Raw genomic sequence first — 227,619 nt, forward strand, 5'->3', positions numbered from 1 at the left:
TGTTGGGGGCGTGGCTAGTAAGCACCCGGGGCGGGGGCTGGGTCCGTGTGGCTCGCAGGTGGCGCTGGCCCCTGGCCTTGGCCCCTGAGCACCTAACCTTCTACCGCGCTAGTCCTTGTCTTTCAGGTACAAATGCAAAAGTGACTCCTGCCTTGGAGCCGTAGCAATGTTTATTTATATATGTGTGTGTGTGTATATATATATATATATATATATATATGTATTTTTTTTCAATCTTTAGAAAGAGAATTGTTGGCATAGGGCATGAGGTTTAGATGAAGATATTTTTCTTTCTTTTTCGTCTGCTGGTATCAAATTGTTCCAGCACTGTTTATTGAAAAGTCTATTCTTCCTCCATTAACTTGCTTTTGTACATTTGTCAAATCAGTTGGCTGCTTGTTGGCTGTTTCTGGGATCTCTGCACCGTTCCGTTGATCACCATGCCTATCCCTCTGCCAACAGCACAGTCTTCACCGCGGTAGCTTCACAGCAAGCCATAATACCAGGTTAGATGATTCCTCCCACTTTACTCTTTTTCATGACTGTTCTAACTATTCTGGGGTCCATGTCCTTCCAGATAAATTTTAGAATAAACTTGTCTGTGTCCAGAAATATCCTTTGTTGGATTTTGATAGGAATTGCATTAAAACTATAAATCAATTTGGGGAAAATTGGCATCTTTACTATGTTGAGTCTTTCAATCCGTGAACATGGTATGTCTCTCCATTTATTAAGATCTTTGATTTCTTTCTCAGCATTTTGTAATTTTCAGCATACAGATCCTGTACATGTTCTGTTAAAGTTTATACCTAAGTATTTCATTTTCTTTGGAGTGACTGTAAATGATATTGTGTTTTAAATTTTGGTTTCCACATGTTCACTGTCAGTATATGGAAATGTGATGGACTTCTGTGTGTTGATCTTGTATCCTGAGACCTTGCTGAACTCATTTATTAGTTCTAGGAGATTTTTGGTTGTAAATTCCTTGGAATTTTCTACATAGCTTATCATGTCATCTGCAAATGCAAATTTTAACTCAAAATGATCATGGACTTAAGTGTAAAAATGTGTGAAACTATAAAACTTTTACAGAAAAAAAATAGAAAATTTTCAGGACTGAGGGCTTGGTGAAGAGTTCTTAGACATGACACCAAAAGCACAATCCACAAAAGAAAGAAATCAATAAATTGGCCTTAATCAAAGTTAAACATTTTCGTTTTGAGAAAGACTCTATTAAGAGGATGAAAAGACAAGCCACAGACTGCAAGAAGATATTTACAAACTACATGAAGGACTGGTACCTAAAATATTTTAAGAACTCTCAAAACATAAAATTAAAAAAAATGATTAGAATATAAGCAAATACATGAAGACATGTTTCACCAAAAAGGATATATGGATGGCAAATAAGCTTGCTTGTGAAAGATGTTCAACATCACTAGCCATTACAGAAATGCAAATTAAGATCACCTTGATATATTACTTCACACCTATCAGAGCAGCCAAAATAAAATAGCGGCAATACCAAATGCTGGCAATGATGTGGAGAAACTAGATCTCTTATCTATGTTGCTGATGGGAATGTACAGTGGTACAGCCACTCTGGAATAGAGCTTGGCAATTTCTCTAAAAATGAAACATATACTTAATTATATGACCCAGCAACTGCACTCTTGGGTATTTATCTCAGAGAAATGAAACTTATGTCCACACAAAAGCCTGTGTGGACATAAGTTTCCACTCATGAAGGAAGTAAGAAAAGGCGTCATGCAGGTAATTGTGGGACAGCAAGGAGAGCCACGGGTTTGGGTTTTTTTTTTTTTTTTTTTTTTTTGCGGTACGCGGGCCTCTCACTGTTGTGGCCTCTCCCGTTGCGGAGCACAGGCTCCGGACACGCAGGCTCAGCCGCCATGGGTCACGGGCCCAGCTGCTCCGCGGCATGTGGGAAGAGCATGTGGGATCTTCCCAGACCGGGGCACGAACCAGTGTCCCCTGCATCGGCAGGCGGACTCTCAACCACTGTGCCACCAGGGAAGCCCTGTTTTTTAACTTTATTTTTTAAAAAAGTGAAGTGTAGTTAATTTGCAATGTTGTGTTAGTTTCTGGTGTACTGCAAAGTGATTCAGTTATATATATATATATATATATATATATATATATATATATATATATACTCTTTTTCAGATTCTTTTCCCTTATAGGTTATTACAAGATATTGAGTACAGTTCCCTGTGCTGTACAGTAGGTCCTTGTTGTTTACCTATTTTGTATATACTGGTGTGTATATGTTAATCCCAAACTTCAGTGTTTTCTTTGAGGAAGTCGTATTTGAGCTGACTTTGCGTGACGAGGAAGCCGGCGCGTGCCGGAGTTTTACAAGGGAAGGAATCGCACGTCCAGAGCAGGAGGGGTCCGAGATGAGGCGGGGTGGCAGCAAGCCACACAGGGTCCATCAGAGTGGGGAAGCCACTGGCACCTTTCAAGCAGGGGTGACATCTGCCTGGTGTTTGAAGAGGTGGCTCAGGCAGTGTGGACGTGGGTTGCGGGCACCTTGAGACTGTGGCCCTGCTGGCCGGGGCAGAGGCTCAGCCCCGTCCTGCAACGGATCAACTAGCTGAGGTGTCGCTGGGGGCTCAGGTGAGAGAGAATTCTCCAGCCCCTCCTGCAAAGCCTCGGCAAACACTGGACCCTTCCTAAAGACTGAAAACCAAAGGAGAAGACGGTGAGGGTGTGTCTTAGCTTCCTGTGGCCGCTATAACAAGCCACACCAAACAACACGGACTCACCCTCTCGCACTTCTGGAGGTCAGACGTCCAGAATCGTGGGGTTGCTCCTTCCCCACACTCTGGGAGGAGCTGTTTCCTTTGCCTCTTTCAGCTCCCACAGCCTATCTTGGCTTGCGGCTCTCCCTCTGCCTTCAAACCGTCACTCCAGCCTCTGGTTCTGTCACATCTCTTTTTGCCTGCCCTTCTTGCCTCCCTTGCAATTGCACTGAGGACCCACAGAACAATCCAGAGGTGTCTCACCTTAAGGTCCTTAACTTGCAAAGTCCCTTCTGCTAGATAAGGTAACACTCACAGGGGCCAGGGGTCAGGACACGGATGTCTTTGGAGACAGGGGCAGAGGGCATTATTCAGCCTGCCACGGGGTGTTAATAGTATATAGGGTGTGGGGTTTGCCTAAAGGAAACCCACCTGACTTTATAAAACCCTGTGGTGTTTGATGTCTGATGACAAAGTGTTATGGGCTGAACTGTGTCTGCCTCTGCCACCCTAAATTCACATGTTGAAGCCCTAACCCTGAGGACCTCAGAATGTGACTGTGTGCGGAAATAGGGACTCTAAGTGGGTGACTGAGGTAAAATGAGGCCATATGCGTGGGCCCCAACCCAATGTGACTGGTGTCCTTATAAGAGGAGGAGATCAGGGCACACACACACAGGGACTACCACATGGGGACACGGGGAGAAGACAGCCGTCTACACGCCCAGGAGAGAGGCCTCAGGGGGAACCAGCCCTGCAACACCTATCTCCAGAACTGTGAGACTGGAAATGTCTGTTGTTTAGGCCTCCCCATCTGTGTTGCATGTTATGCAGGCCCCAGGGACCAGCACACAGAGCTGCTACTGAGAGCAGCGCCGCCCACAGCAGCACGTACGGTTGGGTCAGCACTCAACATGGCTTCCCACACTCGTCCTGCCAGGCTGCTCCGTGTGGGTGGGGTAGAACCAGAGATGAGGATACAGGTCAGGATCACCATCTCCAGAAGGAAACACACAGAAAACAAAATGAGAGAACACACTAGGCTCAACAGAGAGGAGAAGAGCCTCAGGAGAGGGGTGCAAAGCAAGGTCTTTGTGAGCACCCGACTGCCAGCGGTCAGCAGACGCTTCAGCCAAGTTTACACCAGCGGAGCAGCCAGGAGCGTCCTGCTCTGAATTGTGAAGGGGAGATAAATAGTAAGGAAAAGTTTCCTTTCCAATGGTCGGCACCAGGAAGAAAGCCAGACAGGCTGATGCTAGAATGGCTGGTTGGGAGGCCCCTCCAGGGAGCGGGTCTGGGCCAAGCCCTGAGTGGGGAGGAGACATCGCCAGGCAGCCCGGGCGAGGGCCCAGGTTTGGGTCTAGCTACGGAAGACCCTGGGGAGGTTTGCTGAGGGAGGGGAGGGGGCCACCCAGTGCTGGGCCTTTGTGGGCCGTGGTAGCACCATTCATTCCTATGTAACAAGCCAACCCAAACCGCAGTGGCTTCAAACAACTATTATTTCTCACGATTATACTGGTTGGGGGCAGTGGCATGCTGGTGTTTAACAACTTTCTCTCCAGAAAACAACAAAATGACCCTGATTTGCAGCAATTACCCATTTCCATGGTGTAAATACTCCTAGTGGGGCCAGTTTCAAGCTACCAACAGTGAGGTCCACAGACCGGATCAAAGGCAGCACCGCAGAGAACCTACAGGTACAGTTGTAGACGCCCTCGGGAGCAGAGGGAACAGCCAGATGCGCACGTTTATCAAGAAGGGCTGAGTCCTGAGTGCTTATTACCTTTGTTTAATCATAACTTGAGAATTCCAAGTTTATACAATTTTCTGAAGGGCTGTGTTTCAGTTACCAGTGGGAGTCATTCCTGAGATGGTGACAGTTGTCCCCTGGGAGCTGGCCACGAGGTCCTTCTGCAGGTCAGGACTTTCAGCTGGCAGATCCGCGGGGCTGGGCCTCCCTCCAGCTTCCCAGCTCCACTGGGACCCAGGGCAGAGGCTAAGAGTGGGAAGGAACGCGCACAGCTCATCTCTGCTGCATTTGCTTTGCCAGCGTCCCGAGGAACAGGATGGAAAGGACGTCCATTTGCAACAGAGAAATGAACCAGCACGTGGCACGCCCAAGGGAGCGCTGGACGGCTCGACTAGGGGGTCCTCAACACCCCTCACGGTGTGTACTTCATGGCTTCCATCTCAGAGGGGCCGGGAAGGGGTGGGAATGAGGAGACAGAGCCACAGAGGCCGAATTGGGTGGCAGCCCTGTGTGCTGAGGGCCTCGGACTTAATTCTGCAGGGAGCTACGAATGCCACTGCAGGCCGGCACTTCCGGGGGAGTAACCGAGACCCAGCAGCACAGTTCCCGTCACCGTCAGGCCTGGGACGGGCTGAGCTCTAGCGGGCTGCCTGGCCCAGCAGTCAGTCTGCTTTTTCGCTGGTGACACTGGAGCATGCCTTCCCCCAGCCCCACCTGCTTACGGGGTGCTGGCGGCTAGAAGGCGGTGAGAGGCTTGGGTCCCGCTGCTCATCAGCTTGGGGGTCAGGGACAGGCTTCTGTTCGAACTGGTGGGGAGGCCACCAGTTCACCTGTGTCAGCTTGGAGGAAGGCTGAGGTCTGGGAAGCGGCCACCACACACAGGAAGAGAAGGGTCTCGCATCCAGCCGCGCTGGAAGTCAGGCTCACTCTGGACTTTCAAACCCAATCCATCCCCCATTTTCTCTTCCTTCCTCCAGAGCACAGGTCAGCTGCTTGGTGCTGGGCTGCTGGTGCCCTCTGCAGCAGCAATCCTGATTCAGAACCTGAGCTTTCCTGGGCGTCTTCTCTGCTGGCTGCATGAAGACTGGTCTGGCTGCAGTGCCCCCACTGATAGAGGCCTGGCTCAGAATCCACTCTCTCTGTTTGGGCACTTCCCTGGGGCAAGATCCACCGATGTCATGCTGGGGCTCTCAGATCTGGGCCTGTGATTCCAATCCTGTTAGCTATGAGGTATTTAAGATGACCTGCTGGGTCCTTGGTCACACCAGGAGCGCTGACAGAGGCTGGCCCGAAGAGGACTCCAGGTGGTTGCCTGGGAGCTTGAACCCACAGGCCAGGAAGGGCAAGTGTGCAGCCCCTGGAGGATGCCCAGCAGATGGGAAGTGCAGGCAGGGCCAGCCCGTCTGACGGGGGCACCAGGAGCCCAAGAGGGACACGGGTCTGGGGATGGGCTGAGCAAGGCTGTACGGGGACGCGGGCTGGGCCCAAGGAGCCGGCCACAAGCACACGGGAGTCATCGGGCACGAGCTGAGCCACCAGGACACGAGCACACAGCAGGCTCCAACCCACTGTGGGCTGGATGCGGCAGGGGGCGGGGGTGTGTGTGTCACGGAACAGGAAGTAGAGAAAAGTCGCAGAAACACCGCACGGTGCGCCCTGTAAAACAGCTTGTCAGCAAGCCTGGAGAACCCCCACCCCGGCCCGGGCTCCTGCCTCAGGTCAGAGCTGACAAGCTCCGTTCTGACCCCGGTGTGCTTGTCAGAAGTGGGGAATCCAAGTTCCACTGCAGTCGGGCCGGCACCGGGGACCAGCAGTCTGACGTGGTGCATGCCCTGCCCTTCGCTGACGGATCCAGCGTAGCCCACGGAAGGCTGCGTGTTTAAGCCTTGGCCAAGAGCGCTGCTACATCTGCTACGGGGCCTGCGTCTCTGTTCTTAGTCTGAGGGAGGGGTCAGGGTCAGAAGTGAAGGGGGTGATGAGTCAAGGTCCTAAGCATGGAGGGCAGCTTCGTGCCCGCACGAGCCAGGCCGGGGCTTAGACACAAAGCCGTGCCTTCAACCTGGGACCAAGTCGGGGTTGGCGGATCCAAGGGAACCCGTGCCTTTTCCCAAATGCTCAGACCTGGGCCCTGACCCCAGGCCACACGCGCCTGCAGGGCCTGCGAGGCTAATCCAAGTAGAGCCCCCCGGGTGGACTCTCTGTTAGTCAGCAGGTAACCAGTGACGCCTGCAGCCGGTCCCACCGTGACAGAAGGGAGCACATCACAACCAGCACACGAACGAACGTGCCGGGGAGAGAAACAGACACGGCTTGTTTATTAGAACGCAGGAAGGAGGCCTTCTTCCACGGAGCGCTGCTTCTCAGAGTCTGTATCAAGAGCAACACAAAGTTGAAAATCGTATTCCTGAGAAGAAGCAAAAAAGGTACAATTTTGCAAACAAACGTTAACGGGTGATTTCAACAACTGATAAAAAAACTTTTTTTTTTTAAACAACAAAATTTCAAGTATTATTCCAGATGACACGGCAAACCCATAGCAGGCGGAAAGGGCAAGGACTTGTGGAAGCTCTCAGTGGGAAGAAGCTGCTACTGGCAGGCCGGGGCACCACCAGGGACGACCTGCACCCCAGGTCCCTGGGCCACCCCGGCCCCAGCCGCAGGGGAGGAGTGAAGAAGGCGGGACAGGTTGGCAGGGCTGCAGTTGTGCTGAGGAGCCCGGCGTGGCAGTGACCCAATCATGCCCTTGGAGCTGGGGTCCCTGGACGTCTGATGATTTTTCTTTTATAAACAGAAACATATGCTTATTCTTTCAAATATCATACTATCTCCCATTTTAGTCAACTTGTAAATTATAAGTTATATCATTTGTGCTACAGTTTGCGATATTTAAGTCGTCTTAGGAGATGAGCACCAAACCTATGAAAGTGCACAGGTCAGCCGCTGTGTGCGCCCCAGCTGGAAACTTTGTTCCCTTCCCTCAAACAGCACAGCATTTCTGACAAATTCCCCTTCTTCTCCCAGGGCACTTTTCTTGAAGAGAGACGTCTGCTTTGACCGTGGCTGTGCGAAAGGTACAGAGAGCAAACCTTGTGGTCGTCTTCAACAGGAGGGGACGGCTGACAGCTCCTGCTCTGGCCCAGGGCTCTGGGCGCCACTGGTAGGGGTTCTCGCCGAGAGGGTCTCACTCCACAAGAGAAAGGTCGCACCAGAGTGCCCGAAGCAGAGACCCCCGGCGTCCCCTGAGGGGCACTGTGAAATGCTCTTAAAGCGTCTGTATTCAGTATTTTCTGAGACACTGTCATTGACCGGCAATACTCCCAAGCCATTGTGCTGCCTCCCTGGATGTTTAGTTCTTGAACCTCGTCTGTTCACAGATGTGATTGAATTTCCTGCAGGGAGACAACGGTGAAATACACAAGAGGGCATCAGAGACACCTTCAACAAAGGAATTCTGAATTGTGCCTGGGGGAGCTACGGGAGAAGCAACCCTGTGCTTGGGGGTTTGCAAGGGCTTGTCTCTCATACCATCAAAGAAACTAGCCCCAAACGCAGCCTCTTTTCTCCTTTTTTAAATTTTAAAATGTAAGTGGAACATTTAGGTAATTCCCAGAGACTCAAAGCATCCCCAAGGCACTGCGGGTGACCTGGCGGGGCTGACGCCACCTCCTCTCCAAGAAGACGACTGTATCTTTGCTGCCCTGACCCAAGTGTTTACTGAGAAAGGTTAGCCTGTTACTGCTGAAATCTCTTTTCTTAGAATAAAATGGTCTCTTCCACACAGTTAATGCTCGCATACAAAGCAAGCCTTTTATTCCACCAAATCGCTCCCTCAGAGGCAGCCGCCTTTCCGGAGCCCTCATGATGACTCCTAAGCCAGGGGCGCTCTCTCAAGTACTTCCACTTGAGCCTCAAGTGGCTGTCTGGGGTTACAGTTGCCCCACACAGCATCCATCCTCAGGACTCATTTATGTGATTGCTTCCCTTACGGTTTGAAAGCGTAGGCGAGCCTGCTCCCATGGGCCACCGCGCGTGGCAGCGTGCACGTCAACGTGAACAGCCTCTAAAGACCCCATGGGACACTCCCAGCGAGAGCCTGCGAGCCATCACGGCACCAAAGGTAGACCCAGGTGCACGGCGGCGTGGCTCGGGATGGGAGTTCTCAGTGACCTCAGCCATGGATTCGGAAAGTGCTAAACCTTGAACGTGTGGGCTGGGGATGGCCGCCTGTGCGCTGGGCACATAGAGGTGGAGCGGGAGGTGAACGTTTGTATGCCAACGTTTCATGAAACGAGATAACAGAAAAGCAGAGTGTCTAAGTGATGCAGAGTGTCTAAGTGATGATTTTTTATTGATATATACTATGTCACTTTATAAAAGCATGACAACTAAATTAGTTTATAAGTAGAGAGCTGACTAGTTCACGCACATCCCTAAAAGCTGCGATATCAACTTGGCCAAAACGCTTAAAGAAGAGCACCTTCCTGTAGGGAAAGCGTGGGTTTGCCTCTCTGCAGGGGACTCCTTCAGCCCCGGCCCGGCCCCCGCCCCCGTGCCGCACTCACATTGCGTGGTGGGCCTTCACCTGAGTGCGGCAGTTGCGGCCCCAGTAGCAATCAGGACGGGACGTTACGGCCACTAGGGAGAGAAAAAAGTGAACACGTGTGACACACATACCACACTCACAGACTCAGCCTAGTGAATTTAAGCCAAGGCCAAAGAGACACTGCAGCTCAAACGCACAGCGCTTCGTCACACTTCACAGCTCGTTTCCTTGCACTGTTCTCCAGGAATGGAAAAAAACGTTCAACTGAAAACCCAGGTTAGAAATGAGATGACTCCGGTTGCCCATAGGACGTTTTTTGGGCATCTTGTTTTAGCAACCTGCTTCAGAGACCCAGAGCCTGAGCAGGCACCAGGCAGGGACGGCCCTGAGACCCGCCCGTGTCCCTGGCCGACGCAGACGTCCGCTAAGAACACAGAGCAAAGGCCCACACAGGCTATCTAGCTATTGCAAAGGAGAGTAGGAGCCAATGCCAAGAGAACTGAGCTGTGGGCCAGGTGGGGGTAGGGGCGGGGGTCTCCTTACCCGGCAGCTCAGAAGCAGGGATGTTCTGCCGATACTGGTAGGTCAGCTCGCGGAAGCTCCGCAGGCCACAGCAGTAGCACAGCACGGTGTTCCCGGTGATTCTGTAATCTAGAAGGAACACAGCCTCTTACAAGCACGGCGGCAAAATAGACGCGGCCTTGCAAACTGCTGGGGGACCAGTGCATGATCCGCAGACTGGCCGGAGACAAAGGGCTGGACGTTTGGAACACGAGAACAAAACCAACCTAGATACCAACTTACTTCCTTATGGCAAAATAATTCCACCTGGATTAAAAATTCAAATATTCAAAAAAATCTAGAAAAGTACTAAGAGAAATGAATGTTCTTCTCTTGAGCTATTTCCAACTACAACATGAAAACCGAACGGCACAGAGGAAAGGATTTGTAAATGTGACTGCCTACAGTTTAAACATCACAATGGAAACACGTACAACAAAAACGAAATACTAATGAAATAGCAGAGAACGTATTTTCAGCACAAATGACAATGTGTTGTACCCTTAATTAACAAAGATATCACACAAATCCATACCTCCCAAGTTCAAATAGCCTAACATAAATATGGACCAAGGACACAGACAAGCAAATGGCCCGTAAAACAAGAAGATCTTCCATTTCATTAATAATCAAATATGGCAGATAAAACAATGATACCTCACCGTTTGCCTCTTTCATATTTACAAGGCCTCGAAGGCAAACACGCAGCTGACGGGCTCAGGGGTGCTGGCCCTCAGGCCGCAGGCACACCTCAACCGCGCCTCCAGCAGCCCTGTTTATTATCCTAAGGGCACAGCCGTTAAACCTACAGGACTGCATGCTTGGCAGCTTCAGTGTTGTTTCACGCAGTGAAAAGCTGCAAACAACTGAAATATCCTTTGCTAACGAACTGGCTACATGAACGACGGTATCAGGATGCTAACTAACAATCACGGTATAGATCTTTAGTGACATAGGAAGGATCCAAGATATATTGGTGAGTGAATAGCTTATTAAAAGCATATCCGATAGGATTTCATTCATACAAATTATACACACACATGGGTACATGTACTTAGAAGGGTGATCGTGAAAGTATTATCACTGGGTATATTTTTAGGCGATGGGATTTCTAATGATTTTCACTTTATCCTTCAGACTTCCTTGTACCACTTACATTTTCTTTGTGAACCACGTCATTCTTATAAAAATAGCCATTAAAAAGCACAAGGACTTAAGACCCAACCACACAGAGCCGTCGCAGCAGAGAAAACCCAAGACATTCACTAGAATGTGTCCAAAAACAGCTTAGAAGGGTTCCCAGCAAACCTCTCAAGTCTTTCATAATAATTCATGTCTTAGGAAAAAAAAAAATCACTTGCTGATTTTTCTGCACCCTCCCTTAGTGACAAAAATTCACATTTCACAATGCACTGGGTGTCCCTGGGAGAGGGGGCAAGCCTTCACTGAGTCACCCACGCACTGAGGGACAGGCACCAAGGACCGCGAGGGTTTGGGAACAACAAGCCCCAGGATGTCAACGCTGACAAGCGGTAGGGCCAACACCTCTCCAGCTGTGCCTCTTCCCTCCCCTGTGCGAGAAAAGATTCCAGAATATGTCATGTTGACTCAAACCCAACATAAAGAAAGAAACCCAAGAGTAGCAGGACCTTTGTGTGTGTCTGCCAGGGTGGGCGGAGGTCTCAGGTGTGAGCGTGGGAAGCCGACAAGCAGTACTGCCAGCATGCGGCCTGGCGGGTGTGGCTGGTTCACCAGAGGCAGAGCTGCCCTGGGAAGCACCACTGTCGGTGCGGGAGAGCAGGCACAACGAGGCTTACCAGACAGCAGGAACGCTCCCCTCTGCAGAGCCCCGAGGCTCTCGGTCAACATGTTTTTCCACGTCAAACCCCTGGTGGCCAGATAATTCTGTAACAGGGAAACGGGCAAGAGAAGAAACACAAGCTTGGAGAAAGAAACACTAAAATGGCAAAAAGGATTGACATTTCATAAAAGGCCCTGGAAGGTGGGTAAAGCCAAGCACCTAAATGTGGTGGGCACTTGCAGAGGGCGAGCACTGCGTGCAGTTAGGGGGCCTGCTTCCAGGACCACAGCCTGGACGGCCCAGGTAGCCTCGCGGACCAGGAGGCCTGGGACAGACGTGGTATCACATCCACACACTACTGCACAAGATTTTTGTCCAAGGTGCTTCTTCTGAGTCTCAAAAGGCAGGCTAGCTTTACAACCTCGAGCGTAAGAGGTAACACACTCTCTCTGAAATTCTGCAAAGACATTCCTAGCACAGGAGCAGCGAGACACCTAACCTTGGCCGGAGTGGCCACAGTGCAGGACAGGCCCATGACCACATGACAAGGAAGCCAGGGTCTGGATCTGTGCTCTGCCCTCAAGACACGTGGAGCTGCTTGGCTCCTTCTGTGCAAACCTACAAGAAAGGCCCTGTGGACATCTAGCCTGAGTACCGCCGTGCTGAGGTGCCTGCCATTCACCCTGCGGCCGATGCCGCACATGATCCAGGTGAAGGCAAGGCTCCTGGCAAGGGACTGATGTGCACGTTAAGCACTGAAGTTCTAAAAGCCGGCTGCCCCCTGCAACGCGGGAAGAGAGCGAGGGGCAGTCCTGGTTCCACCCGAGGGCCAGCCGCGCCCTGCCCCACTCCGCGCAGGCCGAGCAGGAGCTGGAACTGTGGGACACAATTCCTGTGGCTTCCTGTGTGGCGGGTGTGAAGGAATACCTATTTGGGGGGAATATAGGGATAAGCAGATACAGTGGCAGCACTAGTCAGAAGTGCAGGGTCATGAGGTCACTGGCGGGTCCTGTAAGGCCTCCCGCTGGCCTCGCCGCGCCTGTACCTTCAGGACATCCGACTCGTAGTTGTTGTTGCTCAGCACCCCGTCCAGACACCGGTCGCCCAGGTTGAGTTCTGTCAGGACGGAGGGAAGCAGTGTTATCCGTTTCATACACACTTTACGAAAGCACCGTTCACCCAACAGTTAAGATAACCAAATTTCCTTCATTATGGAGTCTACAAAGAATAAAAAGTTCCATGACAAAATACAACTTCAAACAGAGAAAAAGTAAAAGGACTTCCATTCCACTCCCCCCAGAAACAGCCAGTCTGTGCAGCCCCTGGTCTGGGGTCGTGAAGTCCGGACACGATTTTTTAGTGGGGGTGGTCCTCGTGCATGACTCAGCGTCCCCCTCACTGACGCTCGCAAACCTACGCAGACCACCAGGGAAAGGGGCCAACTCATGGTGACCAACGTGGCCTCTCCCTCCTCGGGCACACGGCCAGCCCAGCACTGGCCTCAAGTGCACGAGAGAACAGGGGAAGGTGGCGGCGATCGACGGCAGGGCCAGCATTACCGCAGAACGGGGCCAGGCAGCCGAGGCAGCCGGTCCGGGCGCAGCCCCAGTACAGGTGGCAGAAGGGCTGCAGGCAGATGGCACCTGCGGACACAGAGCACAAGCACCGGTCACGCCATCCAGCGAGGAGAAGGTTCAAGGGACTGGTAAATAAATGACAAGCCCGATTTTCATAGTGATCCAAAGACTGTAAATTAAAGCACCATGTAGTTAATCCGTTAGACTTTAAAGTGACACCTTGGACCCGGGTTCAATCCCTAGTCAGGGATCTGCGGTCCAGAAAGCCACACAGTGAACAGAATAGAATGGAATAGAATAGAATAAAATGACACATTGGAGAACTACTGTGGGGACACACGTCAGATACAAGATCCAGAAAGAGAGCCCCCCGTGTGTGTAAACTTAGTGTATGACGGGGGCGGGGTTATCAACCGGTGGGAAAAGATAGATTATTCAACGTGGTCCCGCAGAGACACCTGACGACGCAGGTGGAAACAGAGCTGCGCCCTTACTTCACACCACACAGAGAAGTCCACGACACTCTTGAAACCTGAGCTGGAAGGACACACAGGAGCGGCTCCGAGGTGGGGAGGGGCGCCAGGGAGACGGCGCACACCCACACCCTCACTCACACTGCTGGGGGGCGATGCGGGGGTCCCGCTCGCGCTCCGCCCTCCGGTCGGGCATGGGCTGGAAGCAGCAGGTGCATATGGCGTGGCTTCCTTGCAGGGCACACACGTAGTCCTGGGCTGTGGAACAGATAGGACGCTCAGGCTGGTGCCGCCAGCACACGGGCAGCAAGAGCGGCTCAGACCACACCTAGAGGGGCAGCTGTAAGGTATGCACGAGGACACAGACCTACAAGAAAACTCGGACAGAACTCAGGCCTATCTTCCTACAGCCAAGTGACGGTCTACCACTCAAACTAAGAAGTTTAAATAGATTGAAAAATGACCGAAGTTATCTCCTGGTTCAGTAGTTGTAGCAAGATTTCAAAGATCACATGAAGGTTTTTTACCATTTCCCATAAAGGAAGGACAGCCCAGAGAACAATAAAGCGATTTCTCTAGTCCCTGCTGGCTGACCCTGGACCAGGAGCTGTGTCCACGTGGCCCGGCCCCCCGTCACTCACGCACCGCACGAGGCTCTGCCTGTGCACACTGCATTACGGTCCCAGTGGGGCCTTCCACACGCTGCCCCAGCCATCCCTACCTGAGGGGCCTACAAGGAAGCCCCCAAGAGCCATGGCACAGCATCGTGGAAGATGGTTAAGAACGCGGCTCTGGGTCGCAATCCTTAGGTCAGTGGCCTCTTGACAGGCTCAGGCTGATGGTGGCAGAGAGGCCAGGCCCTACAACGCAGGACCACAAACCACAGTCCACGTGTCCACCTTCCCTTTCTCGAGGGCACCTGGGGACCTGCCCACTGAAACGGGCATCGAACAGATAGCTCAGGGCGGCTCTGGTAACATCATGTCCTGTTGCTGGAAAGAGGCCAGTCCCTCACTGGAAGGGCCTGTGTGTGATGGTCCTTTTGGCTTTGGCGTGAGCACCACGGGGGATGCCGACTGCCCTGAGGTAGTGGGCTGGGTGGGGTGGGGAGTAAGTGTTAGAATCAGGACTGAATCCTTGGGTGTGTCCAGGAGCCGAGGCCCACAAATGAAGTTAATTATTTGGTTTCTTAGCTCCAAACAGGTTATGAGAAGCAACGAGCCATTCGAGCAGAGAGGAGCCTGCAGAAGTGCCACCCGCTTCCCGAATGGTCGGGACAGCATGGAAGGTGTGGCTGTCTCACCTGTCGTGATGCTGGCGGACGTCGATGGTGCATCCCCAGGGGCCTGCGGTGCCCCTGGCTCACTGCCGGGCCCTGGGCAGGGAAGGGGCCGCCCCGCCTGCCTGCGGTACTCGGGGCACTGTCTGCACACGATGTACGGCTGACTGCAAGGGAAGAAAACCCGGAGCTTGGAGGAAAGAGGAGACACCTGCTCTGGCCGTGTGTAAGGGTGGTGGCAACGACGGCCCAGCCCTGGTGACGGGACAAGACCCAGATCCCCGCTCACCGGCCTTGTCCTGCCTGCATGCCTCAGCTCTGCACCAGGTGCTGCACCCAGTGTGTGCAGAAGGGAAGGATGGCTCGGCGCACATCCTGCACAGCAGCAGTCGGCAGGCTCTCCTCCCCGCCACCTCCCAGCCCCCCTTTCCCGCATGTTCCCAGAGCCCTCGGCCACTCCTGGGGTACTGAGATGTCTTCTCCCTCCCCCTCGCCCCACTGAGCCATCCCTGGGGGCAAAGCCACCCTGTCTCCACACTGGGCAGGACGCACTCTCACAGGTTTGATGCCCGCCCAGTGCACACCCTTCCTTTTGTTAAAATCTGAGCAGAACACGCCAGGGCTGGATGCCGCTGTCAGCAGGGGCTTTCACCCAGCTGTATGCACTTCAGCTGAGCTTTCAAATCTGCAGATGGTAAAACAGAATCCGCAGGAAAGGCACGCACGGACTCTCCCCTCATCTCAGAGGACGCCTGCCCAAGCCTGCCACCAATGGGAAGGACAGGCGAGACCTGACTAGAAAATGCAGAAACACTGAAGACATTCAGCCTCATATGTAAGAAAAACATATAAATGGGAATAAGATACCTGTTTGTCCCATTACTCTGAGTGTCGCAGGCATCACTGCTGTCCCTCTGCATACCCTGTGGGGCACCAACACCAGGACTCTCTGACAGGCATTTCATGACAGATGCCAGAAGTCCAGCAAGGCGTCCCCTCAGTGAGACTACTGACCTGAGCATCCTACTTCCATGTACTTATCTCCAAGAAATGACTGGACATGTGCACTGAACTGTAAATGCACGCCATGCACTGCAGCTTTGTTCGGAATTCAAAATATTACAAAGAGATGTTTTAAACGGTAAAAATATAAGTATGTATGACTACACGTATGTATGGCCAGATAAATACGTAATAAAATGTTCACACAAACCAAAAGTGATTTTTGGTTTTCTTTTCTTTTTTTTTTTTTTTTTAATTTTTTACGGTACACGGGCCTCTCACTGTTGTGGTCTCTCCCGTTGCGGAGCACAGGCTCCGGACGCGCAGGCTCAGCGGCCACAGCTCGCGGGCCCAGCCGCTCCGCGGCATGTGGGATCTTCCCGGACCAGGGCACGAACCCACGTCCCCTGCATCGGCAGGCGGACTCTCAACAACTGCGCCACCAGGGAAGCCCCTGGTTTTCTTTTTGCTTGACCATTATGTGCTAAATTTGGGGAAAAGAAACAAAGATAATAAACTGAGGAGCGGGGTAGCTGTTTTGTCTTTTTAAATTTTATGGCCTCAACACAAAAATTCATACCCTGCACTTCCAAGTCTGGAAACATCAACATTCTACAGCAGAGGGCTTCCCTGGTGGTGCAGTGGTTAAGAATCCGCCTGCCAATGCAGGGGACATGGGTTCGAGCCCTGGTCCGGGAAGATCCCACGTGCCGTGAAGCAACTAAGCCCGTGCGCCACAACTACTGAGTGTGCGCTCTAGAGCCCGCAAGCCACAAATACTGAGACTGTGTGCCACAACTACTGAAGCCTGCGCTCTAGAGCCCGCGAGCCACAACTACTGAGGCCATGCGCCACAACTACTGAGCCTGCACTCTACAGCCCTCAAGCCACAACTACTGAGCCGGTGCGCCACAACTACTGAGCCTGTGCTCTAGAGCCTGTGAGCCACAACTACTGAACCCGTGGGCCTAGAGCCTGTGCTCCGCAACAAGAGAAGCCACCTCAATGAGATGCCCGCACGCTGCAATGAAGAGTAGCCCCAGCTCGCCACAACTAGAGAATGCCTGTGTGCAGCAACGAAGACCCAACGCAGCCAAAAAATAAATAAAATAAATAAATTTATGAAAAAAAACCCAACATTCTACAGCAGATAAAATAAGGTCTCCTAGGGCTTCCCTGGTGGTGCAGTGGTTGAGAGTCCGCCTGCCGATGCAGGGGACACGGGTTCGTGCCCCGGTCCGGGAAGATCCCACATGCCGCGGGGCGGCTGGACCCGTGAGCCATGGCCGCTGAGCCTGTGCGTCCGGAGCCTGTGCTCCGCAACGGGAGAGGCCACAACAGTGAGAGGCCTGCGTACCGGAAAAAAAAAAAAAAAAATGTCTCCTAGAGGATTGCACCCTCTGCCAGGTGACTGTGGCTTTTCTACAATAACATCCTAACAGGTGATAAATACTGCAACTTACGGTGCAGGACATATGATCACTAGACAAGCTACAGAGAGTGAGTGTGCTTCTGCAGAGTCTGTCTCAGCCTGTGAATCAAGGCACTTGATGATGACTCAGCAAACAAAAGGGTGTCACTTACTGTGGTGATCCTCTCACAGTAATTAAGCCAAAGCACTATGCTGTCCACCCTGAACTTACATAGTGCGGTATGTTAGTTATATCGTAATAAACTAGAAAAAATATACAGATAAGCAACAAGATAAGCAACAAAATAATAGAATAAATATTCCACATATACCCAAAAAAAGGGGCTGTCGCAGGAGGCAGGGCCGTGAGCAAGCCTCACCACAGTCACCTGGGCCACAGCGTCACACCTCAGCAGCGGCCCAGACCAGCAGGTCCTGGGGAGCGGTCAGACCCGCCCTGCCCGCCCCGCCCCCACGAGGCTCACCTGACATCCGAGGACTCGCTGTCCACGTCCGACAGCTCCAGCAGGTCCTCGGAGCTCCCCTCCTCGTCGGAGAAGGCCCTCCTGACCTTGGGCTGCAGCATGTCCTGCGTGATCCTGTTCCTGGCGGCCATGCTGCGCACATCCTCCTCGCTGCGCCTCTTGTCCGGGTGCTGCAGCAGATATGCCTCCACCAGGTTGTTGAGGATGTGGTTTTTACAGATCCGCTCCACTGGACAGCGGCAGGTGGGGCACAGGGCAGAGCGCTCCATCCAGCCCGAGTAGCAGGCAGCGCAGAAGGTGTGCATACAGGGCTGCAGGCTGAGGGCACAGGACGGGCACTGGGTGTGAGAAGCAGGGACCCAGAGTCATGCTGCCTCTTTCCCTGAAGGAGGACGTGGCCCTGCTCAGACTGAGGTTCGGGTAAAAACAGAAGAATGGGCCAACTGCCCCCCGCCTCCCGCCCCCCGATCTTCCGACTCCGCAGGGCCTCAGGCCTGTGCTCTGGGGCGCCCCACCCACGCCGTGGTGGGGCCTGTGGCTGGCGGGGCTGCACCTCGGCTCACGCAGGGGCACGCCGCCTGCCTTCCACGACCCTCCTGAGAAGCAGTCCCTGCGCAAAAACACGGCGTTCGGCTACAACTGCTTCATCTGTGCGCTTGCCAGCTACGAGAGACCGGGGCCACGCGGCGATCTGTGCTCCAGGAGGGCCAGGGACCACTGGGGGCCAGGGCCACCAGGAACGGGACGAGCGGAGACACTGGGTGTGGGTGGCAAAGACCCGCGTTTATGCCGAACTGCGGACAAATTCTTAAGTTCCCACAGAGAAGCAAAGAGAGCTCTTTGTTCTGGCGCCTTCGCTCCACCCTAACTACCACGTTTCCTTAACCACGAGATGCTGGCCACTCGGTACAGCTCCCCTGCTCTAGCTGAGGTGGACCTGGCGTCACTGACGTCAGAGCCACTGCACGCGTCTCGCGGGCTCCTGTGCAGCGTCGGTCACCGGGCCCGGCTTTCAGCTCGTCAGCCGCACAAGGAGAACGGCTACGGTAACCTCGGCGGGCCTGACGCAGAGGCCAGCCCCGTCTGCGGCCCTGCGGGCCCTGCGCACGCACCTCACACAGTCGTGCAGCAGGTCCTGGGCCTGACGCAGAGGCCAGCCCCGTCTGCGGCCCCGCGGGCCCTGTGGGCACACCTCACACAGTCGTGCAGCAGGTCCTGGGCCTGACGCAGAGGCCAGCCCCGTCTGCGGCCCCGCGGGCCCTGCGCACGCACCTCACACAGTCGTGCAGCAGGTCCTGGCAGATGATGCACGTGAGAGTCTCCTCCATCTTGTCTGGCTTCACGGTCGCAGCTCTGACGTCGAGGGTACTGTGGGGGTCTCCGCCCGGGTCCGTGACCAGGGGCAGGTTCAGGGCGGGCTCCCCGTCTGCAAGGGAAAGGGACACGTTCTCAACATCATGACCATGGAGGAAGTGCACTCCATCTCTTGGTTTTACAGATGTCTTAACCTGTGGACAGGAGACCCAGTCCTCCCTGTATTTTTTTTTAATCTTTAAATTTTACTTATTTATTTACTAGCCATGCTGCGGGGCATGTGAGATCTTAGTTCCCCGACCAGGGATCGAACCCACGCCCCCTGCAATGGAAGCTCGGAGTTGTAACCACTGGATCACCAGGGAAGTCCCCTCACTGTATTTGTTTTTTTAACATCTTTATTGGAGTATAATTGCTTTACAATGGTGTGTTAGTTTCTGCTTTATAACAAAGTGAATCAGCTACATGTATACATATAACCCCGTATCTCCTCCCTCCTGCTTCTCCCTCCAACCCTCCCTATTCCATCCCTCTAGGTGGTCACAAAGCACTGAGCTGATCTCCCTGTGCTATGCGGCTGCTTCCCACTAGCTATTTTACATTTGGTAGTGTATATACGTCCATGCCACTCTCTCACTTCGTTCCAGCTTACCCTTCCCCCTCCCCGTGTCCTCAAGTCCATTCTCTAAGTCTGCATCTTTATTCCTGTCCTGCCCCTAGGTTCTTCAGAACTTTTTTTTTTTTTAAGATTCCATATATATGTGTTAGCATATGGTATTCATTTTTCCCTTTCTGACTTACTTCACTCTGTATGACACTCTAGGTCCATCCACCTCACTACAAATAACTCAATTTCGTTTCTTTTTATGGCTGAGAAATATTCCATTGTATATATGTGCCACATCTTCTTTATTCATCTGTCGATGGACACTTAGGATGCTCCCATGTCCTGGCTATTGTAAACAGAGCTGCAATGAACATTTTGGTACATGACTCTTTTTGAATTACGGTTTTCTCAGGGTATATGCCCAGTAGAGGGATTGCTAGGTCGTATGGTAGTTCTATTTGTAGTTTTTTAAGGAACCTCCATACTGTTCTCCATAGTGTCTGTATCAATTCACATTCCCACCAGCAGTGTAGGAGGGCTCCTTTTCTCCACACCCTCTCCAGCATTTATTGTTTGTACATTTTTTGATGATGGCCATTCCCTCACTGTATTTTAAAGGGCATTTTTACAAAGGTTCAAAGTAAGTCTCATAATACAGTATGTTTAAGTTTTGCTTTATAATAGTTAACAGCATAAGAAAGACACTCAGGATACACGGGTGAGAGATAAAGGCCAGGTGTCAAATAGCATTTGTGTGTAAAGTCATTTTTGTTTAAACAAACAAAAAATGTGACCCATATGCACACAGGAAAGTGCTGGAAAATACAGACCCTCAAATGTTACCAGGAGCTTAAATTTTTTTTTTTCTGCCAGTGTGTTTTATTTTTTTTATAATCAGAGATTAAATTTATTTTTAATTAAAAAAATACTTACAATTTGAAAAGTCAAATATTTAAAAGAAAACCAAAGCAGCAGCCCTCTGCTCCAGCCTGTCCTCAGCTTCACCCTCCCTCCTTTGGGGAAACAACTTTCATGTCTTCTGTTTCTTCTGGTCCGGACCAGAAGAATCCTGGTTTTCTGAATTGTCATGCTACGTTTAGGCTGATGGATTTTAGACATCATCTCCTGACATCCATTAAAGCAGAGAAGGACTCTGCCCCTCTGGGTCTCCTTCCCAATATTATTCTAACACAATTATTTGTTCAGTATATTGTATTTATATTATTATGCTTAAATATTCACTGCTCACACAGTATAATTTTCTTCCTTATACAATTTTTCATTTCTCATAGAGTTAAAAGTGGCTCCATTTTCATACTTATTTTTTTGTACCTGTTGCTGACTCATCCCACACCTCCCCAGGCCAATCAACTCAATTTTCCACTCAATACATCAGATAATGCAGTTTCTTTCCGAGGCCCTCCCTCCTGTCACACTGCCCCAATCCAGGGGAGGCTCTCAGGCCTGCCTCACAGCTACTGTCCTCCCAACAACATTCCCAAAAGTTTTTACAATCTTTTTAACTTTGACTTTTAAAGTATAGATTTTTCTCAAAATCACCTTTAACGTGAAGGTTGAAACTATCACTTAAAGATTATATACTCTTAAAAACTGGCTGCTGTATCAGAACAGAGCTGCAACCCCAGACTGGGGTCTCCAGACCAAGAGCATATCCTGACAGTAAACACAGTTCAATCCCGACGGTGCAGACAGGAAAGAAAAGGCCCAGATTGCCATCTGGAAGATGCTGAGGTACCACAGGTGTCAGCTGAAGACAGGGTCCTCCGACTTCTGCAGATGGTGGGGCCCCAACAGGCTCAGATGGGACGGTGCTGCCGGGGCGCCAAGGCTACACGCAACCACTGGACTCTGACCTGCTTTTACTCTCTTCTTAACGGGCTCCAAGTCCTCCTGGTCCTTGGGTTCCGACAGAGAAAAGGACGCCCCCTCTCTTGCTGGGAGAGCCAAAGGGAAGATGACGACTTCATCACTTGCCACAGATGGACCACACCCTTTTGGGGAGACGTCTGCACCTCTCGAGCCTGTGAGAGGGACAAACAAGAGACATCCTGATTCACCTGCCTCAGAAGAAGAGACAGCAGTTCAAAGCGTCACTGATTCAAACCAGGTGCAGGTAATCCAAGATGTCGTTAAAAAACAAACAAACGGAAGGGTTCACTTTGTGTGATTTTTACAGTATATGAATTATAACCTGTGAAGAATACCACAGTATTGTAGTCCCTGGCCTTCAGTCTGTCTCTTGGGGATGGAACAAGACATTTACTCCTACAGAAATCTTACTACTGACAGCCTGATGCCTGACACCACCTCTGAATTCCTCCGTGGCTTGTCTGTCTCCGTAACAATGCAAGGCAGGATTAGCGAACAAAGGGCAACGCAGCTACGACCCTGAGATCCCCATCTCACCGGAGCTGGAGGGAGGCCCTCGCCCTGCAGAGGTGGGCTCCATGGAAGAGGTAGAGGCCGTGGGGAAGAGGTCCGATGTGGACGTTGATGGCTGTGGTTCCTCAAAGCACACCTGAGTGGCGGGTGGCGATGGCAGGACCTGGGGATCCTGGGGGTCGTCGCCTCGCCCTGCACCTGAGGTATCTTTGGTCACGTGGAACACGTTTTCTTTATTAGCTTCTGTAAGCACAAAGAAGCAGGAGCATAACACAGTCGGGGCGCAGGGGGAGCCGCTGCGTCAGGAATACATTCCAGCGGATGAAGAGTCAACGCATGCACCCACTCCTTTGCGAAAATCTCACTTACCGAAGGAGTCTTGCGTTACGCCTTGCTTTTCATGGAAGGATTCGTAGAGGTATGCCACATCTGAAGGAAATTAACCGAACCGGAGTGGCGTTTGCCACACGTCAAGAGAGCCCATCTTTCTCTTCTGCTCCCTCCCATCACCTCATGGTCACTTTGCCCTTGTTGACTAGTTCGACTTATCAGCTAGTAACCACATCCCCCGGTTTAAGGGATTTTTAAAGCAAGTGATCCAAAACATCTGAACCAAACTTAAAAGAAATAAGTCTCAGAAAACCATCCGGCGTCAGGAGGCAGACTAAGGCAAGCAAAGCGATGAGGAGGAGTGAGCCTGTGTCTTGTCATTTCAAACCACCAGGACCGGACACAAGATCCTTCCCTGTGGCCGGGGGCTGGCTTTGACTGCTGAGGACAGTCTAGGGGATACCCGCCCTCTTCTTCCTATTTCCGGGGTAACCTTCGAAGGACTCCCCTAACTCTCCCTGTCCTGCATCATTCTTCTCCCGCCAACACAGGCGCAGATGCTCAGAGCTGGAAAAGCCCTCACGGAATATCCCATCTAACCTTTGCTGTTTCCCGTAAAGCCTCCCAAAGCAGAGCTGTCCGTGGCCTCCAGCCCCCATTCTAGGCCTTATTCTCCTCACTCAGGTGCCCTCCTCACCGCCCCCCCACACCCCGTCTCCCTGGCTACCATATCGAGACCGTGGCTCATGGCCACAGTGGCATTTCTTAATGGCTGGGGCTCAGTCCACGAGGTCAACACTCCCATTCTTCAACAGACGCTACCCACACCAAGAATGTACATGAACGAAAAAGGGGACGCAGCTAGCACTAACATTCCTTCAGGAAATGCCTGCTTCAACAGCCTCTTCCCACAATGCTTCCCCGCTGTGGCAGGTCCCTGCTGCACCACCCGTGAGTCCAGCCCAGGAACCGCCCCTCCCTTACTGTGTTCCGGCTCATTCTTCCTGTACACCAAGTAGATGACGTCCCCAGTCTGTAAAGGGCAGGTCTGCTTCTTAACAACCTTCAGCTTGTTAATTACTGTTCCGTTGGTGCTGTAGGGACAACAAAAATCCAATTTATCCTACTTAAAACAACTCGGAGTTAAAATTTTCCTTTTCTACAGCCAGTAGGAAAGCAGTTCAATACTACCACTTTGCAAATGACAGAACACTCATAGGAATGATGTAAGTACTCGTGCCACCTTCCAATTCTCTTGAGAAGAACCTTGCCTGTTGCCCCCTCACTCACAGCCCAATGGTGTGTCGAGTGTTTTAATGCCTCCGCTGTGCCAGCCCCACGTTCTGCTCCTGGTGGAGCCCTGGACGCCCACCAGCAGCACGTGCTCTGATTCCCAGCTTCTCTCTTGCTTCCGCACCACGCTCTGTCGACAGGCCTAACCCTGCTCCGGCAGCCGCGGCCCAGCTCAGTTCACTCCTCACATGAGCACTGACCCTCCTACGACATGGGCTCTGGGCAAAAGCAAATCGACGCAGGGCTACCGAGCAGAAGATAGCGCGGTCCCTGCTGCTGGGAAGTCACTCCAGTTAATCAGGGACCACAGTGCCTGATGGGAAGGCACGGCCAAGAGACACCGGGACCTCGGTCAGGCGGGACAGGAGGCACCTCCCTGAGGAGCGGCTCCCGCAGGCAAGGGGAAGAGCGCACCGGACAAAAGCCAAACTCGGCAACTGAGCAAGCCCTCCCCGCCCCTTTTCAATTTCAGGCACTCAGTCCACATGGGCCCCAACTCCACGGCCCCACTCCTAAGGCCCCCAGTGCTGAAGAGGCGTCGTCACCTTTCCCTCTGAGCAGACTGCCACTACTTTAGACTTCTGTAAAAGGCCAGGCAGGAAATAGCTCAGGCTGCGTGGTCAGGCTGTCTCCGTCCCAACTCCTGCAACCAACAGGTGGCAGGTCCCTGGAGGGCTGGGCTGCCTTCCCAGTAAAGCCCCACTTACAGAGACCAGCAGAGCTGCTGCAGCACTGCCGCGGCCTCTGCTGCCAGGCTCTCCCCACGACCTATCCTCAAGCTCTTTCTAACCCAGAAGTCTGATTTCACTTTTCCGTTTAAACCCCTCGGTGTCTCTTCACTGCTCTCAGGCTAACGTCCAGTCTCTCCAGCGTGGACGTCGGGGTCTTCCTGATTGCACCTCGGGGCCTCTGCACCTGCGGCTCCTCCCACCTGGAACACCCCTGCCCCTCCAGCCACCTCGGCCAAGGAAGGCAGCAGCCTCTAGAAGCTGGAAAGGACAGAGGATGGCTTCTCCCCTAGAGCCCCCATAAGGAGCTGACGCCAATGAGACCTGAGATGGACTTTGACCACCCAGGCCTATAAGATCACAGATTTGTGCTGTTTTAGCCACTGAGCCTGTGGTAATCGTTACAGCAGCCTTGGGAAGCACATACTATCCTGTGGCCAGGGTGGGAGAGCCAGGGCCTGAGGCAGAAAGAAGACTCTGGAACCAGCACTGTTACTGTACATTGTGCTGAGAAATACAGGACTTGACCTGCTACCTATCAGAGGAGGAAAAGCAGCATCCGTTCTTCCTAATAAAACCAAATTCCTGGTCTTCTATCCCTCAAACTGCTACTTACCAAAGAATCTCATAGCACTTGACCTTCACAACAATAAAAAAAATCACCTTGTGGGAAAGGCGTGTTCTCAACACACTGCTGGATGGCCGTCCGCCACTCACACCTTCCACCCAGCATTCCTTCCCATAAACTTACCCCAGGAAAATCATCAGACATGAATGGAAAGAGTTTTGGAGGAGAGTCACTGCAGGGTCATTTATAATAAGAAAAACTCAAAATAATAACTTTCCATCAGTAAGGGAGCTGACAAGTTATTATATAATAATGAAAAAGACGAGATGGACTTAGACATACGGACGTGATGAGCACTCTGCAACCATTCCAAGTAAAATAGATACACAGTATAACACTATAATCTCATTAATACAAAATAAATATGTATGTATTGTGTGGGTGAGTGGAATTTTGGAAAGCTTTTCACTTTCATGTACTACTTATGTAGTATAATAATAATAAAAAAAAAGAAAGACTTCTTGATTTGGGGAAGTCTAACTTGAATAGGTTTGCAAGAACCCAAAATGTATCACTGCCTTTTAAGTCTTATTTCTGAGCTATTTTTGCTTTAACCTGAATACATTTAAGAACGGTCACAGACACCAAAGTGTCACTAAGTAGCCCATCCTGGAAACCAGAAAATACATCTTCCAATACCCGGAGACCCTATCGGACTACTGAGCTATAGAAAGCAGGCCCTTGTCTCTTCTCTGCACTCACTGGCTTCAAGTCGGCTTCCTGAAGCTACAAGAGGAAAGAAGTTCAGAAAGAGCTTACCTGGTATCTTCCAGCGACACCTGACCAGATTTTTCATCCACTATAATTTTACAGTGATCTCCAGAGACCAGTTTATTGCCGGGGAATGAAAGGTCACAACCTAAAACAGTGAGGGGGGCGTGCTGGATACGACCGTGGGTACCGGGCATAATACCGCCCTTTGCTTAAACAAAGCATGCGGCTGGAAGTCAAGACCCATGTTGTACCCACTTACGGAGACAGCACTTAATCAAGTACAAAGAAACTTTTAAAAAAGCATTTAAGTGTTAATCCAAAGTAAGGGACAGGGACTATGTCTTGAACCTTTCTGACTCCTCCTTACCTAGAGGATATGCGCCATCAACACCTCCAGCTACACATCAGCTGCTTCTTGGTGACATTTTTACAATATGCACGCATATGCAGATAGCCTGATAAGTATTACAGAACTTTAAAAAAACTATGGGGCTTATTAAATATCTTCAGTATCTTAGTCCTTAATTTCTTCTGTGTAACCTAAGGTTTCATAAATCATCACAAAATTAAAGCAATGACAGAGTCACAGAAAATATGAATGAGTAAATTATCATAGGCACATGTAAGCGTTTAAGAAAATTTAAAACAGAAGGGGGATGCATCTATAGCTCAATACAATTGTTATACCCTCATCAAATCCAAGAGGAAAACCCTCAAATGCTTTGTTCTCTCCTTAAATCAAAAGAATAAAAGCGGGCTTCCCTGGTGGCGCAGTGGTTGAGAGTCCGCCTGCCGTTGCAGGAGACACGGGTTCATGCCCTGGTCCGGGAAGGTCCCACATGCCGCGGAGCGGCGGGGCCTGTGAGCCATGGCCGCTGAGCCTGCGCATCCGGAGCCTGTGCTCCGCAACGGGAGAGGCCACAACAGTGAGAGGCCCGCGTACGGCAAAAAAAAAAAAAAAGAATAAAAGCTTTCAGGAGTGTTTTAATACTGAGTCACTAATCTCCTTATAACAGGTTTGCACCATTGCTACTAAGGTTTATAGTACCTTTATTTTATTTTGGGCCGCACCCCGCAGCTTGCAGGATCTTAGTTACCCGACCAGGGATTGAACCCACGCCCTCGGCAGTGAAAGTGCAAAGTCCTAACCACTGGACCGCCAGGTAATTCCCTACAGTATCTTTATTTTTTAATAACCAAACGTGGGAAGCAGTACTGGTACCCGTCAACTGGTGGTGAATTAATAAACACACTGCAGAACATCACCCAGCAACAAAAAGGAACAAACTACTGATATATGTAACTGCCAAGGATGAACCTCAAAAGCACCAACCAAGGGAAGGCAGCCAGACCCAAAGACTGTGCTGCAATACAGTGTGATTCCCCTTAGACGGCATTCTTAGATGGTCTCCTTGCAGCCCCAGACCCAGGCTGGTCACCAGGCTTTGTCACCGGAGTGGGGTTTTACTAGGCTTCTCCACACCTGAACATCTGCATTCCAACTGAGAACTGAAATACCTTTGCTAAAGTTCTACTGTTGGTATTTGCCCTGCTTGTCGTTCAGTTGGTTACTCTCTCCATGGTTGGTACACATCTCTGCCACTCCCCGAGAATGGGAAGCTCTTTGGGAAGGCGAGAACCCCTGCATCCTTCCACACACGTCAACTCAGCTCTCCCTTTTCCTCAAAATAAGGCCTTGTATATAGCAGGCGTGCAATAGTTTTAAAATAAATCTAGTTCTACAACCTGAGACCCTATCCCCCAAAGTGACTGTATTTAGAAAGAAGGCCTGTAAATGATAAAAGTTAAATGACATCATTAGGGTGGGGCCTTAATCTGATAGGGCTGAGGCATTTATAAGAGGGAGACGCCAAAGATCTCTTGGTCAGCAGGCCAGGACACAGCGAGAAGGCAGCTGCCTGCAATCCAGGAAGAGGGTTCTCACCAGGAAACAAACTGACTGTCACCGTGATCTTGGACTTCCTAGACTCCAGAACTGTGAGAAATATACTTCTGCTGTTTAAGCTTCGTGATCTGTGGTATTTTGTTATGGCAGCCCAGGCAAACTACGTTTTGCTGGAAAGGTTAATATATTCAAGGAAAGGACTTCCATTAAGAATCAACTCAACAACACATTTTTGCTCCTTGTATTAGCATGTAAAATGATACTGCAGTGTTGTGTTATAACAACAATGGCTAACATTAAGTGCTAACTCTTAGGCAGGCTCCTTCTAAGCACTTCACTCACGATCTCCTTTAATCTTCACAGTGACCCCATGAGGTAGCTACAAAGGCACCAGAAGGTAAATTGGCCCAAAGCAGGTTATGCGGTGGTGGTGATGCTGGTGGCCTAGGGGGCATGAGGGTGGTGGTCTCCAGGCTTCTGCTCTTCACCAAACTTCCATTCACACCAAGTAAAGACAATACATCTTGAAAAGTTTCTAACGATATGTAAATATTTTTAAAGTTGTAAAAACAACAACAAAAAATTAACTTGATATTGGGATTTAAGACGGCCTCCCCAAAAAACCCCAACCAAAAACAGGTACAGGTGCATGATGATGGGTAAAATGAAACCAAAGAACATTTGCTTTTAAACACTAATCTTTCTCATTATCTCTTGCTTAAAGTATAAAGTCAGTGTGACAACTTATTAATTTGCAGAAAAACGAAATATTTTTGTTGGCCTGATCAGTGCACTTCACTCCCAGTAGGAAAGCTACAAGGGAGGTTAAATCACCAGATGGCCGCTAGGAGTTTAGAGGCAGCAAGCGTGGGGTGGGGGGGCTCTTCCTCTCACTAGTTACAGGACTTTCTTCAAGGCCGTAGCTTCCCACGTTCATTACATCAACAAATATTTGAGCAGCTCTATTCTAGGAGCTGGGACTTGAGATCTTTTTTTTAAAATGTAGCTGCCTACGGCTATAAATTTCCCTCTGAGCACTGCTTACCTGCATCCTCTAAGTTTTGGTACATTAAATTTTTATTTATCTCAAAGTATTTTCTAATTTCCCCTTTGATTTCTTCTTAGACCCACTGGTGGGTTAAGAGTGTTATTTAATTTCCACATATCTGTGGATTTTCCGGTGTTCCTTCTGCTAACTTATTTCTAATTTCACTCCATTAAGGTCAGAGAAGATGCTTTGGATAGTAATACCCTTGAGAAAACCGCATTCCAGGAGATAAATTATTGCACCTACTTCATAACGTTGCAGTGAAAATTAAATAACCTGCATGAAACACGCAGAAGTAACTGGGCCGACCAATACGTGAATAAACGGCAGCTGTTACACGACGGCCCATTCCACCGGAAAAACCGGGCAGCAGAACGCGCCGCGCCCAGGAGCCTCCCACAGCCCAGTGGGCCCGGTCTCGCCCAGCCCCCGCCCTCAGGTCCCGGCTCCAGTCCCCCAGCACTCGGACCCCGTCGCCCGCCCCCATCCCGGGTCCCCGGTCCCCACCCCCGTGCCCGGACCCGTCCCCGGCTCGCCCCCAGTCCGTCCCACGTCCCCCATGCCCGCTCCCCGCCCCGCACCTCTTCTCCGCCCGATGGTCCACTCCCGTTTCCTCAGGAGGACGTGCGGCTCGCCCTCCTCGGCGCCCAGGCGGAGAAGTCTCCCCCACGGCTGCTGCTGCGGCGGCTGCTCGCCTTCCCCCGGCCGCTCCATCGGCTTCACATCTGACGAGACCCGGAAACGTCGGGTGAGACCCGGCCCGCGAAGGCAGAGGCTGCGGCCCGCCGCTCCTCCTCGGCGCCCGCGCCACGCCGCCGCGGCCCGCGCCGCCAGCCCCCCACCCGGGTCCCGACGGCCGCCCGCGCCCGCCGCCCTCTTACCCCCCGCCCCGCGCCGAACCCGGAACCGGCCGCGCGGCCGCCGCCGCCGCTGTCAACGGACATCTCGGATCCCTCAGCTGATCCGTGAGGCGGGGCCAGCGGCGTCCGGGCCCTGCGATTGGCTGGTGGTGGCAACCACCGAGCGCGGCGGCTAGAGCGGAACCTGGCGGACTGCCTTCGAGAGTGGACGCGTGGAGGCGAGCAGAGCGTGCGCAGACTGGAGGCTGCGGGCCTGGACGCCCTCTTTGATGCTGGCCGGGACGATTTGGTGTTCCAGGATCTCGGAAGTAGCTGCGGTCAGCGCCATGTTAAGTCGGGGCAAAAGGGACGGAGTGATTTGGGCGTTGGGCCCCGAAGCAAATTCCCAAAGCGGTGTTGGAAGTGCAGAGGGCGTTTAGATATGCAAAGGGACGACCCGCCTTACAGATGACGAGGTAAACGCAAGTCGAAACTTTCGGGTGCCAGTTTCCCCGCGATCGGAAAGTTGGTAGTGCCCTGGGAGAGCTCTGGAGAGCGCGAGCATCTCGGTTGCGGGTCTGCACCTCTTGGAGGGGGTGGTGCTGTCTTTCGGTTTTAAACGCGCGTTTCGGTGGCTCAGCGATTCCGCTTCCTGGGGTCTAGCGGCGTTGCGGTGTGTGTGCCCGGGGAGGATGCCCTGGGGTCGTCAGTGCCGGGCGCGTGGGAGTGGAGGTGCGGGTCGGCCAGATGCCGAGTCGCGGGGGGGCGCCGTGCGGCCCCGGGCTGCGCGGTTCAGAGCAACAAGGCCATGCCTGACCGACGGGGACCTCGAGATGGAAGTAGAAAGGACAGATGTGTTCGTGCGCTCATAAAAATAATGTGAAAGGACAGAAAATAGCAGTGGCTGCCTCGTGAGAGAGCAGAAGTCAAGGGAGTGAGGGAGACATCTTTCGCTCTGTACTCCTTTGTGTAACTTAAACATCATTTGTAATTTTTACCTTTTTTTCTTCAGATAAAAAAATGTAACCATTCTTTCTCTGAGGCTGTTTTTCAGTATTGTTTCGTGGGGGACTGAGGTTATTGCACTTGCTGTCTGAACCAGGGCCTAGCCTGGCATCAGGAGTGTTTGGAGGGCCTGTGTTAGTCTACACAAGGCCGACCTGCTGCGGAACCAGGATGACATTGAGCCGAAGGAACAGCCCAGGCTTCTTGGGTGACAGGCTTCCAGACCTCGGGGACAGTGAGCTAACTCAGGCCAGAGGCCCATGTCAACTTAGTCTTAAAAAAGCGCATCTCTCCTGTCCGTCTCAGATTCAGGACACAGGAAAGGCCAGAATTTAAAATTCCTCTGAAGAAATTTGGTTTAGGGGGAAAAGAAGCGAATCACAGCACCCTAGCAGACTCTTTGGGTGTTGGGGGCAGTAGGTGCCTGGCTAATCAGGCCTTTCTGTTCAAATGGAAGCCCTGTTCTTGGGATCACAGCTGGTGTAGCCCCAGCAGCAGCTCAGCTTTACAAGAACTGGCAGCTACTCTCTGGTTGAAACCTTATCCTCTCTGCCCCTCTCCGTCACCTCAGGCACATTCACTGGGTCAGTAGGGTCCTTGCTTCACAGATGTTCCCTTAAAGGCTGGGCTTAACTCACTAATGGTTTGGCTTTGGTGTCCAGCAGGCCACAGTGGCTCTCCAGGTATGTAGATACGAGAGCAGACGTAGTCTCCTCAGTGGACAGAACTGAGGCCGTTCTCATAGCTCTGGCCAACACTCACTTTGATCTTTTGGCCCTTGAATTGCCGCCAGTGGTCTAGCTGTCTGGTCTGTCACTTTGAAGAGTGCTGACTGACAGATTAAAGACGTTATTCTTTGGGGCTGCAGACTGTAAAAACAAATTGTGGCTGCCTATCAGACTGTCTAGGTCAGTTGCATAGACGCCCATCTTTGATGGAAACAAACAGAATTAAGCTATGAAGCCTGCCTCTCCCTGATCACTGACTACCACCTGCAGTAGTCATCACAATGGAAATTCCAATGTATCCCCCATCATGGACTGGCAGAAGTGGAGGATTTTACGCTCCTGATGTAGAAGCCAGCAGGTAACTTGGAGGTGGCAAACCTTATGCCTAGTCCACTGAGGGAGCCTTGTACCTCCTGCCAAAAGTTGGCCCCTTGGTTTTGTGTCAAAAGAGGACACATTATTTGGGGCATTGATCTCCTTACTCCTGGAAAACTATATCTGTCCTTTGACCCCTTCTCAGGGCTACCAGTGATGTCTCACCACTGCTGACACGTTTTCAGAACGTGTTACCAGCTAATTCTGGACACATTGACTTGGCCCTTGAAATGAAACGAAACTAAGCTCTCATCATGTTTTTGATTGTCTGGCCCATTTGCCACCTAACAGTGGTCCATCTTTTGTAACAAAGTCTATACAACAATGACTTACAGTCAAGGTAATCAAGGGACCTGCCAAACTCCATCATTTCCTGTTCTACTCACCTGAGTTGGGTTGTTTGGTTACTGTATTAATTTCCCATTACTGCTGTAACTAATTACTGCAAATTAGTGGCTTAAAACAACACAAATTTAACAGTTCTGGAGGCTAGAAGTCCAAAATGGGTCTCATTGGGCTAAAATCAAGGTATTGGCAGAATGGATTCCTTCTGAAGGCTCTCGGGGAGAATCCGTTTCCTAGTCTTTTCCAGCATTCCTTGGCTTATGGCCTCTTCGTCCATCTTCAAAGCCAGCAGTGCCCCGCTGAGTCTTTCTTACCAGGCTGTATCTCTGTTACTGTCTAGTACCTCCATCTTTCGCTTATAAGGATCCTTGTGATTAAATTGTACCCACCTGGATAATCCAGAGTAATCTCCCTATTTAAAGGTTCATAATTTAGTCACGTATGAAGAGTCACTTTTGCCATGTACGTTCCAGAGAATAGGAAGTGGACATAGTTGGAGGCCACTATTCTGTCTACCCCAGTTACCGAACTCTGCTGTTTCTGAATAGGGATCATCTCCATTTGCCTGATTCCTGGATAATGTTCAAGAAAAAGTCGTAGGGAGATATGTGAGGTTATACAGACTATTTTAAAAATTTAGGTATCCACCTTGACCATTCCTGGGCATGGTGCTTCTTTGTTTCACCCTCGAGCAACAACGGGCAAGCCTGAGTGTTATCCCTTGCAGGTGGCTATCCAGAAGGAATCATAAGGGATGAAAATAAAATTTAATTCTGGTTCGTTCAGCTGAATTTTCTTGTTGCAGTGACACAGTCTTGAATCATGAGAATAATAATCACTTGGCTGGGTACACTGCTTTCTGATTTCCCTTTCACTGGCCCACATAGGGCAAATTGGGAGATACAGTGAGTCTCTGAAATTTTTGGAAAAATGCCTTTGTCCCAATCCACACCTTCATGTGAAAAGTCTGGGCATGAATTTGGGTTAATTGTTGAAAAGATAAAGTTGTAACTTCTGAATACACTGATTGTGTAGCAGTGAGAGAGAGCAACAACATTGGTGATTTGGAGCAGGGTGACCCTTAGACCCTGGGAGGTACAGGGAGTTCATGGGGCAGCCAGTGCTCTTTTTGCCCCCTCATCCAGCACTGATTCAACAGCTGTGGCTGGCAATCTAACCTGCAGGCAAACTTGTCATGCCCACCCATATCCTATCAAAACAAAAAACTGACTCCCAGATTCCAGTCCAAGGTGTAAGGAGCTTCAAGTTATCTCTCCCAGCCTCACAACAAGAAAAAAGCTGAAGAAGCTGGAAATCAACAGCTCTTCTCAGATCTAACAGATAATTGACCCCAAAATTGTAGAGACAGAAAAATACAGGGAATCAAAACTTACCGGAGCAGAAGCCACTACTGGAGCCAGTACCAGGATATTAAAACTTACACGTTAACTGGAAAATGGCCAGAGGCTCAGTGTGGACAAGCTTGAAAGTTAAAAACTCCAGGGGTGCCAGTCTTAGAGGGGTCCTCACACTTTTGTTAATTTTACTCCCAGCAACCAAACACCCCCTTGTGCTCCTGGTAGGGGCAGGAGAAAAGTAAAAATTTTGAATATACCCAGAGTATTCTGTTCTCCTTCACAAAAGTCTGCCCTCAAGGGAAACTATTCCACCAGAACCTAACCTACTGGGGTTTTATTGGAGCCTACTTGACAGAGGGGAAGGAGAGAACCCAACTCAGCCTCCTCCAGCCTGCCTGCCACACATGGGAAGGGCAATACCCAACTCCAGTCTTCTCTAGCCTTCCTGTCTCACCTGAGGTGGGGGAGCTTGGAATAGAACAATCTGAGAAGCACTGTAAAGGTCACAGCCCAGGAGTACAGATTAAATAAATACTGAGACCTAATCATAAGCGGATAGACTGCTTCCCCGGCCCCACACATTAACAATACACCAATAGGGACGTTGTATAATAAGAGGGGGTATAGCTGCAAGAACTGCAGAGCTCAGACCTTACTTAAGAAGTAGTCTCTTGGGCTTCCCTGGTGGTGTAGTGGTTGAGAGTCCACCTGCCAATGCAGGGGATGCAGGTTTGTGCCCCGGTCTGGGAAGATCCCACATGCCATGGAGCAGCTGGGCCCGTGAGCCATGGCCGCTGGGCCTGCACGTCTGGAGCCTGTGCTCCGCAACGGGAGAGGCCACAACAGTGAGAGGCCCGCGTACTGCAAAAAAAAAAAGAAAAAAAGAAAAAAAAGAAGTAGTCTCTAGGGAAACCCAAGGACAACAGGGGAGACAAAAACAAATACACCAAAGAGGAAATTTTAGCCTCTATCATCACCTACACCTATAGGAAACAATAAGCAACCTGCCTTCTAGCCAGATAAACATGAAACCTCACACTAAAAGCCTATTTACCTCAATTCCTTTTACCCAATGCATCATGTTCCACTTTCAACCAGAAGTCTACAAGGAAGACTAAAAGACAAAAACACAGTTTGAAGAGAGTAAGTGTCAGAATCGGACTCAGACACGGCAGAGATTTTGGAATTATAAGGGCCCTCATGGAAAAAGTGGACAACATGCAATAACAAATGGGTAATATAAACAGAGAAATGGAAATTCTAAGGAAGAATCAAAATGAAGTGCTGGAGATAAACATTAACAGAAATCAAGAATGCCTTTGATGGGCTCATCAACAGACTGTACACATCCAAGGAGAGAATCAGTGAGCCTGAAAAAATATGCCAACAGAAACTTCCAATGCAGAAATGCAAAGAGAAAAAAAGTTTTAAATGAAAGAGAATATCAAAGAACTTTGATGGACTAACATGTAAAGGGAATATCAACAGGAGGAAAAAGAGGAAAAAACAGAAAAAAATATTTGAAATAATAATGGCCGAGAATTTTCCAAAATAATGACACCAAACCACAGGAATCTCAAAGAACACCAAGCAGGATAAGTACCAAAAAAATTACAACTAGACGTGTCATATATGCAGAAAACAGAACAATAAAGGAAAATCCTGAGGTGAGTAAGAGGAAAAGAAACAAAAGCCAAAAACACCTCACCTATTGAGAATCAGCATAAGAATTACATCAGGTTTCTCTTCAAAAACCACACAAGGAAGAAGAGAGTGGAGTGAAATATTGAAAGTATTGAAAGGAAAAAAAAAAACCAAACACTGAACTAGAATTCCATACCCTGCAAGGTTATTCTTCAAAAGTGAAGGAGAAATAAAGACTTTTTCAGACAAACAAAAATTGAGAGAATTTGTTGCCAGTCATCCTGCCTTGCAAGAAATGTTAAAACAAGTTCTTTAGAGAGAAAGAAAAGGATAAAGGTTAGAAACTCTGATCTACATGAAGAGTTAGAGAAGGAATAAGTGAAGGTAAAACAAAAACCTTTATTTTTCTATTCTTCAAAGAGGTAACAGTTCAAAGTAAGAGCAACAATGTAGTCAGTAATTATAGCTGTAATAAGAGCTAGGAAGAAGGAATTGGGAATATTCTGTTATAAGATTCTTGTGTTACCATGAAGCAGTACAGTGTTATTTGAAAATGAACTTGGATTAGTTGTAAATGTTTGTTGCAAACTCTAGGGCAACCATTACAAAAAAATTTTTTTTAAGTATAATTGATATGCTAAGAGAGGAGAAAAATGGAATCTTATAAAATGCTCTATTAAAATAAAAAAGGCAGAAAAGAATATGATAAGTAAGGAAAAAATAAGGGCGATGCATAGAAAACAGTAACAAATATGTAACAGTAACAGTAACAAACATTCTACAAATATGGTAGATATTTACCTAACTATATCAATAATCACTTTGTTAATGGTCTAACTACACCAATTAAAAGACAGAGACTGTCCTTGTGAATTAAAAACAAAACAAAACAAACAAAAAACCATGAAGCAGTACAGAAAACCAGAAAAACCCAAGACCTAACTCTGTGTCAACTACAAGAAACCTTTCAATATAAAGACACAGATATATTAATGGTAAATGAATGGAGAAAGTTATACTATGCTAACACTAATCAAAAGGAAGTGAGAGTAGTTACATAAATTTCAGACAAAGCAGACTTCAGAGCAAGGCAAATTATCAGAGATAACGAGAGGCATTACATGGTGCTAAAGGATTCAAACCTCCAAGAAGATATAGCAATCCTTAACGTATATACACTAACAACACAGCATCAACATCTGTGAGGGAAAAACTGATAGAACTGCAAGGACAAATAGATTAATCCAGTATTATATTTGGAGATTTCAACACTGCATATCAGTAATGGGCAGATCCAGGAAGGGCATAGTTGAACTGAACAGCACCATCAATCAACTGGACTTAATAGACATTTACAGACTACATCATCCAATCAGGGCAGAAATCACATTCTTCTCAAGTTTATCTGGAACATTCACCAAGATATGCCACATTCTGGGCAATAAAACAGTCGAAGACATTTAAAAGAAAGTAAATCATACAAAATATGTTCTCAGACCACAATGGAATTAAACTAGAAATTTTCCAACAGATAGTTGGAAAATCTCCAAGCACTTGGAGATTAAACAACACAATTCTAAATAACAAGCAAAACAATTTCTAAATAACAAATGGGTCAAAGAAGAACTCTCTCAAGAGAAATTTTTAAATATTTCAAACTAAATGAAAGTGAAAGTACAACTTAAAAGAGGAGATATATATATATATATATAGCTGATTCACTTTGCTGTACAGCAGAAACTAACACAACATTGTAAAGCAACTATACCCCAATTAAATATATATATTATATATATATATAAAAGTATGCTATTTCTCAGCTGCTGAACCTGATATAAAAATTAACAACAACAACAAATTTATGAGATGCAGTGAAAGCAGTGCTTAGAAGGAAATTTATAGTATTGAATGAATATATTAGAAAAGAAAAAAGATCCAAAATCATTAAGATACCACCTTAGGCGACTAGAAAATGAAGAGCAAACAATAAATGCTGGAGACGGTGTGGAGAAAAGGGAACCCTCTTGCACTGTTGGTGGGAATGTAAATTGATACAGCCACTATGGAGAACAGTATGGAGGTTCCTTAAAAAACTAAAAATAGAATTACCATATGACCCAGCAATCCCACTACTGGGCATATACCCAGAGAAAACCATAATTCAAAAAGGGTCATGTACCACAATGTTCACTGCAGCTCTATTTACAATAGCCAGGACATGGAAGCAACCTAAGTGTCCATCGACAGATGAATGGATAAAGAAGATGTGGTACATATATACAATGGAGTATTACTCAGCCATGAAAAGGAACAAAATTGGGTCATTTGTAGAGACCCAATGGTGGATGGACCTAGAGTCTGTCATACAGAGTGAAGTAAGTCAGAAAGAGAAAAACAAATATCGTATATTAACACATATATGTAGAATCTAGAAAAATGATACAGATTAATTTATTTCCAGGGAAGAAATAGGGACGTAGACATAGACAATGGACGTGTGGACACGGGGGAAGGGGAGGGTTGGACAAATTGGGAGATGAGGAATGACATATATACACTACCATGTGTAAATAGATAGCTAGTGGGAACCTGCTGTATAGCACAGGGAGCTCAGTTGGTGACCTAGCTGGGTGGCATGGGGGGTGGGAGGCAGGCCCAAGAGGGAGGGGATATATGTGTAAATATAGTTGATTCACTTCGTTGTACAGCAGAAGCTAACACAACATTGTAAAGCAACTATACCCCAATAAAATTTTTTTTTTAATATTTTCATGGGTATATACATATGTAAAATTCAACAAATTGTAGGTTTAACCTAAGTTCAGTATCTGTGTATCACTTAAAGTTCAACACAGCAGTAGAAAAAAAACCTGACTCAAACTGTAAGAGCTTTTAACTTTCTTGACAAAAAAAAAATAGCTTTCTAAAACAGAATTAAGCTTATGAATTTATAAGCCAACTTACAATTGGGCGTAAAAATGAACCCATAATTTACATACTAATGAATCTGGTGTTTCATTAGTAAATTCGCAGACTGCTTGGCTTAAGGCCATTGGAAAATATCTAAATGCATTCAGCATGGATGGGAAACGCACACTGTCTGAAAGGAAGCAGTGGCTCTTGCAGATGTGGGCCAAACACACACAAAGGCAGAGCCATCCTGTCACTAACTGGTCATTTCTACATCGGGCAACTGGATGCCGATACCTAGATTAGATTAGACTGGGCCGAGGAAACCATGCCTCAGGTGATTAATATCTGACAGTCTAAGAAATTAAAAAAAAAACTGAAGAATGAAAACTAAGAGTTATTTTGAAGGCTATACAGGGTGAAATTAAAATTCACTCATGTATAAGACTTACAAAGTGAGAGGCTTGACTGAGAAAAAATACTTTTCCTTCTGAGGAAAAGTTTAATGAGAGAGAATCTGGAAGATGGAAAGAAATCAGAGACACCTCGAGGAAGGAGACATTTATCTTTGTCTACTCTTTGTCACTGAGACCAGGGTTCATAGCCAACTCCATGTTTACCCATAGGGTGGTTTCAGCGTGGCTATAATCTCACAAAGAATCATAGGCCATCAACACCAGATGTTGTATGTAGGTCCCACCACCTGGTAAAATCAATGGTCGAGTTTACCTCTATGCATCATCCCCACCAAGGAATTATTCATTTGAGAAAACAAGCCAAATACTCTGCTTTTACAGAAGACACTCTGCATGAGTGGTCGTCAGGAAGCTGTGCTACCAGGAAGGCAGGACAGTGGACAAGATGCTGTTGTTCCCCACAGAGCCTGTGACTTTACGGGAGAGGCCAAGCCATGTGCACACAGCAACCGCAACTCAGGCAGTGGGAACAGAGGCCTCGGGGGCACCCAAGACAGCAGAGACTCCTGGATGGTCCTGAGGCTGTGTGACCCCAGAGTGGAGAGGGTAAGAGTTGGCCTCAAGAATGGTCAACTGCACTTGAGGTCAGACATGGCCGTAAGCAAGGTAGGAAATGCCTACTCTAGTGCTCAGAGCTGAGGCAGGAGAGCTCCCACTCTATGAGTAATGCACCCTCGCTCCAAGGAAGAGTTCCAGTTTTAAAGATTATCTAAAAATCGCCTCCTTATTCTGCAGAGATGCTTATTGTATTAGTGCAGTCGTCTGCTCTAGAAGGCCACTCCCATCATAACTAGTGAACACAATATGTTATCTCTGATCAGTTCAATGAAAACACATTTTTCAGAAGCCAATTTCCCAAATACACCAAGCTTTAACATTCACCAACACCACTGACTTACCAAAATCTTACTATTAATAATACATACAGGGCGTCCCTGGTGGCCCAGTGGCTGAGAGTCCGCCTGCCGATGCAGGGGACACGGGTTCATGCCCCAGTCTGGGAAGATCCCACATGCTGCGGAGCGGCTGGGCCCGTGAGCCATGGCCGCTGAGCCTGCGCGTCCAGAGCCTGTGCTCCGCGATGGGAGAGGCCCACATACCGCCAAAAAAAAAAAAAAATACATACAGGGCTTCCCTGGTGGTGCAGTGGTTGAGAGTCCACCTGCCGATGCAGGGGACACGGGTTCGTGCCCCGGTCTGGGAAGATCCCACATGCCGTGGAGCGGCTGGGCCCGTGAGCCATGGCCGCTGAGCCTGCGCATCCGGAGCCTGTGATCCACAACGGGAGAGGCCACAACAGTGAGAGGCCCGTGTACCGCAAATAAAATAAAATAAAATAATAATACATACATACATTTTGGGACTTCCCTGGTGGTCCAGTGGTTAAGATTACACGCTTCCCAATGCAGGGGGCCTGGGTTGGATCCCTGGTCAGGGAACTAGATCCTGCATGCCGCAACTAAAGATCCCACATGCCGCAACGAAGATCTCACATGCCACAACGAAGACTCAGTGCAGCCAAGTAAATAAATATTTTTTTAAAAAAAGCATACATTTTAAGGCAATTCATATTTGGATGGGATGGTTTTTAACATTATTTGAGGATAGCTAGGAAGTTTTAGTTGAAGAGATTCTGTTTAATTTTAATGGAACCATTAAAAAGATTGTTACCTGTTTACTGTCAGGGTGGTTTAGTATTCTAATGAATATAATATTTACTTACAAGTGTATACTTTGTCATTTGTATCCCAAATCTAATTATAAATTCAGGTGGAAAATGAGATAAAATCACAAAAGTAACCCAAATCAGGAAAACATTGACCTACCTGTGAAAATAGAATCAGGAAACTCCTGGGAAAATACTGCTGTAACAGAGAGGAAAGTGTCCCCATTCCAGAGAAATTCCTGTGAATGTCCAAGAGTTAAGGAAAACAAGAAACTCTGAGTGACCAGAGACATTGAGGGAGAATCCAGAGACTACAAAATCAGGCAAACAGGATTCAGATAAATTCCAGATACCATGGCAACACAGACTCCTTAATCTTAAAGGGAAGCCACAGGTAAATGGTATTTCACTGAGTTCAATAATTACTGATGTATATTCCACTTCTACTAGTGATTCTTAACTATTCTTTTTATAAAAGCCGTTTTGGGAATGTACACATGCCACTTCCCACCTCGAACCTCCTCTACCCCAGCCCTACCCAGTCTCTGAGGAAAGCCCAGCCATCCTACAAGAAGCACAAAAGCTTTTCTTTAAGTGACAATAGGTGATGAAATATAGGTGAGAAAAATTTAGAAGTAAGTAAATCAATTCCTGTAAGAAAAAATGTACAAATTATGTCAAATGCCCTCTAGAAATGAAAATCTGCCAATTTGCTATACCATGAATTGACAGACAATATATTAAAAAAATTTGTAGGTGAGAATAATAATAAATAAAATTTCAATATACATCAGTGAAAATTTTTAATTTGGTGGCATATGTTCCTACATGTCAATTGCAAGCTGAGGAAGAAAATGGGGCAAAAATCACAAAATAACAGGGAAAACAAAGCCAAGAAGACAAATGACCCATCTGTTAGATCAGGCAGAGGAAGGAAGCTACCCAGGAACGGACTTGGCCTGACACAGGAATTTCCATCATAGGTGGCTAGAAGTACAAAAGACCCTGGAAACTCCAAGGGGCCAGGGAAGTGGCGGAAGGATTCCTATCTTTAAGGAAGTGGGCAACAGACCCTGCTGGGGCCGGGGGGAGGGGCCATGCAGGCCGACACCCGCCCCAGCCCGAGCCCTGCTGCACAGACCCTCGCGGTGCGGCGTCAGCGCTGGGAAGGGCTGCCGCCCCGAGCCCGGGACAACGGCGGACCCCCGCTGCGGGGCCCAGGTGCCAGCCCGAAGCCGCCCCCGGGGCGCCCACACGGCGGACGCTGCAGATCCTCCGCCCTCCGCGCCGCCAGCTCTCCACCCCTTGGGACCCGGGACGGGGACTGAGGCAAAGCGCGGCAGGGGAGCCGCCTCCGCAGCGGGAACCGCCCCAGCCAACCTCAGCACCTAGGCCAACGGCAATTGTCCGCCTCCCGTTGCTGGGCAGGATGCTGTCTCCCGGCAACACAGAGGCGCGGAATTGGCCAACAGACGGACAAGGATTTTAGCCAATGGTGTCTTGCGCCAGTGGGCCGTGGGCGCCCTGGCCAATGGAAAACGTGAGCGGTCAGTTACTAAGCTGAAACCGGTCTCTACGTAGCGCGCCTGCGGAGGATGGAACCCAGAAGGCACTAGCTGAGCGTTGATAAAGGGAAAGAAAATATTCTCTGTGAGCCAGATTTAAAAGTTTTGCTTACCTTCCTAAACCCACTAGGCTTTCAGTGTTGTTCAGCCTCGCTCATGTACTGCTGTCGATCTGGCAGCCGCTCTGCCCCAGGCCACCCCCATCCAGACCCGGGTTTATCCCCGAAGAGCCCCGAGGACCGGGATGCCAAGGGATCACTGCACAGAGAAGGCAGGAGCAGCGACCTCCCAGGAACACTGAAATCAGTGCTTTTATTTATTTCTGCTTTAATTTTACTTTTAATTATGTTCTTGGGAAAGAAGTGCTGCATTCCCACGGGCTGGAATTTAAGTGGGTGGTCGGTAAGCTCAGTGACAGAAACCTGGCTGGCTGTGATGAGATTCCTTGGGCTCACAAGATGGGGACAGGGGTGTCAGAGAGGTGAGCTCTATCAGCCAGTGATGGGTCTGGTTTGAAATAGTGGAAAGATAAAAGGAAGAGTAACTCATCTGAGTATACATTTTGGACAGCTGTGATTTGGGAACTTTTTATATATTCAATAATAAAACAAAATAAACAAGGTTGGGCTTAAAACATTTAAAATTGAATACAAAGATAAGGGCATGGACTTCACTGTGTTTCAAATGAACACTACAGTCACACAGGAGAAATAAAAAGAACCAGGCCAAGTAGATTGAAATATCAATACGATACTTTTGTTATATGTGCTTAGGCCAAAGACAGAAATAACTGCAAAGAATTCTGAAAGCTACTAGTAGGTTGTTTTTTGCAGTAGTATGGTGTAGAATTCTAGAATTATTTTTGTATTATGTAACTGAATACATGATTAAATAACTGAGCAGTGATTAGTATTATTGGGACCCACAGTTTTCCCCACTGGAGAAAGGAGATACAGACACTGAGGAGGGAAGGGGAGAGCAGTTGCAAGAGGTTAGATTAGAATTAGTTATAGCAGGGATTTATAATGGTCACATATACGAGGTTATGTGTGTCTGTTTCCTAGCTCTGTCCATTAAAACAGCCTAGCTCTAATGATACCTCAGTAGCAACGAGCACACCAGCCTCCATATTGAGATTGATGAATCCCATTCGCCCCTGATAGGAACCAGCCTCCCTTGGAGAGGGGTTGGCTGAAGCAGGGAACACACAGGACTGACGTGAGGGCAGGGTCAGCGCGGCACAGCTGCCCGACACGGTGGCCACACCCCTCAGAGATGTTTTTCTGTGGTCTTTGCTCTGCGGTCCTCAACCAGTCACTCCCTCTCTGGGCCCTACTTCCTCCCTAAGAGAACAAAGGATTGTATCCTGGCAGCCTGGGGTCTCTTTTGCCCCCTTTGCTCCCATACCTACCTGTGACCCTGTGGTCTTTCTCCAGCACCAGTTTGAACAGTGGAAGTGGGGTGTAAACAAGCTGTGAAGCCACAAAGCTGAGTCCCCACCCTCGCTCTGAGACGTCTAAATGGCCTTTCTGCTCTCGTTTCACGGGAGCTGCAGCCTGAGGGTCTCAGGACTGCGCTGGGGCTGGGCAAGAAGGGGAAGCTTCTCCAGACTCGGCGCACGGCTCGCAGACCGGCCGGGTGGGAGAGACGGCACGGGGTGGGGTCCGCAGCCTCGCACTGCTCCAGTGGGGCCCGCAAGACGTTGCACGCGGGCCCCCGGCGTGTGTGCTAGAGGGACTGGCGGTGGCAGCTTCGTGGGCTAGTGCTGGCCTCCAGTTCTTCACGTGTGGCGACCACAGCCTGCAGGTCTCACTGTGAGGGCTCGTCTTCCGACTTCTAACCCACTGCAGGTTGGGGGCCACGCCCACCCTGAGCCCGAGCTGAGTCGCTGTGAACGCCCAGACTACGCACTGGAGGCCCTGCTCCGCGACAGCAGAGGCAAGGGGACCGGAGACCCCTGCCTCCCAGCCCCCCAAGCCTGTGCGCGCAGACTGCAGGGACTCCACTCCCTTCCTCATTCCCCGGAGTGCAGCTGGGGCTGGTGGCAGGCGCCAGCAGGGGCAGCCATCTCGTGACCCCTGTGCTGAGCTGCTTCCCGGAGGGAGAAGCAGGGCGGGCAGTGCCACAGTCACTTGCCCGTGGCCTTCAGCCTCTGCCTCAGCACAGCTGGAGGCTGAGTGGCAAGCCCGAGAGCATCCCTGGCAGGAGGACACTTGCCCCGAGGGGCCAAGGAGGCCTCAGCAGCAGGGCCCCCTGCCCAGCCAGAGGTCCCCTGACAGCCCACCGCAGTCCCGTGGATGAGGAGGCGGTTCTGACCCTCTCAAGGGACCAGCAGCCACCCCGACCCCCGCCCTGGTGCTGGCTGTCGTGTAGCCCTACAGCCTCGGGCTTGGGTAGCTGTCGGCCCTGCAGCCAGGGTTCCTCCTGCCCGTTCAGTGTCAGCCCTCACTGGGGCTTCAACACAGACTTTTAAGAACGTTCTTAAGAACGTTTAAAACGTGAGCACACAGAGCAAGGTTTGGACGGTAAACTGTTGTGGATATGATTAGATGCATATAGACGTACTGTTTTACGTAGACATGCTAGGGGCCCCCAGGAAAGTCAGGCTCAGGGTACCAGCTCCTGCATTTCAATGGCAGCTTTTCTCCTTCTCCCACGCTTCAATGAAAAGTAGGGGCAGGAAAGTGAGGTGGGGACCTGCAGCCCATCCGCTGCCATTGTCGTGCTGTCCGCTCTTAAATCTGGTACTGGGGAGAAGCAGGAGGGGAGGAAACACCTGTCAGAAAATCCTGGAGGGACTTCCCTGGTGGCGCAGTGGTTAAGAATCCGCCTGCCAATGTGGGGGACACGGGTTCAAGCCCTGGTCCAGGAGGATCCCACATGCCGCGGAGCAACTAAGCCCGTGAGCCACAACTACTGAGCCTGCAAGCCACAACTGCTGAGCCCGTGTGCCACAACTACTGAAGCCTGCGCACCCTAGAACCCGTGCTCCACAAGAGAAGCCACCACAATGAGAAGCCCGTGCACCACAACGAAGAGTAGCCCCCGCTCCCCGCAACTAGAGAAAGTCCGCGTGCAGCAACAAAGACCCAATGCAGCCAAAAATAAATAAATTTTTTAAAAAAAAGGAAGAAAGAAAATCCTGGAGCCACAGGGAGCTCGACTGGGGGATGAGACCCTGGGTTGGTGGTATGTGGGATCTTCAGCTGAGGTAGGGTCAGTGTCCAGGCAGCCAGGGAGCCCTGGCTTCAGGCCCCTCCCCGTTGTCTCCTGCTTTCTGACCCTGACCCTCCCCTCCATAGGAACAGATGTCACTGCTTAAATGTCAGTCCCACGGGGCTCGGGGCTGGGAAGTGCCGAGCCTCCCTCAAGGCCAGATGCCAACTTGGAGAGGCCAAGGGCAGGAAAGACTGGCGTCGGCGCCCGAGAGCTTGCTCACGTCACATTGGAGAACATCCAGGAGGATGGGAGACGGATACAAAATGGAAATTTCAAACATGAAAAGCATTTTATACGAAATGTTCACAGCACGGAAAAAGCAGTTTAACTCAGAACAAAGTGACTTTGGCTCTGACTCTGACAATGAGTGAGCAAAGCACGTGTGACACCTCGCCCACCTGTGCCCACCTGCGCCCCAGGCTGTTCTCACCTGAGCGCCCTGGGCTTGCGGTCTGGGGAAAAAATTCCCTCTGGGTTTACACTTCGTCTTCAGAAAGCCACCTCTCATCTTCCGGAACTTTTTTGGAACTGAGGGTTTTTCTCACCCTCCGGAGGTCCCACATTCTTTGTTTCCCAGAATTTCTTCTCTATCTCTTTGATGTTACTTAACAAGAAGGATAACATGAAAGAGGGATTAGTGATCACTAAACCCTGGGGATGATCCCTCTAGCAGTAAACTGGTACATGGTTCTAACCGGTTCTATTATTAGTGCTGTTAAATATGAATTACTAAAATTTAAAACAATATTATATCAAAAGCTGATTTTAGAATAATTCTATTACAGCTCAAACTGTAGAGAACCAGGCAAATGGAACAAAAGTATAAATGTATTTCTTGCTTTCTGTTGACTTACATTGCCGTTTCAAGGGAAAATGGGTGTATTCACATGCCTTGCCATATAGAGGAAGAAAACATATTTTAAATTCTAATTCAGAGGCTGTTGTCCTGCAGCTCTTCACATACTATAGAACAATATCTCCTCTTTGGCAAGTAAGGTAAAGAGGCTAATTTGTGACTGGATATTTGTGGCCAACAAAGTCAGGTGATACATCACTGCACAGGGGTGGAAGATGGGGGTGGGAGGTGGGCATCTGCTGTTGCCCCGAAGAGACCGAACCCAACCAAGAGCGAGGTCAAATCAATGACCTTGACACACCTGCACAGTCGTACTGCTCCTGACCAATTCATCATCCAACTTTATAAAACTGTTATACGATCACCAGCTTATCAACTGCATAGCAGAATTTCTTTGTCCAATTTTTGTGATAAGAATTAAGTGAACGGTCATAAAGGGTCTAACTGGATAAGCACATGTGTAGAGACATTTTTCCAAAATAATTAACACTGCACAGTTCTGTGAAAGGAAAAGTGTACACTGAAATGTAACACACCATTTAAAACTTGAAAATCAATAGTATTAACACGTGTCAACATTTTCTAAGATGCAAGCCACGTTTTAGATTTAAAACGTTTGGTAGATACTAACCAAACTTTAGTATTTAGTAGCTAAAATAATCAAGTATTTTTTAACCAGGGACAAATATATTTTTGGTATGCAATTAATTATGTGAATTACTTGAAATTTGAAAATGAGGACTTAAATATTGAAAAATTCTTCATAAATATAGGGTACATAAAATGTATTTTTATTTTGTGGAAATGAAAGGATATTAAAACATACCTTGAACGCATCCATCCTTTTTCAAATGTTCACTCATTTACTTCATCAGAAAAAATTGAATATTGTAGACTAATATGGCCTAACATAGCATAAAATTGTCTGTGATTTCTAGATATGCCCACTGTGTCCAGCAGAGCAAACCCAGCCAGAACGGCTGATTTCAGAAGGCTGTGAATGTCTTGATGCCCCATTTTTGTTCTAAATTCTCTATACTTACATGCAATTTGAGTGTGTCATTTTTTATATATAAATTTTTACTTTAGCTGCTAATATCAACTATTCACATGCAGTCTAGTGCATATAAAATATAATGACCAAGGGACTTCCCTGGTGGTGCAGTGGTTAAGAATCTGCCCGCCAATGCAGGGGACATGGGTTCGAGCCCTGGGCCGGGAAGGTCCCATATGCCGTGGAGCAACTAAGCCCAGGTGCCACAACTACTGAGCCTGCGCTCTAGAGCCCGTGAGCCACAACTACTGAGCCCACGTGCCACAACTACTGAAGCCTGTGCTCCTAGAGCCTGTGCTCCGCAACAAGAGAAGCCACTGCAATGAGAAGCCCACGCACTGCAACAAACAGCAGCCCTTGCTCACCACAACTAGAGAAAGCCCATGCGCAGCAATGAAGACCCAACGCAGCCAAAAATAAAATAAATATATAAATTTAAAAATATATATAATGACCAAACAAAATGTTGTGAAATTCAGTGAATAGCTCTGAAATATTTTCATGCACTTAATTATAAACATGATAATTACCTGTGGGTTATTAAAAGATGCCTTCCTAGTCTCTCTTCCCAAAGGACACAGATTAAAACAATTACCAAAAACTGGTGAATGATTTTACTCTCTAGAAATCTGTAAATGTGAGACTCTTTCCATTCTTATTGTGAGGACTGATTTTTAAAGCTATCTTACTGATGGCTTTCAGGAGTCTAGTGCTACATTATGATTTCTAACAAATGCAGAAGTATCATATGCCAAACAACTTTGAATGTTCCTACTGTATACATGAAAATACTAATGTGGCTGTGAATTACAATGTAACAACCTATGAATCATTTTTTTAAAATTTGGGCATCCAACAGAATGTAAAAAATTTATTATTCCCATATAATTTTAATTATTAGTAATATTCATGATGAAATATTTTAATTCTTTAAGTGTAATAGTACACTATTGATCTTTATTTTACTTATGTATAACATATATAATTTATTTATTTATATATGTGTACGTATATATCTTAAAGAACATAACGTATATGTATATATATCAGACACAAACACGCTGAGTGAAATATTTAGGTGAATTATGTTTTTTTGTTTGTTTTTTTGGCCACACCACATGGCTTGTGGGATCCTAGTTCCCTGACCAGGGGTCAAACCTGGGCCCTGGCAGTGAAAGTGTGGAGTCCTAACCACTGGACCACCAGGGAATTCCCTAGATGAATTAAAACAAGGAAAACTGTGAAACAAAAAATAGCTCTCAAAATAGAATCAAATCTTTAGCCATCACCCACATTTTATACTAACATTTTAACTGAAGAATTTCTCATGTGTTTTTACAATATTTAATTAAGCTTATTTCTATCCAGGCAACGTAATTGTAAACCTTCTTCAGAAGAGCAATCTCTCAAATTAACATCGTACATTGCACTGACACTAGAATACAACTTGTAGGTCATGGCATGACAGGAAAGGTTTTTTTGGAAAACAAAGATTAAAGCTAGTGTATTTTCCAAGTAGTCATAAAGCTATAAACCATATTTATCAGTTCATTTTGTCCCATGTATTAATTTCTGTTGATCTGGATGAAGTCATCAGGTTTTCCACTAGAGTTTTGTCATCAGGTTTTCCATTAGAGTTTTGTCATTAAAGCAGTTTATTTGAACTGCTACCCAGTTCAGTGGTATTATCTAGAGGCTATCAGAAACTTATATTTGTTTAAAAAAAATCTGTTTTATGAGTCTTCTTGAAGATCTTCATTTTGTAAAAGCATCAGTGTAAAATAATGATTGTCTTTAAAGGACAAAACTTAAAATAGCATGGTTAAAGATTTGAGTACAATGCAATTGGCAAGAAACTTGGATATTTCTGTGACATATAACATTGTAGGATAATAACTAGACTTATGACTGATAACATTATATCAGGGCATATCAGATGTTAGGAATTCCATATAAAATTTGGGATATCTATATTAATGGCATTTATCCATATACTGTAACCTAAGGTTCATCTCCAGTCTCTTGACAATGCTTCTCAAGTATTTTAACGTAACAAATAAATTTAATGAGTTTAGCATTTCTCTCTGAGATGTTTCAGGGTTCCTTCAAAGCATCCCAGAGTCAGTTGGAGGCTAAAAGTTAGATTTTGATATTTGGGAAATTTGTTAAAAATATCAAAAAGGTTTTAAAACACAACAGGATCATAGGTCTCTATGAAGCAATACTTATTCATTTAACCAAAATCACAAAAAGATTTAAAAAACAAATACAGGTCACTTAAGGGGACAGAAACTCACACAATCTGTTATCAAAAAGGAGCACTCTAAGAAACTTCGTTCAAATTCCAGTCTTGTACTAGCTTACTTAACAACAAAATCCATTTACTTAACTTCATTCTAAATTTAATTAATCCTGATCATGCATAAAACCTTTTTTTTCCCCCTTCAGGGTTCCTTTCCACAATCTTTCATCACTTTCTGTTTCCATATTAGTTCATCCCTTATTTTCCCATCCAAAACCAACCAGCTCTAAGACATACTTTCTTTTTTTCCCCCAATAAAGTGTAATTCCATTCCTCATACCTTCTTTACTGAAAACATGCATTCTACTTTCCTACTGTATACTAAAATGCTTCCTACTGAAGAGGGATGTAGAGGGGTTTAGGGTCCCTCCTCTTGCTGGCTGTCATGTCAGGTCTCTGTCCACTTGTCCTGGGGGGTTGATCCAAAGGTCCCATGTAGAATGAAGTCATTCTTGAGTGTTGGTGAGCTGATGTCCTTGGCTGAGGACCATCTGAAATGTCATTGCCTGAAGGCAAGAGGAGGGAAATTTAGTTAGGAAGTTTAGTAGGCAAGGCCAGAACAGGAGCAAAAGGAAGATGGAAGCATGGGGCCCCAGAAAAGGAAGGAGCCAGGACAGCCAAGACCATGTTTTTTTCGTTTGTTTGTTTTGTTTTTTTTTTAGTGAAACTCTTGGGAGGCTCTATCCTTGAGGCTGGTTTTGTGATTGGAACAAGTATTGGTAAACAGCCTCGGGGATCTGGACAGAAGGGCACTTGTGTACAACATAGTCTAAGTTGGCTGAGGTTAAAGCCTATCCCCAAGGTGTTGTCAGATAGGCGGATCCACTTCCCCCAACAGATTTGTCAAGGCATAGCCAACAGTAACTGGAATATGTAGAACTGGTTGCCACAAGGAAGTGCTGTGCCTGCTTGAGAACCCCCTGGTAGGGGTTTGTATCAGTGAACTCGGGACTGGCAGGAACTGAGAAGCAAGGCAAAAGTTAAAAATGACAATTTGGGGTCTATTCTTGAGGAAGACAGAGAAGTCAAATTACAAATATGAGAAGTCCTATTGTCAGGCAGCAGCCCAGTACTGGAGCCCAGCTATGTTGTGTTAAGAGGGTTTTAAGAGGAGCTACTTACCTGTTTGTTTTTTAAAGAGGAGCCTCACGTTCTCTAGGGGCTTACAAGTGTAGTTGTCTGAAGGATCCTTGGAGGGCTTCTCCTCAGCAGTTGCAACCCGTGGCTTGACCCTGTGTGATGGATCCAGCTAGCAATGCCAGGTACCTTGATAGGGGGTTTTTTGTCTCCGGGCAGTTTGTCTTCCAGTGTCCTGGTTTCCCGCAGCGATGCCAGTTGCCGGGGGAGTTGGGGTGGTGGTGAGGGGGAAGCCTCCTGGGGGCAACCAGGAGTTGGCTGCTGGACCTGTAATGCTGCCACTAGTTGGGCCTGCCTCTCAGCCTTGCGTTTTTCTTTCTCTTTTCCCTCTCCTCCTCTCTCTCCTGGTTGTAGAAGACAGAGGAGGCAGCCCTAAGGAGTTCTGAGACAGGAGTGCTAGGTCCTAGGGCCACCGTTTGTATTTTCCTCCTTATGTCTGGGGCAGCTTGAGTGTTGCAACGGTCATTTAAAACCAGTTTCCCTGCCTCTGAGTCTGGGTCTAAGTGTTTTATAAAGACTTCCCTCAGCCACTCACAGAAGGCAGTGGGATTTTCCTGTCATCCTTGCCCATAATGAACAGGTTTTAGTTTACATTGTTTCTTTCCCTCAACCAGGCAGAAGAGGGAGTTGTCCCTGGCTGCCAGCCCTACTGAAGTATTATAGTCCCAATTGGGTTCCGTCTGGGGAACGGCCAGCCACAGTTCCCCTGGGAAATTGTTGGGGGTTTGTCACGTGGTAGCCGTCTCCCAGCTGAGCGGTGGCTTCGTATATGGTTGTTCTTTCTGGCTGAGAGAGTGTCCGGGCAAGGATGATATAAACATCCCTCCAAGTTAACTCAAAGGTCATAGTTAGATGCCTAAACTTATCTAGATTTTTTTCAGGGTCATCTGAAAACTTTCCTAGATCTTGTTTTATCTGACTGAGACCCTGCATAGAAACAGGAACTTTGATCCTTATGGGAAGTTCGGAGGGCCCTATTACCTCCTGAAGCGGGCAAAGTTTTGAGTTATGGGGCCCCGGGTAAGGGGCCAAAGCTTCGGCGCGGGGTCGGGGCGGGGGGGGGGGGGCGTCCAGCGTTGGGTACAGTGGGGAAGAGGCCGTTTGTGTAAGAGGCTCCTTCTTTTCCCCAGAAGAGGGCGCCAATGGACAAGGCTTATTGTCGGCTAAGGCTTCGTATCACCAGGAGAGGGGGAGGAGGTTTGGTAAGCAAATTAAGCATTGCCAAGTCAGCAGAGTCTACCCAGCAAGTCCTGTAAAGTTCGGGGTTTTCCCTCAAGGCAAAGACGACTTGGACATAAGGGACCTCGCTCCACTTTCGACAAAAAAGGTCACGCTGCAGAATGGTATTGGAGTTTAAACTCCCATATTCAGGCCAAATTTCTCCCCCTCCTAGCTTGTACTGTGGACATGCCATGTTGCAAAAGAAAATTAATTGCTTCTTCCCCAAGGTTTGGGGATCAAACTTAGCCCAATTCTTTAGGATACATCCTAAGGGTGAATCTTGAGGATGGATGGTCAGTTGCCCATCTGATGAGGCTGTTCAGAACTCAAGGGTCTCCAGTTTCTGGAGGGACCAGGCAGAGAGAAAAGAAAGTGTTTTAATTTTACCCACAGGTGTAAATTACCATACTGTAAACCATAAGTAGCTTGAGCAGAAGGGCTTCTCTATATCTTGGCAGCAAGCTGAGTCACGGCACCAAGGCACCAAAACGTTATAGGCAGAACAGCAATTCCTCAGGGCTTGTCCTCCCAAAGGAAAGCATCAATCAAGAGACATATAGAAGTTTTAAGCTGCAAGTGTTTTATTAAGCAAAGTGAAAGTACACTCCGGAGAGAGAGAAGGGGAGCAGACTGTCTGGAAACCAGAAGCAGCCTCTATTAGTTTTAATTACATATTTAAATTAGAATCCTCAGCTCTTAAAGACCTGAAATTCTAGTGAAAACTAAGAAATAAGCAATTATGAACTTTTACATTAGGATTCTGTAGATTGGTGAACATATATGTCAGTGATAATTTCGAAAAACATTTGTTTTCTTATAGACAACATCTCAGTGTGGCACCAAACATATTCATTAATAGTCCTAAATACCTTTAGTTTCTCTGTTTAGTAACTGATGTCTTAGTATCTTATTTTTTGTGTGAATAACCTAGCTATTCAATAAACTTCCATCACTTAACTTTTTTTTTTTTTTTTAATTTATTTTTGGCTGTGTTAGGTCTTTGTCGCTGCACGCGGGCTTTCTCTAATTGCGGCGAGCGGGGGCTTCTCTTCGTTGCAGTGAGTGGGCTTCTCATTGTGGTGGCCTCTCTTTGTTGCAGAGCATGGGCTCTAGGAGCACGGGCTCAGTGTAAATGTTTTTTTCTTCAGCCCTTTAAATATATATATTTTTATATATATATATATATATATATATATATTTTTTTTTTTTTTTTTTTTTTTTTTTTCCGGTACGAGGGCCTCTCACTGTTGTGGCCTCTCCCGTTGCGGAGCACAGGCTCCGGACGCGCAGGCTCAGCGGCCATGGCTCACGGGCCCAGCCGCTCCGCGGCACGTGGGATCTTCCCGGACCGGGGCACGATCCCGCGTCCCCTGCATCGGCAGGCGGACTCCCAACCACTGCGCCACCAGGGAAGCCCCTATATATATATTTAAACTGGGGTAAATAGAGTGGACTTGTTTGGCTTTTAATGTTGAGGACCAGTAGGGATGCCTTTTGGCCCATTTAACCTTAGGTAGTGTAATATCAAAACATTGTTTTTTAATCACATAAATGTCTGTTTTATTTATCCCATTTTAAATAACCATCTAAAGATTTCTTTATTCATTTGAGAGAAGTCCTTTTTAAAATTTCTATCTTGCTGGAAAAAGTATCTAGACTTTTCTTACAGGGTTTTTTTCCTGGTAACATTAATTATTCTAATGTTTTTATTAGCATTTGTAAGACCCACTGAGGGGAAGCAAAGACCACAAATAAGGCTTCCCAAACCGGTTTTTCTTGGTTTTAAACTAAAGATGTTCTTTTTAAAAAAATTTAAAAAGTATATTTATTTATTATTTGTTTTCTTTATTTTGGCATGTGGGCTCACCGTGGGCAGTGGCTGTAGAGTCTGATGCTGCTAGATGGCAGGTGTTCTTCGCTTCCTTCCTGAGTGCCCTCAGGGCTCACTGCTCACCTTTGGAGGGCTGCAATTGCTATAGACTATGACATCATTTATTTACTGATATGGCAGGCAATATTTTATTTCTCAAGTAAAAATAATGTTAATGAAGTGGCTCATAGGAAAGGGAGTCTTGTAAGTTTGGTGGAGTGCTCTTCTCAGATCTTGGAGTCGGGTAAACTTTAAGCAATTGGAAAAAGCATTTTCCCTCAATATAAATGATGATATCAGTTTTAAAACCAGAACACTGGGCCTTGAGCCAGTACTAAAATTGCTGAACCTTAGATTCACACAATAAACCAGGATTCCAAAAGGGGGTAGGAAGGGTCCCAGGTAGTAGGTAGCTCCCCCTGGACTTTAGCAGAATCAAATACAAGTTGTCTCTGGAAGAAAATGTTCCCCAATTCATTCAGTCAGGAGTCCTCCAGCTTAAAATTAAACACATGTTATTGACAGTTCACAAACAAAGATCACCAAACCCACATGAAAACGAAGCCATTATGAGGGAAAAGATCACCCAAATGATAAGCAACAGATTTAGGCCCAAAATACATCAGATATTACGATGATCAGATACAGACTATAAAAGGATTAGATGAAATGTTTAAATAAATAAATTAGGGAATCACAAAAGTAAATAAGCAAAAAGAGACTATAAAAATGACCAGGCAGGGCTTCCCTGGTGGCGCAGTGGTTGAGAGTCTGCCTGCCGATGCAGGGGACACGGGTTCGTGCCCCAGTCTGGGAAGATCCCACATGCCGCGGAGCGGCTGGGCCCGTGAGCCATGGCCGCTGAGCCTGCACGTCCAGAGCCTGTGCTCCATAACATGAGAGGCCACAGCAGTGAGAGGCCTGCGTACCGCAAAAAACAAACAAACAAACAAAAAAAAACAGACCCAAAGAATGTACAAAGAATGCAGCATAGAGGTTGGGAATATGAACTAGCAGATATTGGGCACAGAGACAAAATGAGACAGTGCAATAGTCACCTCAAAAGGAATTGCCAAAGAAAAAACAGAAACTGGGAAAGAGGAAATATTCCAAGGTAAAACAACTGAGAAGTGATGAAAGACGTGAGTTTCAGGAATCATAACATTTCAACAAAAGGATAAAGGCATGATATCCCACAGGAAGTTAAAGAGAAAGATATATTACCCATAAAGTAATGACAATTAAACCGACAGATTTCTTAACAGCAATATTAGAAGCCGTAAGACGGTAAAACAGTTTCTTTAAAGCACTGAGAGAAAATGACTGTCAACCAAGAATTTTATACCTATCCAAAGAGTCATCTAAGACTGGAGACAGAATTAACACGTAGAAAGATACAAAAGGCCCTTGCTCCCATGAACCTGGACACTAATTATCCTTTTCTGTAGGGCCAGCGGAGACATATGGATACAAGGAAGTTTTGAGGAATTCAGTTTCAGAGAGTAGCAAGCTCTCTATAGGTTATCAGAGAACTGTGGCAGATTCTATACTTGGGGACAGGTGTCTGTTCTGGATATGGTCAGTCAGAGGAGAAGGTGCCATAAGCCAGAGGGACTTAACAAGAATGAGGAGAAATTAACCAAGTTTAGACATGGGTGAGGACTGATGGGAAAAGCTGGAATCTAGAAGAGTCCCTAACAGGAATAAATGGTTTACCCAACAGGTTTTCATGGCATTCTTCTGGAATTTTGCCAAGAAAGTGCAGCGGTAAAAGAGTGGTGTTTCAGGGGTCCCCAAGGCCACACGCACACTCGGTAATTCAGTAGGGGGACTCGCAAGACTTGGCACAGTTGTACTCATGGCTAAGATGGATTATAGCAACACAGCAGGGACACACAGCAGATCAGTGAGGAAAGAGAAAGAGGCAGGTGCTGGAGGAGCCTGTGTGCACGGTACCTGTGCTCTCTCCCTCCTATGAGGGGCCACACAGAGTACACTCCACCCCAGCAAAGAGAATGCAGCAACTTCTGTTTGATGTTTCTGCCCAGGAAAGACCAGTAGAGACTCAGCATGCAAGATGTGTCATGGAGGCTGGTCACACAGCAGCTTCCAAAAGGAAAGCAGGTGTCCACCATACACCATGCTGTTTATACAGTACAGGCAGACCTCGTTTTATTGTGCTTTGCTTTACAGCCCCTCACAGATACTGTGTTTTTCACAAATTGAAGCTTTGTGGCAACGCTGTATCGTGCAAGTCTACTGGTGCCATTTCTCTAACAGCATTTGCTCACATTGGGTCTGTGTCACATTTTGGTAATTCTTGCAATGTTTCAAACTTTTTCATTATTATTATATTTGTTATGGTGATCTTTGATCAGTGATCTTTGATGTGATTATTGCAAAAAATTACGATTTGCTGAAGGCTCAGATGATGGCTGGCATTTTTTGGCAATAAAGGATTTTTAAATTAAAGTATGTACATTGTTTTTTGAGACATAATGCCACTGCACACTTAATAGACTACAGTAGAGAGTAAACATAACTTTCATACGCACTGAAAACCAAAAAATTCGTGTTTTGGTCTCGCTTCACTGCAATGCTTGCCTTAGTGAGGTGGTCTGGCCCCTCGGAGAAGGCCTCTTCTTCTCCCTGACTGATAAAGGCCCCTCGAGAAGGCCTCTGTGGGCCCACTGGCACCCCTTTATCCGTCAGGGAGCCTGTCACGGCAGTGCAGCGAACTCTCCACAAGCTGACTTGCCAGAGGCCTGCCTTGCAAACACCCTTTCAAAGACAGCAGTCTCAGGCCTACTATGTTAACCTTTTTGTTTTTTTCAACAGGTGGAAAGAGAAAATTTGCACAGTCCTACATATTTTTGCAATGTTTGGATTCCAAGAGTCTTCCAGAGTTGAATACACAGGTGAACCAAAATTAACTGAAACTGCAGTCCAACTCCCTCTCAGTTCAAATACTGAAAAGATCAAAGGGCAGTGTAAGTGGAAGCAGCTACGGGTGGGCTAATCATAGGTGAACCTAAGCTAATTTAAATTGTGAACTCACTGTAATTCAGCTCAACTCTAGAAAAAACCTGAATGATAAACCTCCACTCTAATTTCTAAAGGAAAAAGTTTGTATGCTCTGGAAAATGAACAAAGCAAAAAATGGCACATTAGGGGCTTCCCTGGTGGCACGGTGGTTAAGAATCCACCTGCCAATGCAGGGGACACGGGCTTGAGCCCTGGCCAGGGAAGATCCCACAAGCTGCGGAGCAACTAAGCCCCTGTGCCATAACCACTGAGCCCGTGCTCTAGAGCCCACGAGCCACAACTCCTGAAGCCCGCGCGCCTAGAGCCCGTGCTCCGCAACAAGAGAAGCCACCGCAATCAGAAACCCGCACACTGCAAAGAAGAGGAGCCCCTGCTTGCCGCAACTAGAGAAAGTCCGCACACAGCAACGAAGACCCAAGGCAGCCAAAGTTAGTTAATTAATTAATTAATTTAAAATGGCACCTTAGTTTCCACTGCGCCATCTCAAACGAAATTAGGCTGTGGCTGCACAGGCAGGTGATTGCAGAACCCTCGAAACTTACTGAAAAGTATTAAATCGTTCACTTCAAATGGGTGAATGGTAGGAAACCACAACTGAGGGATAAATAAATAAGTTACTCACCTGGGCCTTGGTCATTTTTTGCTACTCTTGGGAAACGGCCAGCAAATCTAGGCTCTGCCCTATCATGTGAATCTTCTGGACTCTGTCATAATGCTCAAGTTAGAGGGCTCTGGCCAGGACTCTTCACCAAGGATGAATCCCTGGTCCTGGGCGTCCTCCATCTCACATAAGCCGATTAGTTCATGGAAACTGGAATCTGTTGAATCAGTAGCAAATTAAATTCTCTTTAGTTGAGGCATACTCTCTGGCATCTAAATCTCCCTATCTTGCTGGAAACTGACTTTCATTTAAAGCCCAGACTGGGTTTTCTATAGACTCTAAACAGAGCTAACAAGGACTGGAGTATGCAGAGGGTACCCCACAGCATTAATAGCAGTGCCTTTTTTTTTTTAATTTTTGGCTGTGTTGGGTCTTCGTTGCTGAGAGCAGGCTTTCTCTAGTTGCGTCGAGCGGGGGCTACTCTTCGTTGTGGTGCGCGGGCTTCTCATTGCGGTGGCTTATCTTGTTGCAGAGCATGGGCTCTAGGCGCATCGGCTTCAGTAGTTGTGGCATGTGGGCTCAGTAGTTGTGGCGCACGGGCTTAGTTGCTCCACGGCCTGTGGGATCTTTCTGGACCAGGGCTCGAACCCGTGTCCCCTGCACTGGCAGGCGGATTCTTAACCACTGCACCACCAGGGAAGTCCCAGTAGCAGTGTTTAACCCAAAAGCTCTGCAAAAACTCCAAAAAGCCCTGTGAATTCCATGATCATCTGTGAGACTTAACAGGTCCTCTACAAATATCTCAAGACCCCTTGGTACAAAACATTTAATTAGGTGCTTGGGAGTGAATGTGTTTCAGGCAAAGAACATGAGATATGGAATAAAACAAATAAGGTTCCGTCTGAGCTTTGTCTCTTGCTGGCCATGTGACTTTAAGCAAGGCACTTCACTTCACTAAGCCTGGTGTGTTTTGTTTTGTTTTAAATGGTGATGGAAACACAGACCACGTGGGATGCTTATAAGAATTAAAGGTGATATGGACCCGAAAGTGCCCACTAAGGACCCTTAAGATAAGAAGTGGAAAACAGAATGATTATGAGAAGGGTTTCTGGAGCTTGAATGTGTCCATCAGAATCTTGTCTTTGCCTTGGAGTCCCCATCAACTCTTCAGCTCGAAGGGGCCCACATTCCCTTCTTTCTGTGCTGGAGAGGATTCGGGCCCTCTGGCCTGGCCTGTCCTTACGTGGGAGCAAGAGAAGAAGCACGGTCCAAACACAGGACTGCACGTGGGTGGAGGGAGGGGTGAGCGCAAGTGTGCATGGTCTCTGAAAGGCTGCCTCTGAATTCCAGAACCCTTGTCTCACACAAGCTTCCACAGCACAGCACTCTGGAAGGTTGGAAGAATGTGATTTTCTTCACAAGGGTGGGTGGCCTGGAAAATTGGGCATTTTCCATCATTCTCTCTGAAAGTAAGTAAGTGAGGAAGAGAGACAAAGAATGTGTGTGTGTGTGTAACATATAGCAAATGGGAAAGGAGAACATCAATTTCACTTTTAAAGGCATGAATAAAAGAGGAAATTGAATCCAACAATTCATTAAGTGAACAATTTGCATCAGTTTCTCCTCAAAATACAACAGAGTTCATTTTAACCTCGTAATGTTCTTGGATGTTCTAAATTAGTTAATACGTGTAAAAAGCTTAGAACTGAGACTTGCACACAAACATTTTATAAATGCTAGTTAGTGCTCTTATTATTGCATAATACGATTATAGAGAAATCAGAAAATACATGTAAGCTAAATAAAGAAACAATTACCCATAATCCCGCTACTTCAAGGTAAGTAGTTTCTCAAACGGTGGTAGAAACAAAAACGTGATCTTATAGTCTTTCTAACTTTGTGAACTGGCTTTAATGCTATATAGTGAAAACATATTTTTATATACATATTTTTTTTCAGTCCAATAAATATACTCAGAGACCTGTTGTTTTGGCCTATCAGAGGCCACCCAATCCGTCTCAGTCACTAACCCCCAAATGATACCTAACCCCTCACCCTGAGCCCCTGCCATGCATTACCTCCCCAGGTCCCCCGGCCATCAGCTCCCAGAAGGTCTCCCTAAACATGAGCTGCCGAGGCCCTTCAATGATTCACGCCCACAGGCTCCCCCCACCCCTTTCTCTCCATAGTCCATTCACTAGCCCCCAGACCAACCAACATGCGATATCCAGGTGTCCCATGTCTCCAATCACTGATTCGAGGCCACCCAATCATTACCCTCAAAGACCCCTCGCTCAATCCCACACCCTGGGCAAACACTCGTAAGGCCCTCATCACTTACTCCACCAAGGCCGCCCCCAACCAGCCCTGCGACTCCCACTCAGACCCACGTGGCCCATCCCGGCCCTCCCACAGCCCTACCTCGTACACCAACAGCTCCCATCACCGACTCTCAAAATCATCCACCCCCCCCAGGCTTCTTCATGTTTTTGTAAAAATTATTTATTTGTTTGTTATTAGTATTTTTTTTAATTTTATGTATTTATTTATTTTTGGCTGTGTTGGGTCTTCTTTTCTGTGCGAGGGCTTTCTCGAGTTGCGGCAAGCGGGGGCCACTCTTAATCGCAGTGCGCAGGCCTCTCATTATTGCGGCCTCTCTTGTTGCGGAGCACAGGCTCCAGACGCGCAGGCTCAGTAGTTGTGGCTCACGGGCCCTGTTGCTCCACGGAATGTGGGATCCTCCCAGACCAGGGCTCGAACCCGTGTCCCCTGCACTAGCAGGCAGACCCTCAACCACTGCGCCACCTGGGAAGTCCTATTATTATTATTATTATTATTATTATTATTATTATTATTATTATTACTTGGCTGCTTCAGGTCTTAGTTGCAGCACGCGGGATCTTCTTTGAGGCACGCAGGATCTTTCACTGTGGCGCTCGGGCTTCTCTCCAGGTGTGGCGCATGCCAGTTCTCTCTCTCTAGTTGTGGCGTGTGGGCTTAGTTGCCCCGCGGCATGTGGGATCTTAGTTCCTCGACCAGGGATAAGATAAGCTTCCTCCACGAGCCTATAATTTACACACACCGCACTCCCCCCCCAGCACTGACCCCCATAGGGCCCCCAACCCACTCGTCCCTACGGCACAGTAATAAGCTACTGAGAAAAATTCTCCCCCCAACAATGAGATCCGGTCTCCCCATTCACAGAGCTCTCACAAACCCCAGCCATCCCCAAACCATACAGAACCCCAATCATTCACCCCACAAACATTAAAGGTCATGGTTCCTCCAAACGGCAAGTTCGTCGCCCTCTGCCGACCCCAGCAGGCACCCAGTTTCTGCTCTCCACACAGGCCGCCGTCACCGACCTCCAGAAGGCACCCCAGGTCCAGGTGCCGCATCACTGACGCCTTCGGACCGACTCAGGTAACCTTCAAGCACCAGTACTGCGCACCCCACATCATTTATCACTACAGCCGTCCAGTCACTGTCTGCGGACCCACGGATCCCCACACACCGGCCCTCGCACGTCCGCAATCACTTAAAACCCCTTCCCCACGCCAGCTCGTCCCAACCACCCACCCCCGCAGCCCCGGTACTCGCCTCCCCAAGCCCGCACGGCGCCCGACGCAGCTGTCACGCTCCAGGCCCGCGACCTGCGGGCCCGAATCACCCAGTCTCCGCAGTCCTCAGCCACTCACCCCAAGAACCCCCGGGTCCGACCCTCACTGGCCGCCTCACTCGGCCGCACGGCTATGCTGCGGGCCCGCAGCGGGACCCCCGCAAACGCGGACGCCGCCCCCCCCACCTGACCTCTCCCCCGGGGCGCGACGCTGACGCCGCAGGGCCGCGCAAGTGTCCGCTCAGAACTACATTTCCCATCGCGCTGCTCGCTCTAGAACTACATTTCCCAGAGGGCTCCGCGGCGCATCTGGCCGGGAGCTCCCACCGCCTCCTCTGCGCGGGTGGGCGGGCTGCGATGATGGATGTCTGGACCTGGCGTCAGCCCGTCTGACCCCCCTGGCGTCAGACGCCGGGGGTCTTGAGATGGAGTTGACCTGAAGCACAGAGAGTGACGGTGGTGGGGGGAAACTAAGGAAACACCCTCCTAAGTGTATTGTTGCAAGAATTTTAGATCACATAGTGCAAAGTGGAGTATCCCACTACTTTAACAGGAAAACGTGGAAATAAATGAATTAGGCAGTAAAGACATTGGGAAGAAACAAAATAGACGTCTGGGAAGCAGAAGAAATAAATGTGTGAAAGAAAGATATTGCCTGCCATAACAGTAAACAAAGGATGTTGCTGCCATCAAGCCATCACATTGCAGCTGCCCCCATGGTGAGCCCTGAGGGAACTCAGGCTAGAAACAGGATGCCCCCCATCTAGCAGTCGCCTGCTGCAGCCACCCCCCACCCCTGACAGTGCACCCTGAGGGGACTCAGGATGGGAAAACACAGGACGCTGGCCCCAGAGAGCTGAGGTGCCCATTAAAGGAATGACTTCAGTGACCTCAGACTCTTGCATCTTCCCATACATAGAAAAGCACTAAATCCCTTAACTTGAAGTATCTGGTTTTCTTTAATCAACAGTAATCTTTTGATGTTCCATCTACCTGGTCTCTGTTGCAAAAACTCCTATGTATCCTGGCGCCCCCCACCTCGCCTCTTCAGAGCAGTCTCTTACAGTTATCTGACATGCTGTGTCTTGGGCTTGAAGTCCTCAGAATGTCCACCAAATAAAACATAACTCTCAACTTTTAGGTTGTGCATTTTTTTCAGTCGACGATGCAGCACATAAATCAGTCCTTATGTATCACATAAATCTAGTTCTTTGAAAATTTAGCAGCAACATGGATGGACCTAGAGATTATCATTCTAAGTGAAGTAGTCAGACAGAGAAAGACAAACATCATATATCACTCATATGTGGAATCTAAAAAATGATACAAATAAACTTATTTACAAAACAGAAACAGACTCACAGACATAGAAAACAAACTTATGGTTACCAAAGAGGAAAGATGGGGGGGGGATAAATTAGGAGTTGAAGGGCTTGTTAAAATTCCCCTGAGCCCACCCCCTGGAGAGTCTGAAATAGTGGGAAGCCTGAAATCTGCATTGTCAAAAGCACCCCACGGGCTTCCCTGGTGGCGCAGTGGTTGAGAGTCCGCCTGCCGATGCAGGGGACACGGGTTCGTGCCCCGGTCCGGGAAGATCCCACATGCCGCGGAGTGGCTGGGCCCGTGAGCCATGGCCGCTGAGCCTGTGCATCCGGAGCCTGTACTCCGCGACGGGAGAGGCCACAACAGTGAGAGGCCCGCGTACCGCAAAAAAAAAAAAAAAAAAAAAAAAAAAAAAAGAAAGAAAACATTGTTATCAGCTATTCATTAGCCCCAGTACATCAGTCCCACTCCCTTTAGCCATCCCTCCCAGCGCAAGGAGAGACGGCCCTAATTCATCCTGCGTCTTTCTACTCAGAGCATCTATAGCTTTACTACACAGACTACATGTAGTGATGTTGTCTTAATCCATTTGGGCTGCTAGAACAAAATGCCGTGGGCTGGGTGGCTTGTAAACAACAGAAGTATATTCCTCACAGTTCTGGAGGTTGGGAAGTCCAAGATCAAGGCACCAGCAGATTCAGTGTCTCCTTGGGGCCCCAGTGCTGGCTCACAGACGGCCATCTTTTCTCTGTGCCCTCACATGGCAGAAAGGGCAAGGGAGATCCCTGGGGCCTCTTTGTAAGGGCACCAATCGCATTCACAAGGGCTCCCCCTCATGACCTGATGGCCTTCCAAAGGCCCCCACCTCCAAACACCATCACACTGAGGAGTAGGTTTCAACTTATGAATTTCAAGGGGACACATCAGTCAGTCTACAGCAGATATTTTGTTTTATTTATTTTTTGTTTTATTTTTAATTCATATGAATGATAGGTAAGATGTAACACTGTTTTAATTCATTTTTTTTTAAACTCAACGTTAGGTTTTGCCTATATGGATGAACATAGAATCGGCTCATTCATTTAAACTATGGTATACTGTTCAGTTTATGAATACACCATAATTTATGCTGATCGTTAGATATTTGGTGCTTTTTTTTTGTTTTGAGTTTTGTTTGGTTTTACTATTCCTAGCCTACTCAGCCTAGAGACTTTATCCCTCACCAGGTGCACATCTGTAGTTCAATAACGTTCAATTTATTGACTCATTGCAATGAGGGAAGGTAAACGCCTGAGAAAGCGTATGGATCATCAGTCCAAAGGAAGAGATCAATAATGAAAGTATTTAGGTGAAAGGTAAATTTGGGTGAACTTTACATGAAGCAGTGTTTTGATAGCACAACAAGGCTGTGTGTAAAGGGAACAATATCAGGTCCAGAATGCCAAGTGGGTCCAGGGTCTGGTTTCCTAAGAAACTACAAAGATAAGATGACTGTGGAAGGCTGTGTCCAGACACCCCTTACCTGAAGCTCTGCCCCTGGGTTGGAAAAGAGTTTGCTTCTCTGAGTCAAAGTCATTTAGATCCCCCAGGCAAGAGTGAGATATTTCATTTTTACTGATATATTTTCAAAGGGCACAGTTTACGATGATTTATGATTTTAGAGATAAAGTTTTCTCGGTGAGGAAGAAAGCAGCAATCACTGTAAGAGGGCTTCTTGATGAAAATTTACAGCTTGTCCTAGGGAGAAACATTGTTTCCTGTTAACTTTGCAGGTGCCTTAATTTATGTCTGTCCTTCCAGCCTAATGAGGGGCAGTGTTTACTTCTTTTTTTTTTTTTTTTTGGCGGTACGCGAGCCTCTCACTGCTGTGGCCTCTCCCGTTGCGGAGCACAGGCTCCGGACGCGCAGGCTCAACGGCCATGGCTCACGGGCCCAGCCGCTCCGTGGCATGTGGGATCTTCCCGGACCGGGGCACGAACCCGCGTCCCCTGCATCGGCAGGCGGACTCTCAACCACTGCGCCACCAGGGAAACCCAGTGTTTACTTTCTTGATCCAAAGTAATTTTTACTTTTGCAACTGATTCAGCATTACTTCAAGGAACAATCCTACACATATTTCCTTGTCCTCCTGTGGACGCGTATCTACCAGTAATGGATGAGGGCTCCCATTACTCCCCTGTTCACATGTTCTGTGAAAAGCTTTTGCCTATTTAGTTTTCTGACTTTTGCTTATAGATTTACAGGAGGTCTTTATTTAATGTATTCTGGATACTAATTCCCTGTAATTATTGTTAAGCTCCTTCTGACGTGATGCTAGTCTTTCTATTTTGCTTATGGTGATTTTTTTGTTGTACAGCAAATTTGAATTTTAATATATTTACATTTGTTAATCACTTTTTATTGTGAACAATACTTTTTCTGACTTGCACGGGAAATTCTTCTCAAGAGTGTTGAATAGAAGCAGTGCTACCAGGCAGATTTGATTTTTTCCTGACTGGAAAGGCTGTATCTTAGAATGGTATGTATTGCAAGCTTTTAGTACAAATACCTTTTCAGGTTAAGGAAGTTCCTTTCTACTCCTACTTTGAAAAACAATTTTCTTTCCTTTTCATTTTTTAACATTGAATATCAAAAGTTTTAGGATGTTATTTTCTGCATCTATTAAGAGGGTCATACAGTTCTTGTCTATTTTATAATTTGTTGATTTGGTGAATTATGTTAAAAGATTTCCTAATGTCCAGTTGCCTATGTAGTACTGGGATAAACCCAAATGATCAAATGTAAGTCCATAAAAATATGTCTATTGTGTACATATAAAAACACATATTTATAGATACATGTATATTGCCTGATTCACTTTTGTTCTTTTTTTTTTTTTTTTTTTTTTTTTTTTTTTTTTGCGGTACGCGGGCCTCTCACTGTTGTGGCCTCTCCCGTTGTGGAGAGTACAGGCTCCGGATGCACAGGCTCAGCGGCCATGGCTCACCGGCCCAGCCGCTCCACCGCATGTGGGATCTTCCCGGACCGGGGCATGAACCCGTGTCCCCTGCATCAACCACTGCGCCACCAGGGAAGCCCCACTTTTGTTCACATTTAATTGAGGGTTTAAAAATCTATATCCATGAGTAAGACCAACTTGTAAAATTTTTTTTTTATGGCCCATGTTCAGTTTTGGTTTTTTTAAAATTAATAGACCATTTTTTTTAGAGCAGTGTCAGTTTTACATAAAAATGGATTGTAAAGTACAGAGAGTTCTCTTATACTCCATTCCCCCATCTGCAGACAGTTTTCCCTATATTTACATCTTATATTACTGGGGTATATTCGTTACAATTGATGCACTAATATTGATACATTATGATTATTATTAAAGTCCATAGTTTACCCCAGGATTCACTTTTTGTGTTCTACATTCCCCGAGTTTTGACAAAGTTGTATCCACCATTACAGTCTCATGATTAGTTTTACTGCCCTAAAAATCTCCCATGCTCTACCTATTTGCACCTCTCTCCATAACTAGAACCGCCCCCCCAAATCTCAGCAACCACTGATCTTTTTACTGTCTCCACAGTTTCACCTTTTCTAGAGTGTCATATAGTTGAAATCATATAGTTGAAATCATATGGTAGCCTTTTCACATTGGCTCCGTTCACTTAGCAGTGTGCTTTCAAGATTCCTCCATGTCGTTTTACAGCTCATTTTAAAATTTCTGAATAATATTCCATTATATAGATGCACACAGTTTGTTTATATATTTACCAGTTGAAGGACATCTCGATTGCTTCCAAGTTTCAGTACTCATGAAAAAAGCTGCTATAAATATTCATGTGTAGGTTTTCATGTGGATATGAAATATTCATGAAATTTCATTTGGACATATTTATTTGGATAAATACCAAAGAAGGGGCACGACTTCTAGATTACATGGTAAGAGCATGTTTAATTTTGTTAAAACACATGCCAAACTGTCTTCCAAAGTGGCTGCACCATTTTGCATCCCCACCAGCACTGATGAGAGTTCCTGTTGCTCCTCATCCTCGCCAGCATTTAGTGTTCTCAGTGTTTTGGATTTTAGCCATTCTATATGTACCTGGTGGTATCTCATTGTTGTTTTCATTTGCACTTCCTTAGTGACGTATGATACTGAGCAGCTTTTCATATGCTTATTTGCCATCTCTATATCATCTTTGGTGATGTGTCTGTTCAGGTCTCTTGCCCATTTTTAAACTGGGTTGAGTATTAGAGAAACAGAGAAACAGAACCAATAAGATATATCTAGATTTATCTCTGTGTACATATTTTTGTTTGTTATTGGGTCATTTGACGAAATTTGAACATGGACAATAGATTAACAGAATTGTATCACTATTAAAAGTTGATAACTGTAAGGGGGTTATGTAAGAAAATATCCTTTTCTTAGGAAATACACATTGAAGTATTTAAGGGTAAAGGTACATTTATGCAATTCTCAAAAAACATCACACACACATACACATATGGGAGAAAGAAAGAGAATACATAACACAATAATGCAAAAGTGGGGGTGAATTGTTTACAATAGGTGAATCTGGGTAAAGGATATTCAGATGTTCTATGTACTGTTCTCACTCCTACAACTTTTCTGTAAGTTTGAAATTATTTCCAAACAAAACGGGTTTTTTTCCCCAAAAAAGAAAAAAGTTGGTCAAAACAAATGCATATCATTGAGAAAACCCAGAACACTGGGCACAAAATCAAAATCTAATGGGCTTGCAGGAAGAAAAAGGTCACATACAAACGATTAGGAATCAGAAAAGCTTCCTGCTGGAAGCAAGATCATGGAGCAATGCATTCAAACTCATAAGAAAATGTGCTTACAGAATCACAGTGTATCAATGCTGAATATTGCCCTGACCACAGTGACAAGGTACTACTTTGGAAGCACGAGGACGTGGGAAGAGTGTGCACTTGTGGAAGCCAACCCCTCACCCTGATAACAAACCTATGGCTGGTGCCTCATCACAGAAGCAGGATGGACAGCAGAGGTAAAGCACGTTGTCCCATAACTGACATGGTGATCTCCTCCATAAACCAAGTGCATGATGTGTCTTTGTCAGCTTGGGCTGCTGTAACAAAATGCCATAGAATGAGTGGCTTAGACAAGAAAACTGATCTTCTCACTGTTCTGGAGGCTCGGAGTCTCAGATCAGGGTTCCAGCCAGGGTGGTTGGGTCCTGGTCGGCAGATGGCTGCCTTCTCACTGTGTCCTCACGGGGAAGAGAGAGAGCTCAAGCCCTCCAGTGCCTCTTCTTTGAAGGGCACAAATCCCATCATGAGGGCCCCGCCTTCTTGATTTCATACCACCTTACCTCCAAAGGCCCTGCCTCAAATACCATCGCTTTGGGGCTTAGGGCTTCAACACATGAATTTGGGTGGTGGGGGGCATAGACATTCAGTGCATAACAGCATGCGTATGTTTGATGAACATAAAAACTTAAAGCCACGGTGATAGTTCTTGTCTTGTTTAAATTTTTTAACTAAAGGGATTTTAAATAGGTTAGGTTTCTTCACTGAGTTTGACATCTGATGAGCACCAAACGCCAGATTGGGAGCAGATTTAGGGAGCTCCTTTCTATCCCAAGCATTTTTTTTTCCTAAAGAAAGAATTGGAATTGAATTTTATCACATATTTCTTCTATTTCTTATCTTTAAATCTATTCATCTGAATGTGTTAATTAGTAGTAATAGATTTTTCCAAAGTTAACTGTTTCAATCCTAGTGTGAACTTACTTGTCACTGTTGTTTTTAATATATTGCTAGACTCAGTTTGCTAAAGTTATTTTGGATTTCTTTATTGATGTTCAAAGTGAGTTTGATCTCTTCTCTATATTTTCTGAAAAAAGTGTTTGATCTAAATTTTCATATTTTGTAGTTTCCTCTAATAATTTTTCAAAACTCTTTTTTCATTAGATGCTGTTTACTTTTTATTTTTCTCAACCTTTTTGAGAGATTCATCATTTAATTGGCATTTTCAAAGAATGTTAATAATTTTGTTGATAATCTCTATTACATGTTTATTTTTCTATATCAGTGATTTTTCTCTCTGTTCTTCTCATTTAGCTAATTTAATTAATGTGCTGTTTAAAAATATTTCAAAGCCTGTGGGCAAAATCTTCAACACCCACTACTAGTAGCTTCAGCCTTCCCTTCCACCACTAGTTCCTGTCTCTCCGTTTCTTCCAGAGCCTGAATCAGCACCTTACTGTCCCCGTGTGGCCTCACCTACTAGCCCCAGGACTCCAGCTTCTGTTCAACCCTCTCCTTGGCCCTGGCTGCTCCTTTTAGGGTAAGTGTGAATGAATTCAGTTGTTCTAATTGCACTTTTTCATTGAGCACTTTTGTTTTCCAGTGATTAAGAACAAGGAGAATTATTTAATTGTTAACAAAATGATTGTTTTTCAAATTATAACAAGATGTGATCATGGTTCATCATGTAGAAAATAGACACATACAAAAAAGAAAGTAATTGCCTTTAATCACACTCCTCTAGGACAAGCAGTTGAAATCATATTACATCCACTGCACTGGTACAGTTGGCTAACCACACTCCAAATGATAGGAATACCACTAGGTATTTTCTAAGTAAAGATTTATTGAGATATAATTTATATAAACTAAAAGTCACTCTTTTTATATCAACGTGTGTACGTTTTGACAAATGCGTAATTACATACCTACCACCATAATAAAACTCACTAGCTTTTAATATTATTTGAAACTTCTAATTACATTTACCAAAGCTTTGAAAAATGCACCCACATAACGGCCTATGGGGATGAACCAAATGACTGCTGTTTATTGTCCTAAAGCAGGAGGGTTAAAAAGGAGGAAACAAGTTAACAGGCGTGGAGGACCCCAAAGGAAAGGCTGTGGCCGGGACCAGGCTTACATCCCCACTGCAGGTAAACACACCAGGTGGGAAACTAGGAGAGAAAAAAGCTGCCCCAGATGTGAGAGTCTGATGTGGAGCCTCAGTCAGAGATCACTAAGGGCTGAGAAGGGAGGGAGAGATTCCCAGGGAATGGCCCTAAGGTGGGACTTGAAAGCTGGGAAAGGTTTAAATTAGAAGAGAGTAGATTTGCAAGTAGGGGCGCTGGGGACTGACTGAGCAGGAGATTAATACCAACAGTAACCTGGCTGGGAAAAGTCTATGCCAGCTGTGGCTGAGTAGACAGCAGAGCGGCAGTCTGGATGGTCTTACTCCATTCAGGCTGCTGTAACACCAAGACTGCGTGGCTTATAAACAGCAGGAGTTATTGCTGACAGTTCTGGAGGCTGGAAGTCGAAGACCAGACTGCCAGCGTGGTCGGGTTCTGCTGAGAGCCCCCCACCCACCCCGCCCCGCAGGTCGCTGACTTCTCGTGTACCCTCACCTGGGGGAAGAGATGAGCTAGCTTTCTCGGGTCTTTTATGAGGGCACTGATTCCAATCAGGAGGGCTCCGCCCTCATGACCTAAACACCTCCAAAGCCCCAGCTCCTAATGCCTTCACTTTGGGGTTTAGGATTTCAACATATGAATTTGGGGGAAACACAAATATTCAGATCATAGCAGAAAGCAAGTTACAATAAGGTATTAAAAGTTGGGAATGAAGACCAGGTATGATTCTAGAGGCGCAACTGAAAGGTCCATGTGGGGGACACGGCAGAGCACAGGTGGGCACTGGGATGCAAGGTTCACGTCCTGGCTCCCCAGTGACATGTTACCACCTCTGTTTCCTACCTACATAATAGCAAGATTAAACTGGATGGCCCTAAGAGGCCCTTCTGACTCACATTCAGGACTAGGGGAAACAGGCAGTAGCAATAAGGCTCATTAATAACGGTATTTATTGGGCCCTCACTATATACAAGGCTTTCCACTTCCTATTGCATTCAGCCCTCCTAACAATCATACGTAGCATGTACTATTATGATCATCCTCATGTGTTAGGAAACCGAGGAGCTGAGAAGGCATGTCTGAGGTTATATGTTGAGTGACGTGGCCAGGACCTGAGCCCAGGCAGACCAGCCATCTGAACCACCACCCTCTGTTAGCCCTGCTCCTTAGGTGACAGCAACTGTACACGAGTGAATTATTAGAGGGAGTGGGAGAGGGAATGCACATGAAATTAAACACGATGTACTGAAACAAGAACAGGACTTGGTTCCAGACTATACATCAGGGAACAAGAATAAGGAAAAGGCTGAGATTTCTAGAATGGGAGACTGGAGGAATGTTGTTACCAGTGACAGAAGGATTTGCAGCTTGGGAAAGGCAGAGAACGTGTATTTCAGAATGATGAGAGGCCTATGTATTCAAAAAATTTAAAACAGAATTACCACATGATCCCGTAATTCCACTTCTGGGAATAACTAAATAATTAAAAGCAGGGTCTCAAAGAGACGTTTGTACACCCATGTTCACAGTGACATCATTCACAACAGCTAAAATGTGGAAAACAGCCCAAGTGTCCATCAATGGATGAAAGGATAAGCAAAATGTGATGTATATATACAATGGAATGTTATTCAGCCTTAAAAGGAAGGAAATTCTGACACCTGCTACAACATGGATAAACCTTGAGGACATTATGCTCAGTGAAATAAGCCAGTCACATAAGGACAGATACTGTAGGATCCCACTTGTATGAGGTACAGACAGAAAGTAGAAAGCTGGTAACCAGAGGCTGGTGGACGGGCTTCAGGGAGTTTAATGGGTACAGAATTTTAGTGCTGCAAGATGAAAAGAGCTATTGAGATGGATGATGGTAATATATTCACAATATTATGAATATATTTAACACACTGGAGTGCACACTTAAGATAGTTAGGGTGGTATATTTTATGTTATATGCATGTTAGCACAGTGTTTAAAAATGAATAAAAAGAGGCCTATGCATTATTTATTTCTTACTTTGATCTTATGAAGAATCTTGCAAATAGCTAAGGCAGGTGTAATACCTACTTTAGTCAAAACTCTTTTGATTGCAAGAGACAGAATGCAACTAAAGCAGAAGACTAGGAGACAGAGAATTTGAGAGTGTAGCTACCTCAGGGACGAGTGGGTCCAGACCTCAGATGACATTACTGGGACCTTCCTAGTCATGTCTCTGCTTCATTTTAAGTCTAGAACCCTCCACCCCGGCTGAAGATCAGGTTCTCCAGGTAGGGAGGATGCACAGAGCAGCTCCACCCTCCAAGGGAGGCCACCACTTGGCACCCGTTTATAGGGTCTTGGTAAATACAACTTCTTTACTCACATGCCCAAAACCTGGGCCGTCACTGGCCGACAGGACAGAATATGGCCGCGGTCAGGCAGGCCAGAGCAGTGCATTTGCAGTGAGGAGGGGGGGGCCAGGATTCCAGCCCCCCAGCACAGGATGAATGGACTGGCCAGACACCGCAAGACCACATAACCCCATTTTAGTTGTACAGATTGGAAACTGGAGCTCAAAAAAGTTTAATTTGTCAAAACCTATGCAATAGTAAAATGGCTAATAATGCAAATGAGGTATGCCTTTTGTGATCCTAATTCTTTCAGACCCCCAGTCTTTCCAGCTTTAGTTTGTGACAAATGCCGGTAAGGATTTTGAGATAGCTAAAGAAATTAGCTGATTTATACAGTGACGAAAACAGCATAATTAACAGCAGTGTAACAAAGAGCACTTCATTTCTAGGGAGATAGAGGGGTTCAAACCCAGCCCTGCCACCTGGTGGGACCCTGGTACCAAAGTAGCTTAGAGTGAGCGTGGAGCTAAACACTAAGCAAGCAAACAGTAAGAGAAACACGGGAAGCGCCAGGCACAGAGCTCACCTGCCACCAGCACTGCACTGACCACGCCCGGGGACTTCTCATTCCTTCCATCGGGAAGCCTCTCAACAAGGCGAACTCGTGAGACTTAACATCCACACTCAGGCATGAGTCAAAGACGGGACCTGATTGACGCTAGTGGGCCATCGAGGCAGGACAGGAGCCGAGGACTGTTGTCTCTCACAGTGACAGCCCGGACGTGGGGTGTGGGATCGAGGCCTGGCTGTGTCTGCTCTGGCAGCACTGCCCCTGTGTTTCGTGGGGACGTGGATTTGGTGTCTGATGGAGTTTCCAACATGAACTGTCTACGGCCCTGCCCAGACCCTCCTCTTCAGAAGGCGCAGGGCAGGTGTGGGTAAACCGTCTTAGACTCTGTGTCTCATCTCTATTTTTCTTGAAAGTTATGCTCTTGGTACAGCTATGAGTATCCTACTCTTTTAAACCTCAGAGGATTAGGGGTTAATCCCCTTCCCCCAGCTTTTTGTGAGTATGAGCTTGATGTGTTTTTTAATGAATGATTTTAACGACTCTAGTGCTTTGAGAACTTCAAATTACAAATGTCACCTGTGTTTCTCTCATTTCACCAGTGACTGCTTCATAGCTACATTCTCTTTGCTGGGCACCTTTAACGATTTAGGTATTGTTAAATACCTAAATAAAATGATTTAGGCATTTAGGTATTAAATAAATTTGGTGTTCCTGGTTTATTTCATCTTAGCATTCTGAAAATAAGAGTCTCAATGACAAGGTGTCAAGACTACCCAGATGAATTGTGTAACAACTGTGAAACAAGCTGTAAAGAGCCCGCAAAGAAAATACAGAATACATGGTATCACTAAATCTGCAGAGTTGGCCCCAGAACAAATCCACTACTAAGGTGAGTTGATGTGGCGATGGGGTGTGTGGTGTTGGGAAGGATCTGTGCTGTGTGGAAGAAAAGCTTACTTTAACTTAGTTAAATTTCATTCTTTTGAGCTGATCATGACATGTTACATTGCCTGCTTCTAAGTTGCAGACAGACATCAGGAGACAAATGAAATTTTCTAAGATTATCAGAGTGAGGATGGCTTTTCCCTTCACCATGTGGCAAATAAGGGCCCAGGGGAGAATTCCGATGGTGGAAGCCACTTTACATCATAAACAGAACACAGAGAAACTATTACAGGTAACTCACAATGCTCTTTTCCAATTATGCCCAAACCTCAAAAGATTTATTTCATTCACTAGCTATTTCCATAAAGACAGGACCAGAGTGATATACAAGTTTATTAACACAATCTGCATTGTGAACAGTACCTCCTGGAGTTATATGAAATGGAAAACCTGCAGGAAGAGCTTCTTCAAAGTGCAGATTGACACGCAAATCCAACCGTTAGAGAAAATGCCGCTGTGTAGCCTGACGGCAATTATTTCCCTTCAAGTGAGGTTTGCATGTCAGCAGGAGAGAAAGACGGGGGGGGGTGGTGGTGGTGGTGGTGGTGGTGGTGGTGGTGGGTCTGATAAATGACAGGGGAGTGTGGTCCACACCGGGCCTCTCTAACAGTCTACTTCCACCTAATTTATTAGGCTTCATGAGGTTATACCTGAAGCACCTCTGTTTTAATCTTAGAAAAGCTGATATTCAATTTGGCATGGTGTTTGTGATGGGAACTGGTGTGGAGACTTTGAAGAGCTTCTCCGGGGTGATTCTGACTCCTGAGATGGGAAATCTTGTCTACGGGTGACAGATTACGTGAATTATAATAAAAACAGCAGAATATTGAATGAGAGTATTTTAATTGTGCAGCACAAGTTTTTAAACTGAGAGTACACGGAAGTACAGTACATCATTCCTTTCTTTCTTCACTCAGTAATGGGATACCTTTTTCTTGTCTGTACACATTTAACATAAATAACAACGCTTTCTTGTAAGGCGTTCAGCTAACCCAGAGGCAGCATAAAGACCTCATAAACATTTCGGTTTCTATCCGTGAAGAAAGTCTAGTAATAACCGCAAGACCACTGGCATATGGAGCAGATGGTAATGATCTCCAGAGCCATTTACGTTTGCAGCAAAACAAAACAAAAACCACAAAGAACTCTGTTATAATTTCTACTGAATTATTAAAACACAAAGAGAAAACACTGATGTTGAGTGTGAAAAATCTTTTTTTTTTTTTTTTTTGCGGTACGCGGGCCTCTCACTGTTGTGGCCTCTCCATTGTGGAGCAATGGCTCCGGACGCGCAGGCTCAGCGGCCATGGCTCACGGGCGCAGCCGCTCCGCGGCATGTGGGATCTTCCCGGACCGGGGCACGAACCCGTGTCCCCTGCATCGGCAGGTGGACTCTAAACCACTGTGCCACCAGGGAAGCCCAGAGTGTGAGAAATCTTGACAGATGTCAGTCTATGCCCCGTGGACCAGTAACTGATGCTCAAAATTTAGTCAAACGTTCATCATTTAACACATCACAGAAAACAAATGTTACACTCAAATTATTAACTCAGGAACATTTAATAAAGGGACTATTTACAGATTTGTGTTCACAATTAAGAAAACCAACCAGGAGGGATGGTGAAGCCCCCAGAAGCAGTTAACACCCTTACATCTGACGAGCAGGGAGCTGCAGCCATCTGGGTGTCTGTAGACCAGCAGGAGGGAGGGAGGGTTGACACATACCTCCCTGTGTGAACCTGAGCAGAAACCCTAGGAAGAAGTTGTGCACTTCCTCTGGGCATGCAGAGCAGAAAAAGGAGAATGGGTGTGGCGACGTGCACAGATCCGTAACACAGACAGCTTCCATCGTGCAGTTGCTACAAACACAAGTCATCCCGAGCCCGTCTCAGACGACACAGTCTGTTCAACTATTTTTACAGATTCACACTTAAGTGCTATCGTAGTCATACACTTTACTTCTAAATAGATCATAACCCCAAGTATGTTGTCATTACTTTGGTTTTAAGCAGTCCATTAACTTTTTGAAAGATTTTTAAATGAGAAAAAAAATCTTTCATATTCATCCACACATTCACCATTTCCAGAGTGTTCTTTTCTTGCTGACCCCAAACTTTCTTCAGTGTTTCCTTATGGCAGGAACTCTCTCTGATTTTGTTTCTTTGAAGTCTTTTTTGCTTTCACTTTTGGAAGATGTTTTCGACAGGCAACCGAACTCCAGGTTGCAGGGGTTTCTTTTATATCTTTCATAATTTAATGATGTCACTCTGCTGTCTTTTAGTTTGCATAGTTTCTGACCCGAAGTATGTTGTTATTCTTTGTTCTGTAAACGTGTTGTGTCTTTTTCTCCAGACATTTTACAACCGTTCTCTTTAACACCAGTTTTCATCAATTTGACGATGATGTCCATTGGCATCTTTATGTTTCTTAGGTGTTGGGTCCTTTGAGCTTATTGAATATGTCGAGTTATACTTTTCATCATATGTGGATATTTTTCAGCCATCATTTATCCAAATCCTTTTTCTCCCTCCTCTCTTTCTGGACCTCCCATTCCATGTGTGTTACGTCACAGTAACTAATTCCCTGTTCTCCTTTCCCCCCAGTCTTTTTCTCTCTGTGTGTATCATTCACCTGGATAATTTTTATACTTACTGTTCAAATTCATTGTTTTCCTTCTTCTATGTCTAATATGTTCTTAATTCCATCCAGTTTTTTTTAAATTTACAGATGTTGTTTTCATCCTGAGAAGTTCCATTTGAGCTTTTAAAAATATATCTTCCACTCATGTGTCGTCAAATTCATGTTTTCCTCTACTTTATACTTACAATAGCTATTTGAACATCCTTGTCTACTAATTCCAATCACTTCAGTCTTTTCTCTTTCTACTGCCTGATTTTCCTCCTGGTTACAAGTCATATGTTCCTGCCCCTTGGCATGCCAGGTAAGTGTTTGGACGTCAGTCACTGTGGGTAGAGTAGCTTTTAATCTAGGGTTAGTTACCCTCCCCACCAAGACAATATTGTTCTGGGAACTCTCTTGATGCCCACGTGCTTTTGTATGGCTGGTGGGAACGTGAACTGTCCCCGCCTGAGCTGAGCTCCAGGGCTCGCCCAGGTCACTGCTCCCCAGTGCCACTCTCATGGTCTCAGCTTCCTTCCACACATGTGTGAATCAGCACTAAAGCCCACAGACTCAAGGGGGGACTCATTGAGGATTTCTGCAGGCCCTCTCTGGGAAGCTCCTTCCTATCCAGCACTTTTCCCTGCAAATTCTAGCCACCAGGGCTCCCCAGACGCCAACTCGGCAACTCTCTTCAGTCCAGCAGGACCACGTTCATTCCCCTCCCTGACCTGCAGCCTGGATGCTGCCCCCAGGGTCTAGGCTGGGCAGTCGTGGGGCTCTCCTCACCTTGTCCACCTCCTGCCAGGGATCACAAACCTGTGTTTGACATATGTCTAAAAAAACACTATTTCATAAATGGTACGGTTTCTAGCTGCTTAAGGCAGTAGAGTTTATCTGGTTCTTCCTATAGCACCATAGCAGAAAGCAGAAGTTTTCACACGCAAAACACAGCTACCACTTTAAAATGCCTATTTTCTTATAATAATTTATATACAATGCACACATCTTCCTTTTAGAATTATTTTAATAGGATCATGCTTATCAAATTCTTCAAATTATTAGAACTACTCCTCTGCATGAGATCTCTAATATATAATACTCAGTATTTCCTTTGTGTATGTATTCTCTAGTGTACTCTGAGTTACCCTTTCCCGGTGAAATCTTTCACTTACTTGTTATAACAATTGAGTTTTTCTCCTGTTTAGGTCTTCTAAGTATTTAACAGGCTGTCACTTTTGACTGAAAGGTTTGTACTTATCACAATACTGATAAGATTTCCACACTGAGGAGCCATCAATATGTAATAAGTTTTGTTTTCTGGGAGAAGGCTTTCCTATATTGCCTACTTAAAAAAAGTTCTCTTTCTGGGCTTCCCTGGTGGCGCAGTGGTTGAGAGTCCACCTGCCGATGCAGGGGACACGGGTTCGTGCCCCAGTCCAGGAAGATCCCACGTGCCGCGGAGCGGCTGGGCCCGTGAGCCATGGCCGCTGAGCCTGCGCGTCTGGAGCCTGTGCTCCGCAACGGAAGAGGCCACAACAGTGAGAGGCCCGCGTATTGAAAAAAAAAAAAAAAAGTTCTCTTTCTGAATTCTGTATGGTGAGACAGTCACTGCAGTGACAGGGTTTCTCTCCTGTACGTGTCCTTGGAGTGTGAGGGGCCTGACACCTGATGGCAGACTCCCCATACTCACCGCACCCGCCCCGTGTCTACAGCATATGACTTCTCTGATGTATCAGGAGCTGTGCCTTCCTGTGGAAGGCTGTCCCACATTCACTGCATCTATAGCATTTATCTCCTGTATGGATCCTCTGATGCCTCATAAGGTGCGACTTTCTAGTGAAAGATTTCCCACATTCCCCACATTTATAGGGTCTCTCTCCTGTATGAATCCTCTGATGTATAATGAGCTGCGCCTTCTCAAAGAAAGCTTTTGTACAATCACTGCATCCATAGGTCTTCTCTCCTGTATGATTTCTCTGATGCTTAATGAGCTGTACTTTCTGAACAAATGCCTTCCCACACTCACTGCATTCATAGGGTTTCTCCCCTGTATGAATTCTCTGATGCCTAAGAAGCTGTGGCTTCCAGGCAAAAGCTTTCCTACACTCACTGCATTCGAAGGGTTTCTCTCCAGTGTGGGTTCTCTGATGGTGAATGAGGCTTGACTTCTCACTGAAGGCTTTCCCACACTCGCTGCACTCATAGGGTTTCTCCCCTGTGTGTGTCCTCTGATGAGATACCAGGCTGGACTTTTGGGTGAAGGCTTTCCCACAGGCACCGCATTCATAAGGTTTCTCTCCGGTGTGAGTTCTCTGATGTGTCAGGAGCTGTGACTTCCCAAAGAAGGTTTTTCCACATTCAACACATCCATAGGGTTTTTCTCCTAAATGAGCTTTCTGATGTCTAATTAGTTCTGACTTCTTAAAGAAGGCTTCTTCACAGTTCCTGCACTGATAGTTCTTCTCTCCTGTGTGAGTCATTTGATGTTTGACAAGTTGCGGTTTTCTGATGAAGGCTTCACCACATTCACTGCATTCATAGGGCTTCTCTCCTGTGTGGATCCTCTGATGCCTAATGAGGAGTGAGTTCCTGCTGAAGGCTTTTTTACACTCACTACATGCATACGGTTTCTTCCCTGTATGAACCCTCTGATGAGTAATAAGCTGTGACTTCCAAAAGAAGGCTTTTCCGCAATCACTACATTTGTAGGGCTTCTCCCCTGTGTGTGTCCTCTGATGTGTAATAAGCCTTATTTTCTGGGAGAAGGCCTTCCCACAGTCATTGCAGCCATAGGGCTTCTCTACTGTGTGGGTTCTCTGATGCCTTTGAAGCTGTGACTTCCTACTAAAGGACTTCCCACAGTCCCTGCAGCCATAGGGCTTCTCTCCCGTATGAGTTCTCTGATGTAAAACAAGCAGTGACTTCCTGCTGAAAGCTTTTTGACATTCACCACACCCAAATGGCTTTTCTCCTGAATGAGTCCTTTGATGAATAGTGAGTAATGACTTCTGGGAGAAGGCTTTCCCACAGTCATGGCATCCATAGGGCTTCTCTCCTGTATGAGTTCTCTGATGTATAATGAGCTGTGACTTTTTGTTAAAAACCTTACCACATTCCATGCATAAACAGACTCCTGTATGTGCTATTTGGTTTGTAATGAGCCCTGGCTCTTTACTGCTGACTTTTCTACATTTACTGCAATCAGAGTATTTTATTCCACCACAGGTTTTGTCAGGCTTGATACAGAATAGTAATTTCTTATTAAGCTCATCAAGTTTTTTTCTTTCACAGTTACTTTTTGGAATAAGAAAATCAAAAGGATGTTTCAAACTTTTTTCACCTGTGCCACATTTATGGGATCTCATTCCTAAATGATCAAAGTTAATGCCTGAATGAAACATTTTCCCAAAGACGTCATATTCATGGCCTCTCTCCATACTTTTAAGCTTGTCTTGATTATCCTGGTGCCACATTTTGAGATTATTATCTAGCCAGACTTCTTCTAAAAAGGAAAAAATGAACCATACTGTGTAAATTTCCCCAATGATTATGCTTATTGAATAAGTCTTCTGAAATGGAGCCTAAGATCCCAGTCCATAAAAAAAAAAAAAAATTCTCCCAAATACAATGTCTACTTATTAGGCATTGAGAATTTTAATAGAAATGAAAACAGATTTTGAAATTACAAATGTTTATAAACACAAGTTTCAAATAAGGAAAAATGAAATATACTCAAGTGATCACGATGAGGTAAAAGAGACAAGCAATTTCTGGGGGTGGTTAAGCACTCATTCCACAATGACCTACTGATCATCTACTGTGTGCCCAGACGCTGTGAGTAGCAAAAATCAGGGAGGAAGGCAGGTAAGTACCCCCATCAGAGAAGGCTGAGAATCACAGTACACAGAAGAGCAAGATTAGTACACAGTGCTGAACGTCAGGCAGGAAGAAACACTGAATATGATGCACAGCAAATGCAGGATATCAACTTCATGTCTGAAAGGTGAGGTACGTCAGTTTGCTGTACTATTGGTACATTAAAAAAACATTCTCATTCAAGATCCTCACCCGAATCACTGACATCAGTAATTTTACCATCATGAGAGTTACTTTTTGGAATTATCCAAGAGTTCTCCAGAGCTCAACATCAACACTTGTATTTAGGTTTTTGACATTTTAGTTGAATCGATCATCTATATATTGCATCTGTATATGATGGAAATTATTCTAAACCACAAGTATTCTTTGCATAACATTAGGACAGATTTTTTTTTTTTTTACTCTGTAAGTACAATTATTTGTGATCTCCACAATATGACCATTTATTTATGTTTAGTTCACGATATTCTTTACTAGGAATTGTGAGGTAATACTCCCAAGATGAAAGATATGGCAAGATCTCAGATGTAAGGCTATCACTCCTTTTCTGCAGGATAATATTTTTTTGGCGAAAAAAATCCACATCTAACTCTCAGACATACCAGAATTTCAGAGGAAGAACCAACTAGAGCCCGATATGGAGGAGAACAAAGGATTCAACGATCCGAGCTTCAGTGAGTGTGGATGATAATGCTATTCGTGGGTATTTTAAAGACTAGAGAGAGAAGTTAGGGGGTTAAAAACAAAGTCGTCTGTAGACACAGAAGTGTGAGATCCACCTGAATGGTTTACAGAAAATTGTTTCAGGAAATGTTAAAGAAAAATTACAAATTTTAATTCAAATCAAATCAGGAAATAAGATTAAGATATATATCCAAATTAATAAGTTAAATGATATAAAACAATATTGAAGTTAAACTGTACCAAAAAATCTTTAAGAAATTTTTAAAAAGTCTTGTCACTTTGGCAAACACGTGGACCGGGTTTCACTGGTGCCACCTCAGGTGCGGGTACACATGTGTTTCCCCGTCTCTGTTTCCATTACACTCCTGTCCTTTCTGCCTTAATTTCACCCGATTTTCAATTGATATTCCCACTTCTAGGCTTGCTTCCTCCCAACTCTAGTCTCCACACAGCAACACGTAATATTTAGAAAATGTACTCAGGCCTTTTAACCCTTTGCTTAGAAACCTTTGATAAACCCAGACGTTTATCACGGCTTCCGCACCCCTGTGTGCCGGCTCCTTCCAGCCCCCACTCCCTCTCACAACACTGGGCTCCTCCCAATCCCAAACCCCAAAGGCCTTTTCCTGCTGTAGGCCCTTTGCATGTGCTCTCCCTGCCCAGCTTCCAGCATTCCTGGCTCACATTATTTTAAGGGCACACTAACAAACACCCTGTTTATTCCCTTCATAGCATGTATCAAATAGGTAATCACCTTGCTTCTGTCTCTCGCACTAGAATGTAAACCCTGAGGGCAGGGAACAGGTTTGTATTTTTCACTGAGGTACCCCCACTACATAGCGCATAATCAGCCCTCAATACATATAGGATAAATACTCTTCACTTGTCATTAAACTTCTAAAGCAATTCCTTTCTATATAGTTAATCTTGAGAGTTAACTTCGCATTTTGACACAATGCTTCATGTTCAAACACTGAATTAGTTTTATATTTTCTTCTAAATTAAAATTCTCTTGTCCTGCAAGGTCATTTCATGACTCATATTTTATCTCAACGCCTCTCATTCCACAAAATAGCAGTGGTTCTAAATTAATGGGGGAACATAAAGTCTATCTTGACAGCTTTTCTAAACTACACATAGCCAGTCCTAATAATCCGCATGAATGGTGCCTAGACATCTGTAATTTGAAGTAGTTCCTAAGGTACGCTGAAACACTTACTTAGACGAAAACCTTTGTACTAAAGAAATATTTGATAAATAAGAAAGCTCCTGCCATACCTGGCCTCACAACAACCAATTAATGAAGTATTTAGTAATTACACAGCATAAATTCCATACAGAACAGAGAAGAGGAAGTTACTCACCATCTTTCTATGTAGGAAAAAACCTTAAGACCTAATTGGTTAAGGAATTACAGATAATGTGTGATCACACCCGAGTTCCTACAATACTGCTCAGTGGGTAGAGATTTCAGAAAATGCTGGGAGTCAGGGAACACTCCCTGGAGGTGGAAAAAGAGCTTAAAGTGAAGAAGGGGAGGGTGTCTAAATGGGAAAGTGTAGGACAACCAAAGGCCCACATGCAGAGAAACAAACGTGAAAGACATGAGGAAAGAACTACTTTGAGTGGCGTCAACCAGGACCTCTGGGCACAGGAAAAACTGCAGAGATAAGATGCTGCCACACCGTGAGGGTCTTCAACACAAATGGCGTTAAAGTATCACAGAGCAGGTCTTAAACCCAGCAGACTGGAGGGATAAATGAGAAGCTTTATAAGCTGAATACCAAAGGCACCAGAAAGAAGCCCTGGACACTGACCCTGAAGTTCTTATCTGCAGGGAGGCCAGAAGAGTGCTTAAGGTGTTAGACTTTTCTCCTGTATCCATGGACTCACCTTCTACTCTATGTGGGTTTGAAATAGAAATCTGACCAATTAGGCAGAGAAAAGAAAATTAATAAAGGAAACTCAAAGGCAATCAGTGTCACCTCAAACAGGAAAAAACTACGAATTCTTAAAGAAGAGGAAGGAAGCCCACCTGTACAGGTGGGACTGGGGAAGCTAGCAAAAGGGGTGTATCCAAGAAGGCAGGTCCTAAATGACTGTGCTGCCGGGTACGGAAGACGGGGCACACCTCATCACCAGCTCCGTCAAAGGGGACGCATCCTGACATGGAGACCAGGATGGAGAGCACATGAAAAGTCAGGAAGGACTTGTGTCACTAGTCCTGAGTCAACTCTAAGGACGGAGGAACTTTAAACACGGTTTTACAGATAACATTTAAGAAGTACCAACCTGTCATCCAAACCCGAGACCTAACTTTCACTATCTGCCATATACCTGATTATTTCTCACCTGGAAAGTTCTGACTTAGGATTTCTTCACCTAATATCCACGGCTCTTCTTGCTCCAGTTTGAAAATCGCCTCAGGTTTGATCATTTGATAACCTGTCAATTGGAAACACAGAGAGTCCCAACTGCTTGGGCTGAGGGACTCTTAAATATAAAGAAGATTTCACTACAGAGGCTAAAAAACAAAACAAGCAAATAAAAGCCTTTCAACTGGGTGTAGCAATCAAAAAATCCTTTGACATCTGAAACTCAAACCCGAAATCCGTAATATCTTAGGGGTCCCACAGTTGCTGAGTGTGCCCTGTGTCACACAAGAATGTTCTTACCCAAGAAAACTAGGTTGCTATAGTTCTCCAACATCACGTCCCGGTACAAGGTCTTCTGAGTAGGATTAAGCAGCTGCCACTCCTCCAACGTGAAGTCCACAGCCACATCCTCAAATGACACCTAAAAAAGCATAATGCCTGTTAAAGCGGAAGTCATTCTCTTTGTTGAATACAGGCTTTCTTCTCTACAGTGACAGGTGGCCTCCGAGTTGGCCCCATGATCTCCAACTCCTGGGGTTCATGCTTTCGTTTAATCCCCACCATCCTGACTATGGGCTGGACTTACTGACTCACTTCCACTGAATGGAACAGGGTAGAAGTGCTGGATCAGGTGTAAGAGCATGTGACTTCCACATTGCGAACCCTCTCCTGCTCTCCCTGGGCCACATGGCGAGGCAGCCCTGTGCACAAGCCCACGTGGCAAAGACCCGAGGCCTGCCAACACCCACGTGAGTGAGCTTGGAGGGGGTCACCTCCCTACCGCCCCGTGAGATGACCACAGCCCTTCTCAACATCCTGATGACAGGGTCGCATGAGACCCTCCACCAGAACCAAATGGGTGAGCAGCTGTCAGACCCCTAACTCCCAGAAACTGAGATACATGTTTGTGTTTTCAGCCACTGAGATTTGGGATAATTTGTTACATAGCAATGGGTAAGTAATATAATGTCCTAGTCGTGCATTATACTTTGAGAGGAAAACAAAAATGTTATTAAAATATTCATCATTATGAATTCATTCACCTATCCACCCATCTATCTATAGAATAAGAAGTTGGAATAGTCTGTCTTTAAATAAGCAGTGTTTCTCAAAGAAGGTGCCACTGGTATCTGGGCAAAGGACAAGACACCACAGAGACCGATACTGTCCCAGGCTGGGCCCATGTACGTGTGCTGCCGTGTCGTCAGAAGGTGCCAAAACAGCGCAGAAAGCTGTCCTGCCTTCCAGACACTGGACGAGACCCAAAACACTGCCCAGGGACAGGCTCCCTTGCCAGCGGGCCACAATGCTCTCAACACATGGACCTCACTGGTCCTCTGGTCCCAACCAGAGGGTTTCACTGGACCCTGACACTTTCCTGGGGTCTGGTCTGGCCATCCTCATGGGCTCCCCAGGCACGGGTCACACACTCCAGGCCTTACCTGACCACATTTACTTCCTGTTCGAATTCACTGCATCTGATAATAGCCCCGTATTTGCAGAGGGGCTGAGTGAGCGTTTTAATGGACAATTTGAGGACAGGCTTAAGGGGCTGACAGGAAGGCTCATGGCGACCCCAGCCTGGAGCACAGAGCTCAGAAGGGAGCGGCCCTTTGCACGGTGCCGGGGCTCGGCCAGGCTGCCCCCAGTCACAGCCCTCCTCTCACAGTCACTGACCCGTCATGTTCTGCGGAAGACCCCACGAAAGCCTCCACCCCTACGACCCTGTCCTGAAGACTCAGTGACTGCCAGATCCTGTACATCCACTTTCAAATCTTTTAAAAACTCAGGAGTTTCTGCTAAGCAATTCTTACATGCGCTCTATCTCTCTGGTTAAATTATGTAAAAATATCTGTTCCTCTGTATAGGGACAACGTGTCTTTCCAGACAAAGGGTCTGGATAAAAACGGAGATGATTTCTTTTAAAGTTTTGATTACTAAATGGGACACACTGATGATGACCAGAGAGAAAGGAAAATAAAGCCCAGCACCAGGGGAGGCACAGGGGAGGGAGAAAGACATTAACGACCTTTGTGTTTTAGACCTACTCCTGAAAACTTTCCTTCCGCCTGGAAAAAACACAAGAAAAAAAAGAAAATGACTCGCTGTGCTTCTCTCCGCGCCCATGACCGCTCTGGGTGTAGACTGAAGCCTGCCTGCTCGACGGGGCTGCCGGCCAGCAGCACAGGGCGCCTCAGCCCCCGTGCTTCCCACACAACAGCCCGATGCCGTCTGCACCCCATGAGGTGGCAGGGCCTGGACAAACCAAATGGCCTGGAACTCAGTGCCCCAGGCAGCCCCTCGGAAACCAAGGACTGAAGTAAATTAATCAGACCGGGCAACGGAAAGCCACGCTGGGGCCGTTAGCCTAACTGCCTGATGAAAGCACGTGCTGCCTGGAGGCTCTGGGACTGTGCTTCTGGTGCGCACGCCCAGCCGTGTGACCCCGGTGCCTCAGCCCTGGCAGGCGTTCAGGCCAGCCTCCGCCTGCTGCCAGAGCCGTGCTATGCGAACCACTGCCTTGTGCCAGGTCACAGAGGTTCACACGGCCACTTGAGAAGCCTCCTGATGGGCTGACACATGCCTTCCTGATTGGGAAACGGCTGAGACCACATGCAGGCTGAGAGGCTGCCCCGGATGAACCCCCTGGTTCCTGTCTCGGCCCCTCTAGGTCTGACCTGTTCAGGTCCATGATGGGGTTGCCTGTTTCTCACTCAGGTCCTGAAAAATCAAGTGGATGGGCTGAGGAGTCTGGCTCCTGGTTAAAAACCTACATGTGAACCTTCAGGTCCAAACACAGGCAGGCCCAAAGGGTTACCCCGCAGGGCTCCTGGGGGACACTGTCCCCACTCCTGCCCCCAGACCTGGGGTGCAGCCTGCGTGCCATGGCCTCCAAGGGGCCGGTGAGGATCTCGTGTGCCCGCGTCTCTGCCTGAGGCCTTTGGCAGAAGCCTTTCTCAGGTGCCTCTCCAAGACCCCCTTGTGAGAGGGGGGACCTGAAGACACCGTCCGCACTCCGACCCAGTACCCTGTACTTTCCACTCCCTCGTCCTCTTCCCCTCCTCCTGGCCCCCAAGTCCACAAATCTGCCGGAGCCTTTTGTTCGGGGCTCCCTGGGCAGCGAACACCTGTGTTGACACACCTGACACGTGGCCAGGGCACTGCTCACTCCTCAGGAAGAGGTAATGGGGAGTCGGCGCCTTCTGCGGCATCCGGCTCCCACTCGCGCCAGCACTCTCGGCTACTGCCGCCCTGGCTGCGCCGCCACCAGCTACTGACACCTGGCAGCCCAGCCCTCTCAGCTCTGCTGAGCTCCCGGCACAGAACACAGCAGCGCAGGGGAAAAGCCACAGTGCTGTGCGCTGCTGTAAACAACGGGATTTTTAAAAGAAAGAAAGGAACAGAGGAAGGAAAAGAGGGAGGAGGTCAGCTAGGTGGGTGGGAATTGTTTTGAAAGGTGAAGGGAGGGATTACCCTGGTGGCGCAGTGGCTAAGAATCTGCCTGCCAATGCAGGGGACACGGGTTTGAGCCCTGGTCTGGGAAGATCCCACATGCTGCGGAGCAGCTAAGCCCTTGCACCACAACTACTGAGCCTGTGCTCTAGAGCCCGTGAGCCGCAACTACTGAGCCCGTGTGCCACAACTACTGAAGCCCGCGTGCCTAGAGCCCGTGCTCTGCAACAAGAGAAGCCACCGCAATGAGAAGCCCGTGCACCGCAACGAAGAGTAGACCCCGCTCACCGCAACTAGAGAAAGCCCGCACGCAGCAACGAAGACCCAATGCAGCCAAAAAATTAATTAATTAAAAAAAAAGAAGAAGAAGAAAAGTGAAGGGACACCGCAGTCGTTTCTTGAGTCAATAAAGTCGGGGTGGTGGGGGGAGGGATGAATTAGGAGGTTGGGACTAGCAGATGCAAACTATTATATCTCGAATGGATAAACAACAAGGCCCTACTGTAGAGCACAGGGAACTATATCTAATCTCCTGGGATAAACCGTAATGGAAAAGAATATGAAAAACAGTGTATATATATTTATATATATAACTGAACCACTTTGCTGTACAGCAGAAACTAACACAACATTGTAAACCAACTATACCTCAAAAAAAAGGTCAGGAAAAGGAACTGGGCAGACACCCTCCTGTGCAGCAGAAGCAAAAACAGTTCTACCTAAAATGTATCAAAATTCCAACTGAGGGAATATATATGGGGCCATTTGAAGGTTTTGTAACGATCAGTTGTGCCGGATGATTCAGGTTTCTTCCCTAAACCCAGAGCTCAGGTGGGACATGGACCCAGGCCTGCTGCCCATTGCTGTGCTCTTTACACCCGTGCCCACCGAGGACCTGCGAGGAGCAGCCTCAGAAATGTGTTCATCCGTTACAGGATGTCATCTGCCACGTCATCTACATCAACAGCTAGTAAAACGCTTTCTTTACAGGAAACCATCAGGAGATGTTTGCTCCCACCGAGCAAATGGTCTGCTTTTTGACGGAGGAAACCACGCAACTCTTCCTGTTTCTCTTTCTGTGGCGGCTTCTAGGAACATGTGAGGAAGCTTGCGGCTCAACTCCAACAGTGCAGGGCCTTAATTCTCTTATATCTGTGCCCCAAATTTAAGACTTTTGTATGATTCTGTGATCCACCTTGTACTTCTTTTGACATCTTCCTTCCCAAGGTTGTAGAGATGCCTGTGAGCCTCATCACACCCACAGATAAAACCGCTAGAGGACAAATAACTCACCTGTGACTTGACCATTCTCCCCCGGTCCTGGGAAATCTGCTCTGCTCTGTCCTGATGCTCTGGAAAAAGGCCTCTGGTCAAAGGTCTGTGGACTGGGAATGCACCCCGAGTCCTGAGGCCTCTTCTTTCTTATTTCACATGAGTTTTCGTGCTCCTGAGGGCCATGGCCTGGAGGTGCAGTGGGAATTTTATTTTAGATGATGTAATTCATTTGGGGACCTCAATCTTGGTTCTCTATAGCTGGGAACTCAGGCTATGTGCTAGCACTAAGAAACAGGATAGAAAGTGAGCTACTGGCGTGTGTCAGCCGAGCTGACCGCAGCCAGGCCAGGCCTGCACCACACACTGGGCTCTGCAGCCTGGCTCCCACCTGGGAATGCCCGACGGGAGCCACCTGCCTCACTGGTTCAACCAAAGACCCCAGGGGAGCCCCACCACCTCAAAGCACTCTGCAGAGACGGCAACAAAGTCTGGAAATGCAGTCTTGGCTCACTCACCCTGCAGCACCTTTTCCCGGGGGCACTTAGAGGAAACCACTGGCACAGGTACTACAGAATAAAACGCCACTCACTTCTAGGCAGGACAGGGAGCGGGCAATGGCCTGGGGTGCTGGCTCTCTACTCCAGAATCAGCCCTGGAGCAAAAGGAAAGCATAGATCAGAGGAACTAAAAGAAATGGCCAAAAGAAGAGGAGAGACCCCGGGGGAGATGGAGGCCGTGGTGAAGCTGACGCTCGGGTGTGGGTTTCTGGCTGAGCCGGCCGCGCTACAGCCCAGAGCAGACGCAGCGAGAAGAGAGGCCTAAGGAAATCTTTTCAGTTCTTTCTTTCTCAGCTCACATTGGCGCAAATACTGCCTTCCCTTCCCTCGGAAATCAGCAGAACAGCCTAGGCCACAGTAGAAGGCAGCTCAAAATCCCTGCTGAGTTTAGGAATCACAGAAACGGCAAGGGCCCAGCTGCCTTCAGGCACTTGTCTCCCACCGCCCCATGGACCCCAAGGAAACTGCTCCACACCTGCTTCTTCCTAAGGGTCTCTGATCCCTGATCGGAGGAACTGCTCAGACAAGTGGTGGGTACGGGGCTATCCAGTGGCTCTAAGGTCCACACTGCTGGCCCTGGAGCCCCTTCCCTTCCCTTTACTTTGAAGGCCTGGCCTCAGCCCTTCCCTAATGCAATTATCAGAGTAGGAAAGCAGATAACACCTCTAGAGGGATACAGCTCAGAGCCTGTGAGGGCAAATACAAATTAAAAAGAAAAAGACTCCCCAGAACCTTATTCAAAGAGTATTTACTCTAGAAAATTACAAAGTCTTTCTCTGCCCTTTTGGGATGTAGGTTAATCTTTCCTAAAACTAAGTTTAACAACTCAAGAATGCCTTTCTTAAGGACCTGGGAGCCGTCTCCGAAATCATCCAGGAAGGTACAGCCCTCTCTCTGGGTCTCTGGGAGGACAGGAGCCTAACCAGCCTGACTTTGGCACCTGGCTCCAAATTGTAAAATTACCCCCCATCATAAAGGTATGACAAGTGTATTTTTCCTTTGGATGAAGGCAAGTAGCCAACACAGTAGCCACCCCCACTACCAGGCAAGGTTAGGATGGACTACATGTGACAAATGATCACTTATCTTGAGATCATGTGTATAATGGCTTGTACCTGCCCAGCTACAGAAAAGGGCACGATCTCTTCCTGTCTCTCGCAATGTCTTTAGCAGACTGCCTGAGGTGGGCATCAAATTCTGGTTCAATTTTTATTCAATAATAAAACTATTCTAAGGGACTTCCCTGGTGGTCCAGTGGTTAAGACTCCATGCTTTCATTGCAGGGGGCACGGGTTCGATCCCTGGTCAGGGAACTAAGAACCTGCATGCCACGCGTGCAGCTAAAAAAATTTTTTTTTAATTAAAAAAAAAATTAAGAAACAACCACCACCTATTCTTTCTCTTCTACTTTTGTGGAAAAGTCTTCTGGATTGGCAGAGACTGGTTGAAATTATTTCCCCAATGAGCCAAATAACCAAATAAATGAGTACAACCACTATTTTAAAAACTTTTTAAAAGATCACAAACTGTATTACAGAGATCACCTGAGGCAGAATTATCAGAACAGATGAACCAATAGTTAAGATCAGCACAGTCACAAAAAACACGACGCCTTCATGCACACAAATACTTACACTTTCAATGTCTCCACCGCTGTGGAGTGAACCAGGCACTTACACCAGCCGGATACCGGATCAGGGTCAAGGACTCCACGGGCTCACAGCAGGGTCACACAGGGATGTGACTTCCTTCATGAGGGTACACCTGAAAGGAAATATCCAAAAATAGTTACCGGTAAGCCTGGGGGCCCGAGGGACAAACTCCACCTCCCACCCGAGATGCCTAGCGCTGCGGTCCAGACCTGTGGCAATTTGTTCTCCCGGCTTGGTCCCCACAGGCGGACAGGCTGAGAGGAAGGCCGACATGGTGGATGGCCAGTGGGCACCTTTCCGCGAAGTAAGCTGAGCAAGGAGAGAACGTTAATAGCTACAGGAGATCTAGAGCAGGAGCCCCTTGTTCTAACAAAGAATGGGGGGAGAGGAGGGAGGTATCCTCAGGGTCCCAGTAGAACAAAGAGAGATGGCTGGACTCGTCCTCCACAAATGAGGGAAGCAAGTTACGCCCTGGTGTTAGCAGACTGCCAGGTTTTGCTCCCGGGCAGCTAACAAGAGTGGAGAGAACACTGGCCCCTTTGAGGCCCTTCCTGCCCACCCCTAGAGCTGGGCTGAGGGCTGGAATCAGACCACCCGCTCGGGAGCCCCACACCCTCGGTCAGCAAGGGAAAGAGGAAAGGAAACCCAGGAATGCTACTCAACGCCAGGCGGACCACGGACCAGCTCCTGGCACCGTCTCTCGAGGGCCTTAAACATCTCCCTCTTCGTCCTTTAACGAACCGAGGGAGGACACAGGCCAGGGAGGGAGGGCAGGTCCCAGTGCTCCCCAGGTGCTGAAGATCCTTCAGAGAGTCAAGAACCAGCCCATCTGGACAGACAGGCTGGATTCTGAAATTTGACGTGAAACAGTAGCAGAGGGCAGAGCGAGGGCGTCCAGGGCAGGAAGACCTCTACAAGTGGGAATGGAGAAGGATGGCATGTGTTCTGCCCACGCGTGGGGGGCAGCAGACACAAAGGTCAGATTCCCTGAGTGAAACCGGACTCTCCTGAGACCAGAGTGAACAGTGTGGTGCACGAGAACAGGTCTCTCACGAAAAACGTCCTGGGAGAGCAGAGAGCGACACCCAAAGGAGAAGCGCCTCTTCCCGAGATGCACAGGGAGCTCCTGGGCACGGGCAGGTCCTGATGGTCTAGGAGGCCCAGTGAAAAGAGAGCCCAGAGTCACTGCTTTCCAAACCTGAGGCCCCCTGAGACACAGGCCCACCTGCCCTGGAAGCTTCTATCTTGTCTGGACCCCTTTTGGGTTGATGCACAGGAGACCTTCTGTAGCTTCTCCTCTGGAAAAGGGGACGTGCCAACTGTACTAACACCCCGAACGGTCACCCTGGTTCCTCCCCCAGGACCCCAACATACTCCTGCACTGTGCTCTCACATCCACGTCAGATCCCACTCACACTAATGCAGACCTAGACACACACTCACAGTCTCATTTACGGGCCAGGAAAGCAGCAATTTGCTGAAGGCCTCTTACTACCAGGCCCTGTTCCGGGCACGTGGGAGAGACCACTAAACAGGACAGACAGTCCCTGCTCTTTAGGATGGGAAACAGACACACAAGTAAGTAAAATAATTTCAGACTGTGAGAGCGCGCAGAAGAAACTTCAGATGCGCCAGGGGAGTGGGTGGGTGGAGGGCACTCCTTGCAGATGACTTTGAGCCGAGCTCTGAGGAGGCGGGGCCGGCCCCGGAAGGCTACAGGCCAGCCACGCCCGGCAACGAGCATCGACACAAAGGGCTGGAGCAAGCGGGTGGGGGGGACTCCTAGCTGGTGGGGTCTCTGAGTACTTTTCAACAAGGCAATGTTCAAGTAAAAGGAGCCATCACTGACCAACACAGCCGTGCACACGCCGGGTGAGAGGGGCCAAAGAGCAAAGGACAACACGGTTACTGAACGGAAGTCACCACGTTGTCTTGCCTGGGCCAACGAAGGACTCACCCAAACCCCAAAACACCACCCTTAAAGGCCCCGCAATCACCAACACCCAAAGCCCCTCAAATGCGGTTCCAAAGACCGCCTCAATCACACTGACTGACCCCCCGAGAACCCGCAGCCCCCAGATCACTGGACACACGAGTCTCCAGGACACACAACCATCGACTCCATAAAGCCCATGTGCCCAATGCCCCCCCAGGGGGTCTGGGCCGTCAATTACACACACTGTGAGTCCCCATCGGCTCCTCTACCAAGGCCCCCCCTATCACCAACCACCAGTGACAAAACCAATCCACAGAAGTGTGTGAATCAAAGAACCCCAAAGTCTCTCCACAGCCAACCCACGATCAGACACCCACAGAACCCCTGACTCCCGGTCACGGCGGGCTCTCCGTCACTCAGCCCTGCGCACCAGCCACAGGCCGCCTTACGGACCACCTGGTTGATTATGACCCCAGAGCCGTCTGACCTCCACAGGCTTCTCAATGCCAAGGCCAAGAAACCCCACCACTGGCTCCTCCAAACCCCACTCGGTAACCTCCACGGTCTATCCACTGACTAGACACTGAGTCAGTGGAACCCCAAATGTTGAGTCCCAAAGGACCCCCAGAGAACTCCAACCCCTCCCTCTCGCAGTGCCCACCCACTCACCTTCACAGAGCCCGCCACCACCCGCCCCCTAAACCAGGCCCTCATCACACGGGGCTGCCAGCCACTCACCTCCAGATACCCACTCTCCAGTCCACGCCATGCTCACCCACCACTCAGACGCCCCCAGAGCTCATCACCCTGCGAGGGTCCCCAGCTCCTCACAAACACCCCCGGCCCCTCCAACGGCGCCAATTACCACCCCCACTTCCCCCTCACAGCCCCCAACAGGCCACTCGTCAACCTGTGTGCAGACCCCAGCCACTGACACGCGGCCTCCGACCAGATACCTCAGCCACAAGGTCCCCAAACACGGGCCGCCCCGGTCACTGCCCTCCACCGAAAAAGCTACCATCAAACTGTCAAGTCAAACCAAACACAGACGTAGCAAAGAAATGTTTTACTCCGAGGATTTATTCTTGGGTGGGGGGGAGGGATGCTGGAAGAGGAAGGACGCTGCGGCCCTAAGAGGCACAGCATCTCTGCAGAGTGTGGGGAAGCTGGATCAAAGGGCGGGGGACCAGACAGCAGACGAGAGGACATCTCACCGGAGGTCGGCCAGTTCTGGGCGCAGTGGCGGGCTACAAGCTGCTCAAGCCTACTGCCCAGAGTTCAGGGAACTGCCGGAAGGAGAGAAGCTGAACCAAATTTGGTTTCTAAGCGTTCTGATCAGTGAGAACAAACAGTTCAGCTAATCATTGATGAGGCAAAAGATGAGAGGGGCTGCGTCATATTTACCTACGGCCTTGTCACAGGTAAACAAGGGCATCATGTGGGAAGGGGGTTCTTTGCAGCCAGCTGTTTCCCGGAACCCGAGGAGGGGGGGATCTTCCCAGGAGCACACGGCTCAGGTACAGTCCAACACTGCAGCAACCAGCGGCCCCTCCTGCCGACGAATTCCTCAGTGCAACCACTCCGGGGCCTCTACATGCCCCCCACGCGCCCACAGAGCCCCGTCGTTCATCCCTTCGCGCCCCGTCGCCAAGCCAAAAGCACGCAAATCGTGGATGGCTAGAGCCTTAACTATTGCTGCACACAGACCCGAACCCACATCCCCAGGGCACACGCCGGCCCCGCACAGCCCTCCACTCACTCCCGAGGGGAGCCTCCGGGCTCCCTCACCCCCAGGGCCTGCTGCCTCCAGCCCCCGAGGCTAAGGTCCCCCCAAAGGCCCCTCCCAGAGGCCCCCACCATCCACTTAATTCCCTCCGCCGGCTTCACAACCACTCACCCCTCCCTGGCCCCGAATTACTGATTTTCACAGACATTCCACTACCTCGCCCGCCAAGTGTCCCCAGCTTCATCAGCCCCACCGTCTCCCCGCACAGCCCCTCCTCTCCCACCACCACGGGAGGCCCTGCCCTGCCCCCCAAATCTCCCTCCTGCTTCCCACATCACTGCCGCCCACACCCGCCCCTCCAGACCCCTGTCCCCCAGGCGTTTCCCCACCGTCGCCCTCCCTCCCGCCTCCCCGCTGCCCGGCCGCCCCGCGGCCCCCGCGGCCCCTCCCCTCTGCCGCCCCACGCCCCTCCCCCACAGCGCCCCCCGACCTGGACCGGAATCGGCGCCTGCGCGGCAGGGCCGTCCTCTCGCGCCTTCCCCGCACCCGGCTCCGGGAGCCGGTTCGTGCGCACGCCGGCTTAGCCCCGAGCCGGTCCGCGCCGGGGTCACCGCGGCCCCGGTCGGACGCTGAGGCCACCGCCAGCCCGCAGCCCCCCCGTCCCGTCCCCGCCCCCCACACCCTTACCCCTTTGGCCCACGGCGCCGAGACGGACACGGCCGGGCCGCGGGAGTGTCCGCGCAGAACTACATTTCCCGGAGCCCCGTTCGCTTTAGAACTACATTTCCCAGAGGGCTCCGCGGCACGCCTCCCTGATGAACAGGGGTGAGGTTTCCTGGTGCCAACCTCTTTGCGGCTGCCTGGGGCTCCCGGTTCAGACGGTGCGATGTAGCCTGCGCTCCCCCCAACCCCTCAATGTGCTCCAGTTTTGATCATAGAGAAAAGTAATTTATAAAATCAAAGTAGTAGTATAGGTACGTTTTATCCAGTCCAACAGTACTAACAAAAAGAATGAAAATAAATGAAATGAGGGATTTGGGGAGAAATAAAATGTAATTAGGGGAAGAGAAGTAAATTAAAGAATATAAAAGCAGAATATAAAAGGAATTAAAATAGAAAAAACTAAACTTGATAAATCCAATTTTTAAAATAAAATATAAAATCATACTAGAGATTTTTATCAAAAAGTGAGAAGAAACAGCAAAAACAATTGGTAATGAAAAAAGAAAATTAGCCAAAAAGAACAAATTAAAATATTTGTGAAGGAATATTTTGCTCAATTATATGTAATCTAGGAACTATGTTAATAAATTTAGAACTTAATGAAGTACGTGATTTAAAGGAATAGTTAGGTAATTAACTTAAGAAAATAATATCTTTTTAGACCTAGAGTGATGGTTAAAAATGTTTTAGTGGGCTCCCCTGGTGGCGCAGTGGTTAAGAATCCACCTGCCAATGCAGGGGACACAGGTTCGAGCCCTGGTCCAGGAGAATCCCACATGCTACACAGCAACTAAGCCCGTGCGCCACAACTACTGAATCTGCGCTGTAGAGCCTGCGAACCACAACTACTGAAGCCCGCGGGCCTAGAGCCTATGCTCTGCAACAAGAGAAGCCACCACGATGAGAAGCCCGCGCACTGCAACGAAGAGTAGCCCCTGCTCGCCGCAGCTAGAGAAAGCCCGTGCGCAGCAACGAAGACCCAATGCAGCCAAAAATAAAATAAAATAAAATTTAAAAAACAGTTCTTAGCTACAGACTCATATGTTTTCCTTGGTGAATCTTCCACATTATCAAGGAGTATAATCTTACCAAACAATTTCTAGAAAAATCTAGACCAAACCCTTTTCTTAACACAAAGATAGCAAAATAGTTATACCATAACCAAAAGTAAATTTAAAAAAACAAAGTGTAAAGCAGTTGCAGTTATATTCATGTGAAAAATTAAAAAAATAGTAAATGGAATCAAGCAATACATTTAAAAACATATCATAAACAAGTAGAAGTCATTGCAGGACTTTTCACCATATCAGTAGATTAAAGGGGATCATGCATCATCATCTAATTAAATACTGAAAAATCTTTAATAAATTCAAATTCAAATTTAAAAAATCCTTAAATAAATTCAATCTAGAATGTCCATTAAAAAAAAAAAGCACACAGGGCTTCCCTGGTAGCGCAGTGGTTGAGAGTCCGCCTGCCGATACAGGGGACACGAGTTCGTGCCCCGGTCTGGGAAGATCCCACATGTCAGGGAGAATGTCCTAGAATGTCCATTAAAAAAAAAAAGCACACAGAAGTGTTAAGATACTACTACCACAACATGTGAAATGTCTCATAAATGGATAACGTTATAAGAAGTATTATCATTAGAAATCATAAAACTATCACGAATATTGTTTTCTTAAATTGAGAATATTTTAAAAATACACGAAAGTATAGAGAATGAGATCATAAACAGTCAAATGATCAGATATTCATATTTGGTAATATGAATATTACCAAATATTTGGTAATATTTGATTCAGATCCTTCTTTAATCAAAAAACAAAAATTATAACACTGTATATTCAGTTGCTGTTCTCTGAGCCTTTAGTCTCTTTCTTCCTATTACCATTCCTCTTGGGGCAATCATTGCAATGAATGTGCTGTATAGCCTGCCATTCCATGTATACTTTTACTACACGCAGACTGTGTTTATCATATGTCATACATTTTATGTCTTAACTTTACATGAACGGTATTGTTAACAAACTCAACATTAAATCTCCAGGTTGTTGATCCTGATCTCAAGTAAAGACTGCTCATTCTTTTTTTGTTTTGTTTTTGTTTTTTAATATTTATTCGTTTATTTGGCTGTGTCGGGTTCTTAGTTGTGGCATGCGGGATCTAGTTCCCTGACCAGGGGTGGAACCTGGGCCTCCTGCATTGGGAGCGTGGAGTCTTAACCACTGGACCACCAGGGAAGTCCCAAGACTTGTCATTCTTAAATAACTGGGAAACAGTACCAGCTGGAGGCCTCACACTGAAGGGTGTTAGGAAATTTTCAGAAGCAGATGACTGCATGAAGTGGACAACTTCTGCTCAAGATCAACAGAACAAGATGACCTGAGCACTTAGGTATGTACTTCATCCTCTTTGTCAGTGAAAGTTTAGAGTGTTTACTGCTGCTAGTTACATCTTTTTTTTTTTAAGTATTTTTATTTTTATTAAGGTTTTTTTTTTTTGTTTTTTTTTTTTGCGGTTCGCAGGCCTCTCACCGCTGTGGCCTCTCCAGCTGCAGAGCACAGGTCCCGGACGCGCAGGCTCCGGATGCGCAGGTTCAACGGCCATGGCTCACGGGCCCAGCTGCTCCGCTGCATGTGGGATCCTCCCGGACCGGGGCACGAACCTGCGTCCCCTGCATCAGCAGGCGGACTCCCAACCACTGCGCCACCAGGGAAGCCCCTCTAGTTACATCTTAACTATGATACCCTGTAGAGTCTCGATCTTGACGACCTTGACATTGTTCTTTGCGCCTCCATCACTCTTTGTAATGAGCCCAACACCTGGTTACAATTTGTTGATGATATGGTGAAAATTATTAATTTTGTATTCATTTTTCACCTAGCTTCCTTTGGTGCTAATTTATTGTGATAAATCAGTTGATTTCCTAAGTAAGTTGGATCAACTACGTAGTGCCTTTTTAAGTGTCAAAGAAGGTTTGGTTTTGTGTTTTAAGTAAGCAATTTAGTTAACACTCCTACAACTGGTTCCTTTTTTTTTTAATGTGCTAATCTTTTTTTTTTTTTGAAGATGTTGGGGGTATGAATTTATTAATTTACTTATTTATTATGGCTGTGTTGGGTCTTCATTTCTGTGCGAGGGCTTTCTCTAGTTGTGGCAAGCGGGGGCCCCTCTTAATCACAGTGCGTGGGCCTCTCACTATTGCGGCCTCTCTTGTTGCGGAGCACAGGCTCCAGACGCGCAGGCTCAGTAGTTGTGGCTCACAGGCCCAGTTGCTCCTCGGCATGTGGGATCTTCCCAGAACAGGGCTCGAACCCGCGTCCCCTGAATTAGCACGCAGATTCTCAACCACTGTTCCACCAGGGAAGCCCCAACTGGTTCTTTTTTATAAATTTATTTATTTATTTTTGGCTGTGTTGGGTCTTTGTTGCTGTGCGCAGGCTTTCTCTAGTTGTGGCGAGCGGGGGCTACTCTTCGTTGCGGTGTGTGGGCTTCTCATCATGGTGGAGCATGGGCTGTAGGCACACGGGCTTTTATTGCGGAGCATGGGCTGTAGGCACACGGGCTCAGTAGTTGTGGCTCGCAGGCTCTAGAGCACAGGTTTCAGTAGTTTTGGTGCATGGGCTCAGGAGTTGTGGCACACGGGCTTAGTTGCTCCGTGGCACGTGGGATCTTCCTGGACCAGGGCTCGAACCCGTGTCCCCTGCACTGGCAGGCATATTCTTAACCACTGTACCCCTAGTTCTTTTTAAAAGCTGACTTTGTAACAATAGACTGATTTTTCTGCAAAATCTTATCTCAGAGGCTTACTGCCTTGTATGTTGTCATGGGTGCTCTGGTGTGCGACCCAGAACCTCCTTAAGGACTGAGACACTGATCCCTCCAGCTACCAATTGTGGTGCCTTCTAAGAGGCCACAAATGAGTCCCTCTCAAGAAATTGCCCTCAGCTGAAGGAGCTGCCTCACCCAAGATTAGCCTCCTCCTTGGGGACAGCCTGTATCCAACAACTGGTCAATATAGGGGTACAAAGTCCCCACCCCTTTGCCTCAATTTTGGATATATCTGAAGGGCCCGCTTCAGAGACCTTTGCAGGGTTAGCTGAGGCCTCCTTTGTAAATGGATCTCTGTTCAAATTTCCCTTCCTTCCAGTCCTGCTTCCCTCATTCCCTTACAAATCACCTGCTCATAAACCTCCATTACAAAGTCCGCTTCCTGCAAAACTCAACCTGCTACCTGTGTACACTTCTTGTTCCAGTTAGTTTATAAGTGTCTGTTAGAGAAATACATTTGTCTCATCTTTTGCTGAGTCCCTTAGTATTAAAGTCCTAGGCTTATATAGTAGATTTCCCACACACACAAAATAAAAGCACAGAAAGAGAATGGAAGATCAGGGAAGCTGAGACTGAGAAGAAATTATTATGAAAAAGACAATTTTAAAAATGGAGAAATAATTTTTCTAGGCATCTTCCATATAAATAAACCAATCAATTCAATATCTAAAGAGAAACTACTGTTTCCAAAATGGGGAGCAAAATAAATAGGAGCACTTTCTTACCCGAAGCTTAGAATTTAAGTAGAGAAAAAAATAAAGATATACAAGGAGGAAACAAAGAATGATATGTGATATGAAGGCCATAGGAGTAATTTACATGGTTCAAATTACAAGTCCTACCACAGTTCATAAATATGGTGGGATCAAAATTCACTGGGATAGATAAGAATGAATTTGGAGGCTTTGCAATATGACCTGAGCAAATTCAAAATGTGTACAGTGCTTCCTCATGCTGTGACTGTCCCATGGAACAGGGTGAATTCATGTATCAGGGGAGTCAGTAATTCTAGAACTAGAGGACCTGAGAAAATCTGTTTTTGCCTTCCCTACATCCATTCCCTTTCTTCTGATAATTCATCTCAGTTTTTCTTTGGGAAACAACCTTTCTCCTATGCTTAGTCTATGTGGGTTCAGTAAAGCTTCAGACAATGAAGTATTGGTTTTATACAATGGGCAAGGGCTGGACCATCAGTCATTGTGATTCTTGTTCAGGGATGGGCATCTGACCCTATGAGAGTCCATCCCCGCATATTTTCCCGAACGATTATGAAAGTAGGGTGAGTTTTACTTTGATATTACATGAGAAAAGGCCAACTGGGAAGAATAGAGAAAGGGAGAAAGTAGTGTAATGGCGAATGAAGCTGTGAGTCCAGCCATTCCTGAAGCCCACTGCTTGTCCCCTTCAGTTATAAAACTAATACATTATCTCTATTAGTTTAAACTAGTTTGAGCTATATTTCTGGCATTTGTATCCAAACGACTCTTAATACAAATTTACTGCATTAATTAGGCATGGTGTTTCTGATCTCAGGGAGACAGCAGTGAGTGTTGGCTTGAAGCAGGATCTTAGTTCCCTCCCCAGGAATTGAACCTGAGTAGCTGGGGTGAAAACCAGGAATTCTAACCACTAGACCACCAGAAGCTAGAGGCTAGAAGCAGAGCTGCCCTGGCTCCTGTCCCCTTTGAAAACAAAAGTTTTTCAAGGAGACAAAAACTTGAAAACAGGCACAAAGTTTATTATTAGAGACACAGCACAACATATGGGAGAGCACACAGAGAAGCAGTTTATTTACTTAAGGCAGAAGCAAGGCAGAAATACGCACCAGGAAAAGAGTGCATGCATCCTCCTTAATGAGGAGCACGCCAGAGAGGTGAGTTAAATCACTGAGGGCAGTGCTTCTGAGTCTTTGTTTTCCTCTGGCCAATAATCTTGCTTTGTTTCCAACATCTGACCTGGCCCAGGGCCCTCCCCATGTGCGCGCATTTTTAGCCAAGATGGATTCCACCGTGGAGGTCTCTGGGAGATAGACAGCACCTATTATGGGATAGCAGCCCCTCCCTTTCTGACCCCTGAGGAGCCTTTCTGTGCTTGTGCAGTTGGGGAGGTCTCCTTGACCTCCGGAGTGGTAGATGTGGTCATTTATCTCTTTACTCCAACAGAGCTCAGCTCCTGCCATTAACTTTTTCCTTGAAGTGTCAGGGGGAGACAAACCCCAATTTACTCAGCTTGACAAATTCCAGCTGCTCAGCCCCAGAGCCCATCCACCTCCCACCTCATTTCCAGCATCAGTTTCCATGCCAATTAAAAAAAACAACAACAACCTAAGCTAAATCACTGAAAAATATAGAAACAAAAAGGTATGTATTTATTCATTGCTGCAGCTCTACTTCCTTCTTGCATGCAGTTGCCCCGATTACTGTCCCTAATCTTCTATGAACAGAATGGTTTTCTTTGTGTTGTATTCTGTCATATCCTACGCACTGAAATGTCCTCGTTGGTCTCCTCTTGTCTATACACTGTCATTAATTATTCTTACAGATGTCTATTTCTCTCACTCACTTTTCCAAGACCTCCTTCCGTTCCCTCATACCCAATAGCAATCCTAGACCCTCTTCCCTAAAAATAGTTCTGCATTGTTTTAAGGCAGTAGCAGCTTTACACCATAACAAAAGTTTCATAATTATGAATAAGGAGACTTGGATTAACAGGAGACTAAGGTCTAATATGGAAAGATCTGGAAAGACAGTAAGATTAGGGATTATCCATTTAAATTTACTTAAATGACATAAAATGGCAAACCAAATGGTAGGACAGCCTAAGAAAGATCTTAAGTGCTGAGTTTCCTTCAATCAGAGAACCGGGCATAGAATGTGTTTGGGACTTGTTACAAATACAATTTGCTTGGGAATTTTATGAAACCATAACAGTGACTGAGCAGGTCTGGGTTCAAATAGAAAGGGAGGATTAAATGGGAGATAAGTGGAATAAAGGAAAGAGCTCAGGATTTGAATTTCTAGTGATTTAGACTTCTTGATATGTTGCATTTGCATTTTAATTTGGTTCAAAGTATTTTCTAATTTTCCTATGATTTCTTCTTTGAGTTAGGGATTGCTTAAAAATGTTTTTTTTTTAATTTCCAAAAACCTGGGGATTTCCTACAATTTTTCTGGGGTTGATTTCTAATTTAGTTCCACTGTTGTCAGAAAACATAATTTTTATGAGTTCAGTCCTTTCAAATTTATTAAGACTTTTTTGTGGTCCAACATAGGACCTATCTTGCAGAATGATCCATGCACATGTAAAAATGTAAAATTTTTGCATATTTAACAATCTTTAGAGACAGTGTTCTATATTTGTCAGTTACTTTGAGTGGATTCATAGTATTATTTCAGTCTTTTCTGTTCCTGCTAATTTTGGATAGTTTCTTGCTTTTATCTTTAATAGTTCCTCTCCTTTGCCTTCTTTAGATTTACTTTGTTCTTTAGCTTTTTGAGAATTCAACTCACTTATTGTTTTGTTTTTACTGTTATAATTACTTAAGATTATGAAATTCCCTGTCATCACTGCTTTAAGTTTCTCCCACAAATTCTTGTACCGTGTTGTATACGGTTTTGTCTGTATTTCCCTCACAATTTGTTGAATAGAAAGATTTTTTAAAAAAAGATTTTCAGGCAGAAAGACCTTTTGAAATTATGCTATTAATTTATAGTTAAATATTGCCTGCCATATCAGTAAACAAAGGATGTTGCAGCCATCAAGCCATCACATTACAGCTGCCCTGATTGTGAGCCTTGAGGAAACTCAGGATGAGAAAACAGAGGATCCTGGCCCCAGATAGCTGAGGTGCATATCAAAAGAACGATTTCAGTGAGTCCAGACTTTGCATCTTCCCATACATAAAAAAAGCACTGGAGAGGGAAGACAGCAGAAGCAAGAAGAACTATAATCCTGCAGCCCATGGAACAAAAACCACATTCACAGAAAGATAGACAAGATGAAAAGGCAGAGGGCTATGTACCAAATGAAGGAACAAGATAAAACCCCAGAAAAACAACTAAATGAAGTGGAGATAGGCAACCTTCCAGAAAAAGAATTCAGAATAATGATAGTGAAGATGATCCAGGACCTTGGAAAAATAATGGAGGCAAACATTGAGAAGATGAAAGAAATGTTTTACAAAGACCTTGAAGAATTAAAGAACAAACAAACAGAGAAAAACGATAAAATAACTGAAATGAAAAATACACTAGAAGAATCAATAGCAGAATAACTGAGACAGAAGAACGGATAAGTGACCTGGAAGACAGAATGGTGGAATTCACTGCCATGGAACAGAATAAAGAAAAAAGAATGAAAAGAAATGAAGACAGCCTAAGAGGCCTCTGTGACAACATTAAACGCAATAACATTTGCATTATAGGGGTCCGAGAAGAAGAAGAGAAAGAAAGGACCCGAGAAAATATTTGAAGAGATTATAGTTGAAAAATTCCCTAACATGGGAAAGGAAATAGCCACCCAATTCCAGGAAGAGCAGAGAGTCCCAGGCAGGATAAACCCAAAGATAAACACACCAAGACACATAGTAATCAAATTGACAAAAATTAAAGGCAAAGAAAAATTATTAAAAGCAACAAGGGAAAAATGACAACATACAAGGGAACTACCATAAGGTTAACAGCTGATTTCTCAGCAGAAACTCTACAAGCCAGAAGGGAGTGGCATGACATATTTAAAGTGATGAAAGGGAATAACCTACAACCAAGATTACTCTACCCAGGAAGGATCTCATTCAGATTCGATGGAGAAATCAAAAGCTTTATAGACAAACAAAAGCTAAGAGAATTCAATGCCACCAAACCAGCTCTACAACAAATGCTAAAGGAACTTGTCTAAGTGGGAAACACAAGAGAAGAAAAGGACCTACAAAAACAAACCCAAAAAAATTAAGAAAATGGTAATAGGAACATACATATCAATAACTACCTTAAACATGAATGGATTAAATGTTCCAGCCAAAAGACACAGGCTCACTGAATGGATACAAAAACAAGACCCATATACATGCTGTCTACAAGAGACCCACTTCAGACCTAGGGACACATACAGACTGAAAGTGAGGGGATGGAAAAAGATATTCCATGCAAATGGAAATCAAAAGAAAGCTGGAGTAGCAATACTCATATCAGAAAAAATAGACTTTAAAATAAAGAATGTTACAAGAGACAAGGAAGGACATTACATAATGGTCAAGGGATCAATCCAAGAAGAAGATATAACAATTATAAATATATATGCACCCAACATAGGAACACCTTAATACATAAGGCAACTGCTAACAGTTATAAAAGAGGAAATCGACAGTAACACAATAATAGTGGAGGACTTTAACACCACACTTATACCAATGGACGGATCATACAAACAGAAAATTAATAAGGAAAAACAAGCTTTAAATGACACAATTGACCAGATAGATTTAATTGATATTTATAGGACATTCCATCCAAAAACAGCAGATTACACTTTCTTCTCAAGTGTGCATGGAACATTCTCCAGGACAGGTCATATCTTGGGTCACAAATCAAGCCTCAGTAAATTTAAGAAAATTGAAACCATATCAAGCATCTTTTCTGACCACAACGCTATGAGATTAGAAATCAATTACAGGGCAAAAAAGATAAAAACCACAAACACATGGAGGCTAAACAATATGTTACTAACTAACCAAGAGATCACTGAAGAAATCAAAGAGGAAATAAAAAAATACCTAGAGACAAATGACAATGAAAACATGACGATCTAAAACCTACGGAATACAGCAAAAGCAGTTCTAAGAGGGAAGTTTATAGCATTACAATCCTACCTCAAGAAACAACAAACATCTCAAATAAACAATCTAATCTTACACCTAAAGGAACTAGAGAAAGAAGAACAAACAAAACCCAAAGTTAGTAGAAGGAAAGAAGTCATAAAGATCAGAGCAGAAATAAACGAAATAGAAACAAAGAAAACAATAGCAAAGATCAATAAAACCAAAAGCTGGTTCTTTAAGATAAAAAAAAATTGATAAACAATTAGCCAGACTCATCAAGAAAAAGAGGGAGAGAAGACTCAAATCAATAAAATTAGAAATGAAAAAGGAGAAGTTACAACAGACACCACAGAAATACAAAGCATCCTAAGAGACTACTACAAGCGACTCTATGCCAATAAAATGGACAACCTGCAAGAAACCGACAAATTATTAGAAAGGTATAACCCTCCAAGACTGAACCAGGAAGAAATAGAAAATATGAACAGACCAATCACAAATAATGAAATTGAAACAGTGATTAAAAATCTGCCAACAAACAAAAGTCCAGGACCTGATGGCTTCACAGGTGAATTCTATCAAACATTTAGAGAAGAGCCAACACCCATCCTTCTCAAACACTTCCAAAAAATTGCAGAGGAAGGAACACTCCCAATCTCATTCTACGAGGCCACCATCACCCTGATAACAAAACCAGACAAAGATACTACAAAAAGAGAAAATTACAGACCAATATCACCAATGAATATACATGCAAAAATCTTCAACAAAATACTAGGAAACAGAATCCAACAACACATTAAAAGGATCATACACCATGATGAAGTGGGATTTATCCCAGGGATGCAAGGATTCTTCAATATTCACAAATCAATCAATGTGATACACCATATTAACAAATTGAAGAATAAAAACCATATGATCATCTCAAGAGATGCAGAAAAAGCTTTTGACAAAATTCAACACTGATTTATGATAAAAACTCTCTAGAAAGTGGGCATAGAGAGAACCTACCTCAACATAATAAAGGCCATATACAACAAACCGACAGCAAACATCATTCTCAATGGTGAAAAACTGAAAGCATTTCCTCTAAGATCAGGAACAAGACAAGGATGTCCACTCTCACCATTATTATTCAACATAGTTTTGAAGCCCTATCCATGGCAATCAGAGAAGAAAAAGAAATAAAAGGAATACAAATTGGAAAAGAAGAAATAAAACTGTCACTGTTTACAGATGACATGATACTATACATAGAGAATCCTAAAGATGCCACCAGAAAACTACTAGCACTAATCAATGAATTTGGTGAAGTTGCAGGATACAAAATTAATGCACAGAAATCTCTTGCATTCCTATACACTAAGAACAAAAGATCAGAAAGAGAAATTAAGGAAACAATCCCATTCACCACTGCAACAAAAAGAATAAAATACCTAGGAATACACCTACCTAAGGAGGTAAAAGACCTGTACTCAGAAAACTGTATGTCACGGATGAAAGAATCAAAGATGACACAAACAGATGGAGAGGTATACCATGTTCTTGGACTGAAAGAATCAATATTGTGAAAATGACTATACTACCCAAAGCAATCTACAGATTCAATGCAATCCCCATCAAATTACCAATGGTATTTTTTACAGAACTAGGACAAAAAAAATCTTAAAATTTGTATGGAGAGAGAAAAGACCCCGAATAGCCAAAGAGGTCTTGAGGGAAAAAAACGGAGCTGGAGGAATCAGACTCCCTGACTTCAGACTATACTACAAAGCTACAGTAATCAAGACAATAGGGTACTGGCACAAAAACAGAAATATAGATCAATGGAACAGGATAGAAAGCCCAGAGATAAACCCACGCACCTATGGTCAACTAATCTATGACAAAGGAGGCAAGGATATACAATGGAGAAAAGACAGTCTCTTCAATAAGAGGTGCTGGGAAAACTGGAAGCTACATGTAAAAGAATGAAATTAGAACACTCCCTAACACCATACACAAAAATAAACTCAAAATGGATTAGAGACCTAAATGTAAGACTGGACACTATAAAACTCTTAGAGGAAAATACAGGAAAAACACTCTTTGACACAATTAACAGCAAGATCTTTTTTGACCCACCCTCTAGAGTAATGGAAATAAAAACAAAAATAAACAAATGGGACCTAATGAAACTTAAAAGCTTTTGCACAGCAAAGGAAACTATAAACAAGACGAAAAGATAACACTCAGAATAGGAGAAAATATCTGCAAATGAATCAACAAAGGATTAATCTCTAAAATACATAAACAGCTCATGCAGCTCAATATTAACAAAACAAACAACGCAATCCAAAAATGGGCAGAAGACCTAAATAGACATTTCTCCAAAGAAGACATACAGATGGCCAAGAGGCACATGAAAAGCTGCTCAACATCACTAATTATTAGAGAAATGAAAATCAAAACTACAATCAGGTATCACCTCACACCAGTTAGAATGGGCATCATCAGAAAATGTAAAAAAACAAATGCTGGAGAGGGTGTGGAGCAAAGGGAACCCTCTTGCACTGTTGGTGGGAATGTAAATTGATACAGCCACTGTGCAGAACAGTATGGAGGTTCCTTAAAAAACTGAAAATCTAATTACCATATGACCCAGCAATCCCACTACTGGGCATACACCCAGAGAAAACCATAATTCAAAAGGACACATGCACCCCAATGTTCATTGCAGCACTATTTACGATAGCCGGGTCATGGAAGCAACCTAAATGCCCATCGACAGACGAATGGATAAAGATGTGGTACATATATACAATGGAATATTACTCAGCCATAAAAAGGAACGAAATTGGGTCATTTGTAGAGACGTGGATGGATCTAGAGACTGTCATACAGAGTGAAGTAAGTCAGAAAGCGATAAACAAATATCGTATATTAACGCATATATGTGGAACCTAGAAAAATGGTACAGACGAACCGGTTTTAGGGCAGAAATTGAGACACAGATGTAGCGAACAAACGTATGGACACCAAGAGGGGAAAGTGGTGGTGGTGGTATGATGAATTGGGAGATTGTGATTGACATGTATACACTAATATGTATAAAATGGATGACTAATAAGAACCTGCTGTATAAAAAAATAAAGTAAAATTCAAAAATAAAATAAAAATTAAAAAAATAAAAAAATCTCTTCCTAATGGTAAAAGTTACCAAAACAAATAAATAAATAAATCTCTTCCTTATGGTAAAAGTAACAACAACAACAACAAGAAAAAGCCCTGAATTCCTTAACTTGAGATGTGTGGTTTTCTTTAATCAACAGTAATCTTTTGATGTTCCGACTACCTGCTCTTTGTTGCAAAAACTCCTATAATATCCTGGCTTCCCCATTTGCCTCTTTGGAGCAGCCCCTCAGAGCTAAGATGCTGTGTCCCAAGATTAAGTCCTCAGTTTTGGCCATAAAATAAAACATTAAGTCTCAACGTTTAGGTTGTGCGTTTTTTTTCAGTCGGCTATCGTTTGCTCTGTCTCGGACGGAGAGTTAGCATTTTCATGTCTCCCATTAGTGATGTACTTCTATTTCTCTTTTCATCTACCGATATTCACAACTGTTTTATAACCCTGTGCACTGCAGCTTGCAGCCTCACACGGTGTTCTTCTCCGCTGTGCCCTCCGGTCGGAACTCTACCCGGTGTGGCGTCCAAACCCGAGCGCCAGCCCCTGCACGGAGAGGGACTCTGCCCGGGAAGGCGCTGGCAGGGAGGAACACCGGGCTCTTGCAAAGCCAGCCAGCCCGCCTTCCCCGTCAGCCCCCGCCGCTCTCCCCAGGCCCTCCGCCTCCTCCGCAGAGTGTTCTGGGAGATGTCGTTTTCTGCCGGCCGCTCCTGGTCGCGTGACGTACTTCCGCGTGCGCCGCACCCCCGCCTCAGCGGAGTACGCGCCTAGCGGGCTGTAGCCTGCGGGGCGACTGTGCACAGAGGCGGGCCGGGGACATACTGTTTCCTTGGCCGCGGAGCTGGCGGAGACGCGAAGGTACCCTGGCCCGGGACGTCCTGTGCGCACCAGGCTCTTGGCCGCCTGAACCCCCACGGTCGATCCGGGCGTGGAGGCGGCCAGCCCGGCCTCGGTCCCTCCCGCCTCACGGCTGCGGAACGGTACAAACTCATCGCCCCGGTTCCCTCCGCCCGGTCCCGGAGCCCGCGTCCCTGCGAGGGACTCAGCCCCGACGGGCAGGTGCCTGGTGCCCGCGGACCCTCCCTCCGTGGGGCGCGAAGCCCCTGCTGGGTGGGCGGGGTGGGAGCAGCCGGGAGACCCTGCACGAAACAGCGCGGGATGGCCAGCAGGTCCCGGACAGCTTCGTGTTGGGTGAGTCGGGACTTTCTCCCTTGCGCAAGCTGACTGGGCCGTGAGCGTAGCCGTGTTCATCCCGTGACGGCCACGCCAGGGCCTGAACTCGCGTGTTCGCCGCCGTCCGCCTGGGTCTCCAGGAACGTTCCTCGTCTTCGGGCATTTTGTGTCCGGTGCCCTGTCCTTCGGCAGGTACCCTGTTTTATGGTCTACAGCGGCCCCTGAATTCTGAGGGCAGCGAGGGTCCTCGTGAAGGAAGTGATCCTCTGTCGTTTCAGGTTTCTCACACACAAGTACGGAGTTGTCTTCGTGTCCAGCCCTTTCGGGCCCCATCAGGGAAATTAACCTCCTCTTTGTTCATTCACTTGTTGAGATGCTCATACACCGAGTGTCTTTGTGTGCTGACGCTGAGACTGGCGCTGGCAGTGCGAAGAATTACGTACGTTTCTTGCTTTCGAGGAGCTGCGGTCCCTTGTGGAGGGTGGTCGCTGGGCAGGGTGGCGGGCGGGTTCGAGGGCTCAGAGCCGGAAGGATCCGCGTCGCGAGGGGAGAGGGCCAGTGGACCGAGCCGTTGGCGCGCTGCTCGTGTTTCCGGCCTGGAGAACACTGTTGGAAGAGGTATCCGGGGGCCGAGCGGGCTTGTAGGTGTTCGAAGCGCAGTGCCTGTCGTCGGGTCTGTAGGCTTGGGTAGGGGTTTTCAACTAACATGTGCAGATTAAAGGCGCCTGTGTTCGGGGGAGCGCAGGGTACGACGAGTAGAGCCCCAGGAGGGACCAGTAGAGGACTCGGGGGCAACCAGGACGGCGGTGCCGAAGGGCTGGGGTGCAAGGGAGGTGACAGAACATTTGGAGAGTGGTTTCTTCCGCTGCAAATTTGAGAAGAGAGCTTCCTAGAAGCCATGATACGAAATGCCTCAGAAGTATTTCATGAGGCCGAAAGGTGCCGCCTGGACTTCAGAATGTGGGTCTTAAGCAGCTTTTCCAGAGCAGAGAGAATGTCGGGGGTGGTGCAGGTGGTCAGTTCCTGAGAGGCGAAGGGATTGCATGCGACTGTGGGCAGCAGGATGTAGAGAAGCGATTAGTAATAGTATAGACACTTTTTTAGGTGATCAAGTGTGACAGGAAGAGTTTGGGTGTCAGGGGAGAAGGGATTTCACCGGGGCGGCCGGAGGGGTACAGTTAACCTCAAAATCAATGAACTTTTTGCTTTTAAACAATAACTATACAGAGAGTACAACGAGAGAAAACGTATTTGCAATAGCAATTGGAAAAGATAAAATAAGTGACCATAAGGGTACAGGACCTGAAAAAAGAAGACTTCACAACTGTTGAATAATATTAATAGGCACCACTCTTGGCCTAGCCACTTTGTGTGTGTGATGTCATTAGCACCTCACGGCCCTGTGAGGCAAGTATGTCCCCATTTTACAGCTGAGGAAACTGGGGAGCCTGCCAGGTCCCAAACTAGTAAGGGAAACAAGGACACGAGGGTGGCAGAGCTGAGATTCAGACCCATGCAGAGTGTCTTCAGAGCCTGTGCTCTTATTGCCTCTTAAGACCTAAAAGACTTGAACAAATGTAGACAGTATTTCCTTGTTTTTGAGTGCACGTGTTTAGCAAGCCTTTATTGACTATTATGCCAGGTAATTTTCTAGGGCATGCAGGGGTGAACAAGACTGACAGGGCCCATGACCCCGTGAAGGGTATGGGAGACGGTAAGACATACCAGGGGAACACCATGAACAAAGTTGTGAATGCTCATGCACTGAGAGGCTGGGTGGCTACTTCAGACTGGCAACCTTGTCTTGAGGCAGCATTTAAGCAGAATCTGAATGACAGCTGGATAATCATGGGAGTATGGGGGCACAGAACAGGAAGCAGCTAAGTCAGTGGCCTTAAGGTGAGAACCAGCAGGTGCCCTGTCTAGTGGAAAGAAGGCGTGCGGCAGGAATGGGGAGGGAGCGTGCGAGAGCAAGGCCAGATTGTGTAGGGCCCTTTCAGTAGGCAAAGGATCATCTGGAAAGCCCTAAAGTTTATTACATTTTATGTTTTATTTTGAAATAATTTCCAAACTAGAGAAGTTACAAGAATAGTATAAAATAATCTGTATTGTATTAAAAAAAAACACACACCCTTCACCCAGATTCCCCAGATTAGTTCTGTCATTCTCTCTTTACTTGTGTGTGTGTGTACATGAATTGGTATAAAGGGAACAGCCACAGAGACTGAAGTTCAATGTTACTTTCTACCAGAGCCTCTTTCCCCTCTCCTCTGTTGTGCAGTTGGGGAGTGACTGATCACCTCATCTAAACAGACATTGAGCTGGTTTGGGGCTGGGGTGCTGCTTTAGTTCGACTCGGTTCGCCTGTATTTTCAGCGGGGTGTGCCGATCGCAGGCTCCTCCCTCGCAGTACTTTGTGTCCTAAGTGCCTTGAGACTATGGGAGAGTCAGTCTGCCATTCCCGCCCAGTTCCTGTACTGACCGCACTCAGAAAATGCCCCAGGGGGACAGCCTGCTGTCCAGGGGGACATCGAAGGCTCCACTGGTTTCTCTTTCTCCTGGTGTCGTCCTCTGTCTCAGCTGACCCCGTCCCACCTGTTCTCAGGCTGGACAAATGCCCTTGGCGAAGTAAACAGCCAGCCAGCTCTTAGCTCACCTGGAAAGAGCTCTCCTCTCTCTGAAATTTGGTTCATTTAGTCCTCCTTGCTTCCGTGGGTCTCTGATGTTCATGAGGATTGTACTTTACCATTAATTTTTTAGTTGTAGCAGCGGTAGTCCAAACGTATGATTTTATTTATTGTGAATAAGTGTTAGAAAAGAAATATCTTCTTAGCATTTTGATTGAGAATTCATTGAATTTATAAATTAATTTGTTGAAAATTAATATCTTTATACCACATTGAGTGTACATATCATAAATGTTACTCGACTACTCAGGCCTCTGTTTTTTTTTTCTTTTTTTAAAAAATATAAAAATGTTTGAAATTTAGTTGATATACAATATTATGGTAGCTTCAGGTGTACTACATACTGATTTGACATTTACATACATTATGAAATGATCACTGCCCCAAGGCTGGTAATTGTCCCAGAACAAAGTTATTACAGTATTATTGACCATATTCCTTATGCTGCATCCCCGTGGCTAATTTATTTTATAAATGAAGGTTTGTACCTCTTAATCCCCTTTACCTATTTCACTCACCCTTCTACCTCTGGCAACCACCCTTTTGCTCTCTGTGTCTATGAGTCTGTTTTTGTTTCGTTTATTTGTTCATTTAATTTTCTAGATTCCACATATAAGTGAGGTCATATGGTATTTGTATTTCTGTCTGATTTATTTCACTTAGCATAATACCCTCTAGTTCTAGTTGTCACAGATGGCAAGATTTTGGGTTTTCCTTAATGGCTGAGTAATGTTCGTGTGTATGTGTGTGTGTGTGTTTGTGCTTGTGTAGTACATATTCTGTATCTATCACTGGACACTTACGTTGCTTCCATATCTGGGCTATTGTGTTTTCTTTGCCTCTGCATTTATGTATTTTATCACATGTGTATTTTTCGTTGTTTTTCTCTATTTTTAAGCTTTATTCCTGAGTACTTTCTAGATTTGTTGTGGTTCTTATTACATTTTCAAGTTGGTTACTGTTGATGTATGAAAGAGCTGTTACATGTTGATTTTTTTTTTTAACTGCCACCCTGCTGATGTTTCTTATCGGTTCTCATGTTATGCCAGCTGTTTCTGTTAGGTTTTTTAGTCAGAAAATCAGATGTTTGTAAATAATGACAGTAGTTTCTTCTCCTTGCTTAGTGTTTATCGCTGGCATTTTGCTTTGTTCCTGCTGTGCTGGGTCCTCTGGGACAGTGCTGACTAGCAGAGTTGATGTGAGCGTCCGTGTCTTGTTCCTGATTTTAGTTTCACACAAAGTATGATTTTTTTTATAGGCTTAGGGAAATTACTTTTACCTGTAACAAACTGAATTCCGATTTTTAAAAGCGTTAAATTTCCTCATAGTACTTTATTTCATCTATTGAGATGATTGTCCTCCATTAATGTACTAACGTTACTTATTTCTTTGATACGGTTGTGTTTTGTTTTTTTAAAGTTTGGACTGTCCTTTAAATTTCTGGATAAACTTCATTCATAGTTTGCTATGTATATATGTACAGGATTTGTTTTACTCTATTAGTGTCTTTATCTAGGTATTTTTAATAAATGAGATTGGACTACAGTTTGTGCGGTCCTTGCCTGCTCTGTAGGGTTATACAGGTTTTGTGTGATGGGTTTCCTATCATTTCCTGGCTCTACATCAGGTTAGATATGGGAGAAATTTTCTGTTCCTTGGATGCTGATAGAACTTACTTTTCAAGATAGTGTGGGACTGTTGTGTTTATGGAGAGGGTATACCTTTGATTACTGTTTCAGTTTATTTTATGACCATGGGCTAGTCAGTCTGGTCTTCCTAATTCTTTCTGGGCAAATTTTGGTTACTTTTATTTTCCTAGGAAATTTTCCATTTCTTCTAAGTTTTCAAATTTACTGGAAGAAATTTGTAAATACAGTCAGTTCTGCTATCATGTTTGCTTTAAGGATGTAAATTTGTTTCAACATGATTGATATCTTAGGGAACAATGTGAGCTTTCTGACTGATTTCAGGCAAGCCTCTTTTCACCACTTTATACTAACCTACGGCCCTTCTGACACCCAAACGTCAGGCGTTTTTCAAGGTACAGTGCCATATTTATGGTAGTATTTCTCAAATCAAACATGTATAAAACTGCTACTGTTTTTATTAAGGTTCCTGATTTTCTTTTTTCATGTGTGCTACAAAGGTGTCACACCCCAACCCTGCTCTTCCCATAAGCCGGAGACTTTGCATAGTGGTGATTTTTTTTTTTTTTGGTAACATCACATTATAGCAGAACTGCTTGTGTATAGTGATCGTTTATGAATTTTAAAATCCCTTTTCTATCTTAGAGTTATGCACCCTATCTTAGTCATTCCCTCTTTTCTTTCTTTTCTTTTTTTAAAAATTTATTTATTTTCTTTATCTTTTTGGCTGCTTTAGGTCTTAGCTGCGGCATCTTTCATTGTGGGGCAGGCTCTTCCTTGTGGCACGCGGGCTTCTCTTTTTTTTTTAAATTTTATTTATTTATTCATTTTTGGCTGCGTTGGGTCTTCACTGCTGCACAAGGGCTTTTCTTTAGTTGCGGGGAGCAGGGACTATTCTTCATTGCAGTGCATGGGCTTCTCATTGTGGTGGCTTCTCTTGCTGCAGAGCATAGGCTCTAGGCACACGGGCTTCAGTAGTTGTGGCACACGGGCTCAGTAGTTGTGGCTCACGGGCTCTAGAGCGCAGGCTCAGCAGGTGTGGCACACGGGCTTAGTTGCTTCGTGGCATGTGGGATCTTCCCCGACCAGGGCTCGAACCCATGTCCCCTGCACTGGCAGGCGGATTCTTAACCACTGTGCCAGCAGGGAAGCTCCCGGGCTTCTCTCTAGTTGTGGTGCGAGGGCTTCAGGGCACGCGGGCTCTGTAGTTGCGGAGCTCGGGCTTAATTGTCCCACAGCATGTGGGATCTTAGTTCCCCGATCAAGGGTCGAACCCACTTCCCCTGTATTGGAAGGCGGATTCTTTACCACTGGACCACCAGGGAAGTCTCCTCATTTCTTGATTATGCTTGCCCAATTAAATTTTTTTGTAGTATTTCCTTTGTATTTTGTTTTTATTCTTATCAAGCTTAAAAATAGCAAAAAGCTTAAAATAAAATACACTCTCTGCTCTACCCCTTTCTTCTTCCATCCTGTCTCTTTGGTCTGTGTTTGCTCTTGTGGCATCTGCCTCAGGCCTTGCTTCCTGTTTCTCCTCCCCCCTGCATGAATGCCCTGGGCTTGATGTCATGGCTTCATTTTTCTCCATCACGACCTCAGACGTGCCCTGTCAGCTGTCCCTCCCCGGCCCTGGCAGTCATCTTGGCAAGAGCCAAGTATTTGGATGTCAGTTAACTTCGAGGCGTTGGAAAGTCCAGGCTACACTCCAACCCCTCTTCTTCCCCGACTCAGGCTGTGGGAGATGGGAGGCTCTTCTCTTTATTCCCACTTCACTTTTTGTCCCTGTGGGAGTTCCTTGTGGGTTGGGATGGGAAGCTTCTGTCATCTGGCGGTCAGTCCCCAGCACGACAGGGATCGCTTGGAGCCTGTGACAGGGCTCTACCCTGTACTTCCACTGGCCTCTGAGGCTCCCCCAGAGTTGCACTCACTGTGTCTTCCCCGGGGTCCCCCTCGCTGCAGGCAGCGCTCTTGTGGAGGAGCCTGTTAGGGCGTCAGTCCGGGCTCCTCTAGCTGCTGCTTCCTTGTCTTCAGCCCCCATCCCTCCCTTTCTCGTCCTGCAGGCTTCCCAACCTGTAGAGGGCAGTGTCTTCCGTTTGCTTGGCCAGATCCTTGCCTTCTCCTCGACGTCCTTCTCTCTCTCTCTGCGCTGTCGTCTCCACCGGGGCGTCTCTGCCTCTGGCTTCACTGGATGCCTGGGACCCAACCACGGCTCCTTACCCCAGTGCTCTTACTCCAGCCCCAGGGACCTTCATCTTTCACTGGAACTAGGACCCCTGCCCTCTCCGTGGCAGTCAGAATGGTCTCAGGTGGGGGTCAGAGCGCACCACCCTGTCCAAGGCCTTCCGGGGGCTTCTCCTCCTGTGGAATGAAATCCAAGTCCTTACCACGTCCTTGAGCCCTGCAGGCCTGTGCCTTTGTTTTCATGCTGCGTGGAAGGCTCTTCCCGAAGAAATCTCAGAGCTCGTTCTCACACTGCTTGTGTTTCTGCCCAAATGTCGCCTCAGCAGGGGGCTCCTGATGACCCATCTGAGATAGCGCCTGTGTCTTCCTCCCCGCCTTTCTCCCATGAAGCTGCTGGAGGCCTGTCAGAGCACTGTCACCGCTTGCGCGCTAGGTGGCTGTGTGTTTACTGGCATCTCCCCTGCAGGAATGGAAACCCACTGAGGACAGGGACTGTGTCCACAGTTGGTGCCTAATAAGCACTTATTGAATGATCCCCTGAGGGTCTGTGGCTTGCTGCTATCTTTTGGTCCTGTGAGAGGAATTTATTGTGAGTACACTGGGTAGTTCTCAGAGGCATCAAGCACCAGTCATGCAGGCTGCACGGCTGACACTGCCGCAGGGCCACCTGGTAGGACCCGCGCACCTTGGGGAGCAGACCCCCCTGCACTGGTTTGTGGCCTGTGGCTCCGCGACCTGGGCTTTAGGTTCACAGTCTGTGCTGGGTGTCCCCTGGTTGACTCGGTTGTGGACCACTTATTTTCTTGGAAGAAGCCTGGGAAGTCACCTATTTGACACGTTTTCTTTTCTTTCTTTCTTTTTTTAAAAAATTTATTTATTTTTGGCTGCGTTGGGTCTTCGTTGCGGTGCACAGGCTTTTCATTGTGGTGACTTCTCTCGTTGCAGAGCACGGGCTCTAGGAGCGCGGCTTCAGTAGTTGTGGCATGTGGGCTCAGTAGTTGCAGCACGCGGGCCCTAGAGTGCACTGGCTTCAGTAGTTGTGGCATGCGGGCTCAGTAGTGTGGCTCGTGGGCTCTAGAGTGCAGGTTCGGTTGTTGTGGCGCACAGGCTTAGCTGCTCTGCAGCATGTGGGATCTTCCCGGACCAGGGCTCGAACCTGTGTCCCCTGCATTGGCAGGGAGATTCCTAACCACTGCACCACCAGGGAAGTCCCTGGAATGTTTTCTTCATGTGCTCGCTCCCACTGAGACTCAGGTGGGCTGAGCAGCCGGCCAGATGGCAGGCACTTCCGGAGGGTCAGACCTTGTGTGTCTGGTGCCTGTAGTTCGAGTCATGCTCACCACCCCGTGCAAGGTCTCCCTGAATAGGTTCTTATCAGACTGGAAACACCTTATTTTGTCTGCATGCATAGCTGTTCATTTCCCTCTACAAGACTAAAAGCTTCTGAAGGCCAGAGTGGGCTTCACTCATCCTGAAGTCTTCAGGACCCAAAAGAGTATCTAGCACACGGAGGCTCACTTATTATTATTATTTTTTAATTCTCTCTCAAAGCAAGTGGTGGGTTCAGGATGCAGTCTGTGGAGGGACATTCTCCTTTCCTGGGTCCTCTACATCTTTTCCATGTCTCCCAGTATAATTGCAGCCTGTGGAATGGTGTGTGTATTGTTACAGGGATTGTCGTCATTCAAGGATATATCTATGGAGTTCACCTGGGAAGAATGGCAGTTATTGGATTCTGCGCAGAAGCACCTGTACCGGGATGTGACTCTGGAAAACTATAGTAACCTGGTGTCTGTGGGTAAGTACAGCTTCTCTTTTCGGCTCAGGTCGTGAGTCATAAGTTGCCACTGCTTTTTCTTTTGTTGTTCTATCCCGGGGTCTCTGAAGTAATTAATGATTATGGACTTGAGCTCTGGAGGTCATACGTTCTTAGTCCCTATTCTGTCTTCACCCCCTCATTGTAATCTTTCTGCAAGTGCAAACGAGCTGCTTCCTTTCTGAGCTCCTAGCTTCCTTTTCTAGTCCCCAGCAGTTTGGCCCACATCCTTTGTGATTTTCCCTTAACAGGGTATCATGGTACCAAACCTGATTTAGTCTTCAAGTTGGAGCAAGGAGAAGAGCCATGGATAATAAACGCGGAAGTTTCCCGTCAGAGCTGTCCAGGTGGGTGAGCAGAAACCATGGAGAGGGGAGGTCTGGAGTGAACCGGGGCTGGCACTCAGGGAGTGTTGTGTGCGCGAACTGTTCTTTGAAGTCCTTGAACCACCGGGTGGACTCGGGATGAGCCCGTGAGTCCTCAGGTAAGGATGGGGCCCTCGGTTTCCTCCCGTGGCTCTGAAAGGTTGCTTTCTGGGTTAGTTTCCTTCCTTCTGGCACCTTTTTTCTCTGCCTTCCTTCCTGTAGTCATGGGCCTTGTTTTCTCTCTTGCCTCTGCAGTTAAGTCCCTTGACTTTACCCATAGTTTTTCATTTCATTCTCTCCCCTTGACTGTTTTAGGAGATTTCATTGCTTCCTTCTCTCTTCTCACACCAGTCACTTGGAAATTACATCTGTTACTTTCTTGGGCACTTTTCTTTTTCTTTTTTTGGCCACACCGCACAGCACGTGGGATCTTAGTTCCCCGACCAGGGATGGAACCCATGCTCCCTGCAGTGTACGTGCAGATTCTTAACCACTGGACCACCAGGGAAGTCCCTTGGGCTCTTTTCTTAAAAGAATTCTGAAACCTAGCCTAATCTCACCTGTATCTTAGGTGGTTTTTATCACCCTGCTTTTATTTCCCTGACCCCGCTTACTCTTCCCTTTTGAGTTGTCCAAGTTTGGGCTTCTCTTCTATATTGTAACTGTGGAAAGGCTCTTCTGTCCTGAAAATCAAAGCTTTTTTCCTCCCAGTGTTGTAACAGCAGAATCGCCATCCTCCTTCTCCTTTCCTCGTGTGCTCTGGTCCCAGCTTTATATGCTTGCAGGAGAGTGCCCCTGGGCTTTCCCACTCTGCATTCTCAGTGGCAGAAATGGGAAGGCACTTCTGAAATTGCTCTTCTTCCTCCAGTTTCCCACCACTTTGGGGAGAAAAGTGTTTAGCAAGCAGTCCTGAGAAAGCAGGACAGCTACTGAGGCCCCCAGCACAGCAGTCGTGTACGGGGGTGACTGAGGCTATGTGTCTGACGGGTGCTGACACACAGACAGTATGTATGGGGCCTTGCCTAATCTGGTTCCTGCCTTCACTCTGTTCACTCAGAGTCACTCTGTTCACTCAGGGGGTCTCAGCTGTCCTGGGCTTTGTTCTGTTCCTTAACCATGCCACGCAGGTTCCTTCCCCAGGAGCTTTGCACTTGCTCTTCCTTCTGTTTGGAATGCTTTTGCCTTACTTTCCTTATGGCTCACTCAGTCTCTCTTTTAATGTCTCTTTGTACCTACCTACAGGTCATGCCTAGCTATTCTGTATCCTGTGAATTAACTTTATGAGTAAACTCCTGCAATAATAAAATTGGCATAAATAGTTGGCATTGGCTTCTAAGTGCAGGCTAAATTTTTTAAACTTCTATTTTAAAAAAAACATTTTTGGTCACTGCTAATCGGCTACCCATTTCTGTAAAGGGACTTATTTTGGTTTGATTCACTTCCCCTTGCCCTCATGCTTGGTTATGTGATGTGTGTGCACTTGGCAAGTATTTCTTTTGAACCAGTGTGTCAGAGGCCTGGACCAAAAGAAAAACACTCATTACATGGCAGTTCTAAAGCCCTTTAGTTCTATATTCGGTTTGTGTTATGATTTTAAATATATGGTGTTTTTTTTTTCTTCCTAGAAGGTTGGAAAGAATGGTACCAGAAAAATCAAGATGAACTCGAAAGTGTTGAGAGAAGCTATGCTTGTAATGCATTTGGAAAGCTTCATCTGAGCAAAAGCCACATTTCTTCAAGACAAAGTCTCCTTAAATATAATACACTTGGAAAAAGCTTGACACAAAACTTAGCTTCAGCCAGAAGCTATCTAAGACAGAATCCTGATCAGTTTCATGGGTATGATGAATCATATTTTCTTGAGCATCAGAGAACTCATAGTATAGAAAAAAACTGTGTATGTAACGAATGTGGGAAAGCTTTTCGTTGTAAATCACAGCTCATTGTACATCTCAGAATTCATACAGGAGAGAGACCATACGAATGCACTAAATGTGAGAGAGCCTTCAGTGCCAAGTCAAACCTCAATGCTCATCAGAGAGTCCACACAGGAGAGAAGCCCTACTCCTGTATCGAGTGTGGGAAAGTCTTCTCATTCAGGTCACAGCTCATTGTCCATCAGGAAATTCACTCAGGAGGGAAACCTTATGGTTGCAGTGAATGTGGGAAAGCCTACAGCTGGAAATCACAGCTGATTTTACATCAGAGAAGCCATACAGGAGTGAAACCCTATGAATGCAGTGAATGTGGGAAAGCCTTTAGTCTGAAGTCCCCATTCATTGTGCACCAGAGAACTCACACAGGAGTGAAACCCCATAAATGCAGTGACTGTGGGAAAGCCTTCAGGAGTAAGTCGTATCTCCTCGTTCACATCAGGATGCACACGGGAGAGAAGCCCTATCAGTGCAGGGATTGCGGGAAGGCCTTCAGCATGAAGACACAACTTGTTGTGCACCAGGGAATTCACACAGGAAATAATCCTTATCAGTGCAGTGAATGTGGGAAGGCCTTCGGTAGGAAGGAACAGCTCACCGCGCATCTGAGAGCTCATGCGGGAGAGAAGCCCTATGGGTGCAGTGAGTGTGGGAAAGCCTTCAGCAGCAAGTCATACCTCGTTATACACCGGAGAGCACACACAGGAGAGAGACCCTATGAGTGTAGCTTCTGTGAGAGAGCCTTTTGTGGGAAATCACAGCTAATTATACATCAGAGAACTCATTCAACAGAGAAGCCCTATGAATGCAGCGAATGTGAGAAAGCCTATCCTAGGAAGGCGTCACTTCAGATACACCAGAAGACTCATTCAGGAGAAAAACCCCACAAATGCAGTGAATGCGGGAAAGCCTTCACTCAAAAGTCGTCTCTCAGTGAACATCAGAGAGTTCATACAGGAGAGAAGCCATGGAAATGCTCTGAATGTGGGAAATCCTTCTGCTGGAATTCAGGGCTTCGTATACATCGAAAAACTCACAAGTGAGAAATCAGAGCGGAGTAGATGTTAGAATCATTCTCACAGAAGCTGATCCACAGGAGACTTCAGAGGATAATAGAGGCAGGAAGTCCTAAAAATACTCTTTTATCAAATTAGTCATACGAGAGAGAGGCCAATCATATTTGGAATGAATGTGCAAAAGCTTTCAGAAGTAAGTCATACAAATCTTTATATACAAGAGAATAGTTGCAGGAGTACAGAGCAGTAACTGTATCAGAAGTGGTAGCCTGATTATGAAGATTTAACATGGGGAATCATATTGAGAAACCCTTGTAACTTTAATAAATCAAGAAAGCACTTCCCGTGGAAGCTGTGTTACATGGGGAGTCGCATTCCAGATGTGGTGCTGAAGAAAGTCTTGGTAGAGAGTAAAGTTGTTTTTTATTTTAATATGTATCTAGAGTAATAGCAGGAAAATGGCAAGGAACATACTCTGAAGGTTAAGGGGTATGGAGTGTGACTTTCCTGAGTAACACTGAATACTGTTTTAAAATTTTTTGGTATTTTATTTTAAAATGTAACTTGTTATATTTGATAGTTTGTGGAATAACACCCTCTAATATTCTCCACATTAAATGCTAAGGATCAGTGTTGTCTCTTTATTTCTTAGCAATATAACTAAAATAATATAGTTTTTAATAAATGAAAGGATTCAGTTCTCATTCCAAATGAATTTACATATCCAGCAAGTGGGTCTGGCAGTTGTTAACAGGGGTGCTTCCTAAGAGCACTCACCATAATGAACATTGATTATATTTACCAGTTCAGTGTCTGTTCTGCATTGATTTGTAAGAGAGGCTTAGATCTCTCTGGAGAAATACCCCTCCTGTGTGTGTGCACCCTTGCGGTGGGTCTTTCAGGGTGTCCTTTCCACCAGTCACAGGTGAGCACTCTGCCATTGTTGGGAAATGGGAGCCTCTTTTCCAGGAGTTTGCATCTCGATTTCAGTCTCCCATGAACCAGCAGGGAAATATTGGAACCCATTCTTGTCCCAGAATTCTACTGAGACCATCAGTTAGTTCTTGCTGTTTTGATTTCTCAGAATAACTTTGGATACTGCCCCTTTTGAACCTGGTTTTCTGGTCTTCTGTGTGCTTCCTCATCTTTTCAATAAATATTGTTTTCTGCTGAAGTTAAGCAGAATGAGTTCCTATTTTTTGTCACTGAAGGGCTTTAACTGGTAAGTCGTTCTGGAGTAGCTGTAGGTAGTAAACTGTTGAAGAACAGCTGGGTGTGTGGTTTAGGTTTTTTCCTGAGACAAGAAGAAAGTCTTTCAGATTCCTGTTTATATTCCAAGGTGGATACTTTTTAGTACATAGTATGAAATAGTGTTATTGCTTGTGTAGACCAAGAACCTTGTGGCCCCTGTTGGTAAGATTCTGGGAATACTGAGGAACTATTGTCCTAGAAGAGTTTTAAATTAATGAGGAAATCTGGGGCAGGAGATGAGATGGCTCATTCTGGTTACATCGGCTCTTAAACACAACAAGGACAGACTTGAAGGCCTGGAATCTCATCTCAAGGCAGAGTACTGAACTCAGCCACGCTCTGACATTGCTGAAATAATTGCTTACTCAGAGCTGTAGCGTTGAGATGGTGGACACCAAATACACAGTTGGCTTGCTGAATTAGAGTCATCTACCTTAAGTGCGCACTAATCCCTTATGTAAACATGCATTAGAAAAGTTGTCTCTTGATAATTGATAATTGGAGTAGCGATATCTGAGAAGTATCCGAGGACTCAGCCTAGCAAACTCGTGGTATACTTTGCACTGTATGCTCTTCACTCGGGGATATGGTCTAGATGTTGGCAAACTACAGACTGCAGGCCAAATACAGATTGCAGCCCATATTTGTATGGATGGCAAGTAAGAAGCTTTTACATGTTTAAATGGTTAAAAAGAGCCAAACTTTTATGAAATGAGAAAATTATTTGAAATTCAAATATCAGTGTCCATCCATCAAGTTTCCTTGGACCACAGGCAGACACAATCTGTGTATTGCTGTCCGGCTGCTTTTGCACTGCAGTGGCAGAGTTGAATGGTTGAGACAGACACGGTATTACCCACAGAACCCACTAACTCCTGATGTAGAGGCCCTTCCCTTCAGTGAAAAAGTGAACCATACCTTGTAGGAGGCAGCTTATTCTTGCAGTACCCCATGCCTCGCTGTTACCAGCTCTGTGTCCAAATTTCCTGTTCTTTTAAGGATGCCAGTCATATTGGCTTAGTTCTCACCCTGTGATCTAATTTAAACTTGATTATCTCTGTAAAGACCCTGTCTCTAATTAACTTCTCATTCTGAGATACTGGGGGTTAGGAATCCAGCGTCTTTTTTGACAGGATGCAATTCAACCCATAACAGTCTGCCCTCCTGCCCCTCCCCACCCCACCAAATTCATATGCTTTTCACATGCAAAATACATTCACCCCTGCCCAACATCCCCCCAAATCTTAATCCACTCCAACATCAACTCTAAGTCCATAATCTCATCTAAATCAGGTATGGGTGAGACTTGGGATATGATTCATCCTGGGGCAATATTCCTCTTCATCTGTGACACCAGATAAGATATCTGCTTCCAAAATACAATAATCAGATAGGCATGGGATAGACATTCCCATTCCAAAAGGAAGAAATCAGGAAAAAGGGTGTTATGAGTCCCAACCAAGTTCAAAAACTAGCAGGGTAAATTCCATTAGATGTTAAGGCTTGAGAATAACCCTCTTTGGCTAAATACTCTGTCCTCTGAGCCCACTGGGGTGGTGGCCCTGCCCCTTCAACCCTGGATGGTGGGCCAGCCCTCTGGAATTAAAAAGGAGGCTTCACCTTCTGGAACCAAGGAAGTGGCCCTGCCCTCAGGGTCATTCTTCCCTTTGCTTTAAGGATAACCTATGTTCACAGCCTGTTTCCAGCCTGTTTCCTGCCTGTAGAATCTCAGAAGTTTGACAAAGTTCCTTCATTTCAACCTTGCTCTGTTCCCTTCAGTCCAAGTTGGTAGCATTTCTGCTGAGATGATTAATTGGATTCACAAGCCATACACCCATAATCTCTTGAGCAAGCAGCGTCTGGCCACATGCTTGGTGTTCTCTCCTGAGCTTGCTTTCTCGTTTTTTGCGATATGAGTAAGCTGAGAGTCTTCCAGATCTTCATGATCTAGTTCCTTTATGTTTAACAATACATTCTCAGAAGAAGTTAAGTCATGCCTTCAACACTTTGCTTAGTAATCTCTTCAGCTAAATATCCAAGTTCATCACTCACAAGTTCTGCCTTCCATTAAACACTAGAACACAAGTCAGCCAAGTTCTCTGCCACTTTTCTCTGATTTCCAATAACACGTCCCTCATTTTTGTCTGACACCTCACCAGTACTACCTTAACATTCGTATTTCTACCAACAGTGTCCTCAAGGCAATCTGGGCTTTTTCTATCAAGTACCTCAAAACTCTTCCATCCTCTACCAATTCCAAAGCCACTTCCACATTTTTAGGTATTTGCTAAAGCAGCACCCTGTTTTCCAGCCAAAATCTTCATTTGTTTGCAAGGGCTGCTGTAACAGAGTACTACAAAATGAGTGGTTTAAGTAACAGAAATTTATTTTTTATATTTTTCATAGTTCTGGAGGTTACAAGTCTGAAGTCAAGGTGCCAGCAGGGTTGATTCCTCCTGAGGGCTGTGAGGGGAGAATCTGTTCCAGGATTCTCTCTTCAACTTCTAGGTCTCCGTCTTCTCCCATTGTGTCTTCACATCATTTTTCTCCTTATGTGTGTCTATTTTGTGTCCAAATTTCTCCTTTTTATAAGGATACCAGTCCTATTGGTTCAGGGCCCACCCTAAAGACCTCATTTTTTTTTTTTTTCTCTACGCGGGCCTCTCACTGTTGTGGCCTTTCCCGTTGCGGAGCACAGGCTCCGGACGCGCAGCCTCAGCAGGCATGGCTCACGGGCCCAGCTGCTCCGCGGCATGTGGGATCTTCCCGGACCGGGGCATGAACCCGTGTCCCCTGCATCGTCAGGCGGACTCTCAACCACTGCGCCACCAGGGAAGCCCCTAAAGACCTCATTTGAACATAGTTATCTCTGTAAAGACCCTGTCTCTAAATAAGGTCAGATTCTGAGGTGGGGGTTTAGGATTCCAACATCTCTTTTCGGGGGGAAACAATTCAACCCATGACATTCAGCAAAGAAACAGGCAATTTGAACAACACTCTAAACCAGCTGGACCTAGCAGACATGTGGAGCACTCTACTCCACTGCAGCAGACTCCCCAAGCACACATGGAACTTTGTGCCACACAGAGCACATGCTAGGCCACAGAACAAGCCCCGAAGGACACTGCAAGCAGCTCTAACACACTGGCCAAAACTGGGACCAAATAAATAATGATAACAGGTTACAACCCAAAGAATAAAATAACAATCCATATATCCATAATGATATATAGATGTATAAATGTATAAACAACTAGGGAAGAGGGGAAAGCTCTTTTAAACAGTTGAATATCAATAAATACGAAAGGAAATGACCATTTGGTAGCCAGCACAGTAATACTTGTTTTAGGCAAGAATCATTAATGAATGCTAAAACTGGGTGAGTGACAGTTTTTTGGGTTTTTTTTTTTTGAGTGACAGCTTTATGAGAGGTTATTTTATTAGGTTCAGAACATCTGCCCACAAGACACTTATTAATTACCGTTGGAAAAAGAAATCTGGCATTTACCACCTTAATTAAGCAATCAAAACTAATATCGCCACTACTGGTACAAACAAATATCAGGGAACTGTTGCTGTAATTCTCTGAGAAGGACACAATGTCATTTCTGTAGTATTCCTGCCCCAAATGCATAACCTGAATCTAAATTGTGAGGAAATATCTAGCAAACAAAAGTTACGGCCATTTACCATGAAAATGGCATGCACTTTAAAAAACGTTGAGGTTGTAGAAGAAAAAGGCTGAAAGGCTGCTCCAGTGAAACAAGAGCTAAAGAGACAGGGCACTGCACACCAAACACAAATTTTGTTTCTTAGACATTATCTGGGCAATTGATGGAATTTGTATAAGTTTTGTGTATTAGGTAATAGTACGACATTTATGTTAATTTCCTCAATTTGATAATTTTATGGTCACTAGATAATAGAATGACCTTGTTGGAGATACTGAAGCACTGGGGAGTATAGAGGACTCACATCTGCAACTCATGCTCGTACCTTTCACGAAAAATATGTTCTTTTATAGAGAAAGCAGATGTGGTAAAGCAATAAAATTGGGGAAGTATAAGTAAAGGGTATTTAGGAATTCTTTACAATTCTTTTTTTTTAACTTAATTTTATTTATTTTATACAGCAGGTTCTTACTAGTTATCTATTTTATACACATCAGTGTATACATGTCAATCCCAATCACCCAATTCATCACACCACCACCACCCTCCCCCCACCACTTTCCCCCCTTGGTGTCCATACATTTGTTCTCTCCATCTGTGTCTCTATTTCTACCTTGCAAACTGGTTCATCTGTACCATTTTTCTAGATTCTACATACATGTGTTAGTATAAGATATTAGTTTTTCTCTTTCTGACTTACTTCACTCTGTATGACAGTCTCTCGGTCCATCCACGTCTCCACAAATGACCATTTTCGTTCCTTTTTATGGCTGAGTAATATTCCATTGTATATATGTACCACATCTTTATCCATTCGTCTGTCGATGGGCATTTAGGTTGCTTCCATGACCCGGCTATTGTAAATAGTGCTGCAATGAACATTGGGGTGCATGTGTCTTTTTGAATTATGGTTTTCTCTGGGTGTATGCCCAGTAGTGGGATTGCCGAGTCATATGGTAATTCTATTTTTAGTTTTTTAAGGAACCTCCATACTGTTCTCCATAGTGGCTACTTTCTTTACATTTACACTTTACATTCCCACCAACAGTGCAAGAGGGTTCCCTTTGCTCCACACCCTCTCCAGCATTTGTTTTTTTACATTTTCTGATGATGCCCATTCTAACTGGTGTGAGGTGATACCTGATTGTAGTTTTGATTTTCATTTCTCTAATAATTAGTGATGTTGAGCAGCTTTTCATGTGCCTCTTGGCCATCTGTATGTCTTCTTTGGAGAAATGTCTATTTAGGTCTTCTGCCCATTTTTGGATTGCGTTGTTTGTTTTGTTAATATTGAGCTGCATGAGCTGTTTATGTATTTTAGGGATTAATCCTTTGTCTGTTGATTCATTTGCAGATATTTTCTCCCATTCTGAGGGTTATCTTTTCATCTTGTTTATAGTTTCCTTTGCTGTGCAAAAGCTTTTAAGTTTCATTAGGTCCCATTTGTTTATTTTTGTTTTTATTTCCATTACTCTAGAGGGTGGGTCAAAAAAGATCTTGCTGTGAATTGTGTCAAAGAGTGTTTTTCCTGTATTTTCCTCTAAGAGTTCTATAGTGTCCAGTCTTACATTTAGGTCTCTAATCCATTTTGAGTTTATTTTTGTGTATGGTGTTAGGGAGTGTTCTAATTTCATTCTTTTACATGTAGCTTCCAGTTTTCCCAGCACCTCTTATTGAAGAGACTGTCTTTTCTCCATTGTATATCCTTGCCTCCTTTGTCATAGATTAGTTGACCATAGGTGCGTGGGTTTATCTCTGGGCTTTCTATCCTGTTCCATTGATCTATATTTCTGTTTTTGTGCCAGTACCATATTGTCTTGATTACTGTAGCTTTGTAGTATAGTCTGAAGTCAGGGAGTCTGATTCCTCCAGCTCCGTTTTTTTCCCTCAAGACCTCTTTGGCTATTCGGGGTCTTTTCTCTCTCCATACAAATTTTAAGATTTTTTCCCTAGTTCTGTAAAAAATACCATTGGTAATTTGATAGGGATTGCATTGAATCTGTAGATTGCTTTGGGTAGTATAGTCATTTTCACAATATTGATTCTTTCAGTCCAAGAACATGGTATACCTCTCCATCTGTTTGTGTCATCTTTGATTTCTTTCATCCGTGACATACAGTTTTCTGAGTACAGGTCTTTTACCTCCTTAGGTAGGTGTATTCCTAGGTATTTTATTCTTTTTGTTGCAGTGGTGAATGGGATTGTCTCCTTAATTTCTCTTTCTGATCTTTTGTTCTTAGTGTATAGGAATGCAAGAGATTTCTGTGCATTAATTTTGTATCCTGCAACTTTACCAAATTCATTGATTAGCTCTAGTAGTTTTCTCGTGGCACCTTTAGGATTCTCTATGTATAGTATCATGTCATCTGCAAACAGTGACAGTTTTACTTCTTCTTTTCCAATTTGTGTTCCTTTTATTTCCTTTTCTTCTCTGACTGCCATGGCTAGGACTTCCAAAACTATGTTGAATAATAGTGGTGAGTGTGGACATCCTTGTCTTGTTCCTGATCTTAGAGGAAAAGCTTTCATTTTTTCACCAATGAGAATGATGTTTGCTGTCGGTTTGTCCTATATGACCTTTAGTATGTTGTGGTAGGTTCTCTCTATGCCCACTTTCTAGAGAGTTTTTACTCATAAATCAGTGTTGAATTTTGTCAAAAGCTTTTTCTGCATCTCTTGAGATGATCATATGGTTTTTCTTCTTCAGTTTGTTAATATAGTGTACCACATTGATTGATTTGTGTATTTTGAAGAATCCTTGCTTCCCTGGGATAAATCCCACTTGATCATGGTGCATGATCCTTTTAATGTGTTGTTGGATCCTGTTTGCTAGTAATTTTTTTTTTTTTTTGGCGGTATGCGGGCCTCTCACTGTTGTGGCCTCTCCTGTTGTGGAGCACAGGCTCCGGATGCGCAGGCTCAGCGGCCATGGCTCACGGGCCCAGCCGCTCCGCGGCATGTGGGATCCTCCCAGACCTGGGCATGGATCCGCGTCCCCTGCATCGGCAAGCAGACTCTCAACCACTGCGCCACCAGGGAAGCCCCTGTTTGCTAATATTTTGTTGAGGATTTTTGCATCTATATTCATCAGTGATATTGGTCTGTAATTTTCTTTTTTTGTAGTATCTTTGTCTGGTTTTGGTATCAGGGTGATGGTGGCCTTGTAGAATGAGGTTGGGAGTGTTTCTTCCTCTGCAATTTTTGGGAAGAGTTTGAGAACAATGGGTGTTTGCTCTTCTGTAAATGTTTAATAGAATTCACCTGTGAAGCCATCTGGTTCTGGACTTCTGTTTGTTTGCAGATTTTTTTCTTTTTTGGCGTTACGCAGGCCCCTCACTGCTGCGGCCCCTCCCGTTGCGGAGCACAGGCTCTGGACGCGCAGGCTCAGCAGCCATGGCTCACGGGCCCAGCCGCTCCGCGGCATGTGGGATCTTCCCGGACCGGGGCACGAACCCACGTCCCCTGCATCGGCAGGCAGACTCTCAACCACTGCGCCACCAGGGAAGCCCTGTTTGCAGATTTTTAATCACAGTTTCAATTTCATTATTTGTGATTGGTCTGTTCGTATTTTCTATTTCTTCCTGATTCAGTCTTGGAGGGTTATACCTTTCTAAGAATTTGTCCGTTTCTTGCAGGTTGTCCATTTTACTGGCATAGAGTTGCTTGTAGTTGTCTCTTATGATGCTTTGTACTTTTGCAGTGTCCATTGTAACTTCTCCTTTTTCAGTTCTAATTTTATTGATTTGAGTCCTCTCCCTCTTTTTCTTGATGAGTCTGGCTAAAGGTTTATCAATTTTATTCATCTTCTCAAAGAACCAGCTTTTAGTTTTATTGATCCTTGCTATTGTTTTCTTTGTTTCTTTTTCATTTTTTTCTGCTCTCATTTTTCTGATTTCTTTCCTTCTACTAATTTGTGTTTCCTTTGTTCTTTTCTGTAGTTCCTTTAGGTGTAAGGTTAGATTGTTTGAGATTTTTCTTGTTTCTTGAGGTAGGATTGTATTGCTATAAACTTCCCTCTTAGAACTGCTTATGCTGCATTCCATAGATTTTGGATCGTCATGTTTTCATTGTCATTTGTCTGTCTCTCACTGTTTTTTGATTTCCTCTTTGATTTCTTCAGTGATCTCTTGGTTATTTAGTAACGTATTATATAGCTTCCATTTGTTTGTGTTTTTTTATTTTTTTCCCTGTAATTTATTTCTAGTCTCATAGCATTGTTGTCAGAAAAGATAATTGATATGATTTCAATTTTCTTAAATTTACTGAGGCTTGATTTGTGACCCAAGATGTGATCTATCCTGGAGAATGTTCCATGTGCATTTGAGAAGAAAGCATACTCCGCTGTTTTCAGATGGAATGTCCTATAAATATCAATTAAGTCTATCTGATCTATTGTGTCATTTAAAGCTTGTGTTTCCTTATTAGTTTTGTGTCTGGATTATCTGTCCATTGATGTAAGTGAGGTGTTGAGAGTCCCCCACTCTTATTGAGATACTGTTGCTTACCTCTTTTATAGCTGTTAGCATTTACCTTATGTATTGAGGTGCTCCTATGTTGGTTGCCTATATATTTATAATTGTCATATCTTTTTCTTGGATTGATTCCTTGATCATTACGTAGTGTCCGTCCTTATCTCTTATAACATTATTATTATTTTTTTTTTTGCAGTACGCGGGCCTCTTACTGTTGTGGCCTCTCCCATTGTGGAGCACAGGCTCCAGATGCGCAGGCTCAGCAGCCATGGCTCATGGGCCCAGGCGCTCCGTGGCATGTGGGATTTTCCCGGACTGGGGCACGAACCCACGTCCCCTGCATTGGCAGGTAGACTCTCAACAACTGCGCCACCAGGGAAGCCCCTCTTATAACATTATTTTAAAGTCTATTTTGTCTGATAGGAGTATTGCGACTCCAGCTTTCTTTTGATTTCCATTTGCATGGAATATCTTTTTCCATCCTCTCACGTTCTGGCTGTATGTGTCCCTAGGTCTGAAGTGGGTTTCTTGTAGACAGCATATATATGGGTCTTGTTTTTGTATCCATTCAGCAAACCTGTGTCTCTTGATTGGGGCATTTAAGGTAATTATTGATATGTATGTTCCTATTACCATTTTCTTAATTGTTTTGGGTTTGTTTTTGTAGGTCCTTTTCTTCTCTTGTGTTTCCCACTTAGAGAAGTTCCTTCAGCATTTGTTGTAGAGCTGGTTTGGTGGTGCTGAATTCTCTTACCTTTTGCTTGTCTGTAAAGCTTTTGATTTCTCTGTCGAACCTGAATGAGATCCTTGCCAGGTAGAGTAATCTTGGCTGTGGGTTCTTCCCTTTCACCAATTTAAATATATCATGCCACTCCCTTCTGGCTTGTAGAGTTTCTGCTGAGAAATCAGCTCTTAACCTTATGGGAGCTCCATTGTATGTTGTCATTTTCCCCTTATTGCTTTAAATAATTTTTCTTTGACTTTAATTTTTGTCAGTTTGATTACTGTCTGTCTTGGCGTGTTTCTCCTTGGGTTTATCCTGCCTGGGGCTCTCTGCACTTCCTGGACTTGGGTGGCTATTTCCTTTCCCATGTTAGGGAGTTTTTCAACTATAATCTCTTCATATATTTTCTTGGGTCCTTTCTCTCTCTCTTCTCCTTCTGGGACCCCTATAATGTGAATGTTGGTGTGTTTATGTTGTCCCAGTAGTCTCTTAGGCTGTCTTCATTTCTTTTCATTCTTTTTTCTTTATTTTGTTCCATGGCAGTGAATTCCACGATTCTGTCTTCCAGGTCACTTATCCGTTCTTCTGCCTCAGTTATTCTACTACTGATTCCTTCTAGTGTATTTTTCATTTCAGTTATTGTATTGTTCATCTCTGTTTGTTTGTTTTTTAATTCTTCTAGGTGTTTGTTCTTTAATTCTTCTAGGTTTTTTTTAAACATTTCTTGCATCTTCTTGATGTTTGCCTCCATTCTTTTTCCGAGGTCCTGGATCATCTTCACTATCATTATTCTGATTTCTTTTTCTGGAAGGTTGCGTGTCTCCACTTCATTTAATTGTCTTTCTGGGGTTTTATCTTGTTCCTTCATCTGGTACATAGTCTTCTGCCTTTTCATTTTGTCTGTCTTTCTGTGAATGTGGTTTTTGTTCCATAGGCTGCAGGATTGTAGTTCTTCTTGCTTCTGCTGTCTGCCCTCTGGTGGATGAGGCTATCTACGAGGCTTGGGCAATCTCCCTGTGTTTCTCTGGTAGGCAGAGCTCTGTAAAACTTTAATCTGCTTGTCTGCTGTTGGGTGGGGCTGAGTTCCCTCCCTGTTGGTTGTTTGGCCTGAGGCGACCCAGCACTGGAGCCTACCCAGCTCTTTGGTGGAGCTATTGGCCGACTCTGGGAGGGCTCACCGCCAAGGAGTACTTCCCAGGACTTCTGCTGCCAGTGCCCTTTTCCTCACGCTCAGACATAGCCACCACCCGCCTCTTCAGGAGACCCTCCAACACTAGCAGGTAGGTCTGGTTCAGTCTCTATGGGGTCACTGCTCCTTCCCCTGGGTCCCAATGCACACACTACTTTGTGTGTGACCTCCAAGAGTGGAGTCTCTGTTTCCCCCAGTCCTGCCAAAGTCCTGCAAGCAAATCCCGCTAACCTTCAAAGTCTGTTTCTCTGGGAATTCCTCCTCCCGTTGCCAGACCCCCAGGTTGGGAAGCCTGATGTGGAGCTCAGAACCTTCACTCCAGTGGGTGGGCTTCTGTGGTATAAGTGTTCTCCAGTTTGTGAGTGACCCGCCCAGCGGTTATGTGATTTGATTTTATTGTGATTGCACCCCTCCTCCTGTCTCATTGTGGCTTCTCCTTTGTCTTTGGATGTGGGGTATCTTTTTTGGTGAGTTCCAGTGTCTTCCTGTCAATGATTGTTCAGCAGTTATTTGTGATTCTGGTGCTCTTGCAAGAGGCGGTGAGTGCACGTCCATCTACTTGAACCAATCAGACATTCTTTACAATTCTTTAAATTCTGTATTTCTGTGACATTTTTTCAACTTTTCGGCAGCATGAAATCATTTATAAATAATACAGTTAGGAAGAAAAAATGAATTTAGCAAGGTCACTGGATGTCAGGTCCGTATATCCAAGTCAGTTCTACTTCTACACACCAGAAAAACTTTATAAAATAGGATTTAATAAAATGAATTCATTTTCAAAAGTATCAAATTACACAATAAATTTTCTATGTGTTGGAACTGTTCTGTATCTTGACTATAGTCATCGATATATAAACATACACAGGTGATAAAATCAAATAGAACTTGATACATATACACATACAACTGTGTGTAAGTAAAACTGGGGAAATCTTAGTAAGTCTTGTGGATTGTATCGATGTCAGTACTCTGGCTGTGATATTATACTGTAGTTATGCAAAATGTTAATGCTGGGGGTAAACTGGGCAAACTGTATTAGGGATCGCTTTGTATTTTATTTTATACTGGAGGTGAACTTGCAATTATCTTGATAAAATTTTTAATTAAAACAAAATAAATCTAATAAGGATGTAAAAGTAGAATGAATAAACTATTATATACAATCAATAGAATACTATGCTATAACTATGAAATAAACTACAATTGAATAAACAACATGTTTACATCCTAGATACATAGTATTGAGTAAAAAAAAAAGTCATTCTCAGAAGACTGTATATAATATAATACCATAGTTAAAGACCAATAAAGTGAAATGGATTATATATTATTTAGACACACATGTGTAGGTGATAAGATGATGAAATGAAAAAGCAAGATAATGATAAGCAAAATATTTAGGATAGTGTCTATCTCTGTGGAGAAAGCAGTGAGTTGGAAAGGAGGAACAGCAGACAGAGACTGCAAGTGATTTGTAATTTTCTGTTTCTCAGACTGGGTGATAGATTCATGGACATTCATGAGAAAGTACTTGTAACTAATATTAGATAAAAAAGGGGACATAAACACAGATAATTTAGATTTTTTAATTATATGAGAATACTAAGAATAACCATGTGCCACTAAATATGAAAATTTAGATTAAAATTTTCAATTTTCTTGTAAATTATACATTACCAAAATTGACCAAGCAGGAAAAAGTGAGATTGATTAAATCAATCACAAATAAAGAAACTGAACTGTAGTCAAAATCCCCTCAATGAAAGAAAAAAAAAAACCCTCAATGAAATGTAACCAGCCTAGATTGTTGAACAGTAAAATTTTACCAAACAGTGAAGGACTTGATCATCATTATGTTATACAGCAGTGCTAGAAAAATGTTAAAGGATAGATTACTCTCAAATTCATTTACAATCCTGTATAACCTTCACACCGAAATTGGATAGACACAGTAGAAAAAAAAGTAGAGGTCAATCTAATAGATGAAAAACTGAATAAAATGGAATCCAGGTTTCTTCCCCCACACATTTGTATATGTCTGTATTAGGTGGAACTATATGAAATCAACAATGGACCCGTTATTGACACATGTGGCAGATTTTGTTTTCCAAAGTTGTCTGTGACAACATGTCCCAGCTGGCATCCTCTTCTACAATGTGACTGTGACACTCCCCCCACCGAGAGTCCTGTTGGCTGGTTACTTGTTTGTAGCTAAAAGAATGTGGAGAAAGTGCTTCTGCTTTCCTTGCTTGAACACGTGTTCTTGAAGCTTTGGGGGCCCTGTGAGCAGCCTGTCAGGCTGTGGTGCTCAGAGAGAAACCGCAGAGAGTGCCGGTGGAGAAACCATGTAGAGAGGCTCTGAGGCTCCATGGAGAAAAAGAGATGCCCATCCAGCCCCACATCTTCCAGTGCCACCCTTTCCAGCTCTAGCCACCAGGGGACAGCAATTGCACGAGGAGCCCTGAACCAAAAACCAGCAGCCAAACCCTCCAGGGACTCCTGACCAACAGAAACCGTGAGAGATGTAACATCTTTGTTGTTACATATGCTATAGTTTGGGGACATGCTTTAGGCAGCAGTACTGACTGGAATAGAAATTTGGTCTTGGAAGTTGGGTGCTACTGCAACAAAACCTTAAAACATCTGCCACTGGTTTGGGCACTGGGTGGTGAGCAGAATCTGGAAGACTTTTGAGGAAAATGTTAATGAAAACCTGAAGGGCCCTTAGGAGGGGTGTTAGCAGAGCCTGAAGGTCATCAAGGAAGTTGTTGATGGGGGCTTGAAGGGACATAAGGAGAGTGTTATGGGAACATGGGCAAAAGGAGACTTTGTTATGAGTGGCAGAAAGTATCTCAATACTGTCGCCTAATGGACATGGAAAATAGATACACACCCAATCGTAGCCCAGCAGGAGCCTGTGGGACCTTCCCAGAACAGGACAGCACCCCGGCCAGTGTCCTGCCTACCTCTTGTCTGTGCAAAGCCTTTAGCCTCCTAGGCCTTCCCCAAGTTCCAGAGAACAAATGCAACCAGAGAAGTGAGAAAATGCAGAAAGGAGGGAAAACAGTCAAGCAAGACAAAATAATAATACTTTAGCTGTTCAAGTCAAAGGTCTTTAGTTCCTCCTCAAGGGCTGTAGATACTATGCTGAGCCGTGTCCTTGAGCTGTTCTGCAGATACTGAGACCCCCACCAGGTGGGAGAAGTTAACTGTCTGCTGCCCACAAGCACGCAGACCCCAGAACGGCTGGAACCTGAAGGTTGACGATGCCGACTCCTGATTACCTCACCACCAACCGATCAGAAGAAGGTCCACGAGCTGATCACACCCCACAGCCCCCCTCCCTCATCCCGTCTTTAAAAACCTTACCCTGAAAGCCATCAGGGGTTGGTGTCTTTCAAGCACTAGCCAACCTTGCTCCTTGCTTGGCCCCATGTTGGGCGCCTGCAGTCAGCGCTGCCCTTTCCTTCACCACAACTGGTGTCAGAAGATTGGCTTTGCTGTGCAAGGCAAGTGGACCCAAGTTTGGTTCGGTAACATAATGACCTCAAATGGTAGAGCTAAGAGTTTTCTTTCTTTTTTTTTAAATTAATTAATTAATTTATTTATTTTTGGCTGTGTTGGGTCTTTGTTGCAGTGCACGGGCTTTCTCTAGTTGTGGCGAGTGGGGGCTACTCTTCATTGTGGTGTGTGGGCTCCTCTTTGCAGTGGCTTCTCTAGTTGCGGAGCACAGGCTCTAGGCACGCAAGCTTCAGTAGTTGTGGCACGCGGGCTCAGTAGTTGTGGCGCATGGGCTTCGTTGCTCCGCGGCATGTGGGATCTTCCCGGACCAGTGCTCGAACCCGTGTCCCCTGCATTAGCAGGTGGATTATAAACTGCTGCGCCACTGGGGAAGTCCCAAGCTAAGAGTTTTCTACGCACAGTGTTACTGTGCTACCTGGTTTATTCTCATTGCTTATAATAAAATGAGAGAGGAGAGAGAGGAGCTAAAAAATGAACCAGTCCATGAGGAAATGACAGTGGCCCAGTACAGTCCTTTCAGCCAGTTAAAATGTTCTCAAAGTGAGAAAGGTCCTCAGGGACTGTAAAATCCTTAGGCAAGGTTTCAGAAAGACCTAAGGGAATGCCTCGTGTACCCCTTCAGAGAAAAGAGAAACCTTCTAAGTACCTTATGGGAAAGCCTCTGTGAACGCTCTCATAAAAAACAGAGCTTCTGTCAGTGTTAACACAGAACCTTCACAGAGAGCCCAAGGCAGACAAAGTCTTATCTCTAAGAGATATTTTGAAGATGTGGCTTTTGCCAAATTGATATATTAAAAAGCGCACAAAAATTTCCCCCCCCCATTTCCTATGTATCCTCCCAACAACTCATGTGTACATCCATGAAACTCCTCAAATACTCTCAAAACAGAAATTTGGGAGCTCGTCTTTAAGAATTGAGGTAAGTCAACAAGCTCTCAATGAGGCAAGCTGTGGAGTCAGCTGGTGAATTGTAAGGTCCCAGTTGCAGATCTGGAGAGAATCATTTTGAGGAAAGTCTCATTACAGCCTCAATTCCCAAGAATATTTTCCATTACTTGAGGTTGCAAGCATGCTAACTAAAGAGATAACATGAGTGTCTAATAAAGAAAAATGGTGAAATTGGGACATGTTTGAGTAGAAAGGAAAATACAGGACAAAATTAGGATAGAAGCGTGGCTAATTGTAGGGTTCCCAGCAAGAAGTGGGAAAAGTGAAGGCTACTTGTAAACTGAAAGATAGTATAAACAGATATATACACACCACAAAGTTTAAAACCAGCCATAATTGGAGAGGGTGTGGAGAAAAGGGAACCCTCTTGCACTGTTGGTGGGAATGTAAATTGATACAGCCACTATGGAGAACAGTATGGAGGTTCCTTAAAAAACTAAAAATAGAATTACCATATAATCCAGCAATCTCACTACTGGGCATATACCCAGAGCAAACCATAATTCAAAAAGACACATGCACCCCAGTGTTCATTGCAGCACTATTTACAATAGCCAGGTCATGGAAGCAACCTAAATGCCCATTAACAGACGAATGGATAAAGAAATTGTGGTACATATATACAATGGAATAGTACTCAGCCATAAAAAGGAACGAAATTGAGTCATGTGTTGAGACGTGGATGGATCTAGAGACTGTCATACAGAGTGAAGTAAGTGAGAAAACGATAAACAAATATCATATATTAACGCATGTATGTGGAACCTAGAAAAATGGTACAGATGAACCGGTTTGCAGGGCAGAAATACAGACACAGATGTAGAGAACAAACATATGGACACCAAGGGGGGAAAGGGACAGGGGGTGGGGTGGTGGTGTGATGAATTGGGTGATTGGGATTGACATGTATACACTGATGTGTATAAAATTGATGACTAATAAGAACCTGCCGTATAAAAAAATAAATAAAATTCAAAAATTCAAAAAAAAGAATATATGTATGAATATGTACATATAGAGAACAGTCACTTTGCTGTACAGCAGAAAGTAACAGGACATTGTAAATCACTATACTTCAATAAAATAAAATTTTTATAAAGATCTCAATGAAACTAGGAGATCAGGGAGGGGGGCAGGTGCAGAGCAGAGCCTATAAAAGACACGAAATACAATCTTGACATTTGGCAGGGATTTCGCATCCCTGTCACCACAGTTGGACAGAGGGTGCCCAGGAAGCAAAGGAGGTGGCTACGGGGCTGAGGTTCAAGGATCAGGGTTCTGAGCTCTCCAATAACTCCTCCTTTAATCCCCCCATCTACTCTGTAACACTGCAGTGAGCAGGTCTTACAAAAAATAAATAAAATAAAATATACTTTGTAAAAAAAAAAAACAAACCCCAAAACAAAAAAAAAACCCAGCCATATTAACTTGAAAAGACAAACCCTGGACAAAATAAAAAGAGCTCTTTGGGCTCCCAACGTTGTCTGGGCAGGAAGGAGGCTGAGAAGGACACTCTGGCAAACGTGGATGTTTAGGATAAGGAAGCGTGGCTCGGCAGAACCAAGCCCCAAGGTGCCGCTAAGAGGTACAGAGAGCTCCACGCGAGCAGGACCGGACCCTAATCAGTTAACTGGTAACACGTACCCAACAGGATTTGGAATTTCTGTGGACCAGCGGCTGCTGTGTGAGGACTCATGTTGTCCCCAGTTTGGAATAGGAATATCTATAGAAGTCTTCCTCTGTCTGCCCCACTATCATATTTCAGGTGTGTAAGACGAAGACTGAGAATAGCACGTAAAGAGCGGTACCCAGGGGAGCAGTCCTGAGGACCCTCACCTGCCACAGGGCCTGATTTCCAGAATGAGGTCTTGGACTTCAACCTGACACCGCGATGGAATGAGACGTTTGGGGTCTTGGGGCAGGAGGTGGTTATGGTTTGCGGAAGTCAATGGTCAAAGCCAGGGGGCAGTCTGTGGTAAGTTTTGTTTCCCTAAGATGGCTACAAGAACACCTCGCACACAGCATCCTCTTCTACAAGGGGCAATGTGATTTTGCCTCTCCTCCCACAGGGAGGAGAGGTCTACGCACCCTGCCCCTTGAATCCAGATGGGCTGGTGACTTGTTCATAGTCAACAGATTGCAGCAGAAATTAAGCTGTGTGGCTTCCAAGCCCAGGTCATGAGAGGAAATGCAGCTTCACACCTTGTTCTCAGAAGCTCTCCCTGATGAAGATTGCAGCAGCCGGGTAAGCAGTCCAACTGCCCTGAGGCTGCTGTGCTGTGATGAGGTTCAAACAGCTCACACGAAAAGACCAGTGAAGAGGCCTGAGGCTACGGCAAGAGCAGGAGCTGCCTACACCACCCGGATGTTCCAGCTCCGGCCATCACCTGACTGCAACCACATGAGAGACCCCCAAGACAAAGCTGCCTAGCTGAGCTTGTCTTGAATTTCTGACCCAGGAAACTCTGCGATATAATAAGCCATTAAATTGTCATCTATTATGCAGAAGAGGAACTGGACCAGCCCACAAAAGGACAATTTCATATTGTTCAACCTTAGAAGTAAATAAATAATATGTTCAAGATAATACTAGACTTTATTAATGTATGCATCATTTTAATCTTAATGTAGAAATAGGTTAATAAAGAAACATAACTACCTATATAGCTAAAGAAAAATATTCAGTACATTTCAACAATTCTTAATAATCAAGTCCTTAACAAACTCAAAATGGAAACTAACTTCCTTTTAAGATAATAAAGAATAGCTACCAACCCCTACAGGAAACATCGTACTTAAAGTAAAACTTCAGAAACGTTATAAAATCAGGAACAACTGAGCTGACCCCCCACTTCTCATACTCTAAGCGTTGGACTGGCACCCTAGTCAATGCACTAGAAGACAAAAAATGAAAACTAAGAGTTACACGGACTGGAAAGAAAGAGGAAGAATTGTGGTTATTAGAAGCAAGATCTGAAAAGGGATTTAGCACTGTTGCTGGGTACAAATCAGTTCTCTTCCTGTACACCATCTCTCCTAGTCTGATCTGGCTCCTGTGACAAAATGCCACAGGCTTGGTGCCTTAAATAGCAGAAATTAATTTTCTCACAGTTTTGGAGGCCACATATCCAAGATCAAGGTGCCGGCAGCGTCGGTTTTGGGTGATACGTCTCCTCCTGGCTCGTAAATAGCTGCCACCTTCTCACTGTGTCCTCACACGGGCTTCCTTGGTGTGTGTGTCAGTGAGGCAAGAGATAGATGGACCCTGAGCTACGCATTTACAACTGGCCTCCCGTTTACATTTCATGGGGCAGGAAAACGTGGCCTTCAGGCCGGACACTTACAACTAGTCCCCTGCTCGCAGTTCCTGAGATAGGAGATAGGTGGGCTCCAGGTTAGACATTTAAAATCAGCCTCCTGTTTGCTCTCTGAAATGGAAGTAACAACAGAAACCGGGTAAACAGCCAGGCTTCGTCTCCTGTGGACGCCTTAAGATAACAGTCGTGGCAGGAACAGAGAGGGGCTAACCCCTGTTTGAGTAATAGATCAAGAGGTCATACATTTCCCATCCTTGGGACAAGGGAGACACTGCACATGCACAGAAAGCCTCCGTGGGTGTCAAAAGGAGGGGGCACCACCCCATAATAGGTGATGTTAAGGCCGTCCCATAGGCCTCTGGGCTAGAATCCATGTTGGAAAGAAGCTGCGCACACATGCTGGGGAGGGTCCTAGGGCAGGGCAGGTGTGGAGAAAGAAACCAGATAATTGGCCAGAGGTGAACAGAGACCTGGAAGACCTGCCCTATGTAAGTGACTTTACCGCCTCTTTACTGGGCTTCTCCTTGTTAGGGGGGACGACCACACCCTTGCTCTCCGGGTGTGCGTCTCTGCCCTACTTCTGTCTTAACTGAACAAGCTGTTTCTCTGTGTGCTCTCCCACTTGTTGTACTGTGTCTCTAATAATAAACTTTGCACCTGTTTTTACAGTTTTGCCTCCATGAGAAACGCGTCTTTCACTGGGGCCAAGAGCCAGGGGGTGTGGTGGCTGGGATTCCTGTTATATATTTTTTAAAATAAATTTATATTTATTTATTTATCTATCCATTTATGGCTGCGCCAGGTCTCTGTTGCTGCGTGTGGGCTTTCTCTAGTTGCGGCGAGCGGGGGTTACTCTTTGCTGCAGTGCACGAGCTTCTCATTGTGGTGGTTTCTCTTGTTGAGGAGCACGGGCTCTAGAGCTCAGGCTTCAGTTGTGGCACACGGGCTCAGTAGTTGTGGCTCGCGGGCTCTAGAGCGCAGGTTCAATAGTTGTGGCGCACGGGCTTATTTGCTCTGCGGCATGTGGGATCTTCCCGGACCAGGGCTCAAACCCACGTCCCCCACACCGGCAGCCGGATTCCCAACACCTGCACCACCAGGGAAGTCCAGGATTCCTGGTTTTCATCCAGGCTACCCAGGTTCAATTACTGGGCAGGGAATTAAGATCTCGCTTCACACCACCACTCACTGCTGCCTCTCTGAGATTACCAGGAGAGCCAGCTCCCTGGTGTTTCCTCTTATAAGGACATTAACCTTATGGGATCGGGGTTATGACCTTATGACCTCGCTTAACCTTAATTTCCTTAGAAGCCTCATCTCCAAATACCGCAACATTGGGGGTTACGATTTCAACAAATGAATTTTGGAGGGACACAAACATTCAGTTCATAGCACAATTAATAGGCAATAAGAAATTATACTGGGGGAAAAAACTTGTCTTCATAATATCACTGGGAATGATAAACTACTTAGGAATACATCTGATACAATGTTGAATTTAAAATTAGAACTATCTAGGAATAAATCTTTAAAAAATATTTATTTATTTATTTACTTTTGCTGCACCTGGTCTTAGATGTGGCACGTGGGATCTTTAGTTGTGGCATGTGGGATTTAGTTACCTGACCAGGGATTGAACCCCAGTCCCCTGTATTGGGAAGGCAGAGTCTTATCCACTGGACCACCAGGGAAGTCCTTCTAGGAATAAATCTTTAAAAAACTATATAAACTGAGAATTTATTAATAAAATAATAAAATTAAAATTCTATAAAAGTTCATAAGAAAACTGAAAATTGAAAGATATAGTATCTTAATGGAGTAGAGTCAATATCGTAAAATATTAATTATTGTACATATATATTTAATATAATTTAAATCAAAACAAAATATTTTTTTCTTGAAATGTGATAAACAAATTCTAATATTTACATTAACGTTTACAGGTCTCAGATATACACGACAATAATGAACATGCATAACAATCAGTGGAGCTTTCCCTCCTAGATACAAGAGGACAAGAGGTTTTTATTAAGCTAGAATAGTAAGACAATGTGATATTCACATAGAACTTCTCAGACAAGCAAAAACTGAAAGAGTTCATCAATACTAAAACGACGCAACAAGAGCTGTTAAAGGGTCTTCTCTAAGTGGAAAAGAAAAGGCTAAAACAAGAAGTAAGAATTTTATAGGCAAAGTAAAATTCCACTGGTAAAGACAAATGTATAGTAAAGGCTGAGGATCAACCACTTAAATAAGTTAGTAGGAAGCTTAAAAGACAAAAATTGTAAAATCAACTGTAAGTACAGTGAACTGTTAAGGGATAGATATGAAGATGTAACATATGACATCAAAAACACAAAATGTGGGGGAAGGGAGTAAAAAAATGTAGATCTTTTAGAATGTGTTGAACTTAAATGACTATCATTTTAAAACAAGTGGATATCATTATAGGTAACATATATGAACTCCATGGTAACCACAAATCAGAAACCTACAAAAGATAACAAAAACTAGAGAGAAAGGAACACAAGCATACTACAAAATAAAATCATCAAACCACAAGGAAAGAAACTAAAAGAAAAAAAATACAAAATAATTTGAAAAACCAGAAAACAAATAACAAAATGGGAATAAGTACAGACCTATCAATAATCACTTTATTTTTTAGTTTGTTTATATTTTTGTTTCATTATGTTTTGTTTTTATTGAGATACATTTGATTTACAATATTACTTTAGTTTCAGGTGTAAAACATAGTGACTAAAATTTTTTGTAGATTATACTCCACTTAAAATTATTATAAAATATTGGCTGTATTCCCTGTGCTGTACAATATATCCTTGTACCTTATTTATTTTATACATAATGGTCTGCACCTCTTAATTCTCTCCCCCTATCTTGCCTCTCTCCCCGCCCTCCCACCACTGGTAACCACTAGTTTGCTCTCCGTATCTGTGAGTCTCTTTCTGTTTTGCTATATTCATTCATACTTTAGCTTCCATGGATAAGTGATAACATACAGTATTTGTCTTTCTCTTTCTGACTTATTTCACTAGGTATGATAATACCTTGTATTTCCATCCATGTTGTTGAAAATGGCAAGATTTCATTCTAATTTTTATGGCTGAGTAATATTCCAGTATATATATCACATCTTCTTCATCCTTGTATCTACTGATGGGCACTTAACCTTGCTTCCATATCTTGGCTATTGTAAATAGTGCTGCTATGAACATTGGGGTGCATGTATCTTTTCAAATTAGTGTTTTCCTTTTCATCAGATATATACCAAGGAGTGGAATTGCTGGATCATATGGTACTTTTCTTTTTAGTTTTTAGAGGAACCTCCATACAGTTTTCCATGCTGGCTGTACCAACTTACATTCTGACCAACTGTGTACAAGGGTCCCCTTTTCTCCACATCTTCACCTACATTTGCTATTTGTGGTCTTTTTGATGATAGCCATTCTGACAGGTGTGAGGTGATATCTCATTGTTGGTTTTGATTTGCATTTCACTGATGATTAGCGATGTTGAACTTCTTTTCATGTGTCTATTGGCCACCTGCATATCCTCTTTGGAAACATGTCTATTCAGGTCTTCTGCCCATTTTTTAATTGAGTTTTTTTTTATGTTGAGTTTTACAAGCTGTTTATATATTTTGGATATTAACTGCTTATCATATCATTTGTAAATATTTTCTCCCAGTCAGTAGACTGTCTTTTCGTTTGATTGATGGTTTTCTTCGCTGTTCAAAAGATTTTAAGTTTAATTAGATCTCATTTGATTATTTTTGCTTTTGTTTCCTTTGCCTTAGGAGACAGATCCAAAAGAATATGCTATGATTTACGCAAAAGAGTGTTCTGCCTATGTTTTCTTCTAGGAGTTTTATGGTTTCTGGTCTCACAGTTAGGTCTTTAATCCATTTTGAATTTATTTTTGCATATGGCATGAGAAAATATTCTACTTTCTTTTATATATAGCTGTCCATTTTTCCCAGCACCACTTATGAAAAAGACAGTCTTTTCCCCATTGTATATTCTTGCCTCTTTTGTCATAGATTATTTGACCATAAGTGTGTGGGTTTATTTCTGGGCTTTGTATCCTATTCCATTGATCTATATGTCTATTTTTGTCCCAGTACCATACTGGTGTTTTTGTTTTTATTTTTTGAGGGGCAGTGGGAGCTACGCTGAGTAGCCTTGACCAGGGATTGAGCTGGGCCCTCAGCAGTGAAAGTGTGGAGTCCTAACCAGTTGACTACTAGGGAATACCCTACCATATTGTGTTTTTTTTTAATTAAAATTATTTATTTATTTATTTATTTATTGCTGCATTGGGTCTTTATTTCTGCACACGGGCTTTCTCTAGTTGTGGTAAGCGGGGGCTACTCTTTGTTGTGGTGTGTGGGCTTCTCATTGCAGTGGTTTCCCTTGTTGTGGAGCACAGGCTCTAGGCACGCAGGCTTCAGGAGTTGTGGCACGTGGGCTCAGTAGTTGTGGCTCATGGACTCTAGGGCGCAGGCTCAGTAGTTGTGGTACATGGGCCTCGTTGCTCTGCAGCATGTGGGATCTTCCTGGACCAGGGCTTGAACCCATATCCCCTGCATTGGCAGGCGGATTCTTAACCACTGCACCACCAGGGAAGCCCTACCATATTGTTTTGATTACTGTAGCTTTGTAGTATGGTCTGAAGTCAGGGAGCGTGATTCCTCTAGCTCCATTCTTCTTTCTCAAGATTGTTTTGGCTATTTGGGGTCTTCTGTGTTTCCATATACATTTTAGGATTATTTGTTCTAGTTCTGTGGAAAATGTCATGGATATCTTGATAGGGATTGCATTAAATCTGCACTGTGTAATGTTAACAGTATTAATTCTTCCAATCCATGAACACAGGATATCTTTTCATTTTTTTGCATCCTCTTCAATTTCCTTCATCAGTCTTTTATAGTTTTCAGCGTATAGGTCTTTCACATCCTTGGTAAAGTTTATTCTTAGGTATTTTACTCTCTTTTTTTTTTTTTTTTTTGGGGTACGTGGGCCTCTCACTGTTGTGGCCTCTCCCGTTGTGGAGCACAGGCTCTGGATGCGCAGGCTCAGCGGCCATGGCTCACGGGCCCAGCCACTCCGCGGCATGTGGGATATTCCCAGAGCAGGGCATGAACCTGTGTCCCCTGCATCAGCAGGCGGACTCTCAAGCACTGCACCACTAGGGAAGCCCTACTCTTTTTGATATAATTTTATTTTATTTATTTATCTTTTTGGGCTGAGTCAGGTCTTATTTGTGGCACGCGGGATCTCCGTTGAGGCATGTGGGAACTTTCGTTGGGGCGCGCAGTCTTCTCTCTAGCTCTGGCGTAGGTTTTCTCTTCTCTAGTTGTGGCATGCAGGCTCCAGGGCACATGGGCTCTGTAGTTTGTGGCACATGGGCCCTCTAGTTGAGGCGCATGAGCTCTGTAGTTGTAGTGTGCAGGTGTAGCTGCCCCGCAGCATGTGGGAACCTAGTTCCCTGACCAGGGATCGAACCTGCGTTCCCTGCATTGGAAGGTGGTTTCTTTACCACCGGGCTACCATGGAAGTCTCTTGATATAACTTTATTTTATTTTAAAATCTATTTATTTATTTATTTATTTTTGGCTGCGTTGGGTCTTTGTTGCTACACGTGGGCTTTCTCTAGTTGCGGCGAGCAGGGGCTACTCCTTGTTGCAGTGCACAGGCTTCTCATTGCAGTGGCTTCTCGTGTTGCAGAGCACGGGCTCTAAGTGTGCTGGCTTCAGTAGTTGTGGCACGTGGGCTCAGAAGTTGTGGCTCTTGGGCTCTAGAGCACAGGCTCAGTAGTTGTGGCGCACAGACTGCGTTGCTCTGCAGCATGTGGGATCTTCCCAGACCAGGACTCGAACCTGTGCCCCCTACATTGGCAGGCGGATTCTTAACCACTGTGCCACCAGGGAAGCTCCTTTGATATAATTTTAAACAGGACTGTTTTCTTGTTTTTCTTTCCAATAGTTAATTATTAGTGCATATAAAAGCATCAGATTTTCTGTATATTAATCTTGTCCTGCCACTCTTCTGAATTCATTTATTAGTTCTAATAGTTTTCTTTTTTTTCCTTCAAAATGGCAAGGGAGGTGGGGAGGCTAGAAATAGGTGAGGGAGATTAAGAGGTACAAACTTCCAGTTACAAGATAAATCAGTCATGGTTATGAAATATACCGTGTGTGGAATATAATCAATAATTATATAATGCGCTGTATGGTGACAGATGGTAGCTAAACTTATTGTGGTGATCATTTTGAAATGTATAGAAATATAGAATTGAGACAGGCTGGCACCTGGGATCTGGGACCCTTTGCTGCAGTGCTGGCACCTGGACAAACATTTCCTTGAGCAACAGATACAAAGAAACCATAAGGAACTAAAAATAACTGCATGCATGCACAATTGGGGCAAATTATGAATAAGACACTAAAAGGCTAAAAACCACCTGATGCTTCTGAGGTGCAGTGAGCAAAAGCAGGGTACTGTGCATGATCCCTGCACCAAGGGGGTGGGCAGACCACCTATGCCACTCCTCTGGCCCGACCCACTGATCTGCCCCTACCCTCACCCTATTTAGGGGACAAGCTTGCCCCACCTCAGAAAGCAAGCAAGGGCACCTGTTTCTTGTTTTGCAGAGTCCCAGTAAAGCCTTGTTTGTGAGTTGTTCTTGTTCTTGTTTGTGAGTCCCAGTAAAGCCTTGCCCGAATTCCTCCTCTGGCCACTTACCAATTTCTGTTTATTAAAGTGTCCAAGGACTGAAGTCAGTAACAGAATCACTGTGTTGTGTAACAGAAACTAACTTATAACTTCCAGTTATAAGACAAATAGGTACTAGGGATGGAATGTGTGACGCGGTAAACAGAATCAGCACCGCTGTGTGTTGTGAATACTGCTCCAAGTCGCTAAGAGAGTAAAGCCTAAGAGATCCCATCACAACGAGAACAAATTTCTTCTATTTCGTTAAATTTGTATCTATATGAGATGATGGATATTCACTGAATTTATTGTGGTCATCATTCCATGGGTTAAGTAAGTCAAATTATTATGCTGTACACCTTAAATTTATACTGTGCTGTATGTCCATTATACCTCAATAAAACTGGAGGAAAAAAAGAAGAAGAGATTAGGACGCAGACATGCACAGAGGGAGGACCATGTGAAGACACAGGGAGAAGACGGCCACCTGCAAGCCAAGGAGAGAGACCTTCGAAGAAATCAAACCTGCCAACACCGTGCAATCAGACTTCTAGTCTCCAGAATTGTGACAAAATACGTTTCTGGTGTTTACCCCACCCAGTCTGTGATATTTTGTTATGGCAGCTCTAGCAATTGAATGCACTTGGGATGAGGAAATTGGCTTCCCATGTGGAAAGAAAATGAAATTACAGGGACTTCCCTGGTGGTCCAGTGGCTAAGACTCCGAGCTCCCAATGCACCGGGCCCGGGTTCAATCCCTGGTCAGGGAACTAGATCCCAGATGCTGCAACTAAGGGTTTGTATGCTGCAGCTAAAGATCCTGCATGCTGCAATGAAGATCCTACACGAGGCAGTGAAGATCCCATGAGCCGCAACTAAGACCTGGTGCAACCAAATAAATAAATATTTTTTAAAAAATGAAATTATATCAATATCTGCACTACATGCACACAGACAACTTCAGACAGGTTCCAACTTAAATATGAAAGCAAAATGCTGAAACTATTAGAAGATAATACGTGGAAATCTTTTGTGATACCAGGATGTAGAAAGATTTCTTAACAAGACACATAAGTAAACCACAAATGAAACCATAAAGGAAAAGCTAGATAAAATTTATGTCAAAAATAAAGCCTATGGGATCAACTATTTTATAAACAAAGTTCAAAGACCAGGAATAGACAGAAAAAAATTAAAATATATATTGCATACTGAGGATTAGTAAACAATATACATTCGTCTCCATGAATAGATAATACAATAGAAAAATGGCAAAGATAATTGACAATTTATGGAATAAAACCCCCAAATGGTGTAAAAATGTGTTTACTTCAGCAGTGATCGTTGACACACATCCTTGTATCATAGGGAAGAACAAATCTGACTCCATATTTGATCTGTTTCTTTTACTTTAAGCTTTATATTCTATTGCTTTTGCCATAATACAAGTTAAGAGTGTGGCCTATAGCCTGAAATTTACAGGATAACCCATTCTCAAGGTTCTGAGAATTAAGAGTATAACATTGCTATACTTATTAAGAGTGTAACACTGTTCCATTCATATAGAGATAAAAAGTTGCAGAACAGAGAATAACATTTGTCTTGTTGGGGGTTTAAAGGAACATTGTGACTGGACCTAGATGGACAGCTGCAAGAACAAAGGATTCGGGCACCAAGAAGTTTGCAGCAACCAACCACACTCCTCCCCTTTTAGTATAAAAGAAGCCTGAATTCTAACTCGGGGAAGATGGTTCTTTGGGACACTAGTCCACCATCTTCTCCGTCGGCTGACCTTCCAAATAAAGTTGCTATTCATTGCCCCAGCAAATCACCTCTGGATTTACTGGCCGGTCGTGTGGTGACTGGCATGAGCTTGGACTCGGTAACACTTGTGTTCTGCATTTTAAGTATTAGTCCATTTTATTTGTGTGTTTTTGTTTTTGTTTTGGCTGTGCTGCATGGCCCTGGGATCTTAGTACCCCGACCAGAATTGAACATGTGCCCCTGCAGTGGGAGTGTGGAGTCCTAACCGCTGGACCGCCAGGGAAGTCCCAGCGTTAGTCCAGTTTTAAAAATCTTAATCCTTGGTATTAGTACCTTGTTCCTAACTCCTCCGTATATTCCACACTTAAGCAGCATACTGGCTTCATGGCTGAAGTCTGTATCTTTCATAAGGCTAAATTAGGAAACAACTTTTTCTGATTTATTTTTTTAAGTCTAGAATGTATTTTTTCAGTTAAAAATTTTTTTCATTTTATTGAGGTAATTCTATTTCCCCTTATTTATTTATATTAACGTATATCCTGATCACCCTCATATTTCTAGAATAGAATCCACTTGGTTTCTATTCTACAAAAATATTTCTATTTCTACAAAATATTGCCAAATAGTCGACAAAAATTATCTGTTGATAATTTCTCAGTATTTTTGCATGGCCAGCAATAATCAAGTTTTTTCTGTGCTTCTTTTTCAAATTATACATCTGTCCATTTTGGTGCCTTTATGCTATTACATAAATAGAAGATTTCCCTTCTAATTCCTCTGTAACTATTTAAATACGAGTTCTCTGATCACTGGATGTTTGAAAGAATTCACTGGAAACTCAGCGAACGATGCTTTTCGGCGGAGAATCTCTGACATTGTCTTCATTTCCATTCACGTTTGGGTTTTTTTGTTTCTTGGGTCGAATTTGACACATCTACCCTTTAAGAATCATTTGTGTCACAGAGAATTTCGAATTTATTAACACAAATCGGATTTTCATTCAATCTCCTATGTATCTGTGATTGTTCCTCTTTTTTCATCCTACCCTTCACTCTCTTTTTAAAAAAATTAGAGTGACTTATAATAACTCCCCCCATAACCCTTGAATTATAAATTAACGTCCCTTTTTTTCTTCTTTACTATCTGCTTTTTTTTGTTTTCTTCAATTGAATTATTAAGCCAATTCTCTATCACATCTGTCTACATACCTACCTATCTCTTATCAATCTCCCTGATTTGGATTCCCGGTCTTTTAAAAATCCCGGTCTTTTAAAAATCTTTACGTTTCCCCCGAACGCGCATTCCCACAGCTCGCTCTGGCTGCGGCCGCCCGGGTCTCTAGGCGACCAGCGCTCCTACGACGCCGCACGCCGCGTGCCGCGGAGCCTCCTGGGAAGTGTAGTTCGGAGGCTCCTCCCCTTCGCGCACACGCAGCGCACGGAGCAGGTTTGGCCCTTCTCTTTGTCCACCGCCACGTGAGAGGCCAGTGGGCGCGTGTCCGCGTGCTCGTGCGCGCGCGCGGTCCCCCAGCCCAGCTCCGGGCCGTTGGGATCCCGCGGGTCCGCCCGGGTCGCGCAAAGGCTGGGGGCGGGGCGGTCACGTGGGTCCCGGTCCCGCGCGTCCGTGGTTCCGAGGCCTTTTTTGCAGGTTCCGGGGCTGGATTCCTGTGGGGCGGGCGGCTGGGGCTGAGGGAGCCCGCGGGGGAGGGGCTGGGGTCGTGCCAGGGCCGCCAGTGGGAGTCAGCGCTTGGGCCGGGGTCTCCGCGGCTGGGGTGCGGTGGGCACCGGTGGCCCCCGGGGTCGGGGGGAGGCCCTTCGTCCGCGGCGGCTGGTGCTTGTCGCGCCGGGGCCTCTCCTGCCAGGCCGGCTTGGAAAGGCGGTGCCTCCCCACGCGCGTCCCTGCGCGTCCCCGGCCGCGAGCCCTGGGCGGGCGCGGTCGGAGCGTCGGGACCCACGGCGGGTCGGGGAGCGTCCGGAGAGTGTCCGCGGCGTGACCCGGTTGCAGGGCCTGTGTCGCCCCTCCACCCTGGCTCGACTCAGCTCGCCTCTGCCTTTATCAGGAGGGTTTTTCCGAGGCTCCTCCACTAACGAGAACCCCCAAACAACTTCGACAGTAGCTGGCGGGGTGGGCACCGCGTTGGCTCAAGGCCTTGTCTCTGACCTGGACCCACGTCTGCTCCTTGGAACAACAGCCCACTCACGATTTCTGGGTCTCAGGCTTTTCATCTGAAAATGAGGGAATGGAAAGAAGTGACCTTTTCTGCCCTAGTCCGGTGGATTTTGCTGTCATCAAAACGTACATTAGTTTATTTTATTTATTATTTACTGTTTACTTTGTTTCAACCACGTGGTGCTGGACTGAAACTGCTCTGTTTGCCTGTTTTCTTGGGTTAAGGACTTTAAAATATGTTCACTGTAGTTAATTTAGAGTATCTTGATAAACAGATTCAAATGAAAATCATTCATGATCCCATCAACAGGAAACAGTCACTGCTAACATTTTGTGCATTTATTTTAGTCAAGAAACGTGTGTATGTTTTGAATACACCTTACGTGTTCCCTTAAAAAAAAAACAAAATTGGGAATATGCTGCAAATCCTGCTTAAAGCCCTTAGAGTATATCACAGATATGTTAAGTTGAAATATTTTGTCCCAAGTGGGCAGTTTAAACTTACCAGGGGAGTTTTTTTCAACTTGCCCCTGAGAACTTATCTTTCTCTTGTTATTCTCCTTAGTCTGCCCTGGTGCCGTCATTTCTGGACAGGGGACTGTGTCATGCATGTACTGGGACTATAGACAGGGACTCCCAAGGCCTTTGCCCACCCCTCCCAATACAGTTGTTGAGGGCCTGTGATCACAGGCTCTGGAGTGGGCTGCATGGGACCACTTCCTGTGTATGTCATCTGTTTTTGGCATGTTATTGAACTTCTGTGCCTTATTGCTTCTTCTGTGATGAGAACTGAATGCATCAAAAAACACAGTACGGTGTGTAGAACATCTGGCACATAGTAGGTGTAAGTTAACGTTATTTTTTTCATTATTCTTTCCCTTTCCTTTACAATTCCACAGAATTTGATGCTGAGTGGGAGCTACAGGATGATGATGAAGGTGCCCCTTCCCCCTGCAGGTAAATGTGAGTGCGTGGCAGGGAGACCTGCAGTGCTCTGCAGGAAACTGCCGAGGTAAAGTCACACCCGTGAAGTTAAAAGGGTCCAAATTGTACAACGAAGGGCGGGCATAGGCTTCCATTTGCTGAAGGGACACATAAGAGTCAAGTGTAAGAGCTGAAGGGACACATAAGAGTCAAGTGTAAGAGCATTCAGGGAGAACTTCTCCCTCCAGGGCCAACTTGCAAAAACATTTGTTTAAATGAAAGGAAAATAAGGTCCAATCTGTACTGTGCTGAGCAAGTAACATATCAGAAATATTTTAAAACTACCACACTGATGGCGTGTCACACTCTGTCCACCTCACATTCTCAACTCTGTGTTCTCCGCAAAATCTGCCTCATTTTGACATAAGTGTCTCTACTCTTGATAAGTTTTTGCTGAAATCCAGCTAAACTTTACCAAATAGTTTTTGACAAAGCTACAAAGGAAATTTAAAAATCACACTGTGAATTTGGCTGTCTGCTTAAGGAAATAGTTTGAATGTAAACGTAGTTTTATTTGTCAGAATGCCGGAGTTTTTATTACATGAGATGACGTGAAAGCATAATGCAAAGGAAATGACATATTCACTGTAGGTATATTTTCCTTGTCTGGGGTGTGTGTGTGTGTGTGTGTGTGTGTGTGTGTGTGTGTGTTATGATTGATTTTTCTTGAACCACTCAGAGTTTATTATGTTTTTTAATGGTTAAATTTATTGACTTTTTAAATAAAATTGTATGGCTTTTGCCTTTGTATCATGTGTTGGGGAGACATTTCCCCCCAAATTATACAACTATTCACTTGTGTTTTCTTTAGGTACTCTCATGGTTTCCGTTATTTTAAATTCTGATCCATCTGGAAGTACAGTTGACCCTTGAACAATACGGGTTTGAACTGCATGGGTCCACTTATATGCAGATTTTTTTCAATAAATACTACAGTACTATACGATCAGAGGTTGGTTGAATCTGCAGATATGGAACCTCTGATACAGAGGGCCAACTATAAAATTAATTATATGAGGATTTTCGAATGAGCGGGTGGGTCGGTGCCCCTAACCCCCAAGTTGTTAAGGGTCAACTGTAGTTTGTTGTAATGTATGAGATAGATAACTAGCTTTATTTTCTCTCAAGTGTTAATCACTTCTGTTCATTAAGTAATCCAGTTTTACTTTGCGTGTGAAATGCCACATTTATTGCATGTAAATCCTGACATATTTGGACCATTATGCTTTATTTATCTATATATCTTTTCTGGAGGCAGTGTGAAATACTTTTTTGATAATATAATTTTATAATATATGTTAATATTACATGGGCCTGTTTACACTCATTATTTTGTATTTCCAAAAGTGTCCAAAGCTGTTCCTGAACCTTTTTTTTTCCAGGTGAACTTTAGAATTGCTTGTTAAAGAAAAGCTTTTTGAAATTGTGATTGGAGTTGACTAAAGATATAAATCATTCGGGGCTGACTTCTTTTTAGTGTATGAAATCTTTCTGTCCCAGGACAAGACCAAATTGTGCGTGTACGAAGTCTCTTCTTACAGCCCTCATTGGTGTTTTTAGTTTGTTTCCTATGAACCTTACATATTTCTTGTCAAGTATATTTCTGCATGTTTTATGTATTTTTTTCTGTTATGCATAGATTTGACTTTCTACCTTTTTATTTGTTTAAATAAGAAAGTTGTTGATATTAACAGAACTATGTCTGTTGATCTGGAAAGATGCTTTGCATAGCGGGAAGAAAACAAAAACAGTTTTTAAATGTGACCATATACCTCTTAAGAGTGGTTATGTGTGGTCATAGGTTATAGTTGTTTCTTATTTAGCTTACATACATTTCTAAGTTTTGCCATCATGTTTTACTTTTGTAATAATAATTATGGCTTATATTTGTTTAGTGCTGATGTGCACCAGCTCCAGTTCTAAGATGAGTATATTTTCACAATTTAAGATATATAAAGGAATCATTTCTTATGTAACCGGGAGGAACTTCAATATATGTTTCTGAGTTGGCACTGAAGGTTGAATCACAGGAAGACATGAAAGGGAAGAGCTTGGTGTTTTAAGTGCTGCTTTTTAGTCGTAGGGATGAGCAGGCTGTTCTTCATTTGTATTTCTGTGGAACTAAGGGGACCGACTGTCTGCATGGAAATAAGAGCTAATTCCAGGATATATGGTGTGTGTGTGTGTGTGTGTGTGTGTGTGTGTGTGTGTATACATATGTGTACATGAATACACACAACTGACATGATTTTGGTACTAAATACCTTGAACAAGAGGTAGCAAGAAAGAGAAATAACATTCCATTTCTGATGTTTAATAATTGTGCAATTATGGGCACATTCTAAGTCTCAGTTTTCTTTCTATAAGATGGAGATTTTGTTAAATGCCTTTTGGGTTGCCTGTGAGGGTTAAATTGTAAAGTGCTTAGTATTTTGTCTTATATATAGAAAGCACTCAGATGTTAGCTATTATTATTACAAGGAACTAGTCACTTTGCTTTTAATATCTTATTTATTCCTCAGAATCCCTGTGGCATTACATAATGATTAAAGAGTAATCCTCCAGAAGTATATAACCTCTGTGCATCAAACAACATAGCTTTAAGCATACAATCAACAGAATTGCAAGGAAAAACTGACCAATCTGTAATCATACTGGGAGAGTTTAACACACTTCCTTCAGAAAATGATAGGATTGGCAGACATAAATTAGGAAAGTTATAGAAAATTTTAATAGGAAACTAAGGCTCAGAAAAATGAGCCTTAGTTTCCTATTCGTTTTTCCCCAAAGTCACAAAGCCAGCAAAGGGAAAAGGTTGATTGAAACTCAGATCTGTTATAATACAAATCACATAAGCTTTCCAAAATTCCATCTGCCTAACACAGAGCTGTCATGTCCTTCACAGCACCTGTTCCGCACTGTCCTCAGTGCACACTGACTGGATCTCAGAATTACTTACTTCTGGTCCTTCTTTATTTGTGTGTAGAGACTTTTGCTGTTCTTTTACGTTACATTCTGTTTCTGTCCCTGGTAGTCCTGTTTCAGTTATATAGGAAACACAGTCTGGCCTTAGATGATCATGAATTCCTAGTTCCTAGTAAGAGAGGAAAGGATTTTTGGTGCAGCGTGAATATACCAGTTGAAGTTCGTTTGTCCCCAAGTCCACAGATCCTGGTTCCACACAAATAAGGCTGCTCGTGTGAGATAAGAAACGCGTTCCCAGAAGCAGAAAGTCATTCCTAGTGTAAAAGACCTCACACCAGAGCTTCAGGGCAGAAGCAGAGGCTGCAGGACAGAACAAATCTCAGACTTGCTACTCATCTTGCAGCAGAAATGACCATGTTACAGGTGAGTTCATGTTTATTTCTCATTATTTTTCCAGGGAATTAGAAGAGGTGTGTAAGACCACTAGTGAAAAAGGAAAGAATAAATGGTTAAGAAATCAGGGGAAAATACCCTCAGAATGGAAGATCCAAGTTGGGACAAAATTGAAGCAGCGATATGTTAACTATAGGGCCTCGAGAAATTCTTTTTTTTTTTTTTTTTTTTTTGCGGTACGTGGGCCTCTCACTGTTGTGGCCTTTCCTGTTGCGCAGCACAGGCTCCGGACGCGCAGGCTCAGAGGCCATGGCTCACGGGCCCAGCCGCTCCGCAGCATGTGGGATCTTCCCGGACCGGGGCATGAACCCGTGTCCCCTGCATCGGCAGGCAGACTCTCAACCACCGTGCCACCAGGATAGCCCGAGAAATTCTTAAAGTTTCAATTTTTATAAGCCTTACTGTCCTACATAATTATTGAATTTGAGCTGTAAACCTGGTTCTCAAATTTTTGACAGGTGTAATGAGTGTGTTTATATGAATTGCATTATCCAAAGAAAAAAGCAAACTGATTTTTCATAGAAAGTAAATGTTTCTTGGTCATTCCTTGGTGAAGCCTTTGAATAAATGATATAGTGGGTAATGTTCTTAGGAGAAAGATTGTAATAAATACATGGTATTATAGCCATTTTTCATAGTTTTCCACAGAGTGTGACCCACGGGGAAAATGCCAAAGCAGAATTTAGTCCCCGTAATTATTTAAATTATTTATTTACCTCTTTAGTTGTGAAGCAGAATTCACATGGAGAAAAGTTCATAAAATGTAAAAGTACAGCTTAATGTATTATCAAATGAATACCCATGAAGCCACCATTTCATTTCAAGAAATAGAGCATTCCCAGCCCAAATGAGGCCCTTCCTGTGCCCCCTTCCCAATCACAACCTCTCCCTCCTGACAGACGGAGCCAGGACTCCATCTTTTGTAACGATTTCCTTGCTTTTCTGTATAATTTTACTCCTAAGTGTTTATCCTTAAACACTGCCATTTGATTTTGTCTGCTGTTGTGTATACTCATTTGTGTTTTGCTTCTGTCACTTAGCAATTGCAGCCTTCTCTCCAATTGAGGTAGCTTCTCAATATCACCAAATCCAGCCATTATCAAATTTCCAGTTGTCTCATAAACTGTCCTCTGTTTGAATCAGAATCTAAGTAAAGTTCATACAGTGCAGTTGATTGATCTGCCTCTGAATCTTGGCTCTGCCTATTTTTTTCTGTCCAAACTATCTGTTGAGGAAGCCAGGCCGTTTATCTGTAGTTTCCCATGGTCTGAAGGCTTTGACTAAGTGGCGTGGTGGATAATGTCCTCGTTTGACTGATTAAACCCCCCAGTGTTGTTGGTGTGTTCTGCCATCTGTGTTTCCTGTGAATTGGTAGATTCAGAGCTGCGCTTTCCAGTCCCGAAGCCACCGGCCACATATGACTGTTTGAACTTAAGTTAATTCAATGAAATCACTTTGTCACAGTTGCCACGTTTCAAGTGCTCCGTAGCCACAGACTGGACAGCCACGAATTAGGTGGCACAGGTAAAGAAAATTTCCATCACCACAGGAGGTTCCACTTTGAGGCTTGATCAGATTTAAGTGTGACTTTTTGGCAAGAGTGCTTCAGAGGTTGTGGTTGTACTTCTTTCAGGAGGTGCATAAAGCCCACTTGTCTCTCTTTGTCTTGCTGATGGCTTTATTCTCCTTATTTTTTTTGGTTGTGTTGGGTCTTAGTTGTGGCACATGGGCTCTTTGTTGAGGCATGTGGGATCTTTTTGTTAGGGCGCTCGGTCTGATCGGGTTTCTGTCTGGTTGTGCTGGGCAGGCTCCAGGGTGCGTGGGCTCTGTAGTTTGCAACATGAGGGCTCTCTCATTGAGGCGCATGAGCTCAGTAGTTGTGGCGCACGGGCTTAGTTTTTCCGTGGCACGTGGGATCTTAGTTCCTCGACCAGGGATCGAGCCCGCGTCCACTGCATTGGAAGGCAGTTCTTTACCACTGGACCACCAGGGAAGTCCCTTGTTGATGTCTTTAAATGATCGTTGCCCAGATGGATTATTTCATTAGGGGCTGCAAAATAGTAACACCCTCCTTGTAACATTTCTTTATTAACTAGAATGCAGCTTTCTAGCATGCCAAGATATAGCAAGGGTCAGTTTGTACATTTTCTGCCCCAGAACTGCAATTAGTATCTTAAAATTTAGTCATTAGTTTTAAAAGTGTTTGTTGCCAAAACATGGAAATATACTAGATTTTTGCATATTGACTTGGTATTCAGGAACTTTGTAAGCCCATTTACTAATTCTAATAATTCTTCTTTAGATTTGTTTAGATTTTCCATGTTTATAAAAATATCAGCAATACTTTTTTTTTAGTAAAAAGAAATTCCACTGACTTCCTAGTTTGATGAGACTTTCTATAACAAATAATTGTTGATTATTTTTCAATTTTTGGTGTGTTCATTTGTTCTTTGTTTCATCTGTTTGTTCTTTTTCATACTTTTGTATTCTTATGAAATCTAGTCCTTCTTTTTGAAAACTGTAAATGTGCTTTTTCATCTAACTCTGTTGGATTTTTCTGTTCTCTGTAGTTCTTGTTATATACATTCTTCCATTTACAGATATGCTTTATCTGCATCTATCGAGGTGATACTATGTTTTTTCTTAATCTGTTAAAGTAGTAAATATCCGTGACTTTTTAAAAAAATGTTAAATCAACCTTGAATTTTTGGGATAAACTCCAGCTTGGTCTTGATATATTTTTTTCTTTATGTTTTGCTTAATATAGTAGTTTGGTAACATTGTTTAGGATTTTCACATCAGTGTTCATGTGTAAATAGGCCTTTGCTTTTCCCTTCTTGCAATACCCTTATTGGATTTTGTTATCAAGGTCATGTTAGTATCAAAAAGTTTATCAAAAGTTGCTTCCATATTCTATAAGAGTTTAGTAAAATTGGAATTATTTCTGCATTAAATGTTTACAGAATTAACTGGTAAAGCCATTTTTTTATGAGAAGATGTAAACTCAGGGAACCAGCGTTTTCCACATGACCAATGCATGATTTATAAAATCATTAGTGGGTAAATGATCCATTTAAGGAGGAAGATAAAACAATATATTTTAATGTAACAGTGTGAGAAGTTCATTGATATAGTTGAAGGTTCTACATTGTAGCTTATCTTTGTGAGACCAGTTGACTAGTTTTGATGTTTATGAAAGAAGAATATCCACAGTTAACTAATTCTAATTGTTTTAAGGTCTTTTGGATTTTCTTTATGCAGTCATACCATCTATGACAGTTTTACATCTTCCTTTCAATATTTATACTCTTTCCTTGCATTATATTGCACTGACCTCCTGGCCAGTACTGTACCTGCAGTACCTTGTGGACTAGAGGTGGCGTTGGGAACACCCTTGCGTCGCCCTAGGCCTGCACTGTCCACTACATAGCATATCACAGCTGCTCACCTCTGACACCAGTCACCTGGAGTTAGTGCAGACTCTGCAGGGTGAGGGCACCATCCCCAACAAGAGTGCTTTCACTTCAGTTGCCAGCTGTAAGTTTCGGGGTCCCCAGGCCACCTGCACTTCTGACCAATAGGCTGCAAATTTGAGGGGTTCCTATGACCCCCTCAGGTTCACTGGAATTGTTCACAGAACTTAGGAAAGTGCTATACTTAAAACTGCATTTTTTTTTTTTTTTCTGTACACGGGCCTCTCACTGTTGTGGCCTCTCCCGTTGCAGAGCACAGGCTCTGGACGCGCAGTCTCAGCGGCCATGGCTCACGGGCCCAGCCGCTCCGCGGCATGTGGGATCTTTCCGGACCGGGGCACGAACCCGTGTCCCCTGCATCGGCAGGCGGACTCTCAACCACTGCGCCACCAGGGAAGCCCCTGCAGTTTTATTATAAAGGACACAAGTTGGGATCAGCCAAATGAAGAGACACACAGGGTGAGGTCTGGCAGGGTCCCAAACATGGAGCTTCTGCGCCCTCTCCCCATGGAATCAGGGCACATCGCCCTCTTGGCCCATGTCTGTTTACCACCCAAGAAGCTAACATGAGGCAGCAGTATCCAGAGTTTTTACTGGGTATTCATTTTGTAGGTGTGATTGATAAAATCACAGCCATGTGACTGAACTCAGCCTCCAGCCTGGAGGTTGGGCTGATAGCGTCTGCCTCAAAGCCCCAACCCTCCAAGCAAATGGTTGGAACTTCCAGCATGGGCAGTGCCCACCTGGAGACTCCAGGAGCCCACCATGAGTTACGTGTTCCGTAAACTCAGGAGGGGCCCACCACGAATTACAAAGGAAGCTCCATCGCAGGAACCTGGGACAAAGACCAGACAGTCTTTATTATCCAACAGGTAGCCATTAGCTACACATGCTCTTTACATTTAAATTAATTAAAATTAAATAAAATAGAAAAGTCAGTGCCTAGTCACCTTTGAAGTGTTCAGTAGACACTGGTGCCTAGTGGCTACCGTATTGGATGGTGCAGATATAGAGCATTTTAGTCGTCACAAGAAATTCTGCTGGACAGTGCTGTTCTGGTCCTCAGAGAGCAAGTACTCAGTGTTTTACCATAAAGTATGATGCTACCTGTACGTATTTTGTAGATTATGATTATCAGATTAAATTTCTTTCTATTCCTAGTTTGTTGATAGTATTTTACACTGAATAGATTTTCACCGTATACCTTTTCTTCATTTTGAGGTGATAATGGCTTTTCTCTTTTATTCTGTTAATATGACAGGGATTTCTGAATCGGTATCTTGCACAGCTGAAGGAACCCTCATTTGGTCAGGCTATGTTATACTTTTTATGCATGGCTAGATTCAGTTTGTTAATATTTTGTTAGGAATTTTGATTCTATGAGTTATTTGCTTGTAATGTTCTTTTCTTGTTGTGTTCCTATCTGATTTGGGATTAGAGGTCTGCTGGCCTTATAAAATGAGTTGAGAAGTTTGCACTCTTTTCTCTGTTCTCTAAAAGAATTTATGTGAGATCATTTTATTTGTTCCTTAAATGTTGGGAAGAATTCACCTTTGAAGCTATCTAGACGTTGAGTTTTCTTTGAAGGAAGGTTTTAAAATGTGAGGGTTAATTCCTTTAACAGTTACAGACTAATTCAGACCTTTTTTCTTGTGTCACTTTTTTTTTTTTTTTTTTGCGGTACGCAGGCCTCTCACTGTTGTGGCCCTTCCCGCTGCGGAGCACAGGCCCCAGATGCGCAGGCCCAACGGTCACAGCTCACGGGCCCAGCCGCTCCGTGGCATGTGGGATCCTCCCCGACTGGGGCACGAACCCGTGTCCCCTGCATCGGCAGGCGGACTCTCAACCACTGTGCCACCAGGGAAGCCCTCTTGTGTCACTTCTGAGTAGATTATTTTTCAAGAAATATATCTGTTTCATCTAAGTTGTCAAATATGTTGGCATAAATTTATTAATATTATATTATCTTTTTAACGGCTTTATTGTACTATGATGTCAGTAGGATCCACCTATTTTAAGTGTACAATTCAGTGATTTTGTTTTTTTTTAGTAACTTTATGTTGTGTAACCATCATCACAATCCAGTTTTAGAAGGGTTCCATCACCCCAAGAGGATCTTTGTGACATTTGCGTGAGTTCCTCTTCCCATCACCAGCCTGAGGCAGCCACTAATTTGCTTACTTTCTATATAGGTTTTCCTTTTGGGCATATCATATAATGGATTTATATAAATGTGTAATCGTTTTGTGTCTAGCCTCTTTCAATAAGCATAGTACTTTTGAGGTCCATCTATGCTTTAGCATATGTCAGGAATTCATTCTTTTTATTGTTGAATAGTATCCCATTGTAAGGATATACCACTTTTTATTTATCCATTCACCACTTGATGGATTTGGAATATTTACACATTTTGTTGGTTTTTTTTTAATTGAAGTATAGTTGATTTACAATGTCGTCTTTCAGGTTACAGCAAAGTAATTCATTTATACGTATTTGTGTATATATATTCTTTTTCAGAATCTTTTTCATTATAGGTTATTACAGGATATTGAGTATATTTCCCTGTGCAATACAGTAGATTCTTGTTAGTTATCCATTTTATATATAGTAGTGTGTATCTGTTAATCTCAAACTCTGAACTTATTCCTCCCCTCCTTTCCCCTTTGGTAACCATAAGTTTTCTATGTTGGTGACTCTATTTCTGTTTTATAAATAAGTTCACTTGTATTACTTTTTTTAGATTCACATGTAAGTGATATCATATATTTGTCCTTCTCTGTCTGACTGACTTCACTCAGCATGATAATCTCTAGGTCCATCCATGCTGCTGCAAATGGCAGTATTTCATTCTTTTTTATGGCTGAATAGTGTGCCACTGTGTGTATATGTACCACATCTTCTTTATCCATTCATCTCTTGATGAACATTTAGGTTCCTTCCATGTCTTAGCTATTGTAAATAGTGCTGCTATGAACATAGAGGTGCATGTATCTTTCCAAATTAGAGTTTTCATCTTTTCTAGATATATGCCCAGGAGTGGGATTGCTGGATCGTATGGTAACCCTGTTTTTTGAGGAACCTCCATACTGTTCTCCATAGTGGCTGCACCAATTTACATTCCCACCAACAGTGCAAGAGGGTTCCCTTTTCTCCATACCCTCTCTATCATTTACTCTTTGCAGACTTTCTGATGATGGCCATTCTGACTGGTGTGAGGTGATACCTCACTGTAGTTTTGTTTTGCATTTCTCTAATAATTAGCCTTTTTGAGCATCTTTTCATGTGCTTTTTGACCAGCTGTATGTCTTCTTTAGAGAAATGTCTATTTATGTCATTTGCCCATCTTTTGATTGGGGTGTTTGTTTTTTTTCAGATGTTGAGCTGTATAAGCTGTTTGTATATTTTGGAAATTAAGCCCTTGCCAGTCACATTGATTGCAAATATTTTCTCCCATTCTGTAGGTTGTCTTTTTCTTTTTAATTAATTAATTAATTTTTGGCTGTGTTGGGTCTTCGTTGCTGCACGCAGCCTTTCTGTAGTTGCAGTGAGCGGGGGCTACTCTTCATTGCAGTGCATGGGCTTCTCATTGCAGTGGCTTCTCTTGTTGTGGAGCACTGGCTCTAGGTGCGTGGGCTTCAGTAGTTGTGGCACACAGGCTCAGTAGTTGTGGCTCGTGGGCTGTAGAGAGCAGGCTCAGTAGTTGTGGCACATGGGCTTAGTTACTCTGTGGCATGTGGTATCTTCCCAGACCAGGGCTTGAACCCGTATCCCCTGCATTGGCAGGAGGATTCTTAACCACTGCGCCACCAGGGAAGTCCCAGTGGGTTGTTTTTAATTTTGTTTCTGGTTTCCTTTGCTCTGCAAAATCTTTTACGTTTAATTAGGTCCAATTTGTTTATTTTTGCTTTTATTTCCATTACTTTAGGAGGCAGATCCAAAAAAATATTGCTGCGATTTATGTCAAAGAGTGTTCTGCCTATGTTTTCCTCTAGGAATGTTATAGTATCTGGTCTCACATTTAGGTCTTTAATACATTTTGAGTTTATTTTTGTATATGGTTAGAGAACCTAATTTCATTCCTTTACATGTAATTGTCCAGTTTTCTTAGCACCACTTATTGAAGAGACTGTCTTTTCTCCATTGTATATTCTTGCCTCCTTTGTTGTAGATTAATTGACCATAAGTGTGTGGGTATATTTCTGGGTTTTCTATCTTGTTCCATTGATCTATATGTCTGTTTCTGTGCCAGTACCATACTTTTTTGATTACTGTGGCTTTGTAGTATAGTCTGAAGTCAGGGAGCATGATTTGTCCAGCTCTGTTAAAGATTCTTTACTGGCTATTTGGGGTCTTTTGTGTTTCCATACAAATTTTAATACTAATTTGTTTTACTTCTGTGAAAAATGCCACTGTTAATTTGATAGGGGTTGCATTGAATCTGTAGATTGTCTTGGGTAGTATGGTCATTTTAACAACATTGACTTCTCCAATGCAAGAACACGGTATATATTTCCATCTGTTAATGTCACCTTCAATTTCTTTCATCAGCATCTTATAGTTTTCAGATTACAGGTCTTTGACCTCCTTAGGTAGGTTTATTTCTAGGTATTTTATTCTTTGTGATGCGATGGTAAATGGGATTGTTTCCTTAATTTCTCTTTCTGATATTTTGTTGTTAGCATATAGAAATGCAAGCGATTTCTGTGTACTAATTTTGTATCCTGCAACTTTACTGCATTAATTGATGAGTTCTAGTAGTTTTCTGGAGGCATCTTTAGGACTTCCTATGTATAGTATCGTGTCTTCTACAAACAGTGACAGATTTACTTCTTTTCCAGTTTGGATTCCTTTTATTTCTTTTTCTTCTCTGATTGCCGTGGTTAGACTTCCAAAAGTATGTTGACTAAAAGTGGTGAGAGTGGGCATCCTTGTCTTTTTCCTGATCTTAGAGGGGATACTTCCATCTTTTCACCATGAAGTATGATGTTAGCTGTGATTTTTGTCATATATGGCCTTTATTATGTTGAGGTATGTTCCCCCTATGCCCACTTTTTGAAGAGTTTTTATCAAAGTGAATGTTGAATTTTATCAAAAGTTTTTTCTGTGTCTGTTGAGATGATCATGTTGTTTTTATTCTTCCATTTGTTAACGTGGTATATCACATTGATTTGTGGATATTGAAAAATTCTTGTATCCCTGGGATACATCCCCCTTGATCATGTTGTATGATCCTTTTACTGTTTTGTTGGATTTGGTTTGCTAGTATTTTGTTGAGGATTTTTGTGTCTATGTTCATCAGTGATATCGGCCTGTAATTCTCTTTTTCTGGTGACATCTTTGTCTGGTTTGGGTATCTGGGTGATCATGGTCTCATAGAATGAGTTTGGAAGTGTTCCTTCCTCTGAAGTTTTTTGGAATAGTTTCAGAAGGATGGGTATTAACTCTTCTCTAAATGTTTGATAGAACTCACCTGTGAAGCCATCTGGTCCTGGACTTTTATTTATTGAGAGTTTTTAAATTACTGATTCAATTTCATTACTTGTAGTTGGTTCATATTTTCTATTTCTTCCTCGTTCAGTCTTGGGAGATTGTACCTTTCTAAGAATTTGTCCATTTCTTCTATGTTGTCCATTTTATTGGTATATAGTGGCATGTAGTAGTCTCTTATGATCCTTTGTATTTCTATGGTGTTGGTTGTAACTTCTTTTCCATTTCTCATTTTATTGATTTGGGCTGTCTCCCGTTTTTTCCTGATGAGTAATTTTATCTTTTCAAAGAACCAATTTTTAGTTCCGTTGATCTTTTCTATTTTGTTTTAGTCTCTGTTTTATTTCTGCTCTAATCTGTATGATTTCTTCCCTTCTACTAACTTTGGGTTTTGCTTTTCTTCCTCTAGTTACTTCAGGTGTAAGATTGGGTTGTTTATTAGAGATTTTTCTTGTTTCCTGAAGTAAGCTTGTATAATTATAAACTTCCCTCTTAGAACTGCTTTTGCTGCATCCCACAGATTTTGGGTTGTCGTGTTTTTATTTTCATTTGTCTTTATGTATTTTTTCATTTCCTCTTTGAATTGTTCAGTAATCCGTTGATTGTTTAGTGGCATGTTGTTTAGCCTCTATGTGCTTGTGTTTTTTTGCCGTTTTTTTCTTGTAGTTGATTTCTAGTCTCAACAACATTTGAGACTAGAAAAGATGCTTGATATGACTTCAGTTTTCTTAAATTTACCCAGCTTGTTTTGTGGTCTAGCATGTAGTCTGGAAAATGTTCCATGTGCTTTTGAAAAGATTGTATATTCTGCTGCTTTTGAACAGAATGCTCTGTATATATCAATTAAATCCATTTGGTCTAATGTGTTCTTTAGGGCCAGTGTTTCCTTATTGATTTTTTTAGTCTAGATGATCTGTCCATCGATGTAAGTGGGCTGTTAAAGTCCCCTACTATTGTTGTGTTACTGTCGATTTCTCCTTTTATGTCTGTTAATATTTGCATTATATATTGAGGTGCTCCTACGTTAGGTGCATATGTATTTACAATTGTTATATCTTCTTTATGGATTGGTCCCTTGATCATGATGTAGTGTCCTTTTTTGTCTCTTATAACAGTCTTTATTTTAAAGTCTATTTTGTCTGATATAAGTATTACTACTCTGGCTTTCTTTTGATTTCCATTTGTGTGGAATACCTTTTTTCATCCCCTCACTTTCAGTCTGTGTGTGTCCCTAGATCTGAAGTCGGTCTCTTGTAGACAGTATGTATATGGGTCTTGTTTTTTTATCCATTCAGCCACTCTGTGCCTTTTGATTGGAGCATTTAGTCCATTTACACTTAAGGTAGTTATCAATATGTTTGCTCTTATTGCCATTTTGTTAATTATTTTGGATTTGTTTTTGTAGGTCTTTTTTTCCCCTTCTTTTGTTCTCGTCTCCTGTGATTTGATGACTGTCTTTAGTGTTATGCTTGGATTCCTTTTTCTTTTTTGTGTGTGTATCTATTATAGATTTTTTGGTTTGCAGTTACCATGAGGTTTTTGTATATCAGACTGTATATATATGGGATTGTTTTAAGTTGCTGATCTTTTAATTTCCAATGCATTTTAAAAACCCTGCATTTGGGGGCTTCCCTGGTGGCACAGTGGTTGAGAGTCCACCTGCCAATGCAGGGGACACGGGTTCGTGCCCCGGTCCGGGAGGATCCCACATGCCGTGGAGTGGCTGGTCCTGTGAGCCATGGCCGCTGAGACTGCGTGTCCGGAGCCTGTGCTCCACAACGGGAGAGGCCACAACAGTGAGAGGCCCGTGTACCGCAAAAAAGAAAACCACCCTGCATTTGTATTCTCCTCCCCTCACGATTACTGTTGTTGATATCATATTTTACATCTAATTGTTTTATGTATCCCTTAACTGCTTGTTGTGGATATAAATGATTTTACTACTTTTGTATTTTAACCTTCCTACTAGCTTTGTGTGTAGATGATTTCCTCCCTTTACTGTGTGTTTGCCTTTACTGGTGAGCTTTTTTGTTTGACAATTTTCTTGCTTCTAGTTGTAACCATTTCTTTTTCACCTAAAAATGTTCCTTTTACATTTGTTGTAAAGCTGGTTTTGTGGGGCTGAATTCTTTTAGCTTTTGTTTGTGAAGCTTTTGATTTCTCCATCAAATCTGAACAAGAGTGTTGCTGGGTAGAGTATTCTTGTTTGTAGGTTTTTCCCTTTCATCACTTTAAATATATCATGCCATATATGACCTGCTGAAAAATCTGGCCTGCTGAAAAATCATCTCATAGTCTTATGGGAGTTCCCTTGTATGTTATTTGTTGCTTTTCCCTTAATGCTTTTAATATTCTCTCTTCATCTTTATTTTTTTGTCAGTTTGATTACAGTGTGTCTTGGTGTGTCCCTTTTTGGGTTAATCCTGTATGGGACTCTCTGCACTTCTTGGTTTAGGTGACTGTTTCTTTTCCCAGGTTAGGGACATTTTCAGCTGTTATCTTTTCAAATATTTTCTCAGGTCCTCTCTCTCTTCTCCTCTGGGATCATGTACAAGTTTTTGTATGAGCATGTATCTATTTGTCTTGGGTACATACCTAAGAGTGTAATTGCTGGGTTGTATGGTAAAATTATATTTAACTTCTAAAGAAGTTGCCACAGTTCCAGTGTCTGAACATTTTATATTTCTCCCAGTATGAAGTTCCAGTTTCTCCACAACTTTTTGAACACTTGTTATTGTGTCTTTTTGATTATAGTCATTCTAGTGAACATGAACTGGTGTCTCATTGTGGTTTTAATATGCATTTCCTTAATAAGTAATGATGTTGGTCATCATTTCATGTGCATATTAGCCATTTCTATATCTTCTGTATTAAAATGTATTCAAATATTCTGCCTGTTTTTTAATTGGGTTATCTTTTATTATTGAGTTTTAAAAATAAGCTCTTGAGTCAAGTTCTTTATCAGAAATAGGATTTACAAATAATTTTTTTCAGTCTGTGGCTTGTCATTTCATTTTTCAATTACGTTGGTTGAAGTGCAAAGTTTTAAATTTTATTTTGCCACTTCAATAGGAATGTAGAAACCTCACCACTGTCTAGGCCCCTCACCCTCTTTCCTTTACATCGTAACTGTGTTACACAGTTACACCTGCATACACTGAAAACTCCATCAGAAAACATTACGATTTTTGCTGTCAACTATGAAACATATTTAAAGAACTGAAAAGGAGAATAGTGTATTTTATTTGCTCATATATTTGCCATTTCTGTTCTTTCTTCATTCTCGATTTTTTTAAGTTGCCTTCTGGTATCATGTCCATCTGAAGATTTTCCATTAGTAAATCTTTTAGAGCAAGTCTGCTACACTTGAATTCTCTTAGTTTTTCTTCATAAGAAAGTATTATCACACTATTCCTTTTTCTTAATAGAAATTTATTTATTTTACTTTAGTTATTTATTTTTGGCTGCATTGGGTCTTCGTTGCTGCACACAGGCTCTCTCTAGTTGTGGTAAGCGGGGGCTTCTCTTCATTGTGGAGCGCAGGATTCTCATTGCGGTGGCTTCTCTTGTTGTGGAGCACGGGCTCTAGGTGCTCGGGCTTCAGTAGTTGAGGCACACGGGCTCAGTATTTGTGGCACACGGGCTCAGTAGTTGTGGCTTGCAGGCTCTAGAGCTCAGGCTCAGTAGTTGTGGCGCATGGGCTTAGTTGCTACACGGCATGTGGGATCTTCCTGGACCAGGGATTGAACCCACATCCCTTGCATTGGCTGGTGGATTCTTAACCCCTGCACCACCAGGGAAGTCCCTGTCGTACTATTCCTGATGAATATTTAAGCTGGCTACAGAATTGTGGCTTAGCAGGTCTTTCCTTTCAGCACTTCCTTCTGGCCTCTTTGCTATTTAATAAGACATTTGCAGTCATTTGAATCACTGTTCCCTATAAGTGATGTGATTTTGTCTTCATCTTGTAGCAGTTTGGTTGTGATGTGGTTGGTCATGGATTTCTTTGTTTATCCAGTTGGGGGGTTCACTGAGCTTGTTGGATTTGCAGGCTTATATCTTTTGCCAAATTTGGGGGAGGATTTAGCCTCATTTAGCCCATTTCTTGAAACTTTTTTTTTCACCATGCTCTTTCTTTTCTCTTTCTGGGACTCCCATGACATGCATTTGCTTTGTCTTGCAGTGACCTGAGCTCTGTCCATTCTCAAGTTTTTCTCTCTTGGTTGCTCAAAATGGATGCTTTCTATGGACTGTCTTTCAGATTCCCTTGCTACTCTCAAAGTCTGTGGTGTGCTGTTTCTTATTTTCTGATGGTATCCTGGATTTTTAAAAGAGTGTTTGTGCTTTCTTGTCGTCTTAGGAGACTTTGGGACAGAACTCCATCTTGATCTAAAATCCAGATACCTTTCTAAAAGTTAAATTTGGTTGTATCACTTCCATCCTGTAAAAGCTCTAGTGGCTAACTGTCGGCAGCAAGAAGGTGGTGTGGTCACCACGTCTGCCCTGCCTCCACTGTGGCCTGCAGTCCAGTCACTACCCCACGCCCTGTGACCTTGTCTGACTGAACTGTTTGTATCACCTCAGCCCCAGCAGTGCGGGGCCCCATATTGGAGTTGCTGTCTCTCAGAATGCTTTTGCATCCCCTTTTCTGTAGAAAGCACTACTAATTTCCTAAAACTCGTTTCAAGCTTCACCTCTTCAATAGAGGCTGATGTGACCACAGGTGGAGTGCCATGCTCCCTGCTCCTGACCCATGTCATGTCCTCCCTGTCTTTCTGTCTCAGCTCTTAAAGCAGTTTCTTTTATTTATAGGTGTACATGTTTGCAGCTGTCTACAAACTGAGCAGTTTCTTAGGATACTATTTTATTATCTGTCTTTCACTGCCATCTCTTCTGGTGCCAGATTTGAGGTTCAGTAAATATTTTGTTGGTGGTTTGGAAGATTTAAAGTCGTGTATTTCAGTTCTCATGTAAGTGGAAGGATGAAAGAATGCATAATGGCATTTTATCTCACAAAATAAGAGTGCAAAAGTAAGGACCCAGTAGACATTCTGTAACTTGCCTTGGTGAGAATGATGTGCTCAAGCTCTGGTACTTCTTTCCCACATCACCTAGTGATACCTGCTTCTGATTCACTGGGATTGTGCTCTTACAGGGGTCGTTCTCATTTGAAGATTTATCTGTGGACTTCACCCAGAAGGAATGGCAACTACTGGCCCCCTGTCAGAAGGACTTATACAAGGATGTCATGTTGGAGAACTATAGCAGCCTCGTGTCACTAGGTAAGAGAAGCTGCCTAGGAATTCCCTGGCAGTCCAGCAGTTAGGACTCTGTGCTTTGACTGCAGGGGGCAAAAGTTTGATCCCTGTTTGGGGAACTAAGATCCTGCAAGCCGTGAGTGTGGCCAAAAAATGGGAAAAAAAAAAAAAAAAAGGAAACTTGCCCAGAGGACCTCATACTGTGTCTAGTACCTGCTTGTTCTTTTTTAGTTGCTGAGAGCTCTGGGACTTCCAAATTTTTTAATGATTTTGGACCTAAATTTAGGAGATCAAAATTCTTGGACTGTGACTCCAGGGAAAGTATTTGGATCTCACCTTCCAATAATGAAGTCTTAATTTCATTGTGCAGCCTCTGAAGCTAATAGTGACTGGTAGTGGTAGCTCCTGAAGCATGTAATTAACTGTATTTCACATATCGTGCATATATTAGCTCACTTAATCATAAGAGCAATCCTATGTGGCAGGTGTGTTACTTTCCTTGTTTTCTTTCTTTTATTCTAATGAGGAAATTGAGGCAAAGGAGGTTAAGTAACTTTTGCAAGGACTGACAGCTAGTAAATGAAAGAGCCCGGATTTGAACCCAGGCAGACCGGCTACAGAGTCTCTGAACGGTGTATGGTTTTGGACTTGAATTATAGAAGTCAAAGATTCTTAGACCTTATTAGCCACTGGGAAGACCATTACCTTTCCTCTGAGAATTACTTACTCTGTTGGTATTCAGATGGGTGGCTTCACTGGGTCAACTAATGCCAAACCTTGCTCATTCTTCAGAGGCCCCAGAGGTCAAGCAGTGGGGGCCAAGGACTTTGTGATTTCCCCTGAACAGGGTATGAAGTTATGAAACCTGGTGTCATCCTCAAGTTGGAGCACGGAGAAGAGCCGTGGACAGGAGATGGAGAAATTCCAGGTTCAGACTCTTCAGGTGAGTGTTTGAGGACCAGACCGAGGGGAGAAGGTGGAAGTTCAGTCTCAGCTAGGTACGGGTCGGTATCTTTGAAATGTGCCTTAGAGAGCTCGTCTCAAAATCTCCAACCTTTGATGGCGATTCAGAACAGTTGATGTGAGCTACTCAGGTAAAGCACATTTACATGTGGCTTCTTTGCTCATAGCTTGAAGTGAAATATTTCCAGCTGGTCTGGGCCATGATGTTATTCCCTGTCTGTCACATCTGGGACTTTGACTTCTCGTTAGGTGTTCTGTCCCCTGATGTGGTTAAGCTTCTTCTGTCCTCCCTCCTTCTGTGATCAGAGACACCTGTGCTTGTCCATCGGGGCTTTATTTTCCCTCACTTTGGGCATCTCTGGCATGAAGCGCTCTCTGTTCAGTCTCATTATGTCAGAAAATGGATTTTCGTTCCTCCCAAACCATTGGTCCATTTCTTCCCCCTTTTTTTTTTAAAGGAAAGTAGCACAGTCATTTTTTTTATTTTTAAATATTTTTTAACAAATTTATTTATTTGTTTATCTTTGGCTGCGTTGGGTCTTCATTGCTGCACGTGGGCTTTCTCTAGTTGTGGAGAGCGAGGGCTTCTCTTTGTTGCAGTGCGCAGGCTTCTCATTGTGGTGGCTTCTCTTGTTACGGAGCACGGGCTCTAGGTGTGCAGGCTTCAGTAGTTGTGACATGTGGGCTCAGTAGTTGTGGCTCGAAGGCTCAGGAGTTGTGGCACACAGACTTAGTTGCTTAGTTGATCCCATGGCATGTGGGATCTTCCCAGACCAGGGCTCAAACCCGTGTCCCGTGCACTGGCAGGCAGATTCTTAACCACTGTGCCACCAGGGAAGTCCCATCTTCCCTTTTTAAATTAGGTTCCGGTGTGCTTTTTCTGTGGCTTAGACACCATGGAGTACCTGGAATTATCTCTTCCTAACATGTTTTCTTATTATTTAAGTTTTTTGCCCTTTGGAAAATATCTTTTTAAAGACTTCTCTATTCCCACTTAAAACTGTGCCTAATCTTGAACTTCCCAAATTGCTAGATAGATCCAGGTTCTCATCTCCTTTTGCAAGTTGTCTTATGTGGCACCACCAAGCATCCAGCAGTGCTCTGAACAGCTGTACCTCCCTCCTCTTTCCCTGCTGTGATATTGACTTACTTCAAGGTCCCTCAAAAACAGACCCTGAGATACTTATCTGAGTGCAAGAACTTAGTGGGGCTGTGACCCCACAGTGTTAGTGGGAGAAGGGGAAGTGAGATGGGGCGGGGGAGGAATGCACAAAGTGTGTGCTGCTGGGAACCCTCTGAGGGACCAGGAAGCTGGTATCACCGTAACCCTCCTGTCTCTCAGTGACTGAGCACTGCTGCAGGGAACATTAGGGCTCCAGAGTGTTTAGCATGCCTGCACATGGCCCAGACGTGCACTTGCAGCCCATGGAAGGTCTTGGTGGAGAGATGTGGGCACCTGGGGCGGGCCCCACAGTCAGCCCGAGCTGCAGTGTCCTCTGAGTGTAGCTGAGGGCGTAGGTGAGGCTGAGGACCCACGGAGTGAGCCCATGTGGCCTGTTCATCTGTTTCCTCCTTCCCCCCAAGTTGGTGGTTGACTCCATTCAATCTACTGTCTGCTTTCTGTTCTTGTTTACAGCATTTAAATTTTTTTCAGTACCTAGAGGATAGACATTGTATTCAGACTGGGAAACTAAGCTTTAAAAGGCATTCATTCCCTCAGATAGCATTTCTAGGTTTTATTCAGTAAGCACAACTATAGAAGGGTTCACAGGGTTTTTTTTTTCCTAGAACAAGTCTTGCAAGTAAATGGTCACATCACTTGGCACAAGGATAACCAAGAGAAGCTTAAAAATATGAAACAAGATCAAGAATGTGATGCACTTGGAAAAAATTTCAATCTGAGCATGAACTTTGTTCCTTTAAGGAAATCAAACAGTGAAGGTGATATAGGTGGATTAATTTTAAAACATCATATAGATTTACTTATTCCAAAAGCAGATTATGGAAAAACAGAACCAGCTGACTTAAATGTATTTGATAAATTGTTTCTCCATACCAAGACTGAGGAAACTGATACTTGGTTAAAATACTATGAATGTGATAAGTATGATAAAGCTAGCTGTAAGAAGTCACAGATTATCATATATCACAGAACCCATTTAGGGGAGAAGCTCTATGAATGCAGTGAATGTAGGAAACGCTTCAGTAAGAAATCAAGTCTCATTAAACATCAGAGCAGACACGTAAGAGAAATAGCCTATGGCTGTGGTAAATGTGGCAGAACCTTTCCCCAGAAGTCACAGTTCATTACACATCACAGAACGCACACAGGAGAGAAACCTTACAGTTGCAGCCAGTGTGGGAAAGCCTTCTCCCAGAAGTCACAGCTGACATCCCATCAGAGGACACATACAGGAGAGAAACCGTATGAATGTGGTGAGTGTGGGAAAGCCTTCTCCCGGAAGTCACACCTCATATCACACTGGAGGACACACACAGGAGAGAAGCCCTATGGATGCACTGAATGTGGAAGAGCCTTTAGTGAAAAGTCAAATCTCATCAATCATCAGAGGACTCACACAGGAGAGAAACCTTTTGAATGCAGAGAATGTGGGAAAGCCTTCAGCAGGAAATCACAGCTCGTCACACATCACAGGACCCACACAGGAACAAAACCGTATGGATGTAGCAATTGTAGAAAAGCCTTCTTTGAGAAATCAGAGCTCATTAGACATCAGACAATTCATACTGGAGAGAAACCCTATGAATGCAGTGAGTGTCAGAAAGCCTTCAGAGAGAGGTCCAGTCTCATTAACCATCAGAGAACACATACAGGAGAGAAGCCTCATGGGTGTGTCCAGTGTGGGAAAGCCTTCTCCCAGAAGTCACACCTCTTATCACATCAGATGACACACACCGGAGAGAAACCCTTTGTATGCACTAAATGTGGGAAGGCCTTCAGTAGGAAATCCCAGCTTGTCAGACATCAGAGAACTCACACAGGTGAAAAACCCTATGAATGCAGTGAATGTGGGAAGGCTTTCAGTGAAAAATTAAGCCTCACTAATCATCAGAGAATTCATACAGGAGAGAAACCCTATGTGTGCAGTGAGTGTGGGAAAGCCTTTTGTCAGAAGTCACATCTCATTTCACATCAGAGGACTCACACAGGAGAGAAACCCTATGAATGCAGTGAGTGTGGGAGAGCCTTTGGCGAGAAGTCAAGTCTGGCAACTCATCAGAGAACACACACGGGAGAAAAACCTTATGAATGCAGGGATTGTGAAAAAGCCTTCTCCCAGAAGTCACAGCTCAACACTCACCAGAGAATTCACACGGGAGAGAAACCTTATGGATGCAGTCTTTGTCAGAAAGCTTTCTTTGAGAAATCAGAACTAATTAGACATCAGAGAACTCATACAGGAGAAAAACCTTATGAGTGCAGTGAATGTAGGAAAGCCTTCAGGGAGAAGTCAAGTCTCATCAATCATCAGAGGACACATACAGGAGAGAAGCCCTTTGAATGCAGCGACTGTGGCAAAGCCTTCTCTCGGAAGTCGCACCTCATACCACATCAGAGAACCCACACAGGAGAGAAACCTTATGGTTGCAGTGAATGTAGGAAGGCCTTCTCTCAGAAGTCACAGCTTGTTAATCATCAGAGAATTCATACCGGAGAGAAACCTTATCAATGTAGTGAATGTGGGAAAGCCTTCTCTCAAAAGTCACAGCTCATTAATCATCGGAGAACTCATACAGTAAAGAAGTCCTAGGAATGGCATTAACACTAGTTTTTGACAGAGATCTTAACTGCATTGTACTTAAGAGGATGCAGTTATGGTAAATCTTCCAGGTAATAGTCGCATCATGTTACATGTCTGAGTCCCCGTTTAGGGAAAGGACTCTAAGTGAGGTTCAGCAGATTAACGTGTTTATTATTACATGTTAAAATGCATAGAGGAGAATGACCCTATGAAATGCAGTGGATTTTAAAAACCTTTCAAACCATACTCAAACCTTACACAGCAGAGAACTAACAGCAAAGAAGAATGCTGTGAATATCAGGAAGGCTTCCAGAGATCAGATCTCATTAGCTGTCAGAAACATCCCCACTGGGAATGAATCCTAGTCCAGTGAGTTAAGGAAAACTTCATGAACACAGCAAGTGAGGTAATATTTTCATCAAGAAATGAAGCTCATTGTACACAAAAAGATGCCCTCAGGAATGAAAATCGATGAAAATACTAAATATGGGACAATCTTCAGCAAGTAACCCCACCATATTGTATTCTGTGGGTAAACCTAACAATTTAAAAACATTAGAAATATGTGCCCCTAAAAATAATGCTATAATGGAAAGCCATGCATTCTTTATAGACATGGGTACCAAAAATACCCAATTCTAAATGATATTTAGGCAGAAGTATGTTTTTAAAAATATGTGACTAAATTGAATCACTGGAATATCTAAATGAGAAATTTCTCAGTGGTATGTAATTGTGGCTTATTTTCCTGTGTCACATAATGTGTTTTGTATTTAGGAATTGTGTATGGTAATGTAATTGGGAGCATGAGAGGCACATGTCTTGTAGTGCCTCTGATGTCTTTTAAGACACACCACATACCACTGGTTTTTCTATTTTAATGTTACTATAAAAATAGTAACTCATACATGTCTTGTTTTTCAGTAAGTAGCATGGGTAGTATCACCACATTTCCTTTTCCTTATGATTTGTTGGTTTATAAAAGGGTCTATTGTTGTTACTGACCTTTCTCTTTAGTAACAAAAGCCAACATTATATAAAGTCTTTTGCATCCCCAGAGTCTGAGAAGCAGTTTATACAAAAACCTGGTTAACAAGTATTCAAGGGCAGAACCGCAGAACAGCACAAGTGACTCGTGAGCAGAGGAGAGAAGGTGTGTGGACTCTGCGCTCACCCTAAACGGTGGGACCCTCTCCTCACAGAGTGCGGTGCCCCCTGGTATCGTAAGTGCCATGTCACCCAAGTACAACTTGTATTTTAACTTACTGTGATGAAATAGCATGGATATTGTGTGCTATTATGTTTTTTGTGTTCTGTAAAATATCTTGTAAAAGAATTAGATGCAGAAACCAGTTATTTGAGAATTTTGTGGTGAGAAGTATATTTTTGACGTATTCAAGGAAGCCTATTTTGCCTTCCTGCAGATTTCTGTGATTAGTGGACAAGTATTAGGAAACAGGTTTTTTATTATTTCATCATTTGAAATATTTGTGTTTCACTGGCCTTTCACCTGTTACATCATGCACACGGGAAAGTTACCATTGCTATAAGTGCGGTTCCTTTTGAAAATGCATGAACTATTCCTGAGCTTATTTAGAATTTTGTAGTAATCTCTCTATAATGTTGCTTGACAAAGTCAACTGTATTTTTTGTGTGATGGTGAAATTCAGAAAAGTCCAGGATTGGCCTTGTTTCCAAACTTGTAAAAATCAGGCCTTCTCTCATGCATAAGTTGTTTTATCAGTGTGGTGTATGGTACCTTTGATTCTAGCAGTATTTTTCCCTCTAATTACCGATTTTACATCATGGTTGGAAAATTGGGACTTTTAATAAATGATAATAATTTTGTGACCCATTGTTCCAGAATTTCAACAGCCAGATTATCCTTTTTTTCCACATGGTAATTTTTAAAAGTCCCATTTCCCAAATTTTTATTCATACTCAAATTTATGGACTTCCTACTTTTCTCCCTAATAACTGAAGGTCATTTTACCAGGTGGGGGAACAAGTAGTTACACTGTGGTGTCTTACTTTGTGGTTTTTTTCCATTTTTTCCTTTCCATCTATCCTGGGTCTCTTTCCTCAGCCTAGAGGTTGATTTGTTAGGTCTTGGATTGAGCTCAGGAGTCTGTTGTCTAAAAACTTTCTAATTTTGCTCACTCCTATTCTAGATTATTCTGTTAACTACTAAGTACTTAAGCTTAGAACTTCCTTTATGAGTTGATGGAACTTCAGCACTAACCTCTTGATTGAATCCCAAGAGCAAATGTGTTTTCTAAGGGTCTGTTGTTAGTCATCAGGAGGGCTGATGTTGGCAGCAGAGGTTTTGTTTATCAAAGTACCTGAGGTGGAGACCCAGGTGTGTTGTGTAGAATTCACTGGGAGCTCTCTCTTCTGAAGGGTCACAAGAGGGCTCTGATTCTGAAATTGGAGATTCTTAGTGTCGTGTTTTAAAATTACCTTGGTAAACCACAAAAAAATGTGTCTCCACATTTCCTGTCATTGAGTCCTACCACAAACTCCACATCAAGAGGAAAGCCACTTTTAAAGTTAGACTGGATTTACTTGCAGTTTCATGAAGCACAATAAATTACAGTGAGATTGAATACATGAGGGGGAGCATCTCCTTTCCTTTCCTCTTTCACCACCCAGTTCCCTCCACTGGCCTGGGGACGATCCTGCAGAGCACAATTTCTGTTGTATCCCTTTTACTAAGTAGTGGATCTTCTGGAGGTCCCATCTGTGAATTTTGAGACCTGTCTCAGGACTGCCTTGTGTTCAGCCTTTCTTTGTGGGCTTTGATATCTTCTGACAGTTATCTGTATGGGTCCATGTGTTCCTGATATTTTGGTTTCAAGAACAGCACTTGTAGAGCCCCGAAATAAAATGAACCTAAAGAATACCAGATTTATCTACCAATACCTGTATTACATAGCAGAATATACATTCATAGACATTTGGATTCGACACTTGAGACCTCAGTCATTTGGTCATTTATTCCAGCAGTATGTGCCCAGGATGTCAATTTCAATGAGTTTGTTAGTCTACAAACATGGTACCAACAAGCTTTCAGATGTTGAGCACCTAGTCCTGGCCTACATGCTGATAAACTAACTCAACCATGACCCTTGCAGCTGTATGCATATTTTTTGCCCCTTTACTTTCATCCTTTTTTAGTCCATTTTCCACACTTATACATAGTAGTTATTTTAAGATGCAATTCTGATTATATACTCCTGTGCTGAAGTGTCGTGTGGCTAATTGTGGACTGAAGATGTAATATCCTGTGGTACATGAGGACTTTTACCCATCATTTCTGAATACTTTATCTTTCCTCTTACACAGTAGTTTTTTGGCTTTCTTGAACTACTCGCAGTTCCTTGAGATTTCTACAATCTCATCGTATGCTTTTTGCAAATCTACTGCCAGTGAAATGCCCTTGTTACTTGTTAATGCCTATTCAGCATATGTGAACGTGTACATGTATTTGTCACTGGTGATATTATCATTGCATGTTTTATCTTTTCCATTAGAAAGCTTCTGGAAAGCTGGGACTATCTTGTTTGTCTGTATAATTTTAGCAACTGAAGCTTTAGTACATAAATGTGGGTGGTGTCAGTGGCTGTGTTTTCTACCACATGGGGAAGTGTAGTCTGCAATGAGAGAGAAGAGTGAAGCCACCATGGAAGCAAAGTCATGAGCACCCTGGCTGCGCCCCAGGATCTGGTTCTTGTCTTGATGTCCGGGTTCATCTCTGCCCTTTTTCCGGCCTTGGTTGTTGGATTGTCCTGTGAGATATCCCAAACATCCTTCTAATAAATCCCCATGTTTGCTTCAGCTGGTTCAAGTTGTGTTTGTTACAACCCAACTAACAGCGAGGTCAGGCCGTGTTGTAAGTTTGGGCTTCTGGAAGCAGATACTGAGATGAAGTTTGGGGTGCAAGATGTTTATTGAGGATCAACATGAAGTGATGGGAGAATAAAAAGGAAAGGATTGGTCAGAGGAAGAAGTGACACTGCACTGCAGGTTGTGGAGACCTTGGCCAGGCCAGCAGGGGTGCTGAAGCAAGCATCACTTGTAAGAGCATCTCACATTTGGCCAGGATGCTCAGGCCCTTACAGCCCTGAGTGGTCAGTCAGCAGAGGCAGGCTGCCCTGGGAAGGGAGTGACCTCAGATGAAGCGGCTCTTTTCCCCCTGAGGCCAACTCTGGACGCACTGGCGAGGGAGGAGGCGTCCCTGCCGCTGAGCAGAAGGTCGTTCCCTGAAGAGGGACCTGGGTGGTGCATCTCCATGACTGCACAGAGCATCCCTTCCCAGTGCTGGGCGTGTCTAAAGAGGGACGAACAAAAGGGAGATCAGGACAAACTACAGCTCTCCTGTTGCAGTTGTTTCCTCTCATCTGTTACCCATTCCAGATTCTCACACAGCTACAACCCATGCTGGCGTCAGCATGAGCCAGGTCCTCGAGAATCTGAGGGGCATCTGAGGCCTGGTCACCGTGCCCTTCTCATATCCCAGCTGCTGAGTTTCTCCAGGTACCTTCACAAGTGGGCAAGGAAGCCCCAAGAAGCCCCTCGGTGGGTCACCCGAGTCCACTCAGACTCCTCTTGGCCCAGCTGTAGCAGCAGCCTGTTCTCCCCATGGTGTGTCACACACCCCTGCAGAGACCACGGCTTCACTCACCTGATGGTCCCTGGGTACAGACACACAGTCCCCAGGTCGGTCATGGGCTTCTTATAATTAAGTGGAAGATGCTCTGTCCCTGTGAAAAGTGTGTCCCTTTTGGGGTTCAAGACCTCTAACTCTGCAGAGCCCGGAGTGGACGGTACTGGAAGCACAAAGGCCCCTGGAGGGTCGTTGGTAGTGGTGGTAGGTGAGGCCTACCCTCACTTCAGCACCCAGACCCATGGGTTCTTCTACTTTGAGGACACAGCACCGTATAAAGGGCTTTTGTCCAGTTCATAGGCTGCACTTTGAATGGTGGCACCCTGTCCTGACAGAATATTGCTTCTGAGCTGGGGCTTCAGCTGTGCTTTCACTAGGCTGTTCCAAAGGTCTCTTGCACAAGCAGCTACAGGTGCACCCAGTGGGTCCTTTTGTGCTGGGCATAGTCTTGCACACCCTTTGGCTGCAAAGTGGGTCCTCTGGTCTGATGCAGCATATGTGGGATCCCATACTGGCTGATCAGACATTTCATAAGCCTCTGGATAGTGGTGCTGGCTGAGGCCCTGTGGGCAGGAAAGAAACCACATACCTGGAGTATGTGTCTCTCCTATGAGAAACACACCAGCCTTTTGAGGGTCAACATAGTCAAGTGCCAGTTGGTCTCCCCAAGGAATGGTGCTGTACTGGGGCTCAGTCTTGTTCTCTTATTTTAGACACTCTGTAGTGGCCAAATCAGCCATGGTGAGAGAGGCTCTGTGCTGTTGGACGGGGTGGACATTCTTGGCAATTAGAGTAACCCTTGCATTGGATCCCTGGACTTTGGTTAAGGGCCACCATGGTGGGGAAGGCCAGATGGATGGCTCTGAAACTTACTCCCCAGATAAGATAGTAAATAAAAACAATACTGGGACTTCCCTGGTGGTGCAGTGGTTAAGAATCCTCCTGCCGACGCAGGGGATACGGGTTTGAGCCCTGGTCCAGGAAGATCCCACATGCCGTATAGCAACTAAGCCCGTGCTCCACAACTACTGAGCCTGCGCTGTAAAGCCCGCGAGCCACAACTACTGAGCCTGTGCTCAGAGTCCGCAAGCCACAAGTACTGAGCACGCGTGCCACAACTACTGAAGCCCACGTGCCTAGAGCCCGTGCTCCACAACAAGATAAGCCACCGCAATGAGAAGCCCGCGTACCGCAACGAAGAGTAGCCCCCACTCACAGCAACTAGAGAAAGCCCACGTGCAGCAACGAAGACCTAACTCAGCCAAAATAAATAAATTTATTATTTTTTAAAAAAAAAACACTACTGCCTTCCAGGTAGGGGCTGAGAGAGAGGGTGGCAGAGATTAGTGCTGTTCTTAAAGACCTGAAGGGTGCCTGGGGGGGTGTCCCTATCATGTTCCTGTTTGGTTCGGTAGCATAGCCCGGGTAGAAGCCCGATGTATCCTAGAGAATGGCTATAGGCTAAACACTAAGCTAGACCATAGCCAAGTCGTGGTCCAACTTGCACACATGGCTTTGTTTCTATAGCAGATTTACGTGCCCTTGGGTACATGGCATGCAGCCTTTGATTTGACAAGAGCACTCTTTTTATCCTGCTCAGGAAAAAGGATCAGAAAATGTTTGCATTACCATGGAGCAGACAGCATTACACATTCACAGTTTTATCCCAGGGCTGTCATAGTATAGTCTGAAGAGATCCAGACTATCTGGACGTGCATAGAACATCAGCGTGCTCCACTGAGGCAGTGAAATCACTCCAGTCAAGCAGGATGCACATGAGGTGGCCAGCAGCCTGGGAACCTGATGCACTACACGCATCCCAGAGGCTGTGCGACACCCTGTGAACGGTTAGCAACTTACCACAAAGGTAGCATAGGACTCACTTTGCTACACACTACTTTATAGATTATTCAGGAAGTTTGGGGAGGCTGGTTTTCTAGTCATTTACACATTTATTGACATCAAGTTACAGGTATTTTCTTACTAATTTTGGAATCTTTGTATCTAGTTATGTTGATTTTTCTTTTTGAAAAATTCCTCTTTTTTTTTTTTTTGGCTGCGTTGGGTCTTTGTTGCTGCACACAGACTTTCTCTAGCTGCGGTGAGCAGGGGCTACTGTTCATTGCGGTGTGTGAAGTTCTCACTGTGGTGGCTTCTTTTGTTGCGGAGCATGAGCTCTAGGCGTGTGGGTTTCAGTAGTTGCGGCACGCGGGCTCAGTAGTTGTGGCTCATGGGCTCTAGAGCACAGGCTCAGTAGTTGTGGCGCACGAGCTTAGTTGCTCTGCGGCATGTGGAATCTTCCTGGACCAGAGATTGAACCTGTGTCCCCTACACTGGCAGGCGGATTCTCAACCACTGCGCCACCAGGGAAGTCCTGAATATTTCATTAACAATATTTGTGAATTCCCTTTTATTCTTGTTCCATCTGGGCAGAAGTTTATTTATTAGCTTTTACAATGAACAAGATTTTGATGTCGTTGATCTGTCAGTACCTTTGTTTCTGTTCAGTTAATTAGCTGAAAGCTGGACATGGTAGAGGCCAATCCTAAGGCAGCAGAAATTCCTTGCATAAGTATTTAAAGAAATATGATTGTTGATCTAGATTTATCACGAGTAATTCACTCACCAATTCCTCCAATTTTGACCCCCAAGAGGGACCAGAAGACACTTCTTTTACCCGGACACTGAGACACTACGGGGAGATGGGAGGCCCAGCATCCTGTAACAATGTGCTTGTTTTCCAAGCCGCCCCCATACCAGCCCTAACCATGCATCTGCTTGCTTTAACGTTATGCCAGGTCTAGAATTTTTGATAAATTGAATCTTATAAAAGAAAATGTGCTTATCGGCTAAGGGTGAAGAGGGAAGATGCTGCCGCTGAAGTGAGACCCCTGCTATCAGAGGGGAACGTAGGATTCTGCGAGGGAGCAGTCCTGGTAGCAGAATTTAGTTTTGAGAAGCCAGGTGGGCATGGTTACTGTGTCACCAAACATAAGTCAATGTACCCGACAGCACAGTGAGGCCAAACAATAACAAAACGTCAGAATTTGGAGCAGAGGAAGGTTTATTGCAGGGCCAAGCAAGGCGATGGGTGGCTCATGCCTTAAAAACCCTGAACTCCTGGAAAGCTCTCCCCAAAGCCCTTTTACAGGAAAGGTGAGGGAGGGGCCTGGGTAGCTGTTGCAGACGTCTTGGTGTCAGACCCTTTGTTCTTGAGGTCAGGTCACCGTCAGGTCATGATGTTCCGGTAAACTTCTAACAAAACAGAAGCTAGCTAGTCTCTGTTCTGTTTCTAAGCCTCCTGGCGGCTTTTAACCCTTAACAAATCCCATGAGCAAAGCAACATCATTATCCCTCGTTTACTTGTTCAAAGTCCCAAGGCTTGACTTTCGCCCCCAAGGCCCAGGTCCTGCCTGTGAGCAAAGGGTCCCTGCACGGGCTGGTCACCCTGCCCTGGCGTGCTCGTCCAGCACCCGGTCTGGGTCCTCCCGCCGGTACCCAGGCCTGGCTGAAGAGGCAGATCTCAGCTGGTGGCGCCCTCAGGGCCAGGTCCCCAGACCCTGCCCAGCCATCATCACCGAGGGAGCCAGGCTCCCAGGACCCAGCTGGCCCTCAGCTCACCCACCAGCCCCAAGGCTGGAGGACCCGGAGAGCCCTGGGGAGAAGGCTGCAATCCACCTCTCACCGCACTCTCTGACCCATGACCCCTGCGCGTCTGACTGTTGGCCCAGTGGGACCTCGAGCCGCCAGGCTGACGGTCCCGAGCTAAGGGTCTCTCCGTTACGGTCATTCGCTAATGGCTGCTCCCCCACCCCGCCCCTCTTATAACTGCAGTGGGTTCAGGCCATGATGGTAGTCAGAATTGCTGGACCTATAGAGACCTTTGGAAGTGGTTAACTGATCATGGGATCTTAAGGTCCAAAATAAAGGGACAGCTTATGAAGGTCTTATCTTTGTAATAAAAAGTGTAGAAGCTGGATATCCTTGAGGATAGACCCTGTCACTGGGTCACAAGTACATACTGTAAAACTTAGGAACCGTCCACAGGCCATTTTACTGACTGTTTCTGTGTAAGCAGATAAATGTTAATACTGGTGGACTTACCCGTGATCACCATCCCATTATTACACTATCTTTGCTTAAAATGGGTCGTTGGATCTGCACAAGATGAGTCACCCTGTCCCGTTTTCTTTCTCTGCCTCTTCTCGGCATCAGTGTGAAACACAAAACCCCACATGCTTGATGTCCACGAGCAAAGTGCCGAGCTCAACCACATGGCCTTTCCCTCATATTTCCTTGTCCCTGCTGTCCCAGTTTTGTTCCTGTTGGGATTCTAACAACCAGCTGAGTCAGTTACTTCTACCAAGCAATTGGTCCATATCCACGTTCCCAGCCACCCCTCCTCCTCCATGAAGCACGGTTCCAAGGGTCCTGCTCACAGCTTTGACCACTGGGAAGTTTTCCCTTAAAACTCTCCTTTAGGGTCTTCACAGAATGGGGGCTGCACATCAGTGGTCCCTTCAGATGGTGCTGATGCATCTGTGAGCCAGGCCTGAGTTGTCTCCTCCTCGGCCAGTGGCCATAGGGAGCCCCCCCACGAGGGACACAGGGGTCTGGACTCCCCATTTAAACCTTTTACTTTTGGACTTTCCAGGGCCCGGTCCCAAATAAATCATTTCCACAAAACGATGAATTGCAGCAGCAGTCCACGAACCCGATAATCCACCTGAGGATGGCCGTCACTGGTCAATGACTGCACAGCAGTGAGGCTTGGTGTCATTAGAGCATGCCGGCGTGGCATGCCGGAATCTGTTTCTCCAAGGCAGAGTCGTTCTCTGCCACAGAAGTCATGGCCTTGCTACTGAATCCGAGGGCTTTGTAGCTCTATTGGAGACTGAAGAAGACTCCTCACAGCATCCCATCTGCCTCGGGTCCTAACACAGCAAGAGCTGCGGCATCATGTGGCTTCATCTGGAGGATGAGGCCCTGGGCCTTGCTGCCGAGCTCTTGCTCTGGGCTCCGCTCAAAACTGGAAGCATTCCAAGATACCCACAAATTATTCACATAGAATTTCCAAGCGTGTCCCCAACTGCCTTCCACATTCAAAGTGTTGTGGTGTGGGATGTGAGTTTTAGTACCTCATCCCTTACTTTAGAGGGCTGTCCCAGCATTGCTGGTTCACTAAACTTCTAAAAACGTCACTGATATCAGGCTCCTAAGTCTTTGGGGGCTTTACCTCCCACCTTTTGGGGCATGTGTGCATTATCAGGGCATCTTGGGTACTTGCTACCTCTTATAAAACACGATAGATCTGTCCTCCACAGGGCCCAGGCTCTGATCAATTGCTGCTTTCTACGGGGTTAGACCTGCTATTTTAAAGATTGTCCCTTTAACAAATTTTAGTGTATCCATCTTCATTCTTTCTTCAGAACCTCATTTTTAAAATAAATTTTATTGATAAAGTGTACCTATTTTAATGTAGAGTTCAAGTTCCATGTTTTTTTGTTCTTTTTTTGCTGCACCACGCGGCATGCAGGATCTTAGTTCCCCGACCAGGGATCAAACCCGGGCCCCTTGCAGTGGGAGTGCAGAGTTCCAACCACTTGACCACCAGGGAAGTCCCAAGTTCCATGCATTTTGATAAATATCTGTGCCTGTATAACCACCACTCCCACCAAGATGTAGAACATTTCCATCACTCAAAACGTTCCCTTATGCCTCTTCCCAGTCAGATCTCACTCCCACCGCTGACCCCAACGATTGATCTCTCATCCAACGCTGTAGATTACTTCTGTCTTTTCTAGAATTTCATATGAATGGAACTATACAATAAGTAAGCCTTTGTGTCATCCTGATGTTTTTGAAATTTGTGCATGGTGCTGTGTGTATTGGTAGTCTGTTTTTTTTTTGTTTGTTTTTTGTTTTTTGCGGTACGCGGGCCTCTCACTGTTGTGGCCTCTCTCGTTGCGGAGCACAGGTTCCGGACACGCAGGCTCAGAGACCATGGCTCACGGGCCCAGCCGCTCTGCGGCATGTGGGATCTTCCCCGACCGGGGCACGAACCCGCGTCCCCTGCATCGGCAGGCGGACTCTCAACCACTGCGCCACCAGGGAAGCCCCGGTAGTCTGTTTTTTAATTGCTGAGTAGTCCACTGTATGGTTATGCCAGTTTGTCCATCCATTCACCTATTGATGGACATTTGGATTGTCTCATGTTTTTAGAAGAAACAATTAAGCTGAGAATGGCCAGACATAAAAGACTCCAGTACAGTGTTGGCAGTGATGTGAGGAACCAGAACGCTCATACATCGCTGGTGGGAACGTAAAACAATGTACAACCACTGTGGAAAAGAGTTGGGCAGTTTCTTAAAAAGTTTAATGTGTACTGACCACAGGATTCAGCAGTATATGCCCAAGGAAAATGAAAACATGCGTCCATAAAAACGTGTACACCGTGCTCATAAGGTTTGGTTTGTCTCTTGCTTCTGATCCCTGCTGCTGAAACTATGGCCATAGAACAGGAAAAAGTTAGTCAATAAAAGGAGAAACCTGAGGGGGATATACTTATATTCTTATTCTTAAAAAATATGTTCAAAAATTAGCTTCATGTGACAGAGTCTGGGAGCCCGTTTGAACAGAAGACTTCTGGTTTGTCCCTATGTGATCTCTGGGCCACTGAAGAAATTTGATTTAAAAATTAAGAGCAGGATGTTTTATTCAATACATGTTTTGGGGACCTACAACCAAACATTTTGGACAAAACAATAACACAGCATCCCTACATCACACTAAAAAATAGAAATTCCAAAAGGGATAATTTTATAATTGCAATATAAGAAACAATAAAAGCATCATATACAATTATATGAATACTTTTAATATCATGGATGAAAAAGATTCTTCAAACATATATTGAGATCAACTATAAAGCATAGAATTCACCTCATAAATTTAATGTTATAGATTATAAAATTGTCTTGTTACTTGCCTATAGTTTTATTTTTAACATTTAAGTCTTTTATCTATTTGACTAACCTATGATAAATTGATACAATGCAAGCATGCACATTTACAAAGATACTTACTGAATATATTCAGTTATGCAAAAAATATTTTATGAGCCTATACATACCATGTGCTACCTATCATGTACCACAGTTCTAGGCAATGAGGTAAAGGTCCAAATAGGTTTCTGTTCTCAGGAGCTTATATTCTAATGAGGGGAGGTAGACAATAATCATTAAAAAATTTTTAAAAGAAGAAGATATCTAGTAAAGATAAATACTATGATAAAAACAAAACAGGCCAATATGATGTAGAATAACTTGAGTGTGAGAGAAGCTGCAATTGGATGGAGTAGTTCTGAAAGGACTTTGTGAGAAGATAATTTGAGTGGAGACCCTACAGAGTGCTGTAGGCAGAGGAAAGAGTAATCAGTGAGAATTTTTAGTACGTTTGTGAAAGAGAAGGAAAAACAGCAAAAAATATATAGTATAATCACATCTAAATAGGTGTGTGTACTGTTTCTGTACATGAACATACGTTGGGACTTTTTAGAATTTTTGTTTCCTGTTTCTCATACCTCTTCCATTTTCTTGCTTTTCTTTGGGTTACTTGAACATTTTCTAGAATTCTATTTTTAATCATTCAAAGTATTTTTGAGTGTGTCTCTATGTATTTTGTGTGTGTGTGTGTGTGTGTGTGTGTGTGTGGTTTCACTAGGTATTACAATATACACACCCTACTTAACACAGTCTACGGGTATTGACATTTTACCATTTTGACTGACGTGCAGAAACCTTACCTCCATTTAAGTCCCTTTACCCTCCCCATGCATTAATATAACTGTCTTAAGTTCCACATCAGATGGTATTATAATTTTTTGTTTCAACCATCAAATGTGATTTTGAAAACTCATGAGAAGGACAGTCCATTATGTTTACCCTTATTTCCACTGTTGTTTTTTCTTTTGTTACCAGTTCCTTTATAATTGTAGAACCTCTTTAGCCAGTCTTTTACAGTTAGGCCTTCTGGTGACAAATTCCTAGCTTTCCTTCATCTGAAAGTCTTCATCATCTGGACGTCTATATTTTCCCTTCATTTCTGAAGAGCATTTTTGCTAGATAGAGAATTAGGGGTTTACAGTTTTGTTTTTTTCTTCAGCATTTGAAAAATGTTGTGCCATCTCTTTCTGGCCACCATGGTTTCAGATGAGAAATCCACCGTCATTCAGTTGTCCCCTTATATGGAATGCATTGTTTCTGTCTTCAGATTGAATAGTCACAACTGAATTTCTAGTGAATTTGCATAGGGAATTAGGCAAGATGATTCTAAAATTTACCCAGAGAGGCAAACTCATAACACTAACCTAGAAAAATTAGAAAAGAGAAAAAGAGGGTACATGCCCTCCCAGAAAGCTATAGTAATTAAAACCATATGATATGTACAGGAATAGAAGAACAGATCAGTGGAACAAAACAGAGGAAAGAGACCCAGATATAAGGGGATTTAGTATTAGAAGAGTATAGGGTGTATTTTAAAATTTGGTATGTGGATACCCTTTCTAAATGAGAGAAATTCAAAAGTCAGAAGGGAAAAGACTGATAGATTTGACTGCATAAAAATTTCAAATTACTGCATGTACACACACACACACAACCCCAAAGGGAATATACAAGTAATGACTTTTGAGAATATGCTGTATCTGAAACATACATGTGAAAGTTATAAAATCCCACCACACTAAGAACTCCTACAAATCAATAATAAAAACACAGGGATCCTAATGGAAAAACAGGCAAAGGACATGAACAGGTATTTCACACAAGATAAATAAGACCTAGTCAATAAACAGAATTGTTTAGTATCGCAAAAAGTACATTAAAGCAAGATATTTTCACTCACCATGCAACAATATTAAATTTTGGTGCTGTCCATTTGTCATTCATTGAGCCCTCTGTGGCAAGCAATGTGCTAGCTATGGGTGTATCTCATAGTGCTTATAAGCTAGTGAGGAAGATAATTACTAACAAATAATCATAAATACACATAAATAATTACAAATACAATTGCAAATTATTGTAAATGATAAAGAGAATAAGTATAGGATTCAAGGAGAGTTTACAGTCAAAGGAACCTTACTCGGAGATCACACTGGGATCAGAGAACACTTCTCTGAGTAAGAGTTGCTTGAGCTGAAATATGAAGGATAAACTGAAATGTACTAATTATGTTATTGTATGAAGGGATAGATAACCTTTTCAGGGTTAGAGAAAATTAACATGCTCAAAGGTCCTGCGATGTATGGTATATAGGGAAAGAAGGTTAGCACAGTCAGAGAGGAGGGAAATACCATAAGAAGAGCTTGACAAGACAGGGGTAAGATCATGCTGAGTACTGAGGACCATGTTAGGGACTTTTTCCTTTACTTCAGACCAATCAAAAGCCATCGTATTATATTAAGCAGAGGAATATATTTGGAATTGCTTTTATAAACGTGAGGCTGACTTCTGTATAAAGAAAAGATTTGGAGGAATTTGATGTGAAGTTATAGCAAGATTGCAGGTGAGAAATAATATTTTGGACAAGATTAGTAGTTAAGGTTAAACACGGACACGCTGATCTCAACATGTCCCGAATGAATCCATTTCTTCTATCCTCAACTTGTCTTATCCTGTGTTTTATCGTCATAGTGAAATACGATGATTAACCAAAATATCTGGGCAAGTTGTATAAGTGGAAGTTGAAGTCATGAGAGTGGATAACAGTGGTAGAAGTGGTTTTAAAGAATGTACTTCTGGAAGCATTTCACCCAAGCAAGAAACCTAGTTCCTCCATGTATCCAATTCATTACCAGGTCCTTTACATTCTTCTTTTAAATTGTTTCCTGAATCAGTCTTCCGTAGCCCCAGTTCCCGGGCCCCAGGATACAGAAGCACTGCCTTCAGTGGCCTTCCTGGCTCAAGTCCTTCTTCCTGTTGGTTCACCCTTACCACTCTGCACCACACTGCACATGAGACGTCACAGCCTCTTTAAAACTCTTCATTGTCTTGTCACTTCACAGCATGAACATTCCTTCACAAGGATGCTTACTTTTTCAGTCTCTTCCTTTCAAGCCACCTCTCCTTTGACCTCTTTTCACCAGGCCAGTGAATTTCTTTTTTCCTTTTTTCTCTTCCAGCTTTTATACTGGACTGTAACCAAGCAGGACCCCATGGGGCCTTCCCAGGACAGACTCTCCCCGCCCCACCTCATTCTCCACCTGCCTCTTATTTGTAGAAAAACTTTAGCCTCCTAGGCCTTCCCCAAGTTCCAAAGAACAAATTTAATCAGAGAAGTGAGAAAATGCAGAAAGAAAGGAAAATAGTCAAGCAAGACAAAATAATAATAGTTTAGCTATTCAACAAAGTCAAGGAACTTTAGTTCCTCCTCAAGGGCTGTAGATACTATTCTGAGCCGTGTCCTTTGAGCTGTTTTGCAGCTCTGAAACCCCTACCAGCTGGGAGAAGTAAACTGTAGGCTGCCCACCGTAGACCGAAGAACAGATGGAACCAGAAGGTCAATGATGTTGACTCCTGATGACCTCCCCACCAACCAATCAGAAGAAGGTCCAAGAGCCAATCACACACCCCACAACCCCCCCTCCCTCATCCCGTCTTTAAAAACCTTTCCCTGAAAGCCTTCTGGGAGTTCAGGCCTTTTAAGCACTAGTTCCCTGGACTCCTTCTTGGCGCCTGCAATAAACGCTGCACTTTCCTTCATCACAACCCAGTGTCAGTAGATCGGCTTTACTGCGGGCAGGTGAGTGGACACAAGGTTTGTTTGATAACACATTTTCCTTTGTTGTCTCTAATCTTTTTTTCATAAACTCATAAACTGTTGGCTCCACTTAGAACAATATTCCATGATTCAGCGGGCCCAGTCTCTCTCCTAACCCTTCCATTTCAATACAAAGCTTGCACTTGGAGCTCTGTAGGTGCTTAGTCCCCAGACCTCCCCCGTGCTCGGGACCGAGCCACCAGCGCAGGGAGAAGGAAGCCCCCAGGAATCGCGGACTCCCACGGCAGGGCTGCAAGGGGAGCCCGGCTGCCTCCTCTGCTCATGCGGACAGGTCGCCAGTCTGGCCTCAGCGTGCGGGCGGTCGCCGTCCAGGCCGCCATGGCTGGGCCGCCCCGCGGGGCTCCAGGCTCTGAGAGTAGTGACTCCTCGGGGCTGCGGGGGCTGCTACTGCCGTGGCCAGGGCTGGAGGTCCTGAATGGAACGGCTGGGGCCGCAGTCGGTTCTGGGAGTTGTAGTCCGAGCGTGGACGGCTAGGCCTCAGGCTGAGGCCGCAGTGGACCCTGGGAAGTGTAGTTGTCTGAGACCCCCCCCCCCCCCCCCCCCGTTCTCCCTGTCACGGGCGCGGGGTGTCCTGGGAGTTGTAGGGGGTGGGGCGGGCACTCTGCCCGCGACGCGCCGAGGCCGCGGTGGGTCCTGGGAAGGAGAGCTGTCTGAGGCCCGCGGCCTGGTCGCGGTCGGTCTCTCAGGCTCCGAAAGGCGCAGTTTGCGGGACGCTGGTTCGGGGTCCCCGTCGCAGAGCCGAGAGCCTTGCTTGCGCGGGCCGAGGTAGGGGAAGGGCCCGCCCTGCCCGAGCCTGTCCCCGCCGGGGCCCGGGGGGCCGGGGGCGGTGGTCCTGCCCCGAGCTTGGGAAGCCTTGGTTGCCCGGCCAGCAGCGCGGAGGAGACGCCCTAGCTGCGGCTCCGTTAAAGGCAGCGGCGCTGGGGGCGCGGGTCGGGCCCAGGCTCGGAGCCCCCGCCGCGGCGGGGAGGGAGCTGTCGCGGGCGTCCCTGACCCTCGTGACGAGGGCGGTGGATGCGGAGCCCGGGCGCCGGCCCGCGCGTCAGCTTGTCGCTCTCCCCGCCAGCTCCGCCTTCCACGCTCGGTTCTCCGTGGGCCCTGCCGTGAGCCCTGCCGTGAGCCATGTTTCAGGTGAGCTGGTGTTTCCTTTCTTCCTCAGCGCGACTGTGTTTTCCGGACAGGGAACACAGGCTTTCCTCCCCCTGCCGCCCTTCTGGCGCCTAAGAGGACGTGGGAGGGCAGGCGGGGCCGGTCGCGGGGCGGGCGCTGACCGGGCGGCCGGGTCTTAGAGCGGGCTGTCCTGCGCCTCCTTTCCCCGGAATTGGAACGTGGAGGGCTTCACTCTCTGCCCTCGCCCCCGCTGCCGTTCATTCGCTGACTCCTGCTTCCGTTGGGCGTCTCCTTTCACGCCTGCATCAGCGGTCTCAGTGCGTGATCCTGGATCAGCTCTGTCGGCATCACCTGGTAACTTGCTGGACTTGGGTATTCTCGAGCCTCACCCCAGCCTTGTGAACCCGAACCTGTGCGTGTGCGGGTTGGCAGTCTGCACGTTAACAGTCCTTCCACGTGATTCTCCTGCACGGAGCTTCCTAGGTCCTGGGGATCAGCGGGGAGCAAAACAAAATCTCCGAACTCACCGAGCTCATTTTTTAGGCAAGACGTGAAGTTTCTCTAGCAAGGAACCCTGATTATTGTTGTTTTGGTGGAGGCTAAATGCGTGGCTGGCAATTGTGCTTCACAGAGGTCGGGGATAAGAAGACCAGCCCTTCCAAATTAGTCCATCTGGTTTTAGTGTCACTTCTCTGTCCTACTTTCTGTCATACTTGTCTCCAAAGCCAGAGGCTCTTCAACTTTTGCTGGAAGTCCAGTTTCCTTCCGTTCTGGAGAGCCTACTGTTTACATTAGGAAACAGCTTCTTTTATTAGTCAGTAATCTATAACAGGTTATAGGCACTTAAAATTTTTTTTAAACTGTAAAATATAACTCTGTCATACCTCTGGGGCTGTTACTAGTTTGGGACTTTTAAAAATCCCTGTTCATGCCTAACAGCTATGTGGGTCACTCAGGTGCTGCAAAACCAGGCTGCAAACAGGGGCTTATTACTCATCCTGAACCCAAGGGAAGAAGCTGCAGGTTCCACCCTGGGAGGCCCTTGTACTGTAGCCTTCAGCGTCTTGTTCGGCGACATTGCTAAGTATCACAGCTATTTCTTCAGAAACGGGGTTAGCTGTGGTAAATTTGAATGTGTACCCCTTAATCGGGAGCTGCTGCTGTCTGCTACAGCCAGTTGTGCCTACGAAGAAATTCTTGCCAGATCATATTAAAATAGGTTGGTATTAAGGAAAATATACTCTCCCTATTACACGTAAAGGGATTGTCTTCATTATTCATAAAGCGTGGTGAGATCTTAAGAATTTTTGCAACCAAAGCCAGAAATTCATGTTGTTCACATGTATAGTCCTTTATCTTCCACAAAATTGTAAATTATCTCAGGACAAAGCATGTATATTTTTTCGTCTTTTCTCCAATTATACAGTAAAACAAAACAACTAGTCTCTTCCTTATACTCTTAATAATTACTCAGAATCTTGAAAACTGTCATTGCGCTACTTGTATACACTGTCCACCATACACAGTGGGACTCATTTCACTCCTTGATCAGAGCCTTTGGAGGCATGGGTGCTGGTTGTGCAGATGTCTGTGTGTCATTTCAGGGGTCAGTGACATTCAGAGATGTGGCCGTAGACTTCTCCCGGGAGGAGTGGGAATGGCTCCAGCCTGCTCAAAGAGATTTGTACAGACATGTAATGTTGGAGAACTATGGCCACCTGGTCTCACTGGGTAGGTATTTCTTCTCATCTCCCCTCAGTCAGAATTTGACCTTTAGGATGGCTGTCGCGAATCTTGATTACCTGGCTGAACATTCCCAAGGGAGGTAAGTTTTTTTTGTTTGTTTGTTTGTTTTAGCTTTTCTTTTTTTTTTTTTTTGGCTGCACTGCATGGCATGGGAACTTCCCTGACAAGGGGATCGAACCTGAGCCCCCTGCAGTGGAAGTGTAGAGTCTTAACCACTGGACAGCCAGGGAAGTCCTTTATTAGCTTTTAAGAGGGGAATTAGAACTTCACCTAATCTTTAGAAATCTTTCATACTTACATCTGGCATTTCTAATAACGGCCCCTCTTTCGTAAGGATTCAGGGACTAATTGTGAATTTATTTCATTTCCGCAAGCAGGTCTTAACATTTCTAAGCCACATGTGGTTTCCTTACTGGAGCAAGGGAAAGAGCCGTGGCTGGGGAAAGATGCGAGCAGAGGTCTGTTTTCAGGTGAGTGAGTTAGAAGCTGGTGGGGAAGTTTTTAAAATAACAACCCACCCAGTCAATGAGAAAGCAGTACTTTGTTATATGCTGGATGGAAAGTTTTCCTTTAAAGGTACCGGAGATACAGGGACTGTAAAGTCTTGCCCACAGCAAGGGGACCACTCACACCCACTTACCTGTCTGCCTTCAGTTCTCATCCTTTCCTCACTTTCTCACAGATAGATGTGTCCCTTCTTTTCATTATTAGCTCTGTCTGGACTCTGAATTTTATTTCTCTTTGGTTTCTCTTCCCTTTCTTTTTAAAAATTGACTTATATGTTTCCATTGTCTAAATTAAAAGGTATATATATTTTTCTTTATACTGCTGTTCTAATCCTCTTGAAAAAGTGATTCATTACACTTTGGTTAATTGATGGGTTTATTCTTTCAGTCATGTGTTATTTTAACAATTTTTTAAAAAGGTTTATTTATTTTTGGCTGTGTTGGGTCTTAGTTTTGGCATGCGGGATCTTTGTTGAGGCATGTGGTGCGCGGGTTCCAGAGTGCGTGGGCTCTGTAGTTTGCGGCAGGTGGGCTCTAGTTGAGGCACGTGAGCTCAGTAGCTGTGGCGCGCAGGCTTAGTTGCCCCGCGGCATGTGGGATTTTAGTTCCCTGACCAGGGATCGAACCTCACGTCCCCTGCATTGTAAGGCGGATTCTTTACCACTGGATCACCAGGGAGGTCCCTATTTTAATGATATTTATTGAAGTTTTAATATTGTTAAGGCTTTCTCTTAGGTGGTATGCCTCAGAGAGTAGAAGGCATGGCATAGTGAGATAAATTGGGTCTGTAAATAACTTTGTTAGAGGTCCTCAAGTTCGCAGTTCAACGATGAGAAGAAAGGAATTTCCAGTTGGTGTTATAGACCTGGGTAATTTGGATAGGGATAGTAGTAATAGAAATATACAAGACAGGAAAAGGGTCAGTTTAAAACAAAACGTGGTGAATTAGTTTGAGATATGCATGGTGTGAGTAGAGGATGGTATTTCCAAGTGAAGAGGTGCAACAAACCATTGGAATATATCTTAGAAAAAAATTCCAAGTAGGGATGTGGGAATCTTATATTAAGAAAGAAAAACAGAAGCAATGAGGTTGATTGAGAAGGGCTCTGAAAGCCTTCTTCACCTTAGGTTGAAATAAAATTGCTGGTGAAGCTCTTTAAAAATAAATACGGCCATGCACCGTGCTTGAAGATTCTGACATAGAAGATCTTTGGAGCCTAAATTATATGTGTTTATGACAATTTCCATAAGTTCTATAGTTGATTCTGAAGCAAACCTCTAATGGAAGTATACTGGCCTTTAGGGAGTGGTCCTCTCGAGATAACAGGGGAATACTTATGTTTATGGAGAAGCAACTAATGGTAGGACTAGTGAGGGAACAGAGGATGCCTTGAAAACCAAGCTCTGGCTGTGAGAGCGAGACCTTCAGGAGGAAGGATGTGGAAAGAGCCCTGTGTGAGCTGAAGTCACGAGGTGGGACAAGTGCCCAGAGACTTCCTCGTGAAAGGATGAGTTGAAGAAAAATGTTCTTTTCTAAATGTTTTGAAAGTAATAAAACCCATAAAACTATGTACAAGGGAAGTGAGGTAAAGGGGAAACATGGAAAAATTGCCTCTAATTCTACTACTTTAATACAGCTCTTAGAATTTTTGTGTGTTTCTTCCAGTACCTTTTTGGAAAAGGGAAATAGCTCACAGACAATGCATAAAACGTAAATGTGCAGCTTAAATTATTATAAGGCACCCATGTAACCACCACTCAGGTCAGTCGACACAGCACTGCCAGGTCCCTAAGAGCTCTTCGGGTGCTTGTCCCAGTCACCCACCCCCCCACCTCGCCCCCTGCAAAGGTAATCTTTAATGGTAGTAGCTTCCTTGGTTTTCTTTATAGCTTTATCAACTGTTGGTGTTTCTAGTCACTAGTTTAGGTTTGTATGTTTATGAACTTTATATAGAGGGGATCATAATGTATATATTAATTTGCTTCTCTCAAAATTATTTTTAATATTCATGCATTTTGCATACTCATCTAGTAGTTTGTATCCATTCTGTTATTGATGGCTTCTTGGGTTGTTTGCAGTTTAGGGCTATTGTAAGCAATGTTGCTCTTGTCCTTGGGTCCTGGTACCTCCTGGCACAGGGTTCCTGTGGTTTATGTCTAGGACTGGAATTGCTGAGTCAGAGGATAATGTATCTCTTTCACACATTAGATGATGCCAGAATGTTTTCCAAAGTGCTTTTACTGACTTACACTTCCACAGACACAGTAAGGGGGTTCCTCTTGCTGCTCCCCATGTTTACCAAATGCCCTGTACTGCCAGGCATCATGCTCTTCACCCATCAGGAGAGTGTGCAGTGGTAGCTTATTCTGGTTTAAACGTGCATTTCTCCAGTTACTAATGAGGTTGAGCACCTTTTCATATGTTTATTATTTAGATACCCTCATTTATGAAGTGCTTCTTGAAGGTTTTTGCTCATTTATCTATTGGATTCTCCATCTTTTTCTTGTTTTGTAGGAGTTGTATGTTTTGGATACAAATCATTGTAATTATATTCACTACAAACACCTCCTCTTACCTGTGGCTGGCTTTTCTCCTTAAAACCTCTTTTAATGAACAGAGACTCTTAATTCTAGTATAGTCAGATTTGTCAGTCTTTTCCTTTATGATTAGTATTCTTTTTTTTCGGCTGTGCTGTGCCGTGCAGCATGCGGTATCTGATCAGGGAATCAGACCCTTGCCCACTGCAGTGGAAGTGCGGAGTCTTAACCACTGGACCGCCAGGGAAGTCCCAATATATATATATATTTTTTTGATCTGTTTAAGAAATCTTTCCCTACCATGAGGTCATGATGACATTTTCCTAGATTTTCTCTTTAAAACGTCACTTTGCATTCACATTTAGATCCATGGTCAACTTTGGATTTATTTTTGTGTGTCATGTGACTTAGTGGTCAGTTTTGGTCTCTTCTGCATGGACATCCAGTTCTCGAGGCACCATTTATTGACATGTCTGTCCTTTCCTTCACTGGTTTGTCATAAGTTAAGTGTCAGTTTTTGCGCATGTTTCTGGGTTCTCTAGTTTTTGTTTTTCTATTTTTCTATCTTTGCATAAATCTATACAGTCTTAGTTATGGGTTTAATAATGGATAACATTTTACTGTATTTGCCTCACCTCATCCCTTTTTTTGCTGAATAATGTAATTTACAGATACCTTGATATTTCACTACACAGTACTTCACTATCATGTATAAAGTATAGGGATGTTTTCTACATCACTGAAATATTTTCACATCAAAATTAAGTTTTGCTTAATTTCATTTTAATGCACTTTCCATATATAAATACTCCATAAATTTGTTTTATAATTGGATTGTCTTTCCCCTGTGGGATGATGAAATTCTTGTTTCTCTCTATGTCCTATAACTTTGACTTGTAACTTTTTTTTTAAGTATGAAGACTTTGGGTCTTATTTAAATCCTGTTGAGATGTTAACTTTAAGCAGGCTGTCGATATGCGTAAGTTGAAGCCACAGTTCTAACCTGTCTTCTGTGAATGTGGTTCCAATGACAGTCCAGTTTTCAAAGCCTTCTCAGGTCTCTCTTATTTGTCCCCATATGCACCTCCTAGTGGTGTTGGGCACTGGGTTCCCCTTAGGCAGCGGGTTCCCCTTTGTTTCAGTTCTCACAGCTTTAGGTGTGCTGTTTAGGGTCAGATCCATGCATGCACAGCTCAGGGAGGAGCCCAGAATTTCATACACAACTTTATGGGATCATCTTCTTGCGCTCCCTTTTTCACCATGTCCCCTTTCCTTTTTGGCTCCCAGGCCCCCTCTTTCAGGCCTTCTGGATAGAAAGGCAGGCCTGTAGGTTCCCCTCTGCACTTCCTGCAAGTTTGTCTGCCTCTGCAGCCATGCAGCGAGGGGATGGAGAGAAAAAGAAAAAAGGGGGGGTATTACCTCTCTGCTCTTGGGACCATTGATCTTTCTGCTGAGGGAGGAAGGTTACTCTGCCTTAGAGGTTTAATTGCCTGTATGGCCACAGCCGCTGCAACATGCTTTGGGTTTGGGCAGAAGAGAATCAGAAATGAACAAACAATAAGATTTCTCTAACCAGTATGGACTCCCCTTTCCCATTCCTAAGAACAGAAATAGAGGCTTCTCATGGAGCTCTTTCTTCTCACACCTGCTGCCCAGTTCCTGCTTTCAGGCTGCATTTGAGTTTAGGCCTGGAGAGACTGGAGGGGGGGAAAAAAACCCAAGAAACTCATCACCATTTCAGTGTTACTTTGTGTTCTGGCTTCCTTCTGCAAGCAGCTTGCTACCGTTTACTTTTTTTAAAATAGATTTTTAAAAATTTTTAATTTTATTTATTTATTGTTGGCTGCATTGAGTCTTCACTGCTGTGCATGGGCTTTCTCTAGTTGTGGCGAGAGGGGGCTACTCTTCAATGTGGTGCACAGGCTTCTCATTGCAATGGCTTTTGTTGCGGAGCACGGGCTCTAGGCATGCAGGCTCAGTAGTTTTGGCACCCGGGCTCAGTAGTTGTGGCAGATGGGCCCTAGAGTGCGCTGGCTTCAGTAGTTGCAGTGCGCGGGCTCAGTAGTTGCGGTGCACGGGCTTAGTTGCTCCGCGGCATGTGGGATCTTCCCGGACCAGGGCTCAAACTTGTGTCCCTGCATTGGCAGGCAGATTCTTAACCACTGCGCCACCAGGGAAGTTCCCCGTTTACTTTTTAGAGTTCTCAGCTAGCTGCTTTATGCATTCTGTTCATGGTTTTCACTTGTATTCAGTGGGAGAGCCAGGTTGGAGTGTACTTACTCCATCTTTACAGGACTGGAGCCATTCATATTTTATAACTGAAACAAAACCGCAAAGTTACAGCATGTATAAAGATCATACTAATAAAATGAGAGTATGAAGTTCAGTCTAGATTGAGCAAAAGTATAAAGTGTAAGGAGGAAAATGGTGGGAATTAAGGATGGTTAGGGAAAGCACTGGTCAGATCATGCAGGTGTTTTATAGGTCCTATTAATGAACTTAGAGTTCATCCGTAGGCTAATAAGGAGTCATCAAAAGATTTTAGGCAGGCAGGCGAGCATTTTAGTAAGGTCATTCTAGCTGCAGTTTGGAAAACAGATTTATTGGAAGTGAGACTAGGAAACAGCACAGCCATTTAAGAGTTGTTGCCATAACCTAGGCTAGATGTAATCATCACCTGAACCTTGGAGGTGTCCAGGGAATGGAAGAAGGTATACAGACGGTAACAACGTAAGGAAGTGGACTCAGAAAGACCTGGTGATTGACTAGATAAAAGACATTAAGAAGATTGAGGAATTGTGGTTGACACCACTCTTTTTGCTGGTATTATTAGCTCCTTAAAAAAAAAAAGAAGGATGAACAAGTTTGAAGGGGAGGGAAAGATTATATCAATTTGTGACTTACTGAGTTTTGGGTCTCTGGGATAGTCGAGTAGCAATTGAGTATCATATTCTGGTGCTTAAGAGAGATATCACAGTTCTTCTCAAAGTTTAGTCCTTTGGATCATTTTAAAATACATATCCCCAGGCCCCACTCCAGAAATTCTAAGTTATTAGGTTTGGGGTGGAACTCAAGAATTTACATTTTAACAAGCTCCCAGGTGATGCTGAGCTAAAGTAGGATTTAGGAGTTATCTGCACAGCTTCTTAAGACTTTGAATTTTTTTTGTAAAATCCCTGTACACCTGTTGTTGAACTAATTCTTAAGCAACTTTCTTCAGTTTCTTTTCTAAGAAGTTATATTGTTTTTCTATAGGGATGCTAGTGAATTTGTATATTTATATCTCTCAGTCTTTACTGTAGCAATTAAAATACTCTAAACCTTCCCTGAAAATACTGTAATGATTTTTTTAAATTAATAAACTTTATTTTCTTTCAAGCAGTTTTGGGTTCACAGCAAAATTGAATGGAAAGTACAGAGGGTTCCTATATATCCCCCTGCCCAGTCTTCCCCACTGTCAACATCCCACACCACAGTGGTACATTTTTCACAATTGATGAACCTGCCTTGACACATCATTATCACCCAAAGTCCATAGTTGACCTTAAGTTTCATTCTTAGTGTCGCACATTCTATGGGTTTTGACAAATGTGCAATGACATGTATCCATATGTTAGTATGATACAGGATAGTTTTACTGCCCTAAAAATTCTCTGTGCTCTGCCTATTCATCCCCCTCTCCCCACTAACCCCTCGTAACCACTGATCTTTTTACTGTTTCCATAGTTTTTCCTTTTCCAGAATGTCATATAGTTAAATTCATAGGATATTCGCCTTTTTCAGATTGGCTTCTTTCACTTCATATTATGCATTTGAGGCTCATTCCTTTATATCTTTTTATGGCTTGATAACTCTTTTTTTTTTTTTTTAGTGCTGAGTAATAGCCCATGGTCTGGATGTACCACAGTTTACTTTTCCATTCTCCTACTGAAGGACATCTTGTTGCTTCTAAGTTTTGGCAGTTATAAATAAAGCTGCTATAAACTTCCACATTCAGGTTTTTGTGTGGATGTAAGTTTTAATTCACTTGGGTAAATATCAAGGAATGTGATTGCTGAATTGTATGGTAAGAGGATGTTCAGTTTTATAAGAAACTGACACACTGTCTTCCAAAGTGGCTGCACCATTCTGTGTCCCCACCAGCAGTGATGAGAGTTCCTGTTGCTCCACATCCTCACTAGCATGTGTTGTTGTCGGTGAATTGGAGTTTGGCCATTTTGATAGGTGTGAAGTGGTGTCTTATTTTAATTTACAGTTCCCTAATGACATGATGTTGAATGTCTTTTCATATTCTTACTTGGATCTGTAAATCTTCTTTGGTGAGGTTTCTGTTCATGTCTTTTGCCTGTTTTTAAATTGAATTGTTCATTTTCTTATTGTTGAGTTTTAACAGTTCTTTGTGTATTTTGGGTAATAACTTGTCAGATGTGTATTTTGCAACTATTTTTTCTCAGTCTTCTCATCCTGTCTTCTCATTCTCTTGACATTGGCTTTTTTAAAAAAAACTTAATTAATGAATGAATTTTATTTATTTTTGGTTGTGTTGGGTCTTTGTTGCTGCACGTGGGCTTTCTCTAGTTGTGGCGAGCAGGGGCTACTCTTCGTTGCGGTATGTAGGCCTCTCGCCGCAGCGGCCTCTCCTGTTGCGGAGCATGGGCTCCAGGCACTCAGGCTTCAGTAGTTGTGGCACACAGGCTTAGTTGCTCCACGGCATGTGGGATCTTCCCTGACCAGGGCTTGAACCTGTGTGCCCTGCATTGGCAGGCGGATTCTCAACTACTGTGCCACCAGGGAAGCCCTTGACATTGGCTTTTGCAGAGCAGAGGTTTTTAATTTTAATGAAGTCCAGCTTATCAATTTTCTCTTTCATGGATTGTGCCTTTGGTGTTATCCCAAAAAGTCATCACTCTCTAACATCATCTAGGTTCTCTCCTTTGTTAACTTCTAGGAGTTTTATAGTTTTGTGTTTTACATTTTTGTCTGTGATCCATTTTGAATTAATTTTTGTTAAGAGTGTAAATCTGTATCTAGATTCACTTTTATGCACGTGGATATCTAGTTGTTCCAGTACCATTTGTTGAGAAGACTGTATTTGCTCCCTTGTGATGTCCTTGCTCCTTTGTCAAAGATGAGTTGACCATAATTATGCAGGTCTGTTCTGAGCTCTGTACTCTGTTCCACTGATCTACTTGTCTAGTCTTTCACCAGGGCTGCACTGTCTTGATTACTGTAGTGCTACAGAAGTCTTGAAGTCAAGTGTCAGTCCTCTGACTGTTCTTCTCCTTCAGTGCTGTGTTAGGTATTCTAGGTCATTTGCTGTTTTGTATAAACTTTAGAATCAGTTTGTTGGAGAGCTGTGAAATAACTTGCTGGGATTTTGATTGGGATTTTGTTGAATTTATATACCAAGTTGGAAATAATTTTAAACTTCCAGAAAAGTTGCAAGAATAGTGCAAAAATACCCATATGCCCTTTACTCACATTCACCCATGGCTAATATTTTGCCCTGTTTGTTTTGTCATTTGGTATATGATTTTTTTTTCCTGAAACATTTGGGAATAAATTGTATACATCATAGCCGTTAACTCCACATATTTCCTAAGAATAAAGATATGTTTTTTAAACTTTTGTATATTATAAAACTCTGTTCTCCCAAAATGATAAAATCCTTTACTAAAATTTAGCCTGGAGAAAATCCTGTGTTTATCTGTCAAAAGCATCTGATGGAAAGACACTGTTATCCCTAAATTGAGCTTCACATGTCTGTTTAGAAGTTAGAGGTAGAGTGAGGATGCTAGAAGATATTCAGAGAAACCTTTTTATTCATTCATTCAGAATAAGTTACTGTAAGATGTTCCAAAGGCACTAAGTGAACACAATCTCATTTCTTTGTGGGACCTGAGGAACGCTTGTAGTCTATTAGCATCATTATGAAATTGTCATTTTCAAGTCATTCTGGCAGCAAATAAAGTTTACCTGGAGGTGAGGAAGATTAACCACCTATCCTTTACAATTACTTATCTTCCTGATAGTTCTGTTTTTCCCTCACCTTCAGTTTCTTATTTTTAATCTTCTCCTTATTCACCTACAGCTCTCCTCTGTTTGATGTCTTCTGAATTTCTGGATCTACTGCTCAGATTTCAGAGTCATATATGATAACTGTAAAAGCAATGCAATGCTAAGATTTTTTTTCCAATGTAATTCTCATTTAAAAATGGAGGAGTGGCTTTTATTTTACTCAACACAGAAAATAAGAAACATTTGCTTTGTTTTTTCAGCTTCAGAGTCAAATGGTGAGATCAAAGAGTTTTCTCCAAAAAATGTCATATACGAAGATGATTCATCCCAGTATTTGATAAGATCTTCAAATCTTTCATTTGAAAGATTTCTAAGCCAAGGCCTTGAGTATTCCAATTTTAAAGAAGGCTGGAAATGTGAGGGTGATACTGAGATGCTGCAGGGAAATCAGGGATATATCAGGCAAGTGACAGTTTCCCATCAAGAAGCCCTGTCTCAACATATGAATGTTAGTACTGTGGAGAGACCCTATGGATGCCATGAATGTGGAAAAACTTTCAGTCGGCGCTTTTCCCTTGTGTTACATCAGAGAACTCATACTGGAGAGAAACCATATGTATGTAAGGAATGTGGGAAAACCTTTAGCCAGATCTCAAACCTCGTAAAACATCAGATGATACATACGGGAAAGAAACCCCATGAGTGTAAAGACTGTAATAAAACATTCAGTTACCTATCATTCCTCATTGAACATCAGAGAACACATACTGGGGAGAAACCCTATGAATGTACCGAATGTGGAAAGGCCTTTAGCCGTGCCTCAAACCTCACTCGACATCAGAGAATTCACATAGGAAAGAAACAGTATGTATGTAGGAGATGTGGGAAGGCCTTTAGCAGTGGCTCTGAACTCATTCGCCATCAGATTACACACACTGGAGAGAAACCTTATGAATGCATTGAGTGTGGGAAGGCATTTCGCCGTTCTTCACACCTTTCCCGGCATCAGAGTGTCCATACCTCCAAAACCCCCTATGAATGTAATGAATGCAGTAAAGCCTTCCGTTGCCACTCATTCCTTATTAAACATCAGAGAATTCATGCTGGAGAAAAGCTCTATGAATGTGATGAATGTGGTAAAGTTTTCACGTGGCATGCATCCCTTGTACAACATATGAGAATTCATACTGGAGAAAAGCCCTATGCATGTACTGAATGTGACAAAACCTTTAGTCGGAGCTTTTCCCTCATTCTACATCAGATAACTCATACTGGGGAGAAGCCCTATGTATGTAAGGTATGCAATAAATCCTTCAGCTGGAGCTCAAACCTTACTAAACATCAGAGAACACATACACTAGAGAACCCCTATGAATATGAAAATTCATTTAACTACCACTCATTCCTTGCTGAACACCAGGGAATTCACACTGTAGAGAAAACCTAAGAATGTATGGATTAAAAAAAAAAAAAAGCAGCTAATGCCTTACTTCGACTTCAGAGAACTCTTGGAAAGAAGCCTTATGTGAATGTGCTTATTGTGATGAAATGTGGTCTCTGCTTTATTCAGTATTCTGGAGAAAAACCCAAGGAATGTATGGGAAAGCCATTAATAGCTGCTCATTCTTTTTGTAATACCAGAAGATGGAATCAAACAATACTAAGAAGACTCTTCATCTGGTAGGATTCCCTTAATCTACATTTGTAAATTCCTATCAGGAAAGGATACATGTCCAATAAATGTGAGAAAACTTTTAGAGATTAGGTCTCATTCTGCATCTGTCAGCTCAGGACAGGACAGAACACATGGGTAAGGGTGTACTTTTTCCTGGACATCAGAAAATTCATAATGAAGGAAAGTCATACAAACAATGATTTGGGAATGCCTTCATGTACCATGCAATATTTATTAAATTCTTAAATACTCTTCTAAGGAGAAAAAGCAACCCTATAAATGAACTTAACATAGAGTGACTTTCTGCAGTATTTCAAACCTACAGAATTATCCTGGGGAAAAACTACCATTGTAATGAGCGTGGCAAAGTCATAAGAGTTCTGAGAAGTTATACTGGAGAGAATCGGTGTGGGAGGATTTTTTACAGGGGGATGTTTGTTTGGGTTTTGTTTTTTTGTTTCAAAGCAAATTCAGAAAAGCTACGAATAAATCTTGATTCATGGTAAATTAATGTAGTATTGGCTGAATTTTTTTCCTATAGCATGTGTGATTCTGAATATGCAACTATCACAATATTGACATCAACAATGAGGAGTAGCATGCTTTTTTAAAAACATACAGACATTATAGAAACATCTTTAGATATATTATGGTTTTAATTTTGAGACAGAGTTTGGACTTAAGGTTATGCTAACTCATGTTTACCCTTGAATCTGACTAGATGTCTTAGTCTGAAATAAATGTAAATAAGGTACATCACAGGAAAATGTCAAGGTTGTTTACCTCTTTTGTTCCATTTTCAGTAAGAACATTTCTTCTGTAAGTACATATTTGTCCAAATAAATCAGATTGTTTTCATCTCCACATACACCTGCCCAAACTTTATTTTCCCATTGTAAAGGTTATCTTACCTTTAAAGCATCTGATTGCCTCCTTTCAAGAACTTCTCTTGCGTTTAGTACATGAAATATGTAATTTAGAACTTGAATGAGTGCCTTATTTAAGCATATTTTTTCACGCATATATAATTGTTCTTTTACAAAGTGAGAGGCTGGCATATTTCTTTTCCATTCAATGTAACAACAAAACACACAGCTGTTGCCTAATATTTACTTTTCTAGAGCCATTCAAAGCCTCAAACTATCAGAACAACTCCACTGTATAAATCCCCTCTTTCCTATAGTGGTGGCCAGTATTAATAATTTCCCTCACACCCTGTGGCAGTCTTTGGTGAACAAGAATGTATTTGTCATCTCAGAGGTGTGTAACTTTCAGAGGTGTGGCCATAGACTTCTCCCAGGAGGAATGGGACTGATTAGACCCTGCCCCCAGTTTTTTATATAGGAATGTAATGATGGAGAACTATGAGACTCTGGCCTAAGGAGTTTACCAATCCCCCAAATTCAGAATCTGAATTTAGGTATCTGCCTTCTCCATAGGAAGTATCAGGGGGTGGGCTGTAAGTTGCCTGGCTGAATTTGTACTCCATGTTCTTGAGGGAATGTTTTAAAATTGGCCCAAGTGGGAAATGGCATGCATTCTTCTGTTTTTGTTCTTCGTGTAATAGCGTCTCTTCCCTAGGGTCTAGGAAAACCATATTTTGAATAATCTATTTTCTCCTAGTAAGCAGGACTTTTATTTCGAAAGCAAATGTGACCTCCTTAATGGAGCAGGGGAGAGTGAAGTATGATGGAGAAAAAAGTGGGAAGAGGCCTATGATCAGGTGAGTGAGGGGCACTCAGGAAAGGGAGTGCCTTTGCAGGTAGCTCACCAAATATGTTGCTTGAATCATTTTTATCAAAAATAAGAAATTTCCCCTAAAATTTACTTCATGCAACATCATTCTGAACTATGTAACTCACCAAAAAAGTCCTCTTGTTCATTTGTGGTAAAATATTTCACAAAATAACTATGCTATTATTTTTAATTTAATTAAAATACAGATAATGTATTAAATACACTAAATCAAAATACAGTTAATTCCTAGGCTATACAGTAAAAGATATGTCAAAACACTGTTGCCACTGAAAAAACAAAGTGAATAGTTTGTGGATATTTTCATTTATACAGTATGCTTTCTTTGTCATAGCAAGTCAGTGCTGGCAAGGTTCATAGTTGCTTTCAGTCAATTTCAGCACACAAGTCTGTGTTATATCTTTCCGTATTTAACATTTATAAGCTGTGGCACTTTTCAGAGGTAGCAGAAGACCAAAAGTAAAGCTTCCTGTTTTTCAAGATGAAATTCAGTAGCAATAGCCAGCCAGACACATTAAGGTATAAAAGCAAACAGAATAAAGCATATGATGTACTTTAAATTACTTGTATAATACATTATTTCAGTTCCAATTGGTTTGACAGAGAGATAATGGTGATACATAGTGTGACCATCTCAATATGTGTGAAGGGCTAAACATCCAATTTGAACATTTTGATCTAGGAGTTTATAATATAAACTTACAACAAACTTATAAGGAGTTTGTATTACAGACACACAATTGTCTTAGGTTTGCATATTCAAGTTGTGAAAACTTTGTGTGAAACATAGGAAGGAAACCATGATAGCTCTGAAACAGTTATAATATTTTTATTACTCTGTTGTCATGATTATCTAATTATCCATACTAAACAGAAGGGAGAAGGGAAAAAAGATGAGTGTAAGACATAGACATTTAGGACAAACTCAAAAGTTCTAATGTGTTTAGTTAGTCTTTTAAGAAGAGGATGACAGAAGAAATATTTGAGGAGTTAGTGAAGAACCTTGCAAAGAGATGCAAGATATCAGCCCTCAGGTTCAGGAAGCTCAGCAAGTTCCAAGCAGGCTAAAGTGGGACATCACCACAACTATGCACATTGTAACAAAAGATAAAGCCTGGTTATCAGAAGCTGGTACAGAGTAGGGGAGAGACTACTTTCACAGCAGCAACAGGAAGACTGCAAGTTTTCATCTTAAATGAAACGATGGAAGAAGATAATGAAACAACACCTTTAAAGTGCTGACAAGGAAAAAAAATATTCGACCAATCTAGATGTCTATACCAAGCTAAAAGTCCTTTAGAGATAAAGCAGAAATAAAGATGTTTCAGATAAACAAAAATGGAGGGAACTTGTGTAGCATGCCTGTGCTAAAAGAAACATTAAAGATGAGTTCTTCAGACAGTATGAACTGGTCCTAGATGGAAACCTTGCAGTGCAGGCAGTAAAGAACACAAGGGGTAAATATAAGTCAAGTATTGGGAAACTAAGGCCCATGGGCTATATCGGGGCCTGTAAGCTAAGAAAGGTTTTCACATTTTAAATGGCTGTTAAAAAGATGACTCTGCAAGAAATACAAATGAATATTGTCAACACAACAATTATAATATCAGCTGGAGTTTAAAATATACATGAAACTAAAGAAGCATGACAGTAACACTTGATAGGAGGGGATGAATGGAGTTGAGTGTAAGATTCTAGTAGCATCAGTGAAAGTACTCATTTCGTTTTCTCGATCTAGGGGCCGACTAAATAGGTGTATTCTATTTGGGGAAATTCATTAAGCTGTACACATTTCTCTATGTATTATGCTTCAATAAAATTTTTACAAGTTTCCCAAAAGATTATTACACTTCAACATTAAAACAAGAAGTTACTATAAATGCAGAAGGATAAGGAGATGGAGCAACAGGTACATTCAGTACTAGTAATGTAAATATTAGTTGTTGCAAGAACAATCAGAATTCTATATTTTCTTAGAAAGCAACAACCGGTGCTTCAGGGGACTTAAAATAAGATACCCACATAGAGTTCAGGCTGGGTCAAGTTTTGTTACTGAGAAATGACCCCAAAGAATTTTCTATTGAATATTATACAATGCGTCTCAGGACAGGAAACTGTTAAATCCTTCTGAAGAGATGGAAGAAATTTCAAAGCAGAGAGGCAGCAAACCTTGCAGATTGGGTGTGAATGACTTGGAAGAAAGAGGTAACACTTTCAAAAAGTCTGCCTTTAAAGCCTGGGAGAGAGAAAAGGTAGTAAAGAAAAGGGTAAACAAATTAGTTATCTGATATTTTAAAAAATTTTTTAAGAAATGAATTTTAAGAAAAGTATTTTTTTTAAGTTTTAAGAAATTCTGCATCACCAATACTCTCAATATCACAGAGAACAATATTATGTAGAAAAATGGAAATTGATCAGAAAATAGAAATTTCAGATTCAATGTGAAACTTTGCTGATGGGTGAAAAATATAATTTTATCTGTTTGCTATGCCTTAAATTACAGGTGAGTTTATGTCGTGACATATATTAATCTGTGAATTTCCTGTTCATGTTAAGTAAATATCTCATTTTATTTGTTGTCTTAAAAGAACTCTGTATGCTAAGGAAATGACAGTTTTCTGTAATCCAAATTTCATACATGAACTGCTACAGTAGCCTCCTAAACTGGTCTCCCAAGATTTTTCTATACAATAGTCAGTGTAATTTTCAAAAAATAATCTCTTATGAAAGATTCTTAAAGAGCTTCTGATGGCTCTTCAAATAAAATATAAACTCGTGCTGGAGCTGGTAAGGTGTTTTCTAAATCCGGCCTACTCTCCAGCCTGGTTTCATATATGCTTCTCTTTACCACCTTGCCTGCCCACGTTCCAGCCACTGGCCTAGGACTTTTTTTTTAAACAAACATGTCAAGATCTCAATGAGGACTTTTGTTCTTGCTGTTGTACTTACAAAGCTCTGTGTCCCTCCACCTCTCCAATCCTCTGTGGATGACTCCTTTCCTTCAGATTTCAGCTTGTATGTCACCTTCTCATGGAGGCCCTCCCTGACTGCCTTATCGAACATATGTTCCTCTAATCATAGCACCTTATTTGTTTCCCTCATATTTTGAATTTTGCCTAGAGGTCAATTTAGATGAAGTCTAAAAAGAGCCCAGGCCCTTTAGCAACATTTTCAAAAAGTGCCTTTAAAAAGCTGTAGATAGAAAAGTTGGCTTAAAAAGTGTAAAAAAAAATTATCTGAGTTTTAAAAATGGCTAGAATTTATATATCTAACAATAGCCTGAGCAAATCTATATACAACTTTGAAGATATTAAAATCATGCTTTTGAAAATTATTTAAGTAGTTCACGATGGAATTGTTTACTATTTAAAAAAATAGACAACTTAGCTCTATTTACTATGTAAACTAGAAAATTTAGCAACAAGTAAAAAAATTACGACTCAGAAATGACCACTGATAACGTTTTGGTATATAATCTTCCAGGATATTTCAATATACACACATATTTACAATATATATTTTAATAAAAACATGGTTATACTCTGATATTTTATAATTGTATTTAAAAAATCACAGTACAGTAAGTCCCCTACATACAAATGAGTTCCATTCTGAGTCCAATTTGTTCGTGAAGTCCAACAAAGTTAGCCTAGGTACCCAACTAACAAAATTGTCCATATAGTACTGTACTGTAATACTTTTCACACAAATACGTAAAAAACAAACACAAAAAGTAGAAGTTTTTAATATTATAGTACAGTACCTTGAAAAATACAGTAGTACAAGCTACATCACTGCTGCTTTTATGCTTGCTTCCGGACATCCTGGGCTTGAAGTAAAGACACTGTTACTGTATTCTATACAGTACTGTAAAGTACACAAAAGCACAACCACTTGTAGAGGATGCATGCACGTGACAATGTACACTAGATACATGAACTAACGTGATTGGATATGCGAACATAGGTTCGTATCTTTGAAGGTTCGTATGTAGGGGACTTACTGTATATTAGATACATCCCCATTTGTCAATAAATACATAATAACATTTTAATGACCACATTACATTCCGTTTTATGGTCATACATAATTTTTAAAAACCAATTAGCTATTATTGGGAATTTAGGAATTTTAGTTCTTCACTAGAGTATGAAACTCAGATGACTATTGTTACTTATACATGTTTGAATGAAGGGTTCTTTTATAAAAGCTAAGAAAAAAATTGCTAGGTTAAAGGTTTAGAATATTCTCGCTTTGGACACATACTGCTTACCTGTCCCCCAGAAAGATTGTGTGAATTTATGTTTCCATCAGTAGCCTAAAGAACATGGCACCCTCACCAGTACTGGGTCATTTCACTCCTTTTAATGTAATACACACTGTAGCAGCATATGAACAGTGGCCAAACAAGGTATATGAACTTGAGGGTGGTAGAGGCAGGGCAGGGTATATGAATAATTAAACCTCACTTCTCTTAACAGTCTTAGTTTCTGCATGCCTGTCAATTGTTAGAATATCTTGCTATACTGAGTGTGACTCCAGCGCTTGGAAAAATTTTTTGATTTTATGCAATTTTTGCCTTATACAATCACTTGAAACCCAATTCTTATTTTAAGTTCAGCCTCCACTGAAATACTAAGTAAACAAATAAAAGGCACAAAAGTTTGGGAAAAACCATACATGTTTAAATAAGTACCTATTATGGGACAAGTACTAGGAATAAGATAATGAACAATTTAGAGTTCCTACCTTACCAAAGCTTAAAGTTTAGAGGGCAAGACACATAATTAACCAGCCAATACTGTGAAGGTGTGAAAAGCATGTTAAAGCAGATGTAGGATACAATACCTAAAGGATGAACAGGCCAGGTTAAGGTCCAGAGAGAGTGAAGAGATGGAGCAGCAAGGGCTGTGGCCTGAAAAGACAGGTAAGAGTTTAGCATGAAGGGTCTTGTAGAACATTTAAGGTAAAAGGAGGGAAGTCCGCTTGAGGATTTAGAAGTGAGATGTAATAACCTGATTAGTACTTGAGACGAATCACCCTGGGAGCAGTATGGAGAACAGATGAAAGGAAAGCAAAATATATTAACAATATTGCTCATGCAGTGTTCGTTGTTATTATGAAACATCTGGAGGGGAAAATGGATTAAATGTACATTATAGTCCATCCACATAATCAAATACTAAACTATTTCAATGAAAGAATGAAACAGAACGACATATACTGACATAGAAAGATATGATTAAAAACAGATGGAGGGCTTCCCTGGTGGCGCAGTGGTGGAGAGTCCGCCTGCCGATGCAGGGGACACGGGTTCGTGCCCCGGTCCGGGAAGATCCCACGTGCCGTGGAGCGGCTGGGCCCGTGGGCCATGGCCGCTGAGCCTGCGCGTGTGGAGCCTGTGCTCCGCAACGGGAGAGGACACAACAATAAGAGGCCTGTGTACCGCAAAAAAAAAAAAAAAAAAAAAAAAAAAAAAGATGGAATGAAAGTTATGACTCAATTTCTGTACAAAGAAATCTATATTTGTATGTACATGGAATGTACATAAAGTGCACTCATCCACAATATTAAATTTCTAAGGCAGGAGGATGACTTTCTCTTGTGTAGGGCTGATGTTGTTTACATTTTTTCTCATATGCATGTATTACTTTTATAATAAAAAAACACCAAGAGTAATAAAAAGTAATAGAAGGATACTGGGCTAGCTGCACAGGAAACATACTGGAAGAAAGTAAGGTCTGAGTCAGAGAAACCCATCACAAGGCTGCTGCAGTAAAATCCAGGTGAGACACCGGGTGAGACTGCTTGAGCCCACAGCTGCTGGTGTGCCAAGTCACTGGTGAGCCAAAACTAGTGCATAAATGCCAGCGCCCAACCAAGCAGAGCACGCCCCCTTCCTGAATGCCACTCAAGATGATCTCCTCGCACAAACGCCACATGCATTTGGGATTCTTCTCTAACTGCTGCCTGCTACTGCTGTACCCTGGAGGGCCGCAAACACCTAATGAACAATGGGAATATTTGGTGCCATAGCATGACTGCAGGTGCTCCTTTCCAAGCTACGTGTGAATCTTACTAGACTAGGAATCTATCATCTTAGAACCTGCTGGGATTTAATCTAGGCTCCCTCTAAATTTTGTTTTCACTGGTCACAGCCTAGTGTCAGCCCACCCTCAGCTCTGATCTTACATTCTCTGTCAGTACTGCCATCATAAAAATGTTCTGTATTCCTCATATCCCAGCCACAAACCCCAAATTCCTACCCTTGTGGAAACTGTTTCCATGGTGCCCTCTGAGATTTCCCTGAGTGACAAACTCCTTTATGTCTTCAACAACTTCCCTAAAAATTCCCATCATTTCTTTGCACTAACTTAAACTTGGCTACCCCTGGGAAAAAACCTACTCGACAACAGTCACATCAAAGAAGGGCTGTCTATTCGCATGCACTCCATATCTATAGGTTGGCGTGTAGGATCAATGTCCCCCTTGCTCACCAATATTATTTCTAACCAATTGCAGCCCCTTGTAAAAAGAAACAGACTTTCTTTGAGGCTCATACCAGCTAGTTTCGACTTTCCAACTCTCTTCTTCGTTGCTATCTTATATTCAACTGGACTCTCCTTCTTATTCACTTAGACTTTGCTATTTGCTTTGCTGTCTTCACAGGAGGCCCTACCGGTAACCTGGGGGGACTTTCACATGCATAGAGTCTTCCCCAGTAAAACCTCTGACCAGTCTTTTATCCATCTTACTCTTGGCAGATAATCTTAGCATGAAACCTACAGTCTCATGTCTATATTCTTTTGGCCAAGAACAGGGGGGATGACTAATCTTGGCCATGGAGGCTGCCTGGGATAAAGAGTTTTGTAACTGGACACACTGCTACTCTAAGCAAAACTGAGGTACTATTAGTAAAGGAGAAGTAGGAAACATGTATTAGGTTAGCAACTAGCAGTATCTGCCACACTGGGCCAGAAAGTTGCTCTTAAGAAACCAAACAGGGACTTCCCTAGTGGCGCAGCGGTTAAGAATCCGCCTGCCAATGTAGGGGACATGGGTTCGAACCCTGGTCCAGGAAGATCCCACATGCCGTGGAGCAGCTAAGCCCGTGCATCACAACTACTGAGCCTGCACTCTAGAGCCTGTGAGCAACAACTACTGAAGCCTGCACACCTAGAGCCTGTGCTCCGCAACAAGAGAAGCCACTGCAATGAGAAGACCACACACTGCAACGAAGAGTGGCCCCTGCTTGCCGCAACTAGAGAAAGCCCGCGCGCAGCAACAAAAGACCCAACGCAGCCAAAAATAAATAAATAAATAATTTATATTCATTTTGTTGTGAAGCTGAAGCTAACATACCATTGTAAAGCAATTATACTCCAATAAAGATGTTAAAAAAATTTATATTAAAAAAAAAGAGAAACCAAACAAGCAGTATTGTATAGCTCAGATACTCTTAGCTCAAGTAACTTAGATATAAGTAAATAAAGAGGTAATTAAAACCAACCCACACAGTCCTCCTTTCCTTCTGAGAGAATGGTGGAAGTATTCCTTCTTGCAGCAAACATCAGTCCTTCTATTTGTGCTCCAGATACCTCCATCCCCTTCTCAGGAACTTTATGGTACTGACTGTCCCTCTTCTTATGCCTGCACATTTAATCTCTCCATACTGGATACATCACATTAGGATTTAAACATTTTCTAGTTTTTCATTATTTAAAACATATTTTCCCTTGACCAAATCTCTCTCCAGCTACTTCCCCATCTTTCTCCTACTATTCAAGCTTGTCTATATTTACTCTTTACTTCCTTGTCCTTTATTATGAAACTCATCCTAACCTACCACCAATCCTCAACATACCATTATCTCCACCTAAGTTCAGCAATAACCTTCACGTTGCCATACGTCTGCTTTTGAAGACCTCATCTAATTTGACCTCATAGCATTTAAAACAACCGGTTTTACCTTCCTTCTTCAAACACTAGTTTGTCTTGGTTTAGTAAAACTCCATTTTTACTTACTTTAAATATAGGAGGTCTCCATGGTCAGTGGTAGACATTCTCTTTTCACACCATCCATTTTCCCTATACAATCTTACTCACCTCCACACAACCCAGTACAGTCTATCTCCTGATGTTGCTAAAATTATATCTCTGTCCTAGACACCTCTTCAGGTTCAGAACTACACATCAGCCCGTTCATTTAGATATCTCACAACTCTATATAAACAGGACTAAAACTGTGACTATTGCCTTTTTCTTCCATCATAGTTTCTTCCTTCCATATTTTGTTTCTTAATAAATTAGAGCTAATCTCATCAGTATCTGTAAAACCAAGTAGCAAAATCTCAAGGGCTTCATTCAGCATTTAAAATTGGTAATTCCCCTCTACTTGAAGACTCTTTGGTTTTCTCATGCTGAAATGTTGGGATTTTCCTCCTGCTTCTCTGACACCTGCTTTCAATGACCTCAGCTCCATCCTCTCTAGTCTAAGCACAAAAGTTCTATCAATATTCCTCTTCCATTCCTCTCTTTTCTATGTTCTTATCCAAATTTGTACACCCAATGTAAAATATTTAAGTCTACATATCTTGTGATCTTTTTCTTTTTTAAAACGAGGTTACTGTATTGACTGTATTTACATACTGTTTTTAAAAAATCAATAAGCTTATTTTTCTCACATAAAAAGATGCACAGATATAAGCAGCGCAGTGCTGGTACAGTTATTTGAAGATATCTTTGGGAAACCAGGATCTCTTTGACACCATCCTTGTCATCCTCATGGTCACAAGATGGCTCATTCAGCTCCATGAATGCAAAATCCAAAGGGAGAAGACTGGGGAAGGCTGAAAGACAAAGTGCAAAAGGCAAAGAGAAAACACTAGATAGGTCTGTCCCCAGTGATACTATCCACTCCCTACGGGGAGGGATGAACTGGATGCTTGATTGGCTACTAACAATACCTGTCACACCAGACCAGAAAGCAACTCTCAAGAAAATAACAATAAAGTAGTATCATATTGTCCAGATACCTTGAAGATAATGCAATTAACTTAGAAATCCATAAGGTAACTGAAAACATATTTAAAATAACTCTAAACAGCTATGGATCTGAAAGTCATAAAGTCATAATAAATATTAGACAACAGAGTTAAAACAAAATAAATTATCATACACCAAATGTGTTATATAACTAAAGGGGCGTTTATAGGACTATTTATAGCCTTAAATGCTTATTTTAGAGAACAAAGACTGAAATAATGAGCTTGGAATCCACCTTAAGACACTGAAAAATGCAACTCCATGTTCTTAATGGTTACAAGGTTTCTCTCCCAGTATGAATTCTCTTGTGTATAGTAAGTGAAGAATTCTGACTGAAGGTTTTTCCACATTGAATACAGCCATAGGGTTTCTCTCCAGTGTGAGTTCTCACATGTCTCCTAAGGGAAGAGGAAACACTGAAGGCTTTCCTGCATTCCTTACATTCATAGGGTTTCTCCCCAGTATGAGTTCTCACATGCATTCTAAGAGATGAGAGACCACTAAAAACCTTCCCACAGTCAGTGCATTCATAAAGGTTCTCTCCAGTGTGTGTTTTCTTGTGAACTTTAAGGTGAGAGCTTGTGTTGAAGGCTTTTCCACAGTCATTGCATTCATAGAGTTTCTCCCCACTGTGTATTCTCTTGTGCACTATAAGGTAAGAACTTGTGCCAAAGGATTTTCCACAATGATTACACTCATAAGGTTTCTCTCCAGTGTGAGTTCTCACATGAACCTTAAGAGATGTTTTTTGACTGAAAGCTTTTCCACATTGATTACATTCATAGGGTTTCTCACCAGTGTGAGTTCTTTTATGTCTTCTTAGGGTTGAGGAATCATTGAAGACTTTCCTACATTCTTTACATTCATATTGTTTCTCACCCATGTGACTTCTCTTGTGCAAAATAAGATTAGAAATCCTTTTGAAAGCTTTCCCATGCTGATTATGTTCATGATTCTCTTCAGTAGGTGTTTGCTCCTGTTGCTTATGGGATGAATGATGACAAAAGGTTTTGTTTTTATTACACTCATAGGAATTCTTCCCGATATGACAATTGTTGCATATAGGAAGCATGTTATTATGTTTAAAGTGTATGCCATGTTCGGAGCATGTGTACTCTTTTTGTGCTGTTTGAGTTCTTTCAAGATGCCACAGAGCTCTGTCATAGTCATGACTTTCACAGACCCTCTCACTTACAGAGTTTTTTCCATAACTGTTTAGGATTGAATTATGCTTCCAACACTCAATATCTAAGTAACACTTATGGCAATGTTTACTGATGGAAACTCTCTTTGAAAAAACAAGTTTTGATCTGAGTTTAGAGTCCTTCTTTAATTCATGATAGTCATACAATCCCTCCTGAGATGCTGCCTTCTTTTGAGTAAATGTCACTTGCCTCAAAATCCCCTCTGGGATCTTGTGCTGTTTTCTGATTTTACGGCATTCCCAGTCTGCTCTTAATGTGGGAGACCAATCATCCGTTGTGAATCTTATCATTTTCTTGCCACTAGATGATTTTCCCCCAAAAATATTCTGGTTAGAAGTTGATTCTTTGGTTTTCAGTTGAATCTCCCAGTCTAGACAGGTGCCTTGGGGAATTCTCCTTTTCACAGTTCTTATGTCTTCTTGACCCGACAGGGAGATCACAGGCTTGCATAACTGATATTCCACTAAGGTGAGATTCATATAGTTTTCCAACATTACATCTCTGTACATACTTCTCTGAGCAGAGTCCAGCATCACCCACTCCTCCTGGGTGAACTCCACAGTCACATCCTCAAAGGACACTGGTCCCTGTAACCAGGTTGCTGGGAATCCAGGCACTATCCTTTCCCCCTCAGTACTTCTCACATAGAAACAGGCAGAGTCCTGTGTAGGTAGAGCCCATATCGGGCATAGGTCAATGGCTGCCATCTTGAGAGCCTGAATGTGACATCTGCCTGCACAATAGGGCTGAGAGAGCTGGATACTTCTTTTCTTGTTTTTCTGATCCAATCAAGTCAGGGATGCATTTCACTGGGTGTCCTTCCTGTAGCCAAAGAGGCAGGTTCAGGTAAAAGAAGAAAGGTGAAAATAGGGCCCCATTGGAGGCAAGGTTAAAAAAAAATTGTAGACCCTCTCTTTTACCTTCCAGCAAGGTCTCACCTGCTTAAAATATTTATTGGGATTTGAACGGACATGCAATATAGTCATCCTTGGCCCTCTACTGTTATCTCGGTTATTCATACTGGCTTCTCCTGTAGACTACTACTCAGCTCTGGGTAGAAAAAGCATGCAATATTTTAAAATACTAAAGTCAAAGAACCAGTTTAAAAAGACATAGTTGTTTGAATTTCATGCATACTTTGCTACTTTTTAGTTTAGTTTTTAGAATAAAGAATTTTTTTCTAATTACAAGTGTTTTAGGTAAATTTATTTGTTGTATATGTAACTTGGTATTTACCCAAATAACCTCACATATAATTAATAGGACTGATGATTTGGCTGCTACCCTACTTAGAAATTTTATTGGAGTTGTTAAAAGTAAATATGTGACTTTGAAACAAACGTTCATTTGATTACCTGCAATTTAAACTCTATCCTCAAAGTCTGTATTTCCTTATGATGATTCATTCTATCTAAAACTTGAATGGGATCAACAAAGAGGCATGAGCTATGTTCTAAGCTTTGAGACTGAGGCCTTTACAATTTTAGATGGTATAATACTTTCCTGAATAATTTTCATAATGGCCTTAATATAAATATCAAAACAATTGACACAGTGTGAAAGAAAACAGGTATGCTTGGAGACTTTAAGGACCACAACAAATCACGCAATAATGTATTACACTAATATTTTTACAGATCTCAATTTTTTAAGATTAGTTGATACCTTCAAATATAAGACTTCTATCTCAGTATTATACTTCAGTAGAGTTCAGGTTTAATGGACAAAATTAGAGAAATGGCATTATTATTTAGACAAAGATCTTCAACAGGTAGATTTTATGCCCCTAATCCAGAAATGTATATAAGCCTGCCACTTTAGTGTAAATCAGATGGAAATATTTGTCTGATTTGTCCACTGCATGTATTCTGAATACCTAGAACACTCCCCAGCACATGGCAGACACCCAAAAAATGTTTGTTGAATAAACTGAATGAATCTATGGCAATTAAGGTTTTGTGGAAGAAGTATTTTTTTCACATCTATACTCTACTTATAGAAAACAAAACCCCACAAAATCAGAAAGTTAGGCTTCATCTTCAAAAAAGAACATTAGTTTGCCTTCTGGTTAAAATTATTAAGCTGAGAATTGTACTCTGGGTTCATTTCTTCATTCCCCATAGTTTTATTTCTTTCTTAGTTACAGAACTAATAAAAAACTGAACAACTTTACCAAACAACAGGAAAAAATATCTGAATAAATGGAGAGATTCACCATTTTAATACCATTCAGTATTAAAAGATTTCAATTTTTCTCAAACTAGAATTGCATTGGGATTTTCATTAAATTCATTCCTTCATGTTCAATAGGAACTTCTTGAAACATGACAATTTGTTTTATAAGTTTTATAGAAAAATTAAGACATGAATAACAAGGCAGTTATTAAAGTAATGCTTTGTTCTACTATATTACTTCAAAATACATTATAAATCTCTATTAATTTAAACAGAATGATAATAGGGCAAAAAGAGAAAATAAAACAGAATAACTTCATGTACTTCCTTGGTGGCACAGTGGTTAAGACTCCACACTCCCAGTGCAGGAGGCCTTGATTTGATCCCTGGTCAGGGAGCCAGATCCCACATGCATGCTGCAACTAAGAGTTCACATGCCACAACTAAAGAGCCCGCATGCCACAACAAAGGAGTCAGCAAGCCACAACTAAGACCCAGTGCAAACAAACAAAAAAACCAGAATAACTTCAGAAACAGATTCATGTGTAGCTAGACATTTAGTGCATGATAAAGGCAGCACTATTAATCAGTGGGGGAAAGGATAAACTAGTCATTAAATGGCATCAGGACAAATGGCTGTCAGGGAAAAGCATAAATCCTACTTCACACACTCACATTCCCAGGTGGATGAAAGACATAAATATGTACCTGATAGGAATTCTAGAAGAGGAAGATAGAGAGAATACAAAAAAAAAAAAAAAATTAGAGAAAATGGTTGTTTTTATCCAAAGCTGAAAGATAGAAGTCCTTGATCTGCAAGTGTATACACCACATGTCACACTGAATAAATGTTTTAAATCCACCAGATACACGAGCAAAAGCTGCAGAATACCAGGGATAATGAGTAAATATTTAAAGTTACTGGAAAGAAAAGGCAAATTACCTACAAAGGAATACCAATTATACTGACTACAGACTTCTAAGCTACAACGATACAGGCCAGAAGACCACACAGTAATATATTCGAAGTACTAAAGGAAAACAATATAAACCCAGAATTCAATAGTGTGCTAAAGAGAGCAATAAAAAGACACTGACATATTTCAAAGTAACAATAGCATCCTCAAAAGATGGTCATAATAAGAGAAATGCAAACTGAAACACTGAGACATAATCTAAGGCACACCTTAAATTAAAAGAGGCCTAAACTTGCATAAGCCTTATTTGGACCATGATGTAAAGAAATTGTTTTAAAAAAATAGCTTTGTTGAAATAATAGAAAAATTTGAACACTATCTATATATTTGATATTAAGGAATTAATCCTAATTTTGTAGGTGTGATAATGATATCCTGGCTATGACTTTTAAAGGAGTACTTATCATTCAGAAATAAATTCTGAAATATTTACAAATAATGAATCATGTCCTAGATTTACTTCAACATACAGTGACAGGTACAAATGAGGTCATTATACTATTCTGATTTTCTATGTTTTGAAACTTTCATAATATAAATTTTAAAATCACCAGAGAGGTATTTCATTTGTAAAACATGATGTTTTAGGATGTTACAGTTTTTTAAATCACAAAATGAGAGTTCTTAGGAAATTTTAGAAAATTTTTAAAATTATTTATTTATTTTTTTTGGCTGTGTTGGGTCTCCGTTGCTGCGTGCAGGCTTTCTCTAGTTGCGGTGAGCGGGGGCTACTCTTCATTGCAGTGCGCGGGCTTCTATTACGGTGGCTTTTCTTGTTGTGGAGCACGGGCTCTAGGTGCGTGGGCTCCAGTCGTTGTGACACACGGGCTTAGTTGCTCCACGGTACGTGGGATTTTCCCGGACTAGGGATCGAACCCATGCCCCCTGCATTGGCAGGAGGATTCTTAACTACTATGCCACCAGGAAGTCCCAGAAATTTAAAATTTTAATAACAAAACCCAAAAAATGTTGAAGGTTTAAGGATAAAGAACTTTTCCAGAAAGCTGACCTTCCCTCCCCCAAAAAAGATAAGCAATGAGACAGAAAGGATAAGAAAACTATATGAACAATTTCAAAGTTTCAACACCAGATTATTCAGAGCTCAAGAAAGAAAAGAGAAAATGGGAAGAAGACAGAATCAAACACAGAGAAAATTCTTAAAAATAACACTATCCAGGTACTGATCCATCAAATGGGTAATTTCTTAAAAAGACTGGGAATAAACATAACATCATGAAAAATTTGAATACCAAAGATAAACTGATGAATGTAAAGGTTTCAATGATGATAAACAGGTTACATACAAAAGAACAATGGAATAGGATTTCTCAACAGTAACACTGCTCCATTTTCTACCTAGCTCTGCCAGCTTTCAAAGTTCTGAGGGAAAATAATTTCCTATCCAGGAAATTATACTAGTCCACAGTACCATGCAAATATGAGGACAAAGTAAAATAATTTCTAGTCATACACAACCTTAATATACACCCCTTTTCGGAAAGATAATAAGGTTATCATCCATTAAAAAGGGCAAATAGAAGTTTCCAGGAAACAGGAGGTCCAACACAGAGATGAGATGAGGGAATTGGTGAGGAGAAAGGGAAGTCCCAGCATGCCAGTGTGCTGCAGCCTAGAGAATAACTGATCAGTCTACACTGCAGCATGATGGAGGGCTCCTGGGGATGTGTGTTCAGGAAAAGAGGAAAATGATTAGATTGTGTGACAGGTTTGATCTTGAGGAAAATGGAATTGAGAGACATTTTACATAGGTTTAGGGAAAACAAAGCAAATAAATAAAAAGGCAATTATTCAAAACAGGAAGAGTAAAATGTATACAAGAAAGGAACTTATTACGGCTCAGCAATAGAGAATACTTATATAGTCATCACAATGGAAACACTGAACATGAATTTAGCCAAAATTTTTGAGAGGAACTACATTACAATACTTGCAACATAATCACATTGATTTAAGGATGTAGGAAGGCAGGCAGGTATAATAGTCAAGATTCTTATTTAACACCTAAGAAACTAAAAAACGTCTCAAATTGATTAACTGCTTAAAAATTTTAAACTGGTTGCCACCATGAAATTAATAAACAGAAACATGAATTAAATAGAGTTGGGAGACCAGAATGGGGAGCTCTCACGTCCTGTGATCATAGAAGAGCCCAACAGGAAGAAGACAGACTCCTCTTCTTTCCTGGCGAGGACTCAGCCAATGAAAAGCCACAGACTGATTATTTACTATCACCCTCCCAACTTCCTTTTTCCTCTCTATAAAAGCGCTATTCTTCCCTTGCTGTGGGGGATTTCCATGGTAGCTGACCTTGAATTGCAATTCTCTGCTGATCCCCAAAAAGCCATTTTTGCTGGAGAAATACATGGCAGTCTATTTATTTCAGGTCAACACTACGGAGAAGAAACACTCCTGTTTTTATTATGAGGCTTTTAATATCTAAGACTTTTTAAAAATGTATGTACACATTTTTCCAAAAGTAAATAAGTTACAGAGAAAGTAAATAAAGCAATCAAATCAAGTAGAAAAACAGCAAAAAGGAAAGGAAAATTTAAAAATAGAGAGCAGGGCTTCCCTGGTGGCGCAGTGGCTGAGAGTTCGCCTGCCGATGCAGGGGACACGGGTTCGTGCCCCGGACCGGGAAGATCCCACATGCGGCAGAGCGGCTGGGCCTGTGAGCCATGGCCGCTGAGCCTGCGCGTCTGGAGCCTGTGCTCCGCAACGGGATAGGCCACAACAGTGAGAGGCCCGCGTACCGCAAAAAAAAAAAAAAAGAGAGCAAATATTACTCTAATTGAAAACCAAAAACAAGGAACATAAGACAAAACCAAAACACAGCACAGATTACCAAAACAACCCAAATCTGCTTCTTTGAAAAGATTAATGTAGATGTATATCTTGCAGAGCCAATCAAGAAAAAAGATGGCCCTAATAAATATTAAACTCAAAAAAGAAAAGAATATCTACAATTAGAGCAGTGATTTTAAAATATCACTAACAAACAGCAATTTAAAGAATCACCAGAAGGGAATTCCCTGGTGGTCCAGTGGTTATGATTCTGCGCTTCCACTGCAGGGGGCATGGGTTCAATCCCTGGTCGGGGAACTAAGTTCCCACATGCTGCACAGTGAGGCCAAAAAAAGCAAAAAAAAAAAAAAAAAAAAACACCAAAAAAAAATCACCAAAAAAGAATAGTATGAACAACTTTATGTCAACAAACTTGAAAACTTAGATGAGATGAACAATTTTCTAGAAAAAAATGTGCCCCAAATTGACTCAATTAAGAACTACAAACTGAAATTAATCACTACCATTTAAAATGGAATCAGAAGTCAAATATCCACCCCAAAAGATTTTGAGCCCAAAACTTTCAAGGGAAAAATTATTTTACCAGGTAGAAGAAAAACAGTTATGCTTCTCGAATTACTCATGAGACTTGTAAAATCTTGCAAGGATAGTACAAAGAAAGATTAAGATGCAATCTTAAGTCTGAACACTGAAAAAGTCCTAAGTAAAATATTAGTAAATTGAGTATGGCAGCGTATTAAAGTAATAATACAATGTCATATTCAAGCAAGGTTTAACCAGGAACGCAGGATGGTTAAAAAGCAGAAAAACTATTACTGTTATTATAATGTCATGGTATAATGAACACTCTTGTATCCATCACTCTATTTTGAAACAGATCTGGGAATGATGTATTAAGGTTAGCCTTAGAGAAATGATATCTCATTACTGTGATGCAATCCATTAACAGATTAAGGGGTGCAGACCAAGAATGTCGCCTGCCATATCAGTAAAGGATGTTGTGGCCTTCAAGCCACCAGCCACTGCAGCCACTCCGGACTGTGCACCCTGAAGGGATTCAGGATGCAGAAAAGCAGAATATGGCCCTAGATAGTTAAGATGTGTATCAAAGGAATGATTTCAATGAGCCCAGACTCTTGCATTTTCCCACACATAGAAAAGTGCTAAACTCATTAATCTGAGATGCCTGGTTCTCTTTAATGAACAGTCATCTCTTGATGTTCTGACCACCAGGTCTTTGCTGCAAAAACTCCTGTATATCCTGGCTCCCCCATTATGGTTTCAGAGCCGTCCCTCAGAGCTATTCAGAAAGTCCACTGAATAAAACACAATTCTCAACTTTCAGGTTGTGTATTTTTTTTCAGTCGACAGTTTTGGCAAACAACGAAGGGACCCAGAGCTGACTTCGCTCCTTCGCATGAAATCTACAATGAACCAGAGCCTTGGTAGAGGCCTCCTGCATCCGTCTGCCTCCTCAGACAGTTCAGATGAATTTGGGTGAGTCTCTCCTGGATCTTGGATCTCCCAACTATTGATGGATGATCCTGTGTTTTATTTGGTGGTGTATAACAGGTGCTTGGCTCCCCAGGTGACAGATTCTGGGAAAAAGAACCCCCTCACAACAGTTGAAAGACACTGAGCGGTCTGGGCTGAGTGGTTAGGTAGGAGGCTGACCTGGCATTCTTCCTCAAATGGCTATCTTAACAAGAATTTGTCGGGATAAAAGTGAAAATATTACATGAGAGCTTTCAGCACTGAAGAAGGGAATCTCATGGCCAGCAACGGCTTTTTTCTCAAGTTTCTCAGAAACTTGCAGGAGTGGTAAAGGCAAGTCCTCATAACATGCAGCCATCCCTATAAGGAATCCCACTCAATTTAACTTAAAAAAACTTGCTCTGCTTGGGACACAAATAAGAACTGGCCACTCTGTGATCCATGCACCCACGATGGTCTTATACTACCAGAGGGAGAACCTAGATACATAAGACGAGCTGAAAAGACTCTAGGGTAAAAACCTAGAGAAGTCAAGCTCACAAGCAGCACACTGGGCCACCATGCAATTTCACTAGTAAATTTTATCCCCAACGAATTCAACTTTAAAATCAGAAATAGATTCTCTCAGATAAACTAGGGGCATCAGAAAGCCAACCTCCGACGAACACCCCAGGCCAGAGGCATGTACGTATAGAGCTCATACTTGCAAGGATCTACTTAATTGGGAATTAAAGGAAATCTCACCCTGAAAATGACTAAGATGGGGCTCTTTTACTGCATACACAGTTAAGTTAGAGAAAACTAGCTTGATAAAACATCTTTTCAGAATTCTGATCTTAAAGAAACAAAAGCCCTTCTGGGGGAACTTGCATTTCTCTTCCTGTGCCTTTGAAATGTAAATGTTCTACCTGATCTCCTTGGGTATTTTGTGCGTGCGTGCGTGCGTGCGTGCGTGCGTGCGTGTGTGTGTGTGTGGTTTGAGAACTTGGTCTCTGCCATCCAAAAGGTACACATATTGTGTACATTTGGATGCAATCGAATAGACTGGGATTCTGAGCAGTCATTTGTCTGACTATACCAATTCGCAGGGGCTTTTTGCCACCTTAACCTTCATTGTGTCAGCCTGTACAACGAAGGCCTTTACTTTCTTAAACTATTTTTGGGAGTAAACTTTCTGGGTCTTGTTTAGGTGGCATCCTTTGCACTGTCTTGTGGGGAAGCCTCTTGCATCTTATTGGTTTGAGTCACTAGTATGATATATCTCATTAATGGCCAGATGATGGATCCTTCAAATGGGAGAAACTTCTAAATTGGTAAATTTTTAGAGAGCATTCATTATAAACAGCTGTTTTGTTGGTACCTATGGGGGGGAAAACACATTAAACAGTGGAAAAAATATATATATAATGGTTAATCTAAGAACTCCTTTAATTTAAAACAAACAAAAAACTGGCTTGGGAAGTCTTATTTGTGGTCTATGCTTCCCCTCAATGGGTCTTACAGATGCTAATAAAAACATTAGAATAATTAATGTTAATTAGGTTGATTAGCAGGGAAATTAAAAAAAAAACTGAAGGGAAAGTCTAGAGATTTTTTCCCAACCAGGTGGAAATTTTAAAGTGACTCATCCCCAAAAGATAAAGAAATCTCTAGATGGTTATTAAGAAATGGGATAAATAAAACAGATGTTAATAGGATTAAAACAAAAGGTTTTGGTACAATACTACCTAAGGTTGGATGGGCCAAAGGGACCCATACAAGTCCACCCTATTTACCCGAGTTAAAATATATATGTTTAAAGGGCTAAGCCATCCCTGGTGGCGCAGTGGTTAAGAATCTGCCTGACAGTGCAGGAGACATGGGTTTGAACCCTGGTCCAGGAAGATCCCACATGCCATGGAGCAACTAAGCCCATGTGCCACAACTACTGAGCTTGTGCTCTAGAACCCGGAAGCCACAACTACTGAGCCCGTGTGCGACAACTACTGAAGCCTGTGTGCCTAGAGCCCATGCTCTGCAACAAGAGAAGCCACCGCAGTGAGAAGCCCGTGCACCTCAACGAAGAGTAGCCCCCACTTGCCGCGACTAGAGAAAAGCTTGTGCACAGCAACGAAGACCCAATGCAGCCAAAAACAAATAAATTAATTAAAAAATTTTTGTTTAAAGAAATAAAATAAAGGGGTGGAAGAAAATTACACTGAGATAGCTGACCAACAATTACTTGGGGCAACAGTTAGGCCAATTAATCAAGTTAAAAGACTGACAAAAGCGCCTGAGTCCCTTGGTTCAACCCCTCACTGGGGACCCCAGAGCATTTTATACAAAATAGATAAAATGGTTGAGGGATAAATGAAAGGAAACTTTCTAGGACTCCTTATAAGACCAAGACTTGTTGATAGGAGTCCTTTAATGTTGGTAACCAATGAGTAATGCTTCCCCTGCTTGGTATTGGTATTATAAGACAAAGCATGTAGATGTGCCCCTCAGGAAATATTAATTAAACATACAAAAGGAGGGCTTCCCTAGTGGCGCAGTGGTTAAGAATCCACCTGCCAATGCAGGGGACACAGCTTCAAGCTCTGGTCCAGGAAGATCCCAAATGCTGCAGAGCAACTAAGCCTGTGTGCCACAACTACTGAGCTCATGTGCCACAATTATTGAAGCCCATGCGCCTAGAGCCCATGCTCCGCAGCAAGAGAAGCCACCATGATGGGAAGCCCGCGCACCGCAACGAAGAGTAGCCCTCACTCACCGCAACTGGAGAAAGCCTGCACACAGCAATGAAGACCCAACGTAGCCAAAAATAAATAAAATTAAATCTTAAAAAAAAAAAAATACAAAAGGAAACCAATAGAGCCGTACAATATAAAGTAAAATCTGGGAACAATATTCAGGGGCTAATAAAACTAATAACCGAGATTTTGCTCTGGGTCTAATCTGTGCAATCAGAAAAAGGGCCTTTGTTGAATGCCTTATACAAGCCTTTGAAGATATGATAAACTGAACCCTAAACTTCTGGTACATAGAACTCTTAATTTTCAGTTTAGTTGGAAATCTTCTCTGATATAAAAAAGCAAATTAAAGAAAATATAGTTGGGCAAATCAATCTTTTAATATCGTTTAACTGACAAACCAGTTTTTTTGAGAATTAAAAGCAGCTGTCTTTGTCTTGCAAATCTCTACAAATCAGAAATATAAATACAGCCCACAGTGACCTGAGACTGAGCCCAATTAACTCACTCAGGTAAAACCTGAAACAAGTGAATAAACAAAACAGAAGAGTGGCCTTTTTAAACTTAAACCACTGGAAAGGCTCCCTCACCCAAAATCTAATTCATAACCTACTTAAGGACAAATAGAAAATTTTTTTAAAAAATAAATTTATTTATTTATTTATTTTTGGCTGCATTGGGTCTTCATTGCTGCACGCAGGCTTTCTCTAGTTGCAGCGAGCAGGGGCTACTGTTCGTTGTGGTGCGCGGGCTTCTCATTGCGGTGGCTTCTCTTGTTGTGGAGCATGGGCTCTACGCATGCAGCCTTCAGTAGTTGTGGCGTATGGGCTCAGTAGCTGCGGTGTGTGGGCTCTAGGGCACACGGGCTTCAGTAGTTGTGGCACACGGGCTCAGTGGTTGTGGTGCACGGGCTCAGTGGTTGTGGTGCACGGGCTTAGTTGCTCTGCAGTATGTGGGATCTTCCCGGATCAGGGACTGAACCTGTGTCCCCTTCATTGGCAGGCAGATTCTTAACCACTACGCCACCAGGGAAGTCCCAGACGTCGTAGTTTTATTGTACTTGCTTTACCGAAGGTCAGTGTGTTCACTTTATTTCTGTTGCAGTTTGTCAGCAAAAAATTAACTTGGTATGATGATATTTTCATAACTTATAAAATAAAGGTAAATGAGATAAGAGTTTTCAGGTGAACTCTTTAGGAATAATTATGTGTTGGGTACGTCTATCTAAAATAGGTTCTCCAGGGACTTCCCTGGTGGTCCAGTGGTTAAGACTTCACCTTCCAATGCAGGGGGTGTGGGTTCGATCCCTGGTCAGGGAGCTAAGATCCCACATGCCTCATGGCCAAAAAAACCAAGACATAAATCAGAATCAATATTGTAACAAATTCAATAAAGATTTTTAAAATGGTCTACATCAAAAAAAAATTCTTTAAAAAATATAGGTTCTCTAGATTTTTGGTAACTTGAGTTTTGCTAAGTTAAGTTAAATTATGGGAATTCATTGAACATCCAGGTTATTTCAAATAAGATAAAATACTGGAACATTAATTGCTAAACAGGTCTAAATTTATCTCCTTTTGTCCCCTTACAAGAGGGAAACCAAAGATGTGTGGGTTTATTAGACACACGTCTTGCACCACAATGAAGAAAGAAGTCAGAAGGTGTATGTTACTAGGGGTTATGGAATATTCCTAAGTTTGCCAACCAGGAAATGCTGGTATGACAAACAGTTCACAACTACTTGCTGCTTGTCAGTTTTCACTAGAGATTAAGGTTTTAAGGGTTAAAACTGTAATATGTAATTAAAGCTACTAAAAATATTAAGGGAAATATTTTAATGTGCAAGGAAGGTAGGATGCATGTTTTCAGTAAAAGAAGGTATGCAGAATAGAAGTGAGTTTGTTGGGAAAATAAGGGTGATTTTTGTCCTAGAGCTGGCTATTTCCAGATTAAAAATAAGGGACAAACTAATATGGATACAGAAAGTTTTGTAAGTTTGTAGAAAGGGAGCCCTGAAAAAGTAGTTTTGTACATGGTTAGGATTGGATTAAATTTAATTAGGTAAATGGATTTTGTTATTAAAAATAGGCTGGTGCAAGACTTGATTTGGTTCCTCTCTGTTAAGAGAACAAAGTTTTCTTGGAATAGTGCTTTTGGTAACACATTGCGTGAATTTCTTTGCCTTTAAGTGATCTTTATTTGTTTTTGTAATCTTTTGTCACTTTGGTTAAGTGAATAAGTATTGTTTCACAGTGTCCTATGATCCTATTTGACCAAGTGCTTTGAAACCTTTTTGATATCTTTGACAAACTTCCCAAATATCAAATTCTAACTAAAGTTCTTTTGACCTTCAGCCAACTCTGGGATGCTTCAAAGGAGCCCTGAGACAACTCAGAGAGGAATATTAAACTAATTAATCTTATTTGGTATGTTAAATTACTTGAGAAACATTGTCAAGTGTTTGGAGATAAACCTTAGGTTATAGTGTATGGATAAATGTCATTAATATAGATATTCCAAAATTTATACGGAATTCCTAAAAAATGTGATCTGTCCTTGTATAATGTTATCAGTCATAATTCTAGTTATTATCTTAAAATGTTGTATGTCACAGAAATATCCAAGTTTCTTGTCAACTGCCTTGGAATCAGATCTTTGACCATGTCATTTTAAGTCTTTTGTCATTTATAGACAATCATTATTTTATACTGATGCTTTCATAAAATGAAGATCTTCAAGAAGATTCATAAAAAGGATTTTTGACAAATGCAAGTATAACTTTTAAATCATACCACTGAAATGGGTAAGAAATTACAAAACTCTAATGGAAAACCTGATGACTTCATCCAGAATAACAGGAATTAATTACATGGCTGAATGAACTGATAAATATGATTCATAATTTTATGACATTTTAATGAAATATACTGGCTTTTAATCTTCGTTTTCCAGAAAAAACTTTCCTTCTATGCTATGCCCTACAAGTTGATAAGTATGCCTTTGTAAACAAAGATGAAACATTTATCTTTTTCTTTCTACCTGATCCTTCCAGATTTTGGCTTCTCCAGCTGGCTGCACTGTGGACTTGACGGCCTGTGACCAGATTACAACTAGTTATACTAATCATTATTTTAATTTGCTCTCTCTCATTTTCAAATTATTTATGCCTCGTTTCTCTCTCCGTTACACTATAACTTTATTAATGTTACCAGCTGTCATATTCTGTCTGTTTTCTAAGATTGTTGGCTCTTGAATTACCCAATGTGTTAGCAGGCCTCCAACAAAATTAATGATGTCCCAAGAAGTTAACCATATACTTAACTCTACATAGAATAATTGTAATAGTACAACTCTAAATACGGTTAGAAGCAACAAGGAAAAACATCTACTGGATCATATAAACTAGTAAGACAAGCGATCCAGAGAATTTTAGATTCTCAACAGGGCCTAATCCAACAAACAAACAAAAAACAAACACAAAAAATCCAGCGCATCGAATGGCCTATCAACAGAAACTTTGCCTGATCTAGGAACGAGCCTTCCTAGTGCCATGGGACAAAACTGGTCATGGGCACTTCCCTGGTGGTCCAGTGGTTAAGACTCCGCGCTTCCACTGCATAGGGCACGGGTTCAATCCCTGGTTGGGGAACTAAGATCCCGTATGCTGCAGCGCAGCCAAAAAAAAAACCGCAAACCAAAAACTTGTTATGAAATGCCTCCCAAATATTAGCCAAATTTATGACCAAGAGGAGGCACTGTGGAACAAGAATGTCACCTGCCACATCAGCAAACAAAGGATGTTTGCAGCCTTCAAGTCATCAGCCACCGCAGCCTTCCTGACTACACCCTGAGGGGATTCAGTGTGGAGACAGGCAGGATACTGGCCCAGGAGAGTTAAGATCCTTATCAAAGGAATGACTTCAATGAGCCCAGACTCTTGCATCTTCCCACACACAGAAAAGTGCTAAGGTCATTAACTTGAGGTGTTTGGTTCTCTTTAATTGACAGAAATCTTCCGAGGTTCTGATTACCTGGCTTCTGTTGCAAGCCTCCTGTATACCCTGCTCCCCCTTTACCTCTGGGGAGCGGTCCCTCAGAGCTCTGGGAGAGGCTGAGCCCGGGCTACGGCCTCAGAAAGTACGCACAACGTAATGGAATCGTCAACTTCTGGCTTGTGCTTTTTTTTTTTTCAG

The 227,619-nt window shown here is 43.9% G+C and overlaps 5 protein-coding genes across 19 annotated transcripts; 2 read left to right on the forward strand and 3 right to left on the reverse strand.

Moving 5' to 3' along the window:
• Positions 1-6,792: 6,792 nt before the first annotated feature.
• Positions 6,793-29,579, reverse strand: CHFR (checkpoint with forkhead and ring finger domains). Of its 4 annotated transcripts, none has more exons than XM_060122014.1 (17): positions 29,516-29,579; positions 29,197-29,340; positions 25,707-25,806; positions 23,283-23,392; positions 22,338-22,397; positions 21,993-22,211; positions 21,440-21,607; positions 18,917-19,070; positions 17,645-17,962; positions 14,771-14,913; positions 13,609-13,725; positions 12,977-13,060; positions 12,463-12,533; positions 11,434-11,521; positions 9,599-9,706; positions 9,075-9,147; positions 6,793-7,901 (listed from the first exon to the last, which is right to left on the reverse strand). In XM_060122014.1, the coding sequence occupies exons 2-17, from the start codon at positions 29,327-29,329 to the stop codon at positions 7,859-7,861; spliced, it is 1,989 nt and encodes a 662-aa protein (XP_059977997.1). In that variant the 5' UTR covers positions 29,330-29,340; positions 29,516-29,579; the 3' UTR covers positions 6,793-7,858. The 4 variants fall into 4 exon arrangements, with proteins under 4 accessions (XP_059977997.1, XP_059977998.1, XP_059977996.1 ...); XM_060122015.1 differs by having other exon boundaries at positions 9,095-9,147; positions 29,497-29,578; XM_060122013.1 differs by having other exon boundaries at positions 29,497-29,578.
• Positions 29,580-76,730: 47,151 nt separating this feature from the next.
• On the reverse strand, positions 76,731-93,434 carry ZNF605 (zinc finger protein 605). 2 transcript variants are annotated; one of them, XM_060122011.1, is made up of 9 exons: positions 93,186-93,335; positions 92,374-92,521; positions 89,243-89,342; positions 89,016-89,145; positions 87,340-87,476; positions 86,843-87,010; positions 82,397-82,517; positions 82,074-82,166; positions 76,731-78,660 (listed from the first exon to the last, which is right to left on the reverse strand). In XM_060122011.1, the coding sequence occupies exons 6-9, from the start codon at positions 86,855-86,857 to the stop codon at positions 76,865-76,867; spliced, it is 2,025 nt and encodes a 674-aa protein (XP_059977994.1). In that variant the 5' UTR covers positions 86,858-87,010; positions 87,340-87,476; positions 89,016-89,145; positions 89,243-89,342; positions 92,374-92,521; positions 93,186-93,335; the 3' UTR covers positions 76,731-76,864. The 2 variants fall into 2 exon arrangements, with proteins under 2 accessions (XP_059977994.1, XP_059977995.1); XM_060122012.1 differs by lacking the exons at positions 89,243-89,342; positions 92,374-92,521; positions 93,186-93,335 and adding an exon at positions 93,383-93,434.
• A 13,942-nt stretch (positions 93,435-107,376) lies between these two features.
• On the forward strand, positions 107,377-175,955 carry LOC132532100 (zinc finger protein 26). 7 transcript variants are annotated; one of them, XM_060170276.1, is made up of 7 exons: positions 148,130-148,293; positions 148,706-148,941; positions 149,715-149,772; positions 152,961-153,147; positions 167,293-167,419; positions 168,243-168,338; positions 170,147-175,955. In XM_060170276.1, the coding sequence occupies exons 4-7, from the start codon at positions 153,133-153,135 to the stop codon at positions 172,129-172,131; spliced, it is 2,223 nt and encodes a 740-aa protein (XP_060026259.1). In that variant the 5' UTR covers positions 148,130-148,293; positions 148,706-148,941; positions 149,715-149,772; positions 152,961-153,132; the 3' UTR covers positions 172,132-175,955. The 7 variants fall into 7 exon arrangements, 6 of the variants coding, with proteins under 6 accessions (XP_060026262.1, XP_060026263.1, XP_060026259.1 ...); XM_060170277.1 differs by having other exon boundaries at positions 148,863-148,941; XR_009544323.1 differs by lacking the exon at positions 148,130-148,293 and having other exon boundaries at positions 148,406-148,941; positions 170,147-172,211; positions 173,181-175,955.
• A 12,277-nt stretch (positions 175,956-188,232) lies between these two features.
• ZNF140 (zinc finger protein 140) lies at positions 188,233-201,724 on the forward strand. Of its 3 annotated transcripts, XM_060122020.1 has the most exons (5): positions 188,233-188,392; positions 188,691-188,755; positions 190,339-190,465; positions 190,855-190,950; positions 199,803-201,724. In XM_060122020.1, exons 2-5 carry the CDS (start codon positions 188,747-188,749, stop codon positions 200,987-200,989), a joined length of 1,419 nt encoding a protein of 472 aa, XP_059978003.1. In that variant the 5' UTR covers positions 188,233-188,392; positions 188,691-188,746; the 3' UTR covers positions 200,990-201,724. The 3 variants fall into 3 exon arrangements, with proteins under 3 accessions (XP_059978003.1, XP_059978001.1, XP_059978002.1); XM_060122018.1 differs by lacking the exons at positions 188,233-188,392; positions 188,691-188,755 and having other exon boundaries at positions 188,930-190,465; XM_060122019.1 differs by lacking the exons at positions 188,233-188,392; positions 188,691-188,755 and having other exon boundaries at positions 188,930-190,465; positions 190,858-190,950.
• A 1,440-nt stretch (positions 201,725-203,164) lies between these two features.
• On the reverse strand, positions 203,165-213,929 carry ZNF891 (zinc finger protein 891). 3 transcript variants are annotated; one of them, XR_009534921.1, is made up of 4 exons: positions 212,253-213,929; positions 207,821-207,887; positions 206,736-206,801; positions 203,165-205,208 (listed from the first exon to the last, which is right to left on the reverse strand). XR_009534921.1 is itself a non-coding variant. In XM_060122017.1 (2 exons), the coding sequence occupies exon 1, from the start codon at positions 213,927-213,929 to the stop codon at positions 212,292-212,294; it is 1,638 nt and encodes a 545-aa protein (XP_059978000.1). In that variant the 3' UTR covers positions 207,286-207,887; positions 212,253-212,291. The 3 variants fall into 3 exon arrangements, 1 of the variants encoding a protein (XP_059978000.1); XR_009534922.1 differs by lacking the exon at positions 206,736-206,801; XM_060122017.1 differs by lacking the exons at positions 203,165-205,208; positions 206,736-206,801 and having other exon boundaries at positions 207,286-207,887.
• Between the last annotated feature and the right edge of the window lie 13,690 nt (positions 213,930-227,619).

The sequence above is a fragment of the Lagenorhynchus albirostris genome, chromosome 14 (assembly GCF_949774975.1).
Source record: "Lagenorhynchus albirostris chromosome 14, mLagAlb1.1, whole genome shotgun sequence".
In the NCBI taxonomy this organism is placed as follows: Eukaryota; Metazoa; Chordata; class Mammalia; order Artiodactyla; family Delphinidae; genus Lagenorhynchus; species Lagenorhynchus albirostris.

Excerpts from the sequence above, each read along its gene's own strand:
- CHFR (XM_060122014.1), bottom strand. The coding sequence starts at position 29,329 with ATGGAGCGGCCGGGGGAAGGCGAGCAGCCGCCGCAGCAGCAGCCGTGG. Across the intron at positions 14,914-17,644 it reads AGCGAGTCCTCGGATGTCAG|TCAGCCGTACATCGTGTGCA; the intron begins GTGAGCCTCGTG and ends CTTCCCTTGCAG. Across the intron at positions 9,148-9,598 it reads CCCTGCTTCTGAGCTGCCGG|TGGCCGTAACGTCCCGTCCT; the intron begins GTAAGGAGACCC and ends TTCTCTCCCTAG.
- ZNF605 (XM_060122012.1), bottom strand. Across the intron at positions 82,167-82,396 it reads TAGCAACCTAGTTTTCTTGG|GTTATCAAATGATCAAACCT; the intron begins GTAAGAACATTC and ends TCCAATTGACAG. Across the intron at positions 78,661-82,073 it reads CCTAAGTCAGAACTTTCCAG|AAGAAGTCTGGCTAGATAAT; the intron begins GTGAGAAATAAT and ends TTTCCTTTTTAG.
- LOC132532100 (XM_060170280.1), top strand. The coding sequence starts at position 107,780 with ATGCTCATACACCGAGTGTCTTTGTGTGCTGACGCTGAGACTGGCGCT. Across the intron at positions 115,719-115,987 it reads TAGTAACCTGGTGTCTGTGG|GGTATCATGGTACCAAACCT; the intron begins GTAAGTACAGCT and ends TTCCCTTAACAG. Across the intron at positions 118,807-170,671 it reads GAAATCACAGCTAATTATAC|ATCACAGAACGCACACAGGA; the intron begins ATCAGAGAACTC and ends AGTTCATTACAC.
- ZNF140 (XM_060122018.1), top strand. The coding sequence starts at position 190,300 with ATGGGTGCTGGTTGTGCAGATGTCTGTGTGTCATTTCAGGGGTCAGTG. Across the intron at positions 190,466-190,854 it reads TGGCCACCTGGTCTCACTGG|CAGGTCTTAACATTTCTAAG; the intron begins GTAGGTATTTCT and ends CATTTCCGCAAG. Across the intron at positions 190,951-199,802 it reads GAGCAGAGGTCTGTTTTCAG|CTTCAGAGTCAAATGGTGAG; the intron begins GTGAGTGAGTTA and ends TTGTTTTTTCAG.
- ZNF891 (XM_060122017.1), bottom strand. The coding sequence starts at position 213,929 with ATGGCAGCCATTGACCTATGCCCGATATGGGCTCTACCTACACAGGAC.